The 208,429-nt window shown below is 43.8% G+C and overlaps 1 protein-coding gene across 2 annotated transcripts; it reads right to left on the reverse strand.

The window, feature by feature from the left end:
- Nucleotides 1-33,614: 33,614 nt before the first annotated feature.
- RELA (RELA proto-oncogene, NF-kB subunit) lies at nt 33,615-144,623 on the reverse strand. Of its 2 annotated transcripts, none has more exons than XM_073605224.1 (11): nt 144,483-144,623; nt 116,896-116,937; nt 113,310-113,464; nt 92,293-92,441; nt 64,705-64,796; nt 57,413-57,544; nt 48,551-48,655; nt 38,169-38,378; nt 37,995-38,075; nt 34,615-34,674; nt 33,615-34,524 (listed from the first exon to the last, which is right to left on the reverse strand). In XM_073605224.1, the coding sequence occupies exons 1-11, from the start codon at nt 144,487-144,489 to the stop codon at nt 33,944-33,946; spliced, it is 1,614 nt and encodes a 537-aa protein (XP_073461325.1). In that variant the 5' UTR covers nt 144,490-144,623; the 3' UTR covers nt 33,615-33,943. The 2 variants fall into 2 exon arrangements, with proteins under 2 accessions (XP_073461325.1, XP_073461324.1); XM_073605223.1 differs by having other exon boundaries at nt 38,169-38,381.
- Between the last annotated feature and the right edge of the window lie 63,806 nt (nt 144,624-208,429).

Below are 208,429 nucleotides of genomic sequence, written 5' to 3' on the forward strand. Positions count from 1 at the left end.
TGGTACATGGGGGAAAATTCCCTAAAATTAAATTTCTAATTCTGGATCGGGTGCACCCTAGCCCTAGGGGGGGTGACTGGAATAAAACCCTACTCCAGAAGGAATTAAAATGGATTTATTCGCTGAAGGCTACCCTGCCTCCAGGCCTTAACGATGCCATGTGTTTTAAACCATTCCTCGAGGGTTTCAACTCCGGTGGAATGGAGAAATGAAACATTAATAGACTAAGCTAACAGACTCATTATTTACATTTAGGGAATACGCCCTACCTGTGATCTGTGTCCTCCTCCACACCCATAACTATGCTTAGATATTGTGAAATAATACTGTGTCTTATGTCTATATTGTAAACTTTCGGGCTGTCTGTCCTTTGCACATATCACCCCCTGATTATGAATTGTTATGTCTGTAAAAAGGTCAGCCCCACCCTTTCCCTCATCATACTATTGTTAATGTAAGACTAAGTATTTATTCTTTAATTTTATTCTTAAATTTAAGACATGACGGCCTTATATGCAACTCCACACTATGGTGGACTCACCTCATCCATCTTGAATAGAAGAGAGCCGTGTGTGCAGATGTACAGATAGCCCAATAGTATCAACTTTACAATACCTTTGGCTTGTTAAACTCCCTGTGTTTGTTTGGTTACATTGATATAACGAATGAAGTGATTCCTCGGGCACATATGAATTGGCAATGAGATATCACCCATTCGTCCTACAATCACTAACCTTAATAGATACATGTCTATGATGTAAATTGCTATGAATTTATTTTGATATGATGCAATATATGCATTTAAATATAGTTGGAATCTGTTGGAATACAAATTTTGAAGCCAGATCAGCCCTGTTATCTATTTTGTTGATAAAGATCCTTTGTGACATTTGTAACAGTCTGCACTATTTATGTCACTCTTAGTTTTTTAGGGCAGTTATACAAAACAACTAACTCTTTTTCTTCCATCTATAAGTAACTACCCACTAAGAGTATTTATAAGTATACAAAAACCTTTAATTATGTGTCTCTGCGATTCTTTACCCACTTTTAGGGTTAATAATTCTAACGTATTTGCCTCTTTCCCAGCCCACCCCCTTTGGATGCGTCCGCCAATAGCGGTTACCTGGTTTCTCCCATCTATAATTAACTATCCACTAAGTATTTGTAAGTATACAAAAACGTATAAATATGTGCCTTTGTGATTCTCTACCCTCGTTCAGGGTCAATAATCCTCAAACAATAATATGTTTGCCTCTCTCCCGGCCCACCCCCTTTGGATGCGTCCGCCAATAGCGGTTGCCCGGCATGGAAAGGCCGCCCAGCAAACGCTGGGCGGCATTACAGGAGGTTACCAAGGCAACACAACATCTATGCCCTTCACCTCCATATTGCCACTCCGGCGGACATGCGCAGTCCGCCGGTGAGGCTTTCCGTGCCGGTGGGAGGGGTGTGCGTGACGCCGCTCCAACGTAATTGCGCTCGCGCATGCGCGGTAGGGGCGGCGCCGCGCATCCCCGTCTCAGGGAGCTTCTCAGGCCGTCCAGCTGGCGAGAATTACCAGTCAGCTGAGCGCGATCATTGCGCCAGCTGATTGGAACTCGCCACACATATAAACTGGCCCTACTCATTCCCAGCTAAGGCGTCTTACTTGCCGGATGCTGGGATGCGTGGCTGGCTCAACATGTCTACTTTCTAAGAACAGGTATTAGAACTCTCCTCTTCAACCACTCATTATACTGATCTTTTTCTTTTGCTCTACATGCCTGCATGTTTTAGATCTTACATTGTTTACTATTATCTCTCCATAAATACTATAAACTTAAAACATAATACTAAAGTTATCCATATAAGTATCCAGTATCTTTCATTTATGCACACACTTTTTTACAATTGTGTGTAAATTTATGTACACATGCATGGTTGCATGTGCATATATGTATAATATCCTTTCTTTATTTATTAGTTTCTGTTTGTTATTGCACACCCCCCATTATACAATTTTAAACACCACGACCATACAATGCTATTATTGCTAGTATGCTCCAATATGAACCACATGAATGTTTTTAAGGGGAGTACATAGTGCATATCAAACATTACTCTTATATTTTCTATCTACAATGACTGATTAAGAGCTCCATACTACACATGCAAGTATATTCTGTAGGCAAAGTATGTCCATTAATTACCATTTTAATTAACAACACATTTTCTCTCTTATCTTGAATGACATATAGGTAGTGTTCACTACACACATACCTATAAGTTGACTTGGTCCATTAGCTATCAGCAACTAATGGACATATACTAATAAAAGTTTATTGCTGTTCGTTCTATGAAATAAGAATATGTTACTCACTCAAACTATATAAACTTTTATCTATAGGACGGTTCCTCTTCGCTCCAGTATACCGCTGTGGCCCGCACGCATCCGGGGGAGGCAGGGGTAGGTGAACCTCTATATATATCATAAAAACTAAACCCAAAAAAAACTCCATAAACTTTCCCTCCCCTTCATCTCTCCCCCCTCTCATTGGGGAAGTGTTATATATGAGATACAAGTACCCAGAGAACAGCTTTCCTACTCATGAACATCAAATCAAACGCCATCTCTCTTGCAAGCATTTCCCATTCCTGGTTGTAATTACTAATGTCTTTTTCTGCATAAACATCAACGGTAACATAACAGGTAAGTGATCTACGGATCATTTCACCTACAATTGGTTATTGACATATAGATTTATATGGCAATTGATCAAATATATGTTTTTCAATTAATCTAGATGAACTTTTCTTTTCAATTTTTCCCCTGAAGAAGGACTGAAATAGAATGTACCCGAAACGCGTTGGGCTTGAAAAGAATTCCACTATTTAAACATCATCTGTCACCTACCAACCGAAATAGATATTACAACCGCTTTGTAATATGTTTAATGTACATGTTGTTGTTGTTGTTTGCCAATGTATGCATTGTTTTTAATACTAGAACGTTTTGAATAAACATAAATACTGTTTTATCTAATATACATATATACGCGTATCTTCCTATTTTACATATATTACTTTTGCAAGTGCCGGAAAAATCCACTCAGGGGAACCCTTTCCTTTTCCTATATAAGTTTTTTGGATGTGGCACGGCCCCCTTTCCTTTTTAACCTAGGCAGACCAGTCATTTCCCTCCATGACATAATCACACATAGGTTGGACTTGATGGACTTGTGTCTTTTTTCAACCTCACCTACTATGTAACTATATGTAGGCTGAACTATCAGGTCATTCACAACAAGGGTTAATGAACACATAGCTAAAATTAAAAAGGGCGTTATTAAACACAGCTTACCCAAACATTATCGACAATACCACAACAGAGATCCTAGAGCAGCGGTTCTCAACCCTCTAGGGCCCTGACCCATTGATAACAGTATTAAAACCCCTTCTGGTACATTTTAGGATGTACCACTCTTTCTCTTTGTTCTCCTTTCTTTCCCTTTTATATCTCTCTCGCTCCTAATTTCTTGTTTTTTTTCCCCAGCCCTTTCTAGCTGCTTTCTTGTTCTTTCTCTTATTCTTTATCTCCCTTTTTCTTTGTTCTTCCCAGTCTTTTCCTCTTCCTTCCATGTATTCTCTATTTTTATTCCTTCTCTTACTCCTGGGTGGGGGGAATGGGTTGAGTGGCAGTGCTGGTGGGGGTGGGATCAGTGGCAGTGCTGGGGGGAGTTCTGATCAGCCAAATTTAGGTGCTCTTGATCAAGGTCATCTGCTGATCTGAGAACTGTAGTGGGGACTTTTAATGGCAACTAAAATCACAGGTAGTGTTACTCACTAAGTCTCCGGCTTCACTGTGTCTCCGACTTTGTGGTGTCTCGTCACAGTGACACCTATGCCAAAATCAGGAGATAAGTTCTCCTCCAGCCCCTCCCACTTCACATTCCTCACCAGTCAGCTGACCTCTAGTCTCCGCCCCCAACCATGCCGTGAAATGAATGGGCAGTTGCGAGCTAGAGGGACAGCCCTGCAGGGCAGCCGCAAAAAAGCTGGGAGAGCGGTGCCAGCTTCAGGAACAGCCCAGGATTCGGTGACCCCTGGCAAAACATCATTCGAACCCCGAGGGGGTCCCTACTCCCAGGTTGAGAAGCATTGTCCTAGGGGGACCGAGCTTCTGGTTATAGACAAATACATTCCCCCTTTGAGGGGTGGTGCTATGACCAGGGACATCTCAGGTCTCGAAACCTTCTGGATCTATGAGTTGCAGTCCCACTCTCCATTTGGAATGAATGTGGAGTGGGACATTAATGCCTTTATTAATAAGGCATAATGCAACTCGTATATCCTTATATAGGAGTATCTGGGTTCTAACATTGCATTATATGCCATGATTTTTATATTATCCGATTATTGTATTAATCTATTGTATCTATGTCTTTACCCCAGTTTGAGCATCAACCCTGTGGTGGCATAATTGCTTTTTTTTTCCATTGGACAAGGTATTTATTAATCAACTGGTGCATACATGTTATGTTTGCTTTGCATATAAACTTGGTAACTTATACAATGAATGGTATACATTTTGTAATTAGGATAACAGGTACATTGTTTTGCCATGTGGGTACATTCTGTGAGTATACATTTAGTACATAAAAACTACATGTTGAGACATGTGTCTGAGTATTCCAAGCTGATTTGGCTTTATTATATCGGGGTATAGGGTATCACACTCCTGGAGCCAGCGGTCCCATATCTTGTTATATTTGTTGGGGAAACCTCTGTTAATATATATGCATTTATTATACGGCAGGGTATTGTTCACTTCTGTTTTCCATTCTACTATCTTGGGAGGTGTTTGTGGCATAATTGTTTTTAATTATATCAAACTTTTTAAACAGGCTTGCATTGAGTGTTACTGTCATTGTAACTTTTAACTTCCTATGTTTCTATAAAGCTCTTATGGTGTCACTACCATAATAAGTATCAGCCAATGATAAGATAGATGCGGGTTCTTCTTGCTATATCATAGTGAGGCTTGACCCGTAGACGTCCACATGTCTTCGACTGATGGCACGGTAGCAGGTGGTCTGACGCTTGTGACATTGGGCCATCACGTGACGCCGACGTCTTGCCCAATAGACAATGGCCATCTGATAGTGAGGCTTGGCACGCACACTTCAACACTATAGGATGGTAGTCAGATGACTCCATCCGCGTGTGCCAAATCGTTATTCATAGTGAGGCTTGAGCCGCATGCGCCAGCGCCATTTTGATGACCAGGAAGTAACTGCAATATTACATACACTTTACAGCTAATTCATCACAGGTTTGTGTCTTGTTATTGGGGTACAATATCTATTTAAACACAATGACCACGGCAGGCCTATACCCCAGATGATGTCTCTTTAGACGAAATGCTTCGGGACAAGCCTTGCTGATGCCATTGTGTTAACCTTCAGTCTGTTTTACAAGCGCTTTTTATCTGCTCAAATTTGCATGTTTCCTATTTTTTAAATAAATACTCTTTGTTATATGGATTTACACTATGTGGAACTTTGTTTCATTTCTGGTTGCATCTTCTGAGCATATGGGAAATATTCGGCCAACCTCCCTCTGAGCTTTCCTTCTCTATTGGGAACCAGCTGAAGGACAGTGTGGTCACCATTCACTCGTGCCAGTGTTTGCAGACATGGATGTCCCGATCTACCGGTGTGTCTTCACCACAAGTCTTGACGACTCATTGGGCATATGCCTTTTTGAGTTCAATAGCTCTGGTAAACCTTCTTAATTTTGGTGGTAGTTATCTCCCATTATCCACGTTTTACATCTCTCCTTCCAATGATGTCTTAAGGAGGTCATACACTTACCTGGATTAATATTGCTTTCCAGTTGTAATCTGTGGACTTTATTTTTCATCACGTTGTGGACTTTAGTTTATTCACTTAAGTGTTTACACGTGTCACTATGAGTGTAAATTATTAATGCACACTTTTTCACTGTATAGTGCCTCATTTATAGTGACTCTTCATATTAGTGCTGCACATTTACCTGTGACAAATAATGAGAGTCAAGCATAATTGTAGTAAACATGAGGATTTTGTTTTACACTCTGGTATTTTAAATGAAAAATTTGTACAAAAAGGATACAATGATGATATTTTTGAAAGGACCATTTGTGAAATCCAGAACAATGGGGATTTATCCCAGATTTCCATTGTCAATATAGGGATGTAGAGGATATTTTTTAAAAGACAGTGGCACATTCTATGTTTGGATAGGCACTTGGGGCCTCTATTGCCGGATCAACCTAAGTTTATATATACAAAAGCACCTAATTTTGGTGACCAAGTAGTCAAAAAGATTTTGGATGCCCCTGGACAACAAAAAATACATATAGACAAAAAAGCTTTTTCTCATGTAGAAAATGTATTGCTTGCAGGACAGTAAAAGTAAGTAACGGGCCTGTACACATTTTACCAATCTGGAGGGTAGATCCTTTGCAATAGATGAGTTCATCACATGCAATACAACACCTGTGGTGCCCGTGTGGCCAGTTCTATATAGGAAGGACCAAAAGACTACTTAGGATTCGTATAGCTGAGCATATAACTAACATTAGGAACAGGTATAAGAAGCAGTGTGTCTCTGCATTTTAGAGAAAAACATAATATGGACCCATCCTTACTGCAGTTCTGTGGCATAGACTGCGTGTTCCCGTCTTGGTGGGGCTCTAATAGAGTGAGGGATCTGTCCCAGAGGGAGACAAAATGGATATTTTGTCAGAAACCATGAAATCAAACCGAGACAGAAGTACAGTTAAATCACACTTGTTTAATAATAAAAGTAAAAAGAACAAACATAGTCAAAACATAGCCAAAGTTCAGTAACTGGAACGGATAGTCAGCCAAGCCAGAAGTCAGGGATCAAGATAGTGGAACAGCAAGCAGGATCTGGAGCCAGAAGGGATGTCAGAAAAGCAAGTCTTTAAACAGGAACGCAGGAGATAGGCTCTGTGATGTTGAGCAAGGCAAAGGCAGAGATCCTTTGGGATGGACAGCTTAAGTGGGCAGGACTGACGAACAGGATATCATCAACAGCTGAGTAACTGTGGAGCAATAGGAGCTGGCAATTAGCCGACAGGTGAGTGGCCAGCTCTGAAAAGGAAGGGCTGAGCCCAGCCCTGACATATTTCATATGAAATGTCTTATGCCCTGTACACACGGTCGGATTTTCCGACAGAAAATATGTGATAGGACCTTGTTGTCAGAAATTCCGACCGTGTGTGGGCTCCATCACACATTTTCCATCAGAATTTCCGACACACAAAGTTTGAGAGCTTGCTATAAAATTTTCCGACAACAAAATCCGTTGTCGGAAATTCCGATCGTGTGTACACAAATCCGACGCACAAAGTGCCACGCATGCTCAGAAGAAATTAAGAGACGAAAGTTATTGGCTACTGCCCCGTTTATAGTCCCGATGTACGTTTTACGTCACCGCGTTTAGAACGATCGGATTTTCCGACAACTTTGTGTGACCGTGTGTATGCAAGACAAGTTTGAGCCAACATCCGTCGGAAATAAAAAACATGGATGTTGTTGGAATGTCCGATCATTGTCCAGCCATGTGTACAGGGCATTACACCATATGGCTTGAATGTAGAATTGGATCTAAACTGTTTTATAAATAATTTTTAACTTGACTAGTGGTTGAACTAGATGGACGTGTGTCTTTTTTCAACCTATGTAGTGTATTATTTGAGTTTGATTGTTCTTAATGTAGTGTCTGTATTTAATTTTTATTTACTATTGATTTATGTCATTTGGTCAAATGTATCTTTGAAAGTAGTTTGTCATTATGATCAATTATTTTTTGCAATATATGTTTTTTTATTAATTCTAGATTATAAATTAATATAACCTTATAAGTAGTTTTCATTTTAATGATAAATTTCTATTTTAATACATTTGTGATTATGTGTTTTATTGAGTTGTATTGTTTATATATGCAGAATATATGAGTTTATACTTGGTGGATGCTAGATATATCATCTCCGCGGGGACACTGGGTGAGTTGGTAAATTAATCTTTGCTATTTGCGTAAGTGGGAGTACTTAAGCGAGGCTGAAGTGTCGTACAGCCAATCCCAGGATGAAGCCAGTATGATGAAATGCGTCGGTGCGTGGTTGTACGGCAAGTTATGTTCTGAGTGTTTTGATGAGGTCGGGCGAAATTTTGAGTATTTCTTATGCTTGCCACGACAAGATATTTCTGGCATCGTACACGATACCAATGCAAGAGTTATATTGCCTTCTGGTAAGTGCACTACCATTAGGCTGGTGATATAATGCAGTGTTTCTCAACTCCAGTCCTCAAGGCGCCCCAACAGGTCATATTTTCACGCTTTCCATTATTTTGCACAGGTGATCTTATCCGTTTCACTGCCTTTAGTAATTACCACACCTGTTTCATCTGAGGGAAATCCTGAAAACATGACCTGTTGGGACGCCTTGAGGACTGGAGTTGAGAAACCTTGACGTAATGTTATGTTTTAATAAAACTTATATATGGTATCACACTATTTGGAGATTATTTCCTCCACATATTACAGCTATCTTTGGATCTCTACCTGATGGGATGTCGTTTTAATCCTGAGGGGTGATTGCTGTTTTTGCCAATACACGAGAGAGTGAGGCAATATTAGCTGGTGAGTGTACATCTGATTGGGGAAGCGGTGGCACGTTTGCTCACATGGTGTGGTGACACAAAGTGTCTGATTATTACATTGGGTGTTATTACTATCTGTAGCGCTACCATTTACCTTTATCATATAAATTATATATATATATATATATATATATATATATATATATAAAAATTTTTTTTTAGGTATATTATTGTTTTTAAATGCGTTTCTTTTCATAGTGGCTGCCATATATCTTAATATTTAACAATCAATTTATTATTATTGATTTGCTCTGTGGCGTGGTGTTTTAATCTTTGTTAGTGGTGCATATTAAGATTTTATTACTGTTTAAACAGTATAACAAACTCATTTTAATAATGTAAACAAACAGCTGGTTCTTGTAAGTTGTTAGGACCCATTCACAGAATCACATTGTGGCGATACATGGTAAATGTGTTAATGCAATACCATTTCATTCTCAATGGCACGCCAACGCACCTGCTGACAGATGTGCATTACACCAGTGTGGTGTGCTGCCACAAAATGGTGCATGCTCCATGTATTGGCAGCACACCACACTGCTGTAATGCACTAAAAAAGCACATTTACCGGAAGGCGTGTTGGAGTGCTATTTGGAAAGAATGGCACTGCATTGTATTAATGCATTTAACATGCGCTACTGTGAGCTACAGCAACAAGATGGTGTGCAAGTGGGCCCTTGGAAATCGAACTGAAACCCGACTAGTCTCTGTTGCCATTTGAGGATACATTAATTCACAGCACATGCAGCTAGAGAGGGTCGACGGTGGCTTGTTTAATAGATCTGTTACTGCTTGTTAAGAATATGAGAAAAATGTAATGCCCAAAATCTGGCCCAGGTGCACTTTAATTATACCTGTCATGGGAAAATCTTATGATATTCATAGATCATACTGCTGAGCTTGCCCAGGGCCAGACAGTGCACCAGAAGCTGTGGCTACAGCTTTTGCCACAAATCCAGTCTCCCAGAAAAACCAGCACCCCTGCGTACTACATGTCCACAGGAGGTGATCGTATACAACACTTTGAGTACAGGATAGAAAAAAACACCTTAGACCACAACCTGTAAAGCACCGTCCTTTCCTGGCAAGGTGGATGGCAGTGTGAGCTAGGGTTATTAAAGAGGACCTGGGCCCTCTCTTTGGTGGATGGAGGATATGATAAATCTCCCTCCTAGATTGTAAGCTCTAACGAGCAGGGCCCTCTGATTCCTCCTGTATTGAATTGTATTGTCTGCCCTAATGTTGTAAAGCGCTGCGTAAACTGTCGGCGCTATATAAATCCTGTATAATAATAATAAATCATAGAAGTTCCATCGAAAAAATTTAAGAGCCTCTGTCAGATTTTACTGCTGCCTGTGTCTCTCAGTGGAGAGACTTTCCTTCACGTTTCTCTAAACACAATAGGACATACAGTGAAACCTCCTGAATGGGGACTTTGCCTAAAAGCCTAGACATGCAGGTAAAATATATAGCTACCAAAATGGCAAATTTCTTTGAATTCCCTTTACAGTTATGTACCAGAATAACGTTATCTCACTGATTTTAGATCTACTTATCAGCACGTTTTGTAATTACGTTCACCATTCCACCATTCAACCAGACACAGCTGACTTACTGTTGTTAGAGTAAAAGGGACATTTGTGCATCTTACATATGAATTAAAATTTCCTAACTACGATCAATCGCGAGGGACATGACATTTTCTTAGTGTGGACTCTCATTAAAGTGGTTGTAAATCCTTATATATACTAATTGAATTGACTGACCTCAGGTGATACACAGATATAAAATCAATCTTCCTACCTAAGCTGTACCTGTTTGCACTATAGATGAGAGGGCTGTAGACAGTCTCCTAAAGCACACATTTTACACAGCATTTCTGAGCTCCAGAAGGTAGGAGGCAGGGATTTGATTACACTTGGCTCTATGCTGTGCAGTATGTGTCATCTGAGACCTGAGTGGAGGAAAGGGACACTCCCTTACCTCTAAACAGTCCCCTAGGGAGAGATACACAGCCAAGGCTGTCAATCACATGCTGTGTGCTGGAATGGGGGGGGGGGGTCTCCTGGGATTGCTTGGCATAGACTCAAGAATGACGAATGAAGATAGCAGAAAAATTTGAGCGCAGACATCCCACTAAGTGCTTTGTATAAAGGCAAATACACACTATAGCGTATATGCTTTGTTCATATCAAGAGGTTTACAACCACTTTAACATGTCATAACTGGGGCAACCAAAAAGACAAAAGCTTGGCGCTAAATAGATTCCCAGGAACTGTCTACAAATGACCGCACAGTGACAATCTTATTCTTTGGTCAGTGCCCTTTAGGTTTACCATCAACTATGTAGTACAAGGGCTATTTAACATTTTATTTTTTTTTTTTATTTGATTTATTACCCCCTCACACAGTACTTCATTTTTGTAAACAGTAGATTGTACAATCAGATTGTAATGTGTGTGGCCTGTTTGGCTATAAATGTCATTCAGCATGTGTGACAGTCGCTGACTAGACTGAGAACTGAGGGATCAGCAGTCTTTGATTGCTCAGTTCTCAGTCTTAGAAGCTGTGGGGGACAGAGGCAGCATTGGATTGATGCTGCATACATTTAGGCGAGTATAAATGTTAATATCTGAAACAAATTCTTTATGCCGATTGTAAACATAAAGCCATGTTAACAGTCTGACTGCAACAGTTAAAGAATATCTAAAATACCAAATTTAAAAAGGAGAAAGCACTGCTCCAGACTCCCTTTTGTTCTTGTCACATGATCAAAAGTCCAGACATTTAGTCATATGACCTCTGCCTAAGTGAAATCTTTTTGAGACAAACCTGAGGGTTGTCTTTCCTGACTTCAAATTCTGATAATGCTAGGTTGCTGGTTGTCATCTATTGTCAGACCCAACTATGAAGATAAGAACTTCTCTGACCTTACTGATATGCATACATGTTCTAAGTAATTAATTCAAAGTACTGATGGCAGAAGGAAGTCAGGAATGGCATCCCCTAAATTTCTCATAGGAAAAAGTCACAGGAAGGGGAAGTTCCACAATCCTGAACTTCATTGGCGAAAAATGTGACCAAATTTGTGGTGTTTTGGTTTTGACCAAATACCTATATTACTATTTATTCATTCTAGTAAGACGGTTAAGATTTAGGATAAGAGACTCCTTTAAAGAAAGACTAAACAACGTTTGTTCCACAACAAATACAACACCTAAATTAAAATTCTAAAGAATTAAAAGAAAAATAATGTTTAGCCAAAGTCTTTGTGAAGTGCAAAAATGTTACTACAAATTCTTTCTAGTATGTAAAAGCTGATTAGGAAAATTTACGCTTATAAAATGCTCTCTCTGATCTTATTTTACTAAACCTGATCTGCCAATCAGCTCGACTCTGTGGAGGGTCTGGGTACAGGCACATAGTACATCAAGAATATCTAAACCTAAAAACAAACATTCAATAAATTACAGCATACCGACGCTAAAGTGTAAGTAAACCCCTATAATTTTTAGCCAAGGAAGCTGCCATCTTTGCCCCTGTTTAATCTACAACTGTCATCATGCTGCACATGTGATCAGTTATGACACCAGCCATGGATGGTTTGACAGTTTGGTTGAGAGCACAACCAATGGGAGTGTTACATTTCCGTCACGTACCAGAAATTAAACTGTTTTATGGATGGGGTTACTTCCGCTTTAAGATGTGGTGGCTGCTTTAGTTTTCTGTTTACAGGCTGTTTTTCTATTATTATCACCATGTGATCTGGCCAGTAACGCACTTCCTGTCTTAGAGTTTCTCTTCCATCCATGAAGGAGCAACAGAGACACCCTTAGACAGCAGTACTGCTGACGGTACCTGACGGTTTTACCGAGTGTGGCTCGGGGTTAAATTTCAGCACCATTAGCGGTAACCCCGAGCCACACTCGGGATTGCATTGCAGGATCCTGGTGCGGTGTTACCTTGTCCCCAGGATCCTGTGATGCCCCCCCCCCCCCCCCCGCTGTGTCTGAGGGCTCTGTCTGGCGGCAAATTAAAAAAAAAAAAAGTAAAAATCATAACACATACAGTACTGCAATCTTACAGATTACAGTACTGTATGAAATTTTTTCACATCCCTTTTGTCCCCAGTGCTTTTTCCAATGCCCTGCATGCAGTTTTATATTATATATACTGTTCTTTCTGCCTGGAAACTTGAGATTGTTCATAGCAAACAAAAAGTGTCCCTTTACGTCAAAAGTGGCTTTAGACCAGCTAGAAAACAGCGACAGTAAATTAGAACACTTGCAGAATTGAGCGATAGTGAATCGTGGGGAAATTTATTTTATTATTATTTTTTGTTTATATTTATTTATTATAATTTATGTTTTTGTGTTTCAAACTTGAACATGAAATCCCCTATGGCGGGATTTTGAAGGCACTACCATACAAGTCAATAGAGTATAGGTAAAATGTATACTTTTATTACATAATCAAAAAAAGATAACAGAATATGTACAAATCAAAAAAATTATACGAAAAAATACACTTGAAGCAAAGTACATATAGTTATGGATACAAATGGAAGTGTAGTGGAAAAAGAACCATATATAAAAGTTGATAAGTCTCACTGAACCGACGCGTTTCAGGGAATCCTTCATTAGGGTTCACAGAGTGAGAGTTAACATCTGGGGGATTACAAAGTCAAAGGGATAATTAACAATACATACAAATATAGTAAAGGCCCCCAAGAAAACAAAACAAGAGAACAAATCTAGTTATGAGCCACATTTACTTCCAATATACAAATGCTACATAAGTATCCATGGTATAAAAACAACTTCACGGAAGTCTCCCAGGCAGTGTACACTTAATTGACTAAAGAATATCTCTCCTTGGATAGTGTCGCGGATAGTTGGTGTGCCAGAGAGAAGAGGGGGGGTAGCCCAAATGGCGCTGAGGGTCGCCGCACCCCTAAGTTGGGTGCAGCGTCTGTTTGAGGGCTGGGGTCCGTACGGCTGTGGACCTAAGGACAGAGACACAACCATGTAGTGAATGGGAAAAGAATGGGGTGTTGAGGAAAAGGTAACAATAGTTGTGTTAATGATGTCTAATCCTAAAGGATGCATGAGGGTGGACTTCATATGTGAAAACCAGAAAGAGAAACATACCTGTTGACAAGGTTCGAAGGTATGGCCTTTAGCTTGTCAAGTAAGGGGAAGACAGACCGAGAGTCCGGGCCTGGAACCAATAGGCTGTAAAACGATGGAAAAATTTAATTGGAACAGGCAAGATTGAGCCTAATTTGGGCAAATAAAGTACTGAGAATAAAGAGGGAAAGCCAGGCAAACACCTCTGGTAGGCATAGATGTAGGCTGGATATAATCCAGAACATTAGAAACTTGACTTACTTGGCCAGCCAGGTAACCAGGCATCGACTCAGCAACCCCCTCCAATGTGAAAGTCAGGCTAAATGAGCCGACTTATTTATATCCACGAGGACAAGGCACCAGCTGATTCACAAAAGGAATCAGCTGGAGAAGGGGTATGTCCCAAATCTGTCACATCTGAACCACCATCGGCTGACTGGTGGCCAGCTCCATGGGGGTGTGTATCTGTCCCATCCAGCCAATGGGCCCCCTGAGCGTCAGCTGCGCCCCGCCTCCCCTGCCCCGATGACGCACCGCGCACGCGCGCCAGTCAGGCTGGAACGCAAACAGCAGCGAACGCCACGTCGCCGCGCAGCGGAGTGACGCGCCGCAGCCCACTCTCTCTGGCACGGCAAACCTTCCCTGGAGACAGTCAGAAGGCTGATCCAGGGCCGGAATGGAGGAGCTTCCAGATTGGCAGCTCCCCCCACGATGTCCCAAAAGGGAACATCTTTGCCGTGCCACGTCTGCACACAAAGAAAACAGTGCCCATAGAAAAAATATGTCACAGTATGTATCCAGTCTCCTCCCCTCGGCCTGGGGTGTACCCGATCCAAAATCAGAAATTTGATTTTCGGAAAAACCCCCTGATGGACCAAGGTGGTAGGTCTACCCAGTGGGATCACAAGTCTGCATGCTCCGGATGTGGTGGTATACCCTATGCCAAAACTCCAATTTGGTCTTTCCGACATAGAAGCACCCGCAATCACACCGGAGCATGTACACCACACCCTTGGTCTTGCAGTTAGCGAAGTGTTTTGGCCTGAAGGTACTGCCATCCGGTAAGGTTGGATTTTTGATGGTATACATAAATTTACAGTACCCACATGCCCCGCACATAAAAGTGCCCTTGTACTTGCAGTTCTCTGAAAAATTATCACCCCTGAATTCACTCCTAACCAATCTGGAGGACACCGACGTGGCCCTCCTGAAGGTAAAGAACGGACTCTCGGGGAGGAGTCTACTCAGGTTAGGGTCCATAGTAAGAACATGCCAAAATTTTGACACAATTCTTTTAACTTCTGTATGTTGATTGCAGTACTTGGTGATAATGCGCAGGGGGTTGTCCTGGTTTCTATGCTTCTGTGAATAAATAAGTGTATGTCGGGTATGCATAGTGGCCCGTTTATATGCCTTTTTTAAGGAGGTGCGTGAGTAGCCTCTCAAGAGAAGTCTTTCACGTAAATTGTCTGCCTCGATTTTAAAAGTCGCTTCATCAGTACAGTTTCTGCACACCCTGAGGTACTGGCTGTATGGTAAAGATTTGATATGACTCGGTGGATGGAAGCTAGAGGCATGTAGGATGGTGTTGCCCGCAGTGGCCTTCCGATAGAGGCCACTGCTGAGTTCACCATCCTGATTCCTGGAGACCATAACATCCAAAAAGGCAATCTCACTACGGCTCGATGACATCGTAAAGGTGAGATTGAAGCAGTTCTTGTTCATACATTCTAGACATGAATGTAGGAGCTCCAAGGGGCCATCCCAAATGGTGAAAATGTCATCGATGTATCGGAACCACAGGAGAAAGTGGTTCGTATACATCGATGAGTTCTCATCACTGAGAAATGTGGTCTCCCACTCCCCCAGGTACAGGTACAGTAAGTCAAGTTTCTAATGTTCTGGATTATATCCAGCCTACATCTATGCCTACCGGAGGTGTTTGCCTGGCTTTCCCTCTTTATTCTCAGTACTTTATTTGCCCGAATTAGGCTCAATCTTGCCTGTTCCAATTAAATTTTTCCATCGTTTTACAGCCTATTTGTTCCAGGCCCGGACTCTGTCTTCCCCTTACCTGACAAGCTAAAGGCCATACCTTCGAACCTTGTCAACAGGTATGTTTCTCTTTCCGGTTTTCACATATGAAGTCCACCCAACTTTGGGGTGCAGCGACCCTCAGCGCCATTTGGGCTACCCCCCCTCTCTTCTCTCTGGCACACCAACTATCCGCGACACTATCCAAGGATAGATACTCTCTAGTCAATTATCAAGTGTACACTGCCTGGGAGACTTCCGTGAAGTTGTTTTCATACCATGGATACTTATGTAGCATTTGTATATTGGAAGTAAGTGTGGCTCATAACTAGATTTGTTCTCTTGTTTTGTTTTCTTGGGGGGGCCTTTACTATATTTGTATGTGATGTTAATTATCCCTTTGACTTTGTAATCCCCCCCGATGTTAACTCTCACTCTGTGAACCCTGATGAAGGATTCCCTGCACCGCGTAGGTTCAGTGAGACTTATCAACTTTTATATATGGTCCTTTTTCCAATACACTTCCATTTGTATCCATAACTATATGTACTTTGCTTCAAATGTATATATTTTTTGTTTTGATTAGTACATATTCTGTTATCTTTTTTTGATTATGTAATAAAAGTATACATTTTACCTATACTCTATTGACTTGTATGGTAGTGCCTTCAAAATCCCACCATAGGGGAATTCATGTTCTCTTTTAGATATATGGGATATGGCACACCCTCCTAATCTACTCTGTCAGATTCTCTCTTTTTTGTGTTTCAAACTTCATCATACCTGGGATATCTACTAGACTCTTGGTGGACAGATTTAAGTGTGTTATTGTTAAGAATTACAGGGCTACAATATAAAACGCCAAATTTCCATGCAAAATAATTGTACCGCTTTCAGCACCTAAAATCCGAAATAATCATACCGCCAGGGAGGTTAAACAGACTAATGCATATAGACAGGATTTATATAAATGACTAACAAATTAACCCCTATGCGCCAACCACCTCCCAACCTTTTAAGTCTTAAAAGCTGGGAGGCAGAGGTGGGTATTCAGGTCATGTGACCGCTGTGATTGGCAGCTTTCCGGACATGTGACAGCCAATCGCAAGTATGCATCAGGGAGCTTATCGATCCCCGCCGGCTTCCATGCTGGGAGCGTGCTTTTAGCATGGCAAGTGGTTTTAACCGGTTCCCGATCGGCAGAATGGCACGGCTGGGCAAATGGGCATACCTGTACGTCCCTTTAAATTTGCAGCCGTGCCATTGAGTGTGCGCCGGCCAGAGCCTCTGAGTCGGATTGCGGGTCCCGCGGACTCGATCGCCACGGGGATACCCGCGATTGCCTCACGGAGAGGAAGAACAGGGAGATGCTGATGTAAACAAGCATCTCCCCGTTCTGCCTAGTGACAGTGTCACTGATCTCTGCTCCCTGTGAGCGGGAGCAGAGATCAGTGATGTGTCACACATAGCCACGCCCCCCCACAGTTACAATCACTCCCCAGGACATACTTAACCATTACACTGCCCCCTAGTGGTTAACCCCTACACTGCCAGTGTCATTTACACAGGAATCAGTGCATTTGTATAGCACTGATTGCTGTATAAATGACAATGGTCCCAAAAATGTGTCAAAAATGTCCGATGTGTCCGCCCTATTGTCGCAGTCACGATAAAAAAAAAAAAAAAAAAACGGCACATGTAAGAATTGGTAAGCTGCAAAATACAGGTTTGTTTTTGGATTTATTACTGCTTTGAATAAATCAAGATAACTGATGGAAAAGGTATATTAAAAAGTATGTATTCACCAACAACTTAACTTCTCTTATTTGGTCCCTTTTGGTCTGTTAATCACTCCAGGAAGGTTTTACCCCCTTCCTGACCAGAGCACTTTTTACAATTTGGCACTGCGCTGCTTTAACTGGTAATTGCGCGGTCGTGCAATGCTGTACCCAAACGAAATTTGTGTCCTTTTTCCCCACAAATAGAACTTTCTTTTGGTGGTATTTGATCACCTCTGCATTTTTTATTTTTTGCAATATAAATGAAAAAAGACTGAAAATTTTGAAGGATATTTTCTACTTTTTGCTATAAAAAAAAAAAAAAAAAAAAAAAAAAATTTCACTCAATTTTAGTCATACATTTAGGCCAAAAAAAGCATTCAGCCACGTCTCGGGTAAAAAAAAATTTCAATAAGCGTATATTTATTGGTTTGCGCAAAAGTTATAGCATCTACAAACTAGGGTACATTTTCTGGAATTTACACAGTTTTAGTTTATGACTACCCATCTTATTTCTTAAGGGTGCTAAAATGGCAGGGCAGTACAACCCCCCCCCCCCCAAATGACCCCATTCTGGAAAGTACACACCCCAAAGAATTGCTCAGAGGCATGTTGAGCACATTGAATATTTTATTTTTTGTCACAAGTGATTGAAAAATGACAAAAATAAATAATTTTTTACACAAAATTGTCAGTGAAATGATATATTGCTCAAACATGCCATGGGCATATGCGAAATGACATACCAAAATACATTATGCTGCCTCTTCCGAGTACAGGGATGGTACAATACCACATGTGTGAGACTTTTTGGCAGTCTAGCCGCATACAGGACCTCGAAAACCAATCACTGCCTTCAGGCTAAGAGCGTAAATTTTTTATTTCAATCCTCACTACCTATCACAGTTTTGGAGCCATGAAATGCCCAGATAGCACAAATCCCCCTCCCCCAAATGACCCCATTTTGGAAAGTAGACACCCCAAGCTATTTGCTGAGAGGCATGTTGAGTATTTTGCAGATCTCGTTTATTGTCACAAAGTTTTGAAAAAAAATAAATTTTCCTTTTTTCTTTCTTCACTTTCCAAAACAAATGAGAGCTGCAAAATACTCACCATGCCTCTGAGCAAATACCTTGGGGTGTCTACTTTCTAAAAATGGGTCATTGGGGGGGGGGTTTGAACTGTCCTGGTATTTTATGCCCAACATTAAAAGGTTATGCCACACGTCACCCACTCTAACCACTTGAAGACAAAGCTTCCCGACACTATTTGTTTACATGAAAAAAAAATTTTTTGTTGCTAGAAAATTACTTTGAACCCCTAAACATTATATATATATTTTTTAAAGCAAAGGCCTAGCAGATTAACTTCTTCAGGTCTGCTCTATAGCCAAATGACGGCTACAGCACGGACCTACTCTGCCGGGAGTACTTAGACTCGGTAATCACAGAGCGCGCCGCGGCAATGAGACTCGGCTGATCACAGATCAGAGTAAGGGGTCAATCTCGACCCCTTACCACGTGATCAGCTGCCAGCCAATGACAGCTGATCATGTGATGTAAACAGAGCCGGTAATCGGCTTTTCTCCTCATGCTGATAGCGTGAGGAGAAAAAAAAAAAAAAAAGCTGATCACCAGCTCATCTGTGCCACCTACCAGTGCACAACAGTGCCACTTACCAGTGCCCACAATCACTGCCTCATCAACAGTGCTGCCCATCAGTGTCACCTACCAGTGCTCATCTGTGCCACCTATCAGTAACACCTATCAGTGCCCTTCAGTGCCACCCATTAGTGCCATCTTATCAGTGGCCATCAGTGCCACCTTATCTGTCCCCATCAGTGCCGCCTCATCAGCGCATATTAACGAAGGAGAAAAATTACCCGTTTGCAAAATTTTATAACAAACTATGAAACATGATTTTTTTTTTTTTCAAAATTTTCCATCTTTTTTTGTTTGTTTAGCAAACAATAAAAACCCCAGCTGTGATTAAATACCACCAAAAGAAAGCTCTTATCTGTGTGAAAAAAATTATAAAAAATAGGATTTTTATAACAGCTTACTTGTAAAATCCTTTTCTTTGAAGTACATCACGGGACACAGAGCCACAGTAGTTACTATGTGGGTTATAGGCCACCTTCAGGTGATGGACACTGGCACACCCTAAGACAGGAAGTCCACTCCCTATATAACCCCTCCCACTACTGGGAGTATCTCAGTTTTTGCAGCAAAGCAATACACGTGTATACCAGAAAGAAGGGAGGAACCTCTGTGTCCCGTGATGTACTTCAAAGAAAAGGATTTTACAGGTAAGCTGTTATAAAAATACTATTTTCTTATACATCACAGGACACAGAGCCATAGTAGTTACTATGTGGGATGTCCCATAGCAATGCCAACTGAAGGGAGGGAGACAACAAAAGTAGGACACCAAGAGACCAGAGGACTTATACTGCTCTCTGCAGTACATTGCCCCCGGAGGCGATATCCTCATGACCTTTTACATCTACTTGATAGAATCTGGTAAATGTATGGACTGAAGACCAAGTTGCGGCCTTACAGATTTGAGCCATGGAGGCTTGGTGATGCACTGCCCAGGAAGTACTAACAGCCCTGGTGGAGTGTGCTTTAATATGAAAAGGTGGAACTTTTCTCTTCTCATTTAGAAATAGTAGATTTCAATGCTGCCTGTCCTCTCTTAGGACCTTCAGGCAACACAAACAAAACATCCGTTTTTCGAATCTGAGCAGTGGCCTTCAAGTAGTCCTTGACTGCTCTCACTACATCAAGAGAATGTAATGACTTTTCTTCTGCAGAACAGGGTTCTGGGAAAAATTAAGGTAGAACAATATCCTGGTTTAAATGAAAACCTGATACTACCTGTAGAAAATTAGGATGAGGACGTAATACAACCTTATCCTTGTGCATAATTAAATATGGCTCTTTACAAGAAAGAGCAGCCAACTCCGATACCCTTCTTGCAGAAGATATAGCTACCAGAAAAGTTTCTGTAATACCGACAGGACTAAATTCAAGTCCCAAGGGTTCAGAGGAGACTTAACCGGAGGATTAAGTTGCAATACCCCCTGAATTAAGCTACAAACCAGAGTGCGAAGCAAGTGGTTGCTGAAAAAATACCAATAAGGCTGAAACCTGGCCCTTGATAGTACTCAAGGCCAGCTTCATTTCTAATCCTATCTGTAGAAAGTCAAGGATTCTACCTATGGCATTCTTCCTGGGGTGCCAACCCCTGGAATCACACCAGAAGACATATGCCTTCCAGACTCTAATATAGGACTCTGGAGGCCGGCTTCCTTGCATTAACCAGAGTAGACACCACTGAACCTGACAGCCCATGCTTCTTCAGAATGTGGGTTTCAATAGCCAAACCGTCAAATTTAGCACTTTAGGATTTCTGCATACCAAGATCTCCTGGGCCACAAGAATCACCGCCTTCCCTTCCTGCTTGATCCTGCAAAGAAGTCGTGGAAGCAGAACAGGAGGGAACGCATAAATCAGTGAAAACTGATTCCACTGGAACACCAAGGCATCTGTTCCGCATGTCAGCGGATCCTTTGTCCTTGACACAAAATTGTCGATCTTTTTGTTGAACCTGGATGCAAACAGATTCACGACTGGAATTACCCATTTTTGACATATTGCCAGAAAAATGCCAGGGTGAAGAGTCCATTCTCCTGGGAGCAACTGCTGGCGACTCAAGTAGTCCGCCTGCCAATTCTCTTCCTGGAATGAAGACTGCCGATGGGCAGAAAACAAAATACCTTGCCTAAGTTAGGATATGATTCACCTCTGTCTGGGCCGCACGACTTCTCGTGCCCCCTTGGTGATTGATATAGGCCACTGCTGTGGCATTGTCGAATTTGATCCTGACAGGACAATTCCGTAATCTGAGCGTCCAGGCCTTCAGGGCCAGGCGTGCTGCCCGAATCTCTAGAAAATTGATGGGCAGGGTAATTTCTGATTTGGACCATTTCCCTTGGACAAACGCTTCTTCCAGGACTGCTCCCCAGCCCAGAAGGCTGGCATCTGTTACCACCTTCCAGGTAACTGGTAGGAAGGATTTTCCTTTCTGCAGATTCTTGGCTATCAACCAACAACTGAGGCTTTGGTGCACCTTTGGGCATAAACGCATTGGGAAGTCTAGAGCTTGGATCTTCCTGTTCCAAGTCGGTAGGACACTGTTTTGCAGTAGCCTCGAATGAAATTGAGCATAAGGAACGGCCTAGAATGAAGCCAGCATCTTTCCCAACAATCTCATGCAAAGTCAAATAGAAGGATTCTTCTTTGCTTTGACCACCTGAATCAGTTCCCTTATAGAACTGATCTTTGCCTTGGGTAAGAACACCATTTTTTTTACCCTGTATCTGTGATCAGACCCAAGTATTACAATCTCCTTGATGGTTTTAAGGAAGATTTCTCTAGGTTGAGAATCCAACCAAGGTATTCCAGGTAGCTGACTGTGGTGACCAAACTTTGGTCTAAGCGGGCTACCGACTAGTCTATCAAGAGCAGATAGTCTAAGTAAGCTAGAATCGTTATACCTTGAGCCCTTAATCTGGCTAAAGGGGGAGCCAGGACCTTTGTAAACACTCAAGGTGCAGTAGCTAGACCGAAAGGCAGAGCTACAAACTGAAAATTAAGATTTTCTATCTCGAATCGTAGATATTTCTGGAGAGCGGGAAAAATAGGTACATGGAGATAAGCATCCTTGATGTCGATTGACGCTAGAAGTTCACCTTGTAGAATGGAGACCACTGATCGGATTGACTCGAAAAGAGCGAATATTCAAAAATCGGTTTAGATCTTTGAGATCTAGAATGGGTCTGACATCCCCCTTTGGTTTCGGTACCGTGAAAAGGTTTGAATAAAACCCTAATCTCAGCTCTTCCATGGTCCGATGCTTGAAAGAGAGACTTCTTTTTCTCTGGATCTTTGGGAGCGTTTGATCAGAGAAAACGAGGAGACGGGGACTCTCGGAACTCTAGTTTGTACCCTAGAGAACTTGAGAACTGAGAACCCTTGAGAAATGCAGAAGTCTTCCCCCCACTTGAGCGAGTGGGGGCGCCCCTTCATAAGGAGATTTTACTTTTTTGCTTCGTAGGTTTCCTTCCCCAGGGCCTCATTTGTCCCTGGGGTTGACCCTGAGGTTTACCTAACTTGAGGAGGCTTGCCTGGAGGCTGATGCCCCTGGTACTGGAGAAGAAGCTTGTTTAAAAGGAAAACGCTTACTCCTTTTCTTAACTGGCAAAAGGGAACTTTTCCCATTAGAAATTCTTTGGATGTATTTATCCAGATCGCCAAACAGCCGTTCACCGCAAAATGGAAAACTAGCCAGGAGCTTTTTGCATGGTGCTTCGGCTGACCAATTTTTCAACCATAGTACTCTACGCATATGCACCAGCCCAAGCGCAAGTCGTGAGGCCTGGAGAATAGAATCTCTCATAGCATCTATTGCAAAACATAACGCCCCAGGTATCCCGGCCAAATCTTGGGCCTGCTGATCAGGAATAATCTTGAGCACCTGTCTAAACTGGTCTCTTAAGGATTGACATACACCGATTGCTGCCAGCGTAGGCTGAGTCACTAAATCTGCCAGAGGAAAATTATTTAATAGGAATTCCAACTTCTTATCCGTTGGATCCTTCAGCATTTGAGCATTGTCTACCGGACAAGTCAAATTTTTATTCACAGAGGATATAGCAGTGTCAATTGCTGGCATCCCCCATTTCTTATTAAATTCTTCCTCAATAGGATAAAGTGTTAAACAGTTTTTCCCTCCGAAAAGGTTTTCATCTGGGTGATCCTACTCAGAATACATAAGCTTTCTCAGCAATGAATGGATAGGAAAAGCATGAATAGCTTGGGGAGGCTTTAGTGAACCCAAACAAGAAGTGGGCTCATCAACTGACTCAGCTAATGGCAGCATTAATGTGGAGCGGACCAATTCAGTAAAAGATTGTACCATCAATTTTTCAGATTGTGAACCCGATCCTTCCGTATTTGACTCTTCAGAAGAGTCATCATAAGCCTCTTCCTGGTCCCCTGAGAGAAATTCATCATCTCCCGCCCCCCGGTTCCTCAGTTTGAGGGTCCTGGGCAATGGAAGGGGACCTATCGCGTTTAGTCCCATTCTGGGATGCGATTAAAGCATCAATTTTCTGCTCCAATCCTAATATGGTTGAGGAAAAAACCTCTTTAGTAATATAGACAGGGGCTGCAGTGTTGAAAGCAGTTGCAACACCTGACGGCATTGATGGCTCACTCTGACCAGCCACCTCAGAACTCTCAGGGGAGGATGCCATTTTTTTTTTTTAGAGATGGTTCTGGGCTTTTTTACAGCTGAAGAAGTCCTTCTTGAGCCCTTTTTTGGGGTGTTAGCCTCCCCTTCTGACCATAGCCGATGAACAAAAGCAGAGGTACTACCAGAAGGAACGCATCCACTGCTTGAGCAAAAGTCCAGCCACTGCTATTAATGCTCAGCCTGATGCGAATAGTAAATGTGTCAATAGGAATGCCTGTGTCACCAAACCTCTTACATGCCCCTCTTTGCTCTTGTGTCTCCCTGACAACTTGCAGCTTTGCAAAATAGAGCTTTTTAACACACTCCCACGCATCACGCCCCCCTCCTCACTCTTTCAAAAGAGTTTTCCCGCGCGAGCTACCGATCCGACGGGATCGGCTTGTGTGTGAGGGAGGGATGGCGAGGAGGAAACCTAGACAAGCCGCCATGAAGGGGCGGTAGGAAAACGGAGTGGCATGCCGATCATTTTTAGCTTTCCCCTTTCCAGGCAGAGGGGGAGAGCTTTGTCCAGGTGGGGGTGTCTGGTGGAAGAAACCCCCCCAAACTTACCAGAGGTCTGCCTGCTAGCCGGAGGAAAAAAGCCTGCTGCTTCCTGACACAGCGTGATCTCTGAGGAAGGCATGAGAACCCACACTCCTGGACCCGTAATAGCACCCCGCCAGTAAAACTTTATGGCTGAAAAATACCAAAGTACTGGATCCTGGGGTCCAGCTCTCTAAAAAGAGAAGCGTTACAAGCAAAATCTTGTTTCTTCAGACACGAGGCCTGGGTACCATTCAATTTGGCCTAAAAGACACTTTGAATGGATCCAGCTGCATAGATAGCCCCAGCAAGGATTTCTCCAGTGGCGCTCAGCACAGCACATCTTTACTCGTGACCAACACCTTAGACACTGTCGAACAAACTGAGGTACTCCCAGTAGTGGGAGGGCTTATAAAGGGAGTGGACTTCCTGTCTTAGGGTGTGCCAGTGTCCATCACCTGAAGGTGGCCAATAACCCACATAGTAACTACTATGACTCCGTGTCCCATGATGTACGATAAGAAATTGAATTTGGGTACAGTGTTGTATGACCACGCAATTGTCAAAGTGCGTCAGCACTGAAAGCTGAAAATTGATCTGGGCAGGAGGGGGTGTAAGTGCCCAGTAAGCAAGTGGTTAAAATGGTGGGTGTTGGAATTTTTTTTTTCACATCGTATTTGCGCAGCGACTTTTCAAATGCAATTTTTTGGGGAAAAAAACCACTTTGAATTTGAATGCACTAAAACACTCTATATTGTCCAAATGTTTGGTAAAATATAAAAGATGATCTTATGCCGAGTACATGGATACCAAACGACATGCTTTAAAATTGCGCACAACCGTGCAGCAGCGACAAACTATATACATTTTTAAAAGCCTTAAAGGGTTACCACTTTAGATGTACAGAGGAGGTCTACTGTTAGAATTACTGCCCTTGATCTGACATTCACGGTGATACCTCACATGTATGGTGCAATTGCTGTTTACATACGACACAAGACCAACGCTTGTGTTCGCCTTTGTGCGTGAACATGGGGGGGATAGGAGTGCTTTTTTTTTATGATTTTGCCTTTTTATTTTTACACTATTTATTTTTTTTTTTTTTAACCATTTTTATCACAGGGAATGCAAATATCCCTTATGATAGTGATAGATAGTGACAGGTACTCTTTAAAAAATTGGGGTCCATTAGACTCTAGATCTCTCCTTTCTGCTCTCAAAGCACTTGACCACACCAAGATCGGTGTGATAAGATGCTTTTCCAAATTTCCCAATGGCGCTGTTTATATCTGGCAAAACCGGTCATAAAACGCTCGTAGCTTCCGGTTTCTTAGGCCACAGAGATGATTAGAGGCATTCTGGTCTTCGATCAGCTCTATGGTTAGCTGGCGGAACCACCGGCTGCATTCTCAGGTTCCCCGGTGGGACAGGAGAGCCCGAGAAAATCATGAAAGATGGCAAGGGGGGGGGGGGGGGGCTGCTTGTAAAAGCAGTCTAGCAGCTAGGATTGCTTTTACATGAAAGCCGACCGCTGCAACAAAGATCAGTATGTTGCTGGTCTTTGTTGGGCATATATTGTAATGTTCTTTTTTTTTCATGCAGCCTGTGGGCTGAACGAAAAGAGATTGATCGGTGATTGACGTATCGTGAGAGCAAACACTGTTGCTGTCAAGATAAATGAAAAAGAAAAGAAAATAATGGTTGACAATAAAACACAGTAAACACCAAAGTATAAAAGAATTACATACCTGAAATGCAAACATGATATAACATAGTAACAATAAAACATTGCAGTTATAAAATACAGTAAAACACAGCAGAACAATAGAGAGAGAAAAGAGAAAGAATAAAAACGACAACTATTTTTTGGCTATTTTATATATTTTTTTTTTTATACTTTTTATTTGTAACTAACGGGTTCCAGGTTCGGGGGTCTCAAAATGCGATGATATCTTTTGGAGACCCTGTGAAAGTGTGTCCTATGACTGTGCAGTGCTGTACCCTATGCTAATACTCCACTAGTGTGTGGTAGCGTTCGAAACATTCACCGATGCAAAGACCAGGTTGGTTAAGACAAGAGAGACAATAATAGCGGGTGTCTATATCCGCGTTTTCTACAGACACAACATCTTCTTTGGGGTGATCGTTGGGTAGGGGTACCAGCGAGGACATACAGAAATGCCGCTCATGCAGCCAGCTCACTGCAATTGCGTTGGGAAGTTAGACCACAGCACAGTCTGGAAAAAGAAGGGCTGTGATAATCTCTTCCTGGAATTTAACCACTTCAGCCCCGGAAGTATTTACCCCCTTTTTGACCGGGCCATTTTTTGTGATACGGCACTGTGTCACTTTAACTGACAATTGCACGGTGTGTGACGCTGTACCCAAACAAAATTGACGTCCTTGTTTCCACACAAATAACGCTTTCTTTTGGTGGTATTTGATCACCTCTGCAGTTTTTTTTTTTTTTTTTTTTTTTATAGTGCAAAAAATTAAAACTGACTTTTTTTTTTTTTTTTCGAAATAAACAGTATTTTTTACTTTTCCCTATACTAAATATCCCCCAAAAATATATATATAAAAAAACAAACAAACACATTTCTTCCTCAGTTTAGACCGATATGTAGTAGTCTACACATTTTTGGTAAAAAATAAATAAAATCGCAATAAGTGTATATTGATTGGTTTGCGCAAAAGTTATAGCGTCTACAAAAAAGGGGCTAGATTTATGGCATTTTTATTATTTTTTTTTTTTTTACTAGTCATGGCGGCAATCTGATTTTTATCAGGACTGCGACATTACGGCGGACAGATTGGACACGTGACACTATTTTGGGACCATTGACATTTATACAGCGATCAGTGCTATAAATAGCCACCGATTACTGTATAAATGTCATTGGCAGGGAAGGGGTTAACACTGGGGGGTTGATCAAGGGGTTGTGTTACCTAGGGCTGATTCTAACTGTGGGGGGATGGGACTGCCTGGGTGAGGAGACCGAACATTGTTCCTAAGCATTAGGAACAACAGATCACTCTCTTCACCCCTGACAGAACAGAGATCTGTCCGTTTACATGGACAGATCTCAGTTCTGTCCTTCTCAGGAGCAATCGGCCATGTGCACGAGCTCCTACGTCATGGCGCGGGCCCTATACTCCTTAAAGTGCCCGCCCTACAGCTACGGCCTTTTGCGCAGGAGTGCCATTCTGCCGCTGTCAATCAACGGCGGGCGGAAAACAGTTAAGGAAGGATCCAGTTCATCCTGACGCCTTGTATAGCGCATAAGCGTTCAGCGGAGCCAATTGGAATAAGTATAGACAATTTTGTACCAGCGTCTGTGATACTGCAGTGCTGGATGTACGACCAGGAAGTACTAGGCCGCTGGTGCTTGCCAGTTCACCAGAAGGATGAGCGGCACAAGTACTGGCTTTCTGCTTCATACGAGAGCCCTGCAGTTGCACCTCAACAGAACTGGGTCGGGACACCCGACCTTAGCAGGGACCACTACTCCGTTATCAGAGCTATCTGTCAGGGTGCTTCTGCTGTCTACTGGATCGTATTCTGAGCCTGAATTTGACAGATGGGTGACTTTCCTCTTCACTCTCATCTGTCATGTTCAGAAACATGTAGGTCTCCTCACTAGTGGACATTCGAATGGACATTGTGGCCTCTAAATTTACTGGTACAACTAGTGAGACTCACAGGCAAAGAGAGCACCCGATTGTCAGAGCCTGCTTCAAGCGCTACCAAAAAAAAAAAAAAAACTGTTAGGTCTGATCCCTGCGAACACTGACTCTACGCTGCAGTTATGCATTTTGTAAGTGACAGTGATCGATTGATACTGCACTTGGGTTTGCTGGGCGGAGGGGCTAAACGCAGGTGTTAGCAGGTATCTGGGCTGATCCCACTACTGCTGCATTTTTGGGGTTAAACCTTTATTGGGGGGGTTAGGGTTTACCCTAAAGCTACCTGGACCTACTACTAACTGCCCTAACGCTGATTAGTGTCACAAATGACACCAATACAGTGAAAAATTTGAAAACTGAAAACTGCACTTGGTGACACTGACATGGAGTGAAGGGGGTAACTGGGGGGGCGCGATTGGGGAGTGAGTGTGCCTACGTGTACTGGTGTTAGTGCAACTCAGTTAGATGTCCTCTCCTCTCTGGAACAGAAAAGAGTTCCACGAGGGGAGATGACATCACGTCCCCTGCCCGTGTTTACACTTACAGGCAGGGGAAGCATTTCATTCATCAGAACGGATCAGCAGGTCCAGGCCAGAAATCATTGGCCTGGACCTGAAGATTGATCGGTTCTGTAACAAATCTGATCGTCGCGGGCGCCATACAGGTATGGCGTTTCGCGCAGTGGTGCCATTCTGCCGCCGTATATCGGCGTTGGCTGGTCAGGAACCGGTTAAAATATACCATTGAGATAAATTTAATATACAGTTGTGCCCATTAGTACCATAATTTATGATTTCTTGGCCATTTTTCAGAGAATATGAATGATAACACAAACTTTTCTTTCACTAGTGGTTAGTGTTTGGCTGAAGCCATCTATTATCAATCAACTGTTTTTACTCTTTTTAAATATTAAATCACAACAGAAACTACCCAAATGACCCTGATCAAAAGTTTACATACCCTGGTGATTTTGGCCTGATAACATGCACACAAGCTGGCACAAAGCAGTTTGAATGGCTATTAAAAGGTAACCATCCTCACCTGAGATGCGTTTGCTTGAAATTAGTGTGTGTGTGTATAAAAGGTCAATGAGTTGCTGGACTCCTGACAGACCCTTGCATCTTTCATCCAGTGCTGCACTGACGTTTCTGGATTCTGAGTAATGGGGAAAGCAAAATTGTCAAAGGATCTGCGGGGAAAGGTAGTTGAACTGTATAAAACAGGAAAGGGATATAAAAAGATATCCAAGGAATTGAGAATGCCAATCAGCAGTGTTCAAGCTCTAATCAAGAAGTGGAAAATGAGGGGTTCTGTTGAAACCAAACCACGGTCAGGTAGACCTACTAAAATTTCAGCCACAACTGCCAGGAAAATTGTTCGGGATGCAAAGAAAAACCCACAAATAACTTTAGGTGAAATACGGGACTCTCTGAAAACATGTGGTGTGGCTGTTTCAAGATGCACAATAAGGAGGCACTTGAAGAAAGATAGGCTACATGGTCGACTCGCCAGAAGAAAACCATTACTACGCAAATGCCACAAAGTATCCCGCTTACAATATGCCAAACAGCACAGAGACAAGCCTCAAACCTTCTGGCACACAGTCATTTAGAGTGATGAAACCAAAATTTAGCTTTTTGGTCACAACCATAAACACTACATTTGGAGAGGAGTCAACAAGGCCTATGATGAAAGGTACACCATTCCTACTGTGAAACATGGATCGCTGATGTTTTGGGGATGTGTGAGCTACAAAGGCACAGGAAATTTGGTCAAAATTAATGGCAAGATGAATGCAGTATGTTATCTAAAAATACTGGTGGAACATTTACATTCATCAGCCAGGAAGCTGCGCATGGGACGTACTTGGATATTCCAACATGACAATAATCCAAAAACACAAGGCCAAGTCGACCTGTCATTGGCTACAGCAGAATAAAGTGAAGGTTCTGGAGTGGCCATCTCAGTCTCCTGACCTCAATATCATTGAGCCATTCTGGGGAGATCTCAAAACGTGCAAGTTCACGCAAGACGGCCCAAGAATTTACAGGAACTGGGGCTTTTTGCCAAGAGGAATGGGCTGCTTTACCATTTGAGAAGATAAAAAGCCTCATCCACAAATACCACAAAAGACTTCAAGCTGTCATTGATGTTAAATGGGGCAATCCACGTTATTAAGAACTGGGGTATGTAAACTTTTGATCATTTGAGTAGTTTCTGTTGTCATTATGATTTAAAAAGAGTAAACACAGTTGCTTGATAATAAATGGCTTCAACCAAACACTAACACATAAGTGAAATAAAAGTTTGTTTTATCATTCCTATTCTCTGAAAAATGGCCAAGAAATCATAAATTCTGCCAGGGTATGTAAACCTATGAGCACAACTGTAAAAGTGCAAAAAAAAAATACATGTTGATCTTGCCAGAAATCCAGTCAGCGGAGAGCAGTTCCCAGAGGCAGAAAGCACAGAAGGTAAATCAGTTACTATTTTTCTTAGTGCACTCTCAGGACTTCAGAGCCCCACTATCTATGTTATAGAATAGAGGATAGAGCATTGTGTCGGCTGTCCCGATACAGTAAGGGTGAGTTTTCCTAGGACAGAAAGTTTGTTACTGTCAAGAGGTGAAAATTAAGGAAAAATACCTGAAAAAAAAATGAATGCAGCCATTTTATTCAAGGAATGGTTAGCTGCAATATATAATTTTTTTCGTGTTTAAATACACTTTCGTGTCTGGTATATTACACCTCATAAAAGGGCAACTGATGTCAGGTACGTCTGACACAGAACTGTGGTATGATGGTCCCTATGGTTCTTGCCATAACATGCATACTCAGGATATACAGCAAAGTCAAGGTCTATGAGACAGGTGGACCAATTTGAGCTTGGAATACTTCATTAAAACGTACACAAGTTTTTTTCTGAATAGTGTGTGGCTTCTTTTATGTTTGGACATGCACAGGATACCTGCACCATTATTGCCTCCTTCAGCAATGCAAGGTTCATGCTCTCCCTCTTTGGTCCATCACCAGTGCTGCAATCTTCCTCAGTTTGCAGCTTTCTTTAATGGCTAGCTTGGGATGACGTGATACTACCATGTGCACCAAGGTTACTTACTCCTGCCATTTGTATACATCTCAGTTAGTTTACATCTCAGTTAGTTTACTATTTTTAAGAAACTGATATAAGGAAAGAAAAAGGAGGAAAAGAAGAAAAAAGAAGATTCTGTTGCAATATTGGCCATAAACAGACTTTAGAGCATCTTGGAAGACAAGTTGAAGCATTTAAGGCTAAAGCGTTTCAAAGGCATTTCTAAGCCAACAGTCTGCAAGCGTTAGAAATTATTGACACTCTCTAGAAGCAAAATCAGACACAGTGTCAAATATCCCCAGGGTGGCACCCAAGAGCTGATTTTTACTACCATGGGATAAAGTTTGCAATAAAACAAAAAACAAAACAGTGAGCGCCAATCTGCATCAGGATATTCAGATGCAGATCACACTGAATCCAAGTCAGAAATACAGGAATGTACTAAGGGTTCACAAACAAATTCTTTCAAACTGTAGATTTCTGTCTTTTTTCCCCCTATAGCAAGCTATCTAGGTAAAATGTGATAACCAGATAATTTACTCATTCCTACAGCCTTTCATGTTATGATTTTTTCCTGCTATTCTGCACTCTTTAGCTTGTGCTCTAGACAAAAGATATAGATTAGTTTGGAGTACGCTTACTAGAAAAAAGCAAAAGACACTTATTGGGTCAATGAAATACCTCTTGTCTACAGATATTTGAAGTTGCTAATTCAGAAATTTTAAACTATACTCATTACAGTTCAACTGAAACTAAAAAGTGATAGCTGGTCAAGATGCACTAAAAAGGCACTTTGTTAGAATTGAAAATAAATTAAATAAAAAAAAAACAAATAAAAAAAGCATTGTCTGAGAACATCCATCCATTCACATCCCTTCTTTTTAAATGGTAAAAACATAACCCTTACAACTTCATTGTAACATACATATATCTCAACAAAACCTTTAAAATTGTTACATTTGTAAACAAATGTAGTAGAGTTTATTAGCTCAAGCACAATATTAAACTATGGGTTAACGATCTGTGTATATTTTATTTTAAATCAGAGGTACCAATTCAAATTCCAAGAGTCACCACTGTTTACGTGTCAGAGTAAATGAAGCTTCTTAAAGCGGAACTTCAGTCATTTTTTCATCTTTCCATCTATTAAACCTTCTGCCCTTGTTGTTTTAACTCTGGATAGTAAAACATTTTTTTCTGCCAGTAAATACCCTATACAACCCACTTCCTGTTTCTTGTCTGTCATTAGCCTAGGCTTATGACATCTTGCTCAGCTCTCTCTCTCTCTCTCTCTCTCTCGAGAGAGAGAGAGAGAGAGAGAGAGAGAGAGAAAGAGAAAGTTTGCCAGGAAGGGAGGGGGGGATGAGTCATAAGAGCGCCAATGAGAGCTGCAGAGCTGGAGGTGTGCCCCTGTGTGTCTGTGGAAATACAGGAAGTGAACAGGCAACAGCTTCAACTGCCCACAGTTAAAATGATTGCAGCCAGACTCTGTGGAGGGAGAATTCTGCAGCATATTTGGCAAGTACAGAATCACAGTATATATAAAATAATATGCAAAGTGGTTGGAGGGAAGCTTAGGAATGGCAAAGATGTTTTTATTACAAATTATGTGAACAGACTGCAGTTCCTCTTTAACTCATTTAAAAGCAAAGTGGTGAAGGGGAAAAATGTGCGCTGAATGAAAAGATTACCGTATTTATCGGCGTATAACACGCACCTTGAATTTTAAGAGGGAAGTTTTAGGAAAAAAACTTACATTTTAAATAAAGAATTTTGAAGCAAAATGAGGGTCAGTGCCCATCTGCAGCCTCGCTGTTGCCCATTTATAAAGCCAGATCAGTGCCCATCTGTAGCCTTGCCATTGCCCTTAATTGCAGCCCTGCCCATCATTGCAGCCTAATCAGTGCCCATCTGCAGCCTTGTCCATAATTGCAGGCTGATCCATTCCCATCTGCAGCCTTGTCTATGCTGGGATAGACAAAGCTGGATCTTATGTGGGCTCGGCTCGCAGTCACACCCAATCCCGCCCCTTGGCTCGGCTCCTATGATGAACATAACAGTGGCCCAATGCCGGGACATCAATGCTAGGAGCCGTCCAGGGGCCGGGACTGGGTGCGACTGCGAGCCAATCGCACAGGAGATTGCAGCTCTGTATTTCAGCGGCGCTCGTTCCCTCCTTCCCCTCCAAGGCAGCCTATATCGGCGTATAATACGCACACATGGATTTTACCCCTATTTTAAGGGGGTAAAGTGCGTGTTATACGCTGATAAATACGGTATATCTGGAGGTAATAGTGCCAATAGAGCGCATATAAAATGTTATCTTGTCTGTAAGCCAGTTAAGCATTAAATGTTTGTTTTATTTAACATGGATGTAATTTTTGCTGATAATTAGAATGTGATAGATGACTTTACTTTAAAATACACCACATTAAGGTTATTCATAGAAGATTAGCCTGTATCAAGGCTATTAAAGATGCAACATGGCTATTTCAAGCTCTCTTGTTAAAGTGAATCAGGATGAAATTCAACAGGGCCAGCACAATCCTCAACATTGTAGGCCCAATATCACCTAAATAGCAAAAGCACCCTGAAGGAGTTGAAGGCCAACTGTGTTCTGAAGAATTATACTGTTCCACTAGTGAAGGCATACATCTTCACCAAGTATTCATTTCATACCCATGAGAGATGAAAAGTCAATATCTATCATGGAGTTCAAACTTTCGCCTTGCTGCATGTCAAAAATCCCATTCATTAAGGTGCTGTCAAGTCTTTCAGAGCTTTCCTCTCCACCAGCCCCCTCATTAGATCCAGACGCCATGAGCCGAGCAATCGATTCTGGATATGCCATGAGGGTACTCTGATTATGCCCAGATTCATGCAGGGCCTGTGAAAGAGAACCTGAAGACTGAGATTGACTGAGAAGCTGGCCAAAATCACTATTGTCAATGGAACTTAGGCTGGCACAATGGCTGTCAGGGTCATTTTGCAGCATGTTTACTAAATCAAGGTTTCCATCATCTGTAAAAGAAGGGTAGTCCATATCTATACGATCTTCAGGTGATGGTGGAGGCTGTTGCATTGGAGGCATAGGGGAAAAGCCAATACTGGCAAAATCACTAATATTCACAGTAGAGAGAAGTGTGGACATTGCATCTCCAGCATCAGGTTTTACCATGTACGGAGGGACAGAAGAAAGGACTGGTACCAACATCTGAGAACTTGGACGAATGGGAGTTGGCGCAGGTTCTAAATCAAACAAAACAACAGAAAATGGTTCCATTATCAAGACCAAATAAGAGGAAAGAGGAATGGGCAAGAAGAGGGACAAGAACAAACCTGGTTTTGGAATGTTGCGGGTCGGTATAGCAATCCTGCGCTGGTGCTTTGTTTCATTTCCTGAAAGTATATTAATATTTGTGTCAGGATATTTGGATGTTCTATTCTAAGGACACATGCCCCAGTGGCAACTACACAGACTTGAGGGTAAATTTAGTTTTTGCTTTACCTCTAATGTGAGGGCACTGAAACTAAACAAGTACTAAAGATAACACAAGAAATGTCTGTTGAAATCAAATGTCTTAAGATAAAAATATGCGCTGCGCTTAAGTAAACCAAATAAAATATAATTATTCTGAAAAATGAAACAAATGTAAGAGTACTAATCTAAATTTAGCACTACTTGCTGCTCCAATAAAAATAAAGTGCAAAGTGCAAACGTAAAACCAATAGAAAGTGCACAGTGCAAATTAGGACAAATGCAAACATAAATATTATACATCAAAAATAAACAGTGCTAAGTACTCTGTATAAGACACCGTAAGTGCCCCAATATTGTACATCAAATATTAAAGTGCATAGATAAACATCATCAGTGTTAAATGCTCCATATAAAAACACAAGTGCTCAATGGTTAATTCCAAAGAACTGTGAAAAAAGTCCTATATGGCAATCCAAATTGATGCGTGCAGGTAAAATCCAAATGTGATAACATTTGTCATGCTGAGATATCCTTAGTGCCGGAAAACATGCTCCGGTGCACCTCAGTGGCCCCCTTAGGCTAATCTGCTCACCTCAGAGCGTGTGACCCAGCTGCTACCCTGAGTCCAAACACTCTTTGGAGCCACCCCTGGGCTCAATGCTGATGTCAGAGATACTCCTCCAGATGGATTCAATGCAGCTCCATACATAAGAATGAAAGGGAAACTATATAGTATAATATAGCCAAATGAAATTTATTGAATAAAACCACTCCCCGCAATGGGGTACTCACATAATACTGGTGCGTCAGTGCACCATTCTACAATAGCCTTCTATGTCAATGTGTAGAAACCGCCAGACGTATGGTGTGGTATGCTGCGGCAACAAACTTCTGCTGTGTGTGCTCCGTGATGCTCTCTCTGTCCTGGCCCCTCCCCTACGTGTGTTCGACACAGGGATCACGTGTCTTCATCAGGGGGATATGATTCAACGGATGCTCTGCAGGTTTAAATAAGACGGCCGTGGCCATTTTGCCATGGACCGCGGACACTCTAGTGTTGGACTACAGCTTAGATATAGAGGTAAAAAGCCCATCTCCCAACAAACGCCCTATCTGATAAACAGACGGTGGACAATCAATGGGAACTACCTACAATATATCAATCAGTACTCTATCGATCTATTAGTGTCAACGGGAATAAATTGTGTTGCTAATATACATCCCAGGACGGAGCTCCGGTATCCTTCATACCCCACACCATACCTCTATAGAAGCATTCAAAATGTATATGCATATAGAACCGAGTGCGAGCTGTCGCTTAACCCGGGTACTAAAAACTTTAATGAAAAAAATTTATAACATGGCAAATAAAATACATCAATCACCTAAACTGATAAGTATACCCTAATGGTGTGATATATCAAATTTCTTATATCCATATATGCAGAAGGAGGACATGAATAATACAATATATTAACAAATAATAAAAAATTAAATAAGTATATTAAAATATTAAAAATTATTGCATATGATTATATCTAAAATCCAACCCCTATCTATTAGACGTAACTTTAAACTAAAATGATTAAATGATCGTTCATAACCCAACGATAGGTACGGCCATGATGTCATCACCTAATATGTAAATTATAAACCCAAATGAACGCCACCTCTACATCCCCATATTAATTTACGCCTAATGGTAACCCCAGAAAAAAATCCCATGTAAGAGGGCTAAATGTGTTACCAACAGAGAACCCCTAAAAAACAAATAAAATTCTCCCCAAAAAGTAATCTGGGTAAACAATCATCAAGGAAACATTCCCAAATAACCATTGAGTGGTGTTTTATATGGAGCATTTAACACTGATGATGTTTATCTATGCACTTTAATATTTGATGTACAATATTGGGGCACTTATGGTGTCTTATACAGAGTACTTAGCACTGTTTATTTTTGATGTATAATATTTATGTTTGCATTTGTCCTAATTTGTACTGTGCACTTTCTATTGGTTTTTACGTTTGCACTTTATTTTTATTGGAGCAGCAAGTAGTGCTAAATTTAGATTAGTACTCTTACATTTGTTTCATTTTTCAGAATAATGATATTTTATTTGGTTTACTTAAGCGCAGCGCATATTTTTATCTTTGCACTTTTGACACGATATATGAGACACGCAGCTATTAGTAACACACATTGGGCACAGGATCAGTGTGGCTTATAAGATTCATTTACAATTTGAAATCAAATGTCTTGACGGCCAAATGAAAGCTAATGCTTTTTGTTGCTTGTAAAAGAAAAAAAAATATTAGTATTAGGGGGTGGATGATGGCTATAAAGCTAAAATGGAGCAAGTTTCTCCCACATATTAAAAAAAAAAACAAAAAAACAAACAAACAGATTTAGGGGTTGATTTACTAAAACTGGAGAGTGCAAAATTGGACACAGATCTGCATAGAAACCAATCGGCTTCTAGTTTTTTTTGTCAAAGCTAAATTGAACAAGCTGAAGTTGGAAGCTGATTGGCTATTATGCAGTTACACCCGATTTTGCACTCTCCAGTTTTAGTAATTCACCCCCTTAGTATCGAATGGTGGCCATACATGGTCAATGTCCGATTACACAAGTTTCCAAATCAGACATCAAGTGACCAAGACAAAAATGTCATGGCCAAGGGATGAGACAGACAGCTGAGATTTCGATAGCAATTTGCTTGTGGCGCAATAAAAAAAAAAAAAAAAAAAATGCGGGGTCAATCAAATGGTCTACATGTAAATAAGCATGTCTCAGATTGTGAAATTATCCAACCGCCTCTCCACTCCACCAATCCTAGGAAGCATTGTACCCGAATGATAAGAATACAAAGCTCCCTCTGAATGGCTGACTTGATCTTTTTCTGGGAGCAGACAGGAAGTTGTCCGTGCTGTTGCTGGAACACAGCACAGCATACTGTATGCAGCTAATGCTAATACAGTATGATGCACTGCTCACTGCCGCCAAATAACTTAGCATTGAAAATAGTTTGTTTGGGCCAGCTTGGCCCAAATGAACTATTTAAAGTGACAAGAAACCTAGCCTGTGGGCTGAACGAAAATAAATAATTCTAACAGGATCCCCACTATACAGTGCAGATGGACAAATTCCCCTGCTAGGCTACTGTCTGAATACTGTCAGAATACCGGAATGCTGGCTGCATACAAAATTAAAACACTGGTATGGCTGAAATTCTTTCACCTGCAAATGGATTCCTTTTTACAATGTGCTTGAAGTTTTCCATTGTTCTCTTTCTTTTCTCCTCAATGTGATGAAAATCTCCTGTAAAAATTGGTAAATAAATAGATAATTGAAAAAAAAAAAAACACACAAAAAAGAGTCACTACACACCTATTTTAAAGAAAGCCAACATACCTTCATCTGGTAGATATTGAAATTCCATAGGTTCGCTAACCTCCTTATCAGATGGCCGCCTCAACTGCATTAGGACCTTTACAGGTTGACGTATTCCTGGATCATGATAAGGCGGCGTTTTAAAAACTATAGCCACTTGTCTGTGCACATCTGCTTGAGAAAATGATCCTCGTGCCTCCCAGTTACCTACTGCAAACACCACTTCGATATCTTCTGAAAAAGACAAAACAAGATAAATTTATAGAACAAGGCACCCTTCTAAAAATAGGATTTTTATAACAGCTTGCCTGTAAAATCCTTTTCTTGGAGTACATCATGGGACACAGAGCCATAGTAGTTACCATGTGGGTATATAGGCCACCTTTAGGTGATGGACACCAGCACACCCCAAGACAGGAAGTTCACTCCCTATATATAACCCCTCCCATTACTGGAAGTACCTCTGTGTCCCGTGATGTACTCCAAGAAAATGATTTTACAGGTAAGCTGTTATAAAAATCCGATTTTCTTTATCGTAATCACGGGACACAGTGCCATAGTAGTTACTATGTGGGATGTCCCAGAGCAATGCTATCTGAGGGGAAGGAGACAAACAAAAAAACACAGGGCGCCATCAGACTTGAGGACCTATACTGCAGCCTGCAGTACACTGCGCCCAAAGGCAATATCCTCGGGCATTTTTAAATCAACCTGATCTGAATCTAGTGAATGTGTGGACTGAAGACCAAGTTGCAGCCTTGCAGATTTGAGCCATGGAGGCCTGGTGATGCACTGCCCATGAAGCACTAACAGCCCTGGTAGAGTGCTCTTTGATTTTAAAAGGTGGAATCTTCCTCTTCAAACCATAAGCTTGAATTACTTGCCGCATCCAGTTAGAAATCGTAGAATTCGCTGCTGCCTGTCCTTTCTTAAAAATCTTCAAGTAGCACGAACAAAACATTTGTTTTTCGAATCTGAGCAGTTGCTTTCAAGTAGACTTTGACTGCTCTCAATACATCCAGCGAATGCAGTGACTTCTCCTGACTTCTCCTCCGTAGAACAGGGTTCTGGAAAAAATTAAGGTAGAACAATATCCTGGTTTAGATGAAAACCTGACACTACCTTTGGTAGAAAGTTAGGATGAGGACGCAATCCTACCCTATCCTTGTGAATAATTAAATATGGGCCTTTACAAGAAAGAGCAGCCAACTCTGATACCCTTCTGGCAGAAGATATGGCTACCAGAAGAACTAGCTTCCCTGTCAAAAGGACCAAGGGAATATGTTGTATCGGCTCAAAAGGCTGTTTCTGTAATACCAACAGAACGAAATTCAAGTCCCAAGGGTGGCTTAACCGGTGGATTAAGCCGCGTTACCCCCTGTAAAGCAAGTGGTCGTTGAAACAATACCGATAAGGCCGAGGCCTGGCCTTTGATAGTACTCAAGGCCAGCTTCATCTCTAACCCTATTTGTAGAAAGGCAAGGATTCTACCTATGACATACTTTCTCGGATGCCAACACCTGGATTCACACCAGGAAACATATGCCTTCCAGATTCTATAATATATGACTTTGGAGGCCGGCTTTCTTGCATTAATCAAAGTAGATACAACTGTTCCTGACAGCCTACTCTTCCTCAGAATGTAGGTTTCAATATCTAAACCATTAAACTTAGCGCTTGTAAGGCAGAATGGAATACCGGACCCTGCGATAGCAGGTCCAGACGTGGTGGAAGGGTCCATGGGTCCCCTACCGCCATCTTTATGGTGTCTGCATACCAAGATCTTTTGGCCACGCCGGGGCCACAAGAACCACCGACTTTCTTTCCTGCTTGATCCTGCAAAGAAGTCGTGGAAGCCGCAGAATAGGAGGGAATGCATAAATCAGTGAAAACTGATCCCACGGGGTCACCAAGGCATCTGTCCCGCATGCTAGAGGATCCCTTGTTCTTGACAAAAAGTTGTCGATCATTTTGTTGAACCTGGAAACGAATAGGTGAAGGGACCATTCCCCCGGGAACAACTTCTGGCGACTCAAGTAGTCCGCCTGCCAATTTTCTATTCCTGGAACGAAGACTGCCGATAGGCAAGGAACATGATTTTCTGCTAAAGCTAGGATATGGTTTACCTCTCTGGGCCGCAAGACTTCTTTTCCCCCCCTGGTGATTGATATAAGCCACTGCAGTGGCATTGTCGAATTGGATTCTGATAGAACAAATCTGAATTCCAAGCCCTTAGGGCCAAGCATGCTGCCCGCATCGCTAGAATATTGATGGGCAAGGTCCTTTTCGGATCTGGACCACTTCCCCTGGGCAGTCGCCTCCTCCAGGACTGATCCCCAACCCGAAAGGCTGGCATCTGTTGTTACCACTTTCCATGTGACCGGTAAGAAGGATTTCCCCTTCTGCAGATTCTTGGTTAACCACCACCAACTGAGGCTCTGGCACACCCTTGGAGATAGATGCATTGGGAGGTCTAAGGCTTGGACATTTTTGTTCCAAGCGGATAGGATACTGTGTTGCAGCAGTCTCGAATTAAACTGAGCATAGGGATCGGCTTCAAACTAAGCCACCATCTTCCCTAACAACCTCATGCAAAGGCGAATAGGAGGGTCTTTCTTTGCTCTGACGACCCGGACCAGCTCCTTTATGGCGCTGATCTTTGCTTGTGGCAAAAAATCTTTTCTGGTCTGTATCTATGATCAGACCCAAGTATTCTAGCCTTCTTAATGATTTTAAGGAAGATTTCTCTAGGTTAAGAACCCAACCTAGACTTTCCAGGTAGTTGACTGTGGTGACCACGCTTTTCTCTAAGCAGGCTCCTGACCCGTCTATCAAGAGCAGGACATCTAGGTATGCAATAACCGTTATACCCTGAGCCCTTAGTCTGGCCAGAGGAGGGGCTAGAACTTTTGTGAACACCTGGGGTGCAGTGGCTAGTCCGAAAAGCAAAACTGCGAACTTGATGCATCCTTGATGTCGATTGATGCCAGAAGCTCCCCTCCTTGCAGGATGGAGACTACTGACCTGATTGATTCCATGCGAAACGAGCGGATATTTTGGAATCGGTTCAGATCCTTGAGATCTAGAATGGGTCTGACATCCTCATTTGGTTTTGACACCATGAAGAGGTTTGAATAAAACCCCAACCCCTGCTCTTCCGTGGGAACCTCCATGATCACTCTTTGAGACAAAAGCCGGTCTTAAAGCTTGAAAGAGAGACTTCTTTTTCTCTAGGTATTTGGGGAAATTTGACCCCAGAAAACGAGGAGACGGAACTCTAGTTTTTAACCCAGAGCTACTGTAGAGAGCAGCCATCTGTCCCGAAATTCTTCCTGCCGGACCCTTGAGAACTGCAGAAGTCTTCCACCCACTGGTGTGAGCGCCCCTTCATATAGAGGCCTTAGCATTTCCCTTTGTAGGTTTCCTTCCCCAGGACTTCTTCTGTCCCTGGGGTTGACCCTGAGGTTTACCCCTTGAACCTGACAGCAGAGGGCATCGCGACTGCCTAGAGGGTGACGCCCCTGGAGAAGGAGCCCATTTAAATGTAGGACGTTTATTCCTTTTCTTAATTGTCAAAAGGGTACTTATACCACTTTAAATTATCTGGATGTATTTATCCAAATCCTCTCCAAACAGCCGTTCACCATGAAAAGGAAAACAAGCCAGGAGTTTTTTGCATGGCGCTTCGGCTGACCAATTTTTCAACCATAAGATCCTAAGCATATGCACAAGTACAAGCGTCAGGTGTGAAGCCTGAAGGATAGAATCTCTAATAGCGTCAATAGCAAAACATAACGCCCCTGGTAGCTCAGCTAAATCTCGTGCCTGTTGATCAGGGATGACTTTGAGCACCTGTCTCAACTGGTCCTTCAGGGATTGACATACACCTATTGCCGCCACTGCAGGTTGAGTTACTGTTCCTGCCAAAGAAAATGAGCTTTTTAACAGGAATTCCAATCTTATCGGTTGGATCCTTAAGCATTTGAGCATTGTCTACCGGACAAGTTACATTTTTATTCACAGAGGAAATAGCCGCATCAATTGCCGGTATATTCCATTTTTTGTGAATTTTTCCTCCATAGGATAAAGTGTACAGAACTTTTTAGGAGGGAGAAAATGCTTATCTGGGTGATCCCACTCAGAATACATAAGCTGTTCCAACAATGGATGGACAGGAAAAGCATACATAGCTTGGGGAGGCTTTAGGGAACCGAAAGAAGAAGTGGATTCTTAAGCCGACTCATTTAAAAAGGTAGCTTAAATGTGGAGCGAACCATTTCAGCTTTTTTATAAGCTTATCCGCCCTGCGCTGTGATGCCTGCGCCAACGTTGCACTAAGCCACGCCCCCTTACTTCCTCACTACGCGCCCCCCCTTTTTTTCAAAAAAGGTGATGCCTGCATGTGGGCCTCCGATCAGATTGGATCGGCGTGTGTGTGTGAGGCGCGAGTGGAGGAAGAGAGCATAGGGGAGAGAAGAGCCGCCGCTGCCGAGGGGAGCGGCAAACCACCAGACCATACAGCGTTCCCCCTGCCTGCTCCTGGAGAGGGAAGAAAAAAGCATTCCCAGATGGAGAAACTTCAGCCAAATCCCCCCCTCCACCTCTTACTGGTGGCCAGGACGGATAGCTGGAGGAAGCCTTGCAGCTTCTGCTGACACAGAACGAGATCTGAAAGCATGGAAACAGGTACTTGCTCTTTACAGCCCCCAGTGGCATGACAACTATTACTGTATAGGAGAAATTCAAAGGAATTTTTTATTTTTTTTTAATTTCCTTAGAAATCTCTACTTGCCTTATCCCGCCGCAGGGTTCTGTGGTACAACCAAACAGACCCAATCTTCGCCCATCACGGCGGGCTCCATTAAAAACCTTCAAGGACTGGGGTCCCTTTTTATCAGAGTTCCACTGCCCTGGACCCGTATAGCACCCTGTCAGTAAACTTTATGGCACTGTAATCTGACCAAAGCACTGAATCCCAGGGTCCAGCTCTCAAAAGAGAAGCGTTACAGGCAAAACCTTGTTTCTTCCGTCACAAGGCCTGGATATCATCCACTTTGGCCTCAATGGCACTTTGGATGGATCCGGTTGCAAAGCTAGCACAAGCAAGGAATACTCCAGTGGAGCCTCTGCATAGCACATCTTTACTTGTGACCAACACCTAAGACACTGGCGAAAAAACAGAGGTACTCCCAGTAATGGGAGGGGTTATATAGGGAGTGAACTTCCTGTCTTAGGGCGTGCCAGTGTCCATCACCTAAAAGGTGGCCTATATACCCACATAGTAACTACTATGGCTCTGTGTTCCGTGATGTACGATAAAGAAAAATACTTTTAATAGCTCTATAATGAGAAAAAAATATATATATCTTTATAACAAACTTAAAAATTGGATTTCTTTACTTACTATAAATCAATTTTTGGACATCCATCCAAGGACATAGGAATTTAGAGACTGTCAGGCTATAACACTGGCAAAAAAAATGGATTTTATGCCATGTACAAAAATCCCATTTTTCTTTAGCATTTATTAGGGGACACAGGAATGAGGAAACTGATGAAATGTCCAAGAACAGTCTAACTAAGGGATGGGCAAAAGCAAGAAACTACTACCCGACCCACCAAAAAAACACAAAAAATTGGGGACTGAAGCGCTGCCTGGAGACATTATAACTAAAAATGGCATAAGAAGACCTGAATATTAACCTGGCGAAACGTAAAAATAATGTCTTAATCAAAGAATGGGAAGCCAGAGGGCTCTGAAACAGACTTCACAAGCAGTGATATCTGACTCTACCTTTGATGGTGCTAAGGGCCAAATGCTGGTTCAGGCCCATTTGCAAAAAAGGCCATCCCAGAGAATTTTTTCCCTGTTATAAGTTACTTGACTTGCACCAATTATTATACAGGATTTAGATAACACCAACAGTTTACGCAGCACTTTACAAAATAAGGATCAAAGTATGCTTTGTCTCTCAGAACCAAGGCTTAAACAGCCATGCCATTAAAGTCAGCTCCTGACAAGAATCTGATCAGGTCAGAATTCCAAATCCACACAGATTTCGTATTCCAGAGCTATGAGGCTCACTAGAATGTAGTTTGTCACAAATTCTGTGAAGCAGCAAAGGAAGGGTTTTAGGAGAGGCATAAGTCAGGCTGTACTTATCCCACAGAGCCACTAGAGCATCTGCAACTGCTTCTGCTAGAGGATGCTTTAAGAGAGATCAGATATAGATTCTCCAGGGGAAGTGATGAAAGCACATTTATGACCTCTGTAGTCAGAGTCAGCAAACAAATGCACCATTTGGCCAAAAAATCCTGCATGACTGGTGAAATCCTCCCAAGATGAAGCCAAGAAGGGTCATACCTGATAGAGCCATTGTAGACTCCAAAGATAGACTCCAGCAGAGGGCAAAATTAAGTCTCTCTGTATTTGGCACCTTGATGGGGAGGATCCGAGTCACACTGCGGGTAGCACTGGAGCTGTTAGTGGATTTTGATCTGAAGGCATCTGGGACAGTGGGACTATTCTGCACCAGACGTGAAGAACAATGTAGCTCGAGGTACAAGGCTATCCCTCAATCAATCACAAATCCAGCTGCTGGTAGCAGGAGAGAATCAGACTGCGGAAGGTGTCCAAGTCACTGTAGGCGGGCAGCAGAGACGAACCAAGGAGGTTTTCATGTGTCGCTTGAAGTTAAAGAGCAGCAGTGGGAAACCTCTTGTGCAACACTGAATGGCACAAAGCCTAGCTGATGACATTAACACTCAGTCCCTCAGCATTAACCCTGAGCCTGGCAGGAGTCTGGCAGTAAGACTGGCACAAAATGTGATTTAAACGGTGCCTGCAGTCCTTTGGTTTCCAATGCTCCGCTCACATGGCCTATTCACAATGCAGGGTCATACCTGGGGCATCATACATACACATTATGGCAGAAGTCTCCCTTATTGTGTCCTCATGCAGTGACAACTTCTGTTACTGTTTTTCTGGGTCAGCCATTGGGTAGCCACTGATGTGGTCAACTCCTGCAAGTGTGCGCAAGACACTCAAAATGTGAAAAAAACACTAATATTTAGCGTTTTTGCAGTGTTTAGGAGCATTTACAAGTGATAGCATTTTCGTTAAGGAGTGGGAGGTTGCTGGAGTCCTTAACCAGTAAATAGTTGGTTAAGGAGCGGGCGGGGAAACCTGCTGCCATGTCCTTAACAAATGGCTCATAAGCTGTCAGCGGGGTTCCCCGCTGACAGCTGAATGTAAACTAAACATTTGCCAGCAATAAAAAAACTGAGGAAAAAAAACAAAAAAAAAAAAAAAAAAAAAAAAACACACAGCGCGGGGTCCCCCCCCAACCCATACCAGGCCCTTTCAGGTCTGGTACCGATGTTAAGGGGAACCCCGCTATTTTTTTTTTTTTGGCGTGGGGTTCCCCTTAAAGTGCTTTTTTATTTTTTCTGATCATCGATGGCGGGCATCATGACCAACGATGGATCTACACACCGGGGGACATTGTCCAAAGGAATTATCAAAAACAGTTTTTATGTAATTGTTTAGATGACATTCAGCTGTCAGTGGGATGAGTCATCTGTTAAGAATGTGGTGACAGGCTTCCCGGCCAACTCCTTAACCAGCTATACGTTGATTGTTGAGGACGCTGGCTAAGGAAAACGGTTAACAGCGTTAAACGTTTTTCTTCTGCTGGAAAAACGCTCAAAAAAAACCCCCCCAAAAAAAACAAACCTCTAGAACTTTTTTTATGCTTCTAGATGCTGAAGCTTAAAAAACACTTATAACCTAAAGTAGTGTGAATGGACACATATGCCACCATAATCATCACTTATTTATAAGGGTGTTATGCTCCCTAGTGCTGGAGTTGGCACAGTGTTCTCTAACCCTTTCGCTGCCAGGCCCTGAGCTCCTCTTTTAGGCTCCGTTCACACAGAGGCAATTTGAATCACAGTTGGAATTCAGAGACATACACCCACATGGATGTTAAGTTGGGAGCAGTGGCTGTGTCGATGCAGCCGCTGCATCCCAATTAGGGGTGCAACGGATCAAAAAACTCAGGGTTCGGATCATTCCTCGGATCAGGAGTCACGGTTCGGATCATTTTCGGATCAACAAAAAAAAATCTCCCCCACTGCTGCAATATCCACGTCATCTCCCCCACTGCTGCAATATCCACGTCATCTCCCCCACTGCTGCAATATCCACGTCATCTCCCCCACTGCTGCAATATCCACGTCATCTCCCCCACTGCTGCAATATCCACGTCATCTCCCCCACTGCTGCAATATCCACGTCATCTCCCCCACTGCTGCAATATCCACGTCATCTCCCCACTAATATCCACTTCTCCCCCACTGTAATAATATCCACATCTCCCCACATCTCCTCACTGTAATATCCACATCTCCCAATAGAAGCCGGCCGCCAAGCAGGACCGCTCAGATCCACGATGAGGGATTAAAGGGTGATGACGTCAGCGTGCGCCGCCGCCGGGTGTACCAAGATGGCCGCCGCTCCGGAGCTAGGCCGTAGCCACGCCCTTTCCTAAGCCCGAGGCAGCAGCGCGCTCCGCGGAGCGCATGTGTACCGATCCGAACAGGGTGAACCGTTCGGATCGCTGAAGATCCGTTTCACCCCTAATCCTAATTGATATGGATCAAAATATTACAGCACACACATGCAAAAAATCACATTCAACTTCTGACACCTGAACATTTTCAAATATGGGTATTTGGTCAACACCGTATTGCTATATGGTGCTTAAGCCCACTTACTGCAACAAAGGTACTTCGTCGCAGTAAGTGGGCTTAAGCAGCATATAGCAATATGGTGTGACCAAATCCCCATATTTTTGAAAATGTTCAGGTGTTTTAAATAGCCTTGCAGGAGTTAAATGTCATTTTTTGCATGTGTGCGCTGTAATATTTTGTTCTGTTTTATGGTCTTATGGCTGCACCATCTTTAATGCATCTTTTAGGGTGTACCGCCCAAATACTTGGTAGCCAGTTGATATGGATGGGACTGCCTGCATGAATACCTGTGCAGCCAGTGTCCCCAAAATGACATCAATGGGACTGCCTGCATGGCGATGCACAGAATATCTGTGCATCTAAACATGGCCTCGCTGTATTATAACCTCGTGAACGAGGCCTTTGGCCTTGCTTAGACTAGCAGTTAGGGGCAGCAAAAATGTGTGGTTGAGCTGATCAGGCTCTAAAGACTAGGGAGATTTAGACACATGCCTTAACACAGCCTATGTTTATTTACTTCTTAAATGTTTTATCCTTTTGCACGGGTAATTTTTTTTTTTTGGGGGGGGGGGGGGGGCTTTGGGGAGACATCAGGGGTCTAAACAGACCTCTGTCATCTCTGTTTTGAAACCGAGAAAGGGACATTGTGTACAGATATAACAGTTTAATTGAAAAACTGACACATAGTAAACACAGTTTACTATATGTCAATGGTGAACGAATACAGGAACGATCTGTACTGATTGCGGACTGTATTCCTTCAGGAAAGGAAGAGAGGAAGAGGGCTGGTCTCCATTCTGACAGATCTGTCAGCGGCTGCTCCATGCTGACAGATCCATTAGTGGCTGCAGCTGACAGGAGGAGGATAAGGGAGAGCAGGCCAGCAGCTTCAGGGGGCAGGCACTAAAGGAGTGTTTGGATCCAAGGTCGGTGTGAGTGCAGAGAAGGGAAGCAGAAAGCTGAGGGGGGGGGGGGGGGGGGGGTTGGGCGGCCTAAGGGCAATTTAGATCACAGCACAGGAGGAGGATGAGGAGCGGCAGGTGACACAGCACAGTGAAGCGGCGGGGTGTGAAAATTTAGGTAAGTGGATTTGATCAGTGGCTTATCAGCCATTGATTCAGCGCTATCCGTTGCTGCTGAACAATTCTGCTATAAGTTCATGATGTCACTGAAGCAGAGGAAGAATGCAGGGGTACGTAAGGCTTATGGACCTAGCCAGCTAGAAGCAGTGCTTTAGGTGTGTGTGCGCTGCACGGACCTGGCAGCAAAAGGGTTAAACTGCAATACTGTCTCAGATGAACTTGTCCCTATACCTGCTAATATGTCACCTAATTTATAACAAAGATGTGCGCAATTCATATATTTTAATCAAGAGCTGTGACACATTTGCAGTTAACCTTTGCAGCGCGAGTGCTGCAAGGGAAGACTTTTAGTTTTCCCGGAGTTCAGCTTTAAGATCAGTATATCTACATCTCTCTGTAGCATATACATTTACAGGAACCATGTAGTATTCAGGTGGTGCTCCCCTGGATTCCATTCTCCAAAAAGTGGGAGCAATTAACCTTAATTGTTCTGTTGACAATTAACAAAAGTTAACAATGTAGTCAAAATGCCATGATTTTTACAACCATTAGTCCAATAGTGTTTACCTTTTTGCACTTTATCACAGAGTAAAAAGATTTCATCTCCACCTAAACAGGTACCAGAATTCTTGTTAACTCGGCATATCTTCAACTCAGCAGTGTTCGGAGCTCCTAAAGAACAAAAAACATATACAACACAAAAAACAGTGTCACAAAGAGGGAAGTTAATAGACATTTGCAACATGCCTAAGCATTTAACAAAGTATTAATAAAACTTAGTACTTTTGTCTATTAAATCAGCTCCAAATGTTCTCACAGTAGGGAGGTACTGTCCCAAGCAGTAAAACAATCCAACAAGGGCTTGTGTTGATGTGCTGAATGCTTTCAGGGGCATTCAGCCTGCATTTGAGATCAGTTTGTAATGTGCTTGAAAAGCACCATGACAAGTTCTTCACAGGTGAGCCTAAGCTGCACTGAGCGGGTTTTGTTTTTCGAATTGACTTGTATTGGGAAAAAAGGAGCTTTGATGCAACTAAATGCTCATTTACACAAGCCCTGCTTCTGGTTTCCTGAGTCCTCGGTTTTTAATCTTGGCACATACAAGGCAATACTGCCCAATGCTTGTGCCAGCACTACCTATTGATCGTGTCATAATTAATTTTGTAATGCATGTCAAAATGAAGATATAGATTAAAAAAAGGTAATGGTTGCTGGTGGAAAGAAAGAACATACAGATTTTTTCAGAAGCACAGAGGCAAGATCTCTGCAGCAGTGCTTCTGGCTATTTACCACAGCCGCTGTCAATGAAGACAATACCCCAAGCAATATTCCTTAAAATAAAATTCCAGTCTGAATCTAGCAAGTCTTAAAGGCCAAGTTTCCTTTTTTTTTTCTTCTAAATTCGAGCTCCCCTATGTACCAATATAGCATTAATGTACTACTTTTGCAAAAATAAAAACAGCCTCTCATTAATTCTACACCAGCTTACCTAACTTTCTTCATAGCCGTTTAAACACACTGCTCGATTAGTTCTGCCTTACTTCCTGGTCAGACTTGATGAATTTATCATGTTCTCTTGAGCGTCAAAGAATAAGGCTGAGGGCATCTGTTGTAACTGCTCTAATAAAAAATGGGTTCATATCTGTTTGTTTTGTTTAGTGAGCAATAATCTGGCCAACAGACATGGCAAAAACAGCTGACTGCAGGGGCAAAGGAGGGCTTCAAAGTGCATATCAACAGAATCCTAAAAAGAGGGAACATCCTTAGTAGAAATTGTAAGGTGTTCATGGATTTCTGAAATAGCAGGATCTACTACCAAAACAGCCAGTTTCGTCTAAAATTCTTTTTCCATAGGAGCAAAAAATGTAAGGAGTCAGTATGCTTCAGTACTAATCCTCATTATATAATGCGCATTCAGGTTGTGCATGGATAGTGTGCATGGATAGTAAAAGTCTTTTTATTTTGAAAGCCGCTTAGTGTGCTTTGGATAATCAGATGCTGCTAGGCAAAGACTAGTTTACACTGTCAATCAAGTAAATGTTAAGAAGCCATAAATTGTGGTTGAAAATGCTCTACAGATTTGGCTACAATATCTGTGTCTACTTCACTTTCCTCCGTTTCATCCTCAAACAGGTTAGGTAGTTTCATTTCTGATTCATAAACAAAGTCAGAGGGGAGATGAGCAGTGTAGAGTTTTTGGGCTTTGTGCTGAAAGTTTTCTGAAGAATTCAGACACAGTGGCAGAGAATCCAGCTTCTGAGAGACAGGCTGGGTGGTGTGCACCTGGAAGAAAGCAGGAGTCAGAAGAGGGGAGCAGTGTCATAATAGGACATTGCTCCATGACAAGAACAGCCATCACAGTCAGCGGCATTTTAGTGGGCCATCTACAGAACGTTAGTCAGCCCTTTTGTCCCAGATACCTTGAGCCTGTGATCTGCCATTGCTAAGTGAGAACAACCCCAGTGGAGTACTCATGGAATGGATAAGAAGGAATAAGGAGTCATTATAACCCAGGTGATGAGCTTTTCCTGTGACTGTGTCTCTGTAGCAGAGGGCAGCAGGAGGTACCACAAATATTCTGTGTACATCTTTGATGGGTATGGTGGGGAAAAGTGTCAGCTGGGAGGTGTGTCGAAAACACCAAAAACAATAGAGACAATTACAGTATAACAAGTAATAACACAACAAGTGAATGACTCCCTATTCCTTTGCTTTTACAACTGCATTGTGTGCTATGCTGTGGTCTATTAACTAGGAACCAGTCAACCAAAATACAAGAAAACCCTGCCTTGCCTTCTCCAGGTCACTGGGCCCGTTTGAGGACAAGGCTTCACCAATCACAGTGGGCAAATCTGAGGGGAATTCCAGGGTACAGAAATCATAAAGATGGACCACAGACCTGAACCTGTATAGCAACTGTGGCTAACATGCATTGCACATTGTGCCAAGATGAGCACGGAACACAGTATACAGTGGCTGAAATAAACATTACATGCTGGCCCCACGCAGTGGTGTTTGGTTACCATCACAAAGGTATAAACACAAAAAAGAGTAACGACCTGGAGACTGCTAGATAGCTCAGGGCAATAAGCAGTCAGGTCTCAATAGCAGTTTTAGAAGAAAAAAGGTATGGTTTAAAAAAAAATAAAATAAAAACGTTCTGCAAATAAAGGACACTAATAAAAACAAAAAAAAAAACAAAACAAAACAAAAAAACACAGTAGGTGCAGATAGAGTGCCTTTGAAAAAGTATTCATACCCCTTGACATTTTCCACATTTTGTCATGTTACAACCAAAAACATAAATGTATTTTATTGGGATTTTATGTGATAGACCAACACAAAGTGGCACATAATTGTGACGTGAAAGAGTGGCGTGCATTTGTATTCAGCCCCCCCGAGTCAATACTTTGTAAAACCACCCTTCACTGCAATTACAGTTGCAAGTCTTTTTGGGTAGGTGTCCACCAGATTTGCACATCTAGGAGTTAGACATTTTTGCCCATTCTTTGCAAAATAGCTCAAGCTCTGTCAGATTGGATGGAGAGATGGAGACCAACAGCAATTTTCAAGTCTTGCCACAGATTCTCAATTGGATTTAGGTCTGGACTTTGGACCATTCTAACACATGAATATGCTTTGATCTATTCTAAACCATTCAATTGTAGCTCTGGCTCTATGTTTAGGGTCATTGTCCTGCTGGATGGTGAACCACTGCCCCAGTCTCATGTTTTTTGCAGCCTCTAACAGATTTTCTTCTAAGATTGTCCTGTATTTGGCTCCATCTATCTTCCCATCAACTCTGACCAGCTTCCCAGTCCCTGCTGAAGAAAAGCATCTCCACAACATGATGCTGCCACCACCATGTTTCACTGTGGGGATGGTGTGTTCAGGGTGATGTGCAGTGTTAGTTTGCTGCCACACATAGCGTCTAGCTTGTAGGGCAAAAAGTTCAATTTTGGTCTCATTTTACCAGAGCACCTTCTTCCACATGTTTGCTGTGTCCCCTACATGGCTTCTTGCAAACTGAAAACCGGACTTATGGCTTTTTCAAAAATGGCTCTTGCTACTCTTCCATAAAGGCCAGATTTGGCTTTCTTGCCACTCTTCCATAAAGGCCAGATTTGTGGAGTAAACGACTAATAGCTGTCCTGCGATCTCTGTAGCTCCTCCAGAATTACCATGGGCCTCTTGGCTGCTTCTCTGATTAATGCGCTTCTTGCTTAGCCTGTCAGTTTAGGTGGACGGACAAGTCTTGGTATGTTTCCATTTTCAGATGATGGATTCAACAGTGCTCAGAGATGTTCAAAGTTTGGAATATTTTGTTTTTATAACCTAACCCTGCTTTAAACTTCTCCACAATTGCATCCCTGACCTCTCTGGTGTGTTCATTGGCCTTCATGAAGCTGGCTGTTCACTAAGGTTCTCCAACAAACCAAGAACAGCTGCATGTATACGGAGATAAAATTACTCACATGCACTCTATTTACTAATTAGGTGACTTCTAAAGGAAATTGGTTCCACTAGATCAGTGGTTCTCAACTCCTGTCCTCAGGACCACTAACAGGCCAGATTTTAAAGTGGATGTAAACCAGAATTTTTTTTTTTTATGTCATAATGTAGAGTATAAGATTTCCTATCATTTGAGCCCAGTCTTGCCACACAGAGTTAATCCAGCTCCGAGCAATCCTCTTATTGTTCCGTGAGATAAATCTTGACAAACAGAGAAAAACTTTGTCAAATCCTCCCCCTTGCTGTGAGTGACAGGTGATTTACATATGTCGTGCACTAGCCTAAGACATGCATTATTTTTTATTTCCCACCCCCACGCCTTTCTTCAGCAGCTCTGCAAGGATTGGCTGCTCCACACCTCAGCATGATTTGGCATGCTGAAGTCATGTGGTTACTTTCCTGTCTTTTCACTGGATGTTAGAGATCATAGCAGAAGTTCAGTGTAAGAAACACACAGGAGAAAATGCATATTGACAAGGGGATTGTAGAGGTGGGCGGGGAGTCTACTGACATCACGACTCCACCCACCGAGCTCCAGTAAACAGACCCACCCACAGAATATGCAGTTTTTCGGCTCTCATAACAGACAGAGGGGAGACATTTGACAGGTAAAGATACATGCAGGAAGCATGTATATCCTTATAGATAACCCCTATGGCAGTAGTTTAGAAAAGATGACATTGGGTTTACATCCACTTTGAGTACAGTAAAACCTTGGTTTGAGAGCGTTTTGCAAGACAAGCAACATTTAATACATTTTGACTTGATATACAAGCGATGTCTTGGTATACAAGTAGCGTCATGTCACAGCTGAGTATAAAAGAGAAGAGAGGCGCCTCTAAGTGTAGCAATATGGTTACATTTAATGAAGGTACAACATTTAGCAACATATTGCTACATTTAGAGGCGCCTCTCTTCTCTTTTATACTTTGTAGCTCCTGCTGGATTTTGCTTCTAATCCCCTTATGGAGGCTTCCATTTGTGGATGGACATTTTATGGTTACCAAATTGTTCACATTGCTATAATCTTTTTATATGGACTATAAACTGAAGCACCTATGAATAAATGGCTGTGGAACGAATCATTTGAGTTCCCATTATTTCTTAATGGGAAATACGCTTTGATATACAAGTGCTTTGGATTACAAGCATGTTTCTGGAACGAATTATGCTTGCAGTCCAAGGTTACTGTATTACCTTGGGGAGATGCAGACTAGAATACTGCAATCACCGAGCAGCAAATGATATCACCTGTGATGTATTTCAGTTATCTTGCAAACCTGGCCTGTTGTGTGGGTCCTGAGGACAGGAGTCGAGAACCACTGCACTTAGATTTTAGTTAGGGGTATTAAGGGGGCTGAATACAAATGCACGCCACACTTTAGATATTTGTAAAAAATGTTGAAAACCATTTATCATTTTTCTTCCACTTCACAATTAAGTGCTACTTTGTGTTGGTCTATCGCATTAAAGCCCAATAAATACATTTACGTTTTTGGTTGTAACATGGCAAAATGTGGAAAGTTTCAAGGGGTATGAATACTTTTTCAAGGCACTGTATATGAGAAGGCATCATCACCTGAAGCAGTGGCAGCCCGTGCATTGTGGACGCCCCCCCCCCCCCCCCCCCCCCCACCATCCATGCACCCGGCCCCTTTCAGGAAGCCGGACGCATGGATTCCTATGACGGGGGTGGTATTTTTTGAAGCACGTGATTAGAACCAGAGGCTCTAATAGGCTTTTAAATAGGGTGGGCTCGGGGCGCAGAGTGCGCGCCCTGATCCCACCCAATTGTGTGACCATAGCGAATAAATTTTCTCTATTTTCACACTAATCTTCCTCCCCGCTAATCAGGAGGCAGGACGTGACGTCAGACCTGCTTCCTGATTGGCCAAAGCGCCAGGCCACCCTATTGGATGCCTGGCGCTTAGGAAGAGGAGCGAGGAGCGAGGAGACTCGAGCTGAAGCGGTCGTCACCGCCACTCTGAGAGGTAAGACCCCTCGGCTGCATCCCACCCCTGCATCCGCGCGCATGGGGGGGGGGGGGGGGGGGGGGTGCAAACCCCACGAGTGGAGTGGAAATCAGTAAGCACAAGTGGCTCCATATGATGGGCACTGTGGCTGCATATGATGGGCACTGTGGCTGCATATGATGGGCACTGTGGCTGCATATGATGGGCACTGTGGCTGCATATGATGGGCACTGTGGCTGCATATGATGGGCACTGTGGCTGCATATGATGGGCACTGTGGCTGCATATGATGGGCACCAGCCGCCACTGATCTGAAGGTAGCCTGCATACAACCCATGCCTCCTGTATGTTTAAGATACAGCTATTTCTGGAGATTATCAATAAACCAATTATTAAAAGACAGGCTAAATTCCAAAAATGAAGATATTTTGCACACATTAAAATGACAAATTTTTACAAAATTAAATTCTTTATGAAAACTGCAAACACTAAGTAGTAACAATAGGCAAACAGATAGCTCAGGCAGCCATGGTCATAACTGCGGAACCTACCTCAGTCAGCATTTCAGTAAACACACAGTGAGGGGAAAAAAGTATTTGATCCCCTGACTATTTTGTATGTTTGCCCATTGACAAAGAAATGATTAGTCTATAATTTTAATGGTAGGTTTATTTTAACAGCGAGAGACAGAACAAAAATATCTATTCATTTTAATGAGTGAAATAAGTGTTTGATCCCTTATCAATCAGCAAGATTTCTGGCTCCCAGGTGTCTTCTATAAAGGTAACGAGCTGAGATTATGAGCACTCTTAAAGGGAGTGCTCCTAATCTCAGCTTGTTACCTGTATAAAAGACACCTGTCCACAGAAGCAATCAGATTCCAATTTCACCACAATGGCCAAAGAGCTGCTGAAGGATGTCAGGGACAAGATTGTAGATCTAGGCAAGGCTGGAATGGGTTATAAGACCATCGGCAAGCAGCTTGGTGAGAGGGCGACAATAGTTGATGTGATTATTCGCAAATGGAACACACAAAAATTAACTCAATCTCAATCGGTCTGGGGCTCCATGCAAGATCTCACCTCGTGGTGTTTCAATGATGATGAGAACGCTGAGGAAGCAGCCCAGAACTACACGGGAGAATCTGGTCAATGATCTCAAGGCAGCTGGGACCACTGTCCCCCTGCTCAAGAAAGCACATGTACAGGCCATCTGAAGTTTTCTAATGAAAATCTGAATGATTCGGAGAACTAGGTGAAAGTGTTGTGGTCACATGAGACCAAAATCAGGCTCTTTGGCATAAACTCAACTCATCGCCATGACCCCAAGAACACCATCCCCACTGTCAAACATGGAAGTGGAAACATTATGCTTTGGGGATGTTTTTCTGCTAAGGGGACAGGACAACTTCACTGCATTAAAAGGGAGGATGGATGGGGCCATGTCCAGTCAAATCTTGGGTGAGAACCTCCTTCCCTCAGCCAGGACATTGAAAATGGGTTGTGGATGGGTATTCCAGCATGATAATGACCCAAAACACACGGCCAAGGCAACAAAAGAGTGGCTCGAGAAGAAGCACCTTAAGGTCCTGGAGTGACCTAGCCAGTCTCCAGACATTAATTCCATAGAAAATATGTGGAGAGAGCTGAAGGTTCGAGTTACCAAACGTCAGCCTCAAAACCTTAACGACTTGGAGAGGATCTGCAAAAAGGAGTGGGACAAAATCCCTCCTGAGATGTGTGCAAACCTGGTGGCCAACTACAAGAAATATCTGACCTCTGATTGCCAGCAAGGGTTTTGCCACCAAGTACTAAGTCATGTTTTGTAAAGGAGTCAAATATTTATTTCACTCATTAAAATGCAAATCAATTTATAAAACTTTTTTGAAATGAGTTTCTGGATTTTTGTGTTGTTAATCTGTCTCTCACTGTTAAAATAAACCTACCATTAAAATTATAGATGGATCATTTTTTGTCAGTGGCAAACGTACAAAACCAGCAGGGGATCAAATACTTTTTTCCCTTACTGTATCATGAAAAAAGAAGCTGCCTTGCCTATGATGTAAAATCCATGCACTAGGGCAGCAAATGTTTTTGAAGTTCAAAAAATGCTTATTGTATACATATTATTCTCTGCATGGTCTAACCATACTAGCAAGCAGCCTCTTTTTTCGTGAGATTATGGGGTGCACGGCATTATCAAAAGGCCCTCTAAAATGTGTTCATATAAATAGATTTTTTTTCTTTGCTTATAAAGGATAAGTTAATCCTTAGTAACATGTTACACACTTATATTAGGGTGTAAACATGTAACATGTTACTAATGAAGCAGCCCCGATCCCCCACTGACGGCAGGCGGGGGATCTTCTCCCTGCTGTCACATTTGAAAAACCGCGTGGCTGTGCAGGGCTCCGCCTACACAGCCATATTATTTCACAGCAATCTATGAATGAACTACAAGTAGTTGGCTCGTAGTTCATGGACACTACCTGCAGCTGAGTAACTGTCTGCCCATATGGAGATACAGGCAGACAGTTACTGGAAGTCTATAGAAGCCTGACATTGCACTCCAGGATCTACTTATCACGGGTACAATTCTTTGCAAGCTCCATTGTAAAAAAAAAAAAAAAAAAACACCAAAAAAAAAACTATATAATTAAATATATATATATATATATATATATATATATATATATATATATATATATATATATATATATATATATATATATATATATATATATATATATATATATATATATATATATATATATATATATATATAATTCTCAACAGCAGCACATTTGTTTAACCCGCAAAATAACATGCATTTATTTATTTTACGAAACGTGAACTAAGCCTTTAAAATGCTTGCAATCTGCAATAGGGATAGGTTATAAAATATGCCATTAATATTTTGTAGATTTTATAAAGATCAAGCTTACGGTTGTCATATATAGGATGAGAAACCACAAACGGCAAAGGAATCAGGCCTCCACTTGGGTCACGCATGTACACTTGGAAGCAAAGGCACACTGTATTCAGGTCAAAGTCAGACTTGAGATCTTCTACAGATACTGAAAACAAAATCACAACACATGCAAGAATTTATTATAATATTGATCACACCACAGATACATACACACCTAAATCCAATAACTTAAACAGGAGTCAATGTTGTTTAGACCTCCACTCCCAACTTTCTGCACTTTTTATCCCTTCTTAAACTGCACTGATGGGAAAAAAAAAAAAAAAAAAAAAGACAAAAAGGAGACAAATTTCATAAAGTAACTTCTGTGCAAACTCAATTACTCAATGAAAAAAAAGTTTTGCTTCAAGAAGTTTCACTTTAAAGCATTTTATTAAGCTGCAGGCAGCACACACACTTCGTGGTCTTCTTTAAAAGAGACATATGGGTTTTGTTTTTTTTCCCCCCCCCTTTTATACTTCCTTAGGTGGATGTAGCATCGGTCTGAAGCTGCATCTGTCCCCCTGGTATCTCTACACTGAGAACCGAGCCATCAAATATGGCAGATGGCTCTGTTCTCACAGATCTGAGGAGAGCTGCTGACCGTCAATCAGCAGCTCTCCTCTTGGATCTGTGAGAACGGAGCCATTGGCGATATTCAATGATGAAAATAGGTCACAGAAGTGCAAAACGAATCGCACTCCTGTGACCCGTAGGAGAAGCCCAGCCAAACGAGCTCAGGCTGGACTTCTCCTTTAACTCTGTGATTAGACAGTGTTCAGTGTATCATTACTAGTAGGAAGCAGAGTGAGAGCAGAAGGGCTATCTGTGCAAAGTGATTTTTTTTTTTTTTAATTGATCAAGCCAGGGATGTGAATGGCAGAGAACTGAAATGTGACTTTCTACCCAGGAGTGTCAAAGTTGAATTCTCCTAGGCCAAGCTCAACCTCTGGTACCCTCCTGATACTTTATGCAGGATATTGCTATGGCACTGTCTAATGCAGTGGTTCTCAACTCCAGTCCTCGGGACCCACCAACAGGCCAGATTTTAAGTATTACCTTGGGGAGATGCAGACTAGAATACTGCAATCACTGAGCAGCAAATGATATCACCTGTGATGTATTTCAGCTATCTTGCAAACCTGGCCTGTTGGTGGGTCCTGAGGACTGGAGTTGAGAACCACTGGTCTAATTGCACCCGGACTCTGTGACCTTGTAAAAGGGGGTCCAGTGTCAAGAGTTAATTTGATGGCCCTCATTATCAGAAGGTTAGGAGTGTGGACTCCTCAGGGGGGCCAGATCGCCTGGACAGTTAAAAAAAACCTTCTGCCTTTACAACCCCTTTATCTTAATGCATTATATGCATTAAGATAAAAAGCCTACTACTGTGTGCAGCCCCCCGCAGCCCCTCTAACACTCACCTGAGAACCCTCTCTGTCCAGCAATGTCCACCAGTGTCTCAGCCGCCCAAGATTCTCCCTCCTGTTTGGCTGAGACACAGCAGTGGAACCATTGGCTGCGGCTGCTGTCAAAGTCAGATAGCCAATCAGGAGAGGGGGGCGGGGCCAGGCTCTGTATCTGAATGGACACACGGAGCTGTGACTCGGCTCGGGTGCCCCCATAGCAAGCTGTTTGCTGTGAGGCACTGAACAGGGGGGAGGGGCCAGGAGCACAGAAGAGGGACCTGAGACGAGGAGGATCCGGGCTGCTCTGTGCAAATCCACTGAAAAAAGAGCAGGTAGATATAACATGAATGTTTTTGGGGTTTTTTTGGGGGGGGGGGGACACAAGACTTTACAATCACTTTAAGGAGTTGTAAACTCACCTTCAGCCAATATGGCTGGCTGCCGTTGTTGCTACCTTTCGGGGCATGGGAAGAAATGACTTTCAGAACACCAGGGCAGAGTTGGAGATCCCTCATGCCAGAGAGTGATCTGTTTGTCCCAAAATGTGAGGCTGCTGAAATTAAAAGAAGTACAGCCAAAGCTCGTACTCAGTTTTAGAGCAGTTGGGGGACTGATGCTACATCTAGCTAGGCAAGTACGATTCTAAAAAGAAACAACCCATTCCCATGCTTCTCTTTTACGTGACCTGGGTGGATTTTGCCAGTCTTTTAGTGCCCATAGGGGCTTGTTTCAGCTGTGAAGAATCAAGTGCTGATTGATTGGCCTAGTGTAAACTAGTCTTTGCCTGTGTGCCCACGGTGGAGAGCAAATGTCAAGAAGCCATAGCTGGTGGCTCATAAAATAAACGTGCCTGCGCTGAAAAAACATATATCCCAATAGTTGGGAGGTGCATATATAGTGTAAACCTATACTACAATATTTCAATAATAATAATAATAATAATAAAAAAAAAAAAAAAAAAAAAGCTAGTAATATATAAATTATAAAATAAATACAATCCTTATATAAAAATATCCCATAAAGTGCAACATGCAAGAAAACAAAACATATCTGGGGTATCTGCACGTGATCCCTGTGCCGAATACGCGTCGGGGAGGGGTAGGACGGAGCTGTCAGCAACAGGGGTAGATGAGGAACGACACACCGCACGCCATACAAACGCTTGTTTTATACAAACACTCTCTGGAAAGATTGGTGCACTCACGCACCTACATATTGTGAGTACCCTTCTGGAGGGAAGTTTTAATATATTTTAAATAAATCCCTACTGTATCACACTATGGAGCTTTTTCTTTCTTGTATGTGAAACTATCTGATGACATCTGAGAGTGGTGGAGTTTATACCAGCATACCCTGTATGAGCCCAAGGGGTGGCTACAATGCGTGTTTAGACACCGTTAAATTACCGTGTCACACGCTCAGAGGTGAGCGCAAGCACAAGTGGGGGGTCACAGGAGAGCACTGAAGCATGCTGGATTGTGAACACCATTAAGGAGGAGCACGAGGAACACTGTTTTCTGTGGACACTACTTATTTGCACTTTATGTGTTAATATCAATGAATTGAACTTTTTAAATGTGGACACTTGATTTTGCACTTTGATCTTATATTTATAACCACATATGTTTTGTTTTCTTGCATGTTACACTTTATGTGATATTTTTATATAAGGATTGTATTTATTTTATAATTAATATATTACTAGCATTTTTTTTTTTTTTTTTTTTTTTATTATTGAAATATTGTAGTATAGGTTTACACTATATATGCACCTCCCAACTATTGGGATATATGTTTTTTCAGCGCAGGCACGTTTATTTATATACTTTTTGGTTTACGCACGCAATGAAACGTGGTTAGTGTTTGCAGCTTATCTATATTTGTTTCACCTCACAGAGGCATCAGTCCATCTTTGGCTCACAAGACCCCCACATAATTAGTCATAAAATTTGGGTGTTGGAAAATCCTCTGCAGATACTGCTACAATATCTGCATCTACTTCTCTCTTCTATTTCATCCTCAAACAGGTTAGGAAGTTCCATCTCTAATTCATGAACAGTCAGGTAAGAGAGAGAGGCAGGGCAGCTTTTTTTAGCCTCTGGAAACCCAAGGTTCTAAGAGTGCCAAAAGTATTCTGAATAATTCGGACATAGTAGCAGAAAGGTCTACTTTTGTCAGACTGGCCACATGGTGTGCACCTGACAGGGAGTTAGAATCAGAGGAGGTAAGCAGTTTCATAGTAGGATATTGTTCTGGGACAAGGATCAGCTATTACCCGAAGCAGTTTATGGAATTTCCTGTAGGCCATCAGCAGAGCACATTCTTCGTCTTTATTGTTCCAGTACCAATTCCCCTCCTCGTGTGATCCACCATTGTGAAAGTGAGTTACTCACGGAATGGATACAAAAGGAATATAGTTTTGAATGTCTGGAATGCAGGAGCTGCTATAATCCAGGTGCTACTTATAGCGGGGGTCCACCCACACCGCCAAAAAAAAAAAAAAAAATTAAAAGCCAGCAGCTACAAATACTGCAGCTGCTGACTTTTAATACATGGCCACTTACCTGTCCCAGGGTCCAGCGATGTCGGCAGGCGACGCCGAGAACCCGCTCGGTTCTCGGCAGCTGCCGCCGCCATCCTAGGTGAGGGAATCAGGAAGTGAAGCGTTGCGGCTTCACTTCCCGGTTCCCTACTGCGCATGCGCGAGTCACGCCGCGCGTCCCAAGTGGTCCCCGCTCTCTCCTGGGAGCTGTGTTTCCCAGGAGACAGCGCGGTGGGGACGGGAAGAGGCATAGACTCCCATGGGAGTCTATGCCGGAAGTGGGTGCAAATACCTGTCTTAGACAGGTATCTGCACCCCCTCCCCCCTGAAAGGTGCCAAATGTGACACCGGAGGGGGGTAGGGTTCCGAAAAGCGGAAGTTCCATTTTTGTGTGGAACTCCGCTTTATGATCCGTGGCATCGTCTCTGTAGTAGGGAGGTGGCAAGGAGTGCAGCATGTGTGCTGCGCATGTTTTTTTTTTAGCAAATATGGCGGGCAGAAGTGCACCAGAGAGAAAGCCTATTGCAACTACCTCTATGGGAAAACACCATTAAATTTAAAATTAAGTCTCATGTTGAAAAGGGTGTTAGACAAGTACAATGGGGAGCAAAACGAAAGCCACTTTCACACTGAATACCGCCCCGCGATAGCGGTAAATCGCTGCTCGTTTTAGCCGAGCTTTACCAGCGCTGTGTGGGCGGTAGCGGATGCTTTTAACCCCGAAGGAGGGGTTAAAAGCGCCACTGCCAAATCGCTTTGCAGGCGCTGCCTATTGATTTCAATGGGCAGGGCATTTGGAAGCGTTGTGTACACCGCTTCCGCACCACCCCAAAGATGCTGCTTGCAGGACTTTTGCCCGTCCTGCAAGCGCTCGGGCTTTCACACTGGGGTGGCTAGAGAGGTGCTTTTCAGGTGCTATTTTTAGCGCTAAAACGCATGAAAAGTGCCTCAGTGTGAAAGTGGCATTAAGTGAATAACTTCCCATCCACTTGTGTACTAAGCACTCCGTGTTGTATACAGCCAATATGGTCCGATTTGCCTTCTCTGTGGTGCTGGGCCCATTAATGGTTAAGGCTTTGCCAGCCACAGTGGGCATACCATACACCCCCCCCCTCCCGGGCGTTTTCAAAGTCTAGGAACCATGGAGATGAATAACCATGACCCTGGACATGTATAGCTCCCTATGGCTAACTACATACATTGCAACAATGTGTCAAGGTGAACACCTAATCCCGGATCCAGTGTCTGAAGTAAACATTATAGGTTGGCCCCACACAGTGGGGTCCAGGTAAGTCCCCAATGGTAAACACAGAGGGAACACAGGTGATTACTGATCCAGAAACTGCTAGATAACCCAGAGCAATAAACAGTCAAAGCTGAATAGAAGTGTCTGGAAAAAAAAAAAAGGGGGGGAATGGGTTTAATAGAAAAATTATTCTAAAAAAAGGGTCTATTGTCTAAGGACAATTTGCATATAACCCATTGTCTATATTTTTTTTTAAATCAGTTTTTTGATTAATCGAATTTTAATAAAATGCTTTTGGAGAAAAAATAGTTTAATAGATAGTTTTCTAGTTAAGATACATTAATAATTTAGTTTATTCAGCATGAAATGGAGCTTAGTTATATAGCATGAGGCTGTATATTCTGTGATATTTACATTTTTGGGAAACTCATTCAATGAATCCAAGCTCTGCAAGCTGGGATAACATGCACTCCATTGATGCAGTCACACAATTTCACAGTAACCATGAGACAAAAAGTTCAGTAATATTCCTTCACACCATTGTTTTGCAAATCTATGTACACTACAAACTATATGATTGGTTGAAGAGAAATTAATCTGTACCAGGCTCCAAGTGTGAGGAGTAAAAATGAAAGTGAAACCCTCGAAGCAGCTTACCGGTATAAACCTTGTGATCTTTCTGCACATAATTTGTGTTTTTTTCCTCTCTTGAGGAGAAAAATGGCAGCACACTGTAAAAGAGACCCAGTTTGGGAATATTTGCTAACCTGATAGCTTATTATTCTAAATAGGAAACCTTCATTTTTGTTTGCAAATATTAAAGATTCTAACTACCAGCAAGAATCAGTCCTTACATTTAAAGAGCGTTTCAGATTCATTATGGCAGCGACTGTTAGCGGGCATCCACTCACCTGCTGCCACAACGTTCCTCACCTTGTTGTGTCACTGCTGCACCACCAGCTGTCCCATTAACGTGAATGGGACTGTCGGTGGGTCAAAGGAGCAGCCGCTGTGGGACAGATGACAGTTGCTCTTTAAAAATGATTTAAATTGGAGTGGATTTAAATCAAGCCTTTTTACTAGTGATTTAAATCGATTTGATTTACCTTATATACTCGAGTATAAGCTGAGTTTTTCAGCACATTTTTGTGCTGAAAACGCCCCCCTCGGCTTATACTCGAGTCAAGCACTTTTCTGCAGCAGAGAATGACATTTTCCGAACCGACTTTGGGGCCCCGTATCTCGGGGCCACTTGGTGCTAGGAACCCCAAATTTGGTGTGCACACCCAGTGGAACTAGCACTATCACAAAGCAAAAGTTCCTAGCACCAAGTGGCCGCGAGATACGGGTCTCCAAATTCAGTTCAGAAAATGTCATTCTCTGCTGCAGAAAAGTGCTTGACATTTTCCAAACCGAATTTGGGGCCCTGTATCTCAGGGCCACTTGGTGCTAGCCAGCTTTGGATATATTGTAGTGCTAGTTCCACTGGTTTTGCGCACCAAATTTGGGGTTCCTAGCACCAAGTGGCCCCGACATACGGGGCCCCAAAGTCGGTCAACTGTGTCCATCTGCAGCAATGCAGGGTCCAGAGAGCCCAAATTTTGACTGCAGCTAGGGGGCATCTAGGAACCCTTAACTACCGAGTTTGAAGTTCGGGGGACCTATGGCTGCAAATGGGCATTGTTGACCCTCTTTTCCACTTACAGTAACTGCACATTTCTCACCCTAGGCTTATACTCAAGTCAATAAGTTTTCCCATTTTTTTGTGGTAAAATTAGGTGCCTCAGCTTATATTCTGTCAGCTTATACTTGAGTATATACGGTAAATCAAATCCACCCTACAACATATCCATCAGTGTAGGGTTACACCACTATCTGGCTAAGTTAGGATTGTGGAAAATGGTTGCAAGTGGTAATTTCACTAAAGATATCCCAATGTTTGAGTTCCTAAACGAAAAAAAAAAAAAAAAAAAAAAGAGAAAGATTTAAATTAAAATGCAAAACCGATATATCACCTTTAAGTTTAGTGACACAGACAGAATATTTATAGTAAAAAAGATATCAGCACGATTTACCATTGAAGGGATTATTATTTGTTCGCATTCTTTGGGCAATGGCTTCCTCAACTTCTCTCTTTTTAACACATTGAATGCCCAAATTCTGGAAACTAGGAAGAAAAAAAAAAAAAAATTATAGAAATGTATATGAATATATAAATATATATATATACATACATACACACATATACACACACACTTTATATATACACATACAAAAACTATAAAAACCATGTGTGTGGGTCAGTTTTCTCTCTTGGGCTTTACTGAGATTTCATTTTCCCCCAGGCCAGCATTATTTACAAAGCATGCCGATAACCCAACTTTTACATATAGTAAACATTACCAGACCATAACCTATCTAGAAGACTTGCATATCCGTACAGAAAAATATAGTTTTCTCCAGTCATCTTCCAGGACAGCAAACCTGAGAGATGAGTGTCTCCCCCCTAACAGGAAACACAATTAAATAAGCAGTTAAAAAAATGGATTTTGGTCACTACCCTTCTTAATGGCAGACTCAGGAGGATGAAAAGGTAGGCCTGGCAGTTGTGGCAATGAGAGGACAAAAGGTGAGGAGTACTTTGCCTAGAGGTTTGGTGGCAGAGTTCCACTCATGGCAAACATCCGTTAATGTATACACAAAAGAAAAAAAAAGGGGAGATAATCAGACTGTACAGGCCAGAAAGGAACATACACTAAGGCTACTTTCACACTAGGGCGTTGGCGGTAAAGCACCGCTATTTTTAGTAGTGCTACTCGGCCAATAGCGGGACGCTTTTAACCCCCGCTAGCGACCGAAAAAGGGTTAAAAGCGCCGCCAATGGCAGGGGCATTCTTAGGAGCAGTGTATTCTTGATTTCAATGGGCAGCGGCGATTTAGGGGCGGTGTATACACCGCTCCTACAGCTCTGCAAAGATGCTGCTTGCAGGACTTTTTTTACCGTCCTGCAAGCGCACCTCTCCAGTGTGAAAGCACTCAGGCTTTCACACTGGAGTGCTCCTCTCCAGGCTCTTTACAGGCACTATGCAGGCGTTATTTTTAGCACCATAGCGCCTGTAAAGCTCTTCAGTGTGAAAGCAGCCTTAAGTTACATAAAAATTACATATTTTATTGAAATATCATAAAAAATTTTTAAACAGATATAACGCACAACACACATCTAAATACTAAAAGAATATTAGTGTCTAGATATAACGGTTTGCTGTATGCGTTGGCACATGAGTAGGTCCTCATGTGCCAACGCGTTTCCCCAATTTGTGCTTCATCAGCACTTATGAAGACCAACCAGTACTCATCTACAAGAGAGACAGTCATTTACACAAATATATTTAGGGGTATACTCAACTTAGAAACAGCAATCTCTAATTGCACCCATATGTTCAATGTGCGGAACCCACCTCAACGCAAAACCACATGCATACAAATTCCCTGGGCGGGCAGCACCAAGGAAAAGGACTTGACTGGAGAGATATAGCCCTAAACAATAAAATACTATTGAATATATATTTAAAAGGAGAAGTCCAGCCAAAGTTCTTTTTACTGGACTTCTATGGATCACAGGAGTGCAATTCGTTTTTCACTCCTGTGACCAGTTTTCAGCAGAGAGTGGGCTAAAGTCGGCTCTCTGCTGACATAACAGATTTCAGTCCAGGCACCCCATCATTGTGACAATAAAGCCTGGATCCGCCAGGTGCCTGGACTGACGGCCCACTCCGCACCCTCCACAGCTCTCTGCTCACAGATCTGTGCGGTTTTCAGCGCAGAGGCGCCATTGGACCGATGCTGCATCCACCTAGGTAAGTATGAAGGGGGGGGGAAATAAAATCTTTATTTCTCTTCTAAACATTCTACCGTTTAAGATGAGTAGTGTCAATAAATGAAGGACTTACTATTTGCTCGTAGTGATGGGGGCGGGGGGGTGTCAATCCAACGGGGCCTAGATCTATATCAGGTGTACACACCAGAGCGTATGGTGCAGCTGAAGGACATCGTATATCCAAATGGTGTACTATATTTTTGCGATGTCACTTTAAAACAAATGAACGGATCATGTTAAATTACATGGTATGTGTATCTCAGTTATGTGTGAAGACGTGTAGTATAACTATATACCTAATCACATTCCAGCTTGCATCTATACGTGTCTCCCAAATAACTAAAAATAAGTTAAGTCTTATTTGGACCCCACTACCTGGGCTATATTTAGTCATGTAGGAGACATGTATAGATGCAAGCTAGAACGTGATTAGGTATTTGGTTGTACTACACACTGGGGGTTATTTACTAAAGGAAAATCCACTTTGCACTGCAAGTGCACTTGGAAGTAAAGTTGCTGTAGATCCGAGGTGGACATGCGAGGAAAATAAAAAACAGCATTTTAGCTTGCACACGATTGGATAATAAAATCAGCAGAGCTTCCACTCATTTCAGATCTAACCCTTAGATCTAGAGCGACTGTACTTCCAAGTGCACTTGCAGTGCAAAGTGGCCTTTCGTAAATTACAGCCTTTATTCAATGTTTTTTTTCATCTGAATTATATGCGATGGATCAGAACACAATAGTCTAAGTTGGTGAAGAAAAATTAGAAAAATATATACATAAAACTATTTTTCAGAAATAAAAAACTGATAATTGGCATGTGCGTATTTATTCACCCCCTTTGTTATGAAGCCCATAAAAAGCTCTGGTGCAACCAATTACCTTCAAAAGTCACATAATTAGTGAAATGATGTCCACCTGTGTGCAATTTAAGTGTCACATGATCTGTCATTACATATACACCTTTTTTAAAAGGCCCCAGAGGCTGCAACACCTAGGCAAGAGGCACCACCAACCAAACACTGCCATGAAGACCAAGGAACTCTCCACACAAGTAAGGGACAATGTTGTTGAGAAGTCAGGGTTAGGTTATAAAAAAAAAATATATCAAAATCTTTGATGATCCCTAGGAGCACCATCAAATCTACCATAACCAAATGGAAAGAACATGGCACAACAGCAAACCTGCCAAAAGATGGCCGCACACCAAAACTCACAGACCGGGCAAGGAGGGCATTAATCAGAGAGGCAGCACAGAGACCTAAGGTAACCCTGGAGGAGCTGCAGAGTTCCACAGCAGAGACTGGAGTATCTGTACATAGGACGACAATAAGCCGTACGCTCCATAGAGTTGGGCTTTATGGCAGAGTGGCCAGAAGAAAGCCATTACTTTCCGCAAAAAACAAAATGGAAACTGGTCAGAGCTGAGGGAAAAATGGATGGTGCTAAATACAGGGATATTCTTGGGCAAAACCTGTACCACTCTGTGTGTGATTTGAGGCTAGGATGGAGATTCACCTTCCAGCAGGACAATGACCCCAAACACACTGCTAAAGCAACACTTGAGTGGTTTAAGGGGAAACATGTAAATGTGTTGGAATGGCCTAGTCAAAGCCCAGACCTCAATCCAATAGAAAATCCGTGGTCAGACTTAAAGATTGCTGTTCACGAGCGCAAACCATCCAACTTGAAGGAGCTGAAGCAGTTTTACAAGGAGAACTGGGCAAAAATCCCAGTGGTAAGATGTGGCAAGCTCAGAGACTTATCCAAAGCGACTTGGAGCTGTGATGGCTGCAAAAGGTGGCTCTACAAAGTATTGACTTAAGGGGGGTAAATAGTTATGCACATTGACTTTTTCTGTTATTTTTCCTATTTGTTGTTTGTTTTACAATAAAAAAAAAAAAATCTTCAAAGTTGTGGGCATGTTTTGTAAATTAAATGATGCAAAATACAAATCCTCAAACAATCCATGTGAATTCCAGGTTGTGAGGCAACAAAACATGGAAAATGCCAAGTGGGGTGAATACATTTGCAAGGCACTGTACATACCATGCAATTTCACAAGATCCATTTGTTTTAAAGTGACATAGCGAAAATATAGTACACCTTTGGATATATTATGTCCCTCAGCTGCGCAATACGCTCCGGTGTATACACCCAATATAGATGATCTAGGCCCCCGTTTTAAACAAAAATAGACCAGGGGTAGGCAACCTCGGCCCTCCAGCTGTGGTGAAACTACAAATCCCATCATGCCTCTGCCTCTAGGAGTCATGTCAGCGATTGTCAGGATCTTGCAATGTCTCATGGGACTTGTAGTTTCAAAAACAGCTGGAGGGCCGAGGTTGCCTACCCCTGAAATAGACGGTTTAACTAATTATATATACACACACAATAGTATTTAATGTTTAGGGCTAGATCTCTCTAAGGTCAAGTCTCTTCCTTATTGCTCCGACTCCTGCCAAGGGAATTTGTATGCTTGTGTGGTTTAGCTTTGAGGTGGGTTCCACACATTGAATTTATGGCTGCAATTAGAGAATGCTGTTTGTAATTTGTGTATACACCTAAATATATTTGTGTAAATGACTCTCTCTCTTGTAGATGAGTACTGTATGGTCTTCATAAGCTCTGATGAAGCACAAATTGACGAAACGCATTAGCACGAGGACCTACTACATTAGTACTCCGTTTCGTGTCACTTAACCACACGTGGCAAACTTATATCTAGACCCTGATATTCTTTTAGTATTTAGATACGTGTTGTGCATTATATCCGTTTTTAAAAAACTGATATTTCAATAAAATATGTAATATTTATGTAACTTTAGTGTATGTTCCTTTCTGGCCTGTACAGTCGGATATCCCCCCTTTTTTCTTTTGGTGTGTTGCAAAGTAGTCGTCCACAGACAAGCATGCCTCTGAAGTTTCAGCTAAACCAACATCTATGGCTTCCTCTCACATCAGTTGATGCTATTGTTATTGCAATGAAAAGTTGGCAGCCTCTTACTCTAAGCCCTTCTGTTATAAAATGTATTCACAAGCTATCAGGTAGTGGAATATCAGCCTTTATGAAGGAATTTATTCCACAGTGTGGGCTGAGATGGTTGCCATCTTTTCAGTCCTTGAGGAATGCCTTTCCAGTTCTTTGCCTCCCTCCTCGCAGACAGGTCCTTCTGCTGTAATTGCTTCTCCTCGTGGACTTCTGTTCTCACTGAGCTTGGAAGAGGAAGGCAATGGTGAGGAAACGAATAGCGCATCTTCTCTTAGGCTGAACTAGCCCATAGTTTCCCAGAGGGAAAAAGAACTGGATACCAGAAGTTAATCTAGTGAAGAGGTGAGGTCTTGCTAGACACTAGCTCCCTTTAGAATACAGGGAGTAGGCCGAATACTCTATGCCAACTGCTATGAATTTGACAGATATCTCGATGGTAGGTTACTTGGAGTTCTCTCTTACAGCTCTCCCCTTTACTTTATTCGTACTGTGGGAAGGCAGTGTGGGGTACCCTTGGGAGCATGTTCTCTTTTTGGATTTTGGTTGCTATGATTAACACCCATCAAGCTGCAGAGCAGCATAACAGCACCTCAGAGATCTGAAAAAGCTTCAACCTATTAAATCCTTTATACAAATGTTATAAATTGATGGTATACCAGGGTCTTTTAAAACCTTATAACAAAAACCCTGTTTGGGCTCAATCGACTCCAATGACTGGCTGCGTCAGAGGCAGTGTGGTCCAGTCTATGCACAAAAGCCCATTGAGCTTTTATCACAGTATGACTGACATGTTGTGAATGATTCCATTTTTATCATTGGCTATTCCCATTTATGTGTTTTTTATATAATAAAATTTGACTTTTTGTACTTGCACAGTGGGCTGTGTATTTTTTTTCCCCATTTTCCCTATCCCCTTTATGTCATTGGAGTTGGTTGAGCCCAAACAGGGTTTTTATTATGAGCTTTTGATGATATGATACTGAGCGCTCCCACTCCAATCCTTTTCCCCCTCTCTCCCCTTTTTTGCAGTTTCAAGCGTATAAGGCAAGGGCCTTCAAACTATGGCCCCCCAGTTGTTCAAGAACTACAATTCCCATCATGCCTAGCCATGTCTGTGAATGTCAGAGTTTTACAATGCCTCGTGGGATGTGTAGTTCCACAACAGCTGGAGGGCCGTAGTTTGAGGATCCCTGGTATAAGGGTTTATTTATAGATGTATTCATAATTGGCATTAGCAGGGTTTTGCACCTTGAGGAATCCTTATTTTTAGTTCTCTGTACCAGAGTCTGCTTATTCAATTTTGCCATTGATTTCAATCTCCCCTCCTCTTTACAGCAAGGAGAGGAGGCGGCCTGGTGGGTTTTGCTGTGGGTTAATCAGAACCTTTTGTGTTTGGTTTGGGGCTACAGCCCACCCTTAGGCCGGGTTCACACTGGTACGAAAAACGCTCCGACATTGGGAGCTCATGTTGCATGACGTGTGAAAATCAATGTTTCCCTATGGGAGCCGAATTAAGTGGTCCGACTTTGAAAATGCTCCCTGCACTACTTTGGTCCGACTTTGATCCTACTTCAGCCCATTGAATGTCACTGAAGTCGGATCGCCATCTTGACTGATCCTATTTTGGTATGCGACTTGTGCTCCGATGATCTTGAATGGGAACTCCACAGTAAATTTAAAAAAAAAAACACCCGTCATAGGTTCCCCCTCCAAGAGCATACCAGGCCCTTCGATCTGGTATGGATTTTAAGGGGAACCCCTATGTCAAAAAAAAAAAGCGTGTGGGTCCCCCCCCCCCAAGATCTTTGCCAGACCCTTATCCGAGCACGCAGCCCGGCAGGTCAGGAAAAGGGGGTGGGGACGAGCGAGCGACCCCTACCCCCCGAACCATAGCAGGCCGCATGCCCTCAACATGGGGGGGTGCCCCCCACTCCAAAGCACCTTGTCCCCATGTTGATGAGGACAGGGGTCTCTTCCAGACAACCCTGGCTGTTGGTTGTCAGGGTCTACGGGCGGGGAGGCTTATTGGAATCTGGGAGCCCCCTTTAACAAGGGGGCCCCCAGATCCCGACCCCCCCACCCTATGTGAATGAGTATGGGGTACATTGTACCCCTAACCCATTCACCTTAAAAAAAAAAAAGGGGGGGGGTCAAAAATAAACAAACAGTACACAGATTTTTTAATTAAGCAGCTCCGGCATCTCTTCCGCCTTCTCCCCTCTCCGGCTCTTCTGCCTCCTCCACTGAAGTCTACTGCCTCTGCCGGTTCTTCCCCCCTCTCCGGCTCTTCTCCACTCTCTCTCCCTATGTCCGTGGTCTTTTCGCTCTTTTGCCCGGTCTTCTCCACGCTCTCTCCTGCTCTAATGCCGGGTGCACGGTGTGCCACTACTTATATTGGCATTGGGCAAGGTCATTATGTAACAGCATCCGGAGGCCCCGTCCCTTATGTCACGACTCGGGGCATGATGGGGGTGACGTCATAAGGGGCGGGCCTCCGGTGACACCGCCCCATGCCAATATAAATAGTGCCATACCGACCCCGCACCCGGCATTAGAGCAGGAGAGAGCGTCAAGTCAACATCGGAAGAAGAACAGAGGGCGAAGACAGCGGAGAAGACCAGGCAAAAGAGCAAGCAAAAAAAGAGCGAGAAGACAGCAGGAGACCCGGCAGAAAACAGTGGACAGAGGAAGAACGGAAAAGAGCCGGAGAGGGGAGAAGAAACGGCAGAGGGAGAAGATGTCGCCAGAAGAGGGAGAAGATGTCGCCAGAAGAGGGAGAAGAGCCGGAGAGGGGAGAAGAGATCGGAAAAGACGTTGGAGCTGCCTTAATAAATTTCTTTCAAAACCTGTGCACATAGGGTGGGGGGCCGGGATCTGGGTGCAGGGTATCACTCATTCATACCAATAGTTAGATTCTTTTGGCGCTTTGGATTTTTTATTTTTACATCTCCCACCGAAGTATGGGCTAGCTCAAATGTACTTGGAGAGTCACTGTATGCAGACTTAAAATGGAATAGTAAAGGGATGTATTTTCCCATGTTCAGGTCTGGAGGCGGATGCTGTACCCATTATGGGTTACTAGCATCTAACTACACATGCCAGTTGGTGTGCTAAATCTTAAATTTCTAATCACCTGGAGCTCAGAGTTTCTCCACTGGATAGATGTAAAGGGGATTGGTAGCCAAAGTCCACGTTATGCCTATGATAGGTGTTGCTGATTGTTGGGCATTTCTTAGATAAAAACACCATGACTCTGACCTCATCAGAAATACACAACATTGGAGCTTATGCTCATGTTCTGTCTATATTTATGGAGTATTGGTTATTTTTGCTGGGTATCAGAAATACACAACATTGGTGCTTACAGTGCATCCGAAAAGTATACAGCACTTCACTTTTTCCAAATTTTGTTATGTTACGGCCTTATTTCAAAATGGATTCAATTGATTATTTTCTTCAAAATTCTACAAACAATAACCCATAATGACAACATGAGACAAATCTTTGCAAATTTATTAAAAAATAAATAAAAATATCCCATGTACAAAAGTAGTTACAGCCTTTGCTCATTACTTCACATTACTTCATTACATTACTCATTACAGCACCTTTGGCACAATTACAGCCTCAAGTCTTTGAGTATGATACTACAAACTTAGAACACCTATTTTTGGCCAGTTTCTCCCATTCTTCTTTGCAAGACCTCTCACGCTTCATCAGGTTGCATGGGGAGCGTCAGTGCACAGCCATTTTTAGATCTCTTCAGAGATGTTCAAATCGAGTTCAAGTCTGGGCTCTGGCTGGGCCAATCTCCTGTGACATTCACAAAAGTGTCCTGAAGCCACTCCTGTTTTATCTTGGCTGTGTGCTTAGGGTCACATTGTCCTATTGGATGATGAACCTTCTCCCCAGTCTGAAGTTCAGAGCAGGTTTTCATCAAGGATCTCTCTGTACATTGCTGTATGCATCTTTCCCTCGATCCTGACTAGTCTCCCAGTTCCTGCCACTGAAAAACATCCCCACAGCATGATGCTGCCACCACCATGCTTGACTGTAGGGATGGTATTGGCCAGGTGATGAGTGGTGCCTGGTTTCCTCCAGACATAACGTTTACCATTCAGGCCAAAAAAAAAAAAAGTTCAAACTTTGTTTCATCAGAACAGAGAAATTTGTTTCTCATGGTCTGGGAGTCCTTCAGGTGCCTTTTGGCAAACTCCAGACGGGCTGTCATGTGCCTTTTACTGAGGAGTGGCTTCTGTCTGGCCACTCTACTATACAGGCCCAATTGGTGGAGCGCTGCCTAGATGGTTGTTCTTCTGGAAGGGGTTCTCTCCACAGAGAAACGCTCCTCCCTGACTAGGGCCCTTATCCCCCGATCAATCAGTTTGGCCGGATGGCCGGCTCTAGAAAGAGTCCTGGTGATTCCAAACTTCTTCCATTTATGGATGATGGAGGCCACTGTGCTCATTGGGACCTTCAATTGTGCAGAAATTTTTCTGTACCTCGATACAATCCTGTCTCTGAGGTCTACAGACAATTTCTAGGACTTCATGGCTTGGTTTGTGCTCTGACATGCACTGTTTACTGTGGTACCTTATATAGACAGGTGTGTGCCTTTCCAAATCATGTGCAATCAACTGATTTTACCACAGGTGGACTCCAATCAAGTTGTAGAAACATCTCAAGGATGATCAGTGGATGCACCTGAGCTCAATTTTGAGTGTCATGGCAAAGGCTGTGAATACTTTACGTGTTTTTAATTTTTAACAAATTTGCAAAAGATAACAAAATGGGGAAAAAAAGTAAAAAAAGCAATGTGAATACTTCCCGGATACACTGTATGCTTGTGTTATTCTGTCTATATTTATGGTGTATTGTTTTATTTTGCTACACATCAGAAATACACAAAACTGGCTGCTCAACAGAAATTTGCAGCATCGGAGCTTGATGCTTGTGTTATTCTGTCTATATTCATGGTGTATTTTCTTTGCTGCGGGTCATGCCCCACATATCAAATTCACAATCTGTGGCTCTGTGCAGGTGTTATTTCTTAGTTTGCTTTGTAGCATAAACCTCATTCACATAACTGGCTCCATGAATTGGAAGGTTGTTTCTTACAGGAATATGACCTTAAAGTGGTTGTAAAAAAGGTAAGGTTGTTTCTTTCTCGTACATCATGGGACACAGAGCCTCAGTAATTACTGATGGGTTATATAGGGTATCACTAGGTGATTGGACACTGGCACACCCTAAACAGGAAGTTCAAGCCCCTATATAATCCCTCCCCTTACAGGGATACCTCAGTTTTTTTCGCCAGTGTCTTAGGTGTTGGTCACGTGTAAAGATGTGCTGTGCTGAGCTCCAAAGGGAATATCCTATATCCTATACTGGGGCAAGCCATGCAAACCGGATCCATTTCAAGGTGTCCTTTTTAGGCCGAATTGGATGGTACCCGGGCCTCGTGTCCGAAGAAACGAGGTCTTACCTGTAAGCTTCTTAGAGAGCTGGACCCCGGGATCCAGTATTTGGTTTTTCTAGCCATATCCCTGGCGGGGTGCTTTACGGGCCCAGAACTGTGGATCCTCCTTTTCTAGGGGGCCCCTGTCTCTGAAGGTTTTCCAAACGGAGCCCACCGTGAGAGGTGAAGATTGGGTCTGTATAACAGAACCCTGCAGCTGGATAAGGTAAGGGAGATTCCTCAGAATTTTTTAATTCTAGTAGGTTAATCCTTTAAGTAAATGTATGCTATGCCTATTATTGCCACCGGGGGGGGGGGGGGGGGGGGGGGGGCTGCCAAGAGCACATACCTTCACATGCTTGATTTGTCTGTCTGTGTTCACGCTGCACAGCTCCTCCAGCCGAGCTCCAGGTAGGATGGGATGGGGGGGCTCCTCCTCAGGAATATTCCCCCCAAGATTAGGGGGGCCGCGGTGGTCTGAAAGGCGGTAGTATACCGCACCGCCGCTACTACTACTACTACTAGCAGATCCCACCTGCCGGCCTCTCTCCTTCCTCCTCCACCCCAGCCTCCCCTCCATGCTTGTCCCGGAGGGTCAGCTCGCGCGGGAAAGCGCACTTTTTTTTTAAAAAATGAGGAGGGGGGCGGGAGGGGTGGTCAGAGGAGGGGGGGGCGGAGCGTTAGCGCGACGTCTGCCGTGCCTAGACGCCCACATCGCCGGCTGCACAGGCTATAAAAAGCACACTTTTTCAGGTGCACTCAGCCTATGGAGGGACACAGAGCTGACAGTCGCATGTAAGGTGGGACACAGGCATTCTCCCAGGCAGCATTTACTTCGAAACATTTTACTGGGCATTGGTAGCAGTGACAGTTGCTGTACTACATCGCTCAGCAGTCAGTGTTTTATGTGTGATACCTCCACCTTGTTGCTTTGCACTATGGGTAGAAGAGGTACAAATACCCCAAAAACCAGAGGCTCTAAGGACCCCCCTTCTGCAGCGCCTTCCCCCCTGAAGGACCTGGGATGGCCGGCCAGGGAGAGCCGTCGGGGTCAGGGTTATAGATATAGATGTACATATATGAGGTTTTTTCCTCAACCATTAATGAACTAGAGGAAAGATTAATGGCCTTAAATCGCATCTTCACTCAGTGGAAGAAAAGGCAATAGGTCTTCCTCTGTTACCCAGGACCCTCAGGCACAGGAACTCTGGGAAAAAGGAGAAGAATCCCTTTCAGAGGATCGGGATGGGACTGAGGATTCCTCCTCTGAGGAATCAAGTGGAGAAGGGCCCTCTTCAGCTTCTCAGAATGAGAAGGTGTTAGTACAGATCCTTTCTGGATTGGTCCGCTCCACATTTAAATTACCCATATCTGAGTCAGTTAAAGAACCCTCTTTTTCTTTGGGTTCACTGAAGCCTCCTCAAACACCACATGCTTTTCCTGTTCATAATTTACTAGAAAAGCTCATTTATTCTGAGTGGGATCACCCAGATAAAGTTTTTTTCCGCCGAAAAAGTTTTCAACACTTTATCCTATGGAAGAAAAGTTTATAAAGATGTGGGGGATACCGGCTGTTGACGCCGCCATTTCCTCCGTAAATAAAAGTCTGACTTGTCCTGTAGACAATGCTCAGATGCTCAGGGATCCGGTTGATAAAAAGATGGAATCCCTTTTGAAAAATATTTTCTCCTTAGCAGGTTCAGTAGCTCAACCTGCGGTGGCAGCGATCGGAGTCTGTCAATACTTGAGTGACCATGTTAAGCAGGTCCTCAAAGTTCTACTTGAACAGCAGGCCCAGGGGTTGGCTAACCTTCCAGCGGCCTTATGTTTTGCTGTTGACGCTATCAGAGATTCTATCATCCAAACCTCTCGTCTTTCACTTGGGTTGGTGCATACGCGTAGAATCTTATGGTTGAAAAATTGGTCAGCCGAAGCACCATGTAAGAAGCTTCTGACTGGATTTCCATTTCATGGAGCAAGACTATTTGGAGAGGATTTGGACAATTATATCCAAAGGATCTCTAGTGGGAAAAGCACTCCCTTACCTGTTAAGAAAAGGAGTAATCGCCCCTCTTTCAAACGGGCTCTTTCCCCAGTGCCAGGAGCATCAGCCTCCAGGCAGTCGCAATGGCCTCCTCCGTCAGGGTCAAGAAATTAATTTCAGAGTCGACCCCAGGGACAAAAGAAGTCCTGGGGGAAGAAGCCTACTAGACAAGACGCTAAAGCCTCTTTATGAAGGAGCGCCCCCGCTCGCTCGGGTGGGGGGAAGACTGCTACGGTTCTCAAAGCTCTGGCAGGAGGATTTCCAGGACAGATGGGTGATCTGCACGGTAACTCTAGGTTACAAACTGGAGTTCGAAGAATTCCCCTCTCCTTGTTTCCTCAGTTCAAATGTCCCCAGAGGTCCAGAGAAAAAGCAGTCGCTCCTTCTAGCATTGGAGCGACTATTGTCGCAAAAAGTCATCATGGTGGTTCCCACGAAAGAACAAGGATTGGGATTTTATTCCAACCTTTTTACGGTTCAAAAACCAAATGGAGATGTCAGACCCATCCCGGATCTAAACCAATTTTTAAGGATTCGATTCTTTCGCATGGAATCAATCCAGTCGGTAGTCTCCATCCTACAGGGAGGAGAATTTCTGGCATCAATAGACATCAGGGATGCGTATCTGCATGTACCCATTTTTCCTACTCATTAAAAGTACTTGCGTTTCGAAATAGAAGGACGCCATTTTCAGTTTGTGGCCCTGCCTTTCGGGCTAGCCACTGCACCTCTAGTGTTTACAAAGATCTTGGCTCCTCCTCTGGCCAGATTAAGGGCTCAGGGTATAACCGTCATAGCATACCTAGACGACCTGCTCTTGATAGACCGGTCGGCAGCCTGTTTGAGCGGGAACTTGATGACCACAGTCAACTACCTTGAACACCTAGGTTGGATTCTCAACCTAGAAAAGTCTTTCTTAAAACCAGTAAGAAGACTAGAGTATTTGGGCCTGGTCATAGATACAAGCCAAGAGAAGGTATTTTTACCTCAGGCAAAGATCAGTGCCTTTAGAGAGTGGATTCAGGTAGTCAGGACCAAAAAGGGTCCTTCTGTCCGTCTTTGTATGAGGCTGCTGGGAAAGATGGTGGCTTCATTCGAAGCAGTTCCCTATGCTCAGTTTCATTCAAGACTGCTGCAACACAGTATCCTGTCTGCTTGGAACAAGAAGGTACAGGCATTAGATTTTCCGATACACCTGTCTCGTGCAGTATGTCAGAGCCTCAGTTGGTGGTTAATACCCGAAAGCCTGCAGAAAGGGAAATCCTTTTTACCAGTTACCTGGACGGTGGTAACAACGGATGCCAGTCTTTGGGGTTGGGGAGCAGTTCTGGAACAGTCTGCGGTCCAGGGGGAATGGTCCAAAATCGAGAAGACCTTACCCATCAACATTCTGGAGATCCGTGCGGCATATCTAGCCCTAAGGGCCTGGACTCTCAGGCTACAGGGTTGCCCTGTCAGGATCCAGTCCGACAATGCCACAGCAGTGGCCTATATCAATCATCAGGGATGCACCAGGAGTTGTGCAGCTCAGAGAGAGGTGAACCAGATTTTAGTCTGGGCAGAAAAGCATGTGCCATGCATATCGGCAGTTTTTATTCCAGGTATAGAGAACTGGCAGGTGGACTATACAGCCTAGCTCGGGAACGAGCCCACACAAGAGCAGGCGAGTATGACAGGTTTGTTATTTTAATCAAAAAAACTGGAAGCTTTACAGTCACTAACACTGACTGTGCATTGTGCCGTAGGGTTGTCTTTATACATAAAATGTAGAGGAACAAGATGGGAGCAAAAAGTTTAGGGGTAAAACTTCTGGTTAAGGACTGACCAGTGTATATTTACAGTACAAGTGTCTCAGGCTTTATATATGAAATTCACTACCTATTACATGTGATATTTATACATGTATCACTTTTATTATATTCAGACTCTATTTCTCTATTCGTCTTTCAGGACAGCACCTGGAGAGAGCGTAGCGCCACCCCAAATTTTTGGGAAACACAGGAGGCAAGATTTTTTTTTCTCAAAAAAAGGAATTTTTTTTTATATAAAAAGGTAACATACATGTTCAAAGAAAATTGTCATTCCAGTGTAACATTGGAGAATGAATGAACTAGTTTCTCTTACATACCACAACCTGACACTCAGTAGGTATATGGCCAACTAGGCCTCAACATTTTTCACCTAGACATTCCTGTACAATTATCTGTCTTCATACAATTATACATTTCACCCGTTATTACATATCTTAAAGCAATCTGTCCATCACCAATTCTAGCGGGGATAGTCCTGGGGTATTCAACCAAGGAGCCCATAACAGGTCAAATTTTCCTGGCCGGCCCCTGTGTTGAAATATATACTTTTCTAATCGTAACGTGGCTCCCATCTGAGCTATTCATGCCTGTAATTTAGAAGGGTCAGTTGCCTTGCAATGTTGGAGGATAAGTTTACGGACTTGGAAAAGAGCTCTACCAATGGCCTTTTTTGGGTTGTCCTCAATTGGGAGATCGTCAGGAATACCAAGGATACATACTTTAGGGTCCTCTGGGACCTTGACTATGAATACTTCATTTATGGGTTTTGAGGACCCCCTCCAGTAGAGATGTAGCTTTGGGGACGGCCACAATAAGTGAATGAGGTCCCCGTGGTCTCTAGTGCACCTGGTGCAATTAGCATTTTTACTGATGCCCATCTTATGCAGCCTAGCAGGTGTGAGGTGAACCCTCAACACAATATACAGTCGTTGTGCTGTGTTCAGTGAGCACCCTTGTATTGCCTGTAGGGCCTCCGCCCATTGGTCCTCCTCAAATGCACCCACATCTCTTTCCCATGAGGATGTCACTTTAGCGGGAAAGCCTGTTAAGAATATGGATAGTAGCATGGCGTATGATCTAGATATGCAAGCCCTTAAAGTAGGACACCTCTGTCATGTAGTGGAAGATTAGGGCGGGGGATTGTATCCAAAGATTATTTCCTGCCTGTGCCTTGACAGCATGACTTAGCTGTAAATAAGGGAATTACATTTATTGGGGTAACCCAAATTTCACCTGCAGCTCTGCAAAAGAGAGCAGGCTGCCATTAGAAAAAATGTGAACCAAGAGGGTAACACCATGCCGTTTCCATCGCTCCGCACAAGTCAGAAGAAGCAGCTCCCCTTAATACTGCTTGTTCCATATAGGCCTGTGCCCTGTAAAGCCATTGATATCCTGTAGTTGGCGAGTTTCATTCCAAATTTTTTGGATTATGTGGGGAAGAGCTTGTTCAACTTAGCAAACAATAGAGCTTTGAGCCCCGTGACCACACTGAGCCCGTGGTATGCTGTAAAAGGGCTGTTGTAGAATCCTCACCTCCTCCCACTGCATCAGACCCACTAGGTATGGCCTAGGGAATATGTTGTAGCTGGGCGGCCAAGTAATATAACCATGGGTTGGGAAGGGCCAACCCTCCTGCATCTTTGGGTTTCTGGAGCTGCTCCAATCTAATTCTAGGGGGTTTATTAAGCCAGAGGAAACCCAGAAACAGGGACTCTAAATATTTTAAGTGGGATTACCATAGGGGTGTTATGCAGGATGTACAAAAATTGTGGCATAAAAATCATTTTGGTGAGGTTTACTCTGCCTGCCAGCGACATTTTTAAATTTAGACCATATTTTAGATTTGTCCCTGATTTGGCCTAATAACGGGAAGAGGTTAAGGGATACATACTTGCGGGGCTGTGACCCAAACACCCAAGTATTTAAATTTTGTTGATACAACCGACATAGCCTCCCCCAGGAACCCCGACGTATCCCCCAATAGCAACATGGCTTCATCGGAGTAAAAGCATAAGTTTCTCATGTATCTGTCCATATTTAAAGCCAGTTATTAAAGGATTGGAGCGCACTAGGGCTGCCATAGGCTCTATGGCAATGGAAAAAAGTAAAGGGGATAGGGGGCAGCCCTGTCGAGTCCCTCTATGAAGTGGGAAGGGGGAGATACCCGGCCCGCCTCTCTAATTACCGCCAAAGGGGAATTGTATAGAAGTTGTACCCAGGATAGGAACACGGGTCCAAACCCAAGTTTGGTCAAAGTGGCCCAAAGATATTGCCATTCAATGCTGTCAAATGCCTTGTGGGCATCGAGAAACAGCAATGCCCTATCTCCAGTGTTTTCTGCATGAGACTGTATGTTGAGGAATAGCGAAGATTAATGGCGGTTGACCTTTCCGGTATAAAGCCGGATTGGTCTGGGTGAATAATGGGATTTTTCTGTCATTCTGCAGGAGTGAAATCGGCCTATATGAACCTGGGTCCAGTGAGTCCTTCCCTGGTTTAAGCAGTAAAACTATGCTGGCCTGCCTCAGAGTCTGGGAGGTGTTGTGAATTCCTAGCTGAGTTTAGGCTCCGGAGCAGTTGTGGTAGTATTATATCCCCATATTGCTTGTACACCTCGATCGGGTTGCCATCATCCCCAGGCACCTTGGAGTTGGGAAAGGAGTTGGTTGCTATCAACATCTCAATAGTGATGGGAATTTCTAGCGACTCGACGCTGGATTCCGCCAAACACAGTAGCTCTATCCCCTGTAGGAATTCCCTTACCTCCTTTAGTGTATGTGTCTGTTAGGATTGAAAGAGTTCCGAATAAAAGTCCACCAATCCTGCATAACCAAGTCAGTGGTGTTTACCACTCTTCCCAAATTACTGTGCAGGGCCCCAATAGATGGGAATAGTTGTTGTGAGTGTACTATTTTGGCCAGGAGTTTGCCCGTCTGTTCCCCCTCCTCATAAAAGGCCATTTTTTTAAAGAACCTTTTACTGTCAGCGTAAGAGGCGTCAATTCTTTTAATGGCATCATGAGCGGCTATCAATGCCTCGCGGGAACCCGCCCCTGAATTTGCAATGTAATCCGCCTCCAGGCGTCTCACCAGCTGATTAGCTGGTTCCCCCTGTGCAGACGTATTACGTTTAATGGCATTAACCTCTGATATAAATAGTCCCCTTATGAATGCTTTAAATGCGTCCCAGGCAGCATTCAGATTGGGGTAATCTGCGTGTCTCTGCCAGTAAGCCGCGATGTCAGTCTCAATGTTGGTGTGAGAGGGGAAGAGATTTAGCCAGAAGGCATTAAGCTTCCATGGCGCTCTTGGTAAATTAGATGCCGGTCTAACCGTCAAGCGTACCAGCAGAGGGGAGTGGTTTGAGATGCTTCTAGTTAGGTATTGCACTTCCTCAATATGTTGGGATGCCGATGTCGTGCACAGGCACATGTCAATTCTGAATAATGACAAATGTGTTTTGGAAAAGCACGAAAATTGCCTCTCTGTTGGGTTCCCCATTTCTCCAGGGATCCGTCCACCCCGCTTCCTCTATGAATTTTTCTAGGGCTGGCCTTGTCCTTATGGGTCCCCCTAACGGAGGGGGGCATCTATCCAGTTTTGGGTCTATGATGCCGTTAAGGTCCCCCACCAATATCAAGGGAATCCCCAGGTTACCCAATTGGTATGATAGCAGGGCCCGTAGTACTATGGGATTAAATGGTGGAGGCATATATACCGCTGCAAGGATAAATGTCAACTGAGAAACTCTGCATAGTAAAAACACATATCTTCCTTCCTGGCCAAACACTTGAAAATCTAGGGATCGCTGTATCAGTACACTCACCCCCCTGGAATATGAGGTGTGAGTAGAGTGATACGCCCATCCTACCCACGCATACCCCACACATGACAAAAGTATCCGAGGTCAAATGAGTTTCCTGTAAAACACATATTGCTGGGAGAAGTTCTCCAAGAGAGGTGGATACCATGGTACACTTAAGGGGGTCACTCAAGCCTCTCACATTCCATGAAACAATAGAAGTGCAGGTCATCATGTTATACCACTATAATAAATCACTGTACTGTAATTGCACAGACAAAGCTGCCCACCACTCTAACTTGGTATGCAGTGGGCCATCACACCTGGGACATTCAAAGAGACCATCATATTTTGCAATACGTAGCCAGTTCTTGTCAGCAAGCGACTGTCATGACTTTTCCGAGAAGGTGCTTAAGGGCAGATGATATGCCAGTGGTGAAATGATTAATTGGGGCTGGAATGATATCTTGCAAAGGGGGGCTCCTTGCACTGGGCTGTCCAGTGTTCATATTGTAATGCATGTCCGGTTGATAGCGTCTCTTCCAAAGGATCGGAAAACAGTGTTGGCGTTTCCCCTCTCCCAACGGGTTTGGGGTCACCAGTAAACAAGAGAAAAAATAAAACTCAGTAGCTGTACCAAAAACAACTGGTGGGTGTAAACAGTAACCCATTCCAATCTCTGCTGCAACAGGCAGACAGCAACCAATGTCTTGCAACTTATTACTTTGTACTCCAACCATGGATCTAAATCGCATAGGAAATATTTATGCTAATTTCCTGATAAGAAAAGGGTGCGTTTTCTCCCGGTCGTGTAACAGTGTGGCAACAAAACAGAAAAGTCTCCCTATAGGAAAGTTGTAATCCACGGATTCACTTCAATAGATTTTTAGCTGCATACTTAATTGAGACTCAGTCCTCTTCTGCCTCAGGCCTTACAGCTTGGCGGAAAAAGTGGTCATTCGCATCAAGCCACGCAGAGGCCTCTGCTGCTGATTCAAAGAATTGTGCCTGCCCCCTATCACTCGAAGCTTGGCAGGGTATAGCATGGCTAGTTGGCCCGGAGACGTTGAAGCCTTTTTTTCACCTCCCCAAATTTGGCTCTGCCCCTTTGTACCTCAGCCGAAAAATCAGTGTAAAAGGATATACTCTCACACCCTTGAACTGTATATTGCATCTAGGTTCCCTGGCCAGGTGAAGTATAATCTCTTTATCCTTGCAGTTAAGGAGTTTGGCCAGTAAGGTGGGCGGTTGGTTCCCCGATGGAAGGGGTCTAGGTGGTACGCTGTGTGCCGAATATGTGTCTACCGAATAAAAAGGTGTAAATACCTCCTTGCCAAACACCTCAAGCAACCAGTTTTCCACAAACTCTGTAGGATCTCTGCATTCCATCTTTTCTGGTAGTCCCACGATGCGGACATTACTCCTTTGACGGTTCTCAATGTCCTCATTTTTAAGTTCATTGATATTCGCAGTTCTAGCTGTCACCTATATCTCTCTAATAAGGGGGGACCATTTTATCCTCCACTTCAGTGACATGGCCCTCCACTGCTGTGGTGCGCTCCCAGATTTTTTTTGTATATCATGCCGGATCAATCCCACGTCCTCTTTTAATCCTCCAAAGTGTTCCTGTAATGTCTGTACTGAGGCAGTGCACTTATGTACTGCTCTCAGGATTTCAGCCAGGGTAGGCTGTTCAGTGTCCCCCCCATCTTCTATCTCTGGGGAGAGCTGTTCTGGAGCAGCCTGCAGCGTCTGCAGTGCATGAAAAATGTCTGGGGTGGCGTCCAGCTCCTCATCTGAGGGGCGCTCTGCAATGCCATTTAGTTTCCGTGTATAGTACACCATATCCTTGGGCATATCTTTCCCCTGGGCTCTGCGTGTTTTAGGCAATGGTTTACCCTGGCCTTTGTCCCCACGTGCACGCTGTACTACCACGGCGCCATTTTAGAGGTCATGCGGCATCTTGTCTCCTTTCTGCGGTTTGTGGGTCAGCATGCTGTTTACAAAGCTGGCGAGGGGTCCGGATGCAGCCCGCAGTGTTCAGTGAGCTGTCAGTGGGTTCCGGTGCCGGATCGTGCCGTTGGATCGGACGGGAGAAGGATCTTTGCAGGGAGTTCTGTAAGACACGTCCTCTCTAAAGCTGCTCTTGGCCGACGCCACACCCCCCCAGGCAAGATCTTTAAAAGCAGGATACTTCCAACCATGGCCTCAGTTTTTGTGTTTCCTCTGGCATGGTGGTAGCACTACGTTGAGAACCGTTGGTGGCACTGTGCTCTTATCAGGTGGAGGGGTTATATGCCATTTCTGTTTTTTTGTGCTTTTGCTGAATTGCTGACCGCCCCAACACTCCTGGATGGGCAGAGGGTGTTCCAGAGTCCTTTTCTCCCTCCAAGCTCCATGAGAGCATGCTGCCCAGGGAGCTTGGAGGGAGGTTGTTGCTGGGGTTTCTCACTTTCCTACAGGCCCAAATCCGGGGAAGTTACGGCTTCTGGTCATTGGAACTAAGGGAGGAAGGGGCGGCTCTAGCTGTTGCTTTCAAGTCTAACCCTCGCAGAGGTGATACCGCCACAATTTTCATTTCGCTTTTAAAAAGCAACAGTATCTCCAGTGTGCCTACTGCATCATGGAGTCTTCAAAGGCCTCGGCAGGAGCGGGAACAAGCGCCAGATAAGCCGGGTGCATGGGATATTACAAAATATCTTGGCAAGCTCCTCTCTTCCCACATATGAAATAACTCAGGCTTAGGGAATCACCTTTCAGACACATCAAAGCACTGAATTGTAGAAAAGAAAGAAATATGTCACTTTTGCCCCATTCCCAAAACACTAGGTTTTTCTTTTGGGTTCTGGTAGCAAGAGAAAGTAAAAAAGTAGAGACAAGTTTATGGTGGTTCCTATGCAGTGAAGCAGATAATTTTCAGAAAAAACACACACTAAAAGTTAATGAAGGCTAAAAGGAAAACCCCAAATGTCCTGACAAGACTGCAATATATAAAAACATATCTGGGCACAATTAGCCTCAGAAATGAAATGTTAAATACAGAGATCTACTGTATTTATAAACATTTTTACAAAAAAGACTTAGAAAACCTTCACCAAGAATTCTCACAATTTGTAAATGCAGATTCATTAGACAATGTGATAAACTTAGCTGTGTGAAGTTGGCACACCAGGTTTGTAAAACCTGAAAAAAATATACCATTCGTTCGTGCCGCAAAAATGAGCATTTGTGCCGGTTCGGTTTCTGAGATATTAAAAATATTCAATTTAATGCAAGCCCCACCCACTTTGCTCCCCATGTTGCTGGATTTTAAAAACAAACGCGCCATTCGTTTGTGCCGCAAAAATAAACGTTTGTGCCGCTTTGGTTGCGGAGATATTGAGTGGTATATGTTGTCAAACCACACTGACTTTACACCTCATTATTAAATCGTACATACAACTAGAGATTTATTTGTTCGCGGTTTGTGCAGATTTAGTGGATATTGTACATGTTTTACTTCACATGCGTAGCTGTGACACCCTTACAGGGATCCCCCCCTTCCGATTCTCTAGCGCTGACTGGAAGAACAGACGGAGGAGGAAATCTGGGGAGGGCACAGTTGGCTCTGGCTCTAGTGAGGCAGAGCCAGCTGTCAATCAGGCGGCAGGGTGGATCTCGACAGTATTGTCGGATCTGTCCCGGCTGCAGTGCTGCTCTGCGCTGTCAGGATATAGTGGGCAATAGCCCGCCACATGCACATGAGTTTTTTCGTCACAGGAGAACATACTATATGTCATCTTATGAACAAAAAGAGAAGGCCAAAAAAGGTTGGGCCATAGTTCTCTTTTAACAAAAGTTTAAACCAGGTATTAACCAAGCAAAACAGCACTCCAGCAAATTCTCTTATACAAGTCACTTCTTTTTTGAATTGCTTTTTTCGAAAAACATCTACGTCAGTAAACATTCTTTTCCTGACAGACTCCATGGCAGACTACGTGTGGGTTAACTCCGCCTCCTTTCCAATGCTATAGGACCCCACTCCCATAAATTTGAGCTCACCATTAGAGACTGTGTTTGTAATTAGCCAACTCATGACCAAAGGGTGGGAACTCCGTCTGCCATGGAGTCCATCAGGAAAGGAAAATTACGGTAAGTAATACATTTTCCGTTTTCCTGACAGACTTCATGGCAGACTACGTGTGGGAAATAACTAGCCAAACCACATGGTTGGGTATGCTGATAAAAAAAAGTTTAATTCTCCACGACAACCGACTGGATTCCTAAACCAAAGAACGAAGAGGATAGAGATGCAGGTTCTATGCAATAGTGTGACATAAAAGGTATTAATGGGGGCCCATGAGGCCGCCTTGTAGATGACATCAGGAGCCACATGCTGGGCTGCTGCTGCCCACGAAGCTGCCATACCCCTGGTAGAGTGTGCTGTCACTGCCTCTGGAGGAGCCAGGCCCTTAGCCCTATAAGCCTGCTAGTTAGACTGGATGATCCAGGTTGCAATCGTTCTGGACGAAGCCTGTTTCCCCTTGTTGCCGGAGTGTAGAGCAAAGAGGAAGTCGGAGCGTCTAAAGGAGTAGGTAACTGGTAGGTATTCCTTCAGCATTTTGCCTACATCCAGAGGATGAACTTCAGAGGAACCTGGGGTCCTGAATGTAGGTAGGACAATTTCTTGGTCCTCATGGAACACTGAAGAGACTCTGGTTTTGAGCCAAGCATAGGGATGGAGGACCACCCGGTCTGGGAAGAAAGTAAGGAATGGTTCTTCATGGCGCAAGAACCCAATCTCAGAAACCCTTTTAGCCAAAGGTGATGGCTACTAGAAAGGCGACTCTTGCAGAAAAGTTCTTAGTAGAAAGCGGGGCAGATCCCACGGTGCTTAGTCCAGACAGTGAGTCGAGGACCAAGGAAATCTTGGTCTTCTGCGGCCTGCATCTGGGGAATCTTGGTCGTCTTTGGGGCCTGAGTCTTTTTGCTCCACAGAAAAACTGCAGAGTTAGGAGAGTGAACAGTCCACTATGTACCAGAGAAGGCCGACAAGGCAGAGACTTGGACCCTGAGAGAGCTGATGGACAGAGACAGCTCTAGACCAGATTGAGGAAAGCTGAGAATATCCTGGGATTCCCGGATTCCGAACAGTCTGAGTTTAAACTGGATGATCTATTACATTGAACTGCTTCGTTTTTCCAAGTTGCGCTGTAGCGCTGTTTTAACTCTGCTTTGGAATCCTTTAATAAACTGTTAAACGGTGTACACTTAGAGGATCTTCCTTTTTTCTATTTTTGGGGAACTTCACCGAATATTTTATAATATACCGCACTGAGGATTTTACAAGGAATCTACAGAGTGATTTGATTCACAGTTTCCTTCTTGTATGAGATTACTGGCGGATGTGGATATTGTCCAAGAGATCCAGGCTGTTACCAAGTCTTTGTGAACCAGGCTTATTTGACCTCCTATAATTTAGAGGTCCATCACATCCGGTAAGCGCATTTTCCTATTGGTTTGAATATCATTGGTGCTTGTGAAGAACTACAACGGTGTTTACTCCATCAAGATTGATACTGTCCATGAGATTTAAGGACTTTTAATCTTTCAATTTATTATTGCGCTGCACTTATTTTTATTATTTAATGTATTTTTGGGTTGGTGAATCCTATAGTGTTCAGCTTGCATCTTATATTTGTTAGTTATTTTTGCGCTGATTGCCCCTAGTTTTAATCCTGAATGATCTGCCCGTAGAGAATGAGAATGACAAACTTGGCCCAAATTCTCTAATAGACTTTATTCGTGCTTGCCCTTCTCGAGCCCATGAGGGTGGAAATTACCTTGAGCAAGTTCTGACCCGCAAAAGGGCTCCCCAACCAGCACCACTGGCATCGGTCAAGACCGTGACCCACAAGACGGGGGCGATGGAGTGGCAGGTGAGCAGATTTCTGCGCTGGAGCCACCAGAAGAAGCTGTTCCTCATCACTGAAGTTATGTGAATGGACCGATTGTCGTCCCCCGAATTCCATTGTTGCAGAAACCCTATCTGAAAAGAGCCCAATCTTCCCAGAGACCACTTGACCATGGGGGTCGTAGAGACCATTGTGCCGATAATCTTTAAGCATTGCGAGGCTTTTAGGTGTGAAGACCTCGGAGCTTGTGAGATTCTTCCTTGAATGACTGGAATCTTTTCCACGGGGAGAGAGATGGAACTTTCTACCGTGTGGCACCAAGTACAGTATATCAGGCGCTGGACTGGTTCCAGATTGCTTCTCTTCCAGCACGTCTGGGAAAAAGCAGACACGCACCCCCACCCGACCCGCCTGGGCAGGCCCAAACTCAAAATGGCTTAGCTGGCTTTCGTCCACTGGACGTCTGGCTCTTAGCGGGCTTCTGGAAGGGTGCCTGTCTTCTGCTCCAATTCCTTCTGATATCTTGGCCGGGCCTGAGGGAGCGTGCTTCCCTTAAACGCTCAGTACTATGTCTTCGGTGCTGAGGCCTTTTCTGATTTAACAGATGCCTAACCTGAGGCAGGAAGCCCGACCTGCCACCTGTGGCCCAGGTTATGGCACTATCCAGCTTGTCACCAAACAGCGAGGACTGTTCAAGGGGATCCTACACCAGGCCTGCTTAAATGCTGGGTCAGCGAGCCAGGGGCGTAACCACAAGGCCCGCTTGGCCGTGACCGAGGACAGCATAGTCTGGGCGGATAAGGTCGATTGAAGCCCCCCCAGGAAGGCCACCACCAGCTTCAGATCCTGGATTACCGAAGCCCCTGGCCAGTTAGTCTGAGACTCCTCTGATCACGGAACTAACATTCTCCATCTGAGACCTCCATGGCCTTGGACATGGCCGCAAGGGCCAAGGCAGGTTTGCAAGCCATCCCGGCTGACCCGTAAATCCTTTTAAGCCATCCCGGCTGACCTTTTAATCTTGATCTATTCTTCTCTCAAGCCCATATTTGAAAGATACCGCATCCAGAGGAAGAGTGATGCATTTAGCTAGTCGCATCACAGCTGCGTCTACGAGGGCAGCATTTTTCAGATATTTCACTTCCTCAGCCTTGAAGGGGTATAAACATGGAGGTTCTACTTGACAGAGGTCTTGTTATCTAGCTTGCTCCATTCCTCGACAATAATATCCTTTAATTCAGAGAGGAGTGGAAAATTGGAATGTTCTTTCCCCAGATGCTTAAAGAATTTCTTCTGTTTAGCCGGGGGAGTAGAAGAGTCTTCCCACTTAAGGGCCTCTTTGACCACTTTAATTAGTGGAAAAACCAGGGTGAAGTCGAAGCCTCCGACAAACTCATCTCCCTCCGTCTCGCTGTGCGAGGAATCAGGGGAGGAATCATAAGGCTGGAATGGGCCGGATGACCAGTGTCTCCATTTCCTGGCTTTCAGCATCTTTTTCCCGACCGCCTTGGCATAACCCCAGCAGGATCTGTGATCAAAACGGCTGTCATGGCGGTGGGTGCGGTGTTGGGAGGAGGAATGGGAACATCTCCTCTGTTGGGAGGAGGAATGGGAACATCTCCTCTATTGGGAGGAGGAATGGGAACATCTCCTCTTCTAGACGGAGAGTCACGTCTGGACCTTGATGAAGAAGGTGGGCGTTGCGGCCTGGCAAGGTCCCTGTCATCTTGGACAGTAAGCTGATGGTCTGACCTGGAAGGGCTAAAAATGGGAGAAGGTGACATTTAGGGGATCAGTCCATCTGCACGTGGACCTAGCCCTCCCCTTCTCATGCCTCACATACCTAGAGCGTGAGAGCTGGCCGCATGGATGCGGTGATCTGTCCATGGCACCCTGGCGGACGAATAGGAGGCGATCCTGCAGCTTTGTAGGAGCGCTCACACGTCCTGGTACAAAGGAGTACAAATAGCAGTGCAGCTTCCCCTTTAAGAGGCATCTTAGCCCCCCTTCCCTCTTTTACCATAGCCCCAGGCTGAAGCTAACCATGATCTGGGAACCTGGGGCCTGAGGAGCTGATGCAAGCTGCCTGTAGTAATTCTTAGAATGACAGGGCTCTCAGGGATTCAAGCATCCCTGCCGGAATGACATCACCGCTGTGCCTGGACTGTGTGGCAACCTGCCGTAGAGCGCCTGCACGGCCACCGGGTCCCCTGCCACACCACGCATGGGTGAAACCAAGCCTCGGCTTCGTCCGAGGATCGCACATGCGCAGTAGCGAGCCGGAGCCGTGACCCGGAAGAGGGAGCCGAACCCTGGAACGCACTTGTGTTCCAGGCGCCATAGAAACAAAAAGAAAAACGAAGACAACAAGGCACATGAGGGAAAAATAAACAGGGAGCTTTTACATACAAAAACTGCTGCCATGGAGAATCTTCAGACATGCCAGTGGTTCCACCGAGCCTGGGCATACGAAGGCTGTCCCCACCACAGGACACAGGGGCCTGGAGCCACACACCCACCCATGGCTGGGCCCTCGGCTATCTTGAAACTGCCCGGCATCAACCTCCGCGATTAATTTTGGACATCCGTAAATGTAAGTGCATTGACTTGTAGGTTCAAATGAGGACAAAAAAGGAACGCAGTCTCTAGTGGTGAGCTCAAATTTATGGGAGTGGGGTCCTATAGCATTGGAGAGGAGGCGGGGTTAACCCACACGTAGTCTGCCATGGAGTCTGTCAGGAAAAGAATGTTTACTGACAGATGTTTTGCAAAAAAAAGCAGTGACTTATATAAGAGAATTTGCTGGAGTGCTGTTTTGCTAACACTTGGTTTAAACTTTTGTTAAGAGAACTATGGCCCAACCTTTTTTGGTCTTAGTTCTCTTTTTGTTCACAAGATGACATATAGTATGTTCTCCTGTGACAAAAAAAACTCATGTGCATTTGGCAGGCTATTGCCCACTATATCCTGACAGCGCAGAGCCGCAATACAGCCGGGACAGATCCCGACATACTGTCGAGGTCCATCCTGCCGCTTGATTGAAAGCTGGCTCTGCTTACTAGAGCCAGAGCCAGCTGTGCCCTCCCCATTTTTCCTCCTCCTTCTGTTCTTCCAGTCAGTGCTAGAGAATCGGAAGGAGGGGATCCCTGTGGGGGTGGCAAATTTACGCATGTGAAGTAAAACATGTACAATATCCACCAAATCTGCACAAACCGCGAACAAATGAATCTAGTTGTATGTAAGATTTAATAACGAGGTGTAAAGTCAGTGTGGTCTGACAACATACCACTCAATATCTCCGCAACCAAAGCGGTACAAACATTTATTTTTGCGGCACAAACACAGCACAAAGGAATGGCGTGTTAGTTTTTAAAATTCAGCAACATGGGGTGCAAAGTGGGCAGAGTTGCAGCAACTATAATGCACAAAATCTCCGCCAAAGCGGCAAACACGTTTATTTTTGCAGCACAAAGGAATGGCGTATTTGTTTTTAAAATTCAGCAACATGGGGTGCAAAGTGGGCGGGGTTTGCATTAAATTGAATGTTTAATATCTCAGAAACCGAACCAGTATAAACAAATGGTATATTTTTATTCGGGTTTTACAAACATGGAGTGCCAACTTCACACTGCTGATAATTTTTGGTGAAAGTTGTGTGAAAACCTTTTATAAATATACCCCATAGTGTTTTCTATATTAAAAAAAATAAATAAATAAAAAATAAAAAGGAAATTTGTTTAAACAAAAAAATAATATAAATAAAATTTAGAAGTAGATAATTACCTGTGAATATTGCGATCTACTGACAAGTCAGCCTCGTAATAGCCATCTTTGCAATCCTTTCCAACCAGTTCATGAGGATGTGGTTTATGGGGGGCATCCTTGGTCACCAAGGATATCCTTATACGTGCTGGTCCTTGATAATTGTGTACCTGAAATATGAATTCATATGGAGTAAAATAACAGCAACCTACTAATACACAACTTAATGTCTTCCTGACTAAAATGTCACAACTTGCTAGAATGACTAGGTCAAACTATAGCTATAGCAGCCGCTAGAAACAAACACAAGTAAAACCGTCAAGATGGTTGTACATCAACATGGTAACATTCAGCTTTCCCTCACAGGGTTTGGATCTTTGCCGGTTCAGTAGGAACCAAACTAACTATGGATGACCTAAGTCACAACAATAAACAACCTGGCAGAATTTATGATTTCTTGGTCATTTTTCAGAGAATATGAATGATAGCACAAAAACATTTTTCACTCATGGTTAGTGTTTGGCTGAAGCCATTTAATATCACTCAACTGTTTACTCTTTTTAAATCATAATAGAAACTACCCAAATGACCCTGATCAAAAAGTTGACATACCCTGGTGATTTTGGCCTAATAACATGCACACAAGTTGACACAAAGGGGTTTGAATGGCTATTAAAAAGGTAACCATCCTCACCTGTGATCTGTTTGCTTGTATTGTATGTGTATTAAAGGTCGACCGATATGGGTTTTTCTCTGGCCGATGCCGATATTTAGAAATCGCGGCTGCCGATAGCCGATATATGATGCCGATTTTTTTGGGCCAATATGTTAGGCCGATTTTTTTTTCTTCCTTCATCTCATAAAATCTAACAGTTAGACCTTTAACACTGGAGCATTTTTCAGGTGCTTTTGGGCTAAAAAATAGCGCCTGTAAAGTGCCTTCAAAGCGGCTCCCCTGCAGTCTCAGTGCGATATCTCGAGTGCTTTCACACTGAGGCGATGCGCTGGCAGGATGTTAAAAAAAAAAAAAAAAAGTCCTGCAAGCAGCATCTTTGGAGCGGTGTATGCCGCTCCTCCACCACTCCTGCCCATTGAAATGAATGTGCACTGCTGCCGAAGCGCCTGCAAAGCGATTCGGCAGCGGCGCTTCACGCATTTCATCGACCGCTAGCTGGGTTATAAGCGCCCCGCTAGCAGCCGAATAGCGCTGCTAAAATGACGCTCCAGTGTGAAAGCAGCCTTAATTAATAAGTGATACAGAAAATTTCTTACATTTAAACATTAAACAAAACAAACCTCCAATCAGTTCACTTGTATGTATAATTTAGAAAAAAAAAAAAACTATATCTTAAATATTAAATATACAAAAACAGGACGAAAAAAAAAAAAAAAAAAAAAAAAAAAAAAAAAAAAAATGGGCTTTAGTTTTTTTTTTAATTCATTAGTGTATTCCAAAAAAATAGCATTTGAAAGACCGCTGCGCAAATACCATGTGACATAAAATATTGCAACAACTGCTATTTTATTCCCTAGGGTCTCTGCTAATAAAAAAAAAACACACACATACATACATACATATATATACACACACATATATCTCTATCTATATATCTATCATTTTTGGGGGTTCTAAGTGATTTTCTAGCGGAAAATACAGGATTTTTACTAAGCAACAAGTATCAGAAAAGATTTAGTCTTTAAATGGTTAAACTGAGAACTCCTACACACAGAGTTCAGTTCACTGATAAGTTGAAACATTGTATCTCTTCTTGGTTCTTTTATCAGACTTGGCAGGCTGCCCAGAGAGGACAAACAAGTCGCTCCACAGAAGACTTCAGGCAACTTGCATTGACTTCTTTTACAGATGTCATTTGCAAGTCACGCTGAAGTTTTAATCAGCCTTTTTTATCAGCACAATCATCCGATGCCAATTGATAAAAAAAAAAAGGCCAAATATCGGCCGATATATCAGCCAGCCGATATATTGGTCAACCTCTAATGTGTATGTGTGTGTAAGGTCAATGAGTTTCTGGACTCCTGACAGACCTTTGCATCTTTCATCCAGTGCTGCACTGACGTTTCTGGATTCTGATTCATGGGGAAAGCAAAAGAATTGTCAAAGGATCTGCGGGAAAAGGTAGTTGAACTGTATAAAACAGGAAAGGAATATAAAAAGATATCCAAGGAATTGGGAATGCCAATCAGCAGTGTTGAAATTAATCAAGAAGGGGAAAATGAGGGGTTCTGTTGAAACCAAACCACGATCAGGTAGACCAACTAAAATTTTAGCCAAAACTGCCAGGAAAATTGTTCGGGATGCAAAGAAAAATGGATCGCTGATGTTTTGAGGATGTGTGAGCTACAAAAAGGCACAGGAAATTTGGTCAAAATTGATGGCTAGATGAATGCAGTAGGTTATCAAAAAATACTGGATGAACATTTGCATTCATCAGCTAGGAAGCTGCGCATGGGACGTACTCGGACATTCCAACATGACAATGATCCAAAACACAAGGCCAAGTCGACCTGTCATTGGCTACAGCAGAATAAAGTGAAGGTTCTGGAGTGGCCATCTCAGTCTCATGACCTCAATATCATTGAGCCACTCTGGGGAGATCTCAAAACATGCAGTTCATGGAAGACAGCCCAAGAATTTACAGGAACTGGAGGCTTTTTGCCAAGAGGAACGGGCAGCTTTACCATCTGAGAAGATAAAGAGCCTCATCCACAAATACCACAAAAGACTTCAAGCTGTCATTGATGTTAAAGGGGGCAATACACTGTAAACTTTTGATCAGGGTCATTTGGGTAGTTTCTGTTGCGATTACGATTTAAAAAGAGTAAATAGTTGATTGATAATAAATGGCTTCAGCCAAAGACTAACCATGAGTGAAAGAAAAGTTTGTGTTATTCAAATTCTCTGAAAAATGGCCAAGAAATCACAAATATGTAAACTTATGAGCACAACTGTACATCAAGAGTAGTTAATCTGTATAGGACTGGAAAAGGGCTACAAAGCAATCTCAACAGTTAGACGAATTGTCTATAAATGGAGACAGTTTAAGCTACTCTTCTAGAAGTGTGTGCCCAGCCAAAATGACTCCCAAAAAGGTACAACCCAGAATGCTCAATAGAGGTAAAGAACCCAGGCATGAAAGCAAAAGGCTTAAAAGAGGTGATAAAACAAAACACCACACACGCATTACTGCGCTCCTGAAGTTTGCCAAAGATCACCTTGGTACACCTCAAAAAAGTGCTGGGGAAATGTTTTGTGGACTGATGAAACACAAGTTGAATTGTTCAGGGACAATGCTCCACACTATGGCACAAAAAAGGCATAGCTTACCATCAAAGTCATCATCCCAACAGTGAAGTATGGTGGGACATCATGATTTGGGCTTGCTTCACTGTCTCAGGGCCTGGACCCCTTGCCATCATTGAGGGGAAATGAATTACCAGGTTTGCCAAAATATCAAACAGGATAATGCCAGGGTGGCTGCCCTTCTACCTGAAGCTTAGAAGTTGGGTGATTCGGCAGGACAGTAACCCCAAGCATCAAAGTAAATCCTCCAGACTGGCTTCAGAAAAAGAAAATGCAGCGTCAGACAGATGAAGCTTGTAGGGAAAGAACCTGTCTGGGGGGATAGAAAAAAGAAAGACTTCTAGTAGTCCAAAACGATCAGTTCGCTGACCCATCTGTCCATAATGTGAATTCAGGGATCTGTAAACCAATCCAGTCACCCCCCCCCCCGTGAGACGAATAGCTGGGGGGTAAACTTTCATGCTGTAGTAGATTTCTCTGCAGGCTTAATTTATTCTGCCAAGATCATTTTGAACCAAAGAAAGAGGACTTGAAGGATTTTGTACCAAAGCACCATAAGGTCAAAAAAGCAGTTTGGGAGTGCAAAGAAAAAAGGAAATGTCCCATTTATAGTGGGGTAACATACTTTTTTCAAGTGGAAGAGAGAAAGTGCTCTAACCGCCTATGAGGTTTTTGATATCGTACAGTGCTGTGCCAAGCGAGCTATTCCCTTTAAAATGGAAAATGCACCAAAGTTTTCTTGGAGCCAATCAATTGGCCAAACACTTGAGCCCAAACAAACAGTATGCAAAGAAAAACCACAGAATGAAAATGCAGAGATGCATTTAGTGATGCATTGCACACACACATACACACACACACACACACACATTTAAAGCCCATGAACCAAGTGACTGCCCAGTTGAACAAAAACAGTAGACAATTGTTAATATTCAACTCCAATGCAAAAGTATTGCCCACTCTGAGCATCTGTTGACACTAAGCCTGTGGTTAAAACAGATCAAAGGCGCAATCAATGACAGTGTACATGGACCTTGTCTTTGTGCAGATTGGATATGGGTTGAGTCCGTGACCAGGAAAGATGTCCATTTTTAATGCTGCTCCTCCTCAAAAGCATAACAAACGAAGATGTGCTTAGGAAATGTAAAGGCCTAGGCTGGGTGCTCTTATTCATTGTAAATTAATTTGCCAAAGAAGGCATAAGGAAAAATCTTAGCAAACCATTGTGGCTTGCGCATACCAAAGGGAATCAAAGCCTCTGACTAGGCACTTTGAGAAACCCATTTTGCACATGAATTTCTCTTGTAAGTCAAGGAAAAAGCCTTATCCTTACTGTCGGAATGGATTCTGTACCAACAAGTCTGACAGATGACGTGTGATCTGTAGGAGCAGACCCGGAGAGGAAAGTGGCAAACCCGCTGAAAGAAAACTCAGTGTCACACAGAGCATGCAGGCTCCAAAACAGTGGAACAATCCGCCCACTGGTAGATTCTGACATGTTCATGGTTCAGATTGAGCCCAGTGCTGCCACAGAGGGAAGGTGACCCAAGCAGGATGTGCTCCCCTAGATGCAATAGTGTTAAACATGCCACTCAATGTCTCAACTTCATGCCAAAATCTGTGACCACACACAGGCAATAGCCAGCTTAGAGCATCCCACAAAGGGGTGCATCCCCAAAACGCATAACCATGCCCCCTCTTCCCATCTTGCCATACTCCTGCATCTCCGGCTCTGCTCTTGGTTTGAGACTGATGGTGCACTCTACGCTGGCTCCTGCTGAAGGTTCCTGGTTATAACTGCTTCCTGCTCTGGCTCTATGATCTCCAGCCACGCTTCCACCACGTGCTCTGCATATATAGCCCAACTGCTTCCAGGCATCACTCTGCTCTATCCAGCTGCTGCCCTGCCAAGCTATGCAGATACCAGAGGACTAGTAATGATATTATACAATGTGAGTGCAATTGTAACTTTCTATGGTTTCAAATAAATCTACACTTAGATGGCGGTGCCCACGGTTTTTGTTTTGAGGAAGCACAAAGGAGGCTGTTTTAGCAAGCACAGGCACGAGTTCTGTGGATTAAGAAGCCCAGGAATGCAGATGACCACAGAGGGGACAGCCGAATAGGAGCCAAAAGCTGAAGTTGGTTCCTCACAGTCAGCCAAACATAGCCTCAGGAGGGGGGGAAAAAAAAAAAAAATATATATGGGTACCCGTAGACCACTCAAGTCCAGTTCAGAGAACAAGGGGGACAAGGAGGGTCTCCATATGCACCAATCTAGGCAAGTCCCATTAGGGGTACAATTTCCTGCAACAGGCCACCTCCAGTCACAACGGGGACACTGACAGATCAACCAGTGGTCAGTTATTAGTGTCCCTCATGAGACCTCACAGGCTGCCTAGGAACTAGGATAAGGCTGTCACAAATGAACCCCCCCCCCCCATACACACACAGGCATGGATCTGCATGCACTCAATTGGGGAACTGAGGGGACTTCAAGTATCAAACTCTCGACTTTTTTTTTTAACGCAGAAGAAACGCTTTAAATAATTGTCAGGTCCTGGGGAACCCCTAAATCACTCTGGGTCAGTGGGAAAAATGGACCAGTCAAGTGGCATTGGACTGGGAACCATGCGGGCACTTTCAAATGACAGGGCAATCCGTCACAGCCCAAAAGGACCCTTATCAACCTCTGTAGGAAGGCTCCACAGAAGCCTGATTGAGAATGGCCGATTTAGAACATCCAGCCTATCAATCAGCCTGTAGCTGACTTTAGGTCTAAAAGACCAAAGCATCAAAAAGAAAATCCCCAAAAAAAAAAATAAATAAATAAATAAAAAAGGAGCCAAGGTCCTTACTCCTTGAGGCTGGGCAAAAAAGAAAACAAAAAAAAAAAAAACAAACCACACAAGGTAGCGTACTCTAGCAGAGAGGATTGACTGACTGTGCTTTGTTTTTTGTGCCTAGCATTCTAATCCTGCATTTGAAACCTGGGCTATTTTGCGGCACTTTTCGGCCCCTAGCGGGGTGCTTTTAACCACCGCTAACGGCCAAAAAAGGGTTAAATGCACCACCAAAGCGCTGCTGCAGCGGCGCTTTGCCTGCTCTTCGGCAGCGCTGCCTATTGATTTAAAAGGGCAGGGGCGCTGTAGGAGTGGCATATACACCGCCTCAAAGATGCGGCTTGCAGGACTTTTTTTGGCGTCCTGCCAGTGCACCGCTCCAGTGTGAAAGCATTCGGGCTTTCACACTGGAGTGAGGACAGAGGCTCTTTGCAGGCGCCATTTTTAGCACCTGTAAAGCGCTTGAGTGTGAAAGCAGCCTAAAACACAATGGTCAGATGTTCAAGCTCTAAAAACGGAGTCCTTCAATGAATACAAGAGAAATAACTGCTGATGTTCCAGAAATACGGTAGGTTCCTACCTTCCTTTTTGACATAACACAACTTTGAACTTCTAACATGCAGTGTTAGCCAAGCCCACTTCATTTGATGAAAAAAGATGGTGTTCTTTATAATTTAACATCATTAATGTCTAGTGTGCAAATAACCTTACTGGTAAAACTGCATTTTGGACCTCCCCGTTGCTCTTTCGTGTAAAAATTAAAATTCCAAATTAAGGCCCATAGGACATGCCTGGTCTCTCACAGAGGTAGCCCCACTGCACAGAAATGTTTTGGAACAAGCCCCATTTAGGTCATTTAAGTGTTAAGTGCAATATTTCTAATATAGAATAAGCAAACCACTGGTATATTTGTTACAGAAGGAAAAAAAAAAAAAAAAAAAAACTCAAGCACTTAAGGCCTAATGCACACTGTGCATTTAGCCACTGTGCATGAGGCTCTGGCGTTTAACTGGATGGACGGCAGAGGTATACCATGTCCAGCACCCCACTGGAAGCCTGCCAAACAGAGTGACAGGTACTGCAGCTGGTCAGGGCTGGGCAGCACACCTAGCAGTATGTACATTTAGGCTACTTTCACACTGGGGCGGGGGCTTTACCGCTGTAATAGCGGCATGCTTTTAACCCCCCCGCTAGCGGCCGAATAAAGGGTTAATAGCTCCCGCAAAGCCCTTTGCAGGTGCTTTGGCAGCGGCGCCCATCGATTCCAATGGAAGGGACGTTGGAGAAGGTGTGCATTCACCGCTCCCGTACCGCCCGAAAGATGCTGCTTGCAGGACTTTTTCTAACATCCTGCAAGCGCATCGCTCCAGTGTGAAAGCACTCGGGATCACACCCTGGGGCTGCAGGGGAGGCGCTTTTCAGCCCAAAAAACGCCCCAGTGTGAAAGGGGTCTTAGGGCAGTATGCACTCAGGCACCAATGCCCAGAAGGCAAAGTAGTATTTAGCATCAGTATCTTTAGATGTGATATATACGGTTTGCTTCCAATGTGGCAAGCGTGGAATGATTTTAATGAAATACTGGAAGTGGGTTTTCTGACACTTTAATAGCACATAAAAGACATGGTTCTGTCATATTGTGTGTGGAAATTTCAATTATGGACAGTATGTTAGACTCTACCACTCCCACTAGATAATCAGCGCCTACTAGAGCTGCACGATTCTGGCCAAAATGAGAATCATGATTTTTTTTTTGCTTAGAATAAAGATTACAATTCTCTCAAGATTCTCGTGGCATAACAATCTTTCATATTATACAAAAAAACTGGGCAAACTTTACTGTTTAATGAATTAAAAAAACAAAAAAGAGGAGGAAGAGGAAGAGGAAGAGGAAGAGGAGGAAGAAGAGGAAGAGGAGGAGAATTTAGTCTATAACTGCTTGCCACCCACGTAAGGTCGTATAATGTTGCAGAATTTGAGCGGTGATATTTGAATGATGCCTGCAGCTACAGGCATCATTCAGATATAGTCTTTTAGAGCTGGTGATTCCCTTCACCATAAGAACGATCACAGTGGCTGTTCAGCTGCTTGATCATTCTTAGGGGCAGCGGGAGAGGACCCCCCGCCACCCTCCAGTGCTTCTCCCGGCTCGCCCCTGCCATCGGCGAATTGGAAAAGGAACCGACCGGCCCTGGGTGCTGACCATAGAGATTTCTGGTGGGTCAGATGGTCTCCAGAGTCTCTGATCCTTTGGAGGCCAGGCACTAGGTTATGACATCACGCCCGGCCTCTGAAAAAATGCTGCCGCCTCAGCTGGGAAGCTGAGATTTTCTTATTTTTTTTTCTATATTTCCGGCTTCCCAGCCTAGAGGTGAGATCTGGGGACTTATTGACCCAGATCTCACTGTAAATAGGACCTGTCAAGCACTATTCCTATTTTGATGTTTACATTCCTTGTAATAGGGATAAGGAAAAAAAAAAAAAAAAAAAAAGGAAAAATAAGTAAAATGAAACAAAAAAATAAATAAAAATTAAATCGCCCCTGTCCCCGCGTGCTCGCTCACAAAGCAAACGCATACGTCGCACCCACATATCTAAAACGGCGTTCAAACCACACGTGCGGTATCGCCGCAAATGAACATGTAACCTGTAAAAAAAATTGAAAGCATTGCTATAAGGATTTTTGAGTATTGAAGTTTGCCACCATTCCACGAGCGTGTGCAATTTTGAAGCGTGACATTTACACAGCTTAACATCATCTTTCACATTATATAAGGAAAAAAAAAAAAATACTGGGCTAACTTTACGGTTTTGTTTTTTTTTTTTTAAATGAAAAACAAAAAAAAAAAAAAAAACACAACACTTGAAAAATTGCTGCGCAAATACTGTGCGAGATAAAAAGTTGCAACGACCACCATCTTTTTCTCTAGGGTCTCTGCTAAAAAAACATAATAGGGGTTTTGTGTAATTTTTTAGCCAAAAATTCCGTCATTTTTTACATGTAGGAGAGAAATGTCAGAATTGGCCCGGGTAGTAAGTGGTTAAACTGCCCTCATTTCAAAGTTCATTCCTTTGATCTACAGAACAAAATGTTACAATGTTTATAGTTAGCTCTGCAGCTGAGGAATGTTGTGAGACTTGGCAGACTTTTTTTTTTTTTTTGACAGCTGTAGTCTTGAGCAGAGAAATCTCTGCATAGAAAACGGAAAATGCTTAATGCTTTGTTAAGATCGCAATCTCAATTCTTAATGATTAATTAGTTCTAGCGCCTACGCTTCCATTTCTCTTCCATGAAGAGGTCTATGATATCTGAAGTTGCCAACGCACAAAGTAAAGACTCCTCCAGGCATAATTCTTACTCGGGGATTGATCTATCTGCAGTAGGTAAATGGCTTCTACAAAAAATTTCTTCCTCCACTAAAAAATGATATCACATGATCTGACCATGCTGCAATATCTAGCACTATCATGGAAGATCAGGTGCCCAACCCTTCTATGGCGATAAAATCCTCAAGTGTTGAAAATCCCCCAAACTACCTCACTGCTTACATCTGAGATTTCTTTAATATTAAATCACCATCTGCATCTGACGCTTGTACTCTGGAACGCTCATAAAACTGAGGAATTTTTAAAACTTTGTGCTAGGGCTAAAAACTGAGGCCCCAGCATACAGTGAGTATAGAAAAGAATCAATCCCCTTAAAATAATTACATTTTATAAATACAAAAACAAATGCGCATTAGAATGCAAAAATTCCCAAAAATAGTGCGGCTACTTAAATAACATGACAAAAGATGAAAAACAAATATATAACCGTGTATAATATAATCCACAGTAACGCTCTTAAAGTGGATGTAAACCCGAAAATATTTTTTTTTTTTTTTTTTATATATATATCATACTGTAGAGTATAAGATTTCCTATCATTTGAGCCCAGTCTTGCCACACAGAGTTAATCCATCTCTGAGCAATCCTCTTTTATTGTTCAGTGAGACAATTCTTGACAAAATGAGAAAAACTGTGTCAAATACTCCCCCTTGCTGTGAGTGACAGGTGATTTGCATCTCGTGCACTAGCCTAAGACATGCAGTATTTTTAAATTCCCACCCCCCACTCCTTTCTTCAGCAGCTCTGCAAGGATTGGCTGTTCCACACCTCAGCATGATTTGGCATGCTGAAGTCATGTGGTTACTTTCCTGTCTTTTCACTGGATGTTAGAGATCATAGTAGAAGTTCAGTGTAAGAAATACACAGGAGAAAATGCATATTGACAAGGGGAGTGTAGAGGTGGGCGGGGAGTCTGACATCACAACTCCACCCACCGAGCTCCAGACAACAGACCCACCCACAGAATCTGCAGTTTTTTGGGTCTCATAACAGACAGAGGGGAGACATTTGACAGGTAAAGATACATGCAGGAGACATGTATATCCTTATAGATAACCCCTATGGCAGTAGTTTAGAAAGGATGACATTGGGTTTACATCCACTTTAAATGTGTCCAAGAGAGACAAATAATGTCCCTAAGAATAAAAAAATAAGAATATAAACGGTGAAAAAAAAAAAAAAAGGTATACATATAAAAATAGTGTAATGGTCTTGTAAATCCACACCAAAAAAAAAAAAAAAGAAGAATGCAAAAGCAATATGTGTATATGAGGACACCAATTCCTCCACCAGAGTGATGAATGGGAGATAAACTCCCATTTAAAAACAAGCTCACAGCATGATGTTGCCATTCATTCTCGTGTTTGGCAAACAAGCTCAAAAGATTAAGTTGAACAGTTGCTGTAAAACGCCGCACTCCGTTCACATGCCTGGATTTGACTCCACATTAGGGATGCACCGATACCATTTTACTTTTTTTTTTAGTACTCGTGAATACCAATTCCTGATACCTACCGCAACTGTTTTGTTTTCACTTCAGCAGTCAGCAATGGTACAAAGCATTGAAATATTATTTACGAATAAATTGATTTTTTTTTTTAATTTTGCACTTTTTCAATGTGAAATGTGTAAAAATATTCACTAACAAAGCAAACAAAAAAAAAAAAAAGAAGAAGAAAGAAGAAGAAGTTTTAATTGTTTATCGTTTATAAGATAAACGTAAAAAAAAAAAAAGTCAGGAAAATAATTATAATTAAATGGCAGTGAATAGGGAGTTAATTAAGGCTGATTAAATTAATGGTTAATGAGGGGTTAAACAGAGGAACATTTGCTCATCCCTTTGAACTGCAGATGAAGAAACAGAAAGATCCAAAAAGAAACTAGGTTTCTTTTTATTTTAGTGTTTCAGGGCTGAGCAATGCTGTTGATAAGCACTGCCTTTTTTTTGGCAGCTCCAATTACTGGACTTCTTTAACTCTTCAGCTGTCAACAGGGGAGACCCACTGACAGCTCAAAATAACCGAGCCCGAAGGTATCGGTTTCAGGTATCGATGCATTTGCACGAGTACCAATACTTGTGCAAATACTCGGTATTGGTACCAATACTAGTATCAGTGCAACCCTACTCCACATGTAGAAAATAGAGGGAGAAATGGAGCCTCCAATAGTGTAAAATCTTTTGAGATATTGATTTAAAATATTACCGTATATACTCGAGTATAAGCCGACCCGAATATAAGCCGAGGCACATAATTTTACCACAAAAAAACCTGGGAAAACTTGACGAGTATAAGCCTAGGGCAGTGATGGCAAACCTTGGCACCCCAGATGTTTTGGAAGTACATTTCTCATGATCCTCATGCACTCTGCAGTGTAGTTGAGCATCATGGGAAATGTAGTTCCAAAACATCTGGGGTGCCAAGGTTCGCCATCACTGGCCTAGGGTGAAAAATGCGCAGCTACTGTAAGTGGAAAAGAGGATCAACAATGCCCATTTGCAGCCTCACGACTTTGGGGCCCCGAGATACGGGGCCTCAAAGTCGGTTCAGAAAATGTCAAGCACTTTTCTGCAGCAGAGAATGACATTTTCCGAACAGACTTTGGGGCCCCATATCTCGGGGCCACTTGGTGCTATTTAGTTTACCCATAAATAATGGGCTAAGGATTATTCCTCTCACTCCAGCACACACGACAAAGATCAATATCTATTACCTGATTGTCATTTACATGCATGAATGCGTCATAGGTGTGTGTATTTTTACATATATGTATGTGTAAGGCCGAGGGCTCCTTAACCCCTTCCTGATCAGGGTCAAAACTAACCTTAAGCCCGGGTTCACACCTATGCGAATTAGATGTGCGTTTCCCCACATCTAATTCGCATAGCAGGAGAATGTGACTGGCTCCCTATGGAGCCGGTTCACATATCTCCGAGGCGGCTGCGGAGCGCACTGCACAAAAATGCTGTGCATCTTTGGCTCCGTTTCAGGGCCGAATTCAGGCAGTGGTGCCGAGCCTCCGGGCGGCCAGGATGTCGGTCATGGATCCTCTGTGGAGCGCCGTGCTGACCTGCGTCTTCACTTCCGGGAGTGGGGTGAGGCGGGCGGTGCTTTGCGTTCGGAGCATGCGTGCTCCTTCATCAGGCTATGCTCAGCATACATGCTGCACTTAGAGGGCGCCGTCCTTTCTTTTTTTGCTTGTAACTGTCAGCCTTGCAATGCCTCATGAGACTTGTCATTTCGTAACAGCTGGAGAGCCGCCAGTCTGAGACCCCCATCTTTGGCGTTTCATAAACAGGCAGTTAACTACTTAAGGACCGAGCCTCTTTCTGAGGTTTGTTGTTTACAAGTTAAAACAGTTATTTGCTAGAAAATTACTTAGAACCCCCAAACATTATACTTTTTTCCTAACACCCTAGAGAATAAAATGGCAGCCATTGCTATACTTTCTATCACACCATATTTGCGCAGCGGTCTTACAAGAGCACTTTTTTTGGAAAAAATATTTTTTAATTCAAAAAAGTGTAAGACAAAACAGCAAAGTTAGCCCAATTATTTTTTTTATATTGTGAAAGATAATGTTACACTGGAGTAAATTGATAACCAACATGTCACGCTTCAAAACTGCGCCCACTCGTGGAATGGCGACAAACTTTTACCCTTAAAAATCTCCATAGGAGACGTTTAAAAAAAAAAAAAAAAATTCTACAGGTTGCATGTTTTTAGTTAGAGGAGGTCTAGGGCTATAATTATTGCTCTCGCTCTACCGATCGCAGCGATACCCCACGTGTGTAGTTTGAACACAGTTTTCATATGCAGGCGCTACTCACGTATGTGTTCGCTACTGCACGCGAACTCGGGGGACGTGGCATGTCTAAAATTTTTTCTTTTTTTTCTTATTTATCTTACCTTTTTTTTTTTTCTATTTAAATGTGTAAAAAAATTAAAAAGGGAGAACAAAGTGCCACTTTTATTCCTCTTACAAGGAATATAAACATAAGCATGACAGGACCTCTTAAATATGAGATCCAGGGTCAAAAAGTGTAAAAATTTACACAAAAAAAAAAAAAAAAAAAAAAAAAGTCCTTTAAGAGCTATGGGCGGACGTGACATTTTGACGTCGCTTCCGCCCTGCATGGCATGGAGACAGGTGGGGGCCATCTTACCCTCCCTTGTCTCCAAACCACACACGGAAGAGGACCCATCTCCTCCGCCGACAGCTCTGGTAAGCGGTGGAGGGCATCGGGGAGAGCGGCAGGAGGGGCCCTTTCTCGCCAGCAATAAAAGTTATCTCGTGGCGAGTTCGCCACAGAGACCACTATTATCGGAAACCGGACCGCCCGCTGAAGAAGAGAATACTGAGGTTATGGCAGCTAGCCTCCCCAAAGCCCCCAGTCCCCGTCCCCCCCCCCATGCAAATGAGTTACCCCTACTCTTTCACCACAAAAAAAAAAAAAAAAAAAAAAAAAGTCCCTCACTGTCAATCACGACGCTGCCACACCGCCGGAAGCCAGAAAAGAAAAAAAAATGCTACACACACATTGGCGGCTGATCACTAAATGCCTCCTCTGCCATTTGAAGGTTCTTATGTGGGTAAGGGCGGGACCACATGGCAACGTCACCTGGTGGTACTGCCCCCCTCATCACAGACCGTTGCATGCTGGGTCAGCGACGTTACAAGGGGCGGTGCCACCAGGTATGTAACCTATACTCTTTCACAAAGGGGGGGCCGGGTTCTGGGGGCCACCCTGTTAAAGGGGGCTTCCAAATTCTGATAAGCCCCCTGCTCGCAGATTCCCACAACCACAGCCCAGGGTTGTGGGAAAGAAACCCTTGGTTCAAGAGGGGGGGGGGGGGGGGTTGGATCACTCGCCCCCCCAACCCCCCCCCCCTTCCTGACCTGCCAGGCTTCATGCTGGGATAAGGGTCTGGTATGGATCTTGGGGGGACCCCCCCAAGCACTTTTTTCTTGGGGTACCCCTTAAAATCTGTGGACTGTAGGGGGACCCCATGACTTTTTTTCTTTATTTTTTTTTTAAATAGCCGGGTGCCAGCAATTGCAACCGCGAGTCAATTTAAATGTGATTTGACTTTTTTCCCCCTTTAGAAATATCATTTTTGTTGCAGCATGTTCTATACATTCTACAGATTCACCACTTTACAGGCAGACTAAGGAGACCCCCCCCAGGCACCATAAAGTTTTTTTTCATTGTGGCGTCATTAAAATCACTGCGTCGTTAAAAATGTAAAAAAAAAAAAAAAAAATGTTATTGATACATGTCCCCCAGGGCAATTCCCAGACTCCCATACCCCTTTTATGGCCAATATCTTGCATCTAAGCCTTCAAAATGGGCACTTGATTTTTCCTGTTCAGTTCCCATAGACTTCAATGGGGTTTGCCATTCGGGTCAGAACATTTTCCCTGTTTGGGAGTTCTGCTGCGAACCAACAGGGGTTGTTCGGTACATCTCTACTTAATGGTCCTATAATCTATTTTCATGGCATTGTTCCTGTGTTTTTCTGCCTCCTTGTAACACCCTCTATCAGCTCTAGAACATCTAGTTTTCCCCCCTCACTTCCCTTTGTTAGAAATGAGCGACACACGTTAAATGCGGTCATGTGCACTGTTCTTGGCAGACTATGAATCCCATAGACCAGTGGCTTTCAACTCTTGTCCTCAGGACCCACTAACAGGCCAGATTTTAGGCATTATCTTGGGGAGATGCAGACTAGAATACTGCAATCACTGAGCAGCAAATTATATCTACTGTTATGTATTTCAGTTATCTTGCAAACCTGGCCTGTTAGTGGGTCCTGGGGACAGGAGTTGAGAACCGCCTGCCATAGACCATACTCCGTAGTCCATTTCAGGATCAAGCAAGAGAGTGGCTACATACAGTGGAACCATGAAGAATGAATGTAGCCACCCTCTAACAGGAAGTCGGATTAGAGCATTAAAATAAAATAAAATAAATAAAATGCACTTTTGGAGTACTTTGAGTTAAGAACACATATTTGAATATAAAAAATTTTCTGTTTAAAACAAGGGTTCAATGTCACTTTAACGAGAAACTCTGTCAATGGTTAGACTAAAGCTACAGCTTTTGGCGATACAACTGCCCAACTATTTACAGGACACCAAAGCATTTTTTGACCACTTAAGGACCCAGCCTTTTTCTGTCATTTGTTACTTACATGTAAAAATCTGTATTTTTTGCTAGACGATTACTTAGAATTCCCAAACATTTTTTTTTTTTTTTTTTCTGAAAAAGGAACGTAAACTGAGCTTGTGTAATAGTATTAAACTTGTGTACAGCAGCACCACTGACGTGAGATATAATCACATAAATAATGAAAGTATAGCAAAAGTGTTGCACTAAACAAAAATGTAAACATACATATAAAAACAATGAGTGCATGCGTCTTCCAACTGAAATCAGTGTAATGCCTTCACTCAGATGAAAAAGTACACAAACGATTGTTCATTCAGCCTTGTGATAACAACCACCATAATAAAAAGGATGTACTCTTACCAGAGCGTATTGACCACCTATAAACACCAATAGTGTAAAATTCTTAAAAATCTGTAACGCATAGCATGCCATTACATGGGTACAATCTTCCTCGGTCCAAAGACAAGGACGTTGGTTTAATCCAAATGCGATGACAGGAGATAAACCTTTTACCCGACTGGTTTTGTTACAATAGGACTTCTTCCGGAGCATAGGGGTGTCTTCCTGTCATCGCTATAAATACATCTGGTCGCTGTCCAAGGCTCGCTCTCATCTCCTTAACTATATGGCTCTCTAATACAACCACACCTTGCTCTGAGTCTTCGTGACATTGTCACAAAAACAAACTTCCTCCACCTGTGCGCACCACTCCCATCTCAAAGCCAGCACATAGCAGGAAGTAGGGAGGCTAAAATCAGTTAATTCTACTTTCTCTAAATTTCTATGGGCCCAATACTCCCCCAGAATTAAAACAGAGCTACTTTACCCAAAGGCCATGGTGGCTTAGTCTTCCCTGGCTGGCACAGACATAAGGGCTTGAAAGCCATGGTTTCCATAGAAAGGGCATCTACACATTTCCTCATGAACCACTTAGGATGGGGGGGGGGGGTTCACACATGCCAATGAACCTTGAAACGCGGATATATATATTTATTCCCGCGCTATCAGGTATAAACAATGGGCCTAATTGGAAAAGCTGCCTGCACCGAATCAGGTACACACCAACCCTGTGGGTAAAAATAATATAGCTATGTGGTGCCGCGCTAATCCTGAGTGAATGTCTGAATAACTCAGATAATTAAAGTACAAATGTGCAAAATGAGGATATGGTGTAAGTTAAAAGGTGGTACTCTCAGCTGTGAAGACACTCTCAATAAATAAGGTGACAGCTCTAAATAATAATAGACATCTGTGCTAATAATAGTAAATGCCCATATCTCATTAATGTGCATAAATAAATAATAATAGGGAGTCATCGTCTATTGCACTATGCACTTTATTATTATTAATTGCCACTGTTTAATACTATTATGAATATGATGCGATTGATTCACTGATTGTCCATTTTGCGACACAATTTTGACACATTTTTATACATTCCCTATTATTTATTTATGCACATTAATGAGATATAGGCATTTACTATTATTAGCACAGATGTCTATTATTATTTAGAGCTGTCACCTTATTTATTGAGAGTGTCTTCACAGCTGAGAATACCACCTTTTAACTTACACCATATCCTCATTTTGCACATTTGTACTTTAATTATCTGAGTTATTCAGACATTCACTCAGGATTAGCGCGGCACCACATAGCTATATTATTTGAACCTTGAAATGCACCCAAGCATCAGACCCACTCTCAAATATAGCGCAACTGCCCTTTTAAAATCTAGTCGCCCTTTCCCCTTCTACTCAGTCAGGTTCTAGGCAACCCTGCCTTCTGACAGCACACAATCAGGACCATTTTGTGACCATGTGGTCAGGAATATATTCCAGGCATCCACTTTCCTCTAACAAAGGTTGGCCATTCCTCAATGTCCTTTCTACTTGATGTGTGGAAAACCTCAAAACTACACAATTTTCTCATTATTCCCGCTCGATGAAAATTTGAGTATGAGAAGTTGCATAATGAACAAGACCCACTCAGACATTCTCTTTCCATTATTTACTCTCTCAATGTCAGGGCTGGGCTCAGCCCTTCCTTCTCTGAGCTGGCCGTTCAGCTGACGGCTAATTGCCAGCTCCTTTCTCTCCACAGTGACTCAGCTGTTGATGATCTGCTCCTCAGTTCTGGCTACTTAAAGCCGTCCAGCTCACTTCATCTCTGCCTTCGTCTTTGGTCGCATCACAGAGACTTTCTCCTACGTTCCTGTTGAAAACTTGCTCGACTGACGTCCCTTCTGGCTCCTGATCCTGCTCACTGTACAACTACTTTGATCTCTGGCTCTGACATTGGCTGACTACCCGATCTGGTTACTGAACTCTGGCTATGTATTGACTACACTCACTCGGTTTACCTTTTTATTATTATTAAACAAGTGTGATTAACTGTACTTCTGTCTCGGTCTGATTCATGGTTTCTGACACTCAACTCCCTGCCCAAAGTTGACAACCATTCCAATCTTAACCAAATGGGAACAGGATTTAACCTTCTACCCACAGGAAAAAAAAATAAAATTAAACAAATAGAATCCTTTACTTCACCTTAAAAATCTTCCATCTGTACCCAGATCCAAGAATCTAACATTAAATTGGTGGTAGTATAAAACATCTACAATACTCTAAGCAATTTTCAGAATCTCCAGATATTTGATTATATACACATTCTGGTCCTGTTCCCTACTGAAGCCCTTTTAGATGGAGGTCAAACAAATCTCCCACAAATTCAGATTTCACCTTGATAATCTAGCATTTTCCTGTTGCACCACTTTCCAATTCCCTTTAGATCAGTGGTTCACTCCTCTCCTCAGGACCCACTAACAGGCCAAAGTATTACCTTGGAGAGATGCAGACTAGAATGCTGCAATCACTGAGCAGCAAATGATATCACCTGTGATGTATTTCAGTAATCTTGCAAACCGGGCCTGTTAGTGGGTCATGAGGACAGGAGTTGAGAACCACTGCTTTAGATCATATAAAGGAGATCAGTGCTCCATCATCTCATGAACGCAGCCAAATCCTGGATTCCTCTAAAACGAAAGGATCCCAGTGCCCCCTCAATCTCCCTTTGGATACACAAAGTTGAGGATATAAAAAGGTGTATGGAGGATCTTGTCCTCTCCTCGCAAAACAAACTTATAGGAAAACCTACTTCTACTGTACTGACTACTTTTTCCAGAGAAGGGCAAGAAACTCACAGTCAGTGAATTCTGAGCTTCTGAATCCTTCCTCGCGGATTGCTCTGAGGGACAGGTCACCCTCCCACTCTCCCCTACCTGCTCTTTCCCCCCCCCCCCTTCCTTATCCCTTTTTTCCTCCCTACCTTTACTCAATTTTAGTATTTTAGAGAGATATTTGCCCATTTTAGCCTAGGCTCACACTGCTGCGGGATTGAAATTGTGCCAGTTAAGCTGAACTGGCACAATTTCATTCCTGCATGTCAGTCCGACTTCTGGTGCGATTTCAGAGACATCTGTGCGGGTTCTTGCACAGAGGTTTGTTGTAAATCGCACCCAAAGTCGCCAGAAGTAGTACAGAAACTCCTTTTGGGAATCGGTGCGGTGCCTGCGTGAAGGTGTCTCTTCCCTCCAATCAGCTGCTCACTGATGTAACTTCAGCTCTTTGCCACCCTGCTTTTCAGAGCTGTGAGATCTTGTGTAAATTCTGCACTTTGAATGAACGTAGGGGAAAGATGGCTGTAGATAAACATCTCTATCACCTGAGGTTAGTTACTTCACTGGGTGTATGTAAGGGTTTACAACCACTTTAAGGCCTCATTCACATGGATGCATGCAGAGGGTCATGTTTATTTTCTGCGTCTACAGCAATGTGTCTGTCCCTGTACAGATGTAATGACTACCATGTGCAGAAGATCTGTACAGCTGCTGGGTCTCCTTGGTTGTTATTGCTTTCGACAGGATGGCAGCATGGAACACTTTTCACTGGTAGGGGGCGGTGTGGTGTGTGATTAACCACTTCCCGCCCGCCCTATAGTGGACTGATGTCCGGGAAGTGGTTCTGTTATCCTGACTGGGCGTCATATGACGTCCAGCAGGATAACATGTCGCCGCGCGCATCGTGGAGCGGTGTGTCAGCCTGACACACCGCTCCACCGATCTTGGTAAAGAGCCTCCGGCGGAGGCTCTTTACCACGTGATCAGCCGTGTCCAATCACGGCTGATCACGATGTCAATAGGAAGAGCCGTTGATCAGCTCTTCCTCACTCGCGTCTGACAGACGCGAGTAGAGGAGAGCCGATCGGCGGCTCTCCTGGCAGGGGGGGGTCTGCGCTGATTGTTTATCAGCGCAGCCCCCCCTCAGATCGCCACACTGGACCACCACGGATCGCCACTAGGACCACCAGGGAAGGGGCAACATGTGGATGGCCAGGTATGTACCCCATGGCCATCCACATGTGCCCAATCTGTGCCAATCAGTGCCCACAAATGGGCACCATTATGTTCCAGATTTGCCCAGCAATGCCCCCAATATGTTTTATCAGTGCCACCTGTCAGTGCCCATCGGTGCCACCTGTCATTGCCCACCTATCAGTGCCACACATCAGTGCCACCCATATGTACCAATCAATGCCACCCATATGTACCAATCAATGCCACCCATATGTACCAATCAATGCCGCCTATGAGTGCCCAGTGCCGCCTATGAGTGCCCAGTATCAGTGCCCAGTATCAGTGCCGCCTCATTGATGCCCGTCAGTGCCGCCGTATCAGTGCAGCCGTATCAGTGCAGCCGTATCAGTGCAGCCGTATCAGTGCCCGTCGTTGGAGAAAACGTACTTATTTACAAAAAATTTTCACAGAAACAAAGAAAAACTTGTTTTTTTTCGAAATTTTCGGTCTTTTTTTATTTGTTGCGCAAAAAATAAAAACCGCAGAGGTGATCAAATACCACCAAAGAAAGCTCTATTTGTGGGAACAAAATGATAAAAAATTTGTTTGGGTACAGTGTAGCATGACCGCGCAATTGTCATTCAAATTGCGACAGCGCTGAAAGCTGAAAATTGGCTTGGGCGGGAAGGTGTCCAAGTGCCTGGTATTGAAGTGGTTAAGCACATGACAGCTCCTATTTTTTCTTCTTTTTAGAAACTTTATATGAAGTGCACAAAAGTGACATGTAATACTGTATGGTGCACTGCAAAAACTATTTTTTTCTGTGCGTCTTAGCGGTGAGTGGCATTTGACATTGCAGTAAAGCTATTTAGTCCTAACCAGTTCTTGGGTCACAAAACTAGGCAATATCTTCTGCTTTATTAACCACTTATCTACACACATCTTTAACGCTGGTATGTATACCTTAATAGTGGGATGAGTTTTAGTAGTATCCGTACTTCGCTCTCCCGGAATGCTTCCAGCAGAACGTCCTTCGCACTTATAGCGAAACCGCATACCTCGCTGTTTTGGCTGTTCAATGATCTCCACATAAGGCACAGAAGGCGGCATACTTGTACCTGTTTGGAAAAATAAGAGAATAGGAAGAGTAAACACAAAAAGAACAAACCCCTGGAAAAAAAAAAAAAAAAAAAAGGCAGAAAAAAGGTAATACAGAATAACAGGTTTTTGAGGGTAGACTTTGGCAAGACAACACATAAAAAAGGAAAAAAAAAAAATGTGAATTTAACTTACAAAATGAGAAACCTGAAAACAAACATTGGCAATGTAAGAATTAAGCGAAGGACATGAGGTAGCCTACTGAGACCTGCTTTGCACAATGACAATGATTTGAATGGCTGAAAAGCAGATCTTGGGTTCCTCTATTCTGTGTTAGGTATGTTATGGTCAACTTCTACTCGCAAGAGAAGTGTACAGGATGTCAAGTCCTACTACCCAGCTATGTGCAATGATTAAATATCTGACAGGTAGGACTGAGTAAATGGGAGCGCTGGGATAAGCTAGTACTGTTATATTCAACTGCCACTAATACTAGAGCCAATGGTTAGGACAGAGAGTGAAGAAGGAACTATATATGCTACGTTGGACAGCAAGAGGTAAATCAGAAACAATACATTACGCACAAAGTATGACAAGGGTGTATGCGGACTCAAGTTTTAGAAAGAAGGAATGAACTTCGGTCTATAAATAAAGTCAGTTTAACCACTTAAATGGGTTGTAAAGGTTCATATTTTTTTATAAAAAACAAACATGTGCAGTTGGTTTTGCACAGAGTGGCCCAGATCCTCCTCTTCTGGTGTCCCTCAGCAGCGCTCCTAGCTCCTCCTCTTCTTGAGTGCCCCATTGGAGAAGCACTCTCCCTCGGGACACCCATGCAGGTGCGCTCCTGTGTCCTGCTGCTGCGTCTATTGACACAAACAGCAGGACACGGCCCCGCCCCCGGCATTGGATTTGATTGACAGCAGCAGGAGCAAATGGCTGCACTGGTATCAATCTAGCCAATCAGAACACAAGACACCGGCTAGAGCTGGCGTCCCCGGTGTGAGAAAGAGGGTTCAGTCAAGTAAAAATAACGGGGGCACTGGGGGCTGCACTGCAAGAGGTTTTGCACCTCAATGCATAGAATGCATTGAGAAGAAAAACAACAAGGGTTTACAACCCCTTTAAAGAGTAAGCCTTTTTCTGACACTTGTTACAAGTTAAAAATTTGTATTTTTTTGCTAGAATTTTACTTAGAACCCCAAACATGATTTTTTTTTTAGCAGAGACCCTAGAGAATAAAATGGCGGTTGTTGCAATATATTATGTCACACTGTATTTGCACAGCAGTCTTTCAAATGCAATTTTTTGGGAAAAAATACACATTAATGAATTTAAAAAAAAAAAAAAAACTAAAACACAGTAAAGTTGACCAAATTTTTTTGTATAAATGTAAAAGATGTTACGCCGCGAGAATCGTGATCTTTATTCTAAGCAAAAAAATTGTGATTCTCATTTTAGCCAGAATCGTGCAGCTTTAGTGTCCATATAGCTGCCATTGTGCCCATATACAGCCCTAGCCAAAAGTTTTGAGAATGACAATATTACATTTTCACAAAGTTTGCTGCCTCAGTTTTTATGATGGCAATTTGCATATACTCCAGAATGTTCTGAAGAGTGATCATATGAATTGCAATTAATTGCAAAGTCCCTCTTTGCCATGAAAAATAAACTTAAAGCGGATCTCCACCCAAAAATTGGACTTCTGCGTCAAGTACTGGTGACCCCCTGACATGCCACATTTGGCATGTCATTTTTTGCTGATGTCAGCCAGGAAGTCACGTGACCGCTGTGCTGCCCACTCGGCTCCTGCCGCTGTAGCTCATAGATGGGGTGGAGAATGGCTAGGAGTTACGTGACCGCTCTGAAGAGATCTGAAAAAATGGTATTTAGAAGTACAGTTTTCCACATAAACATACACCTAGTGTTATACCTGGATACAAGAGAGGGGCTGGCAGTATGTTTTTTAAAGTTTAAATGCCTACTACTAATAGATGCAGGAGAGGAGAGGCTCTAACACACATACAGAGCTGACAGGCAGGGAGGGGGGAGAAAGAGAGGACACAGGAGACAGAGAGGGGGTGCGGATGACGGAGGCACATAAACTGACCATGGTGTCAGGGCTCAGCAGCCATGATAAACCGTGGTCAGTTTACAGAGAGAAGGACATAGCCAGGCAGGATCAGCCAGGTATTTCAGGTGTTACAGGGGGCCAAATGACACAGCACAAGCACTGTACTGTATAACACGCTTTAAAAAAAGGAGCAGGATCAGTTTTTTATTTTTTGGGGTTAAAAACTAATGCAGAATCCAGTGCCTGAAGGTCACTTCCAGGCAAGCCCCCACAACACCCAGTTCAGCGGGTCAAGGTAATGCACCCTAGGCTGAGATAAGACCAATCCAGATAGATGCTTAGTAGAAACTAGCTTAAGCAGTGATGTAGTGAAGAATCTTGACTGAAAAAAAACAAAACAAAAAAAAAAAAAAAAAACAAAACAAACACACACACTTGTAAATCATGGTTAGACTTTTTTTTCCCCCAGCAGAGCTGAAGAGTCCACACTTCTTGCCATTCTCTTGCTAGTATCAAGAGGCATTCTTCTGTAAGTTTTCTGGCAGTACAACCTGACAGCATATAGCTTTCCTGTAATATTTTACCTTACATCCTGGCTTCTGCTCACAATGCAGGACTGAGTGACCTGATGGACCTTCTGAAAAGATCCTGAAAACACAGAGGACCACAAATCTCATGGAGAAGGCACTCCAGCACTGCGCAGGAGTATCTTTGAAATTTGGAATTCTCACCAATACCAATCTCGCTGGAATGCCCATGAGGTCGCTCTCGTACACAAGGAAAGAGGCCAACGGTATATATTTTTTTTAATACATACATGCAATTTGATGGACAACAAAGACGCATACAGTACACTGTTTTTCAGTAAAAGATCTTTAAGTTCATGTGAATAAACTCCTCTAATTTGGCAATTTTGGTTAAATAGGCCATTTAAGGTGAAGAAGAAGAAGAAAATGAAAAAAAAAAAAAAGTTGATCCTGCCAGACATTTTGTGAGCAAATAACCTCCAGCGTTCTGCCTGCAGAATTTGTAGACGTTACATTGTGCCCAGCTATCTATGTTGACTACAAACCACACAAAGTTATAGATCAGAGAATGGGGGGGGGGGCTGTTCTAGTCATGTCTTAAGGTAGAAATGCTGCTCCTCTACAGAAACCATATAGTGAATGTTATTACTCTAGGGCAGGAAGTGCATTATAGGCAAAATGAGCAGGTAGGCAATAAAAAGGAAAGTGCTAAAAAAAAAAAAACCTAATGAAGCTACCACATCAAAAGACTGCCAAGCTGCAATGCATTACATTTCTGTTCTTGGGTTAAGATATGCTTTATGCAAAACATACACAGAATAAACAGATATGAGAGCAAATATCCTCTTACCTGATACAATCCATTCTTTTGACATCAATGAATGTAGTAAATCTGTAAAAGATTAAAAAAAATGAATTAAATAAAAGTAAAAAGGACATATTGCTCATAGGATATGATAATAGCAGGAACTAAAAACTAAATATAACATTTCTTTGCAGGAGTTTGGTGTACTGTACAATATTTTTACCATGGTCGGCTGTCCCTCCTCAAGTCCAATGCAGGGATTTGCATTCATCTTTATGACATGGGGAAGACACAGTGGGGACCAGTCTAGTAGCATGGAGGATTGGGTAAGCAAATCTTCTTTTCTATACCCCCTAGACTTAAACAAGAAGTCATCCTTTGCAGTGCAGGCGCAGCCCCACCACCAACGGGAAATTTCCTAGTCTCCTGGAGTTCTACTTTAGGGTGTATTCACACGCCACTGTACATTGTTTTTCTTTCATTAGGTGATCCTCCATTTCGCAAAATCTGACAGTGCCAACTAATATTAGTAAATATGTTCTTTGTAACAGGAATGCTGCCAATGTCAAATAAAAATCCAGGACTCCCTGCTCTCTAAAGTGAGAAGGCTGTCTGTTGCCATTCCTTTGTCAAAGCAGAGTTCCACCCAAAAATGGAAATCCCGCTATGCGGATCCCCCCCCCCCCCCCCCGGTGTCATATTTGGCACCTTTCAGGGGGGGGGGGGGGGGAGCAGATACCCGTCTAATACAGGTACTTGCTCCGACTTCCAGTGAAAGATCTTTCGCCGCAGCATCCGCAGTGATCTACACCATGTCCGGCCCCTACTCCGCCCCCCCCCCCCCCCCCCGCTGTCTTCTGGGGGAGACACAGGTCCCAGGAGACAGAAGGGACCACTCGGAACGTGCAGCAAATCTCGCACATGCGCAGTAGGGAACCAGTCTGTGAAGCTGCAAGGCTTCACTTCCTGAATCCCTTACTTAAGATGCCGGCGCCTCCACCCAGAGCCGAGGGACGGGTCAGCTTCGGCTGAGGACATTGTGGGTGCCCTGGACAGGCAAGTGTCCCAGAAAGATGCAGGACCATTCAGAAAGCGCAGTGGAAACCAAAAACATGACGTCTAGACCCAAAGAAAACCGAAGAGAAAGCTCGGGTGAGGACAGTGCTGAATCCCTGGACAGCAAGGGTCCTATTGTTAAAGAGGAAGTAAAGCCTCTAAAAAAAAAAAAAAAAAAAAAAAAAACACACCCTGCAAGGCAAAGGCATAATGAGCTAGCATGCATGGCATACTTGCTCATTATGAATTACTTACCTGAGAGATTGAAGCCCCGGCATCGGCTCTCGTTTGCCTCCTTTGACGCCGCCATCTATCCCGGATGCGATGGAGTGACATCGTCGCGGCTCCGGCCAGTCACAGCACCGGAGCCGCGACGATGTCACTTCATTGCATGCGCGCTGGTGCCGCCACTAACGGCATGATCGCCGTTAGAAACGGCACGCTCAGTGCGCCTGCACCCAATGTCTACGGCGCAGGTTTGGGAGATATTTCTTGCACCTACAGGTAAGCCTTAATCTAGGCTTACCTGTAGGTTAAAGTGGTTGTAATGGGTTTACAACCACTTTAAAAATCAGCAGCTACAGTATTTGTTGCTGCTGACTAGGGCTGGGGAAAAAAAAAAAAAAAAAAAAAAAAAAAAATCGATTTTAATCTTGAATCCAGTTGAGAGATCAAATCGATTCAAAATTTAAACAAATCGATTTTTTTAGATTTTTTTTTTTTCACCGCGCCGGTCCTTAGGCGCTGCGGGCATGATGTTTTAGGCGAGGCCGCGGCTTCGGCCTAGTCCACGGCTTCGGCTGGACGCCGCGGACTAGGCCGAAGCCGCGGCCTCGCCTAAAAACTCACGCCCGCAGCGCCTCAAGCTGCAGGCAAGGAGTTTTTAGGTGAGGCCGCGGCTTCGGCCTAGTCTGCGAGGCCGGACGCCGGGGACTAGGCCAAAGCCGCGGCCTCGCCTAAAAGAGAAAAGAAAAAAGGACCCTCGATTCGAATCGCGAATCGAGTTTTTTTTTTTTTTTTTTAAGAGAATCGAAGATTTTTTCTTTTTAAGAAAATCTCCCAGCCCTACTGCTGACTTAATCTTTTATTTTCAGGGTGAAGAACTAGTTTAATCTGTCAGGATGTCAGACATCTGATAATTTGCATATCAACTCTTCTAGTCAGGAAACGAAAAAAAAAAAAAAAGAAAGAAAAAACACATTACTTTAAAATCTTGTACCCCAATCAAGATATACAGTGGAACCTTGGTTTTCGAGTAACGCGGATAACGAGCATTTCGCAAACTGAGCACTGTATTTCTAAAATTCCTAACTCAGTTTGGTAGTTTTGTCTCGCAAAACGAGCAGGATTCAGGCCAAAAGTGGTGTGCAGTACCGCTTTTGGCCTGAGGTGGAGGGTGCCGGAGCCAAGCAGAGCCGAAAGTCACCGATCGGCGCCATTCGGAAGTGCACGGAAAGGCCAGAGGACAGTTCGACTGACCTCGGAAAGGCTCGTGAATGGAGTCTTTCCAAGGTTTCCCAAAGTGTCCCTCGGGCCTTTTCTGAGGCTCTCCGACGCCCCCCGCCTCTGGCCGCATGCGGTATTGCATCCCATTGAAGTCAATGCGGAAAAAATTATTTTCGTTTCCATTGACTTCAATGGGAAAACTCGCTTTGATATGCAAGTACATTGGATTACGAGCATACTCGTAGAACGGATTATGCTCGTAATCACAGGTTCCACTGTAAAATAATTATTAAGACTGGAGATCTTTTTTAAACATAAAGCTGTGGCTTATTTAAACAAAGCGCATCATCCAGTAGCCGAAACCCGTCATGTAGCACCCAGGTTTAACACCACAGTCACACTTTTACATTTAGGACTATCCTCATTAGCCATAGGTTCATTTAAAGTGTAATGTATTCACTGCCTTGTTATTCTCTCTCTCTCTCTAGCCCCAGAAAGATTTGCCCCCTTAATGACCAGGCAGTTTTTTGCAATAGGGCACTGCGTCACTTTAACTGACAATTGCGTGGTCGTGCGACGCTGTACCCAAACAAAATTGACTTTTTTTCCCCCTTTCTATTGGTAGTATTTAACCGTGTGTGTGTGTGTGTGTGTGTGTGTGTGTGGGGTGGGGGGTTGCTTGGTTTATGCAAAACTTATCGAGTCTACAGACTATGGGATAGATTTAGGGAATTTATCGTTTTTTACTGGCGATGGTGGCAATCTGCGTTTTTTAGCAAGACTGCGACATTGCGGTGGACAAATCTGACCCCAAATGACACTTTTTGGGGACCAGTGACATTATTGATCAGTGTATTTTAGCACTGATCAATGTAAAAATGACACTGGCAGGGAAGGGGTTAACAGTAGGGGATGATCAAGGGGTTAATTGTGTTCCCTGGGTGTGTTCTAACTCTGGGTGGGGTGGGATGGGCTGGCAGGGACATGACAGAGATCACTGGGAACAGTAGATCTGTCAGAATGGGGCTCCGCCTTGTTTACAAAAGGCAGATCCCCATTCTGCCTCTGTACTAGGCGATCGCGGGTAACCGGCGGATATCAAGTCCACTTGACCCTGTGTGCCAACTATCGTGCGAGCCGTCGTACAGCTACGGCGATTTGCACAGGAGAGCCAACCTGCTGCCATATGGGGGATGACCCTGGTTTGGGCGGGGGGGGGGGGGGGGGGGGTTGGGGGTAGGTATAAGCAAAAATATTTTTGGTGAAGTTGGGCTTTAGGCTGCATTTGCACGTGAGCATTTTCAGCTCGTAAAACGTCCGAAAAAATGCCCAACAAGCAAAATCCCATTCTTTTAAATTGCCCCTGTTCATATCTGAGCATTCTGTAGCCTTGGGCAAAATGTCTGAAGCTCAAAAAAGTACATGAGCTTCTTTTTGAGCAGATTACAGGAGTTTTTCACATTGGTGACCTTTTGAACTGTGCAAAATCACAGAAAAAACGCACGACTTTCTGCCTGAAAACAAAATGCTCAGGTGTGAATGCAGCCTTATGGGAAAAAAAAAAAAAAACAAACAAAAAAAAAAAAAAAAAAAACACACACCACAGCACTGCCTCAGGAGGAAACTACTGATCTTATGACTTTTTTTAAAATTATTTATTTTTTTTTTTTTTTCCTATAAAAATAACAAAGCTTTACAAACATGTTCTACTTACCTTCTCTGTTGCAGTGGATTTGCACAGAGCAGCCCAGATCCTCCAAAATCAGGGGGAGAGAGGGGAGGGGAGGTGAGAGGAGGAAAATGTTTTTATTTAGGGTAAGGGTATTCTTTAACCACTTGACGACCGGCTCCTGTACATATACGTCGGCAGTTTAAAGATGGATCTCGGTAACAGCAGCAGCAGCTGCTGCCACAACCGAGGTATCCATCTTTTCGGCCGGCGGTTCTGTTTACGATAATGGTGGTCTCTGTGGCGGATTCGCCACGAGATCACCGTTATCGACTGCAGGAGAGGGGGGTCACCCCCTCTCCCGCGCCCTCCGCATCGGCAGAGGCGATCGGGACCTGTCCGTGGCTGGGTATGGAGAGTGAGGGGAGGATGGTCCCCACCCACCCTTATACTATAGCAGGGCGGAAGCTATGTCAAAACATCACTCCCGCCCATACGTCTTAAAGGGCCATTTTTCTATTGTCATTTTTTCAAATGACAATTTTTTTTTTTTTTTTTTTTTTTACACTGCATTGAGCAGTGTATACACCTTTCCTCCACCGCCCCTGCCAATTGAATTGAATGGGCAGCGCTGTCGAAGCACCCAAAAAGTAATTTGGCAGGGGAAGTTTTTTCAGGTGCTTTACAGGCACTATTTTTGGCCCAAAAGCACCTGAAAAACGCCTCAGTGTGAAAGGTGTCTTACTGCAACATGACTCGTCAAAACCTGCAGTTCAAAGTCTTCTCTTTACAGCTGAGGGCTAGACTTGCTTACATTGACCACTGTCAAAAGGAGAATTTCACCTTTTCTAGCATGTTACACCCATATTCAGGGTATAACATGTTACTGTTGCAGCAGCGCTCCCCCCCCGATCGCCCGTTGTGACATCTGCACCCACATCATGCATTTACAGGTCCCTGTGAACCACACGTAGCAAAAGCCTTTGAGGCTTTCCGCTTATACAGTTGTGCTCATAAGTTTACGTACACTGGCAGAATTTATGATTTCATGTCCATTTTTCAGAGAATATGAATGATAACACAAACTTTTCTTTCACTCATGGTTAGTGTTTGGCTGAAGCCATTTATTATCAAATCAACTGTGTTTACTCTTGTTAAATCATAATGGCAACAGAAACTACCCAAATGGCCCTGATCAAAAAAGTTTACATACCCTGGTGATTTCGGCCTGTTGACACAAAGGTGTCCTTTTATGAAACTGAGATCAGCGGCGATCCCGAGTCTCACCGCTGATCTCAGCTCATTACCAGTTTATGAAACTGAGATAATCAGTGGAGAACATGTTCTCCGCTGATTATCTCAGCAGAGTGAGAATTTGTAACTGACTTCACAGAAACGGCCAGTTTATGAAGGTGCGATCTCGGCACCTCACTTTCTGATTCACCATTTCAGAAGTGGAGAATCAGAGTGAGAAGCCTGAAACTGGCTGAGTAATCTGGAGAAAGCAAGAAGTCTTTTGACTTCTTTCACCAAACAGTCAGAGCACACCTTCCCCACCATTACACACCCCAAAACCAGCAGGATAGGAATATATATATATATATATATATATATATATATATATATATATATATATATATATATATTTATATTAGGGGTGCGCATCTTCACTGGCCTCACGATTCGATTACGATTATCAGGTCCACGATTCACGATGCATCACGATTACTCATCCAAAAAATTTAAGTAGTCAGAAGAACTCCATTTTTAAAATTGTATCTGTTCTTAAAAAAAAGACAACACTCCCTGCATGTAGCAAAGTGTAAACACAGCAGACAACTTAAAGAGGAGCTCCAGATTGCCCCCAAATTACTACAGAAGATGGTCAGAGACTGCAGACATGATACAGGAGATGATCAGAGACTGCAGACATGATACAGGAGATGATCAGAGACTGCAGACATGATACAGGAGATGATCAGAGACTGCAGACATGATACAGGAGATGATCAGAGACTGCAGACATGATACAGGAGATGATCAGAGACTGCAGACATGATACAGGAGATGATCAGAGACTGCAGACATAATACAGGAGATGATCAGAGACTGCAGACATACTACAGGAGATGATCAGAGACTGCAGACATACTACAGGAGATGGTCAGAGACTGCAGACATGATACAGGAGATGGTCAGAGACTGCAGACATGATACAGGAGATGGTCAGAGACTGCAGACATGATACAGGAGATGGTCAGAGACTGCAGACATGATACAGGAGATGGTCAGAGACTGCAGACATGATACAGGAGATGGTCAGAGACTGCAGACATGATACAGGAGATGGTCAGAGACTGCAGACATGATACAGGAGATGGTCAGAGACTGCAGACATGGTACAGGAGATGATCAGAGACTGCAGACCTGCTGAACATGGTAAGGGAGGTGCCAGACTGTCCTATCCAAGATGACCAATACCCCGCCCCCCCTCACCACTAACCTGTCACCATATAATACTATTACCATAGCGCTCCCCTGCCCAGTGTCACCACAGACCAATTCCCATCCTTCTCGACCAGCATCCACACAGTCCTCTGCTCTTCACCGCCGCAGCCCCCCCCCCCCCACTTCTACACAGTGAGCATGCAGATAGGGCAATAAAACAAAAAATGGTGTGCAGTGCTTTGTGGTGATAATAAATGCACAAAAGAGTCTTACGTAGTGAATAAATATAGTCCTGAAATATATAATCTGTGATCTGATTAAAAGAAATCTTTTGTGTATTCAAAGTAATTCCAGTGCTGAGTGTTCTCTGCTGTGTTCAAATCATTCACCAGAAATCAGGAATGATTTGAACACAGCAGAGAACACTCAGCACTGGAATTACTTTGAATATACAGAAGATTTCTTTCAATCAGATCACAGATTATGACTATATTTGTTCACTACGTACTTAACACTCTTTTGTACATTTGTCACTGCAAAGCACTGCACACCATTTTTGGTTTTATTGCATACAGTCTGGCACCTCCCTTACCATGTCAGTCTTTAGTTCTCAGTGTCCTCCCCATGGCCCCCTCACCTGGCTCTACTGCTCTTCTGGCTCTCCTCCAGCTCTGCCTCATCCTCCTCCATCACCGCTCTGAAACCTTCCGGGACCAAAAGCACTGATGGCTCCACTCTCCTCCTCGGAGCTCCGTGCTCCAGAAGCCGGCCGCGGCCACCACTCTTAGCAGCAGGGACAGCTCCAGCCACCACAAGCTCCGGCGCTCCATGTTTCCAACGTGCACACAGCGTGGCTCCTCACTTCCGCATTCCACCACCATGACGCCGCCTGGGATCACTATCTATTGGCTGGTGAGGGGGTGGGACGATGAGGGGAGAGAGAAGGGGATGAATGGAAGGCCTCCTCTCCTCGCGACACAGGGGGGTGACGTCAGTGGGAGGCGGATCAAAACGGCGCAGAAACTTCGGCTTTCAGCTCCACTCGGAGGCAGGGCATGGTGCGGCGGCACGGCGCGAGGATGACGTCATCCTCAATAATCGATTTCTTAAGGCTACAGAATCGATGCCGCATCGTGGACAGTCGAATCCCGATGCATCGATTCAACGATTAATTTCAACACCCCTAATATAAATATATATATATATATATATATATATATATATATATATATATATATATATATATATATATATATATATATATATATATATATTTTTTTTTTGATGTTCACGTCTCTGGCTGGGTTCACACTTGTGCGATGCGTGAACCAGCGTGATTCCTGTGTGGGTTTTCACATCGCACCTACATTGACATTTGCGCATCACTGCGGGTGTCAATGTAAAGTTAATGACACCCCCAGATCATTTTACAGATCGCAGTGCGAACTATGTAATGGTGCAGGAATCGGATCGCATGGGTGTGATCCGATTCCAGTGCGGACCAAATAAAGGGTCCTGTACCATTTTGGTACAAATGCAATATGATTTAGGGCCAGTTCCCACTGCTGCGGTGTCCGAGATCGGATGTGATTCGCACCGCACTGCAGTGCAAAAATCACATCCGATCTCTGTGCGATGCGATTTCAGCCATACAGATAGTATTGCTAAATTTGCATTGCCCTCGGACCAAACTCTTACAGGACCCTTTTTTTGGTCCACAGCAGAATCGGATCGCATGGGTGTTCACACCCATGCGATTCGATTACTGTCCAAGTTTGCAGATCGCACTGCGATATGGGAACTGATTTGGGGGTGTTAACTTTTAGGCCCAGTTCACACTTGTGCGATGCAGGACATCGCACAGGCATCGCATGTTATTCGCAGAACACTGCCATTCACATTACATGCGATGTCTGTGCGGTGCGATATCAGCTGTACAGATAGTATGGCTGATATCGCACCGCATTCGGTGCAAACACGCACAGGACCCTTTTTTCTGTTCGGACCAGAATCGGATCGCATGTGTGATTCATGTCCGGACTGTCAGTTCGCAGTGCGATATGCAAGCTGAACTGGGGGTGTCGTTAACAATGTATTCACACTCTCCAGCGATTCGCATATGGCAGTGTGAACTGACATGCGAGTCGGTGCGATGCGGGAACCCGCAGTGGATTCGCAGTGTTCTCGCATTGCACCAGTTTATCAATTTTTATGTTTATCAATTATGAAATATATTTTATTTTAATTTAATAAATATTTATACTTGTATACTTTATTAAAATTATTTTTTTAATGATTATAAATGTATTTTGCATTTATATGAATGGTGTATAGCTGCATTACATATGTGCATTACATTCATTTACTATACACCATTCACATTTAAATAGGGACATGTATGATCTTTAAATATTGATAAAAACAATGTTTTTTTTATAATTAGGTTAATGTATATTGTATAGGGGGAATTTAACTTTATTATTTTATTAATATGTTGGGGAATAATGTGTGCTGATTTGTGTTAAACTTTTGTATTTTATGGTTCCTCATACTGTAATCCCGCTACATCACACGAGATTATAGTGAGAGGAGCCATTCTCAGGAGTTCCCGGCGTTTGTAGATCGCTCCTCAACTCAACATGAGAAGTGATCTACACACTTTCATAAACAGGCACTCAGAGGAGAGCGATCTCCTCTGAGAATGCCTGAGAACTGAAAAGCGGTATTTTACCGCACTTTCATAAAAGGACACCATAGAGGTTTGAACGGCTATTAAAAGGTAACCATCCTCAGTTGTGATCTGTTTGCTTGTAATTAGTGTGTGTTTAAAAGGTCAATGTTTTTGGACTCCTGACAGACCCTTGCATCTTTCATCCAGTGCTGCATTGATGATTCTGAGTCATGGGGAAAGCAAAAGAATTGTCAAAGGATCTGCAGGAAAAGGTAATTGAACTGTATAAAACAGGAAAGGGCTATAAAAAAAAAAAAAGATATCCAAGGAATTGAGAATGCCAATCAGCAGCGTTCAAACTCTAATCAAGAAGTGGAAATGAGGGGTTCTGTTGAAACCAAACCACAGTCAGGTAGACCCACTAAAATTTCAGCCACAACTGCCAGGAAAATTGTTTGGGGTGCAAAGAAAAACCCATAAGTTGGAAGGCTGGCCGCAGGCTAGCATGAATTTGTAGGAGTGCGAGGGCTATATATCCCTCCCTCCAGCTTGTTTCCGGGTTCCCACCCACCTGTTCCCCCATACTTTCATCATTTCATTTACATTTCATACATATTCATTCAGGGTATGCCCTCTTTTAGGCATACTGACCAGCTAGGCCAAGGCACACCTCAGGTCTTGGTAGTTAGGATTATCGCATTTCCAAGTGAAGACTCTGATTACAAATAACTTCAGGTGAAATACAGGACTCTCTGAAAACCTGTGGTGTGGCTGTTTCAAGATGCACAATAAGGAGGCACTTGAAGCAAGATGGGCTGCATGGTCGAGTCTAGGGCTGCAACTAACAATTATTTTCATAATCGATTAGTTGGCCGATTATTGTTTTGATTAATCGGTTAATAACCTTAAAGAATAGTGTGGTGTATAATTTAGTTAATATGTAAAGTTTTAAAAAAAGGCAATTTATTCTTAAATATCTCTATGCAGTGGTAAATATAAATAACCAACTATATAGTTAGAGAGCAAAATCTCTAATCCACTCTTAGAATAACAGACAGAAGAGATATACTGTATATGCTATTAGAAGAGCTATACTGTATATGCTATTAGAAGAGCTATACTGTATATGCTATTAGAAGAGCTATACTGTATATGCTATTAGAAGAGCTATACTGTATATGCTATTAGAAGAGCTATACTGTATATGCTATTAGAAGAGCTATACTGTATATGCTATTAGAGGTTGAATCTGGTAAATATCATCAGACTGTTAGTTCTGTTTGAAAATCTGCAAAACAGTCTTTAACAACTAACATATTATATGCTGGCCATACAAAAACAATGTCTTTCTTAAAAAAGAAAAAAATGTAATTTTAAGAAAGTTCGTTTGATTTTCGAATCGTTAGTGGGGTCAAATCGAAGTTTGTTTTCAACCACAGTGACGGGAAAATTTAGAAAACTTCTTGGTCAAAGAAATTTTCAGACAGTGTATGTTGTTTTCGTTCAGAAATTACATTATTTTAAAACAGAATGTTGAAAGCAAGTGAAAATTTCAAACAACATTCTTTCATTCAGCGAATGTACAAAGATTTTTCATATGAATATTCTCATCTGAAAATTGATCGGTGTGGCCAGCATAAGGCTCAGTACACACCTATGCAGTTTGCTTTTGATCTGTTTCTACACTGCTTTTTGCTGTGCGTTAAGTATAGTATAGAGAGCCCCAATAGAAAGGTAAAGAAAACTTCTGCCTTTAGAACCACTCACTTCCTGCCCGGGACTACATGTCCCATGGGGCATTGCTCCTCATACATTCACAAGTTCTCAGGCACTTACTGACATGTATGGAAGATGTACTGAGCTGTATGTGTGCTGCACTGTATTTCCTGATATGTAAACAAAGAATGCATTCTGTATGCAGGCCAACTAATCGGCTAACCGATTAATCGATTATGAAAATAGTAATCGATTAATTTCATAATCGATTAGTTGTCGATGAATCGATTAGTTGTTTCAGCCCTAGTCGAGTCGCCAGAAGAAAGCCATTACTAGGCAAATGCGACAAAGTATCCTGCTTACAATACGCCAAACAGCACCAAGACAAGCCTCAAACTTTCTGGCACAAAGACATTTGGAGTGATGAGACCAAAATTGAGCTTTTTGGCCATAACCATAAACGCTACATTTGGAGAGGAGTCAACAAGGCCTATGTTAAAAAAAAAAAAAAAAAAAAAAAAAGAAGGGTACGGAGGTGGATCGCTGACGTTTTAGGGATGTGTGAGCTACAAAAAGGTACAGGAAGTTTGGTCAAAATTGTTGGCAAGATAATTGCAGCATGTTATCAAAAAATACTGGAGGAACATTTGCATTCGTCAGCCAGGAAGCTGCACATGGGACGTACTCGGACATTCCAACATGACCATGATCCAAAACACAAGGCCAAGTCGACCTCTCATTGGCTACAGCAGAATAAAGTGAAGGTTCTGGAGCGGCCATCTCATTCTCCTGACCTCAATATCATTGAGCCACTCTGGGGAGATCTCAAACGTGCAGTTCATACAAGACCGCCCAAGAATTTACAGGAACTGGAGGCTTTTTGCCAAGAGGAATGGGAAGCTATACCATCGGAGAAGATAAAGAGCCTCATCCACAAATACCACAAAAGACTTCAAGCTGTCATTAGTGGTAAAGGGGGCAATACACGGTATTAAGAACTGGAGTATGTAAATTTTGATCAGGGTCATTTAGGTAGTTTGTTGCCATGATGATTTAAAAAGAGTAAAAACAGTTGATTGATAATAAATGGCTTCAGCCAAACACTAACCACGAGTGAAAGAAAAGTTTGTGTTATCATTCATATTCTCTAAAAATGGCCAAGAAATCAAATTCTGCCAGGATATGTAAAATTATGAGCACAACTGTAGTTCTCAATGAACTACTAGGACGCTGTTAAGCTCTCCAAGTAGTGCATGGACACTTCCCATCAGTGTGCAACTGCCTGCTCCTGTAAGGTATCCCAGGGATGTCAAAACACTGATCTACATTCTGTTCGGCTCCAATTCAACAGGGGATATGCCCAAGGATCCCCTGCTGAGCGAAGTGGACCCCACTGCATATGAAAGCTTAGACATTTTCTCCACTTTCCAAGAGTCTTTTAGGGCCCATTCAGTGGGATGCATTTTTGACCTATTATCGTATCGCAAAGTTTAAACTAGTGCAGTGAAAAAAAATAATAAAATAAAAAAGTAAAGCAGGCTGCACTTTTTGAACAGAAATGCTCATACATGCATGTAAATGCACTGCAATGCAGTACACATAAAACCATTTAACGAATCTGTGACGTCAACATGCATGGGTGCGCCAGCAGGTCCCGCGGCCGTGCAGTCTGGATTGTCATACCGCTTGCCCTATTTCTTCCATATATAAGTGCAATAACCGTCATATTAAAATGTTGCTTATGGAGTACTGCATTATGAGGCTTCTCCTTTCTTGCTTTTAACTGATGCCTGTCAGAGTGAGAGTTTGGTGGCTAGAGAGTTAACTGCATATATTCTTGCTGTGGGGACATCATTGCTGCTGGCGGGGCCACAAACATACTTGGAAGTCTGATGGTGAGAGCATCGGTCCTCCTTTTGGAAAAAAAAGCACTTGTGATCATCATTCCTGTCTGGTAAGAGGCTTAGGGGTTAATTTACTAACCACTTACAGACTGGAAGATATGGCTGCTTAAAGAAGTGGAAACCCAAAAAAATATTTTAATTAAAAGGCTTGCACCTTGTACAGTATAGGATTTAATGTCATCTGTGCCCAGTCTTGCCACAAAGAGTTAATCCAGCTCTGAGCAGTCCTCTTATCTTTTTTTCAGAAAGGTAAAAACTGACACACAGAGAAATAGGAGTCAGTTCTTCCCCCTTGCTGTGACAGGTGATTTACATATCTCATGCAGGAGTGTGAGAGGCATTCTGTGTACTTCAGATCCCCTCCTCCTTTCTTCTCCAGCTCTCCCAGGATTGGCTGCTCCACACCTCAGCATGATTGGGCATGCTGAAGTCATGTGGTGACTTTTGGGTTTTGAATGGATGTTAGTGATCATAGCAGAAGTTCAGTGCGAGAAATACACAGGAGAAAATGCATGTTGACAAGGGGAGTGTAGAGGTGGGCGGGGAGTCTGACATCACGACTCTACCCATGAGCTCCAGACAACAGACCCACCCACAGAATCTGCAGTTCTTCGGGTCTCATAACAGACAGAGGGGAGACATTTGACAGGTAAGGATACATGTATATCCTTATAGATAGATAACCACTATGGCAGTAGTTTAGAAAGAATGAGTGGGTTTACACCCACTTTAATGACCAGGCCATTTTTGCAATATGGCTCTGCGTCGCTTTAACTGACAATTGTGCGGTCGTGCGACGCTGTACCCAATTAAAATTGACGTCTTTTTTTCCCCACAAATAGAGCTGTTGGTGGTATTTGATCACCTCTGCGGTTTTTATTTACAGTATGCGCTATAAACAAAAATATAAATTTTTTTTTTTTTTTTTTACTTGAAAGAAAGAAGAAGAAAGAATCGCCAAAAATGTTTAAAATCTGCCCTGACAGAACAGGGATTTGTGCGTTTACACACACAAATCCCTGTTCCTGCTCTCGTGCATGTGATCGCGGGTGGCCGGCGGCAATCGCGCCTACCAGCCACGCAAAAAAAAAAAAAAAAAAAAAAAAAAAAAAAAAGGGTACAGACATACCCATATGGCGATTCGCGAACGAACCATTTTGCCAAAGTATATTGGCGTGGTTTTATTTTGAGTATAGTATTCAGGAGTTTTCAGGTGCAGTAGTCGTTTATTAATTTAAACCAAGTGCTAGGTCTTATGTAAATTTCAATACACATAAAAGCCCAAAGACAAAAGTGACCTCAAATGAAATGCAAGCTTAAGAAAAATGCATCACAAATGGAAATAAAAATGCATGTCACTGTGCATGCAAAAACGTTCCGTAAACATATAGCTTCTAGTGTAAATGGGCCCTTAACCACTTCAGCTCTGAAAGTTTACCCACTTCCTGACCAAGCCATTTTTTGCAATATGGCACTGCGTTGCTTTGACTGAAAATTGCGCGGTCGTGCGACACTGTGCTCAATTAAAATTGATGTTCTTTTTTCTCCCCATAATTAGAGCTTTCTTTTGGTGGTATTTGAGCAACTCATATATAACATTATATCTATTATTATTATTTAAGGTACTTATATAGCGCCATCAATTTACGCAGCGCTTTACATATACATTGTACATTTACATCAGTCCCTACCCTCAAGGAGCTTACAATCTAAGGTCCCAACTCACATTCATATACAGGGGCCAGTTTAGACAGAAGCCAATTAACCTACCAGCATGTCTTTGGAGTGTGGGAGGAAACTGGAGTACCCGGAGGAAACCCACGCAGGCACAGGAAGAACATGCAAACTCCAGGCAGGTAGTGTTGTGGTTGAGATTTGAACCAGCAACCCTTGTTACTGCTAGGTGATAGTGCTACCCACTACACCACTGTGCCGCCCATATCTATCTATCTATGCTACAAAACATTCCCAATAAATAAAAAAAAATACAAATACAAATAAAACAAAAAACAAATCAAGTTTCTTCCTCAATTTAGACCAATGTGTATTCTGCTACATATTTTTGGTAAAAAGTCCCAATAAGCATATAGTGATGGGTTTGTGCAAAAGTTACAGCATCCAAAATCTATTGTATATATTTAGGGACTTTACTTTTTTATTGTTTTTAATAGTAATGGCAGCAATCAGCGATTTTTAGTGGGACTGCGACAATGCGGAGGACAAATCTGACACCAAGGAGTCGATTTACTAAAGGCAATCCACTTTGTACCATAAGTGCAGTCGCTTTAGATCTGAGGGGGAAGATCTGAAATGAGGGGAAGTTCTGCTGATTTTATCATCCAATCACGTACAAGCAAAAATGCAGTTTTTTTTATTTTCCTTGCATGTCCCCCTCAGATCTACAGCAACTGCACTTCCAGTGCACAGTGGATTTGCCTTTAGTAAATGAACCCCACGATCTCTCCTTTGTTCCATGACAGATTAGCGGTTTGCCTTGTTTACATAGGCACACCGCTGCTCAGTCTCTCCACAGAACGATCAGCAGGTCGCTGGACACGCCAATTGGCTCCCGCTGTGTCCAGTCACTGCGGGAGCTCCCTTCACCACGTACACAAAATCACATACAGGTACATGATTTTGCTTGGCCAGGCTGCCCTGCCACAATATCTTTCTGGTAGGAACAAGCTACACATCTAAAGGGTCATATGTCTGAAATTGACATACTTTTCAGATTTGGGAAACTTAAGACACGCTCTTGAGCTGCTTAAAGCGGTAGTAAACCCAGCCATAAAACAGTTTAATTTCCGGCACGTGCCGGAAATGCAGCACTCCCATTGGTTGTGCTCTCAACCAAACTGTCAAACCATCCAATGGCTGGTGTCATAACTGATCACATGTGCAGCATCATGGCAGCTGTAGATTAAACAGAGGCAAAGATGGCAGCTTCCTTGGCTGAAAACAACAGGAGGGTTTACTTACACTTTAAAGTGGTTCTAAAACCCTAAAAATGTTTCACCTTAACCACTTCCCGCCCGGCCAATAGCAGATTAACGGCCGGCCGGTGCTTCCGTTATCTTGACTGGGCGTCATATGACGTCCAGCAGCATAACATGCAGCGATCGCAGAGTGCGGTGTCTCTGATCGTGGTAAGGAGCCTCTATCAGAGGCTTCTTACAGCGTGATCAGCTATGACCAATCACAGCTGATCATCGCGTGAACCAGGAAGTGCTGGTAAACGACATTCCTCGGTTTGCGCCGACAGGGAGAGCCGATTGCGGCTCTCCCTGTCCGAGTGGGGGTCTGTGCCGATAATCAGCACATTTATTATCAGCACAGCCCCCCCCCCCCCCCCCCCATCAGCTGCCAATCAGTGCCCAACAGCTGCCAGCAGTGCCCCAATAAAATACTATTAGTGCCAATCAGAGCCCAGCAGTAACACCCGTCACAGCCGCCTGTCCGCGCCCGTCACAGACGCTCATCAGTGAATGAGAAAACAAAGTTTTGACAAAGAAATTTTTTTTTTTTTTTTTTTTTTTTTAATTTCGGTCTTTAGTTTGTTTAGCAAAAAATAAAAACCCCAAGAGGTGATCAAACATACCACCAAAAGAAAGCTATATTTGTGGAAAGAAAATGATAAAAATTTTGTTTGGGTAAAGTGTTGCATGACTGTGCAATTGTCAAAGTGTGACAGCGCTGAAAGCTGAACATTTTCCTGGGCAGGAAGGGGCGACAGTGCCTGGTATTAAAGTGGTTTATACATTCCCTGCACTACGGAAAATTTTTTAGGTAGTAGTGTCACCCCCCCCCCCTATACTTACCCTCACTCGATCCAGCCCTGTGCCCATCTGTAGCAGCACTCCCCACACTCACAGGCATTAATGAGGCAGGGGGGAGTCATTGGCTCCCACTGCTGTCAGTCAAATACTATGGTGAAGAAGCAGGGGGTAGGGCAGAGTTGTGTTGTCTGCGTCTATAAATGCAGGCAGCGTAACTCAGGATCGAGCCTGCAGGTGTACCACAATAAAAAACTACTTCCTATAGCGGTACACCCAGAAGGGAGAAGCCAGGAGAGATGGCAAGGGACCCCAGAAGAAAAGGATTGGGCCACTCCAATGTGCAAATCCATTACACAGAAGCAGGCATGTATAACAAGTTTGGTATTAAAAAAAAATAAAGTTTTTAATTCTATCACTTTCACCTGTACATAAAGGAAAACCTTTTAGGAGTTTGAATAAAGAACACTGCTAAGGTTTTTGCTACAGTTCATGCCCCTGCTGTGGAGATTAAAAACCTCTATATGCCCTGGCAACCACAGTCAGAGAGGAAAGTAAGGGGAAACGGTCATAACAGCAAGAGATGAGGGGAAATCTCCCAACAGGGACAACTGATTGTATATCCAAGACAGGAAGTTAAAGGGGAAGTCACGCTTTAGGTCATCCCATTACCCAGTTTTGATAGGTAGGTTTGGGACACATTACAGGTCCCAGAAGGTTGAGAGACCATTAGCAAAGCACAGCCCAGCTCATGCATGTGCAGCAGAAAGCTGGCTTTGAAACCCAGATCTCTCCTAGCACTTGGTTTGACCAGATGCTTTCACATGCCAGTACTGGCTTGTTTATATCTGAGTGAAACCAAAAGTAACAAAACCCTCTTCGCTTCCAGTTTTAGACCATAGTGATGATTGTGGAAGTTCCGAGACTCAGGAAATTGCTTTTAAATGATTCAACATCTCCAGCTGAAAAGGACAAATTAAGGGGTCATGACTGCAGCTATGGTCCTCGTATAACCACTTCAACCCAAGGACGTAGACTTTCTACTCATCAGCTATCGTTATTGTTAATGTATTTTATGTGTGGCCCAAGACAATGCATGCCTCTTCTTCCAATGTTATCCAGCAAGGTCAAAAAATTGGACACCCCTGCACTAGACAAAAATAAGAAGTCGATCCATGCAGTGCAGGCACAGTCCCACTGCATGGGAAGCTTTTTTGTCCGGAGTCAGGCTTTAATTTCCAGGTGTTGTCAAGACAACGAGCAGCTCATCGTTTTCCTTCACCAAACAGGGATTGAGACACGTACAATGATTCTCTCATCTACATTTGGACTGCAAATGGAGGGATTTTCTGCAACCAGCCAGATAATAAAAGAAGAGAGGATCTTGTGTATCACAAAAATTATTCTGTATCAACCATCCCGGTACAGGTGCACTTTGGCGACGATGTCCGCAACAAATAACGAGAGATAGATAGATATTTTTTTTTTATTATTAATTAATATATATATATATATATATATATATATATATATATATATATATATATATATATATATATATATATAGATGGCTCAACACACACCCTGAGAGGGATTATAGATCCTTGGGTGGTAACCAGGGTCTCCACCCAACAGGAAATCAACTAAATTAATGGAAACCCTGCCACCCCCCCCCCTGCAGGAATCCAAGATCCAATGGAGTGCTGGTGAAAGAGGGCAGTCAAAAAGTAACAAACGATATCGGCAACTTGCCATTGGACACCCCATTGGGACAACCCACCACCTACCGAATGGAGGTGAAGAACCAGACCAAGCCCCTCTTGGAAATTACTGCCTCCAGTACCTTGATCGGCTGCGAAAGTATGTCTGTCTGCTGAAACCAAGACACTACACACGAAAGACTGATGAGATGGTGATGAGGCCTTCATGCAGGCCCGAAAAAAAAAAAAAAAAAAACCTTCCAGCCGGGGCTATCTGAAGACCGGATGGGAGATTCCCACACAGCCCCTGCCAAGGAACATGACTTGGCTCAAAATATTGAACCAGAAGGCTTGATAAGACTGGTGGACTACGCGGATGCCGACTTGCCTGCAGAAATGTTGGAAGAGCAGGAGCTGGGGCTGCGCTGAGTAAGAGGATCTGAGCAGTAATAACCAGGCCACAGCGCATGAATGACCCTGATGCCGCACCCCTCCCCCAGTGTATGAAGTAAGTGTGCCTGAGTAACCTGTAGCGCAGAGACAGGTAATTAAAACTGAGCGCTCAGGGCTGGTGTACCCACAGACTGTGGTGGATAGTCGTACAGGTGTAATGAAATGAAAAACATGCATCGTATGGCGTGTGCAAGGCCCCTTTCACACGATCGGACCGTTCAGGTCCGCCTGTCAGTTTTGACGGCGGGCCTGAACGGGCGCTCCATGTTAAGTCTATGGAGCGTCGGATGTCAGCGGAGACATGTCCGCTGACATCCGACCCGGTACGATCCGCTGAAGAGCAGACGGATGGCCCTACGTCCAGGTCCGTCGCTGGCGGATCGGATGAGATCTGACGAAAACGGACACGCTGTCCGTTTTCGTCCGATCCCTCCATAGGCGGCAGCGGCACCTGACAAGCCCCTCCCCGCTCAGTGAGCAGAGAGGGACCTGTCATCCGCCGGCTCAGCAGAGATCAACGGACAGATCTCCCGCTGAGCCGGCGGACCGAGGCGGGCTCCGTAGAAACGAAGTCCGCCTCATGTGAAAGGGGCCTTATACGGGCAAGAAGATTGTGGTCAACAATCATTAACAAACGAAACCTCAGCCCCTATGGATCTGTAGACATGACAGATCCTGCGATGTGAGCACTAGCTAACTAAACCCAGGTAAACAAAGAAACATGAACGAAAGGTACGATGAGACATGGAGACAAACAAAGGTGAAATGGCTGTTGGTGTATGCAGAACTGCTACGACATGACCACGCTGACGGACAAGCTGTGACTGAACACGCTATGACAGTACCTGCTGCGAATGAACACGCTGTGACAGAACTACCTATGAGCACCTGTTGTGACAGCACACGCTGTGACAACCACTGTGATGGACCTGCGACGACAGAACCGCTGTGACAGGAACACACTAGGACCGTCCCGCCCTGCCTGAACATGCTATGAGTTAACCACGCTGTGCCTGGAACATGCTGTGACTAAACACGTCGTGACTGAAACACGCTTGTGATTGTGACATGCCGACTAGACCCGCTCCGAATGCAATATGCTGAATGAACACGCTGACTGGAACACGATATGGTTGACACGTGCTGACTATGCGCTGTGATAGAACATGCTACGATTGTGCCATGCTGACTGGAACACACCATGATTGACACATGCTGACTGTATGCGCTATGACTGGACACGCTATGACAGAACCCTGATGCAAGATCTTTACTCCCGTTTGAATAGCATATAATAAGAGACTAATGGATTTGCCCATTTCTAGTCAGCAGTATGACCAGCATACTGTGTGATACAGCTTACTACCCTTGGTTTTTAGCAACATTTGCGTTGCATTCCGAGAGGATACTTGAGAACTGTAAGAAAGTCTGCAATCTAGCTACATTTGGCTGGTGGGCGCCCCCCCCCCCCCCATGATGCCAGAGTGAGCCCGGGAGAATTGGTGGATGCCACCCCCCCCATGCTGCCGGCGTGACCCCAGAAGAATAGGTGAACAGGCCCCCCCCACCCTCATGCTGCCAGCGTGACCCCGGAAGATTTAGGTGAACAGACCCCCCCCCATGATGCCATGCCAGCATGAGCCCGGGAGAATTGGTGGCCGCCCCCCATGCTGCCAGAGTGACCCCGGGAGAGTTATGTCAACAGCTCCCCCCTCATTCTGCCAGCGTGACCCCGGGAGAATGAGGTGAACAGACCCCCCCATGCTACCAGCGTGAGCCCGGGAGAATTGGTGGATGCCCCCCCCCCATGCTGCCAGCGTGACCCCGGGAGAATTAGGTGAACAGACCCCCCCCTCATGCTGCCAGCGTGACCCCGGGAGAATTAGGGGAACAGACGCCCCGATGCTGCCAGCGTAACCCCGGGAAAATTAGGTGAACAGACCCCCCCCATGCTGCCAGCGTGACCCCGGGAGAATTAGGTGAACAGAGTCGCCCCCCCCCCCCCCCATGCTGCCAGCGTGACCCCGGGAGAATTAGGTGAACAGAGTCGCCCCCCATGCTGCCAGCGTGACCCCGGGAGAATTAGGTGAACAGAGTCCGCCCCCCATGCTGCCAGCGTGACCCCGGGAGAATTAGGTGAACAGAGCCCCCCCTCATGCTGCCAGCGTGACCCCGGGAGAATTAGGTGAACAGAGCCCCCCCTCATGCTGCCAGCGTGACCCCGGGAGAATTAGGTGAACAGAGCCCCCCCTCATGCTGCCAGCGTGACCCCGGGAGAATTAGGTGAACAGAGCCCCCCCTCATGCTGCCAGCGTGACCCCGGGAGAATTAGGTGAACAGAGCCCCCCCTCATGCTGCCAGCGTGACCCCGGGAGAATTAGGTGAACAGAGCCCCCCCTCATGCTGCCAGCGTGACCCCGGGAGAATTAGGTGAACAGAGCCCCCCTCATGCTGCCAGCGTGACCCCGGGAGAATTAGGTGAACAGAGCCCCCCCTCATGCTGCCAGCGTGACCCCGGGAGAATTAGGTGAACAGAGCCCCCCCTCATGCTGCCAGCGTGACCCCGGGAGAATTAGGTGAACAGAGCCCCCCCTCATGCTGCCAGCGTGACCCCGGGAGAATTAGGTGAACAGAGCCCCCCCTCATGCTGCCAGCGTGACCCCGGGAGAATTAGGTGAACAGAGCCCCCCCTCATGCTGCCAGCGTGACCCCGGGAGAATTAGGTGAACAGAGCCCCCCCTCATGCTGCCAGCGTGACCCCGGGAGAACTGGTGAATGCCCGCGCCGCCCCCCCCATGATGCCGGCGTGAGCCCAGGAGAATTGGTGTGAGCCCCCCCATGCTGCCAGCGCAAGCCGGGGAGAATTAGTGCCCCCCCATATGCTGCCAGCGTGAGCCTGGGAGAATTGGTACCCACCCTCATGCTGCCAGCGTGACCCCGAAAGAATAGTTGAACAGACCTCCCCATGAGCCCGGGAGAATTGGTGGATGCCCCCCCCCCCCATGCTGCCAGCGTGACCCCAGGAGAATAGGTGAACAGGCCCCCCCACCCTCATGCTGCCAGCGTGACCCCGGAAGAATTAGGTGAACAGACGCCCCCTCATGCTGCCAGTGTGACCCAGGGAGAGTTATGTTAACAGCCCCCCCCCATGCTACCAGCGTGACCCCAGGAAAATTGGTGAACAGCCCCCCCTCTTGCTGCCAGCATGACCTTGTGAGGAGTGTGTGCATGCCCCCCCTCCCCCCGGATGCCAGTGTGGGCCCTGCCCCGATGATACCGGCGTTAGCCTGGGAGGAGAAGTGGGTGGATGGGCGGGCGCCCCCCCCATGCTGCCCGGCATGCGCACCAGGAGAATCGGGTGATGCCGCCCCCCTTTGAGATGCTGGATGAGAACCGGAAAAGTAGGTGGATAGATGGATGGGAAGCCGGCTCCCCCCTCCAATGCTGCCCGGCGTGAGCCCCGGGAAAGGGACCACCATGAGACTGCTGCAGCCAGCCGCCGCTCTGCCAAAACCGGAAGTGACCTGTAACCCTGAAAGCAAAGCCAACACTGGATCAGCCAGGGGAGGAGGGATATGTACCCCTCAGACTCATCCCACATACAGGCTGGCCACTGGCCAGCCTTCTAACACACACACACACACACACCCCAATCAGCTATAACTTTATGACCACTGACAGGTTAAGTGAATGACACTGACTATCTTGTTACAATGGCATCTGAAGTCAGTGGGATATATCAGGCAGCAAGTAAACATTTTGTCCCTGAAGTTGATGTGTTGAAAGCAGAAACATGGGCAACACAGTTTGTTGTGTATGGGGCTGCGTAGCCACAGACCAGTCAGGGTGCCCATGCTGACCTGTGTCCAAAAGTGCCTACAATGGGCATCAGAACTGGCCCACAGAGCAATGGAAGAAGGTGACCTGATTGGCTCCCGCTGTGTCCAATCCCAGTGGGTCGCTGGCGGCGCGCGCCCCATACCCCAAGGCGGAAACAACATGCCAGTACGTTGTTTCACGCAGCCGGGCCACCCTGCCGTACTAGCAAGAATGAGTCCTAACATTTAAAGAGCACCTGTCATTTCAGATCCATCATGGCAGCGCTTGTTAGTGGGCATCCACTCACCTGCTGCTGCCACATCCCTCACCTTGTTGTGCGATTGCTTCATCACCAGCTGTCCCATTAAAGTTCAGAGGAGGAGCTTCTGTGGGACAGATAATAGCTGCCCTTTAAAAAATTATGATTTAACCACTTCAGCCCCGGAAGAATTTACCCCCTTCCTGACCAGAGCACTTTTTGCGATACAGCACTGCGTCAGTTTAACTGACAATTGCGCGGTCTTTTGGTGGTTTTTGATCGTCTCTGCGGTTTTTATTTTTGCGCTATAAACAAAAAAAAGCACAAATTTTGAAAAAAAAAAAAAAATGCATTTTTTTTTACTTTTTGCTATAATAAATATCCCCCAAAAATATATAAAAAAAAATTATTATTTTCCGCAGTTTAGGCTGATATGTATTCTTCTACATTTTTTTTTTTTTTTATTTACCAAAAATATTGCAATAAGCGTATATTGATTGGTTTGTGCAAAATGTATAGCGTCTACAAAATAGGGGATAGCTTTATGGCATTTTTATTAATTTTTTTTTTTTAGTAGTGGTGGGGATCTGCAATTTTATCGGGACTGCAACATTTTGGCGGACAGATTGGACACTTTTGACACTATTTTGGGACCATTGTCATTTATACAGCAATCAGTGCTATAAAAATGCATTGATTACTGTGTAAATGACACTGGCAGTGAAGGGGGTTAACCACTAGGGGACGATGAAGGGGTTAAACGTGTCCTAGGGAGTGATTCTAACTGTGGGGGGAGGGGCATCAACACACATGACAGCGATCACTGCTCTCGATGACAGAGCAGTGATCTCTGCCCTGTCACTAGGCAGAACGGGAAATGCTGTTTACAAAAGCATCTCCCCATTCTACCTCTCCGTGACACGATCGCGGGCACCCGGCAGACATCGAGTCTGCGGGCACCCGGCAGACATCGAGTCTGCGGAACCCGCGGTCACGGAGAACGCAGCGGGCGCGCAGCGCCACTTCTTAAATGGGATGTACCTGTACGCCCTTTTGCCCACGTAAATCGGCGTGCACAGGTCGGGAAGCGGTTAATTCAATCATTTTTACTAGCGATTTAAATCAAATCCACCCTGGAACAAGGCAAGCTGGCAAAGCCAGGTGTGATGCTTTGGACAATGTTCTGCAGGGAAACCTTGGGTTCAGCATTCATGTGGATTTTACTTGACACATACTACCTACCTAAACATTGTTTGTGACCGAGTCCACTCCTTCATGGAGACAGTATTCCCTGATGGCAGTGGCCTCTTTCAGCAGGAGAATACACCTTGCCACACTGCAAAAATGGTTCAAGAATGGTTTGCGGAACACAATGAGTTTGAGATGTTGATTTGGCCTCCAAATTCTCCAGACTTTAACCCAAATTGGGCATCTGTAGGATATACTGACGAAACAAGTCTGATGGCCTCACCTCACAACTTACAGGACGTAAAGGATCTGCTACTGACAGCTTGGTGCCAGATACCACAGCATACCTTCAAGCGGTAGTAAACCGACAAACAAAAAAAAAAAAAAAAAAAAAAAAAAGGGGAAAGCCCACAGGGTTGCATACTAGCACATTAGGACAGACTTACCTTAAAGAATAAGTTTACCTTTTTTTACCTTTAGGAAAATGTTACACCCGTATTTAGGGCGTAACATGTTCCAGCTCCTGCCACCAATTCCACCGATCTCCCCTGCTCTGTGACAGCAACCTTCTCCCCCCACCTGCATCATTCATTCACAGTTTCCTGTGAATTAATGAACTACAACTACTGTCAGCCATTGTAAATGACCACTTGTAGTTCTCAATAAGCTTTGGGGCGCTATTGAACTCCTTTGTGGTTGATGGATTCTTCCTGCTCTCAAGTAACTACTTGCCCCAACAAGATACAGTCAGACAGCTATCTTGAGAGTCTGCAGTAGGGTTGTCCCGATACCACTTTTTTAGGACCGAGTACAAGTACCGATACTTTTTTTCAAGTACTCGGCGATACCGATTACCGATACTTTTTTTTTTAATGTCACGTGACAGTGTGTTTTTTTTTTTTTTTTTAACAGTGCTTTCTTTTTTTGGGGGGTGGGGAGGGGGTGAACGGTGTATGTGTGTTTTTTTTTTTTTTTTTTTATTTATTTACAATTTTTATTTTTTAAAATAATTTTTTTTTATTCTTTATTGCAATATGTTTTTTTTTTTTTTTTTTTATCAGCCCTGTTGGGGGGCTTTGGTGAGATATCAGGGGTCTTAACAGACCTCTGATATCTCCCCCTTGAGACAGAGAAAGAGACAGAGGATAGAGATTCCCCAGTCCCTTTCTCTGCAGCCTCAGCTGCACTGAGAATGAATGGAGAGAAGACAGCGGCTCCTCTCCATTCATAAACTGAGACATTGTAATCACAGGAGATTACAATGTTTCAGTTATGTGAATGGACAGAGTCAGCCGACTCTGTTTATTCATAAAGCAAGGAGGAGGAGGACGGCGGAACGGAGGGGGACAGAAAAGGAGAGGGGATCGGAGGGGACAGTCACAGCGGAGAGGCACAGAGAAGGAGAGGGGATCGGAGGGGACAGTCACAGCGGAGAGGCACAGAGAAGGAGAGGGGATCGGAGGTGACAGTCACAGCGGAGAGGCACGGAGAAGGAGAGGGGAACGGAGGGGACAGTCACAGCAGAGAGGCACAGAGAAGGAGAGGGGATCGGAGGGGACAGTCACAGCGGAGAGGCACAGAGAAGGAGAGGGGAACGGAGGGGACAGTCACAGCGGAGAGGCACAGAAGAGGAGAGGGGATCGGAGGTGACAGTCACAGCGGAGAGGCACAGAGAAGGAGAGGGGAACGGAGGGGGACAGCGGAGAGGGACAGAGGAAAGGAGGGGACATGGAGAAGGATGCAGTGACAGTCAGCGGTGAGCGATCACCGCTGTGTCACTAAAGCAGCTGAAAGCCGGCGGCGGGGAGAATCTTGTAACTCCCCCACCGCCGATCACAGCTGTCCTCTAGGTATCGGGGGAAGCATCGGGAGCATTTGCCCGAGTACAAGTACTTGGGCAAATGCTCGGTATCGGTGCCGATACCGATACTAGTATCGGTATCGGGACAACCCTAGTCTGCAGGATCCCTGTATTGCACCCATGATCTGCTGATCGCAGTTGCAATCCTCTGCAGGCTCCCTAGAAAAAATAAAAGCACTCTTTTTTGCATTTAAAAAAAAAAAAAAATTGCATTTAGACCCCTTTCACACTGAGGCAGGTTTCAGGCGTTTTAACGCTACCAATAGCGCCTGAAAACTGCCTCCCATTCATTGCAATGGGTGCTTTCACACCCAGCGCATTTGCAGGACATTAGAAAAAGTCATGCAAGCTGCATCTTTGGGGCGGTTTGGGAGCGCTGCCCATTGTAACGAATGAACAGCGCTCCCGAAGCACCTGAAAAGCAATTCTGAAGCGGCGCAACACAGGAATTTTTAATCCCTTCTTTGGGGTTAAAAGTTCCCCGCTAGTGATGCAAAAGCACCGCTAAAATGAGCAGCACTTTACCGCTAACAGCCTGCGCATTCAGTGTGAAAAGCAGCCTTATTTATTTATTTTTTTTATGAAAAGGTGAAATTCTCCTTTAAAACGAAGCCCTCCAGCGGTGTGCTGGGCTTCCATCTTCACTTGGTCTTCCTTCCAGGTTCCCGGGCTCCAATCGTTTGAATGGCGGAACCGTGATGACGTCACTCTCATACATGCGTGAGGGAGTCATGGCTGCGGTGCTACCCTCTCAGTGAACGGCGTGCCATCCATTGAGAGTGCAGCGGGCATGCGCCGGTGCCATCCCTGGCGGTTACCAAAGTAAATATCTCCTAAACGGAGACTTACCTGTACAAAAAAAAAAAAAAAAAAAAAAAAAAGTGGCATTTACTATGGCTTTCCGAGGTCTAGTGATGTCCACACCTTGACGGGTCAGGGCTGTCTTGGCAGTAAACGAGGGACCTACTCGATATTCGGTGGGTGGTCATAAAGTTATGGCAGATCGGGATATATATCCCCCCATCGGGGTGTACATGCTCCTCCTCAGGCCTGCCATGACTAGATTAAAGCGGTAGTAAACCCGCTGACTTTTTTTTTTCTACACCTGTAAGGGAAAAAGCATAATGAGCTAGTATACACCGCATACTAGCTCATTATGAAATACCTTAGAACGAGGCGCCGATATCTCACCCGGTCCACACCGAGGGATCTGACATTTTCCTTTGGCGTATTTTCCGGGTATCGCGGCTCTGGCGCCGTGAGTGGCTGGAGCCGCGATGTCCTCACTTTCTTTCCGGTAAGGTCCGAAGTCAGCCGAGAATCCCCGGAGCGCATACCCCACTGAAGTCAGCGGCTCATTGCGAGGGGCGTTTAGGAGATATTCTTTTACCTACAGGTAAGCCTTATTATAAAAGCCTTATTATAGACTTACCTGTAGGTAAAAGTAAAAACAAAAAATGACTTTACTACCACTTTAAGACTTGTTCCCAGGATAAGGAGTCTTGTGCCGCCTGTGGTGAGGTGTCAGCCCTGCCAGTGTCTGTATTGCTCTATATACACCATGAATTGTAGTCATTCCATATCATTAATAACAACCCCGGGACTCCACAGCTTCCCATCCTCCCCGGGCCCGTCCCCAGCCTTCCCACACTTCTCCAGCCGCTCTTACCGTCCATTTCAGCTCCCGGTGTCAGTCACTCCCCCTGACTAGACCGTACAGGGCCCCGTACAGCGCACAACTTTTCTCCCGGTACGTTTTCCAGCAAGCCTTTACGTTCGCTGTTTAGTTTACCCAAATCCACTCTTCCTTGCTTGTGCCCACGCCCCCTTACAAGCATTGATAGACAATCCCTTACAGCGCTGCGGAAATACCCAAATGACATCAGCAGTGAAACGCCCTAACCAATAGTCATGCGCATTCTCCCTGCTTGGCAGCCTACAAGCGTCTTAGCCAATCGCTGACTACGTTGTAACTTTTTCTCCTGTCTCTGCTCAAAGCAAAGCTCTGAGCGGTGTTCCGTCAGATTCGGCGATCCGTCAGAATGTGTAACGAAAGTGACGTTTCATCGCCGCCATCTTGCTACACCCCGCACTTCTCCACTGTAAGAATACACTGAGAAGGGGGCAAGCGGCCATCTTCTTACACCCTCCAGGGTTTTGCATTCTACACTTATTTATAACAGTAAACTGAGTTTGTATAGTGAAATACGCACTTAGAACTCCATCTGACTGTTTCGATGTTGAATTTTAAAAGCAGCGGCAAGCCTGCTCATCTCACATGTTTGCTAATTTGACAGAAGTTGGCTGCTTTTAAAATTCAACATCTAAACATTCAGTAGGAGTTCTAAGTTCTGTATTTCACTATATAACCTCAGTTTACTGTTATAAAGAAGTGTAGAATGTAAAATTCCAGTGGGTGTAACAAGATGGCCGCTTGCCCCTTCTCAGTGTATCCTTACTGTGGACGAGTGCGGGGTGTAGCAAGATGGCGGCGACGAAACCTCACTTTCGTTACACATTCCGACGGGTCGCCGAATCTGACGGAACAGCGGCTGGAGAGTACTTTAGGGACAGGATACAAATTAACACATGTCATCGAAACCGGAAAAAAAAGTTTGTTTTGTCCTAGTTAACACGTTCCCTGCAAGTTGAATTGTTATCCTCGCAGCCATTTTAAAGTTATGATTAATGCGATATGACAGCCAATGTTAGAAGATGATGCAGCTGCTAACTTTGATCTGGGTTCTGCTTTTAATTTCTAGGAAATTTATTATCTGTATGTCTAGAAGGACAGACATTGGTTAGAAATCAACACTCTATTGGAAACAGGAGCGATTTCCAATTTCTGGTTTGTAGATGATAGTGATGATTTCCTTATCCACCAAAAAAACATATTTAATACAGCAATCACTAAAATCTCATGGAAGCTTAAACATGATCATTTCATTTCAAAGGTCATTTTCAATAGCAGCTTCCTTTAAGCCCTGGCTGCTTCACACTGATGCAATGCGGGAAACTCAGCAATTCCTGTGCGTTTCCCGCACCACATAGCAATCGCATTGTGTTCATGTGATCTGCTGTGGGTGTCAATTAAATGTAAGCGACACCCCGTAAGCAGCTCACAAAACAGTGTGTTTGCCTGAACTGGATCGCATGGGTGTTCATTCATCCAGTTCCAGTGTAAAAAAAAAAAAAAGCTGCCCGCACCTTTTTCATGCAAATGCGGTGTGATTTGAATGAATGGCTCAAATCATTCCACACAGAATCGCATGTGATTTGCACAGGAATGCGGTGCAATTCCGGTGCGAATCACATGCAATGTGACAGTGTGAACTAGGGCTAAAGTAACAACTAGTGATGTGTGGTATTCTGGGGAATTGAAAGTGTTTGTTACCCAAAAAAAAATGGATCCGGTTTCCTTAAAGGATACAGCGCAGCGCTTGTGCTGTGTAATTTGGCCCCTTGTATAACCTAAAAAACTTGGCTGATCCTGCCTGGTTCTGCCCCCCCCCGTAAACTGACCACGGTTTATTATGGCTGCTGAGCCCTAACACCGTGGTCAGTTTACATGCCTTCGTCATCCGCAGCTCTGCTCTCTAACTACAGTATAAAAATACAATCCCCTCTGTAAAATAACATTATGTGTTCCAGTGTCTCTTATATAAAAAAGATGCAGATTTCTACCCGTAGCGGTGTGTTGCCACTAGTTACTAACATCCAACAAATCACCCAGCTGCCAGACCTTCATATATCACCTCTTAGACAATGAACAGTCATTTGCTTTGTTTTGTTTTTGTTTATTGGGGGGATATAACTTGGTTGGTGAAAGGGGTATATGGGATGCCCATAAATCAAATTACTCTGCCATCATATTTATCAATTAGAACTTCAAGAGGAGGTCCAGCTGAAAAAAAAACATTTTTAAAAGTCAGCAGCTACAAACACTGTAGCTGTTGACTATTAATAAGCACACTTACCTGTCCAGAGTGCCCGCGATGTCGGGCGCCCGAGGCCGATCCGTCCATCTGATCAGGTCCCGGCGTCGCCATTCGAACTAAGGGAAACAGGCAGTGGAGCCTTGAGGCTTCACTGCCCGTTTCCTACTGCGTATACGTGAGTCACGCTGCGCTTTGTGAATGGCAGTTTCCAGAACACAGCGCGCCCCATTCCCCAGAAGACAATGCGAGGAAGAGAAGAATGAAGATCACCGCGGAGTAGGAAGTGGCAGATTAGGATGATCTGCCTAGCAACAGCCATTTTTAGTAAGTAAAAATTTTTTTTTTCAATTTTTAGGAGCATTTTTATGTTGGAATCTGCTTGCTGTCTCAGTGTATGTGTCTTTGGTATGTGGCCTTCTCTATCTGTTGCCCTGTGTGCATAACCATGACGTTGTTTTTTGTTGCTCTGGACTATCTTACCTAAGTTTTATGTGTTGATCTTATCTTGGCCTCTGACCTCTGGCTATTCTGACTTTGATTGGTCCACTTTGATTGTTAGGCATTCTTATATTCACTCATGATTAATTAACGAACTTCCACCCCACCCTTATAGGGCTGGGAGATTTTCTTAAAAAAAAAATCTTTGATTCTCTTAAAAAAAACTCGATTCACGATTCGAATCGAGTTTTTTTTTTTTTCTTTTGGAAACCGCGCCGGTCCCGAGGCGCTGCGGGCATGAGCTTTTAGGCGAGGCCGCGGCTTCAGCCTAGTCCTCGGCGTCCGGCCTAGCAGGCTAGGCCGAAGCCGCGGCCTCACCTAAAAACTCCTTGCTCGCAGCTCTTCAGGCCCGGCGCGGTGTCCGCGCCGGTCCGGAGGCGCTGCGGGCGTGGCCGAAGCCGCGGCCTCGCCTAAAAACTCATGCCCGCAGCGCCTCGGGACCGGCGCGGTGAAAAAAAAAAATCTAAAAAAATCGATTTGCTTAAATTTTGAATCGATTTGACCTCTCAACTCGATTCAAGATTTAAATCGATTTTTTTCCCAGCCCTACACCCTTATAACAGTATAAATTTGAGCATCCTTAAGGGGTCAGCACATTGCTTGGGGAGCACATTCCAGGAGCTTTGGGAGCACATTCCAGGAGCTTCTATCCTTAAGGCTTCTATCTCTAAGTGATTCTTTCTACAAGTGATATGCACTTCAATCTCTGCACTTCAGCGATTCCACGAAGCAAACAAATATAGAAAACTGCACTGGAAAGCACCTAACAGACTGCAGGTGACCTTGTCACTCTATTAAGTTCTCCTTCCACTCTGTAACATGCGCTCTCTACCACTGCTTCTGACACTTGTGTCCTCTCTCCTCAAACTCTCTTACCTTTACCCCTCTTCTCCACCCCCCTGCTTATACATATCACCCTGCCTTCTGTCCTCTCCCTACTACTGCTCCTACCAACTCTTGCTCATTCTATATCCATATACTGATAAAACCTCCAGTACTCTGAGACATGCCCCTTCATATAAATTACATTCCCACATTACTTCCCTCACCCTCCTGCTTCTCCTAACCTCTGGCAAACAGATGACACCAGAAGTCTCATAAAACGTAGCCATGCTTCTGAGCGTCTGTGGCATAAGACTAAGTTCCAGGAAGACTTCACACAATATAAATCTTCCCTCCTAAAATACTATTCCTGCCTTCACACTGCCAAACAGACCTAATTTATCACACTCATTAACACCTTCTCATCCAGTCCATGTCAACTCTTCTCTACCTTCAACACTCTATTATGTCCTCCACTTCCTCCACCCATCAACTCACTTACTGTCCAGGAGATCGCCAATTACTTCAAAACTAAGATTGATACAAGTCATGAGGAGATCTCCAATGCGCAAAGCTTCTCTCATTCAACCCTGCTACTATTAATGAGATTGCTAAACTTTTATCTAACACTCATTTAACCACCTGCTCCCTGTATCCTGCTCCCTCGCAAATGCTGCGCTCACCCTCTGACTCAATTCTACACTCTCTAACTCACATTTTCAACCTCTCGCTCTCTTGTGGCATCTTCCCAAACTCTCTAAAACATGCGCTAGTCACCCCCATACTTAAAAAGCCCTCACTGGACCCCACCAATCTTAACAACGTCTTTCCATCTCCTTACTCTTCTTCTCCTCCAAACTTCTTGAAAGACTGGTCTACAACCGACTAAGCGACCATCTGACCATGAATAAACTTCTTGATCACCTTCAGTCTAGATTTCGCCCTCAACACTCCATGGAAACTGCTCTCCTTAAACTCTCAAATGACCTACTAACTGCTAAAACCAGTGGACACTATTCTGTACTACTTCTCCTGGATCTCTCTGCTGACTTTGACACAGTGGACCACCCCCTCCTCCTCAAACTACACTCCTTTGGTCTCCGTGACTGTACTCTTCACTGGTTGTCATCCTATCTATCCCACCGCTCCTTCAGTGTCCCTTACAACTCTACTTCCTCCTCTCCTCTTCCTTTCTCAGTTAGGGTCCCCCAAGGTTCTGCTCTTGGACCTCTCCTTTTCTCAATCTACACCACCTCCCTGGGTCAGTTGATTGCCTCCCTTCCCAGCTAGCCCAGCTTGCAAATCCTGCGCCCTCGGGCCGCATCGATTTGACACTATTCCCCACAGTCTATCTTCTGCTCCAGGACTCCTCATCAATGACCGTGTAATGATGAGGACTTCATCCATGACCATGTAAGGATGAAGTTCCCTCACAGACTTCCTGGCATGTCTCCACATCCAGCCCTCCACTGTGGTACACTCACCGACTTTTCTCTGCCCTGAGTCCATGGTGAAGAAATTAACCGGACCGTACATTCCGACAGCTTCTCTTGCCCGTCTGCTCCTGGAACTCCTCATCAATGACTGTGTAATGATGAGGACTTCACTCATGACCGTGTAAGGGTGAGGCTCCCTCACAGCTCTCCCGGGCCTCCTCCCGCGATCGGCGCACCCCCCCCAGATGGGGGTGCCCTCCTGCTGCTCTCTAGTACTCCATTCATTACCTCTCCCGGCCGACAACTCCTCTCAGTGGCCTGTTACCTCAACTTATATGGGAGGCCTGCCCCCTGCCAATTCCAGTTGAGGATTGGTCAGGGCTCCTCACATGAGCTGCCTGCCACTCCAGTTCTAGTCCCTGCCCCTCTTCCAGAACATTCTCACTGGAAGCAGGGGAGGGGCCTCAGAACCAAAGTACAGATGGTCACACCCACTACTACACTAACCACTCCCTGCCCCCAGATCAAAACAAACAGGCCTAGCTTGCAGCATAGGCCTGCTTAAATGTACCTGTATTGACAGTTCCTTACCAAAACAACCTCACTCTAGCACCTACCCATGGTAGAGCGTCTCCCAGCTCTCACGTGAGCGCTCAGCTCTCCACTCTTGCTCGGCTGACGTCAGCGGGAGTTCTCGACCCCTCCCGCTATAGCTGTCAGCCAGGGAGAGGAGAGAGCCGAGGAGTCACGTGAGCGCTGGGAGACAGTCTGATATAAGGTAGAAATCAACATCTTTTTTATATAACACAGACACTGGAACAAATTAAGGAGGGGATTGTATGGTTATACTGTAGTGGGTGAACAACCACTTTAACTCTATGGTATTAGCATTTTTAGTCCATGCCAATCAGAACTGGGTTCCCTCAGTCCTCTGGACTTGCTTGACTCTCTCAGTCCTCCAGACTCGCTTAACAGTCTTGACTCTATCTGCCCTCTGGACATGGAACCTCCTGTCTTTAGTATGGAGTACTGTCTCTTGACCAAATCACCCCATCTTCTAACAGGATATCTGAACTATGCCCAAGTCTGTCATTTTAAAGGGTGTGCCCACCTACATTCACAGCCTGCCAGTCTCCATAAAAACCTCCAAAAGCTATTCAAAGTCTCCAAACTCCAGAACCTAAACCAGGAATACAAAAACTCTGTAAAAATTCGAAGAAAACGCACCTTTCTCCACTCAAAGTCAATATTCTGAAACCCTGCACTCTGCGTTCATGCAAACTCTGTGTCCCTTATTTCCTTCACAGTGGCAGGGCTTTACATTGCCACATGATGCTGCCATGAAGGTTTCTATTCATGCCCCTCCTGTTATAGGTGATAACTCTTTGTTCCTGTCTCCTATTTGTTCTCCTGCTTGCTCTCCAGTAAGGAGGAAATCATTTAAATTTGGATCCCAGTCAGCGCCCACCAGAAAGCTGTCACCGTACTGGGCCAGTCATAAGTGGCTTTGACTCACCCCTTGTATACGTGCGGCTTTGGGGCAGAGAATGCCCTAGCTACAGATGATTGGCTCAGTACAGATGAAAGCTTCCTGGTAGGTTCGCTCAGGTGGGTTCGGACTAAGAGCCAACCACCCCCGAGCTCAGTCCTACTTTCCAGCTTTAGGGAAAGGATACACATTCAACCCAATCCCATTTAAACAGATCAGGACCATTTAATACCAAAAAAGCTGGTTGAAGCCCCAGTCCAGGCAAAATTTATCTTCCTACCAGCCATCCCTCTTACCCTCCTCCAATCCATCCTGCCAGGCTTAGTGGTCTCCTTACTAGGTCCCATACCAAAGTCATTTCCAAGAAGGGGGATTGCTTATCCAGCACTGCAATGGCTTCCTCAGACCATCCGTCTGCTGACATCAGCCTTCTCCTTGATCCTGAGAGGACCACATCTCTATTCATCCAATAGGAAGTGTCCCCATCATGCAGGCAGTAACATAAACACCTGAAAAAGAACCAATACTGGAGGTAAACAGAGGAGAAGACTCAGGATGAAAGAGTCACATGACAGGAAAACTACAGTTAAAAGGATTGTAAACGATCACCTGGTAAAACAACCCCAAATAGAAACGAAAGGCAAAACATTTTTGTATAGATAGAAAAAAACATTATAAATACCCTTTTCCTTTTTATAAGTGATCACAGATCCTCTGTCCTCAGCTGAATAAGAGCTGGGGAAGGAGAAGCAACAGCACACTGAGCAGTGAATGGCTGTGCAGTGGGGGCATGTCAGGACAAGTCTGATCATTGGAGGGGAGCACACCGAGTTCCCAGCATAGCCAGAGAACTGACCACGCTGTGCTGTCCTGCTTAGTGTGGTCAGTTTTTAGTAGGGAAGCAAAGGGACTGGCAGGAACATCAGGGATTTCACATAAAAAGAGCAATACAAAGAGAACAGGATACTTTCCCATACAAGTACATGGTACAGCAGGCACATGTCAGGTATATGAAGTTTTGGGGTAACAAACGCTTTAAAGCAGAACTCCGGCCAAATTTTTTTTTCCATATCCTTGTTGCACATCTCCTACCTTCACCAACTTTGCCATCCATGTTCTTCTGAGATCTGTAGTTCCTCTGTAATAGGCTGCTGAATTTGCTGAAAAACTGTTTTTGTCTGGTGACTTCCTGTTTATAAGACCGCTGACTTCTATCCCTCTCCTAAGCTCAGCCAGCGGTCTGACACCCCCAGTTGTAGTCCTCTGAAAGCAAGCAGGGAGGAAGCAGACATGTTGTGGGCGGAAGGGGTCTCACAGCCCCTGGTCTGCGCCGCCCATGGAGGAGGCATCCTCCTCCTCTCTCCTCCTCCTCTGCTTCTACCAGTCACCGCTCCTCCACTCCGACCCCGCAGCGCCACCCAACCCCCCCCCACCGCCGCCTGCCTGCTATCTTCCTGGAGAGTGGGGATTATCATCAGTAATTACTTGTATGACACAGCGGGGATCTCCCACTGTGTCAGGTATTGTAAATGAGAACAACAATCGCTGATGTCCGCCTCCCGCCTGTATAGGAATAGTTTGCTGTCAATCATAATAACGACAGGAGGCAGAGCCTCAGCGATCGCTGTTCTCACATACAATACCTGACACAGCAGGACATCCCCACTGTGTCATACAAGTGATTTCTGATAATAATCCCTGTTGGTCCCTAACATGGTAGTCCCTGACATAGTGGTCCCTGACAAGCGATCATAAAATTAAACTGAAACACGTGTGTGTGTGTGTGTGTGTGTGTGTGTGTGTGTGTGTGTGTGTGTGTGTGTGTATATATAGTGGGAGATTAGCTTGTGGGGATCACCTTTTCTCGAAATGAAGGCCAGCGTGCATGCAGTTTCTTTCAAATCTGGCGGGTTGCCAGCTTTATTTACAAGTGGTTTGCAAAGTCATAAAATAAACAAAAATAGCAAAGTAAATCCTGCGCTAAATTAGTAAGTCCGGCGCTAAATTAAACAGTAGACTGCTCTCTATACGGTGTGGGGCTGGTCCCTGTCACCCACAAAACATGAGGTAAAGCAAAACTTCTTTTTCAATCCAAACAAACAGAGCTCCTCTCTCTCAGATTCCCTTCTGAGGTTCAGGCCAGAGCCCTGCTATGCTCTCTTCCTGGTCATTTAAAGTCCACCTGAGCATGGACTCAAGTGGACCACAAAACCCGGACCAGAACCAAGCCTGCCACAGAGGCTGGAAAAACCCGGGCCAGATTCCAGTTCAGTCTCTTACAATAGAACGAATGCGAGGTGAAATATACTGATTATCGATGACCTCACCTCGCATACAGTCACATATCTTCCCCCTCTGCTCAAGCCCCTGCGGCTGAGCAATTGTCCCAAGCACACAGTGCATGTGGGAGAGGGCATCTGCATTCTTTGGAGCTTGCCCGGCCTATGCTCTACTGTAAACTTAAAGAGCTGTAGAGCTAGGAACCACCTTGTCACGTGGCCATTTTTCTCCCTGTTGTCACACATCCACTTCAGGGAAGCATGGTCGGTGACCAGCTTAAATGACCTCACCAACAAATAATACTTCAGGGAGTCTAAGGCCCGTTTAATAGCGAGATACTCCTTTTCGACAACGTCATAGTTTTTTACGTGCTTGTTCAGTTTCCGGCTCAGGTATACAACCAGGTGCTCCTCACCATCTCTGTTCTGGGATAGTACAGCCCCCAGGCCCACCTCAGAGGCGTCCATCTGTACCACAAACTCCTTTGTGAAGTCCGGGGTCACTAGCACCGATAGTACACAAAGGGCCTGCTTTAATTTCTGAAATGCTTCCTCAGCTTCAGGATTCCATTTAACCATGACGGACCCTCTACCCTTCGTCAGGTCGGTCAGAGGGGCGGCAATGGTGACAAAGTTGGGTATAAACCGTCTGTAATACCCTGTAATGCCCAGGAAGGCCCGAACTTGTTTTTTGTTTACTGGTTGGGGCCATGTTTGAATTGCCTCAACCTTATTGGTCTGAGGCTTGACCAGTCCCCGCCCAATAACATACCCAAGGTACTTGGCCTCCTCCAGGCCTATGGCACATTTTTTTGGGTTGGCCATGAGACCTGCTTCCCTAAGGGAATCTACCACTGCTTGTACTCGGGGCAGGTGTGATTCCCAATCTGGGCTGTGGATGACCACATCGACCAAATAAGCAGCTGCATACGGGCGACGTGGTCCCAAAGTTTTGTCCATCATTCGCTGGAACGATGCAGGGGCTCCATGCAGACCAAAAGGCATCCGCTTGTACTGAAACGAGCCCTCAGTAGTGGAAAAGGCAATCTTCTCCTTGGCCGATTTAGTTAGCGGTATTTGCCAATAGCCTTTCGTTAAGTCTAAGGTTGTTATGTAGCGAGCCTGTCCCAACCTGTCCACGAGTTCATCGACCCGAGGCATCGGGTACGAATCCAACTTAGACACTGTTGAGTTTCCTAAAGTCGTTACAAAATCTGATAGTGCCATCAGGTTTTGGGACCAGCACTATGGAGCTCGACCACTCACTGTGGGACTCTTCTATCACGTCCAGCTCTAACATATTTTTGATTTCCTTCGCGACTGCCTCTCGCCTGGCCTTTGAGATTCTATATGGCTTTACATTTACGCAAACCCCTGGTTCCGTCACTATGTCATGCTGGATCACGTTGGTCAGTCTGGGTAAGGGGGAGAAAAAGTCTCTATTTTTGAACAAAAATACCCTAACGTCACTTTGTTGTGCCATGGACAGGGAATCCGTTATGGGGACGTCAGGTGTCACCAGTACCGGGTCTGTTGGAGGTGAGGATGCGGCCAGTAAAGTCTCTCTGTCCTTCCAGGGCTTTAAGAGATTCACATGATAAATTTGGTGTAGTTTCCTTTACCCTGACTGGTAGACTTTGTAGTTTACCTTCCCCACCCTTTCGACAATCTCAAAGGGACCCTGCCACTTGGCTAGGAACTTACTTTCCACTGTGGGAACCGGTACCAACACTCTGTCCCCGGGGCTGAAAGTACGGACCTGATCACCCCGATAATAGACCCTCCTCTGGGCCTCCTGGGCTCGCTCCATGTGTTCTCATACCAGGGGCAGGACAGCTGCGATTCGATCCTGCATCAAGGAGACATGCTCTATGATGCTTCTATATGGGGTGGCCTCCCCTTCCCACGTTTGTTTGGCAACATCTAGAAGCCCCCTGGGATGTCTACCATACAAGAGCTCAAAGGGGGAATAGCCTGTGGATGCCTGCGGAACCTCACGTATGGCAAACATGAGATATGGTAGCAAAAAATCCCAGTTTCTCCCATCTTTGTCAACCACATTTTTCAGCATACTTTTCATTAAATCTTTCTACCAGACCATCCATTTGGGGGTGGTAGACAGAGGTACGGAGAGGGGAGATTTTGTATACCTTACACAGTTCCTTGGTAACCCTGGAGATAAATGGGGTGCCCTGATCGGTTAAGATCTCATTTGGGATCCCCACTCCACTAATCACCTGGACTAACTCCTTGGCGATAGCCTTGGCCTAGGTGTTACGCAAGGGAATGGCTTCAGGATAGTGAGTCGCATAGTCCAGGCTTACCAAAATATGCTGGTGACAACGGGCAGACTTCACTACCGACCCCACCAGTTCCATGCCAATCCTCTCAAACAGGACCTCGATTATTGGTAGAGGAACAAGGGGACTGCGAAAATGTGGCGACGGTGCCGACATTTGGCACTCGGGGCACGATTCACAGTACTCCCTGACATCTACATACAATCCGGGCCAGAAAAATCTCTGGGCGATTCTCTCCCTGGTCTTTTCGATACCAAGATGTCCACCCATTACATGACCATGGGCCAGGTCTAGCACCACCCTACGGAAGGGTTTGGGAACCAGTAGCTGTTCTACCTCGTCCTCTCCCCATTTTACCACCTGATACAGTAAGTTGTTTTTAAGGGCCATGTAGGGGGGAGACACCCCCCAGTTAGAATCCACCAGTTCCTCATCCACCATCTTAATGTTTTCTCTAGCTCTCATGAGGGTGGTATCTCGGAGTTGCTCGGTACAGAAATCCTCTCTCCTGACCTCTAAGTCAGGTACCACATTCTGGCTACTCTCACTGTCAGGGTCAGAGGCGTTCACATGTTCGTTACCCTCGGGCTGGGAGCTAGATTCCAGGCTCTCTGGCTCCCCAGCCATGACAGGGAAAGGAAGAGGATCTCCAGCTTCCTCGATCCCACCAACAGCATCCCCTTCCCTTTGGCAAAAAGGGTCTGGTGAGAGTTCCCATGCTTCCCCAGCAGGGGGAGCACTATCTACCATCCTTCCTTTGCACTTCCATAAATTGCAAAAATGGGGAAAATCTCTCCCCAATAAAGCTTCATGAAGCAGTGAAGGTACCACCCCCACTGAATGCGTTACACTGCCCCAGGGGGTATCAATCTTGACCACTGCTGTCTGGTAGTCCCGAGTGTCCCCATGGATGCAAATTACCTCAATAGTACTGGGGTGTAGTTTTGTGGGGTTTACACAATCATTCCTGACTAGGGTAACTACACTACCAAAGTCTAGCAGGGCTGTGAGTGGTTTCTCATCTACTGAAATAACACACATTTGTTTTTCAATGTGAGTCTGACATGATACAGTACATGCGACCTGTGCAAACATAGAAATGCATCTTTTCATATAACCATAATCGCATTGCATAGGTTAATCATTTATAGGACAGCTTGCAGCACTATGCCCTAATGCATGGCAACGAAAACACCGTATATGCTCTACCCCCAGTCCTCTTAACGGTCCCAAAGACCTTCCTGGCCAGTCTCCAGATCTAGGGCCCACAGTTTCATCAGCTATAACAACAGTCTTATCTAAGTTACCCATGCTCTTGAACCCCGAAACAGTCTTACCAGAACAGCTGGGCGATCTTGCACCCCTAGACACACTGAAGTGGGACGTAGATGGGTACAGCAAGTCCTCAGTAGCACTGTACCTCTCCACTAGGTCCACCAATTGAGCTGCAGTCTTGGGGTCCCCCTGTCCGACCCACTTCCTCAGAGCAGCAGGGAGCACACGCAGATACCTGTTCTTTACCACACGCTCCACGATCTGAGGGCCTGTCAAGGTATCTGGCTGCAACAACTTCCTGGTGAGGTGGACCAGATCAAACATTTGAGAACGTGGTGGCTTGTTGCTGGAGTAGGTCCACTGATGCACTGGTGGTCCCTGACATGGTGGTCCCTGACATTCGGCACTGGTGGTCCCTGACATTCGGTAATGGTGGTCCCTGACATGGTGGTCCCTAACAAGTGGCACTGGTGGTCCCTGGCATGGTGGTTGTTGACATGCGACACTGGTGGTCCCTGACAAGCGGCACTGGTGGTCCCTGACTGATGGTCCCTGACATGGTGGTCCCTGACAAGCGGCACTGGTGGTCCCTGACATTCGGCACTGGTGGTCCCTAAAAAGCGGCACTGGTGGTCCCTGACATGTTGGTCCCTGACATGTTGGTCCCTGACAAGCGGCACTGGTGGTCCCTGACATGGTGGTCCCTGACTGGTGGTCCCTGACATGGTGGTCCCTGACAAGCGGCACTGGTGGTCCCTGACATTCGGCACTGGTGGCCCCTGACATGGTTGTCCCTGACAGGTGGTCCCTGACATGGTTGTCCCTGACATGTGGTTCTTGATATAGTGGTCCCTGACAAGCGGCACTGGTGGTCCCTGACTGGTGGTTCCTGACATGGTGGTCTCTGGCATGTGACACTGGTTGTCCCTGACATGGTGGTCCCTGACATGGTGGTCCCTGACATGCGGCACTGGTGGTCTCTGACAAGCGGCACTGGTGGTCCCTGACTGGTGGTTCCTGACATGGTGGTCTCTGGCATGTGACACTGGTTGTCCCTGACATGGTGGTCCCTGACATGGTGGTCCCTGACATGCGGCACTGGTGGTCTCTGACAAGCGGCACTGGTGGTCCCTGACATGGTAGTCCCTGACATGGTGGTCCCTGACATGCGGCAAAGGTGGTCCCTGACATGGTAGTCCCTGACATGCCGCACTGGTGGTCCCTGACATGGTAGTCCCTGACACACGGCACTGGTAGTCCCTGATTGGTAGTCCCTGACAAGCGGCACTGGTGGTCCCTGACAAGCGGCACTGGTGGTCCCTGACATGGTCCCTGACTGGTGGTCCATGACAAGCGGCACTGGTGGTCCCTGACTGGTGGTTCCTGACATGGTGGTCCCTGACATGGTGGTCCCAGACAAGCGGCACTAGTAGTCCCTGACATGCTGCACTGGTGGTTCCTGACATTTGGCACTGGTGGTTCCTGACATGGTGGTCCCTGACATTTGGCACTGGTGGTCCCTGACATGCGGCACTGGTGGACACTGATAAGCTGCACTGGTTTGCATTTATATTAAATGCATTAAATGTATTCATTTAATTTAAATTGATTTATTAAATGCATTAAATTAATATGATATAAATATGCATTTATATTAAAATGCTTTGCATTTATAAGGCTGTAACCTATCATACCGTGTGTTATGTATGGCTTGCTGGCTGCAGAATGAGGGGTGTGATTTATGTTGAAGTGGGAGAGTTCACATTTACATGTACAAGCCTAGTGCACCCTCTCACATTCACTCCCATCCCAAAGATTCATGGGAAATGTAGGCTGATTACAGATATGCCCTGTACACACGGTCGGACATTGATCGGACATTCCGACAACAAAATCCATGGATTTTTTCCGACGGATGTTGGCTCAAACTTGTCTTGCATACACACGGTCACACAAAGTTGTAGGAAAATCCAATCGTTCTGAACTCGGTGATGTAAAACACGTACGTCTGGACTATAAACGGGGCAGTAGCCAATAGCTTTCGTCTCTTAATTTATTCCGAGCATGTGCGCTTTGTGCGTCGGATTTGTGTACACACGATCGGAATTTCCGACAACGGATTTTGTTGTCGGAAAATTTTACAGCCTGCTCTCAAACTTTGTGTGTCGGAAATTCCTATGGAAAATGTGTGATGAAGCCCACACACGGTCGGAATTTCCGATAACAAGGTCCTATCACACATTTTCCATCGGAAAATCCTATCGTGTGTACGGGGCATTATGCCCCGTACACATGGTCGGATTTTCCGGTGGAAAATGTCCGATCGGAGCGTGTTGTCGGAAATTCCGACCGTGTGTGAGCTCCATCGGACATTTTCCATTGGATTTTCCGACACACAAAGTTGGAGAGCAGGAGATAAAATTTTCCGACAACAAAATCTGTTGTCGGAAATTCCGATCGTGTGTACACAAATCCGACGGACAAAGTGCCACGCATGCTCAGAATAAATAAAGAGATGAAAGCTATTGGCCACTGCCCCGTTTATAGTCTCGACGTACATGGTTTACGTCACCGCGTTTAAAACGATCAGATTTTCCGACAACTTTGTGTGACCGTGTGTATGCAAGACAAGTTTGAGCCAACATCCGTCAGAAAAAATCCTAGGATTTTGTTGTCGGAATGTCCGAACAAAGTCTGACCGTGTGTACGGGGCATAAGAGTGAGAGAAGAGGATATGATGCAATCACTGTTCTAAGAGATACTCCCTGCCAGAAAAGATGATGCATTTTTTGAATCACAGAGCTGACTTGCTGAAAATTAAATCAAACATATCTCTTAAACGATAAGAAATTTCACAAATGTAATAAATGTTTAGTGTTTTGTGTATGGAGGTGTACTAATGGGGGATTTGTTGAAAATTCCGGAGTTCTGCTTTAAGGAAACATATGAAGATTTAAAAGTAAAACATCCTAGAATGCCAGATTTGTATTCACTTCCCAAGATTCAGAAAGAATGCTACAAATCCTCTGGGCCACCCCATTATTTCAGGAATTGAGCCAGCCAGCAGGTTCCTTGATTTTTTTTTTCTTACTGCCAAATGTGCCTACAGAAAACAAAGGGCAGCTAAATATACATATTTACCAGCCCCACCCTGCTATCCATCCTAAAGTGATCCCCCATGCCCCGCAGCTGTCGATGGGAGATAGAGTAGGGAAAGCCGGGAGTGCTGCTGGAGCGGCACACAGGGGGACCCTGGCAGCAGTGAGAAAGAGAGAGAGCATCTATAGGAGATGTTGATCAATTCGGGGGGTTTAACTAAACCAGATCCCCTGTAGTTCCCCTCTGCAGCAGCTGAAAGCCAGTGGGGGGGGGGGGGGGAACCGGCAGTGCTGCAGTGGGTCACATAGGGGGGCCAGGGCAGCAGGGGTGCACAAGAGGAACTGATTCCCTGTTTGGCTCTCTCTGCATCAGCTGAATGCTGGCAGGATTGAGAGGAGGAAAAGCTGGCTTTCAGCTGCTGCAGAGAGAGCCATACAGGAGACTGGTTCCTGTAATTGTTCCCATACTGCACCGATCACCACCTCCTGTCCATGATCTAATTCCTCCTGCTGCCCAGGCCCCCCTACTGAACTGATGGGGCCCAAGCCCCGTACAGGAGGACCAGCAATAACTCCTTTTTGGCGGCCTTTTCCAGCAGACCCCCAGATGTGTATGTCTAGTATTATGCAAGATTCCAGTGGCTTAAAAAAACAGTCAGTCCCTTTAAATCTTGGGGGGTAATGCATAATTGGTGAACCATTGTGCAGTTCAAAACAAGTCATAGAATGTACTTCATTGACTCCTAGTGCCCATTCCAAATAGGTAGATAGTAGACCATAGGATAAAAGTCCATCCTTGAATAAAAAGGCAGTCAGCTATGGTAATGGCTACACAGACAATGCCAATATCCCGCAACATGTTTAGGCGTCATACATACCAACTTTCTCAAGTAAGCTGGTCATGCGTTTGTGTTTGGGGCTAACACAGGGAACTTAAAAAATAAAAATAGGGCTTCAGGGTTACAATGCAAATAAAATGATGTCATGATGCACATAGTGTAAAAATGTGTGTGATGTGACAGTGCATGTGGCGCCACAGTGTGTCCATTAAGTAAAAAAAAAAAACTATATGGATTAAAATATTTTATTTTCACCATCATGGCCCCCGTCCCCTGAAAGGTATCAAACTTTAAACCCCAGGAAACAGGAATAATTGATGGAGTCTTTTAAACCTGGTCAAATGTGGGCTCTCATAAATCTACTTTCTAACTTAAAGTGGTTGTAAAGCCTTAAGGTTTTTCACCTTAAAGGGGTTGTAAACCCTCGTGTTCTTTCACCTTGATGCATAAGCAGCCATTGGCTCCCGCTGCTGTCAATCAAATCCAATGACGCGGGCGCCGGGGGGCGAGCCGAGTCCGGCATTCGTGTCTATGGACGCAAATGCTGGACTCGGGAGCGCACCTGTGCGGTAACCCTCTGGGAGAGCGCTTCTCCTATGGGGTTATCTCATGTGAGGAGGAGCCACGAGAGCCATCAAGGGACCCCAGAAGAGGAGGATCGGGGTCACTCTGTGCAAATCGAGCTGTACAGTGGAGGTAAGTATAACATGTGGAAGTGATAGTGTGGCGCTGGAAAAAATAATATATACTCCAATCAAGGAATAATCTTGGCCTAACAACATGCAATTGTATCATAGCCAAAACATAATTAGAAAGAACAGAGGGCTAGAAAATATGAAATGAAATCAGTGAAGTGTACAGAGTCCACAGTATTATGAAGCAAGGGTTGCTCCCGTGAGGATATCTTCAATCATGTGTAAGTGGCAAAGTGCTTGTCTGTAGTCACTTCTCAATGGGTAAATAGAGTGAATACTCTTACCAGATATGGTGGACCCCAAGTGTCATATGACAGAGGAGTCGTACAGGCTAGACAGGTCTCATGGAGTGTGATCCAGATATATAAATCAGGCCAGTCCTGATGGAATGTTACCAACTCTCGGTCCGTGGATCTCCAAGTTATCCTGCAGCCAAAGCAACAGTCTGTAGGTCCAACTCTTCATGGGTTCCAAGAAACCAACAAATGGAAAGAGGGGAAAGGGAAGAAGGATTCCAAATGGTGCAGGTCAAACCAGCTGGTTTATTGATAATATCAAATCGCAGTACATTAAAAGTGATCACAAAAATAAAAGGTAAAAGCAATGTGGGGTGCAGGTAACGCTAGACCAATGCGTTTCGACACTAGGAGGTCTTCAACTGGGGCAATGATCTGTCCCCTCACATTGCCAAATGTTAAATAAACTTCCTGAGCTGCTAGTCCGTCCTACAGTGGGCCGAGTTAGGCACGTACACAAAAACTGTAATCTTCTATATAAAACCACATTAGTAATGAAGTGGAGAGTTCTAAACACTTTATTACTAATGTGGTTCTATATAGAAGATTACAGTTTTTGTGTACGTGCCTAACTCCGCCCACTGTAGGACGGACTAGCAGCTCAGGAAGTTTATTTAACATTTGGCAATGTGAGGGGACAGATCATTGCCGCAGTTGAAGACCTCCTAGTGTCGAAACGCGTTGGACTAGCGTTAGCTGCACCCCACATTGCTTTTACCTTTTATTTTTGTGATCATTTTTAATGTACAGTGATTTGATATTATCAATAAACCATCGGGTTTGACCTGCACCATTTGGAGTCCTTCTTCCCTTTCCCCTCTTTCCATGTGTTGGTTCTTTGGAGCTCATGAAGAGTCGGACCTACAGACCATCGCTTTGACTGCAGGATATCTTGGAGATCAACAGACCGTGAGTTGGTGACATTCAATCAGGACTGGCCTGATTTCTACATCTGGATCACACTCCATGAGACCTGTCTAGCCTGTACGACCCCTCTGTCATATGACACTTGGGGTCCACCATATCTGGTAAGAGTATTCACTCTATTTACCCATTGAGAAGTGACTACAGACAAGCACTTTGCCACTTACACATGATTGAAGATATCCTCACGGGAGCAACCCTTGCTTCATAATACTTTGGACTCTGTACACTTCACTGATTTCATATTATATTTTCTAGCCCACCGTTCTTTCTAATTATGATTTGGCTATGATACAATTGCATGTTGTTAGGCCAAGGTTATTCCTTGATTGGAGTATACATTATTTTTTCCAGTGCCACAGTATCACTTCCACATTTCCTTGCACCTTGTATCTTTGAGTGTTGGCTGCTTTTTATTACATATAGTTTTATTTCATATCTCATTTTTTATTTGTACATCTACAGTAGTGCAGTTTTTCCCTTCATATTTCCTGGTAAGTATAACATGTTTGTTATATAAAAAAAACAGGAATGTTTACAATCACTTTAATGCATTCTATGCATTTAAGGTGAAAACCTTCTGTGCTGCAGCTCTCCTCGAGACCCTGTCTTTTTCTTACCTTAGCCCCATCCGATCCAGCGATGTGCACAAGGGCAGCGGCTCCAGTCGTTGTGACTCTTCTCATTGGCTCCTGCTGCTGTCAATCAAAAGCTGTGCCACAGGGAGGGGAGCGAGTGCCGCTGCCTGTAGCAGCGGGACTCGCGGCTTTCCATCAGGGCACTCGATAAACAGGAGGGGCCTGGAGCGCCGGCAAGGGACCCCAGAAGAAGAGGATTAGGGCTGCTCTGTGCAAAACCAACCACAGAGTAAGTATAACATGTTTGTTATTTTTATAATAAAAAAATGAAGGTTTAGTATCACTTTAAGTAAATGTTTATCAAAATCCCCTCCTATTTCCCTTTTATGGATGCTATCCAGATCCCTAAAAGTGCGAGGATGGATTTTTTCATTATGTTCATATAAGGCATGTTGGGCTATAGGGGATCGGAGATTACCAGAATAGATATCAGAAAAATGATCAGAAATCTGGACTTTATATAGACATTTTGTCTTGCCAATGTAAGAGCTCCTGCAACTACATAAAAGAAGGTAAACCACTTCCTCTGTATTGCAGTTAAAAAAAAATGTTTTGAAAACAGTAATTTGCCAGTAGGCATTTGAAATTGGCCATTGTTATAAATTAATAGCACATAGTACAAGTGCTACAACAATAGGTGCCCCTTACACAACAGGGACCAACATTTTAAAAAAAAAATGGCTACATGCTATTTGGTCTCCTATAGACCCCGAGCACCTAAATGTAATAAATGGTAATGGTGTCAGAAATTTTGAAATAATCTGGTTATCTTGCAACCAGTTCCAATATTACATTTATCCTTCTTATTTTTTCTGATTATCCTGTGCATCTGGTTATGAAGCAGATGTATGTTCCTTCCTCTTGATTTCTTTTAACATAAGTACTATGTCTTTGTCTTAAAGCGGAGTTTCACACAAAAGTGGAACTTCCGCTTTAAGCACTCCTCGCTCCCTTAGATGCCACATTTGGCATGTCATTTTTTTTGGAGGGGAGTTACTTCCTGCCCCACTTCCTGCCTTCGTCACCTCGCCGCCTAGGCGACTCCTCCTCTCCCCCTAGGTGGCCCCTCCCTCTCTGCAATCTTCTGGGACAGGTCACAGGTCCCAGAAGATTGGTAATGATTAAGCACAGGATGTATGTGTGAAACGCGTCTACGTGACCACAGTTTGGTGTCTCTGGTGTTATCTTTTTGAAGCAAAATAAAAGGCATTCGGAAGTTCTGGATGTGCAGCCATTTCTTTCTTCTTTCCAAGGTCCCAGAAGATTGCCTGGCCACTAAGAGAGTGCAGCGCGACTCGTGCATATGCAGTGCGCACCCAGCTGTGAATCCGCAAGCTGTCACAGCTGGGTGCCCACACTTGCAATGATGGCGACAAGAAGAGGAGGTGGAGAGGAGCGAGGCTTCGGACTGCCACTTCGCTGGACCGTGGAATAGGTGAGTGTCTGTTTATTAAAAGTCAACAGCTACACTTTTTGTAGCTGCTGACTTTGAAAAAACTTACAAACAAGTGGAACTCTGCTTTAAGACCTTTATCTTTACATCTCCTTGCTTTGACTCTGAGGCAGAGCTGTTTTGCTTCCTCTTAACCGGTGCTTTCCTTAGAATCAACATGTATAAATACATAAGTGGTCCATATAGTGAACTTGGTGTTGAGTTATTCACTTTAACCACTTAAAGACCAGGCCTCTTTCTGAGATTTGTTTTTTTTTTTTTACTAGAAAATTAATTAGAACCCCCAAACATTATACATTTTTTTTCTAACGCCCTAGAGAATAAAATGGCAGTTGTTGCAATACTTTCTATCACACCGTATTTGCGCAGCGGTCTTACAAGCGCACTTTTTTTGATAAAAAAAATAAGACAACAGTGAAGTTAGCAAATTTTCTTTTATATTGTGAAAGATAATGTTACACCGAGTAAATTGATACCCAACATGTCACACTTCAAAACTGCGCCCGCTCAGGGAATGGCAACAAACTTTAACCATTAAAAATCTCCATAGGCGACATTTAAAACATTCTACAGGTTGCATCTTTTGAGTTACAGAGGAGGTCTAGGGCTAGAATTATTGCTTTCTCTACCGATCCCGGAGATACCTCCCGTGCGTGGTTTGAACACTATTTTCATATGCGGGCGCTACCCACATATGCGCTCGCTTCTGCACGAGAGCTTGGCGGGGCGGGCGCGTTTAAAATTTTTTTATTTTCTTATTTATTTTACCTTTTTATTTTTACACTGTTCTTTAAAAAAAAATGTGTCACTTTTATTCCTATTACAAGGAATGTAAACATCCCTTGTAATAGAAAAAAAGCATGACAAGAACTCTTAAATATGAGATCTGGAGTCAAAAAGACCCCAGATCTCATATTTACACTAAAATGCAATAAAAATAAAATAAAAAAAAGTTGTCATTTGAAAAAAAAAGGACCCTTTAAGAGCTATGGGCGGAAGTGACGTTTTGACGTTGCTTCCTCCCTGCAATGGTATAGAGATGGATGGGGGCCATCTTCCCCTCACTCGTCTCCATACCTAACACCGGGAAGGATCCGATCACCTCCGCCGCTGCCGACGGCTCCGGTAAGCTGCGGAGGACACCGGAGAGCTGCGGGGGGCCCTCTCCCACCGCCGATAAAGGTGATCTTGTGGCGAAGTAGCAGAGACCACTATTATCGGAAACCAGACCGCTCACTGAAGAAGAGGATACTGGAGTTATGCCATAACAAAGATATCCCTCTTCAAACAGCCGATGTATATCAGCGTGCGGCAGTCCGGAAGTGGTTAAGGTCATCACAGAGGACAAGAAACCACTTTTTACTTCTAGAGGAAAACAGTTTTCCTCCGCAAGACTATGGATGGGGTATGTGAGGAAAAATATAAAAGGGAAACCAATAGTGTAATCCTGTTTATTTAAAACATCAGATAAAAAACAAAGCCAAGTGACTGCTTACATATTTTGTGCCTTAGCCTGGCACCGAGGCTACTCGCGCATGTCTGTATCTAATGGTGCCTCCCGGCTCGCACTCACTGCTGGCGTGCATTACACCGTCCAGTGCGATCAACCAAAGGAACCGGAAGTGACGTGACCAAGAAGAGCCTTGATGTACGTTTCGTATTGCTACGTCATCAGGAAGCGTGACTTTTGCCTCAACAGTGTCCTTCATTGAGCAAGTTTACCTTGCTAAAAGCATTACTCGACCTGCTTTTTAATTAAAGAAGTCATTTCTATCTGGTAAGCTGAACCCACATATGGAGCACATTGGGTGTATTATTTCCAGTTGGTGATGGACTGTTCACTATTCATGCCACATAGAAGATAACCAGCACAGAAGAGTCATATGCACTAGGACTTTTGTCATTAATGCTTTATACATTTTTCACTTTTTCACAATTATTATGTATATGGATTGTATCTATTTCATTATGGCACATTGTACTTTAATATGAATGTAGAGGTATTGTTTTATAGGAATATGTAATTACTATTGCACATTATATTGGGCTTATAGTCCTCATATGAGCACCCCCTCACACCTTAACCAATCCTGCTAAATTATCATTTCCAACTAAATTCCTTTACAATCCCCCCCAGATATAGGTTTGCAGGTGATGGAGCACAAGTGGTGCCCATCGCAGTGCCCTGAACCTGGAGGTAGTGGGAATCGGAAAAAAATAACAAATTATATGTAAGCAAGACATTGTCAAGATGAATTAGGGAAATGTTATGTTCCCTTTGATTGATATCACATGTGTTGGAAAAAAGATCTGACCATGTGTATTTCTGTATTTTGGAGACTACACATATACAGATTCAAAGTCCAAATAAACCAAAAGGGTCCCTGGAAATCTTATTTTTAAGGATCTTTTCACACCATTGTTCATATTTAGGTTTCTAGCTACTAAGTCAGTGCAGTAAGAGCAGAGCACAAGCTTGTGGAACCAGCAGACCTACAGCAGCAAAAGGAAGCTAAGCCCTCACCACCAGCCATGATTGTAGAGAATCACAAAGACCTAGCGATGAGTTCAAAATAAGGTGTCTGCAGCATCCCATCTAACCAGGTGTGTCAGAGGGGACGGAGCCATTCAGAGTCAAGGCAGAACAGAGAACCCGTCATACCAAGCGGCTCCTCTTGGGAGAAGTCTACTATTATTGATTGTTTTATTCTGGACTATAATTGGACTTTATTCATCGATCGATAATTGGACTTTATTCATTAATGTTTCAGCGCGGTTTTCTGTTTTACATATTTAGGTTTATCCATAATAATGATGTTGCTACCCTTTCTGGCCAGTTTGCTCTCAATAGTATTACACATCAATAAGTCATGGAAAGTAAAATGTTCCAAAGAGGTGAGATTATCATGTTGATGAGAATAAGGGACAAAATTTGGTTGATGTCTGAGGTAACCTGGTCGACAAAGGCAGCAACAGCAGTATGCACAGTGTGGGGAAGAAAAGAGGAAGAGGGTATCCTGGATCCTTGTTCTCTCTTAACTGTTTGCAAGCTACCCTCTGGCAGATACAAATCTCCCTCCTCTACATGGCCCTCATTCCAAAGCTCACGTCATTTTATTAAAGCTCTGTATTTCTTATGAGTGTCAGGGTACCAATAGTAGGAGGTCTCTGGGACCCAGCACCTGTCAGAGAACCAGAAGGGCTCTTGGACATAGCACCTTTCAGAGAACCAGAAGGGCTTTAGGACCCAGCACCTCTGCCAGCACATCACATGAGCCTTTATAAGGAAGTCAGCCCTTGGCTGAAGTGATGTTTGAACTCAGCTGTTACCGATGTTCCCGTGTTTCCTGTTTCCTGTGATTCTTGATTAACGACCCGGCTTGTTCCAGACCTGTCTCCTGCCTGCCTCCTGCCTGCCTCCTTACCTTGACCTTGGCTTGTTAAACGGATCTCTTCAGCCTGATACCTGTCTTGACCTTGTGTCTTCTGCTATCCACCTGGCACCAAACCTTGGCTTGTACTGACTACCCTCTGTTTCATGACCCTGGTTACCTGCTACATCTCACAGGTGCCACCTGCCTGCAGTAGCCCCACAGCACATCAGCAGTGTTCCTGAGGCTTTTCTCCAAGCAACTCTGCAGACCACCTGTGTGACTTTTTTTCTAACACCCTAGGGAATAAAATGGCAGTCGTTGCAATACTTTCTGTCACACCGTATTTGCGCAGCGGTCTTACAAGCACATTTTTTTTTTAAAAATACACTTTTTTGAATTAAAAATAAGACAACAGTAAAGTTAGCCCATTTTTTTGTGCCCGCTCGTGGAATGGCGAAAAACTTTTGCCCTTAAAAATCTCCATAGGCGATGTTTAAAAATTTCTACAGGTTACTAGTTTTGAGTTACTAGAGGTCTGGGGCTAGAATTATTGCTCTTGCTCTAACGATCACAGAGATACCTCAGGTGTGACTTGAACACCGTTTTCATATGCGGGCACTACTCATGTATAAAGGAAAGAGTATTCCCGGGCTGCCTAGGATAGCAGAGATAGAAACCTAGTTGCAGCAAACACCGAATGGGTTAACCAAAACTCAAGAAATAGAATAAAAATCAATGCGTGATATTGCGCTATAGGTATTGACTAAATAGATATAACATACAACATATGTGAAAATAAATCCTCAGTAGTAATCATAAAATGCCAAGGGGCAGCTAATGTAAAGTGCAAGTGCTACAAGTAACAGTGGAAGAAACTTTGTGTAGACTAATATTGCAATAATAGAAAAACACATAAGTAATTAATCATACAAAACAAATTAAAGTGCTCAATAATATATAAAGTCCATGTAGCAGTGAGCTAAAATAGTGACATGCTATGCCAAATAACAGTTGGTGCAAATCCAAAGCAGATTATTGGTGACTTGGGGATAAAATTCTTCAGTGTAAATTACACCTCTGTGCAAGGTGGTCCTTTACCTTACCGCCGTAAGGTAACAACGTGAGAAAATGCAAAGATGACAAAGATCATCTGAATTCCTGCCAGAGGGCAGTAGGGGTTTTTCTTTGAATACCTCAGCGGTAAGTATGAGAAAAAATAGGGAAGGAACTCCAGGTCCAATATGATGTATAGGAGGGAGAGAAAAATGGAGGTCCAGATCGTGAAGTACGTTAAGAATAGGTACGTTTTATTAAAACAAAGAGCCAAATGTACTCACATTAAGAACAAACAAACAAAACACAGCACCATGAGCAGCGAGCTCGCACCTGATGTCACTTCCGGTGCCTATCTGTTCTGACGCGTAGCATCACGATCACGTGACTTCATCAGGGATAAAAGATAGGCATTGGAAGTGTCATTAAATAGCTATATGATTGGGCATAAGCGAGCGGCCATTTTCTTGTAGGCACACGTTGATATACAATATAGCAGCCATTTTCCAGTGGATATTTGCAGCGGTTGAGCCCACCACAATCTCCCTCTGGTTCAGCTATCTTCTAGCCACAATGATTCTCAAGACACTGTAGATGAGATTGTGGCATGATTGGTAAAGAAACTTACTTCTATAAAACCCCAAATAAAAACAAAGATATAAAAACATAGGACAACTAGTGCCACTTACACACAAGCGGAATTTCCATCGGAAATATCTTGGATGGTTTTTCCAACGGAATTCCGCTCAAGCTTGCCTTGCATACACATAGTCACACAAAAGTTCTCTGAACTTTCGACCGTCAAGAACGCGGTGACGTACAACACTACGACTAGCCGAGAAAATGAAGTTCAATGCTTCCGATCATGCGTCAAATTGTTTCCGAGCATGCGTGATTTTTTGCGCGTCCGAATTGCATACAGACGAACGCATTTTCGGATAGGAACTTTGCTCTCAATCTTTTGCTGGCTGGAATTCTGCCAGCAAAAGTCAGATGAAGCATAAACACGGTCAGAATTTCAGACCAAAAGCTCACATCCGACTTTTGCTGGCAGAATTTCTGGGCATAATAGTTATAACAGGAGCCCATTTCCTTGAAGTCCTATGTAACTAAATAGTATGGCGGCCATTTTGTTGTGGATATAGGTTACAATCTACAGGCGGCCATTTCCTTGGAGTCCTACGTAGTTAAAGCGGGAGTCCGGCGACCTTTTCTTTTTTTTTTTTTTTTTTTTTTAGGTCATTGAGACACTTTGCTAATCCCAAAATAATACTCACAGTTTGGGTGTAATATTTCCGCCTCTGTCTGTCTGTTTTCGTACTGAAGGATAACTTAAAAAATGTGATGCTGGCTGTTTCCATCTTGCTTGTGGGCATGTGAAGCCCACAAGCATTGATTTCCTGGATGCGGTGAATGCTGTTCATTCACAGCTTGTTCACGCGCATGATCATTGTTTCCGCACTGAATCTTGGGAAGCCTGACACTAAGCTCCCAGGAGACAGTGCAGCGCCGCGGATAGCAATAAACACGCCTACTCCCATGGGAGGAGAGACAGGAAGTGCCACAATAAAGTACAATATAAAGGTAATTACAGCGATAAAAAAAATTTTCGTGTGGCATTTGAACATCTATTCAATTAACTGAAGGAGGTAAGATTAAGTTAAAGATTTGAGTGGAACCCCGCTTTAAAATAGTACGGCTGCCATTGTTTTGTAGATATAGGTTACGATCTACAGTCGCAGCCATTTTCTTGTGGTCTTCCAGTTTACCCAAATCGTAGTAGTTATTAAGGAACAGTTGTTGATCAATTAATAATATACTCTAATGGGATCCTACGAAAGAACATTGTGTGATAACAGTATAGCACTATTGATGGGAGTAATAGTAACTCAGAGTAAGGGATAAAAAAATGCAATCAAAAAAGAAACCTAAAAATATGTCACATATAGCGCATGGGTGCACAGTAGGGACACTGGAAGTGATATCAGTAAAACGTCAATAGAACATAATAGCATAAGTCTACATAAACATAATAGTAGAACAAAAATGTTTAAACAATTGTGGGCAAGTTATGTATATAATAGCATTAAAAACTAAATAATTGAGACGGAGATAAAGGTAATTGGCTAAAGAGGATAAAAATACTACATAGGAAAATAAAGCCTAATAGCTGGATTGGGTGCATATTCTGTAGGAGAATTAAAAAAATATTAAAGGGGCAATTAGGGTCAAATTACAAAGAATACTATATAGCAATTTATAGCTCAATAATTAAAGTGCATATTCTATATATATAAAAAATCATTAATAAAGCAATTGAGGTCGAACTCGACATTCAATCCCCGGGGTGCAAAAGTGTCTGATATAAAAATCCATTTGGATTCTAACTGACTCAGAGTCCTGACTTTATGGCTGCCTCGCCATTGTCAATCCCCCAGAACCTCAAATGGGTCGGATCTTTATTGTGGTGGATAGCGAAGTGTTTAGCGACACTATGCTTATCAAAACCTTTAACAATGTTTTGCACATGTTCCCTAATACGTACGCTCAGTGGTCTTTTTGTACGTCCTATGTATTGTAGTCCGCAACTACATTCCAAGGCATAGACTGTCCCTTCTCTGTTTCAGCCTATGAAGTCTTTGATCCCATAGGTCTCTCCTGTGCTTGTAGATGTAAAATTGAAATTTCGAATTTTTTTTTTATTGAATTTGGTCGTTTGGTTTTAGTTCAGGCAAAACAACGTTTGCAAGGAAAGAAACCTTTACCTGTGTAAAACGTCAAGCCCCTCAGGGGTAGGTCTGGAATGTTTTTAACAATTTTATCATGGATCGTGGGCACTCTCCTATATATAAATTTAGGGTTAGTACCCCTTGTAGTTGTACATCTGTTAAGAGTATGTGCCAGTGCCGTTTTATAATTGTTCAACCTTTTTGTGCTGTACATTATAGTCCAAGATAATCTGCACTGTATCCAACTTAAATTTGTGTTTCTTCTTATCTTTAATTAGTTCCTTCTGGTCCATATCCACTACTTCAGTTATTTGTTCTTTTACAGATTTATTGTCATAACCGTTCATCACATATCTTTGTCCAATCTGTTCAGCTTGATGTAGGAAATCATTTACCTCGGTGCAGTTTCATCTAAGATGCATCAGTTGGCCTTTAGGGATGTTGTACAGGCATTTTTTGTGATGGCAGCTCTGGAGTTGAAGGTAGCTGTTTCTATCCACATTCTTAAAATGTGTTTTTGGAATGAGCCTTCCATTTATTTGTGTAATGTCCAGATCTAAAAAGGATACAGACTTCTTACTGATGTCCCAAGTAAGCTTGATGTTTCTAACGCTGATATTGAGTCTTTCAAGAAAGTATACCAGTTGGTTCTGTTCGCCTTTCCACAAGATAAAAATGTCATCAATATATTGTTTAAAAATTACCAATTCTGTGGGTGTATTTGGGAAAATTTTTTCATCCTCCCATTGGGCCATAAAAAGCCCAACTACACTGGGGTCAAATTTATCTCCCATAGCAACTCCAGTTTTTTTGGAAGTAATATTCACGATTATACCAAAAATAGCTGTTCTTTAAACAAAAATCAAGACATTTGACAAGATACTTTCTTTGGATACAGGGTAACGTCATATGTGTTCTTAGGCTCCATTTTGTGGCTTCACATGCTTGATGATAGAAAATTACTGTATATAGCGAGGAAACATCAGCTGTGGCCATAGTCCAGGGCCCTTCTTCATTAGGTATTTCTTCCAAGATCTGTATCATTTGTTTGGTATCTCTCAAGTATGCTCTTGTATTCTGTACGGCTGGCTGTAAGTATTTATTAATCGATGGAAATCAATCCCATTTACTATCGGTCTTGAAGGGGATTTGACTTATTTTTGTGAATCTTGGGTAACATATATATAATAGGTGTATGGCAGGATTCCGGTATTAGGTATTTTGCTTCTTTTTTATCCAAATATTTCGTATTAGTCCCAGATGTACAACTTGCTGTAGTGCTTTCCTACATTTAAACATAGGATTGCTAGGTAATCGAGTGTAAGTGTTTTGGCCTTCCAAAAGTTTGAACATGTTCGAATTATATTGCTCTTCGGAAAGAATCACGACCCCCCCCCCTTTATCCGCCGGGCGAATGACGATATCTTTCCTTTTAGTCAGTTTCTTTATGCCACTCTTGATATAGTTGGGTTCTTTTTTTTTCTTAATCTTAAGATCTTTCAGGTCTTGAACCACTACTCTTTTGAATACCTCAATGTATTTATTATTATTGATGGGGGATTGAAAATAGATTTGTTCCTCAATTCGCTATGTAGGATATCCTGATTGCCAAGTAAAGGTTTAGCTTTAATCTGGTTATTCACCATGTATTTCTTGATGTTCAGCTTTCTGGTATACTTTTGAATTCCTATACATGTTTGAAATTTATCAAGATTCTTTGTGGGTGCATATTTCAGCCCCTTATCCAGCACTCCTATCTCCTCCTGTGTGAGCGATTGACCGCTCAGAATAAAAATACCCTCCCTTTTACTCTCTTTTTGGTTTGTTGTCTCTTCCCCGATCGTCATCCTCTCTTCTTTCCGGTCTTCTTTTCATTCCTCTTGTCTCTTCCGTTCACCTCGGTGGGTGGTTGTCTGCACCCCTCCCTAAAAAAGACCTGTCATAGTTGGGATCTTGATGTTGTGTCTGGTAATATCTGTCTCCCCTATTATCTTCATATCGATCCCTAAAGGGAGCATAGTAGTTGTAAGTAGGTATTGGGCTACGTTCATGGGGATGGTGGGGTCCTTGAGATGGGCCACCCCTATCCCAAGGACCCCACTGTCCCCATGAACCAAGTCACCAAGTCACCAATAATCTGCTTTGGATTTGCACCAACTGTTAGTTGGCATAGCATGTCACTATTTTAGCTCACTGCTACATGGACTTTATATATTATTAAGCACTTTAATTTATTTTGTATGATTAATTACTTATGTGTTTTTCTATTATTGCAATATTAGTCTACACAAAGTTTCTTCCACTATTACTTGTAGCACTTGCACTTTGCATCAGCTGCCCCTTGGCATTTTAAGATTTTAAGATTACTACTGAGGATTTATTTTCACATATGTTGTATGTTATATCTATTTAGTCAATACCTAGAGCGCAACATCACACATTGATTTTTAATTCTATTTCTTGGGTTTTGGTTGACCCATTCTGTGTTTGCTGCAACTAGGATTCTATCTCTGCTATCCTAGGCAGCGCGGGAATACTCTTTCCTTTATCTACTGTTTATAACCCACCCATTCCTGCAGCTACCATGGATGTTTTTAAATTTATGGAAGAAAGAAAAGTAAATTTAGACGAAGTTTTTAACACTTCGGATGCCAGTATAAAAAATAGTGACTTAGAAAGCCTTATGAGAAAATTGAGCAATAATATGGAGAAGAAAGTGAGTCTATGGTGGGATACGATAACTTTCGAGAGATATCTTAACCACTTCAGCCCCGGAAGGATTTACCCCCTTCCTGACCAGAGCACTTTTTACAATTTGGCACTGCATCACTTTAACTGCTAATTGCGCGGTCATGCAATGCTGTACCCAAACAAAATTTGCGTCCTTTTCTTCCCACAAATAGAGCTTTCTTTTGATGTTATTTAATCGCCTCTGGGGTTTTTATTTTTTGCTCTATAAACAGAAAAATACCAAACATTTTGAAAAAAAATTATATTTTCTACTTTTTGTTATAAAAAAAAATCCAATAAATTCAATTTTAGTCATACATTTAGGCCAAAATGTATTCGGCCACATGTCTTTGGTAAAAAAATATCAATAAGTGTATATTTATTGGTTTGCGCAAAAGTTATAGTGTGTACAAACTAGGGTACATTTTCTGGAATATACACAGCTTTTAGTTTATGACTGCCTATGTCATTTCTTGAGGTGCTAAAATGGCAGGGCAGTACAAACCCCCCCAAATGGACCCATTTTGGAAAGTAGACACCCCAAGGAAATTGCTGAGAGGCATGTTGAGCCCACTGAATATTAATTTTTTTTTGTCCCAAGTGATTGAATAATGACAAAAAAAAAACATTTACAAAAAGTTGTTACTAAATGATATATTGCTCACACAGGCCATGGGCATATGTGGAATTGCACCCCAAAATACATTTAGCTGCTTCTCCTGAGTATGGGGATACCACATGTGTGGGACTTTTTGGGAGCCTAGCCGCGTACGGGGCCCCGAAAACCAAGCACCGCCTTCAGGATTTCTAAGGGCGTAAATTTTTGTTTTCACTCCTCACTACCTATCACAGTTTTGAAGGCCATAAAATGCCAAGATGGCACAAAACCCCCCAAATGACCCCATTTTGGAAAGTAGACACCCCACGCTATTTGCTGAGAGGCATGTTGAGTCCATGGAATATTTTATATTTTGACACAAGCTGCGGGAAAATGAGAATTTTTTTTTTTTTTTGCACAAAGTTGTCACTAAATGATGTATTGCTCACACAGGCCATGGGCATATGTGGAATTGCACCCCAAAATTCATTTAGCTGCTTCTACTGAGTATGAGGATACCACATGTGTGGGACTTTTTGGGAGCCTAGCCGCGTACGGGGCCCTGAAAACCAAGCACCGCCTTCAGGATTTCTAAGGGCGTAAATTTTTGATTTCACTCCTCACTACCTATCACAGTTTTGAAGGCCATAAAATGCCAAGATGGCACAAAACCCCCCCAAATGACCCCATTTTGGAAAGTAGACACCCCAAGCTATTTGCTGAGAGGCATGTTGAGTCCATGGAATATTTCATATTTTGACACAAGTTGTGGGAATGTGACAATTTTTTTTTTTTTTTGCACAAAGTTGTCACTAAATGATATATTGCTCAAACATGCCGTGGGCATATGTGGAATTACACCCCAAAATAAATTCTGCTGCTTCTCTTGAGTACGAGGATACCACATGTGTGGGACTTTTTGGGAGCCTAGCTGCATACGGGGCCCCGAAAACCAATCACCGCCTTCAGGATTTCTAGGGGCGTAAATTTTTGATTCACTCCTCACTACCTATCACAGTTTTGAAGGCCATAAAATGCCAAGATGGCGCAGGAAGGACGCATGTGAGCTGAGCTCCTCTTAGCCCACTCTAATCTAAGGCCATCCGTTGCCTTATACCGTGTTCCCGCAGCCATACGTTATAAAATATTGATCCCAGACCCCTGCTGAACTGCCCTGGACTGTTATTTATGATCTTAACTGGTCTGATCCCGCTCACAGCTGAGATTTCTCCCTGGCACCGGGACCTTCCGCCGCCATCTTGGGGCCTACAGGCGGGACGGCGGTGCTTCTTCGGTGAGCGACTGGACGGGGCCCGCTCTGATCCTGGAGACTGCACAGATTGGCCTGCGGAACCGGGGAGGCCGTGGAGAACCATCCGGCACCCGGCCTCGGTATCCTGCGGCCTTGCGGCCTGACGTGGCCTGCGGACTGGATTACAAACATTCCGGGTCACAGTGAGTAGGATCGCCCGCTGTCAGGTCCCTGGGGGGCGTCAGACCACCTGATCCTCCCTTCCTCTACCCCCGTGGGTGCCCCAGTGATTGTGAGCGGCCGTGTTTACTGCCTCGCGTCCTTCTCCTAGGACAGACCGAGGCTTCGGCCTGCTCCTGGAGGCCGGCGGCCATCTTGGGACTCTCATATACACCCAGAAATCATCCCCTCTACCCCTCCAGCTGTATGGTTATTTGCAAGGTGCTGGGGACTGCAGGATCTGCTTCTCTCATTCCAGACTGTCAGGAAGGGGAGGTAGAGATGTTATCAGGGGGATCTGAGGATCCAAATGGAACACAACATTACTCAGAGAGAGATGCTGCCTAAATAAACCCTGGACCCCTGTCTGCTCACCAAGACCTCCATACAGCAGTTTTAGCAATATATAGCGCTGGAGGTAAGCATACATGTTTGATCACTAAAACCTCTGTGTACCTCATGGGCAAAATTGGCCAACAGCAACGAAATTACAAACCACTGTTTGTGCCACGAGAAGAACCAACAATGGAGCGTTATGTTACCAGACCACAGCTAGCCTCCTCTAATTCCTCCGCGAATCCTTTCGCCCTACTGGATCTCTCCCTGGATTCGGAAGATGCCGCAAGCTCCTCTCTGACTGGCTCGCAAAACCCTGCAACCATTCTTTCACCCTCGAATATGATTCTCACCCCTGACATTCTGGACTCCAAGCTACAGCTTTTACTTCAACAGATTACGTCCAATGTTTCGGCTGGGGTGAGCAAGCTAGCTGCTGAATTGAGAGGGAAAATAACCCAAATTGGAGATCGCACAGACACTCTGGAGAACAAATTAGACGAAATGGTAAATTATGTACAAGCGATCGAGGAGGAAAATCATAACTTACGCCTCTCCGTATCTCAACTCCAATTACAGCAAGAAGACTTGGAGAACAGAGAAAGACGACAAAACCTACGATTCAGAGGGATTCCGGAAACAGTGTGCGACTCTGAACTCCGACCTTACCTTCTGAGCCTTTTTATATTAACCTGGCTCCCTCAGTTGTGGACATAGATTGGCGATTGGACAGGGCCCATAGATCCCTGGGTCCAAAACCTCCGGCTGGAGCTAGACCCAGGGATGTTATGGTACGGTTTCACTACTTTGAAAGTAAAGAGGCACTAACCCTGGCGATCCGCAATAAATCCCTAATTACGTACAAGGGTGCCAAGCTGCAGATCTTTAGCGATCTTTCGCCCATCACTCTCGCTAAACGGAGGAACCTGCGCCCTCTCACCTCACACTTGCAACAACACAAGATACCATATTACTGGGGATTCCCTTTCCATCTAGCTGTATCCAAAGATGGAGCCCAATATTCTTTACGTGACTTACAAGAAGCTGAGGCCTTCCTAAAAAGTCTGGGTCTCCCCCCTTCACCGGAAGAAGATAATATCCCTCCTAACACACAGGCCCGTTTGCCTCCAACTACACCTACTCGCATCTGGACTCCTGTTCGGGGCAAATTAAAGAAGCACCTTTCTACTCCTCAACACCTGAGATCTTCTAAGCAACCTCCTTGAGTATCCCTCTGAACGCTCTTATTTTTGGTTCTATTTTTCCCTGCCTTTAGCATTTCCGTTTCCTCTCAGAGTTTTGGACGAACTTTTTTTAGACGAAATGATGTTGCTGTTTTGGTCCTTCCAGTTTTTGTATCTGCCTCGCTTTTTTTTTTTCGGGGCAGAATATTTCTCATCCCTTGAGATACATTTACTAAAGGTTTTTGGAAATTTTAAGTGTCAAACATACCTGTTATATTTGTTAACCTTGCTTTTTTCTAAGGACTTACAGGTTTTTCTTCAAAATCTTTTTGTCCTATTTTTGTCTTTCCCGCTACCAAATGCATAAGGTGAGCAGCGGTCCCTCTCCCATCTCCTCAAGCAGAATCGCCAGATGGAGGTCCGCCCACGTCCCCACCAGGCCCTGGTCTATGCCCAGGGCTCCCTGAGAAACTGTTTTTTCTCAGGTCCACAGAATTTTGAACTTTTTCCATTTTTTCTTTTGACTTCCCTTTTTTGTTTTTCTTTTTTTTTTTTTACAGTTCCTATGCATATCTATTGATGTATTCCATAGATTGAGACCCCACGGTCATTATCATTTTACTCTAAGGTAGAAAGAACTTGGGGTGTGTTTTTCAATAATTAGAGATAGGAAAACGTTTATTATTATAATTACTTGTAAACTGCAATGTGTATACTCCTATTCTCATGTTACTTCCAGACTTATAGTACTAGTTGCCTTCACACTAGCCTTCCTGGATAGATCACAGCCATGGCTCTAAAAATGATGTCCTATAATGTAAAAGGCCTGGGCTCCATTGGTAAACGCTGGATGGCCCTGAAAGATTTCAGGGCCTCGGGCGCAGACATAGTGATGATCCAGGAGACCCACTTTCGGGCAGGAGGATCATTAAAATTTGCCTCCAGGTTTTTTCCCATTTCCTATCTTGCCTCTGATTCTACGGGCAGGGCAGGAGTGGCAATCTTGATCAGGAAAGCATGTCCTGTCAAGGTTCGGAGGTCACATGTAGAGCCTCATGGGAGATTTCTTATTCTAGAATGTGAATACATGTCTACCTCTTTTACACTGGTTAATTTGTACGCCCCAAACACGGGTCAGATTGAGTTCCTCAGCAAACTCTTTGATACTCCCCAATATCGCTCACAACCATTTATGGTAGTTGGTGGGGACTTCAATCTGGTCATGTCACCCAATAGGGACAGACAAGCGCTTTTTAATACTACCCCACCTAAAAGAATATTGTCTCAAGCCAATGCATTCCGTAAATGTATTAGATCGTACAGATTATTCGAATCATGGAGGATAAAACATCCCTCTGTTAAGCAATTTACGTTTTACTCACCAGCTCATAAAATGTACTCCCGTCTTGATCATTTTTTTATCTCGGCTCCACTTATTCCTTATGTAGTTGAGTCAGACATTTCCCCTATTACATGGTTGGACCACGCGCCCATTACACTAGATCTAATGTTATCCCAGACTTACACTAAATCCTGTCACTGGCGTTTTAATGACCACCTTTTGCAGTCTGAAGTATCCCGATCTATCCTAGCAAATAGCTTGAAAGATTATTTTATACTCAACTCTGGATCGGTATCTCAGGTTTCTACACTGTGGGAGGCACATAAGGCTGTTTTCCGAGGTGCATGTATAGCTGAGGGCTCTCGGCTAAAGAGAGATAGAAACAGTTTATTGCAGTCCTTAATGTCCGCTCTAGTAACTGCTGAACGGAGGCTTTTGGGTGGTCCCACGGTGCAGAAACTACGTAAAGTCATTAACCTTAGAGAACAAATCAAATCAACAAAACTTGACAAAACAGCTAGGTCCATGCTGTGGACGAAGCAGAAATTCTACGAATTCTCAAATAAGCCCCACAGGATGTTAGTTAATAAGTTATGCCCTCGTCCGTTCAACTCCCTGCCTGATTTCCTTTTGCATACAGACGGATCTAGAACACATTGCCCTCGTGAGATGTCCAAAATTTTTGGTAACTTCTACAACAAATTGTATAACTGTCTGACTCCGGGGAACCATTTTGATTTTACGCAGGTAAATTTCGAGTCTTTTTTTTCCAATATAAAACTGCCAAAACTATCTAAAACGGACCTAGAGAGTCTAAATGCAACAGTGTCAGCTGAAGAACTTCTAGCTATAATTAAAAAACTACCATTACACAAATCCCCTGGCCCAGATGGACTGCCCTACTCCTACTACAAATCTTTTTTTGACATTCTTTCTCCTCATATGTTAGCCTTATATGATTCCCTCCTTAAGGGAACTCCCCCACATTCTCAGTTTTCTCACTCATTTATTTCGGTTATCCCTAAACCTGGAAAGGATCCCTCTGTCCCAGATAACTATAGACCCATAGCCCTCCTAAATTCGGATTACAAGATATTTACTAAAATACTCGCTACCCGACTCTCCGCATTTATTCCCAAACTGATACACAGGGATCAAGTGGGTTTTGTCCCTGGTAGACACGCAGGAGATAACACCCGACGTACGATAGACCTAATAGACCTTTTAGATAGAACCTCACGTTCGGCATTGATTTTGAGCCTAGATGCGCAGAAAGCTTTTGACAGGCTAAGTTGGCCCTACATGTTTGCCACCTTAAAAATATATGGTTTCGATGGTCCTTTTTTAAAAGCTTTGGAGGCCTTATACTCAAATGTTTCAGCGCAGGTGCAAATGTCATCCTTCTTGTCTCCTAGCTTCTCCATGACAAATGGAACCCGTCAGGGCTGCCCCCTATCACCGCTGCTTTTCATTCTGTGCCTAGAACCCCTAGCCGAGTCTATCCGTGTAAATCCTGATATTCGTGGGGTGGCGATGAGACAGGGGGAATATAAATTATCGTTATTTGCAGATGACATTCTGTTAACTATCACCAACCCGCTGATATCCCTCCCCTCATTACATAAATTATTGACCTCTTTTAGTGCTATTTCCGGGTATAAAGTCAACAATTCAAAAACTGAAGCCCTTCCTATACACATTCCAATGCTATTACTATCTCAACTCAAAGAATCATACCCTTATAAATGGTGTAGTACCTCACTTAAATACTTGGGTATTCTACTTACCCCTCACTACTCCTCCCTTTATAGCACTAACTTCCCTCCTCTGATATTGGATATAAATAAGTCCCTGTCGTCTTGGACCAAATATCCCTTGTCTCTATTGGGTAGAATTAACGTGTTAAAAATGTCTATCTTACCCAAGCTACTTTATTACTTTGAAACTCTCCCAGTAGCTGTACCCACCTCACAATTAAAATCACTTCAAAGATCCTTTTTAAAATTCATATGGAATGGCGGTGCCCACCGCATATCAAGCTCCGTGATGTTCTCCATTAGGTCCAGAGGAGGCTTGGGAGCCCCGGACATCACTAAATATTATCATGCAACACACTTAAGGGCCATCACTTCTTGGACTTCTTTAAATGCACCTAACCAATGGTCTGCCATTGAGAAGGGGGTACTTTATCCGGTTCACCCAAGCTCTTTAGTTTGGGGTGCTCCTCCTGTTTTAGACCCTATTTATAAACGTCAGTGCACTGGCCCAATGGCACTAACTTTAACCATTTGGCGTAATTGCCTCAAACGTTACCCTCTCACGTCCCCCTGCTCTCCTCTTGTAAATGTACTACTTAATCCCCTCATTCCAGATAGTATGTCCCTGGCCAGGATCTTTCCATGGATCTCTTCCAGCTGCGGAACCTAGTTCATCCTATAACAAGGAAGCTGCATTCCTTTGAAGTTTTGAGAGAGAAATTTGATTTACCATCACACCTCTTCCACTTCTACTTACAGGTTAGACATTTCTTTCCTTCTAAATCGCCATCCCTGACCCTAGATAAACCAACTACTTTTGAACACTTGTGTGCACAAGGCCCCAATCAATTGCACTTAATTTCATGTATCTATCGTATCCTCCATGAGCCGACTCCAATTACGGAAACATTACACCATTACATGCGCAAGTGGTCTCAGTTGGTGGGCCGTCCTGTCACAATACAAATGTGGGATAGGATTTGGTCCTCTACCTTTAAATCTTCTAAATGTGTCACTCAGAGGGAGACAACCATTAAGATTCTCATGTTTTGGTACAGAACTCCCGATGTAATCCATAAGTATGATCCTTCAGTTTCACAGCTCTGTTGGCGGTGTGGAACTGATATAGGCTCACTATTCCATATCTTCTGGCAATGTTCCCAGATACAACCTTTTTGGAATGATGTGCATTTACTTATACAAAAGGTAACTGGGGTGTCTCTTCTGTTGGATCCTTTGAATTTCCTTTTGGGTCTTCCCCCCTCGGGGGTATCAAAAAAGACAAACAAATTGATAACCTATATATTACTAGCCGCCAGGAGGATTATCCCATTGTTCTGGTTATCCAATACACCTCCCCCATGGTCCGGGTTTCTACATTTAGTGGCTGAGATTCGGACAATGGAGTTCTTGACGGCTTCGGTTCATGACTGCATCCCCCAATTTAATAAAATATGGGAACCATGGGATCTTTCGGAATTCGGGACCCCCATACTACCAAATATGCCCTATTCCTAACCCAATTTAATTCTACGTTGCCTGTGTATATACTCTAAACTACTCGCGGGATTTTGGGTACTTTCCCGCAGTACGTTTATCGCATACATCATAAAGATTTGGTTTAATGCATATATGTGCCTTGTTTCTGGGAACACTCTTTTATCACTTAAACCTGTTTGTTTTTTGCTTTTGTTTTCCTTATGTTTGTTTATAATGCACTTATGTTGATAGTGCAATGTACACCTTGATACAACTTTGTACTTATTCTTTGATACTTCAATAAAAAATACAATTTAAAAAAAAAAAAAAATGCCAAGATGGCACAAACCCCCCCCCCCAAATGACCCCATTTTGGAAAGTAGACACCCCAAGCTATTTGCTGAGAGGCATGTTGAGTCCATGGAATATTTTATATTTTGACACAAGTTGTGGGAATGTGACAATTTTTTTTTTTTTTGCACAAAGTTGTCACTAAATGATATATTGCTCAAACATGCCGTGGGCATATGTGGAATTACACCCCAAAATACATTCTGCTGCTTCTCTTGAGTATGGGGATACCACATGTGTGGGACTTTTTGGGAGCCTAGCTGCATACGGGGCCCCGAAAACCAATCACCGCCTTCAGGATTTCTAGGGGCGTAAATTTTTGATTCACTCCTCACTACCTATCACAGTTTCGAAGGCCATAAAATGCCAAGATAGCACAACCCCCCCCCAAATTACCCCATTTTGTAAAATAGACACCCCAAGCTATTTGCTGAGAGGCATGGTGAGTATTTTGCAGCTCTCATTTGTTTTTGAAAATGAAGAAAGACAACAACATTTTTTTTTCTTTTTTCAATTTTCAAAACTTTGTGACAAAAAGTGAGGTCTGCAAAATACTCACTATACCTCTCAGCAAATAGCTTGGGGTGTCTACTTTCCAAAATAGGGTCATTTGGGGGGGGTTTTGTGCCACCTGGGCATTCCATGGCCTCCAAAACTGTGATAGGCAGTGAAGAGTGAAATCAAAAATTTACACCCTTAGAAAGCCTGAAGGCGGTGCTTGGTTTTCAGGGTCCCATACACGGCTAGGCTCCCAAAAAGTCTCACACATGTGGTGTCCCCGTACTCAGGAGAAGCAACAGAATGTAATGTTTTGGGGTGTAATTTCACATATTCCCATGGCATATTTGAGCAATATATCACTTAGTGACAACTTTGTTAAAAAAAAAAAAAAATTGTCTTTTTCCCGCAACTTGTGTCACAATGTAAAATATTCCATGGACTCGACATGCCTCTCAGCAAATAGCTTGGGGTGTCTACTTTCCAAAATGGGGTCATTTGGGGGGTTTTGAACTGTCCTGGCATTTTATGCACAACATTTAGAAGCTTATGTCACACATCACCCACTCTTCTAACCACTTGAAGACAAAGCCCTTTCTGACACTTTTTGTTTACATGAAAAAATTATTTTTTTTTGCAAGAAAATTACTTTGAACCCCCAAACATTATATGTTTTTCTAAAGCAAATGCCCTACAGATTAAAATAGTGGGTGTTTCATTTTTTTTTCACACAGTATTTGCGCAGCGATTTTTCAAACGCATTTTTGGGGGAAAAAACACACTTTTTAAAATTTTAATGCACTAAAACACACTATATTGCCCAAATGTTTGATGAAATAAAAAAGATGATCTTAGGCCGAGTACATGGATACCAAACATGACATGCTTTAAAATTGCGCACAAACGTGCAGTGGCGACAAACTAAATACATTTTTAAAAGCCTTTAAAAGCCTTTACAGGTTACCACTTTCGATTTACAGAGGAGGTCTACTGCTAAAATTACTGCCCTCGATCTGACCTTCGCGGTGATACCTCACATGCATGGTGCAATTGCTAGATTGAATGGGGAAAAAGGGGGAAGGGAGCAAGAATCATGTATAAAGTGGTCAGATTAGAGTGACCAAAAAGTTCGTAATGAACTGATGCTGTAACCATAATAATACGAATAGAGAAAGGGGGGCACCCGGTACTAGTGTCCGGGTAAGGGGTTACCTTAGCAACACTTATATATTGTCAATCACAAAATGGGTGGGTTGCCAGAATTTTTTAAAAAAATATTTCACTTTATTTAAGTTGTTAAAACACATTGAACAATGGGCAACACACTAAATTAAATTGTACATCAATAAAGCGCAGTAGGACCCGCAGGGTCCTTGTGGCTGCGACTTGGTGGTTAATAGGCCTGACAAAACAAACAAAAAATGCACAAGGAATACAAAATACACAAAACAAAAAACGATAAACATCATTTTGTGGTCCTGACTCGGGGTAAAGGGTATTCAGAAAGGTCTCAACTGCTCTGATCCCTTGTTCATGGGGTATTGAAGTATATAATGACTCGACGTCAATGCCGACGAGCCATATTTCACCCAATTGGTCAAGATTTTGGAATTCCGTTAATTTGGCTAGGACATGGCGTGTGTCTTGTACGAAGGATTTTTGGCCCCTGACCATGTCCTTCAGTAGGAGATCAAGATACCCACCGATACGTTCAAAGGGGCCTTGACAGGCCGATACTATCGGTCTTCCCGGAGGATCTTTCAAGTTTTTATGCAGTTTGGGAATTACATAAAAGGTGGGTATGTTGAACTCCTGAACTGAAAGATATTGATGTTCACGCGTGGTCAGTAGTCCCTCATCTTTAGCAAAGGCGAGTATCCGATTTAATTCCTGGACTAGAGTGGGAAAAGGATTGTGATCTAATCTACGATAAGTGGTATCATCATTTAGTAGTTTTTTGGCCATTTTTTCATAATGTGTGTCGTCCAAGATGACCACATTACCTCCTTTGTCACTGTTTTTTATCACTATATTTTTCCTCCTTTTGAGGTCATCGAGGGCGTTTCTTTCGCCTTCGGTTAAGTTATCTGTGTCTCTTTCGTTCCAATTCACTTTCTCGAGGTCGGTCTGAACCATCTCAAGAAAGAGGCTTAACCACCTATGTTTGGACAGAGGGGGCATTTTTTGTGATTTAATTTTTAAATCAACTGTTCGTTTAATTGATGTATTGGTCTCATCGCCATATCCTAAATTTTCGTCTAATAGGGAGTTCAGAATATCCAAAACTTGTTGGTCATCTATATCAACGGAAGTATTGGATGTCACGCCTTTGCCGTCGTATAGGGACCGTAAGAAGACTTTTCTCAGAAATAAGGAAATGTCCTTATATACAGTGAACTCATCCATAGTGGATGTTGGTGAGAAGGACATACCTTTAGTAAGAAGACTAAGATGATCCGGACTAAAGTTATGGCTAGATAGGTTGACCACCTTCAGGTCATTGGGCTCGTGTTGTACACTCTGGGGGGGTTGCATAATTAGTGTCTTTTTTGGCTTCTCGTGTAGGTGCGATCGCCTGATGTCTTGGTCTGTTTCTGTTTCTGAGAGCTTTTTATGTTTTTTTGCGTTGGGGGTGTGTAGGTTTGTTTGCTCCGCCCCCCTTTGTTCTAAAAAAGTGACTGACCTTGTTGTTTCGTCGTCAGAATCACTGTGTGGTTTGTCTCGACGTTGTTTGGATTGTTGGCGTTGACCTCTCACTCTAGATCGACTTCGGCCACGCCGTATAGTCATATCAAATATCTTATCTTTTTCGAAATCTGCAATGTCCCGTTTAAATTTACTTTGTTTTGTTATTTTGAGATTTAATTGGGTCTTTTCTATATCTTTTCTGAGGGTGTCATTTTGTTTAGTGAATTCATCCAGATGTTTAAATGCCTCCAGACCTCGAGCACTTTCCTCAATTTGGGCCTGAATTTCTATCAACTGTGCTTTTTCCTCTTCAACTATAAGTCCCATCACGGCCAAGCCATGATTAATGCATAGCTCTTTCCATTTGGGTAAAAAGCTTTCAGTATGTAAATGTTCCGCTGGTATGGTTCGGTCGCGTAATCCTCTTGGGACAATCCTGTGCGCTATGTATGTTTCTAAAGAAGTTACATCCCATTTTCTATTTAGGTGCTTTATTAACAATTTTTTGTGTTCCTTGAATTTATTTCTAATCTCATCCTCTTGTTTAGTAAGTTGTGGGGTATCACTCTGAAAAGCTGTTTTGATCTCAAGATCTATGTCCTCCCCTAACATAAATGCCATTATCTTATGAATTGAAAAAACTTTTTCTCATAAAGAGGGCAACACCATGAACGATCAACCCGGAGCGGACTTTTGAGGATGATTGATGCCATCAATGGTAAAGTCCTATATCAATATTTATCGGAGTAAAGTTTGACTAAGCTTTATATCCTCATTTATCTGAGAATCTTTCTATAATTATCATGTTATAATCAGTGACTTTTACCATCATTTCCTTATTGCATCCTCTCTATTAACATCTTTGATCCATCCATGAACTCATCCAGGATTTGGTCATCATTAATGTGGCTTTCTACTGCTTTCTAACCAATAATAGCCCTGAAGTTCATTGCTTAGTACCAATAACCAAGTTGGCAGTAGTTAGTACCACCCAAACCCCCTCTCCCACCACCAATCCCACCCATTCCCAAAGGATCCTTCCTGCTGCTGACAGGTATCTTTCGGCCAATAGTGTTTATTAATGTAATATCCACTGACTTTAATAGCCACACCAATTTGATTATTTCTTTACCTGTCGGCTACTGGCAGGATCCTTACAGCGTCCGGGCGCTGCCATCTGTTGTATGTTTATCGTTTTTTGTTTTGTGTATTTTGTATTCCTTGTGCATTTTTTGTTTGTTTTGTCAGGCCTATTAACCACCAAGTCGCAGCCACAAGGACCCTGTGGGTCCTACTGCGCTTTATTGACGTACAATTTAATTTAGTGTGTTGCCCATTGTTCAATGTGTTTTAACAACTTAAATAAAGTGAAATATTTTTAAAAAAAAATTCTGGCAACCCACCCATTTTGTGATTGACAATATATAAGTGTTGCTATGGTAACCCCTTACCCGGACACTAGTACCGGGTGCCCCCCTTTCTCTATATGGTGCAATTGCTGTTTACATTTAACGCCAGACCGACGCTTGCGTTCGCCTTTGCGCGAGAGCAGGGGGGGACAGGGGTGCTTTTTTTTTTAATTATTTTTTTGCTGTTTTTATCTTATTTTTAAACTGTTCCTTTCATTTTTTTTTTTTATCATTTTTATTGTCATCTCAGGGAATGTAAATATCCCCTATGATAGCAATAGGTAGTGACAGGTACTGGTTTGACAGGTTTTTTTTAAAAACTGGGGTCTATTAGACCCTAGATCTCTCTTCTGCCCTCAAAGCATCTGACCACACCAAGATCGGTGTGATAAAATGCTTTCCCAATTTCCCAAAGGCGCTGTTTACATCCGGCGAAATCTAAATCATGAAATGCTCATAGCTTCCGGTTTCTTAGGCCATAGAGAGGTATGGAGCCACTCTGGTCTCTGATCAGCTCTATGGTCAACTGGCTGAATCACCCGCTGCATTCTCAGGTTCCCTGTTGGGACAGGAGAGCCAGAGAAAAACATGGAAGACGGTGGGGGGCATTCCCTCCCACTGCTTGTAAAAGCAGTCTAGAGGCTAATTAGCCACTAGGATTGCTTTTACATGAAAGCCGACCGCTGGCTGAAAAGAATGATACCAAGATGATACCTAAACCTGCAGGCATCATTCTGGTATAACCACTCAAATTCCAGCAACATACCAGTACGTTGCTAGTCCTTGTTGGGCATGTATTGTAAACTTTTTTTTCATGTAGCCTGTGGGCTGAACGAAAAAAAAGAGATTGATCGGTGGGTATGCCCACCATTAGAATACCTCCCTTCATCCACCCGCTTCTAATGATGGGCATACATGCACCGTATATATATGCTGAAGCATGGGGGCATCCTCCCGCAAAAGTTAGGAGCAAATCGCTTCTCCACCCTCTGCTGCCCCCACACTTCGGCATATATGCTGAAGTATTTAAAGAGGAGTTCCACCCAGGGGGGCCGTCAAAAAAAAAAAAATTAAAAGTCAGCAGCTACAAATAATGCAGCTGCTGACTTTTAATTGGGCACTCACCTGTCCCTGGGTCCAGCGATGCGAGGGATCGAAGCCCCGCTCGTCCCCCCCCTCCGCTCGTCGGCGCCGGCATTTCAACTGTGGACGCCGGGCTGTGGCTTCACAGCCTGGCACCCACTGCGCATGCGCGAGCCGCGCCGCGCCATGATTGGCCGCTCAATCACCTGGGACCTGTAATGGGTCCCAGATGATTGACAGGAGGGAGGGAGCAGAGCGGAGCCCTTCCTGTGCCTGGGGGGGAAGTGATGTCACCAGCCCAGGCAAAGGAACAGGCAGACTACGAGGGACCACCTAGCAACAGGCATTTAGAGGTAAGTGAAAAAAAAAAAATATCCAAATTTTTTTGTTTTTTTTTTTAGAATTTTTCCAGGTATTTTTGTTTTTTGGGTGGAACCCCACTTTAACTGTGGTGGTGAAATCACCTCCGACAGCGCTGGAGTCACGGCTTTATGTATCGTGGGAGCAAACGCTGTTGCTGTCAAGATAAATAAATCCGCGCTGCAACTGAATGGTGTACCTGCTAAGCAAATGATGGTTAACAATAAAACAAAGTAACATTACAGTATAACAGTAAGACTTACCATACCTGCAAAGCAAATACAAAAAAAAACATAGTAAAAAATAAAACATTTAACGCAACCTGTGCCTAAAATATATATATGCCGAAGCATGGGGGCATCCTCCCGCAAAAGGTAGGAGCAAATCGCTGCTCCACCCATTGCTGCCCCCTCGCTTCGGCATATATGCTGAAGTATGTAACTGTGGTGGTGAAATCACCTCCGACAGCGCTGGAGTCACGGCTTTATGTATCGTGGGAGCATACGCTGTTGCTGTCAAGATAAATAAATCCGCTCTGCAGCTGAATGGCGTACCTGAAAACAAAAAAATGGTTACCAATAAAACACAGTAAACAGTAAAGTATAAAAAAATTGCATATCTGAAAAGCAAACATGGTAAAACATAATAACAATAAAACATTGCAGAATAGAATACAGTAAAGAAAGAGCAGAACAATAGAGAGAGAATAGAGAGAGAACGATAAAACGACAACTATTTTTGTTTTTTTAATTTAAATTTTTTTTTGTGTTTTTTTTTTTACGCTTTTTATAGTAACTTTAACTTTTGTAACTGGTACTAGGTTTGGGTCTCTCAAAATGCGATGGCATCTTGGGAGACCCTGTGAAAGTGTGTCCTAGTCTGTGCAGTGCTGTACCCTACGCTAATACTCAACTAGTGAATGGTAGCGTTCAAAACATTCACCAATGCATAGACCAGGATTGTCAGGACAGGAGGGACAATAATACCGGGTGTCACACCTATATCCGCGCTTGCTGCAGACACGACATCTTCTTTGGGGGGCTCGTTGGGTAGGGGTACTCGGGAGGACATAAGGAAAATGCCTCTCATGCAGCCGGCTTACTGCATTTGGTTAGGGAAGGTGAGGTGGAGCACCGTCTGGAAACAGAAGGGCTCTGACGATCTCTTCCTGGAATTTAAGGAAGGATCCAGTCCGTCCTGAAGCTCTGTATAGCACATGAGCGTTCAGCAAAGCCAATTGAAGTAAATAAACAGACACTTTCTTGTACCAGCGTCTGGCCTTACGGCCAACTAGGTACGGCGCCAACAACTGGTCGTTGAGGTCCACCCCTCCCATATTTTGGTTATATTCGTGGACACAGAGGGGTTTCTCCACAACACCAGTCGCCGTAGTAATTTGAATCGTCGTGTCTGCATGAAGGGAGGTAAGAACGAAAACATTCTTATTGTCCCTCCACTTTATAGCGAGCAAATTATTACACTGCAAGCAGGCTCTCTCCCCCAGCCTAAGACCGGAATCTACAAGCTGCTGGGGAAAGCCTTGGCAATTAGGTCGCAAGGTGCCACATGCTTCAATCTGTTGATCAAAAAGGTGACTAAAAAGTGGCACGCTCGTGTAATAATTGTCCACGTACAAGTGGTACCCCTTTCCGAATAAGGGTGACACCAAGTCCCACACAATCTTGCCAGCGCTTCCTATGTAGTCAGGGCAGTTTGTCGGCTCTACGTGACTATCTTTGCCCTCGTAAACCATAAAACTACATGTATAGCCTGTGGCCCTGTCACAGAGCTTATACATCTTGACCCCGTATCTGGCACGCTTGCTAGGAAGGTACTGTTTGAATGACAAGCGGCCAGAAAACGTAATCAGGGACTCATCAATGCAGACAACTTGATGGGGAGTAAACAAGTCTGCAAAACTTTGGTTGAAGTGGATTACGAGGGGATGAATCTTGTAGAGCCGATCATATTTAGGGTCTCCACGAGGACGACAGAGTTCATTGTTGTTGAAGTGCATGAACCGCAAAATCTGCTCGTATCGTGCCCTGGTCATGGAGGCAGAGAACAAGGGCATATGGTGAATTGGGTCAGTGGACCAATATGACCGCAACTCACTCTTTTTAGTTATGCCCATGTTGAGGGAAAGGCCCAGAAAGATCTTAAATTCGGAGACCGTAATTGGTCTCCAATCTCTGGCAAGGGAGGACTAGAGAATAGTGGCGATGTGTTGACCAGTGTATAAATTGCTTTGGTCCACAATAGCTCTATAGAGATCTTCGGTGAAAAACAGCGAATAAAAATCCAGTGGCTTAAAATCAACTGTTTCCACCTGAATGCCGGGTTGGCCAGTGAATGGGGGAAGTACGGGTGCTGCAGAAGTGGTGGGTTCCCAATTTGGATTGGCGAATGCAGCAGGAAGGGCACTATGTTCATCTTCTTGGTGGCAGCGGGACACTACTTGTACTTGCCACCTCGCCAGCTTAAACTGCACTTATGGGACTCGCCACGTCACCACGTGATACTGCAGTGCTGGATGTACGACCAGGGTGTACTAGGCCACTGGTGCTTGCCAGTTCACCAGAAGGAATAGCGGCGCTAGTACTGCTCTGCTCTATACGAGGGACCTGCGGTTCTTGCACATCAAGGACAGAAGAAGAAGTTTGGGGTCTGGTACGCCTGACCTTGGCAGGGACCACAACTCCGTCGTCAGAGCTATCTGTCATGGAGCCGCTGTCCTCTACAGGATCGTATTCTGAGCCTGAATCTGACAGATGAGTGACTTCCTCTTCACTATCTGTCATGCTCAGAAACGTGTAGGCCTCTTCACTAGTGTGCCTTCGATTTGCCATTTTGGGCTCTAAATTTAGTGGTACACTAGTGAGACTCACAGGCAAAAAAGCTTCTGACTGTTAGCGACTGGATCAAAACGCTACCAAAAAACTGTTAGTGATCGCAGGGATCAGTCCTGACTCTGCGAACGCTGCAGTTATGTGTGCTTAGTGTTTTGTAAGTGTCAGTGAGCGATCGATACTGCACTTGGGTGGGCTGGGCAGGGCTGGGCCGAGGGGCAAAACGCAGGTGCTAGCCAGGGCCATCTTTAATATTGATTGGACCCTGGGCAAAAATTTTCTTGCCCCCCCCCATGCAATTTCACTCTCCACCTGCTCTGAGACATACAATAAATAGCAGCTAGACTTAAAATCAGTTTACTGTATCAGATCAGGCAGCAATTGGTTGCCAGCGGTTACAGTATATCATTTCTGCTTACTGACTGCTTGCTAGAGGTTACGGCACACATTACGGCTCAATGAGTAGTTGCTAGAGGTTACAGCAAATGATTTCTGTTTAATTGGTTGCTAGACATTACTGTACAGTATTACTGCTCACTGATTGGTTGCTAGAGGTTACAGCACATCATCCCCTCACTGCAGGGGGCATGATCTACATATGAATGCCGCCTTTATTTACATTTCAATACCGCCAGCCGCAGCTATTTACTTATGAATGCCGGTATTTACATGTAAACACAGGGTCTGCAGGTGAGTGATCTGTACATAACAATAAGGCAGAGCTGGGCAGCATTAGTACCAGCTCTTCACACTGAGATATTGGGACACACAGCACAGGACTAAAACTTCAAAGGACAATGGAAATTTAAACTGGAATAGTTGTCAAGTATGAGGCAGCTGATTTTTGGCCCCACAACGACAGGGCCCAGGGCAGCTGCCCCTTTTGCCCTGCCTTAAAGACGGCCTGGTGCTAGCAGGTATCTGGGCTGATCCCGCTAACACTGTGTTTATGGGAACCCTAAACTGCTGGGGATGCTAGTATAGATCTGATCGGATCAGATATCGATCCGTTCAGATACTATAGCACTAAGGGAGGTGTATGCCGCGTGCGTGGGTGTTAGAGGTATTGGCACTAACCTGACGCTGCCTGGGGCGACGCAGACCTTATCTGACCCTAAAAACTTAACTTATATCACCGCCGGGCAATTAGGGGGTTAAACCTTTATTAGGTAATAAACGGCGGGTGCCCTAAAACTATAATAAGCAAATTAATTAACCAGCGTCACCCGTAACAGTTATACGGTGATCGCTGGTGAAAGGGTTAACTATGGGGCAATCAGGGGGTTAAAACCTTTATTAGGTAGTATATGGGGGTCCCTGTCGCTATAAAATGCTGACGGCGAACCTATATACTTACCTCCCTAACTAGCGTCACCTGTGTCACTAATACAGCGATCAGAAAAACGATTGCTTAGTGACACTGGCGACGGGGGGTGATCAAGGGGTTAACCTTTATTATGGGGGGGTTAGGGGGGTATCCTAGACCTAAAGGGGTCTAATACTAACTGCCCTACCACTTATAACTGTCACAAACTGACACCAATGCAAAAAAAAAAACTGCTATTGGTGTCACTGTGACAGGGGGTACAGGGGGGTGATCGGGGGGTGATGGGGGGTGAAAAGTGTGCCTAGTGTGTTCTACTGAAAGTGTAGTGTTTGGTGCACTTACTTGATGTCTTCTCTCCTTGGCGCCGGAACGAAAAGACCGGCTCGAGGAGAGATGACATCACTTCCTCTGCCTCTGTTTACATTACAGAGGCAGAGGAATGATTTCATTGGCCGGGAGCGATTGCGAGGGGGTGGCCACGAATGGATGGCCTCCCCCTCACCTCTGATCGTTGGGGGAGAAATACTGACCGCCTTGGGCACCAGGGGGGTGGTCCGACCTTCCCCCCCGCCCGCGGGAGGCAAGTAACGTACCTGTACGTTACTTTGCCTGCCCGTGCCATTCTGACGACATATATCGTCATGAGGTGGTCGGCAACTGGTTAAAGATAGCCTGGTCCCCAGACACTTGAGGTGGGATATCCCACCGAATGATGGACTGGTAGACCAGGAATCTATCGATGAATGGTTTAATTTTTTTAATGTGAAGGGTCTAGAGTTATTGACATTTCTGGTAGAAAGAAAGCAAAGAGACATGAGAAAGATTGATCAAATTATTGGAGAAGTGAGGGAAGGATTAGAAGTCCATAAAGAGACAGCTGAATTTACTGCTCTTACGGCACAGTTGAATAAAGACCCGATGAAGAAAGATAAAGACGTTCAGCTAAGGAAAGGCAAGAAATACACTAGAGATATTAACGATTTTAAGACAGATCAAGTTTTCAAATGGCAAAGCCAGTTGGGTCATTTGGACCCTATTTCAACCTATACCACACCTGAAAAAATAGTCAGAATAATGGACCTGATCATAATATGACAAATAGACTACACCCGGGTAATGACACAAGGGACAGGAATAGAGTGGAAACCCCAAGACATCAGAGTTATGATGAGAGAAATGGTAATCATAATAACTATACCCTGCAACATACGGAGAGGAGACCCCTATATAACAACCACACACCCACAATGGGTGGAAAAAACCCCACTATTGGAAAAATAATAATAAAAAGCCTTATAATGGAAACAACTGGAACAGACCACGCTATGAGCAAAGGGATGTAAGAGGACCACCTTACGAGACATACGGGCAACGAGGCAGAAGCCCCCCACCGAATCGCGATTATGGACATGGGGATAGGGGTGGCCCATCTCAGGGACCCCACCGTCCCCATGAACGTAGCCCAATACCTACTTGCAAAATGTATATAGTGGTTATTCCTGCACTATCATGTATATTACAGCGGAGCAAGTGGAAAAGCTGCCTGCACCAAATAGGGTACAACCAGACCCTAATTAACAGTGAAATGAAATAGTGGGGTGGTGCTGCGCTAATCCAGCAACAAACAGGAAATATATTAAAGTGACAGTGCTAGTGGGGTATGGCGCTAAAACATAACAGAACCCTAAGGGTAAATAGCGACTAGTACCAATGACAGAAAGTAGATAAATAATATGTGACAGATAATATATAAAAAACAGTTGCACATTGAACGTGTTAAAAGTGCAAAGTGCAATCACAATAAACATAAATAGTACCAATGGATATCCTTGATAAAAAAATTAAAATGTGCAATACAAAAAATGTGCAAAATGCTGCAGGAAAACACCTTCCTGTACAAAGTGCAAAATATACGGTGTAAACAGTATGATGCTGTGCGTGGCATGCACACAGCAAACGTACAGTAAAAACAAAGTGACTAGTGCAATAAACAAGTCCACTAAGTTGACTAATAGGTCATGATATCCAAATATAGTGGTAGGTGAACATAAACGTATGAAAATACTCCTTCACAGAGTGAATCAGCTTCCTGACATGCACATACTGCAGTGAAGTGCTTGAATGAATAAAAGGTAGTGCTCCTCTTCGTGTAAAAACCACACACTCATAATGAATGGCCCCTTAACTTCAGGTAATGGGGTATCAGCATATGACCAGTGCTGGGAGTAGCAGCCTTTTCTTCTATACTCAAAATCCTAGTGCAGGAACTTAGTCCCTCAGAAGGTACAGGGGGTACAAATAGAAAAAAGGAAGGTCCCAGATAGTGTAATATTGTCAGGCTAAAACTTGGTTTTATTCACACAATAGAAGGTACTCACATAACATAAATCAAAAAATGGCTTATCTCCAATGAGCGGCGAGCTTGTAAGCCTCAGTCAGCATAGAATGCCTGTCCCGTCCCTATGCGTGACGTCACACACCGCGTAACTCCATCAGGATAAAGGTGGGGGAACGTGATTCTTTCCAAAGAGCAATATAATTTGAACATGCTCAAACTTTTTGAAGACCAAAGCACTTACACTCGATTACCTAGCAATCCTATGTTTAAATGTAGAAAAGCACTAGAGCAAGTTGTACATATGGGACTAAAACAAAATATATTGAATAAAAAAGAAGCAAAATACTTAATACCGGAATCCTGACGTACACCTAATATATATATATATATATATATATATATATATATATATATATATATATATATATTTATATTTATTTATATATATATATATACGCTACCCAAGATTCACAAAGATAGATAAATCCAATCCCCCTTCAAGACCAATAGTAAATGGGATTGATTCCCTTACTGCTAGGATTGGCCAATATATTGATAAATACTTACAGCCAGCCGTACAGAATACAAGAGCATACTTGAGAGATACCAAACAAATGATACAGATCTTGGAAGGAATACCTAACGAAGAAGGGCCCTGGATTATGGCCACAGCGGATGTTTTCTCACTATATACAGTAATTTTCCATCATCAAGTGTGTGAAGCCACAAAATGGGGCCTAATAACACATACAACGTTACCCTGTATCCAAAGAAAGTATCTTGTCAAATGTCTTGATTTTCGTTTAAAGAACAGCTATTTTTGGTATAATTGCGAGTATTACTTCCAAAAAACTGGAGTTGCTATGGGAGCTAAATTTGCCCCCAGTGTAGCTGGGCTTTTTATGGCCCAATGGGAAGATTAAACAATTTTCCCAAACACACCCACAAAATTGGTCATTTTTAAATGATATATTGATGACATTTTTATCTTGTGGAAAGGCGAACAGAACCAACTGGTATACTTTCTTGAAAGACTCAATATCAACGATAGAAACATCAAGCTTACTTGAAACATCAGTAAGAAGTCTGTATCCTTTTTAGATCTGGACATTACACAAATAAATGGAAGGCTCATTCCAAAAACACATTTTAAGAATGTGGATAGAAAAAGCTACCTTCCACTTCAGAGCTGCCATCACAAAAACTGGCTGTACAACATCCCTAAAGGCCAACTGATGCGTCTTGGACGAAACTGCACCCAAGTAAATGATTTCCTACATCAAGCTGAACAGATTGGACATAGATTTGTGATGAAAGGTTATGACAATAAATCTGTAAACAAACAAATAACAGAAGTAGCGGGAATGGACCGGATGGAAAAAATTTAAAAAAGGCACTGGCACATACTCTTAACAGATGTACAACTACAAGGGGTACTCCCTGCTAACCCCAAATTTATATGTAGGAGAGCGCCCACAATCCATGATAAAATTGTTAAAAGCATTCCAGACCTACCCCCGAGGGGCTTGAAGTTTTACACAGGTAAAGGTTTCTTTCCTTGCAAACGTTGTTTTACCTGTACTAAAACAAAACAACCAAATGAGAAAAAATTAAATTTTACATCTACAAGCACAGGAGAGACCTATGCGATCAAGACATCATAGGCTGCAACACAGAAGGGGCAGTCTATGCCTTGAAATGTAGTTGCGGACTACAATACATAGGACGTACAAAAAGACCACTGAAAGTACATATTAGGGAACATGTGCAAAACATCGTTAAAGGAATTGATAAGCATAGTGTCTCTAAACACTTCACTATCAGCCACAATAAAGATCCGACCCGTTTGAGGTTCTGGGCGATTGAACCGTATAAGAGACATTGGCGAGGCAGCCATAAAGTTAGGACTCTGAGCCAGTTAGAATCCAAATGGATTTTTATATTAGACACTTTTGCACCTCGGGGATTGGATGTCGATTTCGACCTCAGTTGCTTTATTAATGATTTTTGATATATATATACACAATATGCACTTTAATTATTGAGCTATATTTTGCTGTATAGTATTCTTTGTAATTTGACCCTAATCGCCCCTTTAATGATTTTTTTAATTCTCCTACAGAATATGCACCCAATCCAGCTATTAGGCTTTATTTTCCTATGTAGTATTTTTATCCTCTTTAGCCACTTCCCTTTATCTCCCTGTCTCTATTATTTAGATTTTAATGCTATTACATACATAACTTGCCCACAATTGTTTAAACATTTGTGTTCTACTATTATGTTTATGTAGACTTATGCTATTATGTTCTATTGATGTTTAACTGATATCACTTCCTGTGTCCCCTGTGCACCTATGCGCTGTATGTGACACATTTTTAGGTTTCTTTCTTGATTGCATTTTTTTATCCCTTACTCTGAGTTACTATTACTCCCATCGATAGTGCTATACTGTTATCACACAATGTTCCTTCGTAGGATCCCATTAGAGTATATTATTAATTGAACAACAACTGTTTCTTAATAACTACTACGATTTGGGTAAACTGAAGACCACAAGAAAATGGCTGCGACTGTAGATCGTAACCTATATCTACAAAACAATGGCCGCCGTACTATTTTGAATTGGTAAAAAAAATGGTGCGCTATTATCACAATACTCTGAACATAAAAAATATACATATAAATAAGTGCTGTGTACTATTCTGATCCCTGTAGGTATCCTGGCTACTATATAAAGTGCAAAGTGCCTAAAAACAAGTCTTGACAGCTGTTGATTACCAAATACAAATGAGTGTACTAAGGTGCTAGATGTGCATAATGAGCTTACTCATACTAAATCATATTAAAAAAAAGGATATATTCGTGCTTAAAAAGCCCCATTGAATATAGTTCCTGCTGGTAATATGAAACTAAAGCCAGGTAAATGAACACTGGGTGTGTACAATGAGAATATTAACTAAATAGCAATAGAAATGACAAATTGAAAGAGGTATATGCGTGCTTAGGAAAGTCCCATCCAATATTGTTATTGTTGGTAATAAAAAGCTGAAGCCAGGTATGGAAGCATGACAAAATTATGGCAAGAAATATAAATGATTGATCTTCAAGACAATAGCTATCACATTTGGCTGGCTCGCAGTTCCAATTCTAAGTCAAACAGCTGATTGGGCCACCCTTCTCTGTCCCATTCTCCATAGCCTCCAGAACTCAAACATGTAATAGAACAAAACACAAAAGTATAGTGCTGCAAAAAATAGTGTCAGCAAGACTAGCCGGTGCACTCACATACGCCCAATGGGTATAAGCGTGTATGGCAGTCAGGCTCACTCCTCCTCACAGCGTTTTCGTGTAGCCGCACACTCGTGGCTGATGTCACTGGCTCCTCCTCCCGATGCATTGCATCACAGGTCACGTGACATTCTCAAGGGAAGAGTTACATAGGACTTCAAGGAAATGGCCGCCTGTTAGAACTATTAGTTGTCCTACGTTTTTGTATCTTTGTTTTTATTTGGGGTTTTATAGGAGTAAGTTTCTTTACCAAGCATGCTACGATCTCATCTATAGTGTCTTGAAAATCATTGTGGCTAGAAGAAGATAGCTGAACCAGAGGGAGATTGCGGCGGGCCCAACCTCTGCAAATATCCACTGCAAAATGGTCGCTATATTGTATATCAACGTGCGGCTACAAGAAAATGGCTGCTCGCTTATGCCTAATCATATAGCTATTTAAGGACACTTCCAATGCCTATCTTTTATCCCTGATGAAGTCACGTGATCGTGACGCTACGCGTCGGAACAGATAGGCATCGGCAGTGACGTCAGGTGCGAGCTCGCCGCTCGTGGTGCTGTGCTTTGTTTGTTCTTATGGCCCGTACACATGATCCGAATATCGTATGAAAACGGTCATCCGAAGAAGGATCGTACGATATTCGGATCGTGTGTACACTACTTTCAACAGCTGATCACGACCATTCATCCGATATTATTCGATCAGACATACCCGAAAATTTTGCTCGTACGATTCCAGATCGTACGATTTTCGTTTAGTCATTATAGTCCGCGAAACTAGTCGAGGAATATGATATCTGAGATTAACTGTCTTATTGTATAATAATGACCCTATTGTTTTTCATTTTTATTCATTTCTACTCTGCTGTAATGTATTACCAATGATTTGTCTTTTGCATCAATAAAGTCGACTATACATGTTATATTATTGCTATATTCTCTATATTGTTATTTGTACTGTACCGCAATAGTCCAACCACTACTTTTTGGTTGCCTGACTGGGGATCAGGCTCCCAATCTTGCTAGTCATTATAGTTGTCGTCCGAAAATACAATACAAATACATTACAACACATGACATCACTTCCGATTTTTTTTTTCCGTCGTATGAGAATTTTCGTGACTTTAGCTATTCAATTTCTACTTGCGACTATTAAGCGAGAACGGTCGTACGATATTCGGATCGTGTGTACGGGCCATTAATGTGAGTACATTCGGCTCTTTGTTTTAATAAAACTTACCTATTCTTAAGGTACTTCATGATCTGGATCTGGATTTTTCTCTCCCTCCTATACATCATATTGGACCTGGAGTTCCTTCCCTATTTTTTCTCATACTTACCGCTGAGGTATTCAAAGAAAAACCCCTAATGCCCTCTGGCAGGAATTCAGATTATCTTTGTCATCTTTGCATTATCTCACACCGTTACCTCACGGCAGTAAGGTAAGGGACCACCTTGCACAGAGGTGTAATTTACACTGAAGAATTTCATCATCAAGTCACCAAGTCACCAATAATCCGCTTTGGATTTGAACCAACTGTTATTTGGCATTGCATGCCACTATTTGGGGTCCCACAGCCAAACATCCAACTATCGAATACTGTGTATAGTCGCTCTTGCATTATTGTACCTTGGAAAATTGTATGTATCCCATAGCCGGTATCTCTATATATTTTAAATGTAACATGACACTTGAACTCTTTGAATTTTTAATAAAGAATTTTCTACATTCATTCCATTTGAACCTTGTTAAATTGCTGCTAAAAAGCCCCATGGGGGAATTTTCCTTGCTTGTCGCATGCCACTATTTTAGCTCACTGCTACATGGACTTTGTATATTATTGAGCACTTTAATTTATTTTGTATGATTAATTACTTATGTGTTTTTCTATTATTACAATATTAGTCAACACAAAGTTTCTTCTACTATTACATTAGCTTCCCCTTGGCATTTTATGATTACTACTGAGGATTTCGCTACTCACGTATGCGTTCGCTTCTGCGCGCGTGCTTGTCGGGATGGGGAGCTTGAAGAAAATTTTTTTCTTTTTCTTATTTATTTTACTTTTATTTTTTTATTTTGACAATGTTTTAATGTTTTAAAGTCACTTTTATTCCTATTACAAGGAATGTAAACATCCCTTGTAATAGAAAAAAAGCATGACAGGACCTCTTAAATATGAGATCTGGGGTCAAAAAGACCTCGGATCTCATATTTACATCAGAATGCAATAAAAAATAAAAATAAAAAGTCACTTAAAAAAAATTAAAAATAAATAATTTCTTTTAAGAGCTATGGGCGGAAGTGACGTTTGACGTCGCTTCTGCCCTCTCATGCCATGGAGCCGAGCAGGGGCCATCTTCCTCTCAGTCGACAACCAGGAATCCACGGCACCACTTCCGCCACCGATAAAAGTGATCTTGCAGCGAATCCGCCGCAGGGACCACTTTTATCCTAAAGAGAAACGCACGGCGTTCCCAAAAATATTGGGGTTATGACAGCTAACTGCTGCCATAAAACTGGTATTTAGCATCAAAGTACCTATGTACAAGTACATCGTTTTGCGTGAAGTGGTTAAGTAGTTACAGCAACATTTTTTTCTCCTTTTGGGATAAAGGTTTTACACATCTGAATAAAGATGACAGTTGTAAGCACGCCTGTTAAAGTATTTGTCTCAACCCACCAACTTCCACTTTTGTTGGACAGCTTGTTCTAGTAAAGGAAGGTGAGAAATAACAGACTTCCTGGCCAGATCAATGGTGAAAATAAAGGGAAAAAAAAAGTGAGGGGGTCGATGTCTGGCTTCCTCCCTAGCGGTCCATTTCCAGTAGTGGTCCATTTTCAGTGGTGGAGAGAGCAGGGGCTCGGCGGTGTCCCTCCTAATGCAACATACATAAAGTTACAGTGTGTAGTGAATTGGGACAGCACTTTTCAGAGGAAATCTGTATTTATTACTGCACACAGTGTGTTGGCTCATCTCTAAGTCAGGGAACTGCCTTGATGTTAGATTTTTCACATGACCGCAGTCTCCGCTGGTCCTGGACATTGATGAGCGCGCTCCACACAAAAGGTACCCCCGTGTGCAGGACAAGTAGGCTCCAGCCACATGTTACATATAGCAGAATTCAAAATGAGATTTCCCATCACTCATCCCAGATATCCAGAAACGAGTATCAGTCCAATCTGTTTTTACTTAGCTCCAGAAGTCTCATTTGCATATACTTTTGAATTCTGGCGGCTACACCATTCCTCTCCATGGTGTGTGTGTACATATATATATATATATATATATATATATATATATATATATACACACACACACACACACACACACACACACACACACACACACACACACACACACACACACACACACACACACACACACACACACTATATTACCAAAAGTATTGGGACACCTGCCTTTACACACACATGAACTTTAATGGCATCCCAGTCTTAGTCTGCAGGGTTCAATATTGAGTTGGCCCACCCTTTGCAGCTATAACAGCTTCATCTCCTCTGGGAAGGCTGTCCACAGGGTTTAAGAGTGTGTCTATGCAAATGTTTGACCAGTCTTCAAAAAGCCCATTTGTGAGGTCAGTTACTGATGTGTACGAGTAGGCCTGGCTCTCAGTCTCCGCTCCGTTCATCCCAAAGGTGTTTTATCAGGTTGGGGTCAGGACTCTGCAGGCCAATCAAGTCAAGTATATATATATGAATGTGTAGCGGGCACCTCGCATCTCCCGCGGCCTTGTCAAGCTGGCTGCTGCCAGAATGAAGACAGGCTGACACAAAATCTTCACAGAATGAGGGCGCACATGTCAGTCCCTGTGGGGGATTTCAGTCCCTGCGGGGGGATTTCTCCCCCTTCTTCTCCTCACTGACACTGACTTTAGTTAATGCAAGCGGCACTCGCATGTTCACGGCCGCCTGGCTTGCTCCCTCCCCTGCATCCTCATTGGCAGGAGGAGAGGGAGCCAATCAAAGGGAGCCAAATACAGGAGCCAATTATTAAGCAGCAGCAGGGCAAAGGATTCTGGGACATGTAGTCCCCATACCAAACGGCCCCATAGTCTTGTATAGGGGCAGAACTACAAAGCCCAGCATGCACTGGGAGCAAAGGAACCAAAGACTCCATCTTGCTTGTCTGAGGAGATACAGTCACCACAAGGCAGGAGAAGAGACTGCACCTAGGAGAGAGGTGTTGCCTCCCAGGTCAGTTTACCACTTCTCTACAGAAATCCACGGCCGTTACCAGAAGACCCTGCCTGTTCCGGGATGTTCGTTTGGGCGTTGACCACAGGATTGGTGAGAGGACACTTGCCCATTTGCAGGAAACAAGGACACTGCACACAGACAAAGTTACTTCACTTCTGCCCACACTTGCCAGAAACTGGGTCTCATTGACACCCTGTTAAGCAGCCACAGTGTCCACCTTGCTATCAAGATACTGTCATATGCCCCAATTACACTTTACCAAGTGGATAGCTGGAGATCTAAGGCCTCATTCTTATTCCAAGGGACTGGAGTTACCGGTGCCATTCGGGCACACACACATATGCAGGGCTCTATATTTGTAGTGTATGTGCAAGATAGTCTGACTGGGGAGTGAAGACACTGAATGTAGAACTGAGTACAGTGTTTGAAGTTGGGCCTGTGGTGTCAGGGTACAGAAGAGAGAGGTCTAACATAAAGAGGGTTAGTCTTCTGATCTCCTCCTGCCTGGACTCATAGAGCCAAATTTAAGTAGTGGTGGCCAATCTGATATAAAGTGTCATATTGTGATTTATTTGCCATTTCAGTGTTGCCTCTGCTCTTGGGGTCATTCGCAGTTGTGGAATCCCCTGAGAGCAGCCTGATAGTATATCAAGCTATATTGCTCTCGATCTCAGTTATTGCTCTCCATTTAATTCATTCGATAAATATACTGTTACTGTCTGTTACTTTTCCACAGAAACCTTACTAAAGAAGATTTCTGTGTTTCATCATCAACGTGTGTGTTTTTATTGGTCCTTGCACTTACACTATTGCCAGGTGTGCCAGAGGGGCTGAGACTTTTCTTAGGGATGAGAGGCAGAGTAACAGACTGAACAGACTTAAGCGGCTCCTTCAAGGGTAGCGCTACATGTGGAGGCTCATCCGAGATATTCTTCTAATCTGCAATTAACTCCTCAAGACAGCACCCCTACAATTGCTAAGATGGACCCCGCTGCTGCGACACAGTGGTATTGTGAAGAAGGGCGCCAGCCAGCAGTCAAGCATAGTGATTGAGCTTCCTGGGGACACCTGAACTGAAGAACAGATCAGCCAGGAGGTGAAGACATTGATTCCAGACCAGAAGGTGTGGTTGATTGCTATCTGACCAGACCAAGAGACCTCTGGCACCTATGCACTGCTAGAGTGTAAGCTAGGGATTCCTGACAGTTTCCAAGGAACCAATGTGCAGTTGGCTGACAAGACTGAGTCTTGTCTAATTCAACTAAGTACATCAGACATGTCTTCAGCAAGATCTAGCCAAGCCATAAGTTTTTTGTGGTCTTTTGTGGTATTTGTGGATGAGGCTCTTTATCTTCTCAGATGGTAAAGCTGCCCATTCCTCTTGGCAAAAAGCCTCCAGTTCCTGTAAATTCTTGGACTGTCTTGCATGAACTGCACTTTTGAGATCTCCCCAGAGTGGCCCAATGATATTGAGGTCAGGAGACTGAGATGGCCACTCCAGAACCTTCACTTTATTCTGCTGTAGCCAATGAGAGGTCGACTTGGCCTTGTGTTTTGGATCATGGTCATGTTGGAATGTCCAAGTACAACCCATGCGCAGCTTCCTGGCTGATAAATGCAAATGTTCCTCCAGTATTTTTTGCTAACATACTGTGTAGCTCACACATCTCCAAAATATCAGCGATCCACCTCCGTGTTTCACAGTAGGAATGGTGTACATTTCATCATAAGCCTTGTTGACTCTTCTCCAAATGTAGTGTTTATGGTTGTGGCCAAAAAGCTCAATTTTGGTTTCATCACTCCAAATGTCTTTGTGCCAGAAGGTTTGAGGCTTTTTTCTGTGCTGTTTGGCATATTGTAAGCAGGAAGTTATATCACCTAAAGTTATTTGTGGGTTTTTCTTTTCCTGGCAGTTGTGGCTGAAATTTTAGTTGGTCTATCTGTTGGTTTGGTTTCAACAGAACCCCTCATTTTCCACTTCTTGGTTACAGTTTGAACACTGCTGATTAGCATTCTCGATTCCTTGGATATCTTTTTATATCACTTTCCTGTTTTATACAGTTCAACTACCTTTTCCCGCAGATCCTTTGACAATTCTTTTGCTTTCCCCACGACTCAGAATCCAGAAACGTCAGTGCAGCACTGGATGAAAGATGCAAAGGTCTGTCAGGAGTCCAGAAACTCGTTGACCTTTTATACACACACACTAATTACAAGCAAACAGATCACAGGTGAGGATGGTTACCTTTAATAGCCATTCAAACCCCTTTGTGTCAACTTGTGTGCATGTTATACTGTCAAAATCACCAGGGTATGTAAACTTTTGATCAGAGTCATTTGGGTAGTTTCTGTTGTGATCAGAGCCGATCTGCCCTTTACGCACACTACACAAGCTGTGTAGGGCCCCGCAAATTATCCCCGGGTGTAGTGGCCGCTTCATTTCCTCCTGCATCTTAGTGACATGATCAAAACTGTCGGCTGCTGTCCCCGCCCACCACCAGCAAGGCTTAGCTCTGCTCGGGTTGAGTTCTGCATCTTCTGTCTGCTTTCCTCCCCGCCTGTCAGCCCGCCCACCGTTTGCATTGCTTTAGAATACTTAGCTCTGTCTAGTTTGAGTCCCAGCATTTTCGGCATCTTCTGTCCCCGCCCACTGGCCCGCCCACCTTCTATCAGACCTGTAGAATACAGGTGGTGGGAGGGCCAGTGGGCGGGGATAGAAGCTGGCAGAAGATGCAGAAAATGTCTGGACTGCATCCCTGACAGAGCTAAGAATACTAAAGCAATGCATGTGGTGGGCTGACAGACTGGGACAGAAGCAGACTGAAGATGCAGAGACTAAACCCAAGAACACAGAAGAACTACAGGTACAATGCAACTATGTTCTGCTCTTTTCAGCTGAGCACTCTGGATAAGTTTGCTAAATAGGAGAGTACTCAGTGAAAATATTTGTAAAGTGAATTTGTGCTATTTGGTGAATTATGTTGGAGGCACTGTGCTATATGTATTTCCTTTTAGCTGACTATTATGTCAGGTTCACACCAATGTGTTTGCTGTGACTTGCATTTGTGTGGGTACAGTAGCCCATTCATTTAAATGCGCTGCTGTGCCTGCAGGAAACACAGGAAAAAGGTCCCTGCACCTCCATGAAAACACAGCCGCGGGGGAAATCGCATGGTGCTTTCGCACCATGCGATTTCCCACATCTGAAAATGTGCTGTATCTTCAGAGGCATGAGCGTGCCAATAGAATAAATGGCAGCCTTGTGTGTCTGTAAAAAACAGGGATTTTTGCCTACAGGTGGTTGTTGGTGTGGAATTAGGTGCCATTTACACGCTGTCCTGCACATGCAACCACCTGCAACAGTGTGAACCTAGCCTTGGGTCGTTTACACTTGCCGTTGTAATGTAAGGAAGGGGCCCTCTGGGAACACTAATGTAAGGACAGGGCCCTCTGGGGACACCAATGTAAGAGGCGGGCCCTCTGGGGACACTAATGTAAGGACGAGGCCCTGTGGGGACACTGATGTAAGAGGGGGGCCTCTGGGACACCAATGTAAGAGGGGGGCTCTCTGGGGACACTAATGTAAGGACAGGGCCCTCTGGGGACACTGATGTAAGAGGGGGCCCTCTGGGGACACTAATGTAAGAGGGGGGGCTCTCTTGGGACCCTGGTGTAAGGGGGGACTCTCTGGGGACCCTGGTGTAAGGGGGGGCTCTCTGAGGACCCTGATGTAAGGAGGGGCTCTCTGGGGACCCTGGTGTAAGGGGAGGCTCTCTGGGGACCCTGGTGTAAGTAGGGAGGCTCTCTGAGGTCCCTGATGTAAGGAGGGGCTCTCTGAGGACACTGATGTAAGGAGGGTCTCTCTGGGGACCCTGGTGTAAGTGGAGGCTCTCTGGAGACCCTGATGTAAGGGGAGGCTCTCTGGGGACCCTGATGTAGGGGGAGACTCTCTGAGGACCCTGGTGTAAGGGAAGGCTCTCTGGGGACCCTGATGTAAGTAGAGAGGCTCTCTGGGGACCCTGATGTAAGTAGGGAGGCTCTCTGGGGACCCTGATGTAAGGAGGGGCTCTCTGAGGACACCGATGTAAGAGGGGCTTTCTGGGGACCCTGATGTAAGGGGAGGCTCTCTGGGGACCCTGATGTAAGGGGAGGCTCTCTGGGGACCCTGATGTAGGGGGAAATTCTCTTGGGACCCTGGTGTAAGTAGGGAGGCTCTCTGGGGACCCTGATGTAAGGAGGGGCTCTCTGAGGACCCTGATGTAGGGGGAGACTCTTTGGGGACCCTGGTGTAAGTAGGGAGGCTCTCTGGGGACCCTGATGTAAGGAGGGGCTCTCTGATGACACTGATGTAAGGGGGGCTCTCTGGGGACCCTGATGTAAGGAGGGGCTTTCTGGGGACCTTGATGTAAGGGGAGGCTCTCTGGGGCCCCTGATGTAAGGGGAGGCTCTCTGGACACCCTGATGTAAGGGGAGGCTCTCTGGACACCCTGATGTAGGGGGAGGCTCTCTGGGGACCCTGATGTAGGGGGAGACTCTCTGGGGACCCTGATGTAAGTAAGGAGGCTCTCTGGGGACCCTGATGTAAGGAGGGGCTCTCTGAGTACCCTGATGTAGGGGGAGATTCTCTGGGGACCCTGGTGTAAGTAGGGAGGCTCTCTGGGGACGCTGATGTAAGGAGGGGCTCTCTGAGGACACTGATGTAAGGGGGGCTCTCTGGGGACCCTGATGTAAGGAGAGGCTCTCTGGGGACCCTGGTGTAAGGAGAGGCTCTCTGGGGACCCTGGTGTAAGGGGAGGCTCGCTGGGGACCCTGATGTAAGGGGAGGCTCTCTGGGGACCCTGATGTAGGGGGAGGCTCTCTTGGGACCCTGATGTAGGGGGAGACTCTCTGGGGACCCTGGTGTAAGTAGGGAGGCTTTCTGTGGACCCTGGTGTAAGTGGAGGCTCTCTGGGGACGCTGATGTAAGAGGAGGTTCTCTGGGGACCCTGATGTAAGGGGAGGCTCTCTGGGGACCCTGATGTAGGGGGATACTCTCTGGGGACTCTGATGTAAGTAGGGAGGCTCTCTGGGGACCCTGATGTAAGGAGGGGCTCTCTAAAGACACTGATGTAAGGGAGGCTCTCTGGGGACCCTGATGTAAGGAGGGGCTTTCTGGGACCCTGATGTA

The sequence above is a fragment of the Aquarana catesbeiana genome, linkage group LG11 (assembly GCF_042186555.1).
Source record: "Aquarana catesbeiana isolate 2022-GZ linkage group LG11, ASM4218655v1, whole genome shotgun sequence".
Taxonomy (NCBI): domain Eukaryota; kingdom Metazoa; phylum Chordata; class Amphibia; order Anura; family Ranidae; genus Aquarana; species Aquarana catesbeiana.

Bases quoted from the DNA above. Each gene is read 5' to 3' on its own strand.
- RELA (XM_073605223.1), bottom strand. The intron at 64,797-92,292 runs GTAATTATCTAC...TTTTCTTCCTAG, and splicing joins GTAGATCGCAATATTCACAG to TTTCCAGAATTTGGGCATTC. The intron at 38,382-48,550 runs GTAAACACTATT...TGTCTTTTTCAG, and splicing joins CTGTGATAAAGTGCAAAAAG to AAGATATCGAAGTGGTGTTT.